General features: G+C 41.7%; 2 protein-coding genes, 1 long non-coding RNA gene and 1 pseudogene across 8 annotated transcripts; all 4 read left to right on the forward strand.

The window, feature by feature from the left end:
* The first annotated feature begins 16,367 nt into the window (after positions 1-16,367).
* LOC102951465 (X antigen family member 3) lies at positions 16,368-30,495 on the forward strand. The gene is made up of 5 exons (XM_042973942.1): positions 16,368-16,477; positions 18,517-18,608; positions 19,283-19,385; positions 27,563-27,688; positions 30,423-30,495. Exons 2-5 carry the CDS (start codon positions 18,525-18,527, stop codon positions 30,443-30,445), a joined length of 336 nt encoding a protein of 111 aa, XP_042829876.1. The 5' UTR covers positions 16,368-16,477; positions 18,517-18,524; the 3' UTR covers positions 30,446-30,495.
* A 32,642-nt stretch (positions 30,496-63,137) lies between these two features.
* On the forward strand, positions 63,138-63,545 carry LOC122235356 (annotated as a pseudogene).
* An 18,346-nt stretch (positions 63,546-81,891) lies between these two features.
* LOC102948887 lies at positions 81,892-215,575 on the forward strand. 6 transcript variants are annotated; one of them, XR_001511710.2, is made up of 5 exons: positions 81,892-81,932; positions 211,790-211,875; positions 212,357-212,459; positions 213,949-214,075; positions 215,450-215,575. It is a non-coding gene; the product is annotated as an uncharacterized LOC102948887 (long non-coding RNA). The 6 variants fall into 6 exon arrangements; XR_001511709.2 differs by lacking the exon at positions 81,892-81,932 and adding an exon at positions 102,059-102,176; XR_001511708.2 differs by lacking the exon at positions 81,892-81,932 and adding an exon at positions 172,727-172,804.
* A 44,284-nt stretch (positions 215,576-259,859) lies between these two features.
* USP27X (ubiquitin specific peptidase 27 X-linked) lies at positions 259,860-263,134 on the forward strand. The gene is made up of 2 exons (XM_042973943.1): positions 259,860-259,963; positions 260,486-263,134. The coding sequence occupies exons 1-2, from the start codon at positions 259,860-259,862 to the stop codon at positions 262,842-262,844; spliced, it is 2,463 nt and encodes an 820-aa protein (XP_042829877.1). The 3' UTR covers positions 262,845-263,134.
* The last annotated feature ends 5,668 nt before the right edge of the window (positions 263,135-268,802 follow it).

Genomic DNA, 268,802 nt, shown 5'->3' on the forward strand with positions numbered 1-268,802 from the left:
GTTGGTGCATTTGCAGTGATGGGGGTCCCAGGACAGATGCTCAGCCCACTGTGGGGACTCTGGAAACCTTTTTGGAGGGTATGGTGTCTTAACTGAGTTAAAATATGAGAAGGAATACATCAGGTAGTGAAGGGGAAGAGAGGGAAGTCCAGTCAGAAAGAATAGCATTTCAGAGGTCTGGAAGTGGAAAATAGCTACTGAAAACAAATTCAACACCCACTTATTTCACCTGCCTTTCAATGAGGATATTCTGACTTGGTCAAATACCAAATTCCAGACATGTGTCCATCATCTTCCATTGATGTGATAATTTGCTCAATGTCAAAAAAGGCAACTTTATGCCAACTGGATTGAAAAATTAGATTAAATGGACAAATCACTCAAATTACTACAGACCTGTGACTTGCCAAAATTGTCTCGAAAAAGGAAAAGTTGAGCAGTCCTATGACCGTTAAAGGTAATAGAACCTATAGCCCAAAATCTTCTCACATGGAAACTCTGGGTCCAGATGGCTTCCCTGGTGAAATACTCAAGGAACAAATAATTCTGATTTTGCAAAAGCAATTTCAGAGGGCAGAAAGAAGGAGCATTTCTGATACTTTTTATGGGACTGATACAACCTTGATACCAAAACTTGATGAGTGAAAGAATATTACAGATCTCAAGAAAATATACAAATACCTTAAATAACTGCCTGTCTTAGTCTGTTTAGGCCACTGTAACAACATAGTGTAGACTAGGTGGCTAGAAAACAACATTTATTACAGTTTGGGAGGCTGGGAAGTTGAAGATCAAAGCGCCTGCAGATTTGGTGTCTGATGAGGACCAACTTCCTGGTTCGTAGATGGCTGTCTTCTAGTGGTGTCCTCACATAGTGAAGGGGCAAGGTTGCCCTCTGCAGTCTCTTTTATAAGGGCACTCATCCCATTCCTGAGGGCTTCACCTTTCATGATCTAATCACCTCCCCACCCCCCCCCCCCACCTCCTAATAACATCACATTGGGAATTAAGTTTCAACATATGACTTGTGAGGGGACACAGTCATTTAGTCTATAGCACTGCTTATGTCCAATATATTTAAAAAGTATAGTATAGTCAAGTTGGATTTATTCTAAAACTGCAATGTGGTTTAGCATTTGAACTCAATCAGCATAAGTTCTTTCATTAACATATTAAAGGAGAAAAAACACAATAATCTCAATAGATGTAGAGAAAGGGTTAGATAAACTTTGACATCTATTCGTGATTGTAAAAACCTTAGCAAATTAGAATGGATAAGAAAACAAGATTCATCTATATGCTGTTTACAAGAGACCCACTTTAGACCTAAAGACACCTTCAGATTGAAAATAAGGGGATGGAGAACCATCTATCATGCTAATGGTCAACAAAAGAAAGCTGGAGTAGCCATACTTATATCAGATAATTTAGACTTTAAAATAAAGACTGTATCAAGAGATGCAGAAGGGCATTATATCATAATCAAGGGGTCTATAGACCAAGAAGACCTAACAATTGTAAACATTTATGCGCCAAATATGGAAACACCCAAATATATAAATCATCACAAACATAAAGAAACTCATTGATAGTAATACCATAATAGTAGGAGACTTCAACAAACCACTCACAGCAATGGACAGATCATGTAATCAAAAAATCAACAAGGAAACAATGGCTTTGAATGACACACTGGACCAGATGGACTTAACAGATATATTCAGAACATTTCATCTGAAAGCAGCAGAATATACATTCTTCTCCAGTGCACATGGAACGTTCTCCAGAATAGGCCATATACTGGGACACAAATCAGCCCTAAGTAAGTACAAAAAGATCGAGATCATACCGTGTATATTTTCAGACCACAACACTATGAAACTCAAAATCAACCACAAGAAAAAACTTGGAAAGGTAACAAATACTTGGAGACTGAAGAACATCCTACTAAAGAATGAATAGGCTAACCAAGCAGTTAAAGAGGAAATTAAAAAGTATATGGAAGTCAATGAAAATGATAACACCACAACCCAAAACCTCTGGGATACAGCAAAGGCGGTCATAAGAGGAAAATATATAGCAATCCAGGCCTTCCTAAAGAAGGAAGAAAGATTTCAGATACACAACCTAACCTTACGCCTTAAGGAGCTGGAAAAAGAACAGCAAATAAAACCCAAAACCAGGGGCGCCTGGGTGGCGCAGTCGGTTAAGCGTCCGACTTCAGCCAGGTCACGATCTCGCGGTCCGTGAGTTCGAGCCCCGCGTCAGGCTCTGGGCTGATGGCTCGGAGCCTGGAGCCTGTTTCCGATTCTGTGTCTCCCTCTCTCTCTGCCCCTCCCCCGTTCATGCTCTGTCTCTCTCTGTCCCAAAAATAAATTAAAAAAAAAAAAAAAAAAAAAAAAAAACGTTGAAAAAAAAAAAAAAAACCCAAAACCAGCAGAATACAGGAAATAAAAAAGATCAGAGCACAAATTAATGCTATTTAAACCAAAAATACAGTAGAACAGATAAATGAAACCAGAAGCTGGTTCTTTGAAAGAATTAACAAAATTGATAAACCACTAGCCACTTTGATCAAAAAGAAACAGGAAAGGACCCAAATAAGCAAAATCAAGAATGAAAGAGGAGATCACAACCAAAAGAACAGAAATAAAAACAATAATAAGAGAATATTATGAGCAATTATATGCCAATAAAATGGATACAATCTGGAAGAAATGTACAAATTCCTGGAAACATACACACTACCAAAACTGAAACAGGAAGAAATAGAAAATTTGAACAGATCCATAACCAGTAAGGAAATCGAATTAGTAATCAAAATCTGCCAAAAAACAAGAGTCCAGGGCCAGATGGCTTTCCAGAGGAATTCTACCAAACATTTAAGGAAGAGTTAACACCTATTCTCTTGAAGCTGTTCCAAAAAATAGAAACGGAAGGAAAAATTCTAAACTCTTTCTATGAAGCCAGCATTACCTTGATCCCAAAACCAGACAGAGACACCACTTAAAAGGAAAACTATAGACCAATTTCCCTGATGAACATGGATGCAAAAATCCTCGACAAGATATTAGCCAACCGGCTCCAACAATACATTAAAAAAATTATTCACCACGACCAAGTGGGGTTTATACCTGGGATGCAGGGCTGGTTCAATACCTGCAAAACAATTAACGTGATTCATCACATCAGTAAAAGAAAGGACAAGAACCATATGATCCTCTCAATAGATGCAGAGAAAGCATTTGACAAAATACAGCATCGTTTCTTGATAAAAACCCTCAAGAAAGTAGGGATAGAAGGAGCATACCTCGAGATCATAAAAGCCATATATGAACGACCCAATGCTAACATCACCCTCAATGGGGAAAAACTGAGAGTTTTCCCCCTAAGGTCAGGAATGAGACAGGGATGTCCACTCTCACCACTGTTATTCAAGATAGTATTGGATATCTTAGCCTCTACAATCAGACAACACAAAGGAATAAAAGGCATCCAAATCAGCCAGGAGGAGGTCAAACTTTCACTCTTTGCAAATGACATGATACTCTATATGGAAAACCCAAAAGATTCCACCAAAAAACTGCTAGAACTGATTCATGAATTCAGCAAAGTTGCAGGATATAAAATCAACGCACAGAAATCGGTTGCATTCCTATACACCAACAATGAAGCAACAGAAAGAGAAATCAAGGAATCAATCCTATTTACAGTTGCACCAAAAACCATAAAATCTAACCAAAGAGGTGAAAAATCTATACACTGAAAACTATAGAAAGCTTATGAAAAAAATTGAAGACGACACAAAAAAATGGAAAAAGATTCCATGCTCCTGGATAGGAAGAACAAATATTGTTAAAATGTCGATACTACCCAAAGCAATCTACATATTCAATGCAATCCCTATCAAAGTAACACCAGCATTCTTCACAGAGCTAGAACAAATAATCCTAAAATTTGTATGGAACCCCGAATAGCCAAAGTGATCTTGAAAAAGAAAACCAAAGCAGGAGGCATCACAATCCCACACTTTAAGCTATACTACAAAGCTGTAATCATCAAGACAGTATGGTACTGGCACAAGAACAGACACTCAGATCAATGGAACAGAATAGAGAACCCAGAAATGGACCCACACACGTATGGCCAACTAATCTTTGACAAAGCAGGACAGAATATCCAATGAAATAAAGACAGTCTCTTCAACAAGTGGTGCTGAGAAAACTGGACAGCGACATGCAGAAGAATGAACATGGACCACTTTCTTACACCATACACAAAAATAAACTCAAAATGGATGAAAGACCTCAATGTAAGACAGGAAGCCAACAAAATCCTCGAGGAGAAAACAGGCAAAAACCTCTTTGATCTTGCCCGCAGCAACTTCTTACTCAACTCGTCTCTGGAGGCAAGGGAAACAAAAGCAAAAATGAACTATTGGGACCTCATCAAAATAAAAAGCTTCTGCACAGCAAAGGAAACAATCAGCAAAACTAAAAGGCAACCGACAGAATGGGAGAAGATATTTGCAAATGACATATCAGATAAAGGGTTAGTATCCAAAATCTACAAAGAACTTATCAACCTCAACACCCAAAAAAACAAAGAATCCAGGGAAGAAATGGGCAAAAGACATGAATAGACACGTCTCCAAAGAAGACATCCAGATGGCCAACCGACACATGAAAAAAGCCTCAACATCACTCATCATCAGGGAAATACAAATCAAAACCACAATGAGATACCACCTTACACCTGTCAGAATGGCTAACATTAACAACTCAGGCAACAACAGATGTTGGCGAGGATGCGGAGAAAGGGGATCTCTTTTGCATTGTTGATGGCAATGCAAGCTGGTGCAGCCACTCTGGAAAACAGTATGGAGGTTCCTCAAAAAACTAAAAATAGAACTACCCTACGACCCAGCAATTGCACTATTAGGCATTTATCCACGGGATACAGGTGTGCTGTTTCGAAGGGACACATGCACCCCATGTTTATAGCAGCACTATCAACAATAGCCAAAGTATGGAAACAGCCCAAATGTCCCTTGATGGATGAATGGATAAAGAAGATGTGGTACACACACACACACACACACACACACACACACACAATGGAGTATTACTCGGCAATTAAAAAGAATGAAATCTTGCCATTTGTAACTACGTGGATGGAACTGGAGGGTATTAGGCTAAGTGAAATTAGTCAGAGAAAGACAAAAAATCATATGACTTCACTCATATGAAGACTTTAAGAGACAAAACAGATGAACATAAGAGAAGGGAAACAAAAATAATATGAAAACAGGGAGGGGGACAAAACAGAAGAGACTCATAAATATGGAGAACAAACTGAGGGTTACGGGAGGGGTTGTGGGAGGGGTATGGGCTAAATGGGTAACGGGCACTAAGGAATCTACTCCTGAAATCATTGTTGCACTATATGCTAATTTGGATGTAAATTTTTAAAAATAAAAAATAAAATTAAAAAAAACCTTAGCAAATTAGTTGAATAAATTTTCTTAAAAGGTATCTATCTGCAAGGAATTACAGTAAATGACATACTTCAAATGAAATTTTAAGAGCTCTGACATTTGGAACGTGGCAAGAATGTCTGCTATCGCCATTTCTACTCACCATTGTACTGGAGGGCCTAGCAAGCACAATAAGCCAAGGAAAAGAAATAAAAAATATTTAAAGACTGGAAATGAAGAACAGGATTGTCATTATTTGTAAATGATACTATTGTGTATATAGAAAATCCAAAAAAAATCCATGGACAAAGTATTAGAATTAATTATTAATAGTTTAAAAACTCTGATTTTCTGATACAAAATCCATATTCAAAAATCAATTGAGGGGCACCTGGGTGGCTCAGTCAGTTAAGCGTCCGACTTCTGCTCAGGTCATGATCTTGTGATCCGTGAGTTTGAGACCTGCTTCGGGCTCTGTGCGGACAGCTCAGAGCCTGGAGCCTGCTTCACATTCTGTGTCTCCCTCTCTCTCTGCCCCTCCCCCCCCACTCTCTCTCTCTCTCTCTCTCTCTCTCTCTCTCAAATATAAACACTTTAAAAAATCAATTGCTTCTGGGGCGCCTGGGTGGCTCAGTCGGTTAAGCGGCGGACTTCAGCTCAGGTCACGATCTCGCGGTCTGTGAGTTCGAGCCCCGCGTCGGGCTCTGGGCTGATGGCTCGGAGCCTGGAGCCTGCTTCCGATTCTGTGTCTCCCTCTCTCTCTGCTCCTCCCCCGTTCATGCTCTGTCTCTCTCTGTCTCAAAAATAAATAAAAAACGTTAAAAAAAAATTAAAAAAAAATCAATTGCTTCTATATGCTAACAACAAACAGACAATTTTAATAAAGATACCATTTATGAACTACTTAGAAATTATCAAAAGAGGGCAAGATCTTTCTTTTAAAGATTTTATTTTTAAGAAATACATTTTAAAAGATTAGATAAATAGATACACATGTTCATCGAATTAAAGCATCCATGTCATAAATCTGTCGGTTCCCTCCAAGCTGTTTCATAGGTTCAATGTAAATCTGATCATGATTTCAATAGATGTGTGTGTGCATATCATAGAAAGTTAATTCTTAAATTTATGTGGAAGTGCCAACTAGCCAGAACACTCATACTTATTGTAAGACATAGCAATTAAGATGGTGTGATATTGCTGCGAAGGTAGACAAATAGACAATGAAAGACCAGTGGTCTCAGAAACAGACCCACTCATATATAGACACAGAGTAGGTGGCTAGAGAGGTATTATGAGACAGTGGGAAACAGTTGGGACTTCAAAAAATGGAACAATCCATTATCCAAATTGAAAAAAAATGAAATTGGATACTTACCTCACAACACAAAAATAACTCTAGGGCAGATTCAAAACCTAAACGTGAAAAGCAAAACCAAAGACCTTTAAGATTTTAATATAGAAAAATACTTTCATATACTCATGGTAGAAAAGGTTTTCTTTTTAAAATAATTTTTAAACGTTTATTCATTTTTGAGAGACAGAGACAGAGTGTGAGTGGGAGAGGGGCAGAGAGCGAGGGAGACACAGAATCTGAAGCAGGCTCCAGGCTCTGAGCTGTCAGCACAGAACCTCATGCAGGGCTCAAACCCACAAACCATGAGATCATGACTTGAGTCGAAGTCGGATGCTTAACTGACTGAGCCACCCAGGAGCCCCTAAAAGTTTTTCTTAAACAAGACACAAAACACTAAGCATAAATGACAGTTATAAAACATTCAATTACGTTAAAATTAAGAATGTTTGTTGATTAAAAAAACACCATTGGGGTGCCTGGGTGGCTCAGTCAGTTGAGCATTCGACTCTTGATTTCAGCTTAGGTCATGAGCCCAGGGTCATGGGGTCAAGCCCTGCATTGGACTCTGCACTGAGCGTGGAGTCTGCTTGGGATTCTCTCTCTCCCTCTGCTCCTCTCCCCCATTTGTGCTGTTTCTCTCTCTAAAATAAACAAATAAATAAAAACAAGAACACAAACCAAAAAAACACCCTAAAGAGAGTGAAAATCACAACTTGGGAACAAATTGTGAGAAGATAATTCAAACACATATAACTGATGAAAAGCTCAAACCTCGAACATATAAAAAACTACAAATAGAAAAACCAACAAGGTGGGTGCCAACAAGTGTATAAATAAATTATATATCATAGAATGGAATATTGTATGATAAGAATGAAAAATCTACAACAACATGGAATAGCCTGGATGAATCACACAGACATGATGTCGAGCAAAAGAAGTCAAACAGAAAAATGGGCAAAATGAATCCGTTTACTGGTGGCAAAATTATAAAGAAAATCAAGAGAATGATTATCACCAAGTCATGATAATGTTTACTTCTATGGGAAGGAGGGAGGGATGTAATTGGAAAGGGGCCCAGGAGACTTCTGGAATGTCAATACTGGTCTACAACTTTACCTGGGTGGTTGTTCATGGGTGTACAAGTCATTAATATTCATTGAAATGTACATTTCTCAGGAAAAAGAAGAAATTACAACTAAAACAAAATGTAGTGAGTAGTGGCAGTGATGTGACTCTCTGGGACTCTTCCACACAAGCTCTGAGCGACCCCAGTTTTTCTTGTCTAGAGCACGAAGTGTAGGTGGACTACTTCCTTCAGAACCTCCCCTGGGGTCAAAGTCTTGCATTTAGTCCTGTAGGTTACTGAGGCTCCCCCAACCCTGTCTGTGGAAGTCATGTTTTGGGGTTGTTTATTCTGTGTCTCCTGACACCAGCCATGGAATGGGGACACGCACCTCTTGGGGGATGGAGAGGATCTGTCCATTTTGTCATCAGACGTCGGAGTCCATCTTCCCTTGGACCTCATTCATACATGGTTTTAGAGCCTGAAAGAGTTCATTTATTTATTTATTTAAAAAAAATTTTTTTAACGTTTATTTATTTTTGAGACAGAGAGAGACAGAGCATGAACAGGGGAGGGTCAGACAGAGGGAGACACAGAATCTGAAACAGGCTCCAGGCTCTGAGCTGTCAGCACAGAGCCCGACGCAGGGCTCGAACTCACAGACTGAGAGATCATGACCTGAGCCGAAGTCAGACACTCAACCGACTGAGCCACCCGGGCGCCCCTGGAAGAGTTCATTTAAAAGCCAGAACCCCAAGTCCTGGTATGTGTGACCTTGGGTAGGTCATCTGTCCCCTCCCAGCCTCAGTTTCTCATTCTTTTTGTTAAGTTTTATTTATTTATTTTTAAGAGAGAATGAGAGCAGGCAAGCAGGGGAGAGGCAGAGAGAGAGGGAGAATCTGAAGCAGGCTCTGCATCGCCAGCACGGAATCCGACATGGTGCTTGAACCCATGAACTGTGAGATCATTACCTGAGCCAAAATCAAAAGTTAGACACTCAACTGACTGAGCCACCCAGGCGCCCCGTCAGTTTCTCATTCTTAAAAGGGGGCTTAATGCCCTCTGGGCTTTGGGGAAAACATGTGAAATGATGCCACTCATTAGCACTTTGGATTAATCTAGTAATTCAGGCAGTGTAGCAGGGCAGGAAAGAGGAGGGACTCAAGAGTGGTACAGTTCAGGACTAAATTGCCACCATATCACACGATCAGCAAATTACTCAAGCTCTCTGTGCCTTCCTTTGCTTGTCTGTCCTCGGGTAATAACTTTCCCTCCTCACAGGGTTATGGTGAAGGTTACATAAGATAATATGTCAGTTATCTAGGGCAGTGCCTGGCTCAGAATAAATAAAACGTCAGCTGTTATCAGCCCCCTCTCGAACTTTTACAATGACTGTCACCCAAGACACCTTGTTCCACCCTCAAGTGTGTTTATTATTATAGTGGTGGATAATGTCAAAGGTGGAGACCTCCTTGTACCCCAGGCCTCTTCCCTGCCTGCCACCTTGAGAGGTATTGGATCCCCAGACATCCTCCCCAGGGGACCCACACTTTCCTCAGTCTCCCCCTGTATTTGAGGTTAACCAAGGCAACAGGGCCACCACCTCATCCAGGAGCACCATCTTGTAGGGGCCACAGCACGGGGCATTTCTGACAGAAATGGGGACCTGAGAGGGAGAAAGGAAGGGTATGAGGTGTTTTCTCACCTAGTAGTTTCCTATTAATGATGTAACAAATTTACAACAAACTTAGTGGCTGAACAACACAAATGTATTATCTTAACAGTTCTGGAGATCAGGAGCCTCACAAGGTGTCTGTGGGGCTGTGTTCCTTCTGGAGGCTCTAGGGGAGAATCTATCCCCTTGCCTTTTCCAGCTTCTAGAGGCTGCCTGTGGTCTTTGGTTCATGGCTCCTTCCTCCATCTTCAAAGCCAGCAATAGCCAGTTGAGTCTCACATCACTCTGACTCCTGGGGCACTGGGTGACTTAGTCAGTTGAGCGTCTGACTTCAGCTCAGTTCATGATCTCATGGTTGTGGGTTCGAGCCCCATATTGGGCTCACTGCTGTCAGCGCGGAGCCTGCTTCAGATCCTTTGTCCCCCTCTCTCTCTGCCCGGGACCCACTCGTGCTCTCTCTCTCTCTCTCTCTCAAAAATAAACATTTAAAAATGTAAAAAAAATCACTCTGATTCTCTCTGTCCTGCCTCCTTCCTTCACTTATAAGAACATTTATGATTACATTGCACCCAGTCAGGTAATTCGGGATACCCACCCCCCCCTTCTCAAAATGGTTAACTTAATCACATATGCGAAGTCCCTTTTGTCATGTAAAGTGATATATTCCAGGTCCTACGGTTTATGATGTTGATATCATTTGGGGGCCATATTCTGCCTAGCACAGACCCCCCCCTCTCACCAGGTCCCTGTGGTCACTGCCACACTGAGGCCACAGAGGTGGGCAGATGGAGTTTACCCTTGAAGGGAGCTAGGTGCCCATCCTGAAGGGACAAGAGCATGTCACCAGATAATTAAGACTGAGTGATTCTTGTAATAATAGCAATAACAACACTATCAGCATTTACTTCCCAGTTACTCTGTGCCAGACACTGGGATGATCATTTTACATGAATCATGCTTTTCTCACACCAATGCCACGATGTAAATTCTACTTTTATCACGAGTGTACAGACGAAGACACTGAGGCCCTGAGTGTCTTGTGTGTTCTCATCAGTCCTGAGCACAGTCCTTTGATGTGGCTTCCCTGATCTTCCTCTGTCTCCTCCTCCTTGTTACTAGGTCCAGGATCTTGATCTCAGAGTGGCCCCCGCTCTCTGACCTTGGGTCTCAGCCGTCAGCTCAGCTGTCATCTGACCACATTGTACAACCCCTCCACTTGCTGTTCTGGATGTCTGGGGTCCAGGGGAGTCCAAGTTTTAACCTGAGCTTCCTGCTAAGGCAGTGGCCTTTTCTTTTAATTCTGGGAAGTGTGACTGAAGTCGTGTTCATACGGTGGAGGTGTTAGTGTCACCAGGTACAGCTCAGCCACTGACTGTACATGATAAAACCTTTACCAGCAGGGGGCGACTCCTCTTCAAGACCAGGGACGCCTCAGGGAAGAAGACAGGAAAGACAGAGGCTTAAACATTCTTATGTCAGAGGGTCACAGGCTTCTGGGTGTGTGAGCCCCAAGTTTGGGTGTCCCTCAGAGCCTCCCTCTCTGCATGTGGACAACTGAGGGCAGCCTAGGGTCGGCTCTGCGTCTTCCTCCTGGAGAACCCTGGTCTTAGTCACTGCAAATGGCCTTCCTCTTTCTCCTGCTCTTCCTCCTACCAGAAGCTCGGTTCTGTGGTTAAAGGGAGGGTCTCATATTTGTAATATTTTTCTCATTGTAAGGTTGCATTTTAGTTTTTCCTTCCACAAGGTGGACTGGCTCTGTGGCCTTGACCACAGGGCAGTTTGGGCCATAGCTCGTCCTGAAGGCACTGGCACATCCCCAGCAGAGCCTGGGTTTAGGAAAAGGCCCCTAGGTCCCATTCAGATCCTGACCAGCTGCCAGCTCTGCCTCCATCCAGGCACCTCCCAGAGCCTGAATGCTGGGTCTACAACCCCTAGCTGGGGCGAGTAGAGGCACCAGGGCTGGTGGCCTGGGGGAGTTACAGGCCTGGTGGATGAGGCAGCAGAAACACTCTGTATAGCTTGAGGGGATGTATGGCTATGGGGTGAAGAATGACCCACCCATATCTGCCCACAGACCTGCTACAGGCCTGCAGACCCAGCTCCTGCCCTCCATGGGTCTCTGTCTCCTCACCTGCACAATGGGCAGGAGTCTCCCCACACATAGGGGATGCTCATGAATGGAACGGGGTCTGGAGTGATGAGAAAGGAGATTTGGCCCAAGAGAAGGAGGAGCAGGTCAGAGTTGCTGCGGGGAGACCTAACTTGGGTCTCCTCAGGCACAGCCAGGGGCTGCCCACCTCGAATTGTTCAGGGCAGTCAGACAGGTGGGAAGCTCTGAAATCAGAACTGTGGGCCAAGGTCCAGTTGAGGTCCTCTCTGGCCGCTTGTGTGCTTCCTGTTTGTCCTTACCTGTGCCTGCAGGGATCCCAAGATGAGCTCAGGGAGCTCACTACCTCACTGGTAACTGTGACCCATCAGCAGTCATTAGAGTCGTGTGTCATCTTCACAACCGACCCCCATTAACACTAGTGTAACTTGTTCAAACAGTGGCTCACATGTTCTGAAATGGTTTTGATGATGTGTCATTATTTATTACAGCCAGAATTTACTCAGTCACTCTTCTACTGAATGGATAGGTAGTGTATGATTTAGGTTTTTGCCATCTCATACTACTTGTGGTGAGCATTCCAGGACATACAATAGTGGTCATATAATAACTCTATTTGTAGTAGCTAAACACTGGAAACAACCCAATTATAACACTAACAGGAAAACAAGTAAATACATTGTGGCAGTTTCTTTGTTTTTTACTTTTTTTAAGTTTATTTATTTTGAGATGGGGGGAGGGAAAGAGCGAATCTCCAGCAGGCTCCGCACCATCAGTGCAGAGCCCCACGCAAGGCTTGAACCCACAAAACGTGAGATCATGACCTGATTCGAAGTCGGTCACTTAACTGAATGAGCCACCCAGGTGCCCCCATTGTGGCAGTTTCACAGCATGCAATATGGCACAGCTCTGAGAACGAATGGACGAAACCCACAGAGACATAACACTAAACAGGACACGCTATACGATAATTTTTAAAAAATAAATATCAAGATAGCAAAAATGTAAAAATGACTTTGCGGTTCTGTGATTTTTTTAAAGTATATTTATTTTGAGAGAGAGGAGAGAAAGAGAGAGAGAGAGAAGAGAGAGAGAGAGAGAAAGAGAACTAGCAGGGGAGGGGCAGAGAGAGAGGGGGGTACAGAGGATCCAAAGCAGGCTCTGGGCTGAAAGAAGAGAGCCCCAATGTAGGGCTCGAACTCACAAACTGTGAGATCATGACCTGAGCTGAAGTTGGATGCTTAACCAACTGAGCCACCCATGTGCCCAGTTTCTGTGATTTTTAGCACATGTATAGATTCATGTAACCACCACCACATTCAGGATGTTCCATCACCTTATAGAGCTCCTTTGTGCTGTCCCTTCATACTCATACCTTCACACACAAATATGTCCAATTGACAGTTTATGAAGGTGTGTCTATCCTTGTGCCAGTACCACACCATCTTGGGATTATTGTAGCTTTATGGTAAGTCAAAATCCATGTTAGTGAGGCACCTGGGTGGCTTGGTTGGTTAAGCGTTCGACTCTTGATCTCGGCTCAGGTCATGATCTCACAGTTTGTGGGTTTGAGACCCAGGTAGGACTCTACACTGACAGTGTAGAGCCTGCTTGGGATTCTCTCTCTCTTCCTCTCCCTCTTCCCCTCCCTTGCTCACGTGCTTGCTCTCTCAAGAATAAATAAATTAATTAAAAAAAAGTTTTAAAAAGTCCATGTTAGCCCTCCAATTTTGTTTTTCCTTTCCAAAATTACTTTGACAATTCTAGTTTCTTTGTTTTTCCACATACATTTTATTTATTTATTTAGAGGGCACAAGGGAGTGAGGTACAGAGAGAGAGAGAGAGAGAGAGAGAGAGAGAGAAGCGGGGCTCACCTGAAGCGGGGCATGAGCTCACCCCGTGTGGGACTGAAACTCACGAAATGTGAGCTCTTGACCTGAGCCAAAGTCAGATGCTTAATGACTGAGCCGCTTAGGCGCCCCTCCATGTAAATTTTAGAATTGAGTAATCTGTATCCACCAAAAAATCCTACTGTGATTTTGATTGGAATTGCATTAAATGTATAGATCAATTCGGGGACAATTAACATCTTAACTATATTGAATCTGTCAACCTGCATACATAGTCTGTTCATTATTTAGGTTTTTTATTTCTTTCATCAGCTTCTTGTAGTTTACAACATCCACAGATCCTGTACATGTTTGGTTAGATTTTTTTTTGAGGAGCTATTGTAAAATAGTATTGTGTGTGTATGTGTTTTTTAAAATTTCAGGTTTCGTTGATGGGGCGCCTGGGTGGCTCAGTCGGTTAAGCATCTGACTTTGACTCGGGTCATGTTCTCACAGTCCATGGGTTCAATCCCCTCATTGGGTTCTGTGCTGATAGCTCAGAGCCTGGAGCCTGCTTAGGATTCTCTCTCTGCCCCTCCCCCATTCACACTCTGTCTCTCAAAAATACACATTAAAATAATAAATAGGGGCACCTGGGTGGCTCAGTCGGTTAAGTGTCCAACTTCAGCTCAGGTCATGATCTCTGGGTTCATGAGTTCAAGCCCCGCGTCGGGCTCTGTGCTGACAGCTCGGAGCCTGGAGCCTGTTTCAGATTCTGTGTCTCCCTCTCTCTCTGCCCCTCCCCCACTCATGCTCTGTCTCTCTCTGTGTCAAAAATAAATAAAACATTAAATAAATAAATAAATAAATAAATAAATAAATAAAATTTCAGTTTTCATTGTTCATTGCTAGTATACAGAAATATGCTTGATTTGTGTGTGTTGAATTGGTAGTCTGCAATGTTGCTAGCCTCACATATTAGCTCCAGTACCTTACTACGCAGATTATCATGTCATCTGAGAATTGGGGTCGTTTTTATTTCTTCCTTCCCAATCTGTAAACCATTGATGACTTTTTCTTGCCCTTCCGCGCTGGCTAGGATTTCCAATACAATGTTAAATAACCAGGGTGAGAGTGGACATTCTTTTTCATTTCCAATCTTAGGGAAAAATCATTGAGTATCATGAGCTGCCCTGGTAGACAACACTGCATACGTGTTATTGCAGTTCGTTGCTGGGAGGATGAATTGTGTGACTCCACTGTGAAACAACTCTTTGAGTCTTGTGCTGTTTTCCTTTGCCCCATCAACAAAACCTGAAATTTTAAAAAACACATACACACACAATACTATTTTACAATAGCTCCTCAAAAAAAAATCTAACCAAACATGTACAGGATCTGTGGATGTTGTAAACTACAAGAAGAATAAAAAACCTAAATAATGAACAGACTATGTATGCAGGTTGACAGATTCAATATAGTTAAGATGTTAATTGTCCCCGAATTGATCCTCAAGGTCATCAACCTCTTCACAGGTGCAGCAGCTGCCATTGCCTTTGATACCATTTCAGGCCAGGACAAGGGAGAACAGTGGTCTTCAGATGGGAGGGCGTCAGAGAAAGACGGGAAAAATCTTGGGGTCATGATTTGAGGTATCTTGGTCCTAGAGGGCGCAAGAACTGCGGATAGAGGGCTCATTCAAGAATCTTCAGTGGGGTGAGGGAATGGGAAGCCCCTGCATACATGGCAGACACAGGACTCAGTACACCTGCCCACCATGTGCTTTCCCATCAGCCACTGGCCTGGGGTGTGTGCAACGCAGGCCGCATTTTACCGTCTGGATTTTTTCTTGCTGTTTGAGACTCAATTGGTTGGTCGCTGGATCAGTCCTCTCAGGAATTTAAGTGTGAAGAGGGAGCCAGCAGGCCTTGGGTGAGTAAGGGTGCTGTGGTTCCTGGCCTCCAAATAAGAAGGGTCTTGAGGTCATTGTCCTTCACTTCACAGATGTGGTGGCCGCCATGGCCCTTGATGTCATGCTGGGACTAGGAAAAGTGAGGGTGATGGTTTACAGATGGGGGAGGGGGGTTAAGATGAAGCTGGGGTGAGTCCTGGTGCATGACTTGAGATATCTGGGTTCTGGTGGGCCCAGGAACTGCTGACAGAGGGCAGATTCAAGAATCCTCAGTCAGGTGAGGGGATGGGAAGCCCCCACCCACCTGGCACACGCAGGATGCAGTACGCCTGCCCAGCACCACACAATTTTCCATCAGCCGCTGGCGCTGGGTGTGTGCAACGGGTTCAGGGTGCAGAGCAGTGCAGTTCATGTTTTAAGGTCTGGATTCTTTCTTGCTGTTTGTAACTTAATTGGTAGGTCCCCAGATCAGTCCTCCCAGGAATTTGAGCTTGAAGAGGAAGCCAGCAGGCTGTGGGTGGGTAAGGGTGGTGTGGTTTCTGGCCTCCAAGGAAGAAGGTCCTCCAGGTCTTCCTTTACCTTAAGGTGTTTCAGCCATGGCCATTGTCTGTCTTGGTGAGTGTGGAACAAGAGAGGACAGTGGGGAAGGAGGGTGAGATGAAGATGGGGTGTTTGGGGGGCACGTTTTGAGGTTTCCGGGTCCTGGAAGCACCAAGAATTACTGGCAGAGGGGGCAGATTGAGGAAACTTTAGTGGGGCCCGGATGAAGGAGTGGGGTAAGTCCCCGCCCACCCGGCGCTCGTGGGATGTAGTGCGCCTGCCCAGCGTCATGAGCTTTCTCATTGGCCATCGGCGTGGGGCGTGTGCCACGCGTTCTGGGTGCGGAGCAGCGTAGTTTGCGTCTAACGGTCTGGATTCTTTCTCGCTGTCTGAGACTCAATTGGTATGCTCCCAGATCAGTCCTCCCAGGAATTTGAGCGTGAAGAGGAAGCCAGCAGGCTTTGAGTGGATAGGGCTGGTGTGGTTCCTGGCCTCAGAAGAGGAAGGGCCTTAAGGTCACCATCTTTCTCCTCACAGGTGTCCTTGCTTCATGGCCCTTGTTACTGGGGTGGAACCCGGATAGGGGAGGGTGATGGGCTGGGGGGGAGGCGTTCAGATGAAGATGGGGTGAATCTTGGGCGCGTTATTTGAGGTATGTGGGCTCTGGAGGCCCCAGGACCTGCCGACAGAGGGCAGATTTGGAAATCCTGGGTGGGGCTTCTGGAAGCCCCGCCCACATGGCACAGTAGGACTCCATGCACATGCCCACTGCCATGCTCTTTCCCACTGGCCATTTGCATGGAGCATGTGCAATGTGTTCCGGGTATGGAGCTGTGTGGGTTGCATCCTGCTATCTGCATTCTTTCTTGCTGACTGAGACTCAATTGCTAGGTTTTCAGATTAGTCTTCCCAGGAATTTAAGTGAGTGTGAGGAGGGATGCAGCAGGCTTTGGGCAAGTAGGGATGACACCGTTCCTGGCCTGTGAGGAAGAAGGTCCTTGAGCGATTATCCTCTTCCTCTTCACAGGTATTGGGGCTGTCATGGCCCTTGATATATAGTGGGATGTGTACAGGGAATAATGGTGGGCTGCAGAGTGGAGGGGTTCAGATTAAGATGGGCTAGTCCTGGGGGCATGATTTGAGGTATTTGGGTCCCGGAGGCACCAGGAACTGTCGACAGAGGGCAAATTTGGGAATCTTAAGTGGGTCCCAGGCAAGGGGGTGGGGAAGCCCTTACCTGTGCTGCACATGTGGGACACAGTGTGCATTCCCAGGACTGCTGCACCTTCACCCGCAGGTGTGGGGTATGTGCAATGAATTCTGAGTGCTGAGCAGTGTGGGTCTTGTCTTACAATATGTATTCTTTTTTTTGCTGTCTGAGACTCAACTGGTAGGCCTGCAGATAAGTTTTTCCAGCAGTTTAAGTGTGAGTGAGTGTGAGGAGGGAGCCAGTAGTTTTGAGGCAGGGGTCGGGGCAGTGTGGTTTCTGGCCCCTGAGGAGGAAAGTCATCTTTCTTCTCACAGGCTTCACAGCCACCCTGTGAAGGGCCCCATCAATGACCCTTGATGTGGTGGCAGGACAGGGGAGGAGGGTAAGCTAGGGAGAGATGGGGGTCAAATGAAGATGGCATGAGTCTTGGGGGCATTTTTTGAGATATTGGAGTCTTGGAGGCACAAGGAACTGCCAATAGGACCCACACAATGGAGTCCTCAGTGGGGCCCTGGGTAAGGGGCAAGTCTGGTAGTAAAGAAAGGCCCTAGAAATGGGGAATGTTGTGGAGTTGTAACTGCATCCCTAAGATTTGTAGTGTGCCAGGCGGAGTACCAGGAGAGGAGAGTGCCACATGTAGTCTTTATTGCAGGCACTCAACCCTGCAATTCTAGTGCAAAACTAGCTGTAGGCAATATATTAACAGTGAATGTAGTTAGGTGCTCCAATAAAACTTTATTGGAGGCATGGAAAGAAAGGGCTTAGTAAATCAGAGTGTGCCAGCAGTAGTAGTTACTCAAAGTCTTAATTCTCCTGTGGTAGTTTCTTTCTTTTTTTTTCTTTTTTAAGTTTATTTATTTTGGGAGAGAGAGCGAGCACAAATGGGAGGGGCAGAGAGAGAGGTAGAGAAAGGATCTCAAGCAGGCTCCGTGCAACGTGGGGCTCAAACCCACAAACTTTGAGATCATGACTTGAGCTTGAGCAAAATCAAGAGTCAGAGCCTTAACCGATTGAGCCGCCCAGGTTCCCCTCCAGTGGTATTTTCTTAAATATCTCCAAGATGGTGAAACAAGTTGTAAAACCATACCCCTTCAGAAATATGTTCTTGTCTTTAACACATGCCTTATTTAATTTCTGTGTCTGCTTGGCCATGACATAAACAATTGCCTTTGCAAGCTGCCAGATTTGGTGTGATTGAAAAGTATGCACAACTAAATTACCTTTCGACTTACTTTGAACATATTTTCAATCTTGAAAAAAAAGCACATGTCACCATTTGGCCACAGAAGTGGTCATAACTATCCTCTCAAGTGCATTTTCTAAATCCCAGTATTCTGTTTTCAGTGTGAAATATGAGTTGGCAAATAAGGTCAACATTCAAGCCTAGAGCAAGACGAAATGATCAAAACTCTTTCCAGCTAGTTGGGCCTGTGGTTGTAAGTACTTGAACATTTGATGTTTTTTATTAGTACAAATTTATTTTTGTGAAAGTGTTGAACTAATATAGATACACTGATAAGGGTTTTTCATGCTGATAAGGAGCATTTATCCAGGAGCATCACATTCTGGTATTTCTTGGATGAATGCTGTTATGTTCCCAGGAAATATATCTGATGACTTTCTTACACATTTTAACAACAGATTGCACACATCCATCCCAACATAGATTAAAATAGCTTCCAAAGCCCTTATGGGTAACTCTTTTCTTGGAGTAGCCTCTCTGTGGGAAGAGTAATTTTATTAAGAATAAGTATACTGAATAGTATTGGAGAAATGTCTTTAGATTTTTGTTGTTGTTGTCATTGAACTATTTTATAAATTCCTTTTTAGTGTGGCCTCCTCTCTACATTTAGCTGTGGACAGTCTGTTCTGTCAGTCTTTGGTGGATCTTTTTCTGGGTTATTTATACTTACTGGGTGTTATCTAGGTGTCTATGTGGGACAAAGTGAGCTTAGAATCTTCCTACTCGCCATCTTCCCTGGAAGTGAAGTGTTTTTAGATTTACTTATGATCAAATATATCTATGTATTCTGTATATTTATATTATTGACATGTATTAATAACACAACTTTTTATCTGTGTGCATCCATACACACACCCCTCGGCCCAGCAGCCCAGTATTGAACAACGTCAGCAAGAGGAGCCACCAACTGAGCTTCAGGATAGTATGCCTGATCAAGAGAAAAAAGATAAAGTAGCACCTGTGGTTCAAGGTGAAGGCAAAGGGAAGAAAAATACCTCGTGTATGTGTGTGTGTGATGTGCTTCATGTAGCTTGATATACTTGTAAAAGAAGGGAGCGCCAAAATAGAAAGGAATCTCAAACACTGCTTGGAAATTAGCTGGAAAAGTGAAGAGAGTATATACTTTGCAGCTTAGGGCAATTCCTTACTATAGTAAATTTCCCCTATTTTATAAATGAGAAAATTGAGGCTCAAGGGTTGTGTTTATCAGAGAGCATTTGGCTAGAGGGAGGGAAGATGGCGGCGTAGGAGGACACTGGGCTCACTGCGCGTCCTGCTGATCACTGAGATTCTACCTACACCTGCCTAAAGAACCCAGAAAACCGCCAGAGGATTAGCAGAATGGAGTCTCCAGAGCCAAGTGCAGACGAGAGGCCCACGGAAGAGGGTAGGAAGGGCGGTGAGGCGGTGCGCGCTCCACGGACTGGCGGGAGGGAGCCAGGGCGGAGGGGCGGCTCATAGGCCAAGCAGAGCCCCCGAGTCTGGCTGGCAAAAGCGGAGGGGCCTGACGGACTGTGTTCCGACAGCAAGCGCGACTTAGCGTCTGGGAGGTCATAAGTTAACAGCTCTGCTCAGAAAGCGGGAAGGCTGGAGGACAAAGGGAGGGAGAGCTGCTGAGCCCCCGGACGGCAGAGCTCAGCTTGGCGGGGAACAAAGGCGCTCACCAGCGCCATCTCCCCCGCCCATCCCCCAGCCAAAATCCCAAAGGGAACCAGTTCCTGCCAGGGAACTTGCTCGCTCCGCGCAAACACCCAACTCTGTGCTTCTGTGGAGCCAAACCTCCGGCAGCGGATCTGACTCCCTCCCGCTGCCACAGGGCCCCTCCTGAAGTGGATCACCTAAGGAGAAGCGAGCTAAGCCTGCCCCTCCTGCCCCCGTGCACCTTGCCTACCCACCCCAGCTAATACGCCAGATCCCCAGAACCACAAGCCTGGCAGTGTGCAAGTAGCCCAGACGGGCCACGCCACCCCACAGTGAATCCCGCCCCTAGGAGAGGGGAAGAGAAGGCACACACCAGTCTGACTGTGGCCCCAGCGGTGAGCTGGGGGCAGACATCAGGGCGGACTGCGGCCCTGCCCACCAACTCCAGTTATACACCACAGCACAGGGGAAGTGCCCTGCAGGTCCTCACCACTCCAGGGACTATCCAAAATGACCAAACGGAAGAATTCCCCTCAGAAGAATCTCCAGGAAATAACAACAGCTAATGAACTGATCAAAAAGGATTTAAATAATATAACAGAAAGTGAATTTAGTATAATAGTCATAAAATTAATCACTGGGCTTGAAAACAGTATACAGGACAGCAGAGAATCTCTTGCCACAGAGATCAAGGGACTAAGGAACAGTCACGAGGAGCTGAAAAGCACTTTAAACGAAATGCAAAACAAAATGGAAACTGCGACAGCTCGGATTGAAGAGGCAGAGGAGAGAATAGGTGAACTAGAAGATAAAGTTATGGAAAAAGAGGAAGCTGAGAGAAAGAGAGATAAAAAAATCCAGGAGTATGAGAGGAAAATTAGAGAACTAAGTGATACACTAAAAAGAAATAATATACGCATAATTGGTATCCCAGAGGAGGAAGAGAGAGGGAAAGGTGCTGAAGGGGTACTTGAAGAAATTATAGCTGAGAACTTCCCTGACCTGGGGAAGGAAAAAGGCATTGAAATCCAAGAGGCACAGAGAACTCCCTTCAGACGTAACTTGAATCGATCTTCTGCACGACATATCATAGTGAAACTGGCAAAATACAAGGATAAAGAGAAAATTCTGAAAGCAGCAAGGGATAAACGTGCCCTCACATATAAAGGGAGACCTATAAGACTCGTGACTGATCTCTCTTTTGAAACTTGGCAGGCCAGAAAGGCTTGGAACGAGATCTTCAATGTGCTAAACAGAAAAAATATGCAGCCGAGAATCCTTTATCCAGCAAGTCTGTCATTTAGAATAGAAGGAGAGATAAAGGTCTTCCCAAACAAACAAAAACTGAAGGAATTTGTCACCACGAAACCAGCCCTACAAGAGATCCTAAGGGGGATCCTGTGAGACAAAGTACTAGAGACATCGCTACAAGCATAAAACATACAGACATCACAATGACTCTAAACCCGTATCTTTCTATAATAACACTGAATGTAAATGGATTAAATGCGCCAACCAAAAGACATAGGGTATCAGAATGGATAAAAAAACAAGACCCATCTATTTGCTGTCTACAAGAGACGCATTTTAGATCTGAGGACACCTTTAGATTGAGAGTGAGGGGATGGAGAACTATTTATCATGCTACTGGAAGCCAAAAGAAAGCTGGAGTAGCCATACTTCTATCAGACAAACTAGACTTTAAATTAAAGGCTGTAACAAGAGATGAAGAAGGGCATTATATAATAATTACAGGGTCTCTCCATCAGGAAGAGCTAACAATTATAAATGTCTATGTGCCGAATACCGGAGCCCCCAATTATATAAAACAATTACTCATAAACATAAGCAACCTTATTGATAAGAATGTGGTCATTGCAGGGGACTTTAACACCCCACTTACAGAAATGGATAGATCATCTAGACACACGGTCAATAAAGAAACAAGGGCCCTGAATGATACATTGGATCAGATGGACTTGACAGATATATTTAGAACTCTGCATCCCAAAGCAACACAATATACTTTCTTCTCGAGTGCACATGGAACATTCTCCAAGATAGATCATATACTGGGTCACAAAACAGCCCTTCATAAGTTTACAAGAATTGAAGTTATACCATGCATACTTTCAGACCACAATGCTATGAAGCTTGAAATCAACCACAGGAAAAAGTCTGGAAAACCTCCAAAAGCATGGAGGTTAAAGAACACCCTACTAACGAATGAGTGGGTCAACCAGGCAATTAGAGAAGAAATTAAAAAATATATGGAAACAAACAAAAATGAAAATACAATAATCCAAACGCTTTGGGACGCAGCGAAGGCAGTCCTGAGAGGAAAATACATTGCAATCCAGGCCTATCTCAAGAAACAAGAAAAATCCCAACTACAAAATCTAACAGCACACCGAAAGGAAATAGAAGCAGAACAGCAAAGGCAGCCTAAACCCAGCAGAAGAAGAGAAATAATAAAGATCAGAGCAGAAATAAACAATATAGAATCTAAAAAAACGGTAGAGCAGATCAACGAAACCAAGAGTTGGTTTTTTGAAAAAATAAACAAAATGACAAACCTCTAGCCAGGCTTCTCAAAAAGAAAAGGGAGATGACCCAAATCGATAAAATCATGAATGAAAATGGAATGATTACAACCAATCCCTCAGAGATACAAACAGTTATCAGGGAATACTATGAAAAATTATATGCCAACAAATTGGACAACCTGGAAGAAATGGACAAATTCCTAAACACCCACACGCTTCCAAAACTCAATCAGGAGGAAATAGAAAGCTTGAACAGACCCATAACCAGCGAAGAAATTGAATTGGTTATCAAAAATCTCCCAACAAATAAGAGTCCAGGACCAGATGGCTTCCCAGGGGAGTTCTACCAGACGTTTAAAGCAGAGATAATACCTATCCTTCTCAAGCTATTCCAAGAAATAGAAAGGGAAGGAAAACTTCCAGACTCATTCTATGAAGCCAGTATTACTTTGATTCCTAAACCAGACAGAGACCCAGTAAAAAAAGAGAACTACAGGCCAATATCCCTGATGAATATGGATGCAAAAATTCTCAATAAGATACTAGCAAATCGAATTCAATGGCATATAAAAAGAATTATTCACCATGATCAAGTGGGATTCATTCCTGGGATGCAGGGCTGGTTCAACATTCGCAAATCAATCAACGTGATACATCACATTAACAAAAAAAAAAAAGAGAAGAACCATATGATCCTGTCAATCGATGCAGAAAAGGCCTTTGACAAAATCCAGCAACACTTCTTAATAAAAACCCTTGAGAAAGTCGGGATAGAAGGAACATACTTAAAGATCATAAAAGCCATTTATGAAAAGCCCACAGCTAACATCATCCTCAGCGGGGAAAAACTGAGAGCTTTTTCCCTGAGATCAGGAACACGACAGGGATGCCCACTCTCACCGCTGTTGTTTAACATAGTGCTGGAAGTTCTAGCATCAGCAATCAGACAACAAAAGGAAACCAAAGGCATCAAAATTGGCAAAGATGAAGTCAAGCTTTCGCTTTTTGCAGATGACATGATACTATACATGGAAAATCCAATAGACTCCACCAAAAGTCTGCTAGAACTGATACATGAATTCAGCAAAGTCGCAGGATACAAAATCAATGTACAGAAATCAGTTGCATTCTTATACACTAACAATGAAGCAACAGAAAGACAAATAAAGACACTGATCCCATTCACAATTGCACCAAGAAGCATAAAATACCTAGGAATAAATCTAACCAAAGATGTAAAAGATCTGTATGCTGAAAACTATAGAAAGCTTATGAAGGTAATTGAAGAAGATTTAAAGAAATGGAAAGACATTCCCTGCTCATGGATTGGAAGAATAAATATTGTCAAAATGTCAATACTACCCAAAGCTATCTACACATTCAATGCAATCCCAATCAAAATTGCACCAGCATTCTTCTTGAAACTAGAACAAGCAATCCTAAAATTCATATGGAACCACAAAAGGCCCCAAATAGCCAAAGTAATTTTGAAGAAGACCAAAGCAGGAGGCATCACAATCCCAGACTTTAGCCTCTACTACAAAGCTGTCATCATCAAGACAGCATGGTATTGGCACAAAAACAGACACATAGACCAATGGAATAGAATAGAAACCCCAGAACTAGACCCACAAACGTATGGCCAACTCATCTTTGACAAAGCAGGAAAGAACATCCAATGGAAAAAAGACAGTCTCTTTAACAAATGGTGCTGGGACAACTGGACAGCAACATGCAGAAGGTTGAAACTAGACCACTTTCTCACACCATTCACAAAAATAAACTCAAAATGGATAAAGGACCTGAATGTGAGACAGGAAACCATCAAAACCTTAGAGGAGAAAGCAGGAAAAGACCTCTCTGACCTCAGCCGTAGCAATCTCTTACTCGACACATCCCCAAAGGCAAGGGAATTAAAAGCAAAAGTGAATTACTGGGACCTTATGAAGATAAAAAGCTTCTGCACAGCAAAGGAAACAACCAACAAAACAAAAAGGCAACCAACAGAATGGGAAAAGATATTTGCAAATGACATATCAGACAAAGGGCTAGTATCCAAAATCTATAAAGAGCTCACCAAACTCCACACCCGAAAAACAAATAACCCAGTGGAGAAATGGGCAGAAAACATGAATAGACACTTCTCTAAAGAAGACATCCGGATGGCCAACAGGCACATGAAAAGATGTTCAACGTCGCTCCTTATCAGGGAAATACAAATCAAAACCACACTCAGATATCACCTCATGCCAGTCAGAGTGGCCAAAATGAAGAAATCAGGAGACTATAGATGCTGGAGAGGATGTGGAGAAACGGGAACCCTCTTGCACTATTGGTGGGAATGCAAATTGGTGCAGCCGCTCTGGAAAGCAGTGTGGAGGTTCCTCAGAAAATTAAAAATAGACCTACCCTATGACCCAGCAATAGCACTGCTAGGAATTTACCCAAGGGATACAGGAGTACTGATGCATAGGGGCACTTGTGCCCCAATGTTTATAGCAGCACTCTCAACAATAGCCAAATTATGGAAAGAGCCTAAATGTCCATCAACTGATGAATGGATAAAGAAATTGTGGTTTATATACACAATGGAATACTACATGGCAATGAGAAAGAATGAAATATGGCCTTTGTAGCAACGTGGATGGAACTGGAGAGTGTGATGCTAAGTGCAATAAGCCCTACAGAGAAAGACAGATACCATATGTTTTCACTCTTATGTGGATCCTGAGAAACTTAACAGAAACCCATGGGGGAGGGGAAGGAAAAAAAAAAAGAGGTTAGAGTGGGAGAGAGCCAAAGCATAAGAGACTGTTAAAAACTGAGAACAAACTGAGGGTTGATGGGGGGTGGGAGGGAGGGGAGGGTGGGTGATGGGTATTGAGGAGGGCACCTTTTGGGATGAGCACTGGGTGTTGTATGGAAACCAATTTGACAGTAAATTTCATATATTAAAAAAATAAATAAATTAAAAAAACAAAACAAAGAGCATTTGGCTATTGAAAACAAAATTTGTATTTAAAAATTTTTTAATGTTTATTTTTGACAGAGAGAGAGAGAGAGAGAGAGAGAGAGAGAGAATGAGTGGGGGAGGGGCAGAGAGAGAGGGAGACACAGAATCTGAAGCAGGTTCCAGGCTCTGAGCTGTCAGCACAGAGCCCGATGCGGGGCTTGAATTCACAGGCCCCAAGATCATGACCTGAGCCAAAGTCGGACGCTCAACCGACTGAGCAACCCAGGCGCCCCAGGAAATTTGTATTTTTTAAAGTGGCTTTTAAAAGGAGGTTTTTAATCCTTCTGTGGTTAGAAAAACCAAGAGATTAATTATACTGAGATTAACATGAGACATATGGATTGCTCCCAGATATATAGTATTCTTAGTATATAGTATTTTGAAGTAAAGCATTTATATAATTCAGGCCATTTTTAAGGGTTCTAGAACATGACTGATAACAACATCCATTCATTTCTTTCCACCCTACTTCCTTTATTCTTACTGTAAGACAGTATACTTATTGTCATTCACAGATAATTTTGCTCTTATTTTTTGTCCTTTGTTGTGCATGGGATTAATTTATGGAACATTATACATAGGGCCTTTGGACCTAAATATAACTTGTTTATTTTAACCAAGTAAGTTTTTGGTTACCCCAAGAGAGGATGGGTGTCACTTCTATAAAATTTGTCATAGCTCTGCAAATACACTCAGATAATTCTTGAGAAAGTTACATTTTAATTGTAATTTAACTTCTACCCATGGTGTAAACTTCAGATTTCATAGAGCTGTAAGATGGGGTATTTTATGTTATGCATTTTAAAACCAGAATTAAAAATAAAGTAGCTAGTGGGGTGCCAGGGTGGCTGAGTTAGTTAAGCATCCGACTCTTGATCTCAGCTCAGGTCTTGATCTCAGGGTTGTGTGTTGAAGCCCCACATTGAGCTCTGTGCTAGGACTGAAGTCTACTTAAAAAAAAAAAAACAACCCAGTGTCTTCCTGGAGTACAATAGGACGATGTCATATATTCTTTATAGTTCCAAACCACAAAATTTACAGAAAAGTTACAAGAACAGTACAATTACACACACACACACACACACACACACACACACACAATTTCCCCAGTTGTCCTGATAATCTCTTTTATATATATATTTTTTTATCCAGAGTCCAGTCCAGGATCATGCATTTACATTTAGTTTCTTTTAATCTGGAATAGTTCCACACATTTCTGAAAAGGACAGACCAGTTGGTTTGCAGAATGTTTATCAGTTTTGGGCTTTGTTTTAAGACTTTTTTTTCACTCAACTTGTGCCATGTAACATGCTGAGTATTGAGAGGCATTATTTCAGCCTTGAACTCACACTGTAGTCATAGAGACTCAAGTCACTGGCAAGTACAATCACAAGTGCAGTACAGATCAGTACAAAGGGGACACCTGAGTAGTCTCAGGGCACTCTTGAAAAAGGAAGAGGGTAATAAAACCCTGCTTTCCTAGTTTCTGGTAATAGACACCTGAAATAATGCTCTTGTAATTCTTTTTTTAATTTTAATTTTATTTTTATTAAAAAAAGTTATGTTTATTTTTTTTTGAGAGAGAGACACACACAGGCATGAGCAGGGGAGGGGCAGAGAGAGAGGGAGACATAGAATCTGAAGCAGGCTCCAGGCTCTGAACTGTTAGCACAGGGCCTGACGCAGGGCTTGAACCCACAAGCCATGAGATCATGACCTTAGCTGAAGTCAGATGCTTAACCAACTGAGCCACCCAGGCACCCTGCTCTAATTCTTAACCACATTTGTTACCACACTAGCCTAAGGCTTTTGTTTCATAACGCTGAGGGAATGAATATTATTTCCTTATTCATATCTCATGTTTTACTTCTTAAATTGATTACCTTTTTATTTCCAGAGGCCCCATACTCTTCAGATTGTATAAATCTTACACCTTTTATTTTCAAGGGCCTTCCCTGGAACCTGATCAACAGGAACTGGTTCTTCCAAAGACTGGTCGTGAGTGTGGAGACGGTCCTGATGTCAGAGGGAAGAGACTTGCAAATCTAGGGTCCCTTAAAATGCCCGAAGCAGGTATGTGATACATTAAGCATGCAAATTATAGGGTGTCTGTTTTCTGCAATGTTATATTTTTAATAACACAGACGTAACATTATTGCTACTTCCAGTAACAGAGTTCACATACAAAAATGATTTGAAATGTAGTTCAAACCTTGAATGGCAGACTTACAGACTATCAGGCATAGAAACAAATTGGGTCAAAGCCATATTAAATTACAAGACAGGAAAACAGGGGTGCCTGGGTGGCTTAGTCGGTTGGGTGTCCAATTCTTGATTTTGGTTCAGGTCGTGATCCCAGCACCATGTCGGGCTCTGTGCTGAGCATGGAGCCTGTTTGAGATTCTCTCTCCCCCTCTCCCCCTCTACCCCACTCCCTCTTTCTCAAATAAAAAAAAGAAAAAGTTTCTTACTTTTGAGTTTAAGTCCTTTAGCAAACAGCTAATGATTTTCATATAATTTTAGAGATATCCACTTTTAACAGATATGTAACACATTTGTAACACACATCAATTTGTATGAAATATGCGGAGGCCCTGAAATAGGTTCTAATACCAGCTATAACATAATTTGTGTGACTCTGGATAAATCCCTTAACCTCTGACCCCATCTTTGCTCTTAGGAAAATAGTGGATTCAAATCATATATGTAAAAATCATTTTCAGTTCTGATTTTGTGTGCCCTGGTTTTGTAGGTTAGAATACAAAGATAATTTGTTTTGTGTGATTTATCATAAATCACCAAACCCTCACCTGAGTCAGATTACAATATCTGAACTGAGGGTTCAACGCTACTAAGGAAATGAACAAACACTGTTTGATGTTTGTTTTTGTACAGAGTCCTGAATGCCTATCCTCAGATTCTGTCAAATTTGCAATTCTCTGGCTCTTAAAGGACAATTGTATTTTAAATCTTCCCCCAGATGAAGCCTCAAATGGCTGAATAAAATGTCAAGAGACCATATAGTTTCTAGTTTCTGTGGCTGATCAGGTAGAGAGAATGTATGTAGTCAGTGATGCCCAAGGCGCATGTAAGATACCTGTGCCTAGCACAATCCTCATCCTCACTGTCAGTCTTCATGAACTACTGTTTCCACTAAAATGTGGACACCATGATCTAATCACCTCTATGGTGGCATGAAAAATTCCCCCCCTGAGATATCAGTTGGTAAGATTTGAAGTTCAAAGATTATAACTGAAGTCCTTCCTGAATAATAACTTCAAAATGTTGACCTGAGCCGACATTGGACGCTCAACCGACTGAGCCAACTAGGCACCTTTAATTATAGGAACTTCTGAATTTAAAGCTTGATATTTAGGGAAGAAATGAACTTGCATTAGTCTTCTAAATATTTTCACTCTACATTCCTGGTCCATTCCACTAGATGATGTACACTAAACAAGTTTTTGACTGCTCTTGGGAGCTTACTGAACATGGCTAATGTGTACCTGTGGGATGTACAATAGCTCTAAATACATGTTATTAAAAAGGGTAAAGATAATAATATAAGCATGTAATATAAAACAAAATAATTAAAAAGACAACAAAATAAAGCTAAGGGTAAAGGAGAGATTCTTAATAAAAGGCCGGTATGAATCATCAGGCAAAAGAAAAATAATCCAACTAACAGATAGATTGCTCTTTTAGAAAATACTTATGAATAGGGACACCTGGGTGGCTCTGTTGGTTGAGCGTCTGACTTCAGTTCAGGTCATGATCTCACAGTTTGTGGGTTTGAGCACCGTGTCAGGCTCTGTGCTGACAGCTCAGTGCCTGGAGCCTGCTTCAGGTTCTGTGTCTCCCTCTCTTTCTCTGCTCCTCCCCTGCTCTCTCTCTCTCTCTCTCTCTCTCAAAAGTAAACATTAAAAAATTTTTAAAAACAAATACGAATAGAAGATCCACTAGTTTATATAATTTTGAAGAAAATAGACAAAAGGCAAGTATAAAGAATATGAACAAGACACTAACAGATACTGAATGTATTCTATAATTATATAATGTATATGTATATTTGTATGTATATATATGTATAATGTATATGTATGTACATACATATTGTATGTATGTATAATGCATATTTGGCTTTCCGAGTTTCTTTTTCTTCGCCACCCTTCTCCTTTCCCCTCCCTTTTTGGCCAAACTGAGAAATGGTACTGTTTCTCCTTCACAATTTGATGTTACCTTTGATGGTAATGACTTAAAACTGGTGTGAGCATATAATTTATTGCTCAAACTGGCACACTTTTAGCATCTAAAGAGGCACTATTCGTAATTACAGCAGGAGCATAGGTGAAAACAGGGACAGATGGTCACCCTACTTAAAACAACCACATATGGGCTAAAGTAGGTTGAAGTAGTTTTGCACTTTTCCACTAAAGAGTCAAAACAAATACAATGCTAGCCTTTCTATTTATTTCACTTATGCAATTCCAAGCGTGACATTACTATTTCAGATATCCTATATTCTGAGTATTTTCTCAAGTCAAAACATTTAAATGATACCTTTTTAAAAGTGTCTTTTGTTTCTTAGGTTTTTCATTGATTGGTTGGATTCTTACTAACAGTATAAGAAATTTTTGCTTGCTATTTAAAACTACCTCTGAGTAAATGCATTGGGTTTAATCCATTCTGAACTTGAACTGTCCCTTTGTTTCTTTGTACCACTAGAAAGTGTCATTTGCATGCCTTTAGTGTTGTCTAAATAAAGTTCTGCTAAGTAATGTTCTCAACTGTTCTGTTTCTCTTAAAGGTGAAGGGCAATCACAGGTTTAAACAAAGACAAGTTGAAACCATGCAGACTGCTTTTGTGTTGGAAGTTTGCCTGTTAAACTTCTCTCAATAAAGTTTTGCCATCTTGTCCAAAGAAGTTTTGCACATCTATTGTTAAATTTATTCCTAGGAATGTGATGCTATTGAAAATTGTGCTTTTTTTGGAAATTTTATATTTTTAAAATTTATTTCTTAAATTTCAGCATAATTAACATATGGCATTATATTAGTTTCAGGTGTATGATATAGTAATTCAACACTGTGGAGAACAGTATGGAGGTTCCTCAAAAAATAAAAAATAGGGGCGCCTGGGTGGCTTGGTCGGTTGGGCGTCCAACTTCGGCTCAGGTCATGATCTCACGGTCCGTGAGTTCGAGCCCCGCGTCGGACTCTGTGCTGACAGCTCAGAGCCTGGAGCCTATTTCAGATTCTGTGTCTCCCTCTCTCTCTGCCCCTCCCCTGTTCATGCTCTGTCTCTCTCTGTCTCAAAAATAAATAAACGTTAAAAAAATTAAAAAGAAATAAAAAATAGAATTACCTTAAGATCCAGTGAATTCTACTGGGTATTTGCCCAAAGAAAATGAGACATTAATTTTTGTATATCGCTTTTTCTTTTCTTTTCTTTTTTATTTTAGAGAGAGAGGGGAGAGAGTGCGAGTGGGGGAAAGGAGAAGGGTCAGAGAGAGAGAGAGAGAGAGAATTTCAAGCAGGCTCCATGCTCAGTGTGGAGCCTGACATGGGGCTAGATCCCAGCACCCTGGGATCATGACCTGAGCCGAAATCAAGAGTCGAACGCTCAACTGACTGAGCCACCCAGGCGCCCCTTGTATATTGCCTTTTATATCCAGCAACCTTGCTATATATGTTTATTAATACCAAAAGTTTATCTTTAGATCCTTTTCAGTTTTCAAAATGCATAATCATACCATCTTTGAATAATAATTTTGTCCCTGCCATTTTATTTTATTATTTTATTTTTTTTTGTTCTGCCATTTTAAAAATTGCATTTTCTATTTCCTTTTCTCATTTTATGGCGTTGGGCAGACCCAAATAGTACAATGTGAAATAGGACTGGTGAATGGGACATTCTTATCTTTTTCATGATTAGAAATAGAAAATTTTCAACATTTTACCATAATGTTTACTGTACATTTTTTGTAGATACATTTTATCAGAGTAAAGTCATTCTGTTCTATTCTGAATTTGTTGATTGTATTCATCTTAAATATGTTGAATGTCAGCAAACACAGGGCATTTATTGAGATGATGGTAAGATTTTTTCCCCCCTATTAAATCTGTTAATATGGTGAATTGCATTTGCAAGTTTCTCTGTTTAAGCCAACTTTGTATTCCTAGGGTAAACAACTTGATCATGCGTAATCTACGTCCTAATGATTTGTTTAGGATTTTTATGTATGTCCTCATGAGTGACCCTAGCCTTTTTTTTTAAACTTTTTGTTGGACTTTGGTATCAAGGTTATGCTACCTTCATAAAATGAATTGGGATATAAATGTATTTTTCTGTTTATGAAACTTCAGTGCTGTGGGTAACGTAGGGCTAGTCTTTCCTATCCAGCTGGTTCTGGATTGCTTCTCCATTTTAAAGTCAGACCCTATATAAGGGGCAATGACTGAAGGGGCAGCTCTAGGTTCCCATCCCTTCATACTTTGTGAGCTGCTCAGCTTCCCTGCAGGATCACCTGTAATGATGCCATCACTCTGCTCCTGTTTCTATGCTGATACTAATCTTCTATATCCAGAAAGTTAATATTCTTGGCTCTTGTCTAGATAATTTTGGTCTGTGCTGTCTGGTCGTGAATGGATGACTAACCCAGAGCTGTGTCAAGTTACAACAGCTCCATTTAATTAAATTCTTTGGTAATAACAGGAATACTATCTCACATTTATAGGGTGCATATTATCTGTTAGCCACTTCCATGTACTAGATTTTCTGTACATTTATGATGTCATCAAATCCTTACAAAGAAGGTAAGTCAGTGTTGTCACAAAACTGACCATCTCTGACCTCAGTAAGAAGCAGATTTGGGGATTGAGGTTTTAAGTTCAAAACCCTTGATCTTTTATCAGAGTAAAAGCTTCTGAAAGTGAGTAAGGAAGAACTGATGGCCTATGTGATGACTTTAGTTGTAATCTGATGTTTATGTGAATATATATAAATTTAAATATATATACATATACAATATCTATATAATATATACATACATATAATTTGACTTAAAAGGCTTTGTTCTTATCTTGAAGGGTTTCCTATTATGTTCCAAACAGACCTCACATGGTGTCCAAGATGAAATCATTGTTTAAAAAAACACTTAATAATATGATTATCTTGTGCTACAGAAAAATATAACCAGAATACTAAAGCCACTTGGAACAGTTGTTTGTGGGGAGACAGAGAAAACAACTTTGCCACAAGCCTCATGATGGTAAAATGCTACATCTCCTGCAAAGTTATTCAGAGATGGAAGGGAGTAGCCACAAATCTCTTTTTTCAACAAAGTCTTCCATTTGCCTAACATCTCACTCAGAATCCTTGTTAACTGCCAGATGTAAACCTTATATTCCTATTCCTATACACAATGACAGCAAGTTACATCTCTGAGACCCCATTTATATCTTCATACCCCATAAAACAGTTCTGGAAAGAAACCTAAAACAGTTTTGAAAACCAAGAATACTCTACTTAGAATCCACCCTGATTCAGGAATGGCGGGGTATTCCAGAAAGTAATTATTTCTCCCTCTCACAGAGGTTTAAAAATGTTTCCTGGCCCAGAGGCACTTGGGTATCTCAGTCGGTAGAGCATCTGACTTTGGCTGAGGTCATTGACCTTGTGGTTCAAGACCTGCATCAGGCTCACTGCTATCAGTGCAGATCCTCTGTCTCCCTCTCTCTGCCCCTCCCCGCCTTGTGCTCTCTCAAAAATAAATAAAACATTAAAAAAAACTTAAAAATGTTTCCTGGCCCAAAAGGACTGAAAATTCAAGATTCGAATAAAAAAGATACTCTAAATGTAGAGTATCCCAATTTGCCACAGAATATGTGAGAGGTCACCAGTTTGTGAAGCTGGCTGAAAAAATTAGGGCCTCGGTGGAAGAAAAGGAAAAGGACCCAGGGGGACTAGCTGAGGCAAAACGACTTGGATCCTACCGACTGTGTCTCCTTATAGACTGAGCCATGAAATAGCCATGGGTTTCAGTCCTGGCTCTGACACACTGTGTGATGGTGCAAAAGGCATTTATATCCTCTGGACATCCTTTTAGGTCTGTTTCCTCATTTCTACAGTAGGAGTTACAATGATGGCTGTGATGAATAAGAGGTAACCTACAGATCCATACGGTGCTTGTTTTGGAGGCCATCACACTCGTGGGACAGACAGATACATAAACAGAAAAGCAGTTGAAGTGGAAAGGAGAAACACCGGGAAGGGACCCAAGAAAAAAACCAGTGGGGCGACCAGGAGGAAAACCAGGAGAGGGGACTCATTGTCCAAGTGAAAGAGGCCTGGATTCCCACATCTGCTGCTCACTGGGTTTGCATACGTGACCCTGCTGATAGGAGTCTGGGTGCCATCTACCTCAACACTTAAAACTAAAATAAGCAGAGTGATCTCACACTTAAAAACTAAGATAATCTGGGGTGCCTGGGTGGCTCAGTCAGTTGAGCATCTGACTTCAGTTCAGGTCATGACCTCACAGCTCTTGAGTTTGAGCCCTGCATCGGGCTTTGTGGTGACAGCTTGGAGCCTGGAGCCTGCTTCGGATTCTGTGTCTCCTCTCTCTGCCCCTCTCCCTTGCTCACGTTCTGTCTCTCTCAAAAATAAACATTAAAAAAAAGACTAAGATAATCAGATTGGCACTGGTTGTGTGTATCCAAAAATTAGTTACTGAGACCCTGGTCTGTTCACCAGCTGTTTTGTATATGGGAAGACTTCAGAGAATTAGCTGATACAGCTCCTAAATGTGGGCTGATCTGATAAAATAGCAGTGACAAAAGAGACTGACAAGAAAAAACATACAGATTGACTTATTGTAATAAGTTCTATGTGACCCAAAGCGATGGTTAAACCTGAGCATTTTTATGCTATATTTGATGAAGAGTGCAAAGTCATGGGAAAAAAAGGTAAAAGGACAAGAAAAGAAAAGGTCATGAACCAAGTGTAGTAAACTAGGGGAAACAGCAAGGCCTGTTCATTCAGATTCCTCTCAGTGTTTTTGTGTCTCTGAAGAGAAGGATGCTCCTTTCTTCTGGGTTTAGAGAGGCCATCTTTCACATAAGGCGCTTATGACCTGTTTCAGGGAAAGGTCCGAAAATCTTGCCTGTACCTTCAGTTTCTCAAATTCCTACAGCTAAAATATTCAATAGGCCAAGGTGCAATATTTTGGGTAGTAGGCCCTGACACCATCATTGGTATACTCGATTAACAGAGTAGCATGTACTAGGGCGCCTGGGTGGCTCAGTTGGTTAAGCGTCCAACTTTGGCTCAGGTCATGATCTCGAGGTTTGAGAGTTCGAGCCCTGTGTTGGGCTCTGTGCTGACAGCTCGGAGCCTGGAGCCTGCTTTGGATTCTGTGTCTCCCTCTCTCTCTGCCCCTTCCCCCACTCACATTCTGTCTGTCAAAAATGAATAAACATTAAAAAGATTTTTTTTTAAAAAGAGTGTAGCATGTGTCATCATCACTCAAACCAAAACCAAAACCAAACCAAAACCAAAACCAAACAAATGTTTGAGCACTTGCTGGGAACCAGGCTCCTGCTCTGAGCTAGGCAGGTTCTGAGGACATAGGAATGATTCATATAGGATGAGTTCTCAAGCAGCTCATAGTTAATGACTAGAGAACCATCCAGAAGATGACAGAACAAATTTGAGGACAGCCATAGCAGGGGAGAGCCAGAGAGGGCTCAGAACACAGAGGAGAGAGCCCTGTAATTCATACAGTCAGGAATGGCTTCTCCCAGGGGATGATGTGTGTGCCCTAGGTGCCACTTCACTATAGATATATTTCTATCTCTGTTATCATCCTTCTTTCATTAAAAAAAAAAACACAACAATTTAGGGGTGCCTGGGTGGCTTGGTTGACTTCAGCTCAGGTCATGATCTTGTGGTTTGTGAGTTCGAGCCCTGAATCGGGCTTTGCTGACAGCTTGCAGCCTGGAGCCTGCTTTGGATTCTGTGTCTCCCTCTTTCTCTTTCTGCCCCTCCCCCACTTGTGCTCTGTATCTCCCTCCCTCTCTCTCTCAAAGATAAATAAACATAAAAAACCTCACTGCTCAATTCTCCTCATAGATGAGGTAATTGAGGATAAGAGAAGCTAAGTATCTTATTCAAGGTCAAATCACTAGTTCCTGGTGCGGCCAGTTTTCAGCCCTGGACTCTTTGAACCCCTGTGTACTTCTCATTATAATCATTTCTTTGCTTTTAATATTGTCTTCTGTCTTAATTTATATTCACCATAAATACTTTTCCTCGCTCTTCTTGTTTTTTCTTAAAGTTTAGTTTAAGAGCATCAGCGAGGGAGGGGCGGAGAGAGAGTATGAGAGAGAGACTCCCAGGCAGGCTCTGTGCTGTCAGTGAGTAGCTGGATGTGGGGGTCGAACCCACGAACCCCAAGATCATGACCTGAGCTGGTGTCGGACGATTAACCTACTGAGCCACCCAGGCGCCCCTCTTTGCTCTTCCTGTCCCATAAGTTCTTTTTCTTTAATTCATCTGTAGTTTGTTTATTTAGATTTTTTTTACAGCATTAGTGCGAACTGCCAAAATATTTTTCAAAGTGACTGTACAATATTGCATTCCCACCAGCAGTGTGTGAAGGTTCCAGTTGCTCCACATCCTTATGAACACTTGGGGTGGTCAGTCTTTTTAATTGTAGCCATTCTAAAAGGCATGTAGTAGTATCACCTTGGAGTTTTAATTTGCCTTTTAAAAGGGAAGGTAGTGGTATCTCCTTGGAGTTTCAACATGTCGAGCATATTTTCATGTGTTAATTTTCATCCATGTATATTCTTGTCTGTTCAAATTTTCTGTACTCGTTTTATTGGGTGGTTTGTGATCTTTTTTTTTTTTAAAGGAATTTATTTATTTATTTATTTATTTATATTCTGACATTTTACAGTGATATATCTATAGTGATATGCCTAAAGTCTATGTCTTTATTCATTTGTGTTAGATGCTCATGCCTTTCATTTTTTAAGGAGCATTCTTGCATTTTTTTTTTTTTGGATAATTTTCTCTGCCCTTTCCTATGTTCTCAGTATCTGGAAATTTTCTTTTTTTAATGTTTGTTAATTTATTTTTGAGAGAGAGAAAGTGAGGGAAGGGCAGAGAGAGAGAGAGAGAGAGAGAGGGAGACAGAGAATCCCAAGCAGGCTCTGCACTGTCAACACAGAGCCTGATGCAGGGCTTGATCTCACAAACCGTGAGATCATGACCTGAGCTGAAATAGAGTTGGATGCTTAACCAAATTTTCTTAATCCAATCATAGATTACCTTTACTAAGACTTTATTTATTCATTTTTGAAGATTTTATTTATTTTTTTAAAGTGATCTCCCAACGTGGGGCTTGAATTTACAACTCTGGAATCAGGAGTTGTACACTGTACCAAGTGAGCCAGCCAGGTGCCCCTATGACTTTATTTTTTATTGTTTCACTCCTTTTGTCTGTTTATTCAACTTTATGGAAGGTTCACTAATGTTTTTTTTGGTCTTCCATTGAATGCTTCTTATGAGCTATGGATTTCCAAGAGATAGTTAAAAATCTACTTTTCTGGGGCTCCTGCGTGGCTCAGTCAGTTAAACGTCCAACTCCTGATTTCAGCTCAGATCATGATCTCACTGTTGTGGGATTGAGCCTGGTCCCCACACTGGACATGGAGCCTGCTTGAGATTCTCTCTCTCTCTCTCTCTCTCTCTCTCTCTCTCTCTTTATCTTTCTTCCTCTGCCCCTTCCCGACTTGTACTCTCTCTCTAAAAAAGTCTACTTTTCTTCACTTGGATAACAATTTTATAAAAATAAAAAGCAAAAAGAATCTACTTTTCTACTTTTTCTCAATTAATGAATGCTTAAAATATAAACATACAGCTTACCTGATTCAGCTCTCCCTGTTGGGTTCTGATACCAATATTATGGGAACTTCCTACAAAATATTGGAAACTCATCTTTCTCTTCTCAGTGGAAGGGTTTACAGAGCACTGGAGTTGTATATTGCCTTGGCATTCCTAAGCTTTGATAATAACCTAAATGTTATTGAAAAGACAAAAGATGGCTGGGAGCAGGAATTCTTAGGTTGTATTGACTTTTATTTTTTATTTTTTTAAAACATTTATTTACTTTTGAGAGACAGAGAGAGATAGAGCACGAGTGTGGGTGGGGCAGAGAGAGAGGGAGACACAGAATCTGAAGTAGGCTTCAAGCTGTCAGCACAGAGCCCAACGATGTAGGGCTCGAACCCATGAACTGTGAGATCATGACCTGAGCGGAACTTGGATGCTTAACTGACTGAGCCACCCAGGCACCCCTAGATTGTATTGACTTTAGTTGGAGTGTTTTCTTTGACCTAAGCTGAAAGCCGAGAAAACCTGTCTTATGTCTGCTGTTTCCCAAGTCACCTGATGATAGTCTTTGATTCAGCAATTTGTGTGACAAGGCACTTAAAGGGAAAACAGAAAGTGCAGGCAATGAGAAAAGGTGGGGAGATTTTTTTTTCTTACAGAAAAAGATAAATCCCTGATATCTGGTCTGTTTAGACACCAGTCTATCCTTTAAAAGTGTTGGGAAATCTCTTTTTATTGCTCAGGCTTTGGATCACAGACCTTTGTCAGGAGCTGTGTGCCTGGGTCAGAAGTTATACTGAAGATTGGTCAGCCCCCTAAGCCTGGGCACCCTGGAGAAGAGATACTTTTCTAGGCTGCTGGGATCATTGTCCTAGGCAAGGTAAATAATTGCACAAATTGCTCTGTGTCACAGGGACAAAGACCTCAGGAGGACCAGAGACTGCTAGGTGTGTCTGCTGTGCATCAAGAGTCTGAGAATCCCATGATAAATTCCAAAAAGAGGCACCAGCTCCTCCAGGTTGTCCGGCTCAGGACTGGCAGGATGAATATTCACAGTAGTTGTGGGTAAAGGGCCTCCTCCTTCACTGAAATGGTCTTTGGACACTGTGTAGTTATTAAAATTATTTATTTTAAAATTGTGGTGAAATATACATAGCATAAGGTTTACCATTTTCACAATGTTTAGGTGTACAGTTCTGTGGCATTAAGTCCATTTACATTGTTGTGAACCATCATCACCATCTCCAGAACTCTTTTTACTTTGCAAAGCTGAAACACTGTACCCAGTAAACACTAACACCCTATTTCTCCCTCTGTCTCTCTTTCATTTGTGATACTGGTAGTTTTGTCTTCTCTTTGTCTTTTGCTTGTGTTTTTGGCCAGTCTGGCTAGTTTTGTCAATTTTATCTTTCCAAGGAACTAGCTTTTGGTTTCATTGATTTTTTTTCTATTGTTATTCTGTTTTCAATTTGTCTTGATTTATTTTCTTATCTTTATTATTTTCTTCCTTCAGCTTGCTTTAGGTTTGTCTTTCTCTGATTTCATAATGTAGAAGCTTAGATCATTGATAAGAAGCCTTGATGGGGATCAGGACATGCTACTCCAAAATGTGGCACCTTGGCATACTGAATATTTTTTTTAACGTATTTATTTTTTTGAGACAGAGAGAGACAGAGCATGAACAGGGGAGGAGCAGAGAGAGAGGGAGACACAGAATCCGAAACAGGCTCCAGGCTCTGAGCTGTCAGCACAGAGTCCAACGCGGGGCTCGAACTCACGGACCGTGAGATCATGACCTGAGCCGAAGTCGGACGTTTAACCGACCAAGCCACCCAGGCGCCATGGCATACTGAATATTTTAAGTGGAAGGAGTTTGAGAAAACAGAAGCATAAAGTTCACTCTGACCTTCCCCCTGCCCTTTTCCCTTGAAGCAGGTCATAAGACTGTCATGTGAGAGGTGCCCTCCCTATACCCAGAGGATAGGAGAATCCTTATCTCTGAAGACAAAGGGATCTTGAGAAGAATCAGGCTGTGCTGTTTCCCCCAGTTTACTATACTTAACCTGGTACTCCTTGAATTACCATATTCAAGGTAATTGAATCCATGGCTGTCCACTCTTCATCAAACCTAGGATAAAAGTACTCAGGTCCAACTGTTGGCTCTTCATTTCCTTATGAAAGCTTCGATGTCATGTAAAACTTATATTAAATAGATTTGTATGCTTTTTTTCCTGTTCATCTGCTTTTTGTCAGTTTAATTTTCAGACCCAGCTAGGGTCTCTAAGAGGGTCAAAGAAAACTTTTCCCTCTATTACAATTTTCATTTTGAACATAAGCATTTAATATCATAAGTTTTCTTCTATGCACTGCTTTATCTGCATACCACAGATTTTGTTATCAGTTTAATTTATTGAAAAAAAATTTTTTTAAGTAGGCTTCACATTCAGTGTGGATCCCAACGCTGGGTTTGAACCCACGACCCTGAGATCAAGACCTGAGCTGAGATCAAGAGTCAGATGCTCAACTGATTGAGTCACCAGGCACCCCTGATAAATATTTTCTTTTTTTCAAAAATTTTTAAAATGTTTATTTATTTATTTTTTAATTTTTTTAATGTTTATTATTTATTTTTGAGAGAGAGAGAGACCCCGAGCATGAGGGAGGGAGGGGCAGAGAGAGAGGAAGACAGAATCCGAAGCAAGCTCAAGGCTCTGAGCTGTCAGCACAGAGTTCAACTTGGGGCTCAAACCCACGAACCATGAGATCATGATCTGAGCCGAAGTCAGATGCTTAACTGACTGAGCCACCCAGGCGTCCCAAATGTTTATTTATTTTTTGAGAGAGAGAGAGAGAGACAGTGCGAGTGGGGGAAGGGCAGAAAGAGAGGGAGACACAAAATTGGAAGCAGGCTCCAGGTTCTGAGCTGTTATGACAGCACAAGGCTCAACACGGGGCTCGAACTCATGGACTTCGAGATCATGACCTGAGCGGGTCAGACGCTTAACTGATTGAGCCACCCAGGTGCCCCTGAAAAATAATTTCTAACTTGCTTGGTGACTTACTCTTTGATATGCCCATAGGCTATGTATATGTGTCTTTAGTTTTCAAACATCTGGGGAATATTCCATGTATTTTTCTGTCATTGATTTCTAGTTTAGCTCCATTACAGCCAGAGAATATACTGTGCATTATTTCAGTTCTTTTAAATTTGTTAAAATTTTGTTATGACCCAGAACATGGTCATATTAACACTGACTCTCTTGTCTTTTTCTTTCAGTTATAAAGATTCTCATGATTACACAGGAGATACCTGAGTAATCCAGGCTTATCTCACTATTTTGATGCTTAATTTAATCACACTTGCAGAATTCCTTTTGTCATGTAAGGTGATGTCTTCACAGGTTCTGGGGATTAGGGTGAGAGCATCTTTGCTCGGGGGTGGGGTGGGGTCATTATTCTGTGTACCACACCTCCTTTCCCCTCTCCTAAGCCCTTGGGATGACTGTTACTGTCCCCACATTGGTCCACAGAGGTAAGCAGATTTGGCTTACCTCTGAGAGAAGCAAGGTCTCCATCTGACAAAGGAAAAAGTACAGCAGTAGTCAATGGCCACTGGGAATAATAATAATGACTGTGCTGATCATAACAGTTACCATTTACTGTAGGCTTTCCATGTGCCAGTACTTTGCATGGATTATAGGTGCCACCACCCCCATTTTCCAAGTGAGAGTCTGAGGCTCAGCAAGGTCGTATGATTTGCCCAATGTCATGCAGATGGGGAGTAGTGAAGGAGCTAGGGTTAGAAGACAGGCTTTCTCTATAGTCTGTGCCTTTAGCGACTGCCTCAAGTTACGACCGTGATCCTTAGAGGGGTCAGGGGAGGCCCCCTTAAAGTGGATCCTTTATGGATCTAGAACTGTAGGATGGATTTTAGGGTCTGCTAGTGGCCAAATCACTATCATTACTGGACCTACAAAGAGGGTATTTGCCTTCCACTTTTCTCTGTGTGTCTCAGACTCTCTTTCTCTTTCTTTCCTCCCTCTTCCTCTCCCTCCCATACATGTGGGTGCACACACAGACCATAGTGTCTTATATTTGTGGCTTAACCTACACAACTAAGGACCTATGTGTCTACATAATTCAGGAGATTATGACCCTCTCTTACACAGAGCTCCACAGCTAGTGTAGAAACGCCCATAGCCCTGTTCCCCCATTAAAGTAGCTTCAGTTTTTGAGGGTGAGCAGGAGGCAGCCAGGGAGAGCGACAGTCTTCTGTGGGCATCTGGGGTGGGGGGTGAGCAGCAGAGTGTGAACGGTGTAGGTGTCTAGACCAGGACTTCTGGATCCCTCAACATATCTGTTCCTTAATCAATACTTGCCAGCCACCAGGTGTCCCCTTCCCCTCCCAGGTGTGGTAGAACCCTTCCCTAAGGAATGTGGTGGAAGTCTTCTCAAAACAAAGGAAGATGACATGCAGCATGGCCCAATCAACTCCCTGACACGACTCTATAATTTGCACTGTGTCCAATCAGACTATATGTGTCACCATATATGGGAGACCAAAAAGTATAAATTGCATAAAAGGCTATATCCCACTGCGTTTGGGGCTCAGCCTTTTTGGGATCTTAGTACACTGAGCCTGGGCTGGCACGAATAAAGATGCTTCCTGGAAAGAAGAAATTGGATGTCGCGTCCCTCTGTGCGAGAATCCTGCTACACAGGAGCCATTTTTTTTTTAAATTTATGTTTATTTGAAAGAAAGAGAGAGAATGCAAGTGAGGGAGGGGCAGAGAAGGAGGGAGACACTGACACAGAATCCAAAACAGGCTCCAGGCTCCGGGCTATCAGCACAGAGCCCAACGCAGGGCTTGAACTCACGAAATGTGGGATCATGATCTGAGCCGAAGTCATACACTTAACTGACTAAGCCACCCAGGCGCCCTTCCTAGGAGCCTCTTTAGCCCCCTCCCTCAGCCCTAGTCACAGGGCCTTAGTTATATCCCATTTTTGTCCTGTCAACCAGCACACCAGCTCTACCTCAGAGGACCCACCCAGGGACTTTCCTGCTTCCTGCAAGTGCACAACATTGTGTAGGACAAAGATCTTCCTGCCACCATGCAGGGGTCTGTCATAAAGTCCTTGTTAGGGAGGAACCAAAAATCCTCCAGGATCCAAGTGTAACTCCAGCCCTGGACTGGGGGGTCCAGGGTAATTCCCCAGGGCTGGGGTAAAGGGAAGGTTTTCTGAGACGAGGAACTGGGATTATTGTCCCATCAGGAGGTGGGATGATGCTGTGCAAGGTTGGGTCTGTGAATAAGGAGAATGTACCCTGGGGGGTACTGAGGGAGCATGACTGCAGGAGTGCTCCAGTGGCTGTCCTCATGGGCTCTGGCCTCTGGCCGGCTGTGCCCCAAGGCATCTGGGCAACTTGAGTCTGTCATCTGTCTTGTCTGGACCCGAGTATCCTCATCCGTGACAGGGTTTTCTTCTAAGGGAGCCTAGTGAGGATTAAGTGAGATGGCGCCTAAGAAGTGCTTGGGATCAGCCATAAAAAAGAGGGAAATCTTGCCATTTGCAATAACATGGATGGCTCCAGAGGACATTATGCTAAGTGAAATAAGTCAGACAGAGGAAGACCCATACTGTATGATCTCACTTCTATGTGGAATCTAAAAAAAGCAAACTCATAGAAACACAGAACAAATTGGTGGTTACCAGTGGTGGGGAATTGGGGGCTGGAGAATGGGTGAAGGGGGTTAAAAGTACAAACGTCCAGTTATAAGATACGTAAGTTCTGGAGGTCTACTGTATAGCATAGTGACTATAGTTAACACTACTGTATTGTGTATTTGAAAGTTGTTAAGAGGAACACCTGGGTGTTTCAGTCAGTAAAGGGTCTAACTTCAGCCCAGGTCATGATCTCTCAGTTCTCTGCTGTCAGCACAGAGCCTGCTTCGGATCTTCTGTCCTGCTTCACAGATTCTCTGTCTCTGTCTCTCTCTGCCCCTCCCAGGTTGCATACTGTCTCTCTCTCTCCCTCTCTCTCTCTTTCTCAAATAAATAAACATTAAAAAAAGAAAGTTGTTAAGAGATTAGATCTTAGGGGCACCTGGGTGGCTCAGTTAGGCATCTGACATTGGCTCAAGTCATGATCTCCTGGTTGGTGAGTTCCAGCCCTGCATCAGGCTCTGTGCCGACAGCTTGAAGCCTGGAGCCTGCTTCAGATTCTGTGTCTTCCTCTCTCTCTGCTCCTCCCCTGCTCATGCTCTGTCTCTCTCTCTCTCAAAAATAAATAAACATTAAAAAAATAAAAAGAGATTAGATCTTAAAAATTCTCATGACAAGAAAAAATTGTAACTATGTGAGGTGATGTATGTTAACAAAACTGTGGTGATCATTTAGCAATATATACATATATCAAATCTTTATGTTGTACACCTTAAACTTATATGATGTTATATTCTAACTATATCTCAGTAAAGCTGGGAAAAAAAGAAGTGCTTAGGACCCTGCAAATAGATCAAATAGATCTATGATTATCTAAAAGAAAGTTACTTTTTTAATTTAAAATTGAAAATTTTCATGATGTTTTTTACCGTATCTCATCAAATCTCAGATACTATAGATTGTGTCTCACACTTCCATTTTAGGTAATACTGAAGAAAGAAAGAATGCTGCTAATTAACTATGACCCAATGCCTTCTCATCTCAGTGACTGTAAGATGAAGTCCTGATTTTTGGTATGTTGATATGTGAAAAGAGGGCATTTTAAATTTGATAAAATATGGTATTTTCCGTGGTTTATTTTTATAGTTATCTTTGTGGAAATATATTGTTTTTAATGTTGTGTAGTGATAGAATCTTTTCAAGATATTTCATTGAAGAACAAAAGTGATTTGAACTTATTTGAGATGACTGTATTAGTCTGAATGGGGTCCTGGCCCTTCAGCCTCTCTCAGTTGCCCAGAAGGATCTTTCTGGGGTCAGGTGCACAGAGGCTCACTCCCCATTGGTGCCCACACTGAAGGTACTCTGGATTCTTGCTTCAAGATGGAAGGGGGAGGGGTTAACCACCAACTGAACATCTGCTCAAGGATGCCCACACAATGTCAGGTACATCCTGATTGCTGGGAACCTGGCTGTCCCACAGGCATCATACAAACCTTCAGGTGTCACACAGTCTGGTGCAGGAGGCTGACACATACATACAAGCATAACAAAAAGAAATGGAAAGGCACTGCAGTATGTGGCTATGAGAATGGAACTCTGGATCCAGATGGCTTTCATTTGAATCCTGGCTTCATGATTTCCCAGCTGTGTTACCTCTGGCAGGTTACTAAACCTCTCTGTTTCTCAGGTGCCTCATTTGTAAAATGGAGAAAACAACCTTATCTATCTCATTAGATTGTTGTAAGGAGTATTACATGAGTTAATATTTGTAAAGAATTTATTAAAAATTTTTAATGTTTATTTATTCTTGAGACAGAGAGAGAGAGAGAGAGAGAGAGAGAAGCAGAGCATAAACAGGGGAGGGGCAGAGATGGAGACACAGAATCGGAAGGAGGCTCCAGGCTGTCAGCACAGAGCCCAATGCGGGGCTCAAACCCACAAGCCGTGAGATCATGAACTGAGCTGAAGTCGGATGCTTAACCGACTGAGCCACCCAAGCGCCCCTTTATTTGTAAAGAATATAGAACAGGTTCTGACATGTAATAAATATTCAATAAATGCTTAATATCTTAAGCATTGAATTACAAGTACAGCCCATGGAAGTTCAAGGGACACAGGGGAAGAAGACATAATGGTAAAGCAAAGATGGTAATAGCACTACCCTCCAAAGTTTATTGTATATATTTCCTTTCATCTTTCTTTTTTTTTATAATTTTGTTTTAACGTTTATTCATTTTTTGAGAGACAGAGACAGAGCATGAGCGGGAAAGGGGCAGAGAGAGGGAGACACAGACTCCAAAGCAGGCTCTAGGCTCCCAGCTGTCAGCACAGAGCCTGACGCGGGGCTCGAACTCACCAACTGCGAGATCGTGACCTGAGCCGAAGTCGGACGCTCAACCGACTGAGCCACACAGGCGCCCCTCCTTTCATCTTTCTTAAAGTGTGGTCCTAGGGTTAAGACCCCATCCTTTTGCAGGAAACCTTTCCCCTCCTCTGTTCTAGATGGCACTCCTGTTAATCTGGCCCCAGGCTCCAAGATTTCCTTGTGGCTCCCAAGGGGCTCTTCCCAAACGATCATGGAACCCCCTTTCCCTGCCATGCAAAGGCCAGCTGAATGTCAGGGCCTCACTCTGGGCCCCATGAAGGTGGACCCATGAGCCCTGACTCCCCACAGACTATTGGATCTGGGGATTCTTACCTTCTCAACGTCATTCTGGATGAGCCGATCACTGTATCTTCATTCAAATAATGAAAGTAAGTGTCAGCCCATTGCATATGTGAATGAATGACTAAAGCTAAAAGTGATGGCTCATTCTCTCCCAGGCCAGAGCCAGTCCTTCCTAAGGCCACTCATCTGGGACAGCCCTGAGAGTGATATGGAGTCAGAACCGAGGTAAGCAAAGCCCAGCCCCCATTCCTTCAACAGGGATCAGGCACTAGCCTCTTGGAGTTGCGTCCTTTTTCGGCCCAAGTGCACATTCTACCTGCTTTTCCCTGTAGAAGGCGCTCCCACTCGCCCTTGCAGGTACATACATTCTGTATCATGTCCAGATATGTGATATAACATGAACCCTAGTCATTAATGTTACTCTGCAAATCATTGGCTATAAGCGGTCATTTAGAGTATCCCCCCCCCCCCCAGTTTGTTCGTACCATCCTTGTGCACACGTGTGTTTCTTTGGCACATAATCTTACAAGTGGAATTGCTGAGTCAAAAGAGTCACTCACTGAACAAACACCTAAAGAGTGCCTAATAAATGATGGACGCTGCTCTAGGCACTGGGGAGACATCAAGGAACTAAAAGTCCCATGTTCCTGCTTTGGTGGAACTGACATTGCAGTGGAGGAGGTTTGCAGTTTGTATCTTCACAGACGTTGCCTCAATGCTGTCCAATTACCGACATCTTCAGCCCTCTCCTGGATTGGGAACTTTGAGGCAAGGGGATCGGTCCCTTGGCCTTTGCTCTCTGCAAAATCTTCCGGGTTAGGGCCTGGGACGGTCCATTTGGGAGACGTCCGGGTGGAGTATGTGTTGGAGGCGGAGGAGACGGGGGATGGAAGGGTCCACTGGGGAGTGGGAGGAGGAAGAGAAATGGTTTACAGGGTATTTCCATAGATGCCTCCTTGGTCATACCACTAGGGGGCTTACAGGAAATAAGGATAAATAATACAGGATGGGACCGTCCTCCCAAGATATACCCTTATCAGGAGGTAGAGATGGAACAGTTGGCTCTGGGAGGTACCACTGGGTGTGGGGCGTCTATTTTGGAACAAATCATTGTGTGGGCTGCGGAGGCCATAAGGGCTGCTACCACCCCCGTGCAAGGGGTTTCTGCCCAAGCCCCCGATGGAGGCAGGAGTGGCACTACCTTCACCGTCCGCAGCCCCTGCCCATCCTCCCGGTTCCCATCCAAGTCCCAGGTAAGCACCCGCTATAGGACTGAGAACTCCACCTTTCCCGGGTTTCAGTCACAGCTTCTTCTTCGGCCCCACCCATTTTGGTTCTTTGACTTTAAATCAGTGGCTTGCGGGGGCAGGGCCAAGCGATTGGATCGGGGAGAAGGGAATGGGCCTCAAGGCTTGTTTTGGGATCTGATTGGTAAACGCAAGCTCTCACCAATCCCAGGCTTTTCCTGTGCGCAGAAGGGGCGTGAGCCCCGCCCCCGATCGCGCGCCGAGCTCCTATTGGTCGCTGGTTTGGCGCAGGCGCAGTGGTTGCTTGGCTAGAGTTCCGGGATGTGGTGGTGAGGCTTTCGTGATGTGAACAGGTTTGGATTCGGTCTCCGTGCCTCAGTGTTAACTTGTCAGAGGGGCTGAAGATGGTACTCCTGTAGTAAAATTCACAGGTCGCTGCTCGTAGGCATGTTCTGCCTCTTAGTGCACGGGCGTTGGGGGCTGACACCTCGTGTGTGCCCCTTTCATCCTAAACTCAAGTCACAAGCCCAGCAGATGCCCCTGTCTCCTCGCCTTTATTCTTGCAGTGCAACCATTCATTCATTCTCCCCACTGCTAAAATTTGAATCTTCGGGTTTGGGATTTAGGGACATTTCACAGAAGTCACTTTATTAAGCAGAAATCCTGCATGGTGGATGGCCCCTGACCCCAGGACCACAGAACAGGGCTCCTTACAAGCCCAGTCTCTGCTTTTGCGATCAAATACTTTCCCATGTGCGTTTTTTTCTGGCTGTTAATTCCAGAAATACGTTAAGGACCCAGAGCCGGGATTATCTGGAAACCATACTGCAATCTAATTTTAAAATGCAGCATAAATCTTCATCTAAATGCAACAGGAAACGCTTGTGTTCACAACATTATATTTCCAACATTTCCTCTTGTGATGCATAGTAAAATGGGGGAAGCTACATAGTCAAAAAATAAAAGTAAACGTGAAAGTATGGGAGGAAAAAGCAAACCCTAAAACTGAGCGCAAGCACACACAAATGAACCTAACTCTTGATCAAACTGATAACCCATGGAGAAAGTATTCTTCCTGATAACTTTCTCTGGCTGTGTTAATATGGGTCATGACACAGAGGAAGAGCTCCATCTGCCTGGGGTTCAATATTCAACTTTCTGTCAAGACTTCTGAATGCTTCCTGTTTGTTTTAATCAGGATGCTGTCGTTTACCTGAAGCCGGTTTTTCTAGGACAAGGGCAGACTGGAAATACAGTCTATTTAAGTCAGTTACTTATCAGAAAGTGCCTTGGAATGCAAGAGTCAGAACTCGAAGAACTTGGTAAGAAGGCTGGAGCAGACTTACTCTCCACTCAGGTCCCCTCACCATTCCAGCCCCTGGAGTAGCCCAGGTCACTCTAGCCGCTGAGGGCCATAACCTCAGCGTGGTGCTTGTCATGAACCCTTGTGAATATAAGTGTTTGCTGTTTCTTAGAATCCCACTCTGATCTCTCTGTATCATAGTGACTGCTGAAAAGCCATTATTTGTGTAATTGCCTTTGTTTATGATTGTCTGCCCTACTGGCTCTAGAGTCCCCACATTATATTCTTCTGTAGAATGCATAAGAATGGGACTGTTTATATTGCTATGAGTAGCTGTTAATAGCCTGGTTTATTGGATTAATGAGTCACTTACTTTGCACGTGTCTAATGGGACGTGACCCACAGGGGTAATGAAGAATGGGTCACTTTTGGTAGGCAGGGGAGTTTTATGGGGGACAAGATCCTGGAGGTTTGCTGGGGGCCCAGGTCACAGTGAAAGGTCACATGGTTAATGGAGGAGGAGGTGGAGGGTGCACGGGGGTGGGTGCCAAAAGGGAGAAGAGAAGACCTAGAAGGAGCACAAGGTATTTTACAATGTTACTGAGCTGTTCTCTTTCCTTTACGTTCTTCTGAGTAGTTTTCCCTCTACACATGCCTCCCCATGTTCCCAAGGAAAGGAACCAAGAAAATAAGTTTTGCTTGAGATAACAGTAAAGATATCAATTGACCTCACACAGCTCTTATTACAGAGCTGATTATTTGTCCTATCCAGGGGCTCTTGCTTGTAACGTTCCTATACTGCCTGTGAAATCTCTGTTAAAGTAGTTTTCAAAAAGTATAGAATGAAGGCAGGTGTCCCATGGTGCATTCTCTGGAGACAGTTGGTAGTAAGATCTTTATTAAGGACCAACACCTGTGAAAGGAAGGGGACAGAAATGGAGCTGGGCAGAGGCAGAGGTAGAACCACAATGGAGAGCCCAACGAAGTCTTGGCCCACCAGGCCAGGTGGAAACTTTGGAGTAAGTGTCTTGGTCAGCTCCGGATGCTATAACAAGTGATCATAGACTGGGTAGCTTAAGCAACAATATTTATTTCTCAGAGTTCCAGAAGCTGGAAGTCCCAGAGTAGAGTGCCAGCATGGTCAGATTCTGGTGAGAACTCTCTTCTGGGTCGTAGACTGCCGACTTCTCCTTGTACCCTCACATGGCAGAAAGAGTGCGAGCTAGGTGTCTGGCCTCTTTTATAAGAGCACTGATCCCACTCATGAGGGCTCCACTCTCGTTATCTATTTACCTCCCACAGGCCTACTACCTCCAAATACCATCACATTGGGATTAGGGTTTCAATATATGAATTCTGAGGGACTAAGAGGTACATACTTACAGTTATAAAATGAATAAGCCAGGGGATAAAAAGTACAACATAGGGAATGTAGTCAACAATATTGTAATAACTTTGCGTGGTGACACATGGTAGATACACTTATCATGGTGAGCCTTGTGTAATGTATAGAATTATTGATTCACTATGTGGTACATCTGAAACTAATATAACATTGTATGTTACCTATACTTCAATTAAAAAATCAGGTGATGGGGGTGTGGTTGGCTCCGTCAGTTAAAGCATCCAACTCTTAAAATTTTTTTTTAATGTTTATTTTTAAGAGAGAGAGAGCGAGAGCGAGAGAGCGCACCAGCAGAGATGGGGCAGAGAGAGAGGGAGATATAGAATCTGAAGCAGGCTCCAGGCTCTGAGCTGTCAGCACAGAGCCATGTGGGGCTCCAACTTACGAGCCTTGAGATCATGACCTGAGCTGAAGTCGGATGCCCAACCGACTGAGCCACCCAGATGCCCCCTACTTCTTATATTTATTTATTTTTGGGAGAGCACAAGCGGAGGAGGGGCAGGGAGAGGGAGACAGAGGATTGGGAGACAGCCTGTGCTGACAGGCTGACTGCAGCAGGCCCGATGTAGGGCTCAAACTCATGAACCACAAGATGACTTGAGCCAAAGTTGGATGCTCAACTGACTGAGCCATCCAGGTGTCCCTAAAGCATCCAACTCTATTTTGATTCATGCCATGATCTCACGGTCATAAGATCAAGCCCTGCATGGGGCTCTGCACTGACAGTCAGGAGCCTGCTTTGGATTCTCTCTCTCCCTCTGTTTCTGCCCCCCACCTCTCTCTCTCTCTCTCTCTCTCTCAAAATAAATAAATAAATAAACTTAAAAAAATCAGGTGGTGTTAGCCCTCCAACTTAGTTCTTTTTCAAAGCTCTTTTGGCTATTTTCAGTCCTTAGCACTTCCAGATGAATTTTAGATTTTGCTTGTCAGTTTCTATAAAAAAACAAGATGAGACAAAACCAGCAAACCCACAAGCCAAAAGTTAACACATCCTTCTGGGATTTTGACTGGATTGTGTTGAATGTATAGACCATTCTGGGTAGAATTGATATCTTGTCAATATTGAGTCTTCTGATCTATAAACAAAGTATACATGTCTATTTATGTCTTTAATTTTTCTCAGCAATGTTTTGTAGTTTTCTGTGTACAAGTGTTACATACCTTTTGTCAGAGTTATCTCAATATTTCATATTTTTGATGCTATTGTAAGTGGAATTGTTTTCTTAATTTCATTTTCAGAGTTGCAGGCTAGAACCTCCAGTGCAGTATTTTTTTAATATTTGTTTTGGAGAGACAGAGAGACAGACAGAGTGTGCATGGGGGAGCGGCAGAGAGAGAGAGGGAGACACAGAATCCGAAGCAGGCTCCAGGCTCTGAGCTGTCAACACAAAACCAGATGCAGGGCTTGCACTCACAAACTGAGATCATGTCCTGAGCCGAAGTTGGATGCTTAACTGACTGAGCCACGCAGGAGCCTCTCCAGTGCAGTATTTAATAGAAGTGGTAAGAGTAGAAATCCCTGTCTTGTTTCTGATGTCATGGAGAAAGCATTCAGTCTTTCACCATTAAGTATGGTGTTAGCTGTGATTTTCCATAGATGCCTATTATCAGGTTGAGGAATTTTTATTCTGTTCCTTGTTTGCTGAGAGTTTTTGTTAGAAATCAGTGTTGACGTTTTTAACATGCTTTTTTCTGACTCTATTGAAATGATCATATCATTTTTTTCCTTTTCATTTGTTAACATGGTGAAGTAACATTGGTTTTCAAATGTTAAACCAGCCCTACATTCCTGGAATAGACCCTAGCTCTCATGATGTATTATCCTTTTAAGATATTGTATTTTTTTAAAGTTTATTTTTGGAGAGAGAGTGAGTACATGAAGGGGCAGAGAGAGAGAGAGAGAGAGAGAGAATGCCAAGCAGGTTCCACACCATGTGGGACTTGAGATCATGACCTGAGCTGAAGTCAGATGCTTAACTGACTGATCCACCCAGGCACCCCAATATATTGTTTTATTTGGTGTGCTAAAATTTTAAAATTTTGTGTCTATGATTACAAAACATTGGTCTGTAATTTTCTTTTCAAATGTCTTTTTTAAAAAAAGTTTATTTATTTTGAAGTGGGGTGGGGGGCAAGGGCAGAGAGAGAGAGAGAGAGAGAGAGAGAGAGAGAATCCTAAGCAGGCTCTGCACTGTCAACCCAGAGCGTGACGTGGGGCTAAAACTCAGAAACCGTGAGATCATGGCCTGAGCTGAAATCAAGAGTTGGATGCTTAACTGACTGGACTGCCCAGGTGCCCACTCTTTTTGAATGTGTTTGTCTGATTTAAAAAAAATTTATTTAAAATTAAGTGAGTTAGCATACTTTGTCAGATTTTTGTATCAGGGTATAAAGCTGGCCTCATAGAATGAGTTGGGAAGGATTTTTTCCTTTTTAGTGTTATGGAAGAATTTGTGTAGAATTGGTATTTTTCCCCTTAAGTATTTGGTAGAATTCACCAGTGAGGCCATCTAATTATCTATTTCTTCTTGACTAAGCTTGGGTAATTTTTCTTTTGATGAATTTGTCCATTTCATCTCAGTTGTCAGATTTACTGGTGTAAAGTTGTTAACAATGTTTCCTTAATTATCCTCCTAATATGTGTCAAATCAGTGGTGACATCACCTCCATTCCCAATATTGGTCATTTGTGCTGCTCTCTCTGGTAATTCATTGCTGACTCTTGCCTCATGCCTGACTCGCCCCAAACGAGGGGCTCCGCAGCCAGCCCTGTAAACTGGCCTGTGGATTATCTCCCTCTAGTCCCCTGTCTCGCTCTGAGCCTCGCACTTGGGAGTGTGAATGGAACAACCTGCTCTTCTTATGCTTCCTAAAATTAAACTCCTTCATATTTTCATCCCAGCTAGAGTATGGGCTCTCTTAAAGCAGGAAGAAGGGTTGACATCCCCCTTTTTTTGTTACATCTCTCTTGGTGCAGTGTAATGCTGACCTGGGTACACAATAAGTACACGATGCATAAGTGAGGATTGATCGCTCCCTCCTATAATAAACATATGGTTTCTTTTTAACGTTTATTCATTTTTTTGAGAGACTGACAGAGACAGTACGAGCAGGGGAGGGGCAGAGAGAGAGGGAGACACAGAATCCAAAGCAGGCTCCAGGCTTTGAGCTGTCAGCACAGAGCCCAATGATGTAGGGCTCAAACCCATGAACTGTGAGATCATGACCTGAGCTGAAGTTGGACACTCAACCGACTGAGCCACCCAGGCACCCCTGGTTTTTTTTTTTTTTTACATGACCCCGTTAATGTCCAAGTTGAAGCTTTCTCCTTCAATATAAAGCGTCCTGTTTCACAGCAGTTGCAATGGGATTCATGAAGAATATTATGAAGTGTGAGTTGATTTAACTTAAGACATCATGGTTGCTGAGTGACAGTCATAAAGTTAAAGGGAATTTCAGAGATGACATATTTCACTTTGAAGGAGGATGCATGGGACAGTACAGGGAACCAGACTTTGCAGCTTTATGTAAGTTCAGTTGAGGAAGTTAAAAATTCAGCCTCACTCCTGAATATTTGAACTGGGCATTAGATTGTGTCCTAACCTTCATAGATATCCAGTTTCTGAGAAAACGAGTCTTTTTAAGGCAATGAGAAGACACCTGTGTGAAATCTGTTCCTGGATGCATTCAGGGACTCTGTTGAATCCTCAGGCTGGGGCTGGGCTGCTGTTATGGAGCCTACAGTAAAACAGGAACTTCTGGTTCCAATTGCTTCTTACCAAAGCCTCAAAACACTTAAAGGAGGTGAGGTGCTAGCACCCAGAAGAAAAGAGCATTTGTGCAGGTTAGAGCATGGGACTGGACAAATAGCAGAATAGGCAGCCACAGAGGAAGGCATTGCTGATCTCTCGGTGACATCCTGAAAGGCTAGATCCACCTGCAACATGCCAGACACCTACTTGGTACAGTACAGTGGTGGGGAGGAAAAGATGTATCTGTCATGCTTTAGTCCCTCCAGGAGGGATAAACCATCCCAGGCAAGCATTCTGTGAGTAACCATTTGATCATTTTGACAACCAGGGCTTTGGGAGGACAGAACTGGTTGGTGCTTTTGAGCCAGTCCCTGAAATGAGTTCCCATGCAACATCTCAAAATAAATAACCAGTCAAGTGGGACAGTAGTAACTTCCCCAAGGAGAGATATTGGGTGTACCAGATAACATGAGCCTAGCTAATTCACCATTAACAATTTCCCTGTTATTCAGGTATTCAGTGCAGGATTGTGCTAACTGCTTCTCAGGAATGCTCTTAATCCTCACAACATCCTTTGAAGAGGTAGGGGACATTATTACCCCTGTTTTACACATTAGGAACCTGAGGCACACAGAGGACATGTGACTTGCTTCCAGGTCACACTGTTAGCAGATGATGGGGCCAAGGCTCAAACCTTCTCCATGTCCTGAAGCCACTGTCCTTCCTTAATAGTAAGGATCAGCTCTTAATAAGCACCTGGGCTCCGTTACATTACCTAATTCATTTTATCATCACCACAACACTATCAGGCATGTGTCATTATTTTCTCATTTTACAGAAAGAAAAACTGAGGCAAGAAAGGTGAGGTAACTTGCTCAAAGTTTCACAGCTAATAAATGGATTGGAATCTTGGCAGTCTAGTGATGGAGTCCAAGTTCTAAGCCCCATTCATGTAATGCCTCTCAAGGGTCACATTACATGAAATGTTTGCCTAGCATCAACTGCCCGCTCTGCAGCATAACCTGAGTGTTAAAATATGCCTTTGCCGAAGTGACCATGGGATTCCAACTCTGATGAGTTCTGCTGCAAATCACATTACTGGTTCATTTGCAGAGACAGGTCTAGAACCTTGCCTTTCTGATGGGGTATGGTGGGGATAGCATGTAGAGAATAACACAAAGGCCCTAGAAAGGCCCAGCTGTTCAAAAACCTCTCTCTCGTCTATCTCCAATGATACTCTTGGATTACTCAAAGATTACTCTTTGGATTAAAACCTGTCTCCCTAAAGATAATAACTGAAGAAGAAATATGGTGCCATATTTATTCTCTAGTTGACTGTGGTCACCTTGCTGAATTGGCCCTGAGGGTATGGGACACAGAACAGGGCATTCTGTATGGGACGAGGGTAATGGGGAGGTTCTAGAAGGAAAGACAGGAGGGAGTGAGTAGGGCACTGGAAACTGAGCAGGAATAGTGAAAAGGGAGAGGAAATCTGATAAGAGAGGAAAGATGGTCCCCTCAAGGAGGACAGATAAGAGGCCTCCAAATACTCATTGTTTCCTCCATCATCTCCCCATGGCCTGACCCTGATCTTAGGAAGCCCTCATGCCCAGGACTCAGCTAAACAGCTGGGGAGTGGAGAAACATCAGTGCCACATGGCATCAAGAGCCGGTTGTGGAATGAAACAATAAAACCACCTTCTTCCTATGGGAAGGAATTTCAGGCATCATCAGCTGGTGGCTTGTTTTTTTTTTTAATTTAATTTTTTATTTTTAAAAATTTACATCCAAATTAGTTAGCATATAGTGCAGCAATGATTTCAGGAATAGATTCCTTAGTGCCCCTTACCCATTTAGCCCATACCCCCTCCCACAACCCCTCCAATAACCCTCAGTTTGTTCTCCATATTTATGAGTCTCTTCTGTTTTGTCCTCCTCCCTGTTTTCATATTATTTTTGTTTCCCTTCCCTTATGTTCATCTGTTTTGTCTCTTAAAGCCCTCATATGAGTGAAGTCATATGATTTTGTCTTTCTCTAATTTCACTTAGCATATTACCCTCCAGTTCCATCCACGTAGTTGCAAATGGCAAGATTTCATTCTTTTTGATTGCTGAGTAATACTCTGTTGTATATATATATACCACATCTTCTTTATCCATTCATCCATCGATGGACATTTGGGCTGTTTCCATACTTTGGCTATTGTTGATAGTGCTGCTATAAACATTGGGGTGCATGTGTCCCTTCAAAACAGCACACCTGTATCCCGTGGATAAATGCCTAGTAGTGCAATTGCTGGGTCTAGGGTAGTTCTATTTTCAGTTTTTTGAGGAACCTCCATATTGTTTTCCAGAGTAGCTGCGCCAGCTTGCATTGCCATCAACAATGCAAAAGAGATCCCCTTTCTCCGCATCCTCGCCAACATCTGTTGTTGCCTGAGTTGTTAATGTTAGCCATTCTGACAGGTGTAAGGTGGTATCTCATTGTGGTTTTGATTTGTATTTCCCTGATGATGAGTGATGTTGAGGCTTTTTTCATGTGTCGGTTGGCCATCTGGATGTCTTCTTTGGAGACGTGTCTATTCATGTCTTTTGCCCATTTCTTCCCTGGATTCTTTGTTTTTTTGGGTGTTGAGGTTGATAAGTTCTTTGTAGATTTTGGATACTAACCCTTTATCTGATATGTCATTTGCAAATATCTTCTCCCATTCTGTCGGTTGCCTTTTAGTTTTGCTGATTGTTTCCTTTGCTGTGCAGAAGCTTTTTATTTTGATGAGGTCCCAATAGTTCATTTTTGCTTTTGTTTCCCTTGCCTCCAGAGACGAGTTGAGTAAGAAGTTGCTGCGGGCAAGATCAAAGAGGTTTTTGCCTGTTTTCTCCTCGAGGATTTTGTTGGCTTCCTGTCTTACATTGAGGTCTTTCATCCATTTTGAGTTTATTTTTGTGTATGGTGTAAGAAAGTGGTCCAAGTTCATTCTTCTGCATGTCGCTGTCCAGTTTTCTCAGCACCACTTGTTGAAGAGACTGTCTTTATTTCATTGGATATTCTGTCCTGCTTTGTCAAAGATTAGTTGGCCATACGTGTGTGGGTCCATTTCTGGGTTCTCTATTCTGTTCCATTGATCTGAGTGTCTGTTCTTGTGCCAGAACCATACTGTCTTGATTATTACAGCTTTGTAGTATAGCTTAAAGTGTGGGATTGTGATGCCTCCTGCTTTGGTTTTCTTTTTCAAGATCACTTTGGCTATTCGGGGTTCCATACAAATTTTAGGATTATTTGTTCTAGCTCTGTGAAAAATGCTGGTGTTATTTTCATAGGGATTGCATTGAATATGTAGATTGCTTTGGGTAGTATCGACATTTTAACAATATTTGTTCTTCCTATCCAGGAGCGTGGAATCTTTTTCCATTTTTTTGTGTCTTCATCAATTTCTTTCATAAGCATTCTGTAGTTTTCAGTGTATAGATTTTTCACCTCTTTGGTTAGATTTTTAAAAAAAAATTTTTAACGTTTATTTATTACTGAGAGACAGAGAGACACAGAGCATGAGCAGGGGAGGGGTAGAGAGAGGGGAGACACAGAATCTGAAGTAGGCTCCAGGATCTGAGCTGTCAGCACACAGCCCGACGCAGGGCTCAAACTCATGAACTGTGAGAACATGACCTGAGCCAAAGTCGGTCGCCCAGCCAACTGAGCCACCCAGGCGCCCCTGGTTAGATTTATTCCTAGGTATTTTATTTTTTTTTGTGCAACTGGAAATGGGATCGATTCCTTGATTTCTCTTTCTGTCGTTTCATTGTTGGTGTATAGGAATGCAACCGATTTCTGTGCGTTGATTTTATATCCTGCAACTTTGCTGAATTCATGAATCAATTTTAGCAGTGTTTTGGTGGAATCTTTTGGGTTTTCCATATAGAGTATCATGTCATCTGCAAAGAGTGAAAGTTTGACCTCCTCCTGGCTGATTTGGATGCCTTTTATTTCTTTGTGTTGTCTGATTGCAGAGGCTAAGACTTCCAATACTATGTTGAATAACAGTGGCGAGAGTGGACATCCCTGTCTCATTCCTGACCTTAGGGGGAAAGCTCTCAGTTTTTCCCCATTGAGAATGATGTTAGCATTGGGTCGTTCATATATGGCTTTTATGATCTCGAGGTATGCTCCTTCTATCCCTACTTTCTTGAGGGTTTTTATCAAGAAACGATGCTGTATTTTGTCAAATGCTTTCTCTGCATCTATTGAGAGGATCATATGGTTCTTGTCCTTTCTTTTACTGATGTGATGAATCACGTTAATTGTTTTGCAGATATTGAACCAGCCCTGCATCCCAGGTGTAAATCCCACTTGGTCGTGGTGAATAATTTTTTTAATGTATTGTTGGAGCCGGTTGGCAAATATCTTGTTGCGGATTTTTGCATCCATGTTCATCAGGGAAATTGGTCTATAGTTTTCCTTTTTAGTGGTGTCTCTGTCTGGTTTTGGGATCAAGGTAATGCTGGCCTCATAGAAAGAGTTTGGAATTTTTCCTTCCGTTTCTATTTTTTGGAACAGCTTCAAGAGAATAGGTGTTAACTCTTCCTTAAATGTTTGGTAGAATTCCTCTGGAAAGCCATCTGGCCCTGGATTCTTGTTTTTTCGGCAGATTTTTGACTACTAGTTTGATTTCCTTAACGGTTATGGGTCTGTTCAAATTTTCTATTTCTTCCTGTTTCAGTTTTGGTAGTGTATATGTTTGTAGGAATTTGTCCATTTATTCCAGATTGCCCATTTTATTGGCATATAATTGCTTGTAATATTCTCTTATTATTGTTTTTATTTATGCTGTGTTGGTTGTGATCTGTCCTCTTTCATTCTTGATTTTGCTTATTTGGGTCCTTTCCTGTTTCTTTTTGATCAAAGTGGCTAGTGGTTTATCAATTTTGTTAATTCTTTCAAAGAACCAGCTTCTGGTTTCATTGAGCTTGGGGTTTTTGCAAGGGGAGTAGCAAGTTGGTGCTGGCTTCTGGAGGTCTCACAAACTCCACAGGCAAAAAGCTCACTCTTCTGGATGCCCAGAAGTCTGGCTTTTCTCAACACCAGAAGTGGCAACAACACGGAATGGATTTCTGACTTTAGTTGCTGCTGTTTGCAGCCCATACCCACATCCCATACTGTTGTGAATATGGATCAGGTGATGTGCATTTCAGTGGCATTTGTTAGCAACAGCGGCACTAGGACATCAGCCTTTGCAGTGTTATAGGTCTTGTTCCACTTCATGAGTTGCTTGGGGAGGAGGGTTTCTGTCTTTAGACGGAGGGACCCCAGACCAACATGCCATTTACAGATATTCATGTCCAGATGCAGAGGGAAAGGCACCATCCCACCTGACCTCATCTCGGTGGAGCTGCCCTTGAGACCCTGTGCCTGGGCCCCAGTGCTCCAACTCTGATGTCTGGCTGAGCCCCATGCAAATATACAGACCCCAGCTGGGAGTGGGGCCCCTCAAATTCTCCATCTTCCCATGGAACTCTTTGAAGCAGAGTTGAGAACTATATATTTGCCAGAACCTCAGTGGCTTCAGTAGTGTCACCATCTGAGGCCACTGTTCATTTTTCTGCTATTTCTCAACCTCCTAGATAAAATTTATGGAATATATCTGAACCTCAATTTTATTTATTTATTTATTTATTTATTTATTTATTTTTTATTCAAAATGTTTATTTCTTGAGAGAGAGAGAGAGAGAGCGAGCCTGAGCAGGGGAGGGGCAGAGAGAGAGAGAGGGAAACACAGAATCCGAAGCAGGCTCCAGGCTCTGAGCTGTCAGCACAGACCCTGATGAGGGGCTGGAACCACCACAATTGCAAGATCATGACCTGAGCCGAAGTCGGATGCTCAACCGACTGAGCCACCCAGGCACCCCTGAAGCTCAGTTTTAAGTAAGACACCTGGGCTGTTATCCAGGTGATGCAAGTGAGAGATGGCCTTCTAGGTATGCCTTGGATACTGTGGTTACTGTTCAGTTACCCACTTCAGCTCTTCATGAGCCTCTTCTAATGCCTTGATTACTGGGGATCTGGGGGCAGGGTACTGAGTAGACTGGAGGTACAGGGGCTTGGGAACAGATTTGGGGTTCATAAGAGAGTAATGTGAACCCACTGAACCAGCAAAAGGGGAAATTATCCCAAGCTTCAACTCAAGGTTTACTTCAGTTTTATTAAGCCACAGCAATGTCTACTAGAGTTCACTCTTGCCATGTAAATACAGATTAAATGTTGTTTTTTCAGTTATATAAAAGTTTAGAACAATGTACTTTTAGGACGTAATCTTGCTTTACCATTCCTGTAAGTTGCAAGTTTGATTTCCCTTTGGAAATTGCACAGTGCTCTTAAAAAATATATTGTAACCTTAAATTTTGTAACCACCTGTGTTATAATTGACATTCAATAAATTGCACATATTTAAAGTGTAGGTGATTTTATGAGTTTTGGCATATGCATACACCTGCAAAACCATCCCCATGATCCAGACAGTGAACATATGCATCACCCCCAACAGTTTTCTGCTGTCCCTTGGGAATCCCTGCCTCCCACCCACCCTTTCCACCAACCATCCCATTTCCAGGCAACCACTGTCTGCTTTCTGTGTGTATTTCCTAGAATTTTATATAAATGGAATCATACTGTATATATTTTTTCTCGTCTGGCTTCACTCACTCAGCATAATTACTTTTAGATTTATCCATGTTGTTGCTTTGATGTGTTAATTGCATAGCCCCATCTAGCAAGTCTTAAGTTTCCAATTTTACACTTTCATTCCTTCCTTCCGCTGAAGGCTCTGACAACTTTTACAATACACACACCCTTGGGAAAGGTAAAATTTAGGCATTATCAACCATCCAGGTGAAGATCTTGTCAGAACCTTTTTCAGAGAATTGGTTTTGTTAGAGGTGTGATAGAGGTAAGGTGAAAAGAATAAGTCTCCTAGAAAAAGAGAAATGTCCCTGAGGGAAACCAACAAAGCAGGCAAGGGAGGCTCTGACTCCTGAAAACAAATGTTTCCAGCCCTGCAAAATTGTATGTGTCTGCGAAGCACAATAAAAGGAAGTGCAATAAAACAAGGTACGCCCATAGAGAGAGCTGGCTCCATACAGGGCTTTACTCAGTTAACTTCAGCTTGCCTGTCACAAAATTTTTCCATAGGCACTTGCCCTCATGTAGTTACTGTGAATACTTGCCTAGCCTCACCAGATCCCCTAACTTTATAATGCATCTTTTGTATAAATATATTTTGACAAATAAACTTGCTGAGTCGTGTATGCATTTCATGTAAGGTCTCTTTTTAAAGCATGGATTTAAATTTTCTAGACTATAAAATATGGATGTTTCTTTACCTTCTAAATTAGGTACTTTATTTACAATGTTAAGATAGCCCCTGTCCATTTTGTAGAACCATAACTATCATTAAAAATTGTTGCATAAATATTTTCAAGAGCTCTGACTATAATCCTGAAGTGGTTTCTAACCGTTGTGAGAGGGAGGAGCTGATCACTGCTATAAACACGAATTCATGCATCCTAGCGGCCACTTTAGCCCTGAGAGACCAGGTCCAAAAGATGTGAAGCAACTCCTGAGTCCCATGGGTATATGGGGGTGAGGGTGGGTAGCAAATACCATAAAAAACCAACAACAACAAACCTCGATGAAAGTATTAGAACAGTCATTTTTATTTTATATTTTATTTTATTTTATTTTATTTTTTATTTTATTTCATTTATTTATTGAGAGAGAGAAAGAGAGGGGGAGAGAGAGAGAGAGAGAGAGAGAGAGAGAGAGAGAGTGAGTCCCAGACAGACTCCATGCTTAGCACAGAGCCCAACACAGGGATCAATCTCATGACCCTGGGATCATGACCTGAGCCAAAATCAAGAGTCCGATGCTCAACCAACTGAGCCACCCAGGTGCCCCTCATTTTTATTTTAAAGCACTTACCCTTGATCAGGGTATCTTAGCCAAGGCTCTGTTGACATCTTGGGCAAGATTTTTCTTTGTTGTGGGGCCTGTACTGTGCCTTGTAGGGTGTTTAGTAGCTTCCCTGACCTCTACCCACTAGATGCCAGTAACACCTCCCTCGTTGTGACAGTCAAAAATGTCTCTAGATATTGAATATTCCCTGGGGGACAGGATTGGCCCCTTGCTGTCTGTTGAGAACCATTGCCTTAGAGTGAAAGATTCTAAAATTTTAAATTTGAAAATAAAAAAGACAGCTTTATTGAGATGTAATGCATAGACCACACAGCCTTTTAAAAGTGGTTTTTAGGGGTGCCTGGGTGGCTCAGTTGGTTAAGTGTTTGACTTCGGCTCAGGTCATGATCTCATGATCCATTAGTTTGAGCCCCATGTCAGGCTCTGTGCTGACAATTCAGAGCCTGGAGCCTGCTTCAGATTCTGTGTCTCCCTCTCTCTCTGCCCCTCCCCTGCTCATGCTCTCTCTCCCTCAAAAATAAATAAAACATTAAAAAAATGTAAAAGTGGTTTTTAAATGTCTTTACAAGGTCAAGCAGCCACTACCACAGTCTAATGTTAGAACAGTTTTGACCCCCCTAAAAGAAACCTCATGCCCATTAAAAGTCAGCCCTTATTCCTCACCACCCCAGGCAGCCACTAATCTATTTTCTGTCTCTATGGATTTGCCTATTCTGGACATTTCATTTAAGTGAAATTATACAATATGTGATTTTTGTGACTGGTTTCTCTCATGTAGCATAATGCTTTCAAGATTCACTGGCTTTTTAGCATGTATCAGGACTTCATTCCTTTTTAAGGATGAATAATATTCCATTGCACTGGTAAACCACATTTTGTTTATCCATTCATTCATCGGTTGATGGACATTTGGCTTACGTCTACCTTTTGGCTATTATTAATAGGCTGCTATGCACATTTGTGCACAGACTTTTGTGTGGACATCTATTTTCATTTCTCTTGAATGAAAGGGATGGAATTACTGGGTCATATAAAACACCTTTAAAACAGCAAATTCTTTTTTTCAAGATATATCTTAAGGCAAACCCAAAATACAAGATAAATTGAAATTCAGTGTTTGAAGGGAGGTTAGCTGGAGCTCCAGAACCCTGCCTAGGATGCCCCTTGACAACCCTGGTGGCCCTGAGATGTCTCCACAGAGCATGGGTGGGGGCAGAGGGAAGGTACAGGGCAGGGTTCCCGGGGACACAGCCTGCATTTCTGTGCTTCAGAGACTTACAGAACCTTCCAACAAATTAAAAAAAAAAAAAAGAATGATTAGTAACTAAGCTCACAACTTTCATCAAGAAGGAGAAAAGCAGGGGTGCCTAGTTGGCTCAGTTGGTTAAACGTCTGACTCTTGGTTTCGGCTCAGGTTACGATCTCACAGTTCGTGAGTTTGAGCCCTGAGCTGGGCTCTGTGCTGGCAGTGTGGAGCCTGCTTGGGATTATCTCTCTCCCTCTCTCTCTGCTCCTACCACCCCTCTCAAAATAAATAAATGCATTAAAAAAAAGAGAAAATCAGTCTCTTCCTCCATGCTGCCTGTGGAGGTGGCAGCTATCTCCTACTCAGCATCATGGCCACCCTTAGAACGCTTGTGAAGCCCAAGAGCATTAAAAAGAGGACCAAGAATTTCATTTAGCACCAGTCAGACCAATATGTGAAAATTATGTGCAACTGGCAGAAACCAGAGGCATTGACAATAGGGTGCACAGAAGATTCAAGAGCCAGATCTTGATGCCCAATATTGGTTATGAGACCAACAAGAAAACAAAGACTATGTTGTCCAGTGGCTTCTGGAAGTTTCTAGTCCACAATGTCAAGGAGCTTGAAGTGCTGCTGATATGCAACAAATCTTACTGTGCTGAGACTGCTCACAATGTCTCCTTCAAGAAGAGGCAAAGCCATTGTGGAAAGAGCAGCCCAGTTGGCCATCAGAGTCACCGAGCCCAATGCTAGGCTGTACAGCAAAGAAAATGAATAGACAGCTTATGTGCATATTATATTTGTGTTAATAAAACCATAAAACTGAAAAAAAAACAAGAAGGAGAAAATCACAAAACAATTTGGCAATCGCTGTGTGCTTGTTTGTGTCTAGGATACCTCCATGTTTAGTCTCCCATATTAAAGCTTTATTCTTCATCTCCTCCAGGCCCCATGTCTTGGCCTGCAATGTGTTTCCAGTTTGCTGTTTCCTGTCCAGGTCCAGTTCTACCATCTGGATCTCTACTTTTATTTCCTCACTCCATAATAATCACAGGTCCCTTAATTGGTCCTTCGGCAGTCTCCTTCTAGTTTTTCCTTCTCTGGCCTATCTAGTCTGCCCCAGCGAGGCGAGGCTTTGGAACAGCATTGCTGTGATTTGGTCTCCACCTTTTGGTCAATGACATGAATTCAAGTTAGTTCTATTCTATTCTATTCTATTCTATTCTATTCTATTCTGTTCTATTCATTTATTTGTTTATTTATCATGCGCAGAATTTACTGTGCTGGGAATTCTGGAAGGGTTCCAGATATACATCAGAGTCCCTGTGTTTCATTCGGACAGATAAGGCAGTTACAGTAGTATGTGGTAAGAGCCATTGGAATGGCACAAACACAAAAATAGTTAGCGATCTTTTCTGGCGGGTGAGATTGTAGATGACTTTGCGAATGGGACAGCACTGAAGAACTGGTAGGAATTCTTTATATGGAGATGGCAGTAGTAGGGCATCTGGTGGAGAGGATGGCATGAATGAGGGGATGGAAATAGGAAAGCACAGGTGATATAAGAGTCAAATAATTGAAGTAGATGAGTAATGGAAGATCAAGTAGAGCAGTTATGTAGACCAAAGAGAGTGGAAGGCTTTGAAAGCCAGGCCCAAGGGTTTGAAGTTTATGTAGTAGACATTGTAAAACAAGTGATGTGGGGTTTCTCTGCTATTTGTAGTTTTCTTGACCTATTGTTAAGAGATGCTATGATGCAGTTGAAAGGGTTTTGATGCAAGGCTTTGGGGAATCCATGAACTTCTGTCTTGAACTCTTTATGATTTCTTCCAGTTGCTTTATCTCTTTGGGCTGGGATTTCCTTGTCAATAAATCAAGGTGTATGGAACAAAATGATCTTCCAGCATCTCTCCTCCTGATTTTAAGCAGGGACCAAGAAGCCCTGATGCTATTTGAAGAATTAGGATGTTGGGCTAAGGGCTGTGGAAAGATGGCAAGGATCATTTGTGGGATTTCCATGGAAAAATGAGTCCTATTTGGAAACACTGGAATGGCACAAAAACAGACACATAGACCAATGGAATAGAATAGAAACCCCAGAACTAGACCCACAAACGTATGGCCAACTAATCTTTGACAAAGCAGGAAAGAACATCCAATGAAAAAAAGACAGTCTCTTTAACAAATGGTGCTGGGAGAACTGGACAGCAACATGCAGAAGGTTGAAACTAGACCACTTTCTCACACCATTCACAAAAATAAACTCAAAATGGATAAAGGACCTGAATGTGAGACAGGAAACCATCAAAACCCTAGAGGAGAAAGCAGGAAAAGACCTCTCTGACCTCAGCTGTAGCAATCTCTTACTCGACACATCCCTATTTGGAAACACTGGAAAATAAGAAAATATTTGTTTATAATCAATCCAACTTTCCTCTTGCACCTATTTTTCCCTTTAGTGGCTTCCTTCCCACATTTAGTATAGAAGATTATAAAATTATTCAGAGATGAAGCACATGTGCTTTGCCTCATCTTTATGTCCCTAGTGCAGAGCACAGTGGCTGGCTCTTAGCCTCTCAGTAAGACTGCTATAATTTCTTCCAATTTCTATCAAAACCTGCTCTCCAGAAGGAAAAATGTAAGCAAATTCATACTAAGGTATAAATGGCTGATAAACATTTAAATTATGACATATATACTAATGGAAAATTTTCTTTTTTTAAATGTTTATTTTTGAAAGAGAGAGAGAGAGAGAGAGAGAGAGAGAGAGAGAGAGAGAGAGAGAGAACGAGCAGGAGAAGGGCAGAGACAGAGGGAAACACACAATCCAAAGCAGGCTCCAGGCTCCGAGCTGTCAGCACAGAGCCCAACGTGGGGCTCGAACCCATGAACTGTGAGATCATGACCCGAGCCGAAGTTGGATGCTCAACTGACTGAGCCACCCAGGCGCCCCTAGAAAATTTTCTTATAAGGAATGGGATAACCCTTTGCTAAAAACAAAATCCAGCTCTAATAGTGGCATACATAGAACTGAGGGAAGTTTCACAATGGTAGCGGTGACATTTCCAGCTGGGTTCCCAGTTACTATTATCCTTTTTTTTTTTTTTTTCCTAAATGGGCCCCTCAATTTCCACCTAGAGGCTAAATCTTGCCTTATTCTCTACAAATGATGTCTGTTCTCAGTGAAAATTTCAGGAGCTCCGTTTTAACATTCTGGGAGCTCAACATTGGGCTCTGCTTACTTCTAAATTGATTTCTGGGTCTTTATAGCCCATTTCACAGAACTGGGCTTCTGTCTTATTTCTTCAGCTTGGGTATCTGCCACAATGATGTATACCCTACCCTGGATGATCCCGGATTAGAGCTCTGTGCTTAGCTCTTTCCTGTATGTCCTAATACCTTTCCCCACTGACTACCCATGGAATCAAGTTTTGGCTTCCATAGCCAGTCCAGTGCCCACAGTTTTGCCCCCTGTTGTAAGATGCACCTGAGCTGACTGACAACTTGCTTAGGCTTCCAAGAATCACCATTTATATGTAGCCTGCTCTTTGATACTCTGCCACCATATGCTGAGAGCTAGCCAGAATTTTTGGCACTTAAACTGGATCTTCCTCTGCCACCTCACTCAACTCACCTAACTACTGACTTGTACTGCCCTCTGTCATTTGTTCCCATAGCTCCTGGGTGTTACATCCATCCTGTCTGCACATCTGAAGATGAGCCAGCTCCCTTATGAGAAGGGTTCAGTGAGTGTACTTCTCGGTTATGGCTTGTCTCAATTGAACTTATGTTGCCATGTCCTGGAAGATGGCAAACAAGGGCCCATTTATCTGGAGCTCCTGATGCCAGACCCTGGAGATAATAGCCTATCCTGCCAGGTTATAAAGAAAGCCACATGGCTAACATCTTCCTGTGGGAGTCACCTAAGCAACTGAGGCTGCCTTGTTGCCACGAGATAACAGTTTTCCATATGGATACTTTTCTCTAGTTGGACACTTTTTACTTGATTCAGATCTGGTTTATATTTCTCTAAAATTCTCTTCCTTGATACATAGGAAAGTAGACTTAACTTCTGACTATGATCTTCCATATCTGCCTCCTCATGTTATATGCTTATTGCATTCAGCTTAAACAGAAATGAATTTGATTGGCAAAGGGACCATTTATCTGAACAGAGAAGGTAGATTATTTTATGGTATAATTTCAGGCATTCACAGAAAATTTGTATACCCAAACATTACATCGATGTTAACTGCACCATTATTATTTCCATCTAAGCCCTTCAATGGATGTAGCTCAGTTTTTATCCTATGTTTTCAAAGACTCAGAGTGACTTAGATAGAAGGAAATAGAAACAAGGTAAAAACTATAGTTAGTAATTATTATGACTACTGTCCTTTTGGATTCTCCCTATCATACATCAATGTTTTTAGAGGAATTATTGGCTTGCACAATTGGGAAATGCAGGCTCTATGCTTTGAGGCACAGCTGGATCTAGGGATTCAAATAACATTATCAGGGTTCCCCCATGTTATCTTCCTTGGTAGACAAAAAAAGTTCTCCAAGAGGACTCTGGTTGGCTGATTTGTGTAATGTGACTTCTTTTTATCCAAATACTATGCCTAAGAAGGAGGTTGATGTGGATTGGCCAGCTTAGGTCACAGGAGGCCCAGCCTAATAGTCAGAAGGGGCAGACTTCTTTTGGGGGATATATTTCTTAATTTTTTTTGTTTTGAAATAATTATAGACTTGCAGGATATTGCAAAAATAGTACAACTTCATCCTTACCCATCTTCTCCCAGTGGTGACATCTTACATAGCTGTAGTATAATATCAACACTAGGAAACTGACACTGATGCATTACTGTTAATTAGACTATATACCTCATTCAGTGTTTACCATTAAAAAAACTGCATTTGTGTTTGTGTGTGTGTGTGTGTGTGTGTGTGTGTGTGTGTGTGTGTGTAGTTTTATGCCACTGCCACAATCAAGCTCCAGAACTGGTCCATTACCACCGAAGAACATCCTCATGTTACATCTTTGTATTCACTTTACCATGAACCCTTCTTCAGACTGGCTAAACCATCCTACATTCACACCAGCAATGTATGGAGATTCCACTTCTCTGTGTCCTCACCAGCATTTGGTATTTATCACTATTTATTTATTTCAACTAATAGGTGCTTAGTGATATCACATCGTGGTCTTAATTTACATTTCTGTAATGGCCAGTCATGTTGACCATCTTTTCAGATACTTATTTGCCATCCATGTCTCCTTCTTGGTGAAATGTATGTTCCTGTCTTTTGCCCAGTCTCTAGTTGGATTATTTGCTTTTTTATTGTTGTGCTCTTAGAGTTTTTTTGTATATCCTAGATATAAGGCCTTTGTCAGATACGGGACTGGCAAATATTTTCCCCCAGTTTGTAACTTGTCTTTGCATCTTTTTGATAGGGTCAATGGAACCAATGTCTTTAATTTTGCTAAAGTCCAGTTCATCCACTTTTCCTTTTAAGGATTGTGCTCTTGGTGTCAAGCCTAAGAACTCTTTACTGAGTCCTAGATCCTAAAGATTTTTTTCCCTATGTTTTGTTTCTAAAGCCAGTTTCACATTTTACATTAACTCCATTACCCATTTTCAGTTAATTGTACAAAGTTTGAGGTTTAAGTCAAGGTTCCTTTTTTTTTTTTTTTGCTTATGGCTATCCAACTGCTCCAGCACCATTTGTTGAAAAGGCTATCCTTCCTCCATTGGATCCATTCGATTCTTTTCACATCTTTGTGAAAAACCAGTTGGGTGTGGGAGCACCTGGGTGGCTCAGTTGGTTGAGCGTCCGACTTCAGCTCAGGTCATGATCTCCCGGTTTGTGGATTCGAGCCCCATGCAGGGCTCACTGCTGTCGGCATGGAGCCTGCTTTGGATCCTCTGTCTCCCTCTCTCTCTACCCCTACCCTGCTTGTACTATCTTTCTCAAAAATAAACAAACATTAAAAACAACAGTTGGGGATGCCTGGGTGGCTCAGTCATTTGAGCATCTGACATCAGTTCAGGTCATGATGTCACGGCTCATGAGTTCAAGCCCCATGTTGGGCTCTGTGCTGACAGCTCAGAGCCTGGAGCCTGCTTCAGATTCTGTCTCTATCTCTGTCTGCCCCTCCCCTACTCATGCTCTGTCTGTCAAAAATAAATAAACATTTAAAAAATTAAAAAATAAGGAAATAAATAAGAAATATCAGTATAATAACACCACCAATAAATAGAGGTAAATAATTTAAGGAAATAGTTAAAAGGGTTGAATGTGGTTGCCTCTGGGGAATGAGAATGAAGGATGGATAAGGGCAGAACAAAGAACTGTGTTTTTAAAAGTCTTAGAAAGTATCACTAGACTTTTAGAACTTTATATTGCTTGATAGAAATATAATTAATAAATCTAAAATTTACAAATAATTATTTTTTATTTCAGTTTTCATCAACTCTGACCACTGGAATTTTCTAGAGAACTTTTTAAAATATCAATTTTCAAGCCCACCTTATACCAATCCAGCTGGGTCTGGGCTTCAGGCATCAACATTCAAAACTTATTTCACAGGTTATTTGAATGTGTTTCTGGGGTTGGGGATGGCTGGTTAGAACATATATTATCAGTAGACTTTTGTGGCAGTGAGAAAGGTAAAACATGAAGCTCTTACCATCTTAAAGTCAACCAGCTAATTGGAGATTGGTGGATCAGACACTTTTGGAAGGCCCTGCTTGAGAGAAATCAAACACAGGCTAAATATTTATAGATGGTGAAACAGAGAGAGCTAAAGGAAGAGAGTTTAGGAACTTCTAGGTCTACCTCATGTGATTAAAACTAACAAGAGGCTATGACAATTTATATTTTCTAAGTGCATAGAGAGAATAAAAGCAGAAGGGAAAGAAGAAAACATAACTCCTAAATTTAGAATCATAGCATTTTAAAAACTGTACAATTCAGTGTTTTTTAGTATATTCACAGAGTTGTACAACCATCACTACTAACTGATTCTAGAACATTTTCATCATTTCCCAAAGAAACTGTGTACCCATTAGCAGTCATTCCCTATTCCCACCTCCTCCCAGGCCCTGGTAACCACTAACATATTTTCTGTCTCTATGGATTTGCTTCTTTTGACCATTTCATATAAACAGGATTGTACACTATGTAGCCTTTTGTGTCTGGCTTCCTTCACTTTGCATAACGTTTTCAAGGTTCAACCATGTTGTACCATATATTAGTACTTCATTATGGCTGAATAATATTTTATTGCATTGATATACCACATGTTGTTTATCCATTCGTTGGCTGATGGACGTTTAGTCTATTTCCATTTTTGGTGACTGTGAATAATGCTGCTGTGAACATTCATGTACAAGTCTTTTGTGCAGACATATGTTTTCATTTGTCCTGGGTATATACCAGAGAGTGGGATTCTGGGTCAAATGGCAGTTCTGTTTTCAAATTTTTGAGGAACTGCTCTGCTAAACTGTTTTCTACTGCAGCTGCATCATTTTACATTCCCACCAGCAATTTATGAGGGTTCCCATTTCTCTACCTCTTTTGTTGACACTTGTTATTATGTGTGTTTTAAATTACTGCCGTCCTAGTGGATATGAAGTGGTATCTCGTGGTTTTTATTTGCATTTCCCCTGATTACTAAGGATGTTGGGCACCTCTTCATGTGCTTGTTGGTCATTTGTGTATCTTCTTTAGAGAAATGTCTATGCAGGTCCTTTGCCAAATGACCATCTCTGTTGCAACCTGCTAGGCAGGTCAAACTACAACCTCTGCTGCAATTGGTCCCAAACCATCAGGATTTCATCAACGACTGCCAGCTTCCCTGTTTTTGACTCCAGCTTTCAACTCAGCACTCACCAGAGAAAGCCAAATCTGCTTCACAAGCCAATCACATAAAATGACCTGCTTCTTGGGGTGCCTGGGTGGCTCAGTAGGTTGAGTGTCCGACTCTTGATTTCGGCTCAGGTCGTGATCTCATGGTTTGTTGAGTTCAAGCCCCGTGTCTGGCTCCATGCCGACAGTGCAGAGCCTGCTTGGGATTCTCTCTTTCTCTCTCTCTGCTCTTCCTTGCTCACGCACTCTCTCTCTCTCAAAATAAATAAATAAACTTTAACAAGATACCCTGCTTCTTATTAGCCCACCTCCAGCTTTTCCTGCCAACAGCCTCCAATCAGACCTGAGAGACTTAATATGCAAATGGGCAATGACCAGACACATATACAAATAGAACTTTGCCCCACAATCTGTAGCAACCTGCGAAGGAAACCAGCCCCTTATCAACAATAAATAACCCAGGAAGCCAGTCTGCTATAGATCAGATTTGCAGGAAGTCAGGTTGCTATCTCTAGTGACAATCCAGGAAACTAAACAATAACTTCTGTAACAACCAGCCCCAAATGGCCAGGACTTGATTAATAACTGGCAAGCCTCCTTCATTTTTTTTTTTTTCAACGTTTTTATTTATTTTTGGGACAGAGAGAGACAGAGCATGAACGGGGGAGGGGCAGAGAGAGAGGGAGACACAGAATCGGAAACAGGCTCCAGGCTCCGAGCCATCAGCCCAGAGCCTGACGCGGGGCTCGAACTCACGGACCGCGAGATCGTGACCTGGCTGAAGTCGGACGCTCAACCGACTGCGCCACCCAGGCGCCCCAAGCCTCCTTCATTTTTTAAAATATTTATTTATTTTTGAGAGAGACAGAGCATGAGCGGGGGCGGGGGGGAGGGAAAGAGAGAGAGAGGGAGACACAGAATCTGAAACAGGCTCCAGGCTCTGAGCTGTCAGCACAGAGCCCAACGTGGGGCTTGAACCCATGAACCATGAGATTATGACCTGAGCTGAAGTCAGACATTTAACCGACTGAGCCACCCAGGCACCCCAAGCCACCTTCATTTTTGTCCCTGCTTCCAAATTAGCACCAATGGGAGAAGGCTAAATATGCTCCCCTAACCAATCATCCAGGATGCCCTGCTTCTAGTTAGCCTGCCTCCCCATGCCAGTGGCCTCCAATCAGGGCACACCTGAAGCCTTTCCTTTCTTTACTATAAAGCTTTCCCTCTCTGTCTGCCTTTGAGTCCCTGCCAAAAAGCAAGTGACAGTGTCTGACACCTTTGCTATCACAAGCTCAGAATAAATGGCCTTTGCTTTTCTCATTTGGTCTGTCTTCATTTATTTCCACAGGGCATACCTGAAGTCTTTCTTTTTTTTTTTTTAACTATAAAACTTTCCCACTCCCCTGCCTGCCTTTGAATCTCTACCAAACATAACTGATGACAGCTGACTGTCTTGCTACAGCAAGCTCTGAATAAATCGCCTGTTTTTGTTCTCATTTGGGTGGTTTTCGTTTATTTTCACAGTAGTGTTGCCAGATAAAATATAGGATACCCTGTGAAATTTGAATTTCAGATAAACAACAAACAATTTTTAGCATAACTGTGTCCCAAATATTGCATAACTGTGATTTGCTAAATCTAGAACCCTAAGCATATGTAAAAACGTAACTCCACACAGAATTCTCAGAGAGGAGCATCTTAACACAAGGCAGCTGAATAATTTTTGCTCAGCGGAGCCCTCTGGTTTGTTAAATGCCAATTAAATGACATTTCTATTTTCTGTTTTGTTGTGTTTCTGTACCAGAAAAGAGCTTATCCTCCAATCAGTACATGCTTTGATTTGCCTTTATCAAGCTGGGAGACTTTCAAGTTACTGTCTGGTTTTCAGCCTCAGGCAATACAAGGCATTTTCTTCTAAAAGTCCTTTGCTCCATGTGTGTTAATTAGAGTTGTTTCCACGGTCTCTGCTGCCAGTCTCCTCTGCTCTTCAGTGCGACTAATGTCGAGTTGGTTGCCCAAGTCCCTGGAGGTTCACGCAGCCTTCATCGCTGATTTATTTTTGTCCCAACCAGATGGCTCTAGGTTCCTGTGACTGCACATACAGGAGTCTTTTGGATTATCCTGTTTTTCTTTCCCAGTGCTCAAAGTAAGGGTCGATCTTCAAGAAGCTCATTTGTCAGTAAGATAAGCTATTCACCATCGCTGCTGCCCAGACACTGTAACCAAAGTTATTAGATTTAATATGTTTTCATAAACTCCATAGAAAAAGTGGAAGGGCAGCAGCTGACATGGCTCGGCAGAGAGGAAGGGGACTCTATAGGCGGCACCAGAGGCTCGACTGAGCCCTTCTTCACCTTTAAGGAGGTGGACATGAAAAAGATAAGCAGACTATCTTTAATGAAACTAATACATGTGCAAAGTTTAAAGAAACAATAAATCAAAAGTGACACATGCAATATTTCACTGTGAGATTAAGGAATTCATCCGAAGGGAACACTAGGCTTTTATTAAAAAATAATCTCCATACATTCCCACACAATGAAAGCTCTCTTACATCAGCCCAGGATCAAGCTGAATATGCTCTGGTTAGTTCAGGTTTTGAAAACTTGAAAAACATGCAGGAAGCCACCCAATATAAGATTTGTGGCTTTTATTTTATTTTATTTTATTTTTTATTTTATTTTATTTTGAGAGAGAGAGCGGGAACAAGTGAGAGAGAGAGAGAGGAAGGGAGAAAAAAAGAGAGGGAGGGAGGGAAGCTGGCTTACCTGGGGCTTGTGTTTTTTTTACCTGAAGCTGGGCTGGAGCTCACCAGAAGCGGGCTCGTGCTCACCCGATGCGGGACTTGAACTCACCAACTGTGACACCATGACCTGAGCTGAAGTCAGATGCTTAACGACTGAGTCACCCAAGTGCCCCAGATTTGTGGCATTTAAACTTACACACATGCATGTGTGCACGTGCACACCAGAACACATATAATCCAGGAATTATGAATTACTATTGTCAGGTGTTTCAGTAACCAAAAATGTTTACTGTTCAAAATGCTGAAGGACTCACAATTAATACAGATTGTCAGATGACTGGTTCTCATTCCTAGATGGGTTCCTCTTATGGCCTACCCACAGTGCAGAAGCCAAGTGGACTCTGGAACAGCAGGGGGAGCTACTTGGCCTTTATCCTCGAGAAACCGAATCAAGAATTCCTGATTTTGGGGGTCTAGCTAGACTACTCTGTGCCTTGTTTTGGCTGGCCTTAGGAAACTCAAAGGCTAATAGTGTGCTTGCCTCATAAGCCAATTAGAGACTTTTGCCTACAAAAGCAATTATGACACACTGCTGTCTGTGAAGAGTGCTGTATAAAGGCAAAAAAATGTGCATTGAATGACTCTGGAAATACTTTCCTAATTTAATCTAGACCGTGAAACTGAGAAAGGCAGTGGCAGATGAGTTCTGCGTGTGTTTGGGGGTGGGGGTGGGGAGGGAGATAGGGTACATTCAGAGTAAATAAAAGTACAAGCCAGAAAGAGCAAGAAATGTTTATGAAATTGGGAGTAAAGTGGGTGTTTTCCAGCATGGTTGTAAGAGGGGATATGAGAGAATGAAGAATAGAAAGGCAATGTCAACTACAGTGAAGAAAAATCACAATAACAACTACTATAAATAAATTTCCTGCTTTGGATTTGTGAAGTGCTTCTCACCAATTACCACATATAAAGTACATAACTTTCTGAAGTGGGTATTGTAATTCTTATTTTATAGGTGAGGAAACTGAGGCACAAAGTGCTTATATCACTCAACATTTCAACCTAGGGTACTGACCTGTAACATCATCTTGAGTAACTCTGTTGGGCACCAGAAGGATTATCTGGTCAGTCTGACTCTGCTCTTCCACACCTTCATGCCTTCTTGCATTAAGTATTGTCGCCCTCCTTTGCCCTTCCGCAGTTTATTCATATTGTTAAGTTCCACCATGGCCATATTCTTGAAGTATTGGTTCATGTGTATTATATCTCCACAACTCATATTGTTTCTTTAAAGAAAGGGATCTTGTCTGTCCTTTCGTATCTTCCCCAGCACGGGAGCTTAACACACACAATGGTTAATTGATTGATTAGGATTCCACTAAGCATTTCACATAAGTTCCTTTCTACTTGTGACACTTCTTGAGTGCCTAATTGAACACCTTCATCATCAACTTCACCTGGGAAGGCAGCTTTTCTGCACCTGTGCAGAATGCAGTGCTGGGCACTGGAACTTTGGTGATCTCACTCAGTTTTCTCTAGGTGTGTGTTGTATGTTCCCATTTTTCAAGATAAGGAAACTGAGGCTGATAGAGGTTAGGTAATGTGTCAAAGTGCTAGAGTAAGCAGTTGGTTAGGTTTTAACAGGATGCTTGGAGGCTGACAAAGGGGGAGTCATGGCAAGCTGTAGGGAAAGTTAGAGGCTTGTCCTGGCAGCTGCAAAAACAAAGCTACAAGAAACTGGATCAAACCACACAGGCCCAACACACAGAAAGCCAGAGATCCTGACCAAATATTGGAGAAGAGGCATGAAACTGTGAGCCTAAGATATCCCATCCCCAAGTAATAAATACTCTTTTATCTCTGCAGAAAGGGATTCTCTATGCCTTTAAGCCCAGCTTGTATCCTTATGATTGTTTTATTTTTTTATTTAAAATTTTTTAATGTTTATTTATTTTTGAGAGAGAGAGGCAGTGAGAACCAGGGATGGGGAGGGAGACACAGAATGTGAAACAGGCTCCAGGCTCTGAGCTGTTAGCACAGAGCTCGATGGGGACCCCGAACCCATAAAGAGTGAGATCATGACCTGAGCCGAAGTCAGACGGTTAACCAACTGAACCACCCAGGTGCCCCAAATGATTGTTGTTTTAAGTTGTAGTTCAGACGGGGCTCCTGGGTGGCTCAGTTGGTTAATCATCTGACGTTGGCTCAAGCCATGACCTGATGGTTCATGGGATCCAGCCCCTCGTCGGGCTCTGTGCTGAAATCTCAGAGCCTGGAGCCTGCTTCAGATTCTGTGTCTCCCTCTCTCTCTCTCAAATATAAATAAAAACATTAAAAAAATTGAAATCGTGGTTCAGGCACATCACTTATATCTGTTTTGATTATATCTCTGGCCGTGATGTCTTCTTGTTCTACTGGGGTGAATTCTTCCATCTTGTCATTTTGTCTAGGTCACTGTTTTGTGTGTATGTATGTCTGTGTGTGTGTGTGCGTGCGCGCGCGCATGTGTGCGTTAGGAAAGCCTGTTCCATTTCCTGCTCCTGAGAGTAATGGCTGCTCCTGAGAGTAAGAAGAGGTCCTACACTGTCCAGGGCCTGTTGCTTCAGGAAGTGCTTCAGAGTGTGCACTTTTGTTTTGGTTGGTCAGTGCTCTGCAGAGTTTCTCCTTGCCTGCAGTGGGAAGTGTTTGGACCTTGTCCTGTGTGTGGCATTTTAACTAGGTGTGCTTTGGTATGGTTGTTAAATGAAGCCTGATCTTATTTCTGCTAGAGCTGAAGCTCTGCAGCGCTCTATGGTCAGCGGACTTGGTGCATGTACAGGGTTGGTGCTGGTCTTGTGGGCAAGGATCCTGCTGCACTGCTTCTCCTGTGGACTTGCCCTAGTAAAGATGCACATGAAAGGCACAGGGGGTTGGAACTTGGTGTAAGTGGCTCCAGCCTCCACTGGGGGTGATGTGTTGCTCACTGATGTCTGTCAGTGCTGATGGGGGGGGGGCAGAGGGGGCGGGCATGGGAATGGCCTCACCACACTCTCTTGTCCCCAGAGTGTGGAGTTCGTGCCTGCTGCTATTCAGGAAGCCCTCAGAGAAGAGCAAACAATCTCCCCTGTTGTGTCTACAGCTTCCATCAGATCCCTGCCTTCACCCTTTCTGTGTCTGGTGCCTGCCGGGTGGCACACTACTCCTGTGTTTTATCTCAGGTTCATGGTTGGGTTTCAAAACTACAAATTTTAGGGACCCGGTGCAGCACAGACCCACGCTGGTCCTCTGGGTGAGGGTCTCATCATGCTGCTGGTTTGCCCCAGAAAAGCAGTTGCACGATTGTGCAGGGTCCTTGAGTTTATGGTAAGGACCATCGAAAAGCTGGCACCAAGGTTTGCTGCTCCCAGTGGGTGTCTCTGTTCCTACGCTAACAAATGAGGCATCACATTGGTGCCTGCCTGCTCTTCCCCGCTACACCCCCACACCAAGAGGCTTTGTCACCTCTCCCAAATGCACTCCAAGAAGGAGAACTGTCTCTCCCAGTGTGACCCAGGGGATCCTCAAATCATGCTTTCTGCTCCTGGGACTCCATCCTCCTTTCCTACTGGAGCACCACTGTGCCCCCCAGGCTCCACCCAGCAGTGGTGCAGACTTCTAAATCTTCACACTTTGAGCTCTGTTGCTTGTAAAAATGATAATCAGCCGCTTTAATTTTCCCAGTCAGTGGTTTTGGGGAAATGTTCTCTTGTGCAATCCCCTGTGCACTGTTTTCTCTCTGTTTCTCTCTCTCTCTCTCCTTTCACTGAGATCAAAGCTCCCTTCCCTCTGCAGCACCCACAGTTCTTTTCTCCCCGGAGTCATGCCTCAGCACCTCTTACCTTCCACAATGTGGCTTCTTTTCTCCCTCTAGTTTTGCAGTTTGTTCTCTCAGCATTCCTATTGATTTCTTGGGTGTTGAGAATGATTTGATATTTATCTAGCTGTGTTCAAGGGATGAGGGGCAAGCATAGGAAGTCCCCCTACTGCTCTGCCACCTTAGCTCCTCTTTCCTTAATTCATTTTAATAGACTTTCCCACTTGCACCACTCAACCATTGTGTCTGGTCTTGCATTCTTTCTTATAAGACCAAGAGCCTTTGATGATATCCCAGGGATGAGCTGGATGAAGGCCTCAGGGCCCAGGGATCTCCCCCATCCATCTGGCAACAAAATAATAACCCAGAGACATATTGTTAATTATTATCACACTGATTTGCTTGGATGCAAAACACTAATAATAGATTGATTTTATCTAACTTTGGGTTTATCTACAAGAAAGATGAGAGAGGAAAGAAGGAAAACCACAGCCATATTTGGAAATGGTGAACATTGCTTTCCTCTTGTTGGGTGAGCTGGCAACCAGCAAATGGTCAATTGGCCTTGGACAGCAGCCTGGCTCCTTAAGGAAAACGAGTTTAGATGTTTATGGATTCCCAGATGACCTTGGGAATTTAACTCTGGGCAATGTGTGATAGGCTGTGTTTGTGCTACATCTGTCACTGTCTTCTTCAACTACCCCTCTCAGTCACTCAGCACCCAGCCAGGTTCCTTCTGATGCTGATTATGAGTTAACCATTGCTTTGGGATCATGACTATGCAGCAGCATTTAAGAACCTGGCTGTTAGATGGTGAAGGAGAGCAAAAAGCCTAAGGACAATAGTAAGTAAAGTTGGAATCCACTGCATGTCCAATTTCTTAGTTTGCCTAAACCCAACCAGGAGAGCAATTACAAGGATTAATTAGGTCAACATTAGCTACACAAGTGGGTTTTTAGTTAATTGATTGTTCCGCTTCTCCTAAGGTATTTATTTGGTACAATAAGATGTGTTACCTATTGCCCAGACTCCACTTAGGCTGGCGAGCAAATAAAACTTCTGTCTGGTAAATTTATGCTCATCTATTATATTTCTAATGCTTGAGCTATTTCTTTTACTGTTTGAGCCAGAGTCTGGTATAAATTATGGATAACATGATCTAGTTCAGGAACTCCTAGCCAGAGTATAAATCCTTGCACCAATCAGTGAAAGTGTCTTGCATACTTCCTGGTAAGGGAATATCAAAATATTAATAAAATGAGAGCACAGGGAAGTTCAGTTTTGAATGCTTGGAAAGACTGAATGACTATACCCAAAGTGTGGGGCATATTTTAATGTGGCAAACATAGGAAATCCATCTGATTATACCAAGAACATCTCAGGGCTGCACACTGAAGAGGCACAAATGTATTGTTTATGGTATCGCTGATACTGCCTTTCATGTACTTATGAGTGCATACCCGGGAGTTTAAATGCAGTACTTACAGTTCAAAGGACCTGAAAGGGTCCTTTCCAATGTAGTTCTAAGGTGGAGTTTCACTGGTGTCTGTCTCTTCTCAGTAATCCCAGTCTCCCCAAAACAAATCATGTAAAGGTGTATCTGGGGTATTCTCTTTAAGAGTGAAGCTTGCACCCGGTGAGCATATGATGTCATTTTTGACAATATTTGATAAGCTTATGGGTCCTCCTGGAATCATTTCATATGAGGACCTCTGAGGATTTTGAGGTGAGGATTGCATTATCGTTACAGCTAATGGTTAGATTTCAAGTCAGGGCACATTAATCTTTTGTAGAAATTTTGATGATTTTGATTTTTAAAAGATCATTACTTCATTCAATTCTGACATAGTTTTACAGGTCAGTATGGACAAGGAAGTTTTTACTTTAATGAAGTACCTTACACAGTTTCTTAAGTATTTCACCTATAAAGTGAGATTCTTTTTTTTTTTTTTTTTAATGTTTATTTATTTTTGAGAGAGACAGAGACAGAATGCAAGTGGGTTAGGGGCAGAGAGAGGGAGACACAGAGTCTGGAACAGGCTCCAGGCTCCAAGCTGTCAGCACAGAGGCCGACACGGGGCTTGAACTCGTGAGCCACGAGATCATGACCTGAGCCGAAGTCGGCCGCTCAACCAACTGAGCTACCCAGGTGCCCCTAAGGTGAGATTCTTTAGCACTAGCGAGTAATGAATATATTATCCAGGCGGGAAAACCAAAATCTATCTATTATTAGTATTTGTCTGTTTGTTTGTTTTGGCAACATAGTATTAGCTTTTTATCAGGGGAAGACTTCCATCCAAGCATAAAACTAACAAACCGTTACTAAAGTGTTGTAGGGATGGAAAACTTTTCCTCTACCCTTATATATTCATTGAATGGGGCTTGTGAATTAAGCTAACAAAAGACAGATTAGCAAGAGAAAAACCAGTGGTTTTTTTTTTTTACATGTGCAGTGTATATACATGCAGAAGTGCTTATTGATAAGTAACTCAGAAGGGTGATTAGAATTGGGAGGCTTACATACCTAACTTAGTAGGGAAAGGGAGAGGGAAAAAGGCTCTTATAAGAAGAACAAATAGGTTTCTTTAGGAATGACAAATGGGTGTTAGGAGAATAAATGGGATATAACAAAGTTTGTGATGTTTGTTTATGCAGATGCAAGTGGTCTTTCCCTCTTCTTCATGGCCATGAAACTTCTTAGGAAAGGGAATTTATGCTAGGTTTATTCTTGGTCTCTCTCCTGGGAGGAAATCTGAAGAGGGAATTTATGGCAGCCTCATTTCCCAGAAGTTGCTGCTTTGAGTCAGATAGTGGAAACTCTGTGAGAAATTCTTTCTACATCTGTTAATTCTCAATTGCCTTCAGCTCAAAATAATTTTTATGCCAAAGTGGCAGATTTTGGGGTGGCATATTCTAATCCCCTTCAGTGTTTTTCAAAATTTTGTTTTTGGGCTGAAGGGTAGCAGAATATGCCACCCTAAAATATGTCTCTTTGGCATGAAGATTATTTTGAGTTGATTTTTTTAAGAAAAAGAAGACACAGAGGAATCTCTGAAAGCAGAGTTGAAGTTACTTTTTTGTAAGGGAAATTTAGATTTGTAATGGAAATCTCCATTTGTAAGGGTGTCTCCCTTACAGGAAGAAAATGATGACTACAATTTAAGAAACTCACCATTAGAGACTATGCCTGACTTAAATCTGCATAATAATCCTTACTGTATTTTTCCTGGTAACCTTCCATAACTGCTCCCTCCCAACACCTTTCTTTTGTCATTAGCTGAAGATGGAATTTAAGCTGGTGGGTTGGACCATTTTGGGAAATTTTACTGTTTTTCTGGGTATCTCCCATGTATATGTGAGGCATACATATTATTAAACTTCTGTTTGTTTTTCTCTTATTAGTCTTTCTTTTATTACAGGGAGGTCTCAGTCAAGAATCTAGAAGAGCAGAGGGAAAATTATTTTTCCTCTCCTACAGAACAAGTGAGTAAAACCCATTTGCAAATGTTCAAATGGTTTTTGAGGCAAGTGTTCTGAGTTTTGCTTTTCTTCATAGCTTTTCCTTGGTTATGATAATGACAGGGCAAGATTTGGCCATCTTTCTTTTATTTAAAATTTTTAATGTTTTATTTATTTTTGAGAGAGAGAGAGAGAGAGAGCGTGAGCAGGGGAGGGAGAAAGAGGGAGACACAGAATCCAAAGACAGGCTCCAGGCTCTGAGCTCTCAGCATAGAGCCTGACACAGGGTTCGAGCCCACCAACTGTGAGATCATGACCTGAGCCGAAGTCAGAGGCTTAACCGACTGAGCCACCCAGGCACCCAATTTGGCCATCTTTCTGGAGTGAAATTTCCTTACCAATATTTTTGTAAAATTTGAACCACTTTATCTTTACTATTGTGAATAATTTCACAGAGAAAACAAAAAATGTCTGGAGATGATCTCTGGAAACATTAACCAGCCATCTTGGCAACATCAATGCCTATCATTGTGATGAGGGATAGAAGCAGAAAAATGTTCACTTTTAGCCTGGAAGGCTGACCTATAGTCTGCATAGTTCCGATAAGGATCAAATACATGCTGGTTGCTGCATTCCTAAAGGATCTCATGAATGCCTGTAAATCTCACCGATAGTTAACATCAAACTGAATGATAAGCACCAGAGAAATCTTGTGAAAGTAGTTTTATGAGTAGAAGTTCAAAGAAAACCTTTATGATCTAATACTCCCTGCATGTTCTCTCCCCCTTGAGCATGAAGCATATAACCACAGGCTTCATACAACAAAAGTGTAGCTCTTTCTGCCTATTGGTTCTGTTCCCATCCTACTTAAATAAACTTACTAAGTTGCATGGCAAAACATCTCAAGAATTCTTTCTTAACCGTTATGCTCAACTATCCTGCAACAATTGTACACATGATAGTTTTGAGATGGCCACTATTTCTTTTCTTCTGAGGAGGAAGATTATCATATTTGAATGAGACTTTCAGGATTCATGAAATCACAATGAGCAAGCCCTTTCCCCTGTTGGACAGTTACCTTTGCTTCGTTATAATATTTAAAGTCTTTGCCCTAGGAGTAGCATAAGCCTCATTAACATAACATAGGATGCAGGTGTAGGCATGTTTTCTACTTATGCCTGTGCAACTTTATGCCCACATTTACATGCTCTGAGAGCCAGTATAAACTGGATGGTGTCTTGGGCTCCTTATTTCAGGTAAGGAATGCAGGGTCTTGCTTACTTTTGAAACAGCACTAGGAGTTTTTATCACTGATTTAGTTTCTGATATGGTTAGGCTAGAGACTTGTAAGTTTTTACATTCTCTTTGTTCCCTTAAAATTCTTAACTACTGAGGTTTTGCATTTCTTTGTAATTCTGATACTTCCTAGGAAGTTCTGCAAGAAGTGTACTTGGACAAGTAGGGTATAGATCATGCAAAATGATTTCTCTTGTGTCACAAAAGCTGTATATTATCTTTTTCTGGAAACCTCTAACTCCTTCTGCTTACAACAGGCTTATGATAAACCCCTGATTTTTGAGCAAGTTTGCTTTTATGGGAGGAGCTTAGACCAGTTAGGGATGTCCAAAGTTGAGCTTGCTACAAGGCCTGCTCAGAGGAGGAAAAGGTCTACTGTCATATTATAGCAGGATTCTCACACAGAGAGATGGGACACCCAGGCTTTCTTTGTCCAGGAAGCGTCTTCATTTGTGCTGGCATGGGCTCAGTGGGTTAAGGCTTAGCCCAAAAAGGCTAAGCCCTGAGTGCAGCAAGGTATAGCCTTTTATGCAATTTCTACTTCTTTGTCTCCTATATATGGTGACACATATAGTCTGATTGGACACAGTCAAAGTTACAGAGTCAAGTCAGAGCTATGCATATGTGTATGGGAGTTGATTGGGCCACGTTGAACATTGCCTTCCTTTGTTATGGAAAGGCCTCTACCACATTCCTTAGGGAGGGGCTCTACCACAATATGAACCCCATATTCATATTGGGGTTAGACAAATCACAAGTGGTTGAAGTCTAGCAATAGGACCTGCATGCAAGATAGGTCTTCAGCACCTGTTTTTTTCTGAAGACCAGTGTTTCTTCCATCATTAGAATGGAATGCAGGTAAATTGGCAGATAATGATATCATGATAATATTTAATTATTTTAATGTTTATTTTTGAGAGTGTGAGAGAGGGACAGAGCACAAGCAGGGGAGGGGCAGAAAGAGAGCGAGACACAGAATCCAAAGCAGGTTCCAGGTTCTAAGCTGTCAGCATGGAGCCCAACGTGGGGCCTGAACCCACGAACTGCGAGATCATGACCTGAGCCGAAGTCGGACACTTAACCAACTGAGCCACCCAAGTGCCCTGATATCATGAAAATATTAACCAAACAATAATTTGGTTGTATTCTTTGTTTTTCAGTAATACCAAATCTATCTAGCATCCTTAAAAATGGAGGAGAGGCAATATATACAATACTTCACATACATAAACTACATGTACCAACAATATATTATACCTTGCCCTACATTTAGCAGAGAATGTTATACACAGTTCCAAACTTTTTTCTGTAGACATCTCTCTTTAAAAAAAAAAACTGGCCAGCAATATCGTGGTTCATTTGATTTGATTCACCGCTTTTCAAATCTCTTCCCTCAGTGACACTGCAGTTGTTCCTGACCCTTCTGTCATCATGCGTGTTTCTAAGATCCCATTTGCAGGTCATGGCTTCAAATGTGCTATAGGAAGGAACTAGACATACAAGCTTGTTAGAAGGTGGTGTGTGGGGGGAGGAACTCCAAATCTGAATGAAGGCCCAGGGCAATGAAATTGTTCAGCTTTGGAGGATGGGCTGTGTTAATGGATATTTCTGAGATCCATTGTTTTGCTTGCATGATTCTTGCCTTCCACTTTGGTCGAGGTGGCTGTCAGACTGACACCTCAGGAGGACATCACTGCAAACCTTACGTCCACTAGTCTTGTGCAAGGTCCTTGTCTGGGAATTTCAAAGGAACACATGACTCTGAATTCTTGGGAACTCAGTCTAATTTGGGATAATGAATCCTCCTAAGAACAAGGCAACACATCACACATTCATCACATATGAAGTGGTTTGACACTGAAAGAACACATTTATAAAGATTTTCTGGAAGAGATATAGGTGCAATCAACTTTCTTTTGAAAGAGTGACAGATAAGTGTAGGGGAGGAAAAATTTCTCCTTATTCCTTTCTAGGTTTCTTGCCTGGACTAATAATTAAGTTGACACAAGACAGATTAACAGGAAAAAAACCCAGATTTCTTAAGTATAGGAACCCCATAAAAATATGAGACCCAAAGGGCAGCCAGGTCATTAGGCTTATGTAACATTTTGAGTTAAGGAAAGAGGTAGGTGTCTGGGGATGCAAAGGAGAAAAAGGCCATTCACAGGAAGGTGAGAGAAGATGGTTGGAGAACATTGTCTTGTTATGTAGATAAGTTTCTTTGGTAAAGGGTATCTCTTGTAATAGCTCTCTTCCTAGTACAGGCCCACTATCCAATGTAAATTTAGGCAGTTGAGGAAGAGGTAAAGAGCTTTTCCTGAATCTGCTGGGTTTTGATTGCCTTTAAGTTAAAATAATCCTTATTCCAGAGAGGCATATTTTGGGGTGGCAAAATCTCTCTTTCATATGCTTTGGTGAGAGCAGGAGAAGGCTGTTGAAATATAATTTTCAGAGAAAGGTAAAATCATTACTCTCATACAGATGTAAAAGTCAACACATGTTAAGGAAATAATTTAACTCCTATTAAAGAGAACCAGAACCTTACAGTAGTTAAAGCAGTAAAAACAGACTTTATTCAGGAACTATTACATTAGGGAAAAAGAGACCTCAATGTAGAAGTGAGCTCAATTCTAAATACAACAAAGGAAGCTGGAGATTTATAGCCTAGGAGCAGAATGAGGGGATCAGTGGATGGAGAATTACTGAGAGGAGACATCAAAGGTAGGGAGATCTTACTAAATTGAGCTAATGGGATTCTTACTGAAAGAAGCCAGGAGGATGGGATATCAAGACTGGGGGATTCTCGCTAAAATGATTTAGAATTTTTGCTACAACTGGGCTATGCAGGTCCCCCAAGGATGTCAAGGCCTAGCTGAGAAGAGGGCTCAGGGAAGCTTGACCAAAGTTTGGCCAAGGAGAGTCTTTGTCACTTCTGTGATATGAGAGAACCAGGCAGATTTTATAATTGGTTCAAAGGAAAGGTCAAAACTGCACAGATTTATATGAAGTAAAGGAACATTGAGACAAGTTGCAAAGGTCCACAAAAATCATTTTGCCACAGAGGGGATGAAGCTAATTTCAATTACTGCCAAACAGGACAGAATTTCCATATATATCAGTTACCTACAGCTTACAAAGAATTGCGAAATAGCTCAAAGACAATGACTAGGGCTAGAATCTGATAACCCTGATACAGAGTTTTCCATTGAAACACAAATATTTCTCTATAAGGAGCTTTGGCAAGGTGATTGGAGGGGTTAAGAGCAGAGAAATTAAAAGAGGAGGAATTTAGGAAGAGTACGAAAGCCATTAAAGGTTAATCTATTTGGTTGGACTTGCAATATGATCAGTAGGAGATGCAGTGGTTTTTTTTCAGAGTGAAAAAGGTTTCATTTCAGATTCTCTAAATCCTTAATGTGTGAAGATCCCGTGTCTGCATATTTGATCCTAATGGCTTTAGGATTCCTATCAGCTGATTCTAGCTACTTCCAGTTCCTGTGGTTACAGACCTTTTCACTGAACCATGTCTTCTCTGAAGTTGTTCTTTATGAGGGTTTTGAAAACCTTTGGACAGCTTTGAGCTGTATGTCCAAAGGTTTTGAAAACCTTTGGACAGCTTTGAGCTGTATGGGTGGGGTGGGGAGAGAAAGATGATGAGAGATTTGGTTTATTTCTATGTTGGCTTTTATTTTTAATGTTTATTTTTTGAGAGAGAGAGAGAAAGAGGGAGGGAGAGTGTGAGTGGGGGAGGGGTAGAGAGTGAGGGAAGCACAGAATCTGAAGCAGGCTCCAGAAATCATTATCCGGTGCTTTTGTTTATCATTTTATAATTTTGGAGGGGGATTTAAAATTTGCTTTTTTTCAGATTCTGTGACTAATGTCTTGCCTCTTTTTTTTAAAAAAAAAATTAGATTTATTTATATTTGATACAGAGAGACAGAGCACAAGTGGGGGAGGGGCAGAGAGAGAAGGAGACACAGAATCTGAAGCAGGCTCCAGGCTCTGAGCTGTCAGCACAGAGCCTGATGCGGGGCTCAAACCAATGAACCGTGAGATCATGACCTGAGCTGAAGTCAGATGCTTAACCAACTGAGCCACCCAGGTGCCCCTGCTTTTATTTTTAAAATAACTCTGTACTCCTTGTAAAGTTTTCCCTCCGAACAGTTTTTCCTCTGCACACCTTTTTCCTCATCATTTTAATGTCTGCAGTTTTGTCTGGTGAGTCGAAAGGAATGGTCAGAACTTCATGAACCACCTGCCAGAATAGAGGGACCAAATTATGTAGGCGGGGCCCCTAGAGGGGATAGTAAGGTGAGAGGAGGAATGGGAATATGGGTAAGCATGGTGAGGGGGCAGGGAATGTGGGAGAAACATAAAAGACAAGAGAGCTAGGAATGGCTTATCATGACAAATGGTTTAGTCAGGAAATGGGAGCCAAAATTCCATTCCTGCTAGAACATTTTGCTCAAAAAGTTTTTGGATGGAGCTACAAGGGACGAAAAAGTTTTCCTTGACCCTCTTAGGGTCCCTAGCTAGGTCTGAAAATTAAATGGACAAAGACAGATTAACAGGAGAAAAGCATACACATCTGTTTGATGTATGTTTTATGTGGCATGGGAGCCTTAATGAGGCCTGACCTAACATACTTGAGTGTTTTTATGCTAGGTTTGATAAGAAGTAGACTGTTGTAGAGGAATATGATAGGCAAGGAGTATAAAGTTAAGTGTAGTAAACTGAGGGAAACTTAGCAAGGCCTGTTCTTTCAGATTCTTCTCAGCATCCTTTGTCTTTAGATATAAGGATGCTCCTTTCCTCTGGGTACAGGAGGGCACCTCTCACATGAGAGTCTTATGACCTGCTTTAGGAGAGAAGGATGAGGGAAGGTGCTTTTGCTGCTTTTTTTTCAAACTCCTTCAGCTTGAAGTATTCAATATGCCAAGGTACCATATTTTGGGGTATTGTGTCCTGATCCCTATCATAGCCAAGAATCTTTATTCTCTTTTTTTATGAAAAATTTTTTTATTATAAAATTATCTTTATATTTCCTTCTATAATAGAATTCCCACAAATATTATGATTTATGGGATTTGAAGGAATATTTATGTATACTCATTGAGTCATTTTTTAAATGAGATATAATTGGCATATAATTATATGTTTAAAATGTGCAATGTGTTGATTTGGTACATTTATATATTGCAATGTGTTTACTACTGTAACATTAGCTAATGCCTCTATGATGTCACATAATTATCATTTTTTTTTGTGGTGGCAACATTTAAGATCCAGTCTCTTGGTAATTTGAAGTATATAATGCAGTATTGTTGACTATAATCACTATGTAGTGCATTAGATCTCCAGAACTTATTTATCCGACATAATTGCAGCTTTGTACCCTTTGACCATTTCTCCCCACTTCCCCCCAACCCCAGCCCTGGTAACCACCATTATACTCTCTGTTCCTATGAGTTTGGCTTTTTTAGATTCCACGTATAACTGAGATCATAGAGTACTTGTCTTTTCTCTGACTTACCTCACTTAGCATAATGTCCTCAAGGTCCATCCATGTTGTTGCAAATGGCAGGATTTTCTTCTTTCTCATGGCTGAATGATATTCCATTGTGTGTGTGTGTGTGTGTGTGTGTGTGTGTGTGTGTGTGTGTATATATATATATATATATATATATATATATATATATATATAACATATCTTTTTTATCCATTCATCTGTTGATGGCCACTTGGGTTGTTTCCATATATTGGTTATTATGAATAATGTTGCAATGAACATGGAGGTGCAGATATCTTTTCAACGTCCTGTTTTCATTTCCTTCAGATATACACCTAGGAGTGGGATTGCTGGATCATATAGTTGTTCTATTTTTTTTAATGTTTATTCATTTTGAGAAAGAGAGAGAGACAGGGTGTGAGTGGGGGAGGGGCAGAGAGAGAGGGAGACACAGAATTTGAAGCAGGCTCCAGGCTCTGAGTTGTCAGCACAGAGCCCATTGCAGAGCCAAAGTTGGACACTTAACCGACTGAGCCACCCAGGCACCCCACAGTAGTTCTATTTTTAATTTTCTGAGGAGCCTCCATTCTATTTTTCACAGTGGCTGTACCAATTTACATTCCCACTAACAGTGCATGAGGGTTCCCTTTTTGCCACATCCTTGCAAACACTTGTTATCTCATCTTGATGATAGCCATTCTAACAGGTATGAAGTGATAGGTCATTGGTTTTGATTTGCATTTCCCTGATGACTCATATTGAGCATCTTTGCATGTACCTCTTGGCTGTTTGGATATCTTCCTTGAAAAAAACATCTGTTCTGTTCTTCTGCCCATTTTTACATTGGGTTGTTTGGTTTTTGTTATTAAGTTGTAGGAGTTCTTTATATATTTTGGATATTAACCTCTTATCAGATATAGGACTTGTAAATATTTTCTCCCATATCTTAGGTTACCTGGGTCATTTTTGGTTAGATGACATTTCTCCTTTCTTTTTTTGTGAGTAGAGCAGGAAAAGCAACATGAAACTCAAATATAAAGCCAGAAGGCTCAAAAGCCACATTTGTGTCTTTGGCTCTATTTAGGCAATGGTCACAGAGTACCGTTGGTGTTCAGATGACACCCAATAAATACTATGGTCAGCTTCAGTTTGAGCTCACAAGTGACAAAGACTCTGTCTGTCCTTGACCAAACTTTAGTCAGGCTCCTCTGAGACCTCTTTTCAACTAGGCCTTGTCTTTGGGCCCTGTCTTCAGTTTGCTTAGTCCAGGTGCAACAAGAATCCTGCTAAGTTAGTTTAGAGAGAATCCTCTTTTTTTTAAGATTTTATTTTTAAGTAATCTCTATACCCATCATGGGGTTCGAACTTACAACCCTGAGATCAAGAGTTGCATGCTCTACCAACTGAGTCAGCTGAGTGCCCTGAGAATCCCCACTCTTGATATCCAATCATTCTGGCTTTCTTTCAGTAAGAATCCTGTTGAGTTAGTTTAGCAAGAATCCCCCTACCCATGATGTTTCCTTTGAGTAATTTTCCATCTACTGACCCCTCATTTGGCTCAATGGTTATAAATCTTCACTTGTCCTTGTTATATTTGGAGTTGAGCCCAATATCTCTCCTCTATGGTGATAGTCTTGACACACTTGAAGGGGTCCAGAATAAGCTACTGTGGCATAAAAATTGTTTTGAGAGGAAGGCATCTGAGTTCCTGAAATCTCTTATCTGCCTAAAAGCAGAGCCTCCCAAAAGAACTCAACTGTCATAAATCCCCTTCTTGGGAGCAACCAGGGATGATTGGCTCTTATCAATGGAGATGAGAAGTCTCCACAGGATGCCTGAACAGGTGTCATAAAACTACCATATCTCCTATCTGTTCTCCTAAGGGCCTATTATCTTTCCAAAAAGTCACTTGTTTTTCTGTAAGTACCCTTATCCTGCACCCTTCCCCTATCAAGATGGTGTATAAGCCCCAAATTTTAAATGCCTCCTTAAGTCATATTTTTCTGTGATGTACACACAAGAATAAAAATCTGTTTTACTCTTGATAATCTGTTGTAGGAGAGGAAAACAAAATCTGTTTCTTCTACTCATCCTGGGTTCATTGGCTGGGGCTCTGCAAATTAGACTGACAAAAGACATACTAACAAGAGAAAAACAAATAGAAGTTTATTAATGTGTACATTTGAAATACACATGGGAGAATACTCATTGATGATTAACTCAAAGGGGTGGTTTGAACTTGGGCTTATATGGCATCTTGACAAGAGAACAACACATTTTTTAGAGGCGTGACAAGGTAAAGGAAAAGGACTTTGAGTCTGTAAGGGTGGCAGATTATGAGAAGGTAAATATATGGAAGAACTAATGGAAGATAAGGGCTAGTTAGAAATGTTTGCTATGTCGATTTTTCTGGTGCTCTCTCTGGGCTGTTAAGTCTAGAGTTGTCTCTGGTGATTAACTCCTGTCCTTCCTCATAGAGAGGAGAGGGGGAACATCTTTACAAATTTATGTTCTACTTGTAGACAGAGGGAGGGCAGAGAGCTTTTTTTGTATCTGCTTCTTCTCACTTGTCTTCAGCTTAAAAGAATTCTTATGCCAACATAGCATATTTTGGGATGGCATATTCTGCTACTGTTCACTGTCAGTTTACTTTGCAGTCTCCCAAGCACTGAAGCTAAGAGAGTAGAGGGTAAGTTTTTCCTCCCTGATTGATATACCTATTGCAATAGTTCTGACTAAAGTCTTCTGTAGCATGTTAACAAGTGTCAAAATCTTTTTAACAGATGGGATTTTAAGAGTCTATAAGTTACTTCCTGCCTGAGGTTCTTCCTTTTCCTTAAACATATCCTTATGTTATAAAAGCTTATTGTCATCTCTCTGGCATTATGCTACCTAGGGTATTAGGTCAGCTACATTGGCAAGCTCATTTTATTGAATTAAATTTTGGTATTTTTAAAGCTGTTATTTTTGATGCCTTTTTCTTACTAACCATTCCCAAACTGGAGATACTAAAGTGAAAAAGAACACTTTTCACCCATTTTCCTTGCTCTTTTGAGTTAACAACAATGGTTCAGAATACATTTCAAGTTTCAGACAAGTAGTATTTATTGAGAAGTTAAGTGCATGGTTATTTCCATGCTGGCTTTTTGGGAGATTCCATTTTTTAAATTATTTATTCATTTATTTATTTATTTATTTATTTATTATTTTTTAAAATTTACATCCAAATTAGTTAGCATAGTACAACAATGATTTCAGGAGTAGATTCCTTAGTGCCCCTTACCCATTTAGCCCATACCCCCTCCCACAACCCCTCCAGTAACCCTCAGTTTGTGTTCCATATTTATGAGTCTCTTCTGTTTTGTCCCCATCCCTGTTTTTATATTATTTTTGTTTCCCTTCCCTTATGTTCATCTGTTTTGTCTCTTAAAGTCCTCATATGAGTGAAGTCATATGATTTTTGTCTTTCTCTAATTTCACTTAGCATAATACCCTCCAGTTCCATCCACGTAGTTGCAAATGGCAAGATTTCATTCTTTTTGATTGCTGAGTAATACTCCATTGTATATAGACACCACATCTTCTTTATCCATTCATCCATCGATGGACATTTGGGCTCTTTCCATACTTTGGCTATTGTTGATAGTGCTGCTATAAACATTGGGGTGCATGTGTCCCTTCAAAACAGCACACCTGTATCCCTTGGATAAATGCCTAGTAGTGCAATTGCTGGGTTGTAGGGTAGTTCTATTTTTAGTTTTTTGAGGAACCTCCATACTATTTTCCAGAGTGGCTGCACCAGCTTGCATTCCCAAGAAAACCATTGTTTTATACTTTGCTGAATACAATCCCAGATATGTGACTCTGAGTCTACATATATGTAGACAGAGTTGTTTGCAATTTTGTATAAATGGGGTAACAGAATCAATGTATGATATTTTGTAAACTTGATATCAGTATCTTTGGGACCTACATGTTTTCAGGAGAAAAGACCCAATCTTTAATGAAAGAAAAACAGCTTGTGTTTGATTTCTACAGTTTTATAATATTCACCATTTTATATGAAGAATAAAAACAATTCTAGTCTTAAAGTACATATCCCAAACCAACAGGTCACAGATTTTTTATTGCTCTTTATGTCATTACCTTTTTTTCCTTTGTTAATTGCAAAGCTAATAAAGAAATAGATTAAAATAAACAAAAAATATTTAAGTGGAGGAGAATTAGGCTCCACCCCTTGATGAGGGGATTGTAAATGAATTTGAAGATGTTTTACAAGCACCATATCCTCTAACTTCTGCTTGATTTTGGACAATGCATGTGTGTAGGTGTGGGTGGGAAGAAGTGGGCACCAGCAGATCAGAGTGTAGTTAGAGAGAGAGTTTGTAGGTATTTATCTGTCCATTCTGCCCCTCTAACTCTCTCCCTCCCTGGCTGTGCATCTGTCAATGACTCTGGTTTTCTACCTGTATCCATAGCTCCTGTCCACTGGCACCTCTTCTGCTTGAATTCTCACGGATTCCAGTAATACTTCTTCTTCCCCATGCCCCATTCACCTCAAGGGATGGTAATGGCTTCTCCCTGTTGCTACTCCCCAGGTGTCTCAGCACCCTTAACTTCCTTTAACTCTGTTAAAACCTTCAACCGAGTTTAAGGGTTTAAAGTTTAAAGGTTTGCATGGTCCATTAATTCAAGTCTTTCAATTTAAACACTTTGAACCATCTTTTTTATCACCATTAAGCTGACTAATTCAAGGGACTAAAATGGAGATAAAAAGACTATTGGGGGGATGTTATAGTGGTACAATGAAAGATGATAAAGGCCTGAGGGTAGTAGATGGACTCCAGATGGATTATTAAGTAAATTTTGCAAAACCTTGTGACAGATCATAGATTATAGGACTCATGACTGTAAATCAAATGTGTAAGGCGTCTGTGTCAAGAAGAGCAGATGGAAGATTAGGACAAATCAGGCAGTTACCAGAGGTCAATGTTTTGGAGGTCACAAGGCAGAGCTGATGACCCCAGGAGCCAGATATGTCCACATGAGCACTGATCCTAAGCCAGAAGTTGTTTGGCTCAGTCTTTTCTTCTTGTTAGAGTTGCAAGAATTAAATGAACTAAAGTCACACAAAAATGCTTTGAATATTGTAAAATGCTATATATGTGTGAATTCCAATGGTAATTGATATTATAATTACAACAATTATTGTAATTATTTCTGGGTATTTATATATGTAACTTAATATATTTTGATCATATACAGAAGGGAAGTTGAGTTCAATTGAAGAAATGATAGAAATGGTATTTCCCCGTGGCTCTTTTTGTTAAACTGGAGAGATTCTATCATTTAAGATCCTCTCTTTTCCACAAATGCTTATCCTTGTGTCTCTGTCTACGCATTGTCACTACTTACTGTTCTTTACCTTTAAGGAAGGGGACAGTAACACAGACGATCTTCCACAATCGCATTAGTGTCCTTGCAATTTCTAACTCTCATTCCACGGGCAATGAGAACAAAGGTAGCTAAGCAATTTGACAGGTGTACTCAGGAGAAGCTACAGGTTGGTCCAATGTAAACAATTGAGCAGATACTATGCAGATAGATAATCCAGTTAATATCCCCACTCCCTATATTTTAAATTGTGGTAAAATACACATAACATAGGATTTATCATCTTAACTATTTGAAAAAAAATAATGTTTATTTATTTTCGAAAGAGTGAGAGGCAGGGCGTGAGCAGGGGAGAGGCAGAGATAGAGGGAGACACAGAATCTGAAGAAGACTCCAGGCTCTGAGCTATCAGCTTGAACTCATGAGCCATGAGATCATGACCTGAGCCGAAGTCGGATGTTTAACTGACTGAGCCACCCAGGTGCCCCTCAACCGTTTGTAAGTGTACAGTTCACTAAGGATATTCACACTGTTGAGCAACAGGTGTCCAGAACTTTTCCATCTTCCCAAACTGAAACTTTATACCCACTGAACACTAATTCCCGATTTACCCCTTCCCCAGCCGCTGGTTTTTGGTTCTTGTGAGTAATGCTGCTAGTCAGCACTTTCATAGGGTCTATATTGCAAGGTTTGTGTATTATGTATTTTTGGTCTGTGTTCAGGTGTGGAGTCTCTGAAATCTTTGAGGGTTTGTGTCCCAAGGTATAACTCTGAGGTATTCAGAATCTTTTTCAGGATGTGAGATTTTATTTTATTTTATTTTATTTTATTTTATTTTATTTTATTTATTTATTTATTTTTAGGATGTGAGATTTTAAAGTGCTTTCATTGTCTGTGTTCCAAGGTTTGAATCTGAGATAATTAGGCTTGGATTCAGTGTATGCGGTCACTGAAATTCTTTAGTCAGTGTTCCATGATTTATGGCTGATTTATTTGGGAGGTCTAGGTTCAGGGTCTGAAGTCTTAGAACTTTTATTTTTTATTAAAATTTTTTTCAGCACAGAGCCCAATGCCAAGCTTGAACCCAAAATCATGAGATCATGACCTGAGCCAAAGTCAGTCAGACGCTTAACTGACTGAGCCACCTAAGCACCCTTGAAGTCTTAGAACTTTTAGAGTCTGTCCAAATTTGGTTGTGAGGTATTTGGTGTCTGAAGTCAGAGTGTGAGGTCCTTGAACTCACCCAGTATCTGTGCTCCAAAGTTTGAATCTGAGGTATGTGGGGTTTGTGTTCAGGTTGTGTGCTGTCTGAAATCTTTGAAGGTCTGTGTTTCAAGATATGAGTCTGAGGCAATTGAGAATCTGTGTTCAGGGCCTCCTGTCTCCAAATTCTTGAGGCTCTGTTCCATTGTGGGAGTTCAGGTACTTGAGCATGTGTGTTCATTGTGTGAAATCTTTGAATATTTGAGGGTTTGTGTCACAAGGTTTGGATCTGAGGTATCTGTGGGTCTGTGTTCAAGGTGTGAGGTCTCTGAAATTTTATTTTATGTTATGTTGTTATTTTATTTTATTTTATTTTATTTTATTTTATTTTATTTTATTTTTTATTTTTTTGAGAGAGAGACTACAAACAGGGGAGGGGCAGAGAGAGAGAGAGAGATGGGGGGAGGCACAGAATCCAAAGCAGGCTTCAGGCTCTGAGCTGTCAGCACAGAACCCGACTTGGGGCTCGAACTCATGAACCATGAGATCATGATCTGAGCCAAAGTCGGACGCTCAACCAACTGAGCCACTCAGGTGCCTTGAGGTCTGTGTTCCAAGTGTGAGTTTGAGGTATTTGGGGTCTGCTTTCAGGGAGTGAGGTCTCTAAACACTTGGAGGCTCTCTTCCAAGGTTTGAGTCTGATATATTTGAGGTTTCTGTTCTAGATGTGAAGTCCCTGAGCTGCACAAGGTTCTGTGTTCCAAGGTTTGAGTCTGAGGCATCTGGGGGTCTTTGTTCAGGGTTGAAGTCTCTGAACTCTTTGAGGCTTTCTCCCAAGGTTTGAATCTGAGGTATTTATTTATTTTTTTCAGGTTGCAAGGTTTCTAAATGCTTTGATGGTCTGTGTTCCAAGGTTTAACTATAAGGTATTTAGATGTCTGTGTTCAGGGTTTGAGTTCCCTAAATTCTTTGAGGGTGTGTTTCCCAAGGCTTGAAACTTAGTTAACAGGAGGATCTTAATTCATGGTACATGGTAAATAAACTCCTTAAGGATCTGTTCCAAGGTTTGCATCTGAGGTATTTGGCGATCCAGGTTGAGGATGTGGGTTATCTAAAGTATTTGAGTGTATTTTCTTTTTTTTTTTTTTTAGGTGTAATTTATTGTCAAATTGGCTAACAAACAGTGTATACAGTGTGCTCTTGGTTTCAGGGGTAGATTCCTGTGATTCATTGCTTATATACAACACCCAGTGCTCATCTTAAAGAGTGCCCTCCTCAATGCCCATCACCCATTTTACCCTTTCCCCACCTCCCCCCATCAACCCTCAGTTTGTTCTCTGTATTTAAGAGTCTTTTAAGAGTCTATTTTCTAAGTTTTGAATCTGAGGTATTCTGAGTCTGCATCCAGGGTTGGGATTTTCTGAACTCTTCTAGGGTCTGTGTTGCACGAATTAATTCAGAGATATTTGGGAACTGTGTTCAAATGTGAGGCCTTCCAGGGTCCACCCTATGGTTTGATTCAGGGATATTTCAGGTTCAATATTTAGAGTTAGAACTCTCTGAACTCTTTGGAGGTCTATGTATCAGGTTTTGAGGTTTATGTATTTGGTGAAATCTGGTCAGGGTATGAGTTCTGTTTTAATACATGTTTTGTTATTATTCAGGTATGGTAAGGCCAACAAATCAGGAAATGACTGTTATTGAGAAGATAATTTTTTATACTTACATATCCCAAGAGAAGATGGAATGCTGAACTATTCAGTGCCACATGGGGAAGCACCAGGGTTAGTCAGGAGGCAGAGAGATGAGGAAATTGTGAGCAAGAGTTTTTATTGTGGTTTTCACTGAAAGGAGTAGGCTAGGCAGGGTAATTAGTTTTGGATTTGGCTAATTTGAATAGTTTTAGTGGACTCTGTTTATAGGGGCTGTCTCTGGTTGTCTGGTACCTGGCCCTGGGTGATTAGGGCAGAGGAATAGTGGTCTGCAGTGTGAGAGCCTGGGGTATGGGCTGTGGATTGGTTCATTTATATTTGAAAAGTGCTCTCTCAGGCAAGTTGTTTACTGTTTCTAGGACTTGACTAACCTTGGGAGAGGCAGTCCCTCCAAGGTCAGCAAATCATAAGAATACAAATGTCAAATCATAAGAATACAGAAAACAAAAGACATGGGTTAATGTAGGATCTCTGAAATCAGTAAGTGTGTTTCTCAGTGTTTGAGTCTGAAGTATGTGGAGTCCTATTTGTTACTGGTGTAAGGTCTCTGAATGCATTGTTGGTCTGTGTCCTATGGTTTTAGTCTGAGGTGTTTGCAGTCTACGTTCTGGGTTTGAGATATCCAATCTTGAGGATCTGTGACAAAGTTTCGATGTAGGGTGTTTGGGTATTTTTTTGTTGTTGAGGATGTGAGGTCTCTGAAGTCTTTGAGGGTCCGTGTCTCAAATATTGAGTCTGAGGTGTTTGGAAGTTCATGTTCTTGGTGTGAGGTCTAAAACTTTCTGTTGTTTTGAGTCTGAAATATTTCAGGTTCTTCATTTAGTATGTAAAATCTCTGAACTCTGAGCATGTTTGTCCTCAAGATTGAGTGTGATATATTTGGAAGTCTGAGTTCAGGGTTTGTGTTCCCTAAATGCTTTGGTGATCTTTTTTTCAGTGTTTGAGTATTAGGTGTGAGACCTCTGAACTTCTAGAGGTTCTGTGTCTCAAGTTGGGTTTGAACTATTTGGGGCCTGAGTTCAGAATGTGTGGTCTTTGAACCCTTTCATTGCCTTTTTGTTTTCTTTCTTTTTTAAATTTTTTAAATTTTTATTTTTTTTTAATTTTTAAAAAAATGTTTATTTATTTTTGAGAGAGAGAGAGTGAGAGAGACAGAGCTTGAGAGGGGAAGGGCCAGAGAGAGAGGGAGACACAGAATCTGAAACAGGCTCCAGGCTCTGAGCTGTCAGCACAGAGCCCGATGCGGGGCCTGAATTCACGAACTGCAAGATCATGACCTGAGCCGAAGTCGGACACTTAACCGACTGAGCCACCCAGGCGCCCTGCCTTTTTGTTTTCAATATTAATCTGAGATTTTTGGGATCGTCTTCAAGGTCTGAGGTCTTTGAACTCCTTGAAAGTGTGTATCCTAAACTTTGAGTCTGAGATATTTGGGGTCTTGTTCAAGGTATGGGATTTCTAAATCTTTTGATAGCCTGTTCCAAGGTTTGAGTCTGAGTTATTTGGGGGTCAGTTTTCAAGGTATGATATCTCTGCCCTCTGTAGTGTTCTGTTTCCCAATATTTTACTCTGAGATATGTAGGTGCTTGTGTTCAGGGTATGAGGTCTGTGAATTCATTGAGGGTTTATGTCCTCAGGTTTGAGTCTTAGGTAGTTGGGGGTCTGTCTTGTTGGCATGAGATCTTTGAATTCTTTAAGTGTTTATCCCAAGGTTTGAATCTGATATGTTTGGAGTTATGTTTTCAAGGAGTGATGTCTCTGAACTCTTAAGGTCTGTCCTAGTGTTTAAGCTGAGGGATTTGGGTGTCTTTGATAAATGTGTGAAGTCTCTGAACTCTTTGAGGGCCTACATCTAGTAAAGTAAGAATGAATCTAGATAGGACCCAGTATTTACCTAAGGGCTTTCCTATGTGTCTCACATATTTTTCTTTGCTGAATTATGAAAAACACTGACCCAAAATGGGAGAATTCCCCCTTTGGAGGGGCACAGAACCCCTCTGAGGCCCTGAATGCTACCCCACAGTATAGTCTTTGGGTTCAATCCATGTGAAAGGCTGCTCTGAGAACTTCACCTACCATTTAATACTGGAAGCTCTGCCATCTTAGGAGGTTAACTCAAGAGTGGGTCCCAGACAACCAAGAAGCAATCTGAGTTCTGCTCCTTGGAAGATTGTGTGCTAATGATTCCTAAGGGTATAACCCAAACTGAACCAAGAGAAAAATCAACACGCATAATACCTAGCTAAAGCCAAAGCCTAATGTTACATGAAAATGTCCAAATAAATGCAAAGTCTAGTCCTGATAGCCCAAATGTTTGGCATCCAGGAGGTATTCAATATATACAGGATAAATGAATGAATCCAAGTGGCGGCAGGGTATGGGGAAAGAGCTCTTTTTTGCCAGTAAAGTGCTCTGAACTTACGGTCTAGCTTTGCCTATTATGTCTTATGTGACTTTATGTAGGTTAATTCATGCTTCTGAACTTCAGTGTCATTTTTACTTGTAAAACATCATTATATCAGCTAGATTTATTGAGAAGGTATGGAGATGGCTTATTTACACCAATGGAGGACCTAAGTATAGTGCCTGGGCCAGAGCAAAGCAGTGCCAAAAGCCATTGTTATGAATAAATTATCACAACCCATGCCTCTAGGTGCTGCTATGCCTTTGGAGGCCATGAATGTGTGGTGCTCACTTAGTCAGTGGTTTGTACTCCTGTGCTCCTGCACTTCCTAAGGTTGGCATTTTCTCTGTTGGCATTCATCTCCTGGATCATCACACAAAACTTGACCACATATTAACCACTCTTTTCCAAGATCATCTAGCATCATTTCTGCAGTAACTCTCATAGTCAGGACACAGAACATATATTGTTTCTAATTCTTACAACAATAATAAAGTGGGGATGTGAAGTCCATTTAGAGATTTGGAAAGTGAGCTCATAGAGGCTAATAAGTAACTTGCTCCAAGTTACATAAAGGGCCAAGTTACCATAAAGGGCAGCAATTGGTGGAAGGGTGGCAGCAATTGGTGGAAGGGCTGCAGCAAAACTCTAGCATGTCCATAGCAGATGCTATCTCAGAAGGGACTACAAAACACGATCCAGGAGTAAATTCATATATTTCAGCTAGTGTGGAGCCCCAGCTTCAGAGCTACCCAAGATTTGATGAATTGAGATCAGTGAGAAATAATGCAGTTTCAAGAGAATGGAGTGCATTTATTTTTCTTTTGCTGCTTTCAAGATTTTCTCTTTGTCTTTGGCTGTCAACATTTTTTTTAATGTTTATTTATTTTTTTTAATATATGAAATTTACTGTCAAATTGGTTTCCATACAACACCCAGTGCTCATCCCAAAAGGTGCCCTCCTCAATACCCATCACCCACCTTACCCTCCCTCCCACCCCCCATCAACCCTCAGTTTGTTCTCAGTTTTTAACAGTCTCCTATGCTTTGGCTCTCTCCCACTCTAACCTCTTTTTTTTTTTCCTTCCCCTCCCCCATGGGTTTCTGTTACGTTTCTCAGGATCCACATAAGAGTGAAACCATATGGTATCTGTCTTTCTCTGTATGGCTTATTTCACTTAGCATCACACTCTCCAGTTCCATCCACGTTGCTACAAAAGGCCATATTTCATTTTTTCTCATTGCCACATAGTATTCCATTGTGTATATAAACCACAATTTCTTTATCCATTCATCAGTTGATGGACATTTAGGCTCTTTCCATAATTTGGCTATTGTTGAGAGTGCTGCTATAAACATTGGGGTACAAGTGCCCCTATGCATCAGTACTCCTGTATCCCTTGGGTAAATTCCTAGCAGTGCTATTGCTGGGTCATAGGGTAGGTCTATTTTTAATTTTCTGAGGAACCTCCACACTGCTTTCCAGAGCGGCTGCACCAATTTGCATTCCCACCAACAGTGTAAGAGGGTTCCCGTTTCTCTACATCCTCTCCAGCATCTATAGTCTCCTGATTTCTTCATTTTGGCCACTCTGACTGGCGTGAGGTGATATATGAGTGTGGTTTTGATTTGTATTTCCCTGATAAGGAGCGTGGCTGTCAACATTTTTATTATGCTATGTCTGGGTAGGTATTTCTTTGCATTTTTTACATGTAGTCTGTTGAGGTTTTTGGATTTGTAGATTAATGGTTTGTTACCTATTTAGGAAATTTTCAGTGGTTATTTCTTTTTTCTTTAATCTTTTTTTAATTTTAGAGAGAGGGAGAGAGTGCACAAGCTGAGAAGAGGGGCAGAGGGAGAGAGAGAAAGAGAGAACCTCAAGCAGGCTCCATGCTGAGCATGGAGCCTGATGCAGGGCTCGATCCCGTCACCCAGGGACCATGACCCTAGCTGAAACCAAGAGTCAGATATTCGACTTACTGAGCCACCCGGGTGCCCCCAGTGGTTATTTCTCCAAATAATTTTTCTGTTCATTTCTCCCTTTCCTCTCCTTCTGATACCTCCATTATATATATATTGGTGTACTTCATTGTATCCCATAGGTCTGTGAGCTATGCTCATTTTTCCTCATCCTTTTATCATTCCTGTTCTTCAGATTGAATAATCTAAAATGATGTATCCTCAAGTTCACTAATTCTTTTTTTTTTCTGCCTGCTCAAATCTACTTTGAGCCCCTCTGGTGATTTTTTAAAATTTCAGTTTTTTACTTTTCAACTCCAGAATTTCAATTTTTAAAAGTAATTTCTCTCTTAATTGATGTTCTTTATTTGATGAAGACTCAGGGCTCGAACTCATGGATCATGAGATCATGACCTGAGCTGAAATTGGATGCTCAACCAACTGAGCCACCTAGGTGCCCCTGTGAACATATTTATAATAGCTACTTTGCAGTCTTTGTCTGTTGACTCCCACATCTGGGTCCCCTTAAGTTGGTTTCTGCTGCCTGTTTTAAAAAAACTGTATAAGAATCACACTCTCCTGTTTCTTTGCATGTCTCATAACTTTCTGTTGAGCAGTAGGCATTTCAGATAACATATCATCACAACTATGGATTCTAATGAGCTTCACATTCCCTCTGAGGCTTTTTCGTGGTGTTGTTTTCTTTTAGCTTATTTGTTTAATGTCTTGCCTGGACTAATTCTATAAAGTATATTTTCCTTACAGTGTGCAGTCTCTCATGTCAATGCTCAGTTTTTTTCCCCTTGTTTTTATTTTTAAGCCTAGCTTCCTAGAAGTTACCCCAGGTCAATGTGGCTTAATATTCAGTCAATGATTATTTAGAGGTTGTGCTTATGTTCCTTGAACCAGTGATGGGGATCAGGACATGCTACTCCAAAGTGGTACCTTAGCATGTTGAATTGTTATGGAACCAGGCTGGAATGCTGGCGGAAAAACCAAGTGGAACTCGGAGATCTTGGTGGATCGGAGATGTATTTAACACTGGTGGGCTCAGAGGAGACCGTTTCTCCAAAGATCTGAGCTCCGAATGAAGGGGGGAAGGGTATTTTATAGTTGTCAGCTTCCATATCTGTGGCGGGTTTTCGCACACTTGGCAAACAGGGCAAGAAGAACCCGAAGAGGGGTCTCTAAGCTAGAGACCAGAGCTTGTTTTAGTCCCATCGGCCATCTTACGGTGTAAAACTTTATTTATTTTCCCAACAGAATATTTGAAATTGAAGGAATTTGAGAAAATGGAAGAAGCAGGAAGGTCACTCTGACCTTCCCCGTATATTTTTCCCCTGAAGCAGGTCATAAGACTCTCATGTGAGAGGTGCCTGCCCTATACTCAGAGGAAAGTATCATCCTTATCTCTGAAGACAAAGGGATGTTGAGAAGAATCTGAACAAGCCTTGCTAATATGATAGGGAAAAGATAGCATAAAATAGGCAGAGAGGGAAAGGTTAGGACCAGAGGTAACTGGGTGGGGAAAAACACATATTTTGGAACAATGCTGGGAGCCTCTGACCATGGCAAACCCCCTCAAGTGTAAGGTCCCTCTTAAGAATGTCACAGACACCACCTACTCCGCCTCAGGTTCTCTTCAGGAACAAAAGACCTGACTAGAAATAAGTAGACCATCAAACATATGCTCTGCAAGGAATAGTATGACCATAGACAACCCCTCATACAATGGAAAGGAGCCAATCAGGAATGGACAACCCAGCACCTAGAGGTATGAAGCCAATAGGGATGGGACCTGAGAAGGAACAAGGGGGAAGGGTAGGTGGAGGGCTGACCAGAACCTTATAAAACAAGGACCCTTACCTATAGCCAAGGGCATTCACTTTCCAATGCCCCCTCTCTGTAAAGAGAGCTTTCCTACTATTCTTCCTTTGTAATCTTATGCTCTAATAAACTTTGACTGCTGTTCATTCTGTGTCCACCTCTTCATTCTTCGCAGCGGTGAGACAATGAATCCAAGGTATGAAGGTAAAAAGTCCTGCAGCACTAATTTTCCCCCAGTTTACTACACTTACCCCATACTCCTTGACCTACCATGTTCTTCCATGGCTGTTCTCTTTTCATCTCTTTTCATCAAGTACTGTGCATAAAAGTACTCAGGTTTAATAATTTCTTTGGATTTTCATTTCCTTATGAAGGCCCTGTGTCATGTAAAACTTATATTAAATACATTTGTGTTTCTTCTGTTAATTTGTCTTTGTCAGTCTAATTTTCAGATCCCACCAGGGACTCTAAGAAGATTGAGGAAAACTTTTTCCTCCTCTTTGCTGATGGATCTGTGAGTGATGTGGGGGATGCTTTTTGCCATGTGTTCTAGTAGAGACTAGTAGTTCTCAAGTGCATGCTGCAGTTGCTTTTTAGTGGGTGCAGTCTGCCAAATGTACACAGCCTCCTGACATCCAGGGAGAAGTATGGTCTTAACAGGGTACTTTTGAGCTGTCCATTTCCCTGGTTCTTACTGTTAAACTTCTGGGTGATTTGCTGTTTTGTCTTTTGGTACTGGTTTCATGAAACTATTAGCCTTCTCTCAATTGTCTGACAGTAAGATTGTTACTGTTTTTGACTACACCTGAAGATAGGAGTTACTCCTACTGGGGAGGAAAATATTTTCATTCCACCCTTTAAAATCTTCGTTAAGTCCCCCATCATAAAATACATTTAGGGGCGCCTGGGTGGTTCAGTCTGTTGAGTGTCCAACTTCGGCTCAGGTCATGATCTCACGGTTTGTGAATTTGAGCCCCGTGTTGGGCTCTGTGCTGACAGCTCAGAGCCTGGAGTTCTTGCTTTGTATTTTGTGTCTCCTTCTCTCTCTGTTTCTCCCCCACTCGCACTGTGTGTGTCTCTCTCAAAAATAAATGAACATTGGGGCACCTGGGTGGCTCAGTCGGTTGGGCGTCCAACTTCGGCTCAGGTCATGATCTCACAGTTCGTGAGTTCGAGCCCTCGGGCTCTGTGCTGACAGCTTGGAGCCTGGAGCCTGCTTCACATTGTGTGTCTCCCCGTCTCTTGGCCCCTCCCCTGCTCATGCTCTCTCTCTGTCAATAATAAATAAACATTAAAAAAATTTAAAAAAATAAATGAACATTAAGAAAGAGACAGATAAACAAGAGAAAAACAGAAGTTTATTAACATGTATACCTCAGGTATACCTGGGAGATACCCAGGGAAAATTGAGTAACTCCCAGAGATGGCTTAGAATTTAGGCCTAAATACCATCGTCAATTAAAGATGAAAGAAATGTGTAGGGAGGCCAGGAAAATCATGGTAAACAAGGATATGGTTTGTTATGCAGATTTAAGTCAGTGCCTTCTCCACTGATGAGTCTCTTGTGATTTAGAGTCATCCTTCTCTTCCTAATACAGAGAGACACCCTTACAAATAGAGATTTTCTTTATAAATGTAAATGTCCCTCACCAAAGGGTAACTTCTACTCTGTTTCCAGACCTTCCATGTGTCTGCTGTTTCTCAAAATAGGCAGCTCAAAATATACAAGCCTAATATACTAAAAGGCATATTTTAGGGTAGATTTTCTAGCTTCCTATACACCACGCTCTGTTCTAATTAAAATCAGCCCCTCAGCAGGGCTATGGAGCTATCAGTCCTCTAGACTTGCCTCTCCCCTTGGGTAGAAATTCTGTGCTCTTACACTGAAGATAGGGCTGGGGACAGGGATGGTGGCCTGTTTCTCCTGGGGTGACACCTGTGTCCTGAAAGTAGAAGCTGAATGGGACTGTAGCTCCTAACTTTTCTGCTTGCCTCTCCCCACATAGAACCACCACCATATTGATGAAGGAGCACAAGCAAGCTGAGGGCAAAGTACAGGCTAAGGGCACCTCCTGGAATATGTGGTATTCCTCGCACACTCCTGGCTACCCAAGAACAAAGGAAAGGGGTTTAAGTGCTTGCCATGGTGATGTGGGCAGCTAAGGCAAATAAAAAAATTAAATTCCCTTACTGCCTATAGCTCATTAACAAGTCCTTGAAACTGGCAAAGTGACCTCCCTCTAGGAGCTTGGCTGCCTTGATGATGACACTTTTCTAGGGGCAAAAGGGAATCTTAGTTTAACATTATCCCGACCTCCCAGGGTCCTGTAAGTCTACTGTAACATATAAAAATTCCTTTGGAAATTTCCTTTATCTCAACTCCCCCAAGACATATGCTGGCAATCATACTCCAAGCTTATGGCCCCCTGATATATATCTGAAGGGTCTCATGACTGAGGTTTTACTAAATGGTAATAAATGACTTGTTTTCCTAACAACAGCTAGCCCCTCAAGGTCCTGGAAATCTGGCTTCCAAGATTCCTTAGAGACTTAATCTATCCCTAAACCCCTCCCAACCTGAGGATATATAACTAGCCACTCCTCACAACCTAGTGCAGGTCTTTCTGCCCATGGGTCCTGTCCCTGTGCTTTGATAAAATCACCTTTTTGCACCAAAGACATCTTGAAGAATGCTTTCTTGGCCGTCAGCTCTGAACTCCTTGAGCCCCACCATCACCCCAAAACCCCACCACTATGAGTAGGATCTGAGGGTGGGGGTTGCTATTGGACCTCCAGTATTGCCTCGTTTGGGGTACAGCCTCCTCCACACCATTGGTGGGGTTTGGGAGTGTTGGGGGGGGGGAGGCTGTAGCTGATGGCCAAGAAAGAATTCTTGAAGATGTCTTTGGTGCAAAAAGGTGATTTTATTAAAGCACGGGGACAGGACCCATGGGCAGAAAGAGCTGCACTGGAGTTAGGAAGAGTGACTGGTTATATTCTATGGAGTTGGATGAGGTAAAGGCAAAAAGGAGACCTCCAGAAGGACTTCCATATGCTAAGGAGGACTCATAAAATACTGGAGGCCTTGCTATGGTCAAGCTAAGGTTGTTTTCCCTCTAGTAAGGCATTTACAGTAAGACAGTAGGGGGTGGAGTGCCTGGGTAGCTCAGTGGGTTAAGCATCCGACTTCAGCTCAGGTCATGATCTCAAGGTTTGTGAGTTCTAGCTGTGCACTGGGCCCTGCACTGGGCTCTGTGCTGACAGCTCAGAGCCTGAAGCCTGCTTCAGATTCTGTCTCCATCTCTCTCTGCCCCTTCCCTGCTGGTTCTTTCTCAAATATAAATAAACATTAAAAAAAAAGACAGTAGGGTGTTCCTGGAGAAATGTTATACTCTGTATTTGCCTCAGGTATTTGTCAATGGGCTGCAGGTTATAAGGAAATTTAATTTTTTAATTATTTTTTTAATGTTTATTTATTTTTAGTTTTTAAAATCTTTATTTCTTAGAGAGAGAGAGAGAAAAAGAGAGAGAGAGAGAGAGAGAGAGAGAGAGAGAGAGAGAGAGAGAGAGATTGAGACTGAGTGAGTGGGGGAGGAACAGAGAGAGAGGGAGACACAGACTCCAAAGCAGGCTCCAGGCTCTGAACTGTCAGCACAGAGCCCGATGTGGGGCTCAAACCCATGAACTGCGAATTCATGACCTGAGGTGAAGTGGGAGGCCCAACTGACTAAGCCACCCAGGCGCCCCTAATGTTTATTTATTTTTGAGAGAGAGTGAGAAAGAGAAAGAGCAAGAGCAGGGCAGCGGCAAAGAGAGAGGGAGGCACAGAATCCGAAGCAGGCTCTAGGCTCTGAGCTGTCAGCACAGAGCCTGACATGGGGCTTGAACTCACGAACCACAAGATCATGACCTGAGCCAAAGTCGGATGCTTAACTGAGCCTTCTAGGCGCCCCAGAAATTTATTTTTTTTAAGTTTATTTATTTATTTTGAGAGAGAGGGAGAGCATGAGCATGAGCATGAGTGAGGGAGGGGCAGAGAGGGAGAGACAGAATACCAAGCAGGTTCCTCCCTGTCAGCACAGAGCCCACTGCGGGGCTCAATCCCACAAACCATGGGATCATGACCTGAACCGAGATCAAGAGTTGGTCACCCAACAGACTGAGCCACCCAGGAGCTCCAAGGAAATTTAATTTTACCTACCATTTCCTTCTCACCTTTGTCCTCTACATCACTATGGAGGGGAGGGTGATGTTGGGGCTCCAGGAAACTGAGTCTATAGGTTTTTGGAGATTAGGCTATTGATAAGATTGCTGTTTTCTTGTAATTTATGAAGACATTTGTAAACTGATGGAGACTCATGTCCTGTATGACTATGATCACTATCAGTTAACCATTGGTTTTTCCCTTTCCTTTGTTCTTGGGCAGCTGGGAATGCCTGAGGAGTGTCATCTATATCCTGCCTAGGGTGGTTAGGGGGTTTGGGGAGTGTCAGCTTGCCTTCTCATTTCTCATCACTGAGTGGAAGTGGGAGGGGGAAGGAAGCCCTGATCTCGGCCATGAAATAGAGCTTCTATAATACGGAGCTGGTGGGTGGATGGTGGAGGCAGATGAGAGATGCCTGTGACCCACCCTTTTTGGGGTGAAACTATAGCCCTAAAACTGGGAGTGGTGGGTAAAGGGAGCCCCCATCTTCTTGGATGCACTTTCTAGGAGTTAGAGCTTCTGTAACATGGAGCTGGCAGGGAGAGTTTAAATTTTTTTAATGTTTATTTTATTTTTTGAGAGAGACAGAGCATGAGCAGGGGAGGAGCAGAGAGAAAGTGAGACAGAATCTGAAGCAGGCTTCAGGCTCTGAGCCATCAGCACAGAGCCCAATGTGGGGCTTGAACCCACGAACTGTGAGATCATGACCTAAGCTGAAGTCGGATGCTTAACCGACTGAGCCACCCAGGCGCTCCAATGGCAGGGAGAGTTTAAAGGGGAGGTAGGAAAGTGGGTTCCAGTGCAAATGCCACAGACTCCTGATGTTCTAAATTTATTAGATTTTATTTATTAGATTTTTCTTGAATAAATGCTTCTCAATTTGCTGTGTTATCTTAGATCATTTGCTTTCTAGAACTTTAAAATATTTTTTTAATGTTTATTTATTTTGAGAGAGAGAGGGAGAGGAAAAAAAGTGTGAGCAGGGGAGGGGCAGAGAGAGAGGGAGACAGAGAATCACAGCCAGGTTCCAAGCTGCCAGTGCAGAGCCCAACATGGGGCTCAAACTCATGAACTGTGAGATCATGACCTGAGCCGAAATCAAGAGTCATGTGCTTAACTGACTGAGCCACCCAGGAGCCCTGCTTTCCAGAAATGTAAATGGTTGTGTTTTATATTTTTATCGATTTTCTTTGTAACTGGGGTGTGAGTCCACTGAGCTCTTCACACTGTCCCGAAGTCCCACCTATCTTACTACTCTTGTTGAACCTACTACAATCCAGGTAAATTAATAGACAAAACACAGCAAATATAACAAAGACTTGCATTCAGAAAGACTTTTTCCTATAGTTGTGTCCATGCCTCAGCTGTACCTGCTGATGCAGATCTCTGTCCCACTGGTGACTAAGATCTCTTTTGTCCTTGGAGGCTTGAGAGCCTTTTTTAAAAAAATGTTAATTTATTTTTGAGAGACTGAGAGAGACAGAGCATGAGTGGGGGAGGGGCAGAGAGAGAGGGAGACACAGAATCCGAAGCAGGCTCCAGGCTCCGACGTGGGGCTCGAACTCATGAGCCGTGAAATCATGACCTGAGCCAAACTTGGATGCTTAACTGATTGAGCCACCAGGCACCTAGAAAGCCTTTTTAAAAAAATTTTCTTTCTTTCTTTATTTTTTTTTAGTAATCTCTACACCCATTGTGGGGCTTGAACTCACGACCCTGAGATCAAGAGTCATATGTTCTTCTGACTGAGCCAGCCAGTTCCACGAGCCTTTGTTTAAGGCTAGAACAGCCTAAGAAGAGTTGTCCTGACACTGTCCATGAGTGCATTCCTGCCTCTATAGCAATAGCCACTCACTTGCCTAAAGATAAAGCCATCATAAGCTGTAGTAACTTATCAAGGACTAAACACTCCTGGCACCTGTCAGAAAGACCACCCAGTATGCTGTTTCACCCCTTCCCCTTACTCATGCCACACTTTTATCTGCTTAGTCACCCAGCAAACATCTGTGGTACATCCATGAAATGTGGCCTTGGAGAACTTTAGTTCTCCTATTGTGGGCTGACATGCTGTCTCTTACTGGGAGTGGCTTTTTTCTCTACTTCTTGCCTTGCCATTTACCCCTGATCTGACTGACCATTTCCCTTTCCTCTGAAATTCTGCATTTCCTAAGTTGGGGACTGAGCATTCAGCCTTAATCACTGGATGCTCCTGTTGTGTGTGAGCTTGTTTGGGCTTGCTCATTGTTCTCTGCAACTTGATGCCTGTCCTGCAGTGAAGGGATCCTGTCCTGGTTCTTTACCATCTCTAGAGCACCTGTTAGATTTTTGTTTTGGAATTTTGTTTGACTGATAATCACATGTGTTATTCTGCCCTAAAACAACTACTATAGGGCCTTAAGAAAATACTTTGCATTTGTGTAGCACTTTAGTCATTTGTGTTAACATGTGTTATCCTGATGTTTTCACTATAACTCTATTATTTGCTGAGGCAAGTAGGTATGGGTATTTTCCCCCCATTTTACATACTGGAGGGTTGATCCCACCAGAGGTAATTTTAGGGACTTATTTAGAGTCCCAGAGTAAGAATGGATCTGAGGTCTTCTACCTCCTAGCTTGGTGTTTAGTTCTTTCCACAGGACTTCAGAATTAGGAAATACCCTCCCATCAAGAGCAATCAGTACCTTAGGTTAGAACAGAATTTGGTGTGCTGAGAATTCTTCCAGTTACTCAGGATGGGGTGAGAGACATTCAGCTGTCGACTGAACTCTGCAGATAACTTGCAGACTTCCATTTCCTTCCTGTAGCCTCCTATACAAAATTAGTAGCTAACATGCACAAATAGGGATTCTCTAGCCATTTGACCCAAAGGGTAAAAGATGAGGACAAATGGAAGTGTTCACTGTAGCCCCAGCTCTGACAAGATTTATTTTCCAGCTACAAAGGCATGGAGTGACTTTTTGCTCTGCAGCCTCATGGAAGACCTGTGTCTCATCTGTGAATTTGGTGCATAGTATTTACAGCTTTATGCTGATCTCAATCTTGTTTCTCCTTCCTTATTGGATTGTGTTAATATGTTTGTATAGTCCACTATTTTATTTATTTATTTATTTATTTATTCATTCATTCATTCATTCATTCATTTATGAGGGGGGGAGGGAGGGAGAGAGAGAGAGAGAGAGAGAGAGAGAGAGAGAGAGAGAGAGAGAGAGAGAGAGAGAATCCCAAGCAGGCTCCACACTGCGAGCACAAAGCCCGATATGGGGCTTGAACTCATGAACCGTGAGATCATGGCCTGAGCTGAAATCAAGAGTTGGACGCTTAACCGACTGAGCCACCCAGGCGCCCCTAGTCCACTGTTTTTAAAGTAGTGCCTTCTACGTTATCTCACATAATTCTTAAAATAATTCTTGTGACTTAGGCAGGCCAGGTATTGTAATTTCCATTTCTTTCCCCTCAGCTTCTTTACCCCATCAGCACTAGTCCCCTCAGGGAGCCTCACTGCATTACCTCCTCCAGGAAGCTTGACTGATTGGAGCCTGGGACAGCATAGCACCCTGTGGAGAGGAGGAGTCTGAGAAACTTGAATGAATGAATGAATGAATGAACTTATGACTTCTCAGTCACATCACTCTCACTTGGCAAAGAAAAACAGCGGTTCTGACCATTTTGTTTTTCTGTTTTATCTAAGTACAAAATGCTAAGGTTTTAAAACATGAGCATATCTGACATTTGGGGAATGGGCACCATAAAAATTCTTACCATGTGATTAACTTATTACATCAGCACCATTGTTTTCTTTATGCAAAAGGGAAGAAATGCACAACTGCAAACCTTTTTATTTCTATTTAAAACCTAGATACTTTTAGCAGCACTCACTACTTCCATTATGTGCTGAGAGGATGGAAAGATTGGAGACCTGGAGACCATCTTTCAGATTTACTCTGGAGGAACTGTGTGATATTGTCTTAGATTCTCTGTTTTTAATCCCCTCCCGCACCAGGAGGTTAAAATAATGTCTTTTTGTATACTGTCTATATACACAAAATGAAAGATGTGTTTTAGGCAACTCCAACTTGGGGGCAAAGGCAGTTATTCAGATGATTCAGGCCAAAATCCATCCTGCCATGAAGGAGGAAAACAAAGTGTGCAGTTGGACCTGAGCTATCCAGTTTGCATGTTGGCATCTCTCAAATCCATGGAAGAAATTGTTCCTTTGTTTGTGTTACTAGAGAATTTGAGTGGTGGGGGATCTATTAGTTTATTAAGACTGAAAAGTGAATCATTAATGGCTTCAGGCTACTGACCTTACAGCCAAAGGATAACAGAGACCCAAGGAACCTCTAAATACCTGGAATTACTGGGATTCTAAAGGACTTCTACCCTCGAAGGGCACCCCCCAAGTTAGCATTCAGAGTGAAGGTGGGAGAAAAGGAGTACTCACTTGATTGAGTACCCAATGTGTGCTGGACATTGCACTGGGTGATTTATATAGCTTCTTCCTCCCTTTAATTCTCATGACAACACTCTGAGATGAGAATTTATAGATGAGAAAACCAAGGCTCAAAGAAATTAAAGTGCCCCAAACAGCTGGCTAACCTTGGATGAGAACCTCTAAAACTCTACTAGTTCCCAAAATTCTTGAATCATCTATCACAGTTACACCTGCTTCTGGAGCATTCTAGGGGTAATTCAAGTTAGTTCATTGTTATTTAGATTCATTATTTGAGCGTCTACAGTGTGTGGGCATAATGCCAGGAGCCGAAGACACTAAAATGAATAAATCAAGGCCCAACCTGTCGAGAAATCTGATACCAGGTGAGCCTGATATACATCTTTGTGACAGTAGTACAATGTGAGCAAATTGCTGTGGGGCTGCAAAGGAGATGCTGATTGGCTGTTTCCTAGGAAAGTCCTTAAGGGCCACCTTAAGGTAGGAGGTAGGAGGGAGAGGTCTAAAACCCTAGGGTCACCTGGACCCAGAATCTATTTTCCTCCTTCACTAGGCCATATGGTTAGATGGAGAATCCCATGTAAGTTAGTTCACGGTGAGAGACAATAGTGCAGATCAGAAATAGTCTGGTATTGGAGCACATGGAATCTGTGTTTGAATCCCAGCTCTGTCATTTACAATACGTGTCACGTGGTGCAAGTTATTTAACCTGAGTCTTGGGGCTTGCCCTTCTAAAAATATTAGGATAGGGGCACCTTGGTGGCTCAGTCAGTTAAGCGTCTGACTTCAGCTCAGGTAATGATTTCATAGTCTGTGAGTTCGAGCCCCGCGTTGGGCTCTGTGCTGACAGCTCAGAGCCTGGAGCCTGTTTCAGATTCTGTGTCTCCTTCTCTCTCTGCCCCTCCCCTGCTCATGTGCTGTCTCTCTCTGTCTCAAAAATAAAAACATTAAAAAAATTAAAAATATTAAAATATTAAGCTAAACATGCCAGCCTCATGGGATGGTTGTGAAGCAGGATCTCAAGATCCTTTACATTTTGGTTCTTTTCTCTCTTCACAAGTGTGTAAACATATGCCAATTCCCATCTTAGGTCCTCCAGACTGAGGGCTCTTTGAGGACACAAGCAGTGGGAAACCAGGCCAACATGCTTTGCAATCTCAGGTGAAAGGAGACCAAACTCAGGAGGCATGTCAGCACCATGAAATAAACCAGAAGATCAGCCCCAGGGTCTGGCCAGGACACTCAGATGTAACATCTCAATGACCTGTTGGTAAACAAAACACATCAGAATTAATATTTACCAGTGATAATATTTGGGTGCTTACGAAGAGGGGAAGACCATAAATATTAAGAAGCCAGCGCTGGGAAGAGAGACAGAAAAGGTTTAATAGCCAATCTACTGAGGAAGAAGGCCAACTCTGGAATGAGGCATGCTCCCTAAAGGTCCCAGACTGCGCTCTAGGAGTTAATGAAACAGATGGTCACCAGAATGTACTGTAGCTGGGAAGGGGGCTAATGAGACTGCAGATCATCTGTCCATAGGTCATCAGTAGCCAAGGAGGCCAGTGCCCCTCTTAGAACCATTCTTCTGAAACTGTAGGTGTGAAGGGGTGTTTGCTTGTTAGCTTCTTTTTTTTTAATATATGAAATTTACTGTCAAATTGGTTTCCATACAACACCCAGTGCTTATCCCAAAAGGTGCCCTCCTCAATACCCATCACCCACCCTCCCCTCCCTCCCACCCCCCATCAACCCTCAGTTTGTTCTCAGTTTTTAACAGTCTCTTATGCTTTGGCTCTCTCCCACTCTAACCTCTTTTTTTTTTTCCTTCCCCTCCCCCATGGGTTTCTGTTACGTTTCTCAGGATCCACATAAGAGTGAAACCATATGGTATCTGTCTTTCTCTGTATGGCTTATTGCACTTAGCATCACACTCTCCAGTTCCATCCACGTTGCTACAAAAGGCCTTATTTCATTCTTTCTCATTGCCACGTAGTGTTCCATTGTGTATATAAACCACAATTTCTTTATCCATTCATCAGTTGATGGACATTTAGGCTTTTTCCATAATTTGGCTATTGTTGAGAGTGCTGCTATAAACATTGGGGTACAAGTGCCCCTATGCATCAGTACTCCTGTATCCCTTGGACAAATTCCTAGCAGTGCTATTGCTGGGTCATAGGGTAGGTCTATTTTTAATTTTCTGAGGAACCTCCACACTGCTTTCCAGAGCGGCTGCACCAGTTTGCATTCCCACCAATAGTGCAAGAGGGTTCCCGTTTCTCCACATCCTCTCCAGCATCTATAGTCTCCTGATTTCTTCATTTTGGCCACTCTGACTGGTGTGAGGTGATATCTGAGTGTGGTTTTGATTTGTATTTCCCTGATAAGGAGCGACGTTGAACATCTTTTCATGTGCCTGTTGGCCATCTGGATGTCTTCTTTAGAGAAGTGTCTATTCATGTTTTCTGCCCATTTCTTCACTGGGTTATTTGTTTTTCAGGTGTGGAGTTTGGTGACCTCTTTATAGATTTTGGATACTAGCCCTTTGTCCGATATGTCATTTACAAATATCTTTTCCCATTCTGTTGGTTGCCTTTTCGTTTTGTTTGTTGTTTCCTTTGCTGTGCAGAAGCTTTTTATCTTCATAAGGTCCCAGTAATTCACTTTTGCTTTTAATTCCCTTGCCTTTGGGGATGTGTCGAGTAAGAGATTGCTGCGGCTGAGGTCAGAGAGGTCTTTTCCTGCTTTCTCCTCTAAGGTTTTAATGGTTTTCTGTCTCACATTCAGGTCCTTTATCCATTTTGAGTTTATTTTTGTGAATGGTGTGAGAAAGTGGTCTAGTTTCAACCTTCTGCATGTTGCTGTCCAGTTGTCCCAGCACCATTTGTTAAAGAGACTGTCTTTTTTCCATTGGATGTTCTTTCCTGCTTTGTCAAAGATGAGTTGGCCATACGTTTGTGGGTCTAGTTCTGGGGTTTCTATTCTATTCCATTGGTCTATGTGTCTGTTTTTGTGCCAATGCCATGCTGTCTTGATGATGACAGCTTTGTAGTAGAGGCTAAAGTCTGGGATTGTGATGCCTCCTGCTTTGGTCTTCTTCTTCAAAATCACTTTGGCTATTCGGGGCCTTTTGTGGTTCCATATGAATTTTAGGATTGCTTGTTCTAGTTTCGAGAAGAATGCTGGTGCAATTTTGATTGGGATTGCATTGAATGTGTAGATAGCTTTGGGTAGTATTGACATTTTGACAATATTTATTCTTCCAATCCATGAGCAGGGAATGTCTTTCCATTTCTTTATATCTTCTTCAATTACCTTCATAAGCTTTCTATAGTTTTCAGCATACAGATCTTTTACATCTTTGGTTAGATTTATTCCTAGGTATTTTATGCTTCTTGGTGCAATTGTGAATGGGATCAGTGTCTTTATTTGTCTTTCTGTTGCTTCATTGTTAGTGTTTAAGAATGCAACTGATCTCTGTACATTGATTTTGTATCCTGCAACTTTGCTGAATTCATGTATCAGTTCTAGCAGACTTTTGGTGGAGTCTATCGGATTTTCCATGTATAGTATCACGTCATCTGCAAAAAGCGAAAGCTTGACTTCATCTTTGCCAATTTTGATGCCTTTGGTTTCCTTTTGTTGTCTGATTGCTGATGCTAGAACTTCCAGCACTATGTTAAACAACAGCGGTGAGAGTGGGCATCCCTGTCGTGTTCCTGATCTCAGGGAAAAAGCTCTCAGTTTTTCCCCGTTGAGGATGATGTTAGCTGTGGGCTTTTCATAAATGGCTTTTATGATCTTTAAGTATGTTCCTTCTATCCCGACTTTCTCAAGGGTTTTTATTAAGAAACGGTGCTGGATTTTGTCAAAGGCCTTTTCTGCATCGATTGACAGGATCATATGGTTCTTCTCTTTTTTTTTTTGTTAATGTGATGTATCACGTTGATTGATTTGCGAATGTTGAACCAGCCCTGCATCCCAGGAATGAATCCCACTTGATCATGGTGAATAATTCTTTTTATATGCCGTTGAATTCGATTTGCTAGTATCTTATTGAGAATTTTTGCATCCATATTCATCAGGGATATTGGCCTGTAGTTCTCTTTTTTTACTGGGTCTCTGTCTGGTTTAGGAATCAAAGTAATACTGGCTTCATAGAATGAGTCTGGAAGTTTTCCTTCCCTTTCTATTTCTTGGAATAGCTTGAGAAGGATAGGTATTATCTCTGCTTTAAACGTCTGGTAGAACTCCCCTGGGAAGCCATCTGGTCCTGGACTCTTATTTGTTGGGAGATTTTTGATAACTGATTCAATTTCTTCGCTGGTTATGGGTCTGTTCAAGCTTTCTATTTCCTCCTGATTGAGTTTTGGAAGAGTGTGGGTGTTTAGGAATTTGTCCATTTCTTCCAGGTTGTCCAATTTGTTGGCATATAATTTTTCATAGTATTCCCTGATAATTGTTTGTATCTCTGAGGGATTGGTTGTAATCATTCCATTTTCATTCATGATTTTATCGATTTGGGTCATCTCCCTTTTCTTTTTGAGAAGCCTGGCTAGAGGTTTGTCATTTTGTTTATTTTTTCAAAAAACCAACTCTTGGTTTCGTTGATCTGCTCTACAGTTTTTTTAGATTCTATATTGTTTATTTCTGCTCTGATCTTTATTATTTCTCTTCTTCTGCTGGGTTTAGGCTGCCTTTGCTGTTCTGCTTCTGTTTCTTTTAGGTGTGCTGTTAGATTTTGTATTTGGGATTTTTCTTGTTTCTTGAGATAGGCCTGGATTGCAATGTATTTTCCTCTCAGGACTGCCTTTGCTGCGTCCCAAAGCGTTTGGATTGTTGTATTTTCATTTTAGTTTGTTTCCATATATTTTTTAATTTCTTCTCTAATTGCCTGGTTGACCCACTCATTCGTTAGTAGGGTGTTCTTTAACCTCCATGCTTTTGGAGGTTTTCCAGACTTTTTCCTGTGGTTGATTTCAAGCTTCATAGCATTGGGGTCTGAAAGTATGCATGGTATAACTTCAATTCTTGTAAACTTATGAAGGGCTGTTTTGTGACCCAGTATATGATGTATCTTGGAGAATGTTCCATGTGCACTCGAGAAGAAAGTATATTGTGTTGCTTTGGGATGCAGAGTTCTAAATATATCTGTCAAGTCCATCTGATCCAATGTATCATTCAGGGCCCTTGTTTCTTTATTGACCGTGTGTCTAGATGATCTATCCATTTCTGTAAGTGGGGTGTTAAAGTCCCCTGCAATGACCACATTCTTATCAATAAGGTTGCTTATGTTTGTGAGTAATTGTTTTATATAATTGGGGGCTCCGGTATTTGGCGCATAGACATTTATAATTGTTAGCTCTTCCTGATGGAGAGACCCTGTAATTATTATATAATGCCCTTCTTCATCTCTTGTTACAGCCTTTAATTTAAAGTCTAGTTTGTCTGATAGAAGTATGGCTACTCCAGCTTTCTTTTGGCTTCCAGTAGCATGATAAATAGTTCTCCATCCCCTCACTCTCAATCTAAAGGTGTCCTCAGGTCTAAAATGAGTCTCTTGTAGACAGCAAATAGATGGGTCTTGTTTTTTTATCCATTCTGATACCCTATGTCTTTTGGTTGGCGCATTTAATCCATTTACATTCAGTGTTATTATAGAAAGATACGGGTTTAGAGTCATTGTGATGTCTGTGTGTTTTATGCTTGTAGTGATGTCTCTGGTACTTTGTCTCACAGGATCCCCCTTGGGATCTCTTGTAGGGCTGGTTTAGTGGTGACAAATTCCTTCAGTTTTTGTTTGTTTGGGAAGACCTTTATCTCTCCTTCTATTCTAAATGACAGACTTGCTGGATAAAGGATTCTCGGCTGCATATTTTTTCTGTTTAGCACACTGATGATCTTGTTCCAAGCCTTTCTGGCCTGCCAAGTTTCAAAAGAGAGATCAGTCACGAGTCTTATAGGTCTCCCTTTATATGTGATGGCACGTTTATCCCTTGCTGCTTTCAGAATTTTCTCTTTATCCTGTATTTTGCCAGTTTCACTATGATATGTCGTGCAGAAGATCGATTCAAGTTACGTCTGAAGGGAGTTCTCTGTGCCTCTTGGATTTCAATGCCTTTTTCCTTCCCCAGGTCAGGGAAGTTCTCAGCTATAATTTCTTCAAGTACCCCTTCAGCACCTTTCCCTCTCTCTTCCTCCTCTGGGATACCAATTATGCGTATATTATTTCTTTTTAGTGTATCACTCAGTTCTCTAATTTTCCCCTCATACTCCTGGATTTTTTTATCTCTCTTTCTCTCAGCTTCCTCTTTTTCCATAACTTTATCTTCTAGTTCACCTATTCTCTCCTCTGCCTCTTCAATCCGAGCAGTCGTCGTTTCCGTTTTGTTTTGCATTTCGTCTAAAGCGCTTTTCAGCTCCTCGTGACTGTTCCTTAGTCCCTTGATCTCTGTAGCAAGAGATTCTCTGCTGTCCTCTATACTGTTTTCAAGCCCAGCGATTAATTTTATGAGTATTATTCTAAATTCACTTTCTGTTATGTTATTTAAATCCTTTTTGATCAGTTCATTAGCTGTTGTTATTTCCTGGAGATTCTTCTGAGGGGAATTCTTCCATTTGGTCATTTTGGATAGTCCCTGGAGTGGTGAGGACCTGCAGGGCACTTCCCCTGTGCTGTGGTGTATAACTGGAGTTGGTGGGCGGGGCCACAGTCCGCCCTGATGTCTGCCCCCAGCCCACCGCTGGGTCCACAGTCAGACTGGTGTGTGCTTTCTCTTCCCCTCTCCTAGGGGCGGGGTTCACTGTGGGATGGCGTGGCCCGTCTGGGCTACTTGCACACTGCCAGGCTTGTGGTGCTGGGGATCTGGCGTATTAGCTGGGGTGGGTAGGCAAGGTGCATGGGGGCAGGAGGGGCAGGCTTAGCTCGCTTCTCCTTAGGTGATCCACTTCAGGAGGGGCCCTGTGGCAGCGGGAGGGAGTCAGATCTGCTGCCGGAGGTTTGGCTCCGCAGAAGCACAGAGTTGGGTGTTTGCGTGGAGCGAGCAAGTTCCCTGGCAGGAACTGGTTCCCTTTGGGATTTTGGCTGGGGGATGGGCGGGGGAGATGGCGCTGGCGAGCACCTTTGTTCCCCACCAAACTGAGCTCTGTCGTCCGGGGGCTCAGCAACTCTCCCTCCCTTTGTCCTCCAGCCTTCCCGCTTTCTGAGCAGAGCTGTTAACTTATGACCTCCCAGAGGCTAAGTCGCACTTGCTGTCGGAACACAGTCCGTCAGGCCCCTCCGCTTTTGCCAGCCAGACTCGGGGGGGGGGGCTTTGCTTGGCCGGTGAGCCACCCCTCCGCCCCAGCTCCCTCCTGCCAGTCCGTGGAGCGTGCACCACCTCGCCGCCCTTCCTACCCTCTTCCATGGGCCTCTCATCTGCGCTTGGCTCCGGAGACTCTGTTCTGCTAATCCTGTGGCCGTTTTCTGGGTTCTTTAGGCAGGTGTAGGTGGAATCTAAGTGATCAGCAGGACGCGTGGTGAGCCCAGCGTCCTCCTACCCCCCCATCTTCCCTCTCGCTTGTTAGCTTCTTAATAGTGATATTGTCTCCTCGTCTTGGCCAGGCTGCCACAGGAAACAGGTCCATGATTAACTGGCGAGACCGAGATGCCTCTTGGGAAGGCTGCAGGGGGGTTGTGGAAGGGAAAGGGAGACATGGGCACATGGGGCACAGTGAGAAGACAGATAGTCTGAGCTCTGCAGTGTGAACGCTGGATAAAGGGTATGTCCTAGGTTACTGGATTTGTATGGATGGTGGGGGCAGGAGTGAGTGTGTGAATATCTGAAGTTTTGACAAGAAAATGACAGTCTGGATTTATAAGTAGCCTTGGTCATAATGACAGTTGTATTTGGGAATCGATAAGACCACTCTTAGGTTCAGTGATTCATTAGAAGGCATCACGGAACTCAGCAAAGTTATTATACTCGTGGTTGTGGATTATTATAGTGAAAAGATACAGATTAAAATCAGCAATGGAAAAAGACTCATAGGATGTGGGGAATAAGCTTAGAAATTCCCTGGGCTTACACCAATGGATTAACAAGGCATAAAGAAGTACAAAGCCATAGAATGCTCACACCCAAGTTTGGGTAAACAAGATTAGGACCCCACAATAGAGCAGGAGGTGCAAAGGCACCCAGAATACGGGGGGGGGGCGCAAAGGCCCACAATGTAAAGGTATATGAGGTAAGCAAGATTATGCATTCAGGGTAAAAACACCCCCCAATTTAGTACTATAGCAGAAAGCTGATTTCACAGGAAGGAAGGACCAAATTAGGTAAGCAGGTGAATAGGGCTGTAGACTGCTATGCTGCACTCTGGGTGATGCTGCCCAGAGTGGAGCTGATTAGCAAAAGAAAAGGTGCCTTGTTAACCCTGAGGTTATTCTCCCTATCTGCCTTATCCCCTAGGCTAGCTGAGATAAACAGACATGGCGCCTCCTGTCTGCTATTAACAACCATCTGCTCATCTGCCTGGCACAAGGATTTTGTTTTATATTGACCCAAACCCCAAACACCGTATATCTTCAAAACCCCCTTTTCTCTCATGCCCGTGAGTTAATATTCACCGACTCATTGTCTCTTTGTGCATGCCTATCCTGTTTGTAAGCCTTCTGATCTTAATAAATACAGGGCAAGGACCCTTATTCGGGGGTCTTGTCTTTTCCCAGACATTAGCCATCTCTCGCTTTTCATCCTGTGTCCTGCTCTCTTGCTGGCCAAGAGAGAACTTTAGACTTAGAGTCTACAACAATAGGACAGACTTCAGAAAAGACCAGGTGTGAGCTGCTAGTTTTTTTCTCCCAGTGGAGTCATATGAACAGTGATTAGTTCTCTCAGCAATGACATGTGACAACATGCGTGGAGTATTAGTATTGTCAACTAGGAAAGCTCACCGGAGCCTTGGTGTGGGCCAGTCATGTAGTCATGGGATGCCCATGTGATTGACCTTAGCTGCTCAGTCCCCAGCACCCCCCCCCAGAGGTCAAACTGATACCATATGGCCCAAGGCCTCCACCATAAACCACACTGTTGTCATAAACTATTTGGTGTGGCCAAGTCCTCAGATCAAAGATACTCTTAACAAGCAGGATATTCCAAAGGCTTAGAGGTTCTCTCCAAGGAGCTGAACAAGGGTCAAACATTTCCTTGGGGTTTTCAGGGGGTGCACAACTCAGACCTGCTGAGTTATCCTTTACTGTACAATGGCAGAAATATAGGAGTGTTAGTTCTTTTCTTTCCAGGAGAGTAGCATTGGTTTGGCATGTGGCTTGATATTCTAAAACATGTGTATGCCTCTTTTCTGCCCAGCTAAAATCTTATTTGGATGCTGTGTTTGGCCGGGTTTGGTGGTAGTATTATGAAGAGGGAAATGCACTAGATCAGCAGGAGGAAATGTGGTCAGCATGGGAGCTCTGTGCCAACTGACTTTGAAGCCACAGGGAAGTCCCTTGCCTGCTTGGTTCTAGCATCATCCCCTGTCATTCAGGACTAGTAATGCTTAAGCTACCTCCTGTGAGCAACACTAACCCTTGCTGGGAAGATCAAATTACACAGTAAATGCAAAATCAACTTAAAAATTTAACACAATGCACAAATGAGATATCTGTGATTAAAAGTGGTTTGTTGTTTGGGGCGCTTGGGTGGCTCAGTCGGTTGAGCGTCTGACTTCAGCTCAGGTCATGATCTCACGGGGTTTGTAGGTTCGAGCCCCGCGTAGGGCTCTGTGCTGACAACTCGGAACCTGGAGCCTGCTTCAGATTCTGTGTCTCCCCCTCTTTCTGCCCTTCCCCTGCTTGTATTCTCTCTCTCTCTTTCTCTTTTTCTCAAAAATAAATTAAAAAAAATTTTAAAAATTTAAAAAAAGTGGTTCGCCATTCAATAAGTTTTGAAGGGGAAAAACACCACACAGTGCCTGATACAGAACATTGGTTGAGGCCAGTGGTAATTTAAATTAAAAAAAAACATTTTAGACCTTATTTTTAAAAAGTTTTTATTTATTTCAGTAATCTCTACACCCCACGTGGGGCTCAAACTCACAACCCCAAGATCGTGAGTCATGTGCTCTTCTGACTGAGCCAGCCAGGAGCCCCTAGACCTTATTTTCTAGACTAGCGCAGAGAGTTCCCCATATACCCCCTGCTCCTACACATGCACAGCCTCTCCTTGCACTATCCAAATCCACCACTAGAGTTTGTTCTATTGAGAAACCTGCATTTATTACATTGAGAAACCTACATTAACACATTATCACCTGAAGTCCACTGTTCACATTAAGGTTCACTGTTGGTGTTGAACAACCTATGGGTTTGGACAAATGTAATGATGTGCATGATAGTACCATCATGGGTAGTTTTGGCAGTGGTAAATTTTAACTTGTCTTCTTAGGTGCAGTGTAGGTCCATTTCTGAAAGATTGATTTGAAAACCTCAAAGATGATGAAAAATGCTGTTAAAAATCCCTAAAGGTTGCAGAGGGCTTGTAAATGCTGCCCATCATCTTCATTGGCTATCTGACAAGCCCTCTTATCTAGAAGGCATCTACTCTGGTTCAAATTGTTCTCTTTTGAAATCACCATAGCAGGTTGGTCAGCATCATTCTTTCACCAGAGAGGTCTGGAAGGGGCTGTCAGATGTGGCCCTTACAGGTTGTGAACTGTACAACCCTAGGGGGTGCTATTCACATGGACTGCAGCATAATCATACTCCTTGGAGTTGTGCAGTGTGGAAACCCTGATCCTGAGAAGGATCTAAAAGAGTCTATTCAGAAGTTTTTAGACTTATGTTTAACCAGGCTGTGCTAAAATCTGATTCTTGTCATTAAGGTCATTTTTAGATTCCCCTGTGTCTGAAGAGTGTGAAAAGCAGTTTGCTACAAATTATTTGCTTTAGATAGGAGTTACTGATCATTTTCCCGTGGAACTGCTTTATCAGTGGTCTTTTTGACACAGAGGGATGGAAAGACTCAGACTCCTAATGTTTAGAAACACAAACACCGTGGCTCCAGCCAGGTGAGAGATGAGCTTGAGTGGGAGACTGTTGGGCCCAAATCATTATTATGAGTGGCTGCCCATTCCTCCTTCCAGGATTCTCCAGTCACAGAGTTGACTTAGGGTAAAAAGGACAAGTCTTTCAAGTTTCAGTTATGAATATGACTTAGGGTGTATGGGAATGTTTCATTTTCATGATTCTTGTATCCCATTGCCAACAGTGGCTGAGAGTTGATGATGCTGAATGTATTATGCTACCAAATTTGGAGGCCAGTGACACTCATTGTGTCATTAATTAAATTGCACTAATGTAACTGATTAGACAGAGTGCAGATGTGGAAAAATGCTTTTCAATATTTTTTTCCTTCTTATTTATACCTACCAGTAGAGATCCTTAATTAAGCCTTCAGTGGAAAGTATTCCATAAGCTCGGCTTCTCCTTCATCTTGAATACTCACTATGTTAAATGTCCTTCACACTAAAAAGTTGGGGGAAAGATAGCTGCTCACGGATCATTTCAGTCTTGTCTTGCCTACAGAATCTCCATTTCTTAAATCATTGCCATTGCATTTTCTGTGCTCTCTACATAGCTTTACCATATTGTTCCTCTAGCTGGATTAGGGCTACAGAAACCAATGATAGTGGTGGCTTTTATTTTTCTCCCTCGAGAAAGCATCATAAAAGGATAACAGTTTCTCACATAATTTGTTTTTTTTTTAAGTTTTTAAAATTTATTTTGAGACACAGAGAGAGAGAGAACAGGGGAGGGGCAGAGAGAGAGAGAGAGGGAGAGAGAATCCCAAGCAAGCTCCATGCTGACAGCACAGAGCCTGACTCAAGGCTCATACCCATGAACTGTGAGATCATGACCTGAGCTGAAATCAAGAGTTGGATGCTTAACCAACTGAGCCACCCAGGTGCCCCTCACATAATTTGTAAAAGGAAAAAAGAAAGGCAACTGGCTTGATTTCTTTTGCTTGAAGAACTAATAAGACTTTCAGAATGTAAAGAAGTTTGGTCCCCTAGCATTTTGTTTGTGTATTTCAACAACTTTTTGTCATTACTGATTCCTACAAATACTATCTTTTCCTCATGCTTTTGCTGCTATATTTGAAGTCACCCCTTTCCCTATTATTGGATCTCCTCTTTCCATTCTAATGACCTCACTAATTCTTTTTTTAAAGTTTATTTATTTATTTTGAGAGAAGTAGAGATAGTTTGAGCAGGGGAAGGGCAGAGACAGAAGGAGAAACCCAAGCAGGCTCTGCGCTGTCAGCACAGAGCCTGATGTGGGGCTTGAAATCACGAAACTGTGAGATCATGACCTGAGCTGAAATCAAGAGCTGGATGCTCAACCGACTGAGCCACCCAGGAGCCCCTGACCTTGCTAATTTCTAAGAGCCCAGAGTTTTCAATGCAGGACCAGGGAGGGCATAGGAGAACACTGAGGGTAAGACCAATTAGCATACCAAATTGGCAGTCGGTCAGACAAGTTAGTCTACCAATTAGCATGTCCCTCAGAGGGGGCATTTGGACAGCTATGCTGGATTCTTGGTCGTCTTCTGGTTTTGTATTTCCCTTTGAGAGGGTTGGAGCTTTCAGCCCCATCCCTCCACCTCTCCTCTTGGGGAGAGAGGCTGGAGATCCATCACCCATGGCCAACTGAGGGATCTGTGTAATGAATCCTCCACTAAGGCGGAAACTGAAAGGGTTGAAGAGGTTCCAGATCTTTTTGGAGTATCTTCTGTGGACTGGACTCTCTTCCGGGTGTTAGAAACTCAGCAGTAGAGGGTTCTGGAAGATGGCGGCGTAGGAGGACGCTGGGCTCACCGCGCGTCCTGCTGATCACTTAGATTCCACCTACACCTGCCTAAAGAACCCAGAAAACCGCCAGAGGATTAGCAGAACGGAGTCTCCAGAGCCAAGCGCAGACGAGAGGCCCACAGAAGAGGGTAGGAAGGGCTGCGAGGCGGTGCGCGCTCCACGGACTGGCGGGAGGGAGCCGGGGCGGAGGGGCGGCTCGCCGGCCAAGCAAGCCCCTGAGTCTGGCTGGCAAAAGCGGAGGGGCCAGACGGACTGTGTTCCGACAGCAAGTGCGACTTAGCCTCTGGGAGGTCAGAAGTTAACAGCTCTGCTCGGAAAGCGGGAAGGCTGGAGGACAAAGGGAGGGAGAGCTGCTGAGCCCCCTGACGGCAGAGCTCAGCTTGGCGGGGAACAAAGGCGCTCGCCAGCGCCATCTCCCCCGCCCATCCCCCAGCCAAAATCCCAAAGAGAACCAGTTCCTGCCAGGGAACTTGCTCGCTCCGCGCAAACACCCAACTCTGTGCTTCTGCGGAGCCAAACCTCCGGCAGCGGATCTGACTCCCTCCCGCTGCCACAGGGCCCCTCCTGAAGTGGATCACCTAAGGAGAAGCGAGCTAAGCCTGCCCCTCCTGCCCCCGTGCACCTTGCCTACCCACCCCAGCTAATACGCCAGATCCCCAGCACCACAAGCCTGGCAGTGTGCAAGTAGCCCAGACGGGCCACGCCACCCCACAGTGAATCCCGCCCCTAGGAGAGGGGAAGAGAAGGCACACACCAGTCTGACTGTGGACCCAGCGGTGGGCTGGGGGCAGACATCAGGGCGGACTGCGGCCCTGCCCACCAACTCCAGTTATACACCACAGCACAGGGGAAGTGCCCTGCAGGTCCTCACCACTCCAGGGACTATCCAAAATGACCAAACGGAAGAATTCCCCTCAGAAGAATCTCCAGGAAATAACAACAGCTAATGAACTGATCAAAAAGGATTTAAATAATATAACAGAAAGTGAATTTAGAATAATAGTCATAAAATTAATCGCTGGGCTTGAAAACAGTATAGAGGACAGCAGAGAATCTCTTGCCACAGAGATCAAGGGACTAAGGAACAGTCACGAGGAGCTGAAAAACGCTTTAAACGAAATGCAAAACAAAATGGAAACCACGACGGCTCGGATTGAAGAGGCAGAGGAGAGAATAGGTGAACTAGAAGATAAAGTTATGGAGAAAGAGGAAGCTGAAAGAAAGAGAGATAAAAAAATCCAGGAGTATGAGGGGAAAATTAGAGAACTAAGTGATACACTAAAAAGAAATAATATACGCATAATTGTATCCCAGAGGAGGAAGAGAGAGGGAAAGGTGCTGAAGGGGTACTTGAAGAAATTATAGCTGAGAACTTCCCTGACCTGGGGAAGGAAAAAGGCATTGAAATCCAAGAGGCACAGAGAACTCCCTTCAGATGTAACTTGTATTTCCCTTTGAAAGCACTACTTCAACATCTTACTATAATCTCTAAAATATGCATGAAGTTCCTAAAACTGTTATTCATGTAGCCTTCAAAGATTTATTCTTGTGTAGAAAAAAGAAGTAGAATGTAAACCCTTAGTAAACCTTTTTCCCTTACAACATGCAATAAAGCTAAAAGAAGAAAAAAAAAATATAAAAGCACTGCTTGTCCTCTGCCTAGCTCCACCATTGCCAACAATGTCAACTATGTGTCTTTACATATAAATGTTCACCTCCCCATGGATCAAGAGGGGCCAGAGAAAAGCAAAACAGAAGGAGAAGATGCCTGGAAAGGCATTGACGTCCTAAGGGAGAATTTTTTTTTCCTTTGTGAGAACTGACCAGAGAAACCAAATTAAGTGATCATCCTCATCTTTGTGCTGTGACATCATTAAAGTGCATGTTGTATCCTGAAACCCCTTGCTTTGTATTCATAACCTTAAACCCAAATTATTGTCACATGGGGTTAGCATGTTTGTTAATGGCAACTAACCAAAAGCCTGAATTGTTCAAGGAAAGCAGCTTTGGACACAAACAACAAGAATTATCTAGTGACCATGGGACATTCTTCTCCTGCATGTAAAGGAATAACACTCCCCGTCCTCTATTTCTGAGAACTTCTGTTCTGTCTGAAGTGAGGTTTAAATGCCTAGAGAGAATAAAATCCTCGATTAATATGGAGCATATCCTACACAGTCTCACCAATGTATTAATTTAGGTAGTGAGCATTTATTAAGCACTGATTTTGAGTCCAGGCCCTTACCATACATTTTTCTATTCATAGAGTTATTGGGAACATATGACTTGTGAGTATCTGCTGAGGAGTCATTTATGAAAATTTTGTGGTCATTGCCTTTGAACAACTTTTAGTCATGCCACAGAAAAAACAAATCAACAGCCATGTGTGTGACACAGTGTGACCACACAGGGTACTATTAGAGTATAGAGAAGGAATCCCAAATGTAGCCTTGGGCAATCAAGGAGGGTGAGAAGGTGGCATCTAAGATGGACTCAGGAGGACTAGACACAAGAGGTAGGGGTGAGCCTGGTGAAGAAGGTGGGCAATGCTATTCCAGGTGGAGGTACAGCAGTGCACAGGCCTGGAACTGCATTATGAGTATAGAGGCAATGCAAAGCCATTGAAGAGTTATAGGAAAGAGTGAATCTGATCAGAGTTGCCTTTTAGAAAGCGGTCTCTAGCTGCAATGTGGAAAGATGACTGTGGAAAGGCAAGCCTAAGAGGCAGAGAAATGAAGTTAGTGGTCTTTATTTCCCCTTTGAAGGATGGTGGTGGCTGGCTAGAAGGTAGTGAAGTTAAAGATGGAGAGAAATTAGCATCTTCAATATATACAGTTAACCCAGGGTACCTTGATGGCTCAGTCGATTAAGCGTCCAACTCTTGATTTCGGCTCAGGTCATGATCTCATGGTTCGTGGGTTCAAGCCCTGCATCGGGCTCCATGCTGACAGTGCAGATCCTGCTTGGGATTCTCTCTTTCCCTCTCTCTGCTCCTCCACTGCTTGTTCGCTCTCTCTCAAATTAAATAAATAAACTTAAAAAATATATATACAGTTGACCCTTAAACAACAAAGGGGTTAGGGGTGCCAGCCCCCCCCCATGCAGTTGAAAATTTACTTATAACTTTTGACTCCCCCCCAAACTTAACTACTAATAGCCTACTGTTGACTGGAAGCCTTATTAACAACATAAACACATATTTTGTATGTTATATATATTATATACCACATTCATATAATGAAGCAAGCTACAGAAAAGCAGATGTTAAGAAACTCATAAAGAGGAGAAAATACATTTATAGTACTGTATTTATTTTAAAAAGTCCACGTATAAGTGGACGTGTGCAGCTCAAACCCATGTTGTTTGAGGGTCAGCTGTATTTAGGAGGCAGAAGAGTCAACCAGATTGGCTGGATGGTTAGATGTGAAGGAGGGGCAGAGGTTGGAAAGACAGAAGTCACATGCAGAGCTTCTGCCCTCCAGGAGCTTCCAGAATGCTTGAGGGACATAACCTGTAAATGTAAACCTTGACATGTCAGGCAGTTTAGTGTAGTCGAAGGAGCCTGGTCTTAAAATCAGCCAAACTTGCCTGGAGCCCCTGTCATACCGTTGATTAGCCACATGACAGAGATAGACAGCTTGAACACACTGCATCTCAGTCTCATGACCTTACAGGTGGTTATGAGCTTTCATATGTGGAAAGCATGTGGTACCTAAGAAATGGGCTATAAATATTAGTGAACATTTCTATAGAATAATAATTATAATTATTCTTCTAACACTGGGAAGATAATACCAGTTATTGTGTAAAACAGTTAAAAACAAATATGGGTTAATAGAGACATTTTGGGGAGCTCAAATATATATTAAAGGATATTTTTGCTCTTAAAAGATTCTGAGGAAGAAACAACCTGTTCTAGTATGCAATTAGGCAAACAAGTAGAAATATGTATCATGTTTCTGAATATCTCAGGGCAATGCATTCCATGCCTCCCTGGAGCAACATTTTATCCCTATGATGGTCAGGAAGTTCTTCCACATATCCAACTGCAATCCCTCTTGCTTTATCTTAGCCTGTCTGCTTTTGCCTGGTTCTGTTAGGTTTCTTCCTGTTCTTCCAAGTATAGTTATTGTCTTGTCAGGGAGTGGTTTATCAATATTGTCTCACATGTTTTTGTGCTGGGGCTTTAACTGTATTGCTCTGATTTTTTCACTCTGCCTTAAGAATATGTTGATTTATTTCTTGGAATTGATGTTGTCTTCTCTTCTGTACACCTTGCTCATCACTTTTCTTTTCTTTCTTTTTTAAAATTTAAAAATTTTTCATTTTTTAAATTTACTTTCAAGTTGGCTAACATACAGTGTATACAGTGTGCTCTTGGTTTTGGGGGTACATTCCTGTGAGTCATCGCTTACATACAAACCCAGTGCTCATCCGAACAAGTGCCCTCCTCAATGCATCACTTTTCTATGTAGACAAGATATTTACAAATTCTTTTTTCAAAAATATTCCCTTCTCTGACGGAAATGTTTTGGAATTATATAGTATCAATGGTTGCACAACATAATACATATACTAAAACCCACTGAATCATGCACTTTATTTATTTTTCTTAATCTTTATTTATTTTTGAGAGAGAGAGAGAGACAGAGCATGAGCAGGGGAGGGGCAGAGAGAGAGGGAGACACAGAATCTGAGAAGCAGGCTCCAGGCTTCCAGCTGTCAGCACAGAGCCAGACTCAGGGCTTGAACCCACGAGCAGTAAGATCATGACCTGAGCCGAAGTCGGACGCTTAACCAACTGAGCCACCCAGGAGCCCCTGAATCGTGCACTTTAAAATAGCAGATTTTATGTGACATATTTCAGTAAAGGAAAATAAAAAAGAAAATGGTTTGTTGTAAAAAAAAAAAAATGTTCTCCTCTTCTGTCTTTTTGGTGGCTTAACTTGAATGGCTTGTATTTGCATGTAAAACATTGCCCAACCCAGGGGTGCCTGGGTGGCTCAGTTGGTTAACCCTCTGAGGTCATGATTTCGCGGTTTGTGAGTTCGAGCCCCGCATTGGGCTCTGTGCTGACAGCTTAGAGCCTGCTTCGGATTCTATGTCTCCCTCTCTCTTTGCCCCTCCCCTCCTCAAAAATAAATAAACATTAAAAAAAAATTAAAAAAAAACAAAGAAAACCAAAACATTTCCCAAGCCAGCATCAAACAGTTTCAGAGAAGCCATTTTAGATCCCTGATGCGCAGAAATGTTCAGCACCACTTTATAGAGAGGAACCTGAAGCAAAGAGAGGACCCGATTGACCCAGAGTCACCTAGCTGCCAGATGCCTGCCCCTAATTCATCAGACAGCACAATCTGGTGGCTTTAGGCAAACTGAACTTGGCAATTACTGATTTTCAAGTTTTCCCTGACCTCCTTCTTCAGGGGTTCCCACAGCCAGCCCTTGCTCTCTTCTATTTTTCCTTCTTCTGATCAAATTTGCTTCTGGAAAGGATCTAGTCTACTTTCAGTGTATTTCAAAGCAGGTGCTACCATTCCCTAGGAGATTTTCCTTTAAATCCTAATCTGTATTTAGTAATCAGAAGGCATTGTTCCCTATAGCAAAAAGCAGGCACTGACAAATTGGTAGGGCAGCTCAGGGAGGAAATGTTCTGGGTCTTACCCAGAGTTCTTCCAGTGTTGCCATATCGCTCCATCTATTCTGTATCTACCTAAAGCCAACTGTATATCTGAGTAATGACGCTGTTCTTCTCGCCAGCTCTCAATGTGTTGACTCTGAGACTGCACTGTACGTGAGGCTGTATGGGGCAGAGAGACACAGTCTCTGACTTGAGACTGTCCACAGATTGCTGGCAGAACTTGGGTGGGCTATTTTGAGCCTTAGTATCCTTGTCTACAGTCTGGCCACAGCAATCCTTATTGTTTTTATTTCAAAAAAGATTTTTTAAATGTTTATTTTTTAGAGAGAGAGAGGGGGAGAGAGAGCGAGCAAGCAAGTGGGGGGAGGGGCAGAGAGAGAGGGAGACACAGAATCTGAAGCAGGCTCCACGCTCTGAGCTGTCAGTGGAGAGCCCGATCTGGTACTGGAACCCACAAACTGCAAGATCATGACCGGAGCCCAAGTCAGACACTTAATTGACTGAGCCACCCATACGCCCCAGCAATCCCTATTTTATAGGATTGAATGGAAGCAAATGTAGAGTTTCCAGTCCAGCATAGTGCTCAGATAGCTGAGTCTTATAAATTCTCTTTTTTGACCTGTTTCTAAGTCAAAACCCCTGAGCATGGCCCATGTTTTCATTGCAGTTCCTGTCTTTGGTCCTAGTCCCTGAGGCACAAAAAAAATTTAAAAAATAAAAAAAGTGCCCTTGTGATGGCTGCAATGTGTTGTTCTTAAAAAAATTTTTTAAATGTTTATTCTTGAGAGAGAGAGAGACAGAGCATGAGCAGGGGAAGGGCAGGAAGAGAGGGAGACCCAGAATCCGAAGCAGGCTCTAGGCTCTGAGGTGTCAGCACAGAGCCTAACATGGGGTCCAAACTCACAAGCTGTGAGATCATGACCTGAGCCAAAGTTGGACACTTAACCAACTGAGCCACCCAGGTGCCCCCATGGGATGGCTGCAATTTGTAATGAGTCAACGTGCCACAAGAAATCTTGTATGTGCTGCCTCTAGTGGGTTGAATTGTGTACCTGCAAAAGATATGTCCAAGTTCCAACCCCCCATTTCTGTGCAGGTGAACTTATGTGGACATAGGGTTGTGAAAGTTAATAAAAAGAAATCTTGTTTAGAATGGAGTCTGGGAGGCCAGCAATGGGAATTCTTGTGCCCTACCATTTATCAACTGCAGACTCAACAGGAAGAGATGAAACTTGCATGTGGATATTACTTTACCACTGCAGCAGGAAGAAGAAAAGCTTTCCTCCTCCCTTGGCAACAGTCCATCCAATGAGAAACTGCCACAACTCACCAATGAAAGGCCACTACATTTTGAACTACCAGTTTGTTACAATGGCCTTTTTGGTAATAACAGCCTTTCCAACTCCCCCATTGTCTATATAAAAAAGTGTTCCTCTGGGCGCCAGGGTGGCTCAGTGAGTTGGGCATCCAACTTCAGCTCAGGTCACAATCTTACAGTTTGTGAGTTTGAGCCCTGCATTGGGTTCTGTGCTGACAGCTCAGAGCCTGGAGCCTGTTTCAGATTCTGTGTCTCCATCTCTCCCTGCCCTTGGCCTGCTCGTACTCTCTCTCTTTCTCTCTCAAAAATAAATAAACATTAAAGAAATTGTTCCTCTACTTTGTTCTTCAGACTTGCCTATGGTTCTGCTGTTGCTTGCTTGAGGCAGATTGTAATTCTCTGCTATTCCTGAATAAACCCATTTTTGCTGGTAAGACAGCTGGTGGTTTTATTTTTAAGGTTAACAGGGACTTTGTGGAGGTTATTAAGTTGAGATCATCTTGCACTTAGGGTGGGCCCTAAACCCAATGATTGATGTCCCTTATGAGATAAAGGAGAAGGGGGTTTGAGACACAGAGACACAGAGGAGAAAGCCTCATGAACATGGAGGTAGAGATTGGAGTTATGTTGCTACAAGCCAAGGAATGTCTTGGACCACTTGAAACTGGAAGAGGCAAGGAAGGATTCTCCCCTACAGTCTTCAGAGGGAGCATGACCCTGTTGACACCTTGATTTCAGACCTCTGACCTCCAGGACTGTGAGAGAATACATTTCTATTCTTTTACGACACCAAACAACAATTTGTTCATTTGTTACAGCAGCCACAGGAAACAAATACACTGTCTGAAGGAAGGACAATTATTCATTAATGGATATGTCCAGAGAAACTAGCATGCATGTTTGCTAGTGCATTTCCATCTGGGTATAGAGGCAGGAAGCTTCTCAGTAGCCATCTGGTCTCTCTCTCCAGCTCTGGGATGAGCGGGCACCTGCACATGGATGGTTCCACCCCATGCCCAGATTGCACATGATGGAGTTACCAACTGTAATGCATTACATGGGAGGCATCTGTAGACCTCTTCACGTGGGGGCAGAATAAACACATAGATATTTAAATGTTCTCTTGGAAAGGTCTGGCCTGAAGCACAATAGCAGTAGTGGTAATTACATCTCCCCAGGAACACAAATTTCCAATTACCACACAGTGCTAAGCAGTAGCTGATAATTTGCTTCTTCTTTTTTTTTAAATTAAAAAAGTTTATTCATTTTTGAGAGAGAGAGAGAGAGAGACATAGAGAGAGACAGAGAGAGAGAGGCAGAGAATCCGAAGCAGATTCCAGGCTCTGAGCTGTCAGCACAGAGTCTGACGCGGGGCTCGAACCCATGAAACATGAAATCATGACCTGAGCTGAAGTCAGATGCTCAACCAACTGAGCCACCCAGGCGCACCTAATTTTCTTCTTTGACCAAAAGTGTCTTATATTTCTTTTGATGAAATAGAATTAACATTATTTTCCTTTCTATTCATTGTATCTATCAATTGAAATGGAAGAAAAAAAATCTATTACCAGCTTTCATAGATAGATAGATAGGTAGATAGATAGAAAGAAAGATAGATGTATTTATGATTCTCTCCCCATCCTAGGACTTAGAAGCAAATGGAAAGGAAAAGTGGTAATACTAAGTTTATATACTTTAAAGGGACAAATAAGAACAAAGCCCTGCTGGCTCACATGGACAGCTTTGTATCTTTGCCTGCAGGGCTGTGTGTGTGTGTGTGTGTGTGTGTGTGTGTGTGCACGTGCCAGAGAGAACCTCTTCACAGATTCTGTCCTATAAACAGTCACTTACCCTACCCCTCATCACTGGAAGAAAATCATCTGAAATACATAGCATCTGAAAGTGCTAAAATACACAGTGGACCCAAGTAGCAGTGATTTATGCCTATGAGGACTCACAGCCAAAACCAAGAAAAAAAGAGCTGGGCTGCTGTCAGTGTCACAGAGGCTCATTGTCAATGCCACAGATGCTGGGGATATTTGTGCCCTCCCTTTTGCTGGAAGCCATTTTGGTACCTCCTATCTCACCTCTGAAGTTTCCTTTGAAGGAAGAGGGAGTGGAATGTGTGCAAGTTTTGACAGTGAGTTCAACCTCTTCTCCCTCACAGAGCTAAAGGGCCTACTTCCCAGAATGATCCCATCTGACATTTGGATAATACTGGATTCAGTCCATCAATCTCAGAGGAACTTACCAGTCAGGCCTCTGTCCAAGAGAGGTCAACAGAATGCCTAGCTTGTTTTCTCACACAGGACTCTGAGCACTACTCAGCCTGGACATGCTCCCATTCAGTACCTTTTAATGGAGCAAATTTATGCTTCGTAATAAGCAGTAAATACAGCTATTATACACTTTGCCATCTTTAATCCCTGGATGAGTTTCCAAAATATAATTAAGATGTTTGGATAAACTCATCATTAGGGAAATACAAATCCAAACCACGGCGAGATACTACCTCACACGTATCAGAATGGCTAAAATTAACGACTCAGGAAACAACAGATGCTGCCGTGGATGTGGAGAAAGGGAAATCCTTTGGTACTATTGGTGGGAATGCAACTGGTGCAGCCACTCTGGAGAAGAGTATGGAAGTTCTTCAAAAAATTAAAAATAAAACTACCATATGACCCAGCAATTGCATTAGTAGGTATTTATCCAAAGGATACAAAAAATGCTGATTCGAAGGGGCACATGCACCCCAATGTTTATGGCAGCGCTAGCAACAATAGCCAAATTAGAGCCCAAATGTTCATAGACTGATGAATGGATAAAGAAGATGTGGGGCCACCTGGGTGGCTCAATTGGTTGATTGTTTGACTCTTGGTTTAAGCTCAGGTCACGATCTCACGGTTCATGAGTTGAAGCCCCACATCAAGCTCCTAGCTGACAGCGCAGAGTTTGCTTGGGACTATCTCACCCTCCCTCCCCCTCTCTCTCAAAGCAAATAAATAAACTTAGAAAAAGAACATGTGGGGGCGCCTGAGTGGCTCAGTTGGTTAAGCATCTGACTTCGGCTCAGGTGATGATCTCACGGTTCGTGAGTTCAAGCCCCGTGTCTGGCTCTGGGCTGACCACTCAGAGCCTGGAGCCCACTTCAGATTCTGTGTCTCCCTCTGTCTGCCCCTCCGCTGCTTGCACTCTGTCTCTCACATTGTCTCAAAAATGAATAAACATTAAAAAAAAAAGAAAAAGAACATGTGAAGGGCGCCTGGGTGGCTCAGTGGTTGAGCGACCCACTTTGGCTTAGGTCATGATCTCACAGTTCATGAGTTTAAGCCCCGTGTCGGGCTCTGTGCTGACAGCTCAGAGGCTGGAGCCTGTTTGGGATTCTGTGTCTCCCTGTCTCTCTGCCCCTCCTTTGCTCATGCTGTGTGTTTTTCCTCTCAAAAATAAATAAACATTAAAACAATAAAAAAAAAGATGTGTGTGTGTGTGCACACACACACACGTACACACACACACAACACATACATACATACATACATACACAGTAGAATATTACTCGGCAATCAAAATGAATGAAATATTGGCATTTGCAACAGTGTGGATGGAACTATAGTGTATTATGCTAAGTGAAATAAGTCAGTCATAGACAAACGTGATATGATTTCACTCATATGTGGGATTTGAGAAATACAAAACAGGTGAACATAGGGGAAGGGAAGGAAAAAATAAGATAAAAAATAAGATAAAAGCAGAGGGACAGGCAAACCATAAGATACTCTGAACTATAGAGAACAAACTGAGTGTTGCTGGAGTGGATGTGGGTGGGGGGATGGGCAGAAAGAGAGGGACAGTGTGATCTCTTGTGTCTCTTCTTTGTTTTTTTAAGTATTTATTTATTTATTGTCTATTTTTATTATTTATTTATTTTACTTTAATGTTTATTTATTTTTGAGAGAGAGAGAGAGCGAGCGAGTGGGGAAAGTGCAGAGAGAGAGGGAGACACAGAATCTGAAACAGGCTCCAGGCTCCGAGCTGTCAGCACAGAGCCCAACCCAGGGCTCAAACCCATGGACCGCAAGATCATGACCTGAGCCGAAGTCAGCCACTTAACCCACTGAACTACCCAGGCGCCCCTCTTTGTTTTTTTGTTTCTAATTTTAGTTTTTAAGATTTTCATTCCAGTATAGTTAACATACAGTGTTATATTAGTTTCAGATGTACAATATAGTGATTCAACAATTCCATACTTTACTCAGTGCTCATCACTGTAAGTGCACTCCTTAATCCCCATCACCTATTTCACCCATTCCCCCACCTACCACCCCTCTGGTAAGCCTCAGTTTGTTCTCAGTTAAGAGTCTGTTTTTTGGTTTGTGTCTTTTTTCCCTTTGCCTGTTTGTATTGTTTCTTAGATTCCACATGTATGTGAAATCATATGATATTTGTCTTTCTCTGACTGACTTACTTCGCTTAGCATTATACTCTCTAGATCCATCCACGTCATTCCAAATCGCAAGATTTCATTCTTTTTTATGGCTGAGAAATATTATATATATGTATATATAACATCTTCTTTATTCATTTGTCCATTCATCTATTGACGGACACTGGGGCTGCTTCAATAATGTGGCTATTGTAAAAAATGCTTCAGTAAACATAGGGGTGCATATATCTTTTTTAACTAGTGTTTTAATATTCTTTGGGTAAATACCCAGTAGTGAAATTACTGGATCATATGGTGGTTCTATTTTTAATTTTTTGAGGAACCTCCATACTTTTTTTCCACAGTGGCTGCACCAGTTTGCATTCCCACCAACAGTGCATGAGGGATCTTTTTCCTCCATATCCTTGCCAACACTTGTTTCTTGTGTTTTTTTCTAAAGTTTATTTATATTGACAGAGAGAGAGAGAAAGAGAGAGAGACAGGCGGAAAGAGAGGGAGAGAGAGTCCCAAGCAGGCACCACACAGTCAGCACAGAGCCTAATGTGGGGCTTGATCCCACAAACTGTGAGATCATGACCTGAGCCGAGATGAAGAGTTGGATGCTCAACCTACTGAGCTACCCAGGCACCCCTCTTGTGTTTTGGTGTCTCTTCTTTGAAAGGTGCTGATATATTGGACCTTATTTAACCTTAATTACCTCCTTGAAGGCCATATCTCCAAATATAGTCACACTGGGGGTTAGGGCTTCAATGTGTGTTTGGGTTGAGTGGGGGGACAGAATTCAGTCCATAGCAGAAGAGAAACTATAGGCAGTGGAACAACTTCCCAGAGAAACTGTGGGTATGGTGACTCCATTCCCAAGGGAAATAAAAGCTCATTGGGCTGGTCCATTTGCACAGCATGCTGTAGGGAGAACCAATTTCTGGCCATTTCAAGATGTGAGAAAGGGGAAGGGCAGACTAAAAGCTCAGGTTGCTTGGGAAACATGATTTGATAAATGTTTTAATTTGGTAAGCTCTCTGTCTCCCTCATAATGAAATGCATGTATATTCTTTTTTTCATGTATATTCTTACTGAACAGATAGTACTAAGGAAGGAAGGGAGGAAGGAAGGAAGGAAGCAAGGAAGGAAGGAAGGAAGAAATTAGAGCCAGTAGAACTGTGGGGTTACAACTATTATTCACTGCGGGGAAAATGGGGAATAAGAGGCAGTGCTTTCTTTTGATCATTCAAGCAGTTACTGGCAATTTGTTCTGGCCAGCAGAACATCTGATATCATGACTCCAGGTGACTGTATAATAACCAATCTAGGAATAGAAATGGAATCGTTATTTTTTCTGCCAGAAGAAATTTTTTCTGCCATCTGATTTAAAGGCCAAAGGCTATTCACCATGTCACTGAGAATTATAAAAGTTTTATTAAATATTTATCAAAGTTTTGAATGTGTGATAGATAGGAAAGCTAGACTAATTTAAATCCCTACCACACCAGTCTTCATGAGGTAAAATGAGATATAAAAATTATAGTAGCAAAGACTTCTGTGGAAGCCACCACACCCAATGTTGTGAGCTCATAGTCAGCCACTGATTTTCATCTCCCTGGTGGCTGAATGGGAATCACGCAGTGGCCAAAGGGAATGCAAAGAAATGCTTCTCTCTTACTATAATTGTGTAGGTTTCATGGGCTCTTCAAAATGGTATGTGTGTCGGTGTTTACTGGAGCCTGGACTAGCACACCTTCCTTCTGGCATTTTAAAAGAAATAATTTCTAGGCTTGATAGAAGCCCTTGATCTTGCTTCGAAAATTCATAGGTCAATGAATACTCACATTCCCACCTCCCTTTCACTCTGATTTGCTAATCTGATCCTTGCCAAATCAGGCCAAAAAGAAAGCAGTTGGAACCTTGAACTTCCAATTTTAGATAAGTACCAATCTCTACATTAAAAGTCATACAGGGAGGGGCACCTGGGTGGCTCACTTGGTTAGGCATTGGACTCTTGGTTTTGGCTCAGGTCATGATCTCCCCTGTTTGCATGCTCTCTCTCTCAAAAATAAAATAATAAACTTAAAAAAATAAAGGCTATACAAATATTTTTGAATTTATCATTGGGACACAGAATTGGTATATTATCTCCAGGTGATTGTCTTCTCTCAACATGTGTATTTATGTATTTATATATAAAGATTTAATTATTTATAAAGGTATCTATCTATATTGATCAGTTGCTGTAACAGACAGAAGGAGGGAAAGAAAGACAAACTTATCAGTCTATGTCATGTCATGGTAGAACATAAGGTTGGAACATAGGTTCAACCCTACTGAAGCCCAGCTGGTCTGACCTTGAAAGGGCTTCCTCTCCTTGAGTCTCAGGGCCTCCATCTGCAAATCCAGAAAATGAATTCATCTTTACTAAAGACTCATCCAATCTTTTGATTCTATAATCATAAGTGTGGTGGTCAGATGCTCTTCCCTTCTTAGGCTACCACCCAGAGAGTGCACTCTGCTTTTATTTTTCATTTTGGTGATGGGGAATTTCAATCTAGACAAGGTTATGAGAGGCCCAGAGCAGTTGGTGATGGAAACTCATCTCCAATTCAAGGCTTTGGCTCCTGGTTCTCTGCTGTATTAACTGCCTTTTAGGTGTGTATTGACATCATATTGGTCTATTCAAAATGCCATTCTGAATGACACCACTGACTGGGTGCAAATGTTACATTATTAAAATATTTTGCAGAATATTCTCAATGAGATTTATACCCCTAGAAAGCAGACATCATAGCAAGCATATAAAGGGCATGTAGTATTATTTTTAGTTCCTGCCTATTACCAAAAATGTTTGAAGCAGTTTACACTAAAAAAATTGGAATAACAATCTTAGAAACCCAGGAGGAAAATTTGGGCAGAGAGGTCTCTGAGAAATATCCCCAAACTAATGGCTAGGGAGAATAAATGTCTCCCTCTCTTTTTTTTCTGTCTCCTTTCTTTTTCCTTCTCCTTCCCCTCTTGATTTGTATTGTTTTCTCCATCATTATTTTCTCTTTTATGTCATTTTTTTTCGTTCCCATCTATCTGGTTTAAGGTAAATTGAGTCAGGTTTCTGAAACTTAAAGCCAAAAGCATCCTAGTGGACACATCACTTAAGCTTATTAGGTATGAACTATTATTACCCCTATTTTATAGATGAAGAAAGTTGGGCACAGAAGGGTTAAAAATTGCTTAAAATCACACAACTGATAAATGTGTGGAGCTGGGATTTTATTATTTATTTTTATTTTTATTTTTTTATTATTAAAAATTTTTTAATATTTATTTTTGAGAGAGAAAGAGAGAGACAGAGTACAAGTGGGGGAGGGGGAAAGAGAGAGGGAGACACAGAATCAGAAGCAGCCTCCAGGCTCTGAGCTGTCAGCACAGAACCCAATGCAGGGCTCAAACCCATGAACTGTGAGATCATGACCTGAGCTGAGGTTGGACGCTTAACTGACTGAGCCACTCAGGTGCCCCTGGAGCTGGGATTTTAATCAAGAAAGTCTGTATGGCTACACCACTAACCTTTAATTTATATGTTCATAAGTGTGAAGTCAGACTTTAAACTGGGTCTATTTGACTCAAACCCCACTGATTTTGACTCCCAGACTCTGACACCTGTGATAAAAATGATGATGAGCATGGCAATGACAATAACAGTAATGATTATTGTAGCTGACGTTTATTGAGCTTTTATAGTGTGTCAGCATTAGTCTAAATATTACAAATAAATTAACTCATTTAATCTTCACAAAAACCCTGTGAGGTAGGTACTAGTATTATCCCCATTTTAGAAATACTCATTTCTATTTATATTCATAAACTGAGGAACAGAAAATTTATTTCTAAAAATTCTTAAGATATAATTCACATACCATAAAATTTACCCTTTTAAATGTTTAAAACTTAGTGATTTTTATTATACTCATTATGTTGCACAACCATCACCACTATATAATTCTAGAACATTTTTATTACCCCCCAAAGAAAGCCTATATGGGTTAGCAGTCACTCTCTATGCCCCCCTCCCCACTCCCCAGCTCCTGGCAACCACTAATCTACTTTCTGTCTCTATGGATTTGCCCATTCCAGACATTTCGTATAAATGGAATATGTGGCCTTTTGTGTCTGGCTTCTTTCATTTGGAATAGAGAAAAACAGCTAGCATTGATTGGTTGCCATGACTACCGTGTCCTAAGCACTGTTATCGGGATCTTTCTGCACATTATCTCTAATCCTCCCAATAACCTTGTGGCAGAGTGAAACTATTATCTTCATTTTAATGAGGAGACTGAGTCACAGTGCTGTTCACTAACCTGCAGAGTGCAACAGCTCATAAATGACAGAGTTAAAATGCAATCCTGGGTCTCTCTGTATCCAAATCCCACACCCTTTGCACTCCATCCCTCGCCTCAAGGTCACATGAAGATGTGGGGTAGTAATATGGTGGTCTTGAAGCCAGGCAAAGGTGTCATTTAGCCTGATGGTTGTGAAAAGTATAGCCCCAAGCTCTCTTGGTCTGGTGCCTGTCAATGAGGTGGGGGTAGGGGGCACCCCCTCCCGCGCCTGTGCTGTAGACCTCAGTGAATTTGTCTGCTGAGGTCCCGCTTGACCTCTTCTCTCTGCAGCTCCCTTGAGGCCCCAGAGACACTCTTTGGTTTTACTCAGTTTGGATATGTAGGTTGAAGAGCTTTTATGGTAGAATTTCTGTATTTCTTTATCTGGCTTTGGGCTACACATGGAATCATGATGAAGCAAGTCAAAACTCCTATGGAGGGGAGAAAAAGAATCAATGTAATTCCTTCAAGCATTCCTCAAAGTCTCCAGCTCAGGTACATTTCTTTCTGGGGCTCACTGAATGGACACCAGCTACCCTTCCCTGGATGGGGACCCAAGGCTGACAGCTTATATATGCTTCCTCAGGAAGAGGTCTTGGAGTTGCCCATTGGTTTGGTGCACAGAGAGCCATTCATATTGTTGATCTACACTGACAGTTTTCTCCCAACGTAAAATTCTTCAAGCTGTGACCTCATGCAATCTGGGGTAATGCACTTTGAATAGAAAGGATCACGTCTGGTTGATAAAGCTAAGATTTGCTCCATGCGGTGGTGATAAATTATTCTTTGTTGGCTTTGGAGGGTTTCACATAAAATTAAAAATCATATCTCAAAGAGCTGACTCCTAGGACGCTAGAGGTGGAAGTGGCCCTCAAGACTGAGTATTCAGCCCTTCTTTTTCTTTTTTTTTTAATGTTTATTTTTGAGACAGAGAGAGACAGAGCATGAATGGGGGAGGAGCAGAGAGAGAGGGAGACACAGAATCAGAAGCAGGCTCCAGGCTCTGAGCCATCAGCCCAGAGCCCGACGCGGGGCTCGAACTCACGGACCGCGAGATCGTGACCTGAGCTGAAGTCGGAGGCTTAACCGACTGAGCCACCCAGGCGCCCCTCAGCCCTTCTTTTTAGACACAAATAAATCTACGAAGTCCCAGAAAGAAATGTGGCACGGGGCCTGATTGTAGGTGGTATATGTGGGTGCCAATGTGATAGCCTACAGGGATCATGGTGTTCTGGTTCCTTTACCCAGTGAGGACTTGGCCCCAGTGATCCCCGAATTTCAGTGACGCACAAACATATCAGGTGGTACTTGTATCATAGACTCTTCTGGCTCTCAGTGCTGCCATATCACTGTCTCTCTTTTGTGAAAACATGCCCTCTGTAGGGTGGGCCCTGGTCGCTACCCAGACCACTGATTATGATGATCATGATGATGACAATGAAAACATCAACTCAGGAAACCCAGAGAGTGGTGGAAGCAACTTGTATTCTAGTGGTTTGCAAGGATGTCTTGGGGTACAAGACACCCCCCCGCAAGCTGCCACCTCTCCTCAAAGTCACTCATCTGATGTGACCATTTCTCCCTCTGAAAGACCACTGGGGCAGCCTGACAGGGGTGAGGAGACAGCTCAGGTCAGCCAAGCAGAACCAAAATACCCAACACTACAATTAGCTCTCCCCATGTACTAGCCCCAAGAGCTCTTTTATTTACATACTGCACACAAGCCCATGTACCAGCCCCAAGAGCTCTTTTATGTATATACTGCACACAAGCAGATGTTTATACTTATATTTATGGGCAATTAAGAATTAAGTGGTGTTTTCCATGATCTCTGTATAACAAGACACAGATATGGATGCTACTGTTCTAGAAATATTGCCTTCCAAAGGAGTTTGTTTCAATGATTTGGAAAATGCAGGTCTAAACGGCTCATTTCTTCAGATTGCCAAACCGGTTTGCCGTTACTGAAACTAGAGGCGTTTAAGAGTCACTGATGAGTTCTCAGATGAAGTGAGAAGCCGGCAGGAAGGAGGGTGTCTGGAGGGAAGCCTTTGTCTTTTTGACACTGGGGACAGTGTGTCTCAGGCTCCCCTTTTTAACTTTTTATCTTGAGATAATTTTAGACTTACAAAGGGATTTTGAAAATGGCACAGTAGTTCTCATATGCCCTTCACCCAGCTTCCCCTTATGGTAACATCTTATATAACCATAGGATATTTATCAAAAGGCATTAACTTTGATACAATACTATTAACTAAACTACAAAATTTATTCATATTTCATCAGTATTTCCACTGAAGTACTTTTTCTATTCCAGGATTCCACACTGCATTTGTTGCCTTAGTCATGTCATGTGTCTTCAGTTTCCTCCTAGTCTGTGACAGTCTTTCCTTGTCATTCGTGACCTTGACAATTTTGAACATTAGTGGTCAGGTATTTTGTAGAACATCCCTCGATTTTGGTTTGTTTGATGTTTTTCTTGTGATTAGCATAGAAATTTCTCATGATTAGATAGAAATAGACTGAGGTTGTGGGGCCTTTTTGGGTTAAATTTAACGAAGAGAATTATGTTCTTCTGGCTTCCTTCACCTTCCCTCAATGTCTTCTGTCTCCGTCTCCAGTCCTCCTCTCTCAACCCTCAGTAGTGAAGACTTTGAAAGTACTTGCTCTGTGTCCAACCCAATGATAGAGGCATGGGCCACTGAGGAAGAAAGGTGCTTTTTATTCTTTTCTCTCTTTCCTTTTTTAAACAAGTGTCCTCAAACTCCAGGAAGGAATTCCAATCTCTTACATCAAGACTACAAGGAGGCAGCATAGTGCTCCATTTGAAATAGTTTGAGACAGAATGGGAGAAGATATTTACAGATGACATATTGGATAAAGGGTTAGTATCCAAAATCTATAAAGAACTTACCAAACTCAACACCCAAAAAACAAATAATCCAATGAAGAAATGGGCAGAATACATGAATAGACACTTTTTGAAAGAAGACATCCAGATGGCCAACAGACACATGAAAAGATGCTCAATATCACTCATTATCAGGGAAATACAAATCAAAACCACATTGAGATACCATCTCACACCAGTCAGAGTGGCTAAAATTAACAACTCAGGAAACAACAGATGTTGGTGAGGATGTGGAGAAACAGGAACCCTCTTACACTGTTGGTGGGAATGCAAACTGGTGCAGCCACTTTGGAAAACAGTGTGGAGGTTCCTCAAAAAATTAAAAATAGAATTACCCTACCACCCAGCAATAGCACTACTAGGAATTTACCCAAAGGATACAGAAGTTCTGATTCATAGGGGTCACATGTACTCCAATGTTTGTAGCCATGCTTTCAACAATAACCAAATCATGAAAAGAGCCCAAATGTCCATCAACTGATGAATGGTAAAGAAGATGTGGTTTATGTATACAATGGAATACTACTTGGCAATGAGAAAGAATGAAATCCTGCCATTTGTAACAATGTGGATGGAACTGGAGGGTATTATGCTAAGTGAAATAAGTCAGTCAGAGAAAGACAGATATCATAGTTTTCACTCATATGTGGGACTTGAGAAACTTAGCAGAAGACTATGAGGGAAGGGAAGGGGAAAAATAGTTTCAAACAGAAAGGGAGGCAAACCCATAAGAAATTATTAAATACAGAGAAAAAACTGAGGGTTGATGGGGTCCAAGGGAGAGGGGAAAATGGGTGATGGGCATTGAGGAGGGCACTTGGGATGAGCACTGGTGTTGTATGTAAACGATGAATCACGGGAATCTACCCCCCCAAATCAAGAGCACACAGTATACACTGTATGTTAACTAACTTGACAATAAATTATATTAAAAAAATGGTTTGAGAAGAGGAGCAGTCCCTCCTGCAGATGGAATTCATCATTACATTGCTTATTGTGTGAAAAAAAATGATGTCCCATTAGCAAAATATTAAACCTGAAATTTTTTGTACTGAATTCTTGGGGAGCTTCCTGAGGTTGCCTCCCCACCTGGGTGATGTGATGTCTCATCTCAGAGGTTATGATATTTCTTAGTTTTGGTGGAGAGAGAAACACTAAGTCTTAGTTTTCTGGAGTTTCTAAAAAGATAAGAAGTATTATGAAATCATCAACATTGTAGCTCAGAACATGATCTTCCAATTTATGCCAATGGCTAAGATTACCTTTTTCTGATAAAAGCTTAGGGCTCTTAAACATTTTTTAATTTTTATTTTTTTATTCAAGAATAATTAACATATAGTGTTATATTAGTTTCAAGTGTACAATATAGTGATTCAATAATTCTATACATTATTCAGTGCTCATTATGGTAAGTGTAGTCTTAATCTCCTTTGCCTCTTTCACCCATCCCCCTTCCCCTGTCAACCACCAGTTTGTTCTCTATAGTTAAGAGTCTGTTTTTTGATGACATGATATTATACATGGAAAATCCGATAGACTCCACCAAAAGTCTGCTAGAACTGATACATGAATTCAGCAAAGTTGCAGGATACAAAATCAATGTGCAGAAATCAGTTGCATTCTTATACACTAACAATGAAGCAACAGAAAGACAAATGAAGAAACTGATCCCATTCACAATTGCACCAAGAAGCATAAAATACCTAGGAATAAATCTAACCAAAGATGTAAAAGATCTGTATGCTGAAAACTATAGAAAGCTTATGAAGGTAATTGAAGAAGATATAAAGAAATGGAAAGACATTCCCTGCTCATGGATTGGAAGAATAAATATTGTCAAAATGTCAATACTACCCAAAGCTATCTACACATTCAATGCAATCCCAATCAAAATTGCACCAGCATTCTTCTCGAAACTAGAACAAGCAATCCTGAAATTCATATGGAACCACAAAAGGCCCCGAATAGCCAAAGTAATTTTGAAGAAGAAGACCAAAGCAGGAGGCATCACAATCCCAGACTTTAGCCTCTACTACAAAGCTGTAATCATCAAGACAGCATGGTATTGGCATAAAAACAGACACATAGACCAATGGAATAGAATAGAAACCCCAGAACTAGACCCACAAACGTATGGCCAACTCATCTTTGACAAAGCAGGAAAGAACATCCAATGGAAAAAAGACAGTCTCTTTAACAAATGGTGCTGGGAGAACTGGACGGCAACATGCAGAAGGTTGAAACTAGACCACTTTCTCACACCATTCACAAAAATAAACTCAAAATGGATAAAGGACCTGAATGTGAGACAGGAAACCATCAAAACCTTAGAGGAGAAAGCAGGAAAAGACCTCTCTGACCTCAGCCATAGCAATCTCTTACTCGGCACATCCCCAAAGGCAAGGGAATTAAAAGCAAAAGTGAATTACTGGGACCTTATGAAGATAAAAAGCTTCTGCACAGCAAAGGAAACAACCAACAAAACGAAAAGGCAACCAACGGAATGGGAAAAGATATTTGCAAATGACACATCGGACAAAGGGCTAGTATCCAAAATCTATAAAGAGCTCATCAAACTCCACACCCGAAAAACAAATAACCCAGTGAAGAAATGGGCAGAAAACATGAATAGACACTTCTCTAAAGAAGACATCCGGATGGCCAACAGGCACATGAAAAGATGTTCAACGTCGCTCCTTATCAGGGAAATACAAATCAAAACCACACTCAGATATCACCTCACGCCAGTCAGAGTGGCCAAAATGAAGAAATCAGGAGACTATAGATGCTGGAGAGGATGTGGAGAAACAGGAACCCTCTTGCACTGTTGGTGGGAATGCAAATTGGTGCAGCCGCTCTGGAAAGCAGTGTGGAGGTTCCTCAGAAAATTAAAAATAGACCTACCCTATGACCCAGCAATAGCACTGCTAGGAATTTATCCAAGGGATACAGGAGTACTGATGCATAGGGGCACTTGTACCCCAATGTTTATAGCAGCACTCTCAACAATAGCCAAATTATGGAAAGAGCCTAAATGTCCATCAACTGATGAATGGATAAAGAAATTGTGGTTTATATACACAATGGAATACTACGTGGCAATGAGAAAAAATGAAATATGGCCTTTTGTAGCAACGTGGATGGAACTGGAGAGTGTGATGCTAAGTGAAATAAGCCATACAGAGAAAGACAGATACCATATGGTTTCACTCTTATGTGGATCCTGAGAAACGTAACAGAAACCCATGGGGGAGGGGAAGGAAAAAAAAAAAAGAGGTTAGAGTGGGAGAGAGCCAAAGCATAAGAGACTGTTAAAAACTGAGAACAAACTGAGGGTTGATGGGGGGTGGGAGGGAGGGCAGGGTGGGTGATGGGTATTGAGGAGGGCACCTTTTGGGATGAGCACTGGGTGTTGTATGGAAACCAATTTGACAGTAAATTTCATATATTAAAAAATAAAAAAAAAATTAAACTAGACCATTCCCATGAAAAAAAAAAAAAGAAATGGTTAAATAACTGTCTAACAATGGGATAGAAAATGGGCATTCTCACTCTTAACCGCAGAGAACAAATAGTTGATGGAGAGATGTGTTCAGGGGGCTAGATAGGTGATGGGTATGAAGGAGGGCACTTGTGATGGACACTTGGTGTTGTATATAGGTGATGAATCACTGACTTCTACTCCTGAAACCAATATGGCACTGTATGTTAACTAAAAAATTAAATTAAAAAAAATAAAAACAAGAAGGAAAATGGGCAGTCTCACACCTTGCTGACAGGAATGAAAATTGCATTTCTGAGGAAAAATGTGGCAATACATTATCAGTATATTTGAACTTACATATCCTTTGACTCAACAATTCCTCTTCTAGAAATCAATCTTAAGCGGAACAAATCCTTTGGTATATAAAGAATCTTATTATAGTTTACTTCTTGTTATAATAAAACAATGAAAATAAATGTAGTGTCTAGTCATAAAAAAAAAAGAGTCTGTTTTTTGTTTGTCTCTTTTTTTCTTTGTTTGTTTGTTTTGTTTCTTAAATTCCATGTATGATGAAATCATATGGTATGTGTCTTTCTCTGAGTTATTTCACTTAGTATTATACCCTCTAGATCCATCTATGTTATTGCAAATGGCAATAGTTCATTTTTTTAATGAGTCAGTAATATTCCTCTCTCATATATATATGAGAGATATGTCCTCTTTATCCATTCATTCATCAATTGATGGACAAATGGGTTGCTTCTGTATCTTGGCTATGGTAAATAATGCTGCAGTAAACATAAGGGTGCATATATCTTTTTGAATTGGTATTTTCATTTTCTTTGGGTAAATAGCCAATAGTGGAATTACTGGATCATATGGTAATTATACTTTTAAGTTTTTGAGGAACCTCCATACTGTTTTCCATGGTGGCTGCACCAGTTTGCATTCCCGCCAATAGCAACAGTGCACAGGGTTCCTTTTTCTCCACATCCTCCCCAACACTTATTTCTTGTATTTTTAAATTTTTTTTAACATTTATTTATTAGTGAGAGACAGAGAGAGACAGACCGTGAGCAGGGGAGGGGCAGAGAGAGAGGGAGACACAGAATCCGAAGCAGGCTCCAGGCTCTGAGCTGTCAGCACAGAGCCCAACGTGGGGCTCGAACTCACGAACTGCGAGATCATGACCTGAGTGAGCTGAAGTCAGACGCTTAACCGACTGAGCTACCCAGGCGCCCCGTCTTGTATTTTTGATTTTAGCCATTCTGACAGGTGTGAGGTGATATCTCGTTATGGTTTTGATTTATTTGCATTTCCCTTACGATTAGTGATGTTGGCCATCTGTATATCTTTGGGAAAATGTTCATTTCATCTGCCCATTTTTAAATTGGATTATTTGTTTTTTGGGTGTTGAGTTGTGTAAGTTCTTTATTTTGGACATTAACCCCTTCTCAGATATGTCATTTGCAAATGTCTTCTCCCATTCAGTGGGTTGTCTTTTTGTTTTGTTGATGGTCTCTTTCACTGTGCAAAACCTTTTTATTTTGGTGTAATCCTAGTAGTTTAATTTTGCTTTTGTTTCCCTTGCCAAAAGAGACATATCTAGAAAAATGTTTCTATAGCTGATGTCAAAGAGATTACTTCTAGGAGTTTTATGATTTCAGGTCTCACATTCAGGTAAAAGTTTAGGGCTTTTTAAAAAATGCTGTTATTGAACACAAAGTTAGAAGAAGAATTTGTTCACATTACTGGTATTTTACAGATTACATCATTGAGGCAAGAGAGGGAAAAACAACCAATTACTCAACAAATGAAAGCACAATTACCCATTTTCTAGGTGCTCAGTTCTTTACTGGTTAGAATAAGGGCATATAGATTTGTAGGACATGGTTCCTATCCTTAAAAAGCTTAAAAATCTAGAATGGGAGTGATTACTACGGCATTTAAAGTGACAATGACAAGGCACTATGTTATGGTGTTGACTTCGAGTGTCATGAGAATTCATAGACAAGTCCAATAAAAGCTCAATAAAGCTTTAAAGAGTAAGTAAAAACTGAACTGAATCTTTAACAATTCATAGAATGTGGAGAGAGAAAAAGCCAGATCCTAGAAGACCCCAGAAGCCCCACAGAAAAGTTTGGAGGATTGGGAGCACATGAGTGACAGGAGGAAAGTAGTTTTACAGAGGTTTAATCTGCCTGAGCTGTGCAGTGGGATGAATTATTGTAGACTGGAGAGTCATTCATCGCCAGGCAAGAATATTTATTTTGGGCTCCCAGAGGCAGCACCAAAGCAATGTGGTTCATTGGTGAGACTAGGAATCAGGTAGGAAAGGAAAATTCTTATATGGATCAAGTGGGAGAGACTTTCTGGAGTAAATGTATCCCTGAATGTTTCTTCAATTAATTTAAAAAGTATATTGGTTACCATTTTAAAAGTGCTTGTTATGTGCTAGCCATTGCTTTATGTGCATTAGTTCATGTAATCTCTGTTCTACAGAGGAGAAAACTGAGGCTTGGAAAATAAGTAACTTCTTCAAAATCATAGGGTCAGAAAACAGCAAAGTAAACTTTCCCAAATAGGCCTGGTTTCAGAGTCCCCGTCTGTCCTGATGCCCAATACGTGGCTGCAGTATTTCTTCTGTTAGGGCTGGAGGAACCTTTGAATTCTAGTCCAGGCTCTGGTCTTAATGAAGACCTGGCCAAAGCCCTAAAGAGGGAGAGTGGTATACCTAATCCCTGATAAATTAGCAATTCTGCAAAATCTTGGTGCCTCTGATACCAGGTGCCCTGGTGCTGGGGATGGGGTGTATGATCCTGAATTCTCTGTGACTTGGGGGAACAAACCTTCTCTAACAGAACTCAGGCTTTAGATTTTGCTGATTAAAATCAGGGTCTGTATGTCCTTCAGTGACTCCTCCCCCTTCAGTTGTGACTAAAGGAAGAGGCTAAAAGGAGGGCTTTGCTGGCCAGAGCTCATGTACCCAGGGCTGGGAAGACAGTGGTAGGGATGGTGGACATAAATGTCATCACACCTCTGTATTTTGATTCCCATGACTCTGAAGGCTTTTCTATTTAGACAATGGCCACTGTGTGTCCTTGGGCAAAATCCTTACCCTTTTTGAACATCAGCATTTTCATTTGTAAAGTGAATATAGTCAACATTCTTGACTTTTTAGTGTTATGGGTGTGAGAATAAAATATGTAGGGAGGCCCTCAATGAATGCTAACTTCCTGAAATACCTTGGTGGGATAAGCAGCAGGTGGTAGAGTGGTAAAATCACTTAATCTGGAGTCCGACAACACTGATGATGCATTTAGGATCTAGCTTGGGTGTGGTCTTGAGTGAAGAAGGGAGGCTCTGGCTATAGCCTCTCACCTGAAAACGGAGGAGTTCATTGTAAGTGGTAATCACTAAGAAGGTACGTGGGATGCAAAGCGGTGGGGAAGTAGAAGCAGATAAAAAGGGATGGGAGAAGGGAACTGTCCAGAAATCTGCTTTACTTTTTTGCATCTCAAATGTTGTCCCAAAACCTTTGTTTCCATGGAGAACACAAGCCCAATAAAAATATAACTGTAAACTACAGGTGGTTTTAGAGAAACTTAACCATAATAGTAATGATAATATGCACCATATATGTTGAATGATGCTATGACCAAGAAGTGAGCTGGATGGTTTACACAGGGTATGTTAATTTTCTATAAAAATCCTGCAAGATAAGAATTACTGAACACAGTTTCCAGGTGAGGAAACTGAGTTTATGATATATTGAGCTAATATTCCAGGTTCTGCAGACAGGTAGCAGTGGGGATGGGATTCTAACTAGGGTTTCTTGGGCTTCAAATGGCTTGCTCTTTGCTCTATGCCTAGATTATTTCTCATTTTCGCTATGTGCTCGCCTTTCAAGTTGGCCTAATTAAGAGGCTACATTTATTTTCAGAAGCTGTAGCCAGACCATAAAGTATTCCTAGTGTTCCTTTTTTAGAGCTGATTTTCAGAAATACACCAAGAAATCAGCCCTGCTCCTTTTCAGCCACAGCCTGTTTAGGGTCCAGTGGTATTTCACCTTTGGATTCCCTATCTTGTTGACCAGAGGTGATCCTAAACATTACCTGAATAGCTCCCCAGATGAAAGTTTATACTCAAACGATACATTTTCCCATCATGTTGTACATACTCAGAATACTTATGCTTTGGGATTTGAAGGTGGTTTCAAAAAGAGGTGTTCCAGAAATGGCTTTAGTACTGGAACACTAGCGAGATCCTAAGATGACTACTTTACAAATGAGCAAACCCATCTGAAAGTTCAAGTACTGAAGTGACTAAAAACAATAAGATATAATCCTTCCCCATCTCCTACCCCAACCAAGGTATTCTATATCTGTAAAATGAATGGGGTGTAAATTGGTGTGTGTGTTTGGGGGGGGGTCCTTCAATGTAATGGACAACAGGATACTGGGAGAGAAATGTGGAGTTACACCCCCCCACCATCATCTACTCCTCAAGTTCCTTTCCCTGAACCTAGATCAAAGGTTTTTAACCTTTACTTTTTGTTCAATGAAATCCAATAATTATCAGCTGCTACTGCGGTTTATGTGGAAATGGAAGTGGGAGGAGGTAGAGCCCCCACTCACACTGGCTTTAGCTGTGAGCAATTGGTTCAGGGGCACCTGAAGGGGCCCCAGAAGCCTCATGTAAGACACAGTTTATTTACTTTATTTATTATGTTTATTTATTTTTGCGAGAGAGAAAGCATGTGCAGGGGAGGGGCAGAGAGAAAGAATCCAAAGCAGGTTCCTCACTGACAGTGCAAAGTCCGATGTGGGGCTCAAACTTTTGAACCATAAGATCATGACCTGAGCTGAAATCAAGAGCCAGTTGCTTAACCGACTGAGTCACCCAGGTGCCCCAACCAACTGAGCCACCCAGGTGCCCCTCAGCAGTAGTTTTTAACTGTGTCCTACAATGGGGCACCTGGGTGGCTCAGTCGGTTAAGCAACTGGCTCTTGATTTTGACTCAGGTCATGATCTCATGGTTCGGGAGGTTGGGCTCCATGCTGTCAGCTTGGGATTCTCTCTCTCCTTCTCTCTCTGCCCCTCCCCTGCACACTCTTGCTCTCATTCTCTCTCTCTCTCTGTCTCAAAAATAAATGAATTAAAAACAGTAAACTACTGCTGAGATAATTTATCAGGTTTCTTAGTGGGTTTGTGTGTGTGTGTGTGTGTGTGTGTGTGTGAAGGATTCCTTGTATACCAGTTCCTACCCTGTCGGGCTTTCAGTATCCTCACCTAAAAGTGAAGAATTTCTAAGGTCCCTTTGAATTCTAATCATTTGTATTTCTAGTGTCCTCTGATGACCAGGACCAGGCAGTGAGGGTGTGAAACCATTGCTGACTGACCCTCCCATCTAGGGCTTCAACTCATTCATTCCTGGTGAGGGCTGAGGGGACATGATCTGTGGAATTGACCTGCACGAACTCTCCTTCTGGCTCCCTCCCTCCCTGCTGCTTCATATGGTAATGAGCAGCTGATGCCACTGTGCCCAGGTTTCTTCAGCAAATCTTCTATCTTGTTTTATTGCTTTGGAATTGCTCAACTGATGTGCATGTGCTTCTTGCCTTGGCTCATTTCACTTATTCACAACAAAGATGGCAATCCTGCCAGGTCAACAACACAGTTAAATACATTGCAAATTATGTAACACATTCAACAAGTGTTTGCCTGCCACATATTACATATTCAGAAGGCAGCGGCTGCAAAAGGAGTTGAAAAAACAAAGTGCTGCCTGAACCACTGAGACAGAGCAGGGACTGGACTCAGGTCCCCTCAGCCCTAACCACCAAATCAAGCACTCCAGGATAGCTAAAACTCTATGTCCTTGAGTGGTATATCTTGTAGGAATGCAGAGATAGGATGTGTACTGAAAAGAGGGACTTGACTCCAAAGACTGGTGAAGACAGGACCAAACCAGTTTGCACCAAGATGGACCCAAGTACTGAACTTTCACCAACTTTGCCCCCCATTATAACACTAAAAATCATGCCAAGGAGTAGAGATTTAACATGTTAATTAGACACGTGATGCCTGAAGAAACATGACCTTTAAGTACACAGGTGCGAATAAATAAGTGCTTCTACATGCTCAGAGTACCCTTTTCCTACCTATGTTTCTTTAAAAAATTCTCCCTGACCTCTTCCTGGGGAGTCATCCTGAGGATTGTTTCCTTTGTGCTGTTTCCCTTGTGCTCAAGCATAAGCCCCAGTAAAGCCTTGCCTGAAACTCCTGTTTGGCCTTTTGTCCATTTCTATTATTTAGTGAGCCCAAGGTTGATATCCTGGTTTGATAACATGATGACCTCTACTGTGCTGTTTGATCTGGAGCATGTTACACTGTCTGGCACCTGTTTCTTCTTTAAAGTGTCCAGGGACACCTGGGTGGCTCAGTCAGTTAAGTGTCCGACTTAGGCTCAGGTCGTGATCTCATGGTTCGTGGGTTCAAGCCCTGCATCAGGCTCTGTGCTGACCGCTCAGAGCCTGGAGCCTGCTTCGGATTCAGTGTGTCCCTCTCTCTCTGCCCCTGCCCTGCTTGTGCTCTCTCTCTCTCTCTCTCTAGCAAAAATAAATAAACATTAAACTAAACTAAACCAAATTCTTCTTTAAAATGTCCAAGTTAGATGAGCCTTAAAGCCCTGGCTCTAAAATTCTGTTGATCTCTCTACTGCATTAAACACAGAAGTATATACAAAGATGTGTCTTAGTAAAGGCTACACGCATAGCCCTGTTCCTGGAGAGGGTGGAGAATTGGATTGAAAGGCAGGTTGTGGCTACACTGTGAATGGCCTCAAAGGACACCTGAGGATGTTTGGACATTACCTTACTGCCATGGGGAATTACTGAAGGTTTAGACCTGGGCAGTAGTGTGGAGGAAAGTTTTAGATAATATAAAAATAAATCCCCAGGAAGAAAGAGTAATAGGATAAGGAAAGTATGGAATGAATCAGGAAGTTATTCTTGGCAGACTCTAAAAGATTTGAACTGTACCTCTTCTGTTTTCACAGATGCATTTGTTTTGTTTTAAAATTTTTTAATGTTTAGTTATTATTTTTGAGAGAGAGAGAGAGAGTGTGTGTGTGTGTGTGAGAGCATAAGCAGGGGAGGGGCAGAGAGAGGGAGGGAGATAGAATCCAAAGCAGGCTCCATGCTGTCAGTGCAGAGCCCGACATGGGGCTCGAACTCACAAACTGTGAGATTATGACCTGAGCCAAAGTGGGATGCTTAACTTACTGAGCCAACCAGGTGCCCCTGTTTTTTTTTTTTTTTTAATATTGTAGCATTGAATATCATGATTTATAAGTTTTTAGTTGGAAAAAAGTACTGGTCAGGATGAAGAATTCTGTTCCTCCTTATTACACATTTTTGGTATAAATGATGGATTTTAAATGTCTTGTTAGAGAAGAGGAGCCATTCAGTATAAAATGTCAGCATCGGGGTGCCTGCATGGCTCAGTCGGTTAAGTGTCCGACTCTTGATTTCAGCTCAGGTCATGATCTCATGGTTCGTGAATTCCAGCCCCACACTATCAGTGCAGAGCCTGCTTGGGATTCTCTCTCTCTCTGTCTGTCTCTGCCCCTCCCTCACTCTCGCATGTGTGCACATGCACTTGCTCTCTCTCTCTCTCTCTCTAAAAATAAAGAAATAAAAACTTTAAAAAATGTCAGCATTACTGTCCCCAAGGAGTAGGGACTCTAGAGTCTGATAACCATTTAAATTATGACATATATACTAATAGAAGATTTTCTTTTTAAAAAATGTTTATTTTTGAGAGAGAGAGAGAGAGAGAGAGAGAGAGAGAGAGTGTGTGTGTGTGTGTATGTGAGCAGGGGAGGGGCAGAGAGAGAGGGAGACACAGAATCTGAAGCAGGCTCCAGGCTCTGAGCTGTCAGCACAGAGCCCGACATGGGGCTTGAGCTCATGAACTGTGAGATCATGACCTGAGCCGAAGTCGGACACTTAACCAACTGAGCCACCAAGGTGCCCCATATACTTTATATAACATATATAAAGCATCTTCACCAATAGAGAAGAAAAAGAATAGGAAAATGGGCTAAGGACTCAGTTCACCAGGTACAGTTATTTGAAGTACATAGCACTCTAACTTGGAAGTGTCATTTCTAAGGAAATGGAGATGCATGAGGATGTACCCATAGAATTTCATCCTAAAGTAATAACAGTATATATTGTGGAATTATGGATGAGTTTGTTTATTGATATGTATCTTTTTTTAAACAATAAATATGTATTACTTGTGTAATGTTTTTAAATAAAAGTGGTCCCAGACAAAATGGTGAAAATTAAAGGTTTTGCTTCACTTTTTGAAATCCATTTCCTTTTCTACAGCATCCCTTCTGTCCTTCCAGTCCAATTCCCCACATGGTTTCAAAGATTCAGTCCTAACTCTTAGGCACACCTGATTCCTAGCCCAAGTCACACACAGTTTCACTATCTCTCAGCCACTGTGGTGCCTCTGACCTTTACCAACTGCTCCCACTACTCTTTGCTGTTGGCTTAGAGGAGTGTATGTAGTTATACACAGTAATATCCATCAGTCTACATATACGTTAGAACACAGTTTCTGCTGATTAGGGAAAGGGAATCAGTTTTTCATCTTTGCATGGGAAAGTTGTCACTGTGCATTATGATTAAGTGATTCCCATGTCCTGGGTAAAATGGCATGCTTCCAGAGGGATGCAAAATGGGAAGTCCTTGGCATTCTTGCCAGCAGCCTCCCTGGCTGTTCCCTTGGAGGACATGATGAGTCTATTATGGCAGTCTTTCCAGCTGACCCCTGGCACAGCCTCAGAATCATGACCCAGTATTCCTGAGCATAGTGCTTTATCCTAGATCCTCAAAGTATTGTCTTAGCATCACCCAGGAATTTATTAAAGATGCAAATATTCAGGCCCCATTCCAAATGTACTGAATCAGAATCTGGGACTCATTTTCAGGAATTCTTGTAGAGTATACAGCTGTGCCAGAAAATTACCTAAATATAACCCAATCATCCCATTTCATTGAGCATGGTTTGAAGTCGCCTAGGATATTTTAGAAAAGTATTTTATATACATTATCTTATTCTTCAAAACAACCCTACCAGGGTGATTCCATTGTTCTCTTCATTTGACAGATAAAGCCAAGACATAGGCAGGGGCCAAATGTTCTGAAAGTTGCTAAGCCTAGACTCAAATATTCCAGGCACTATGTGAACTTGGTGAAGGAAAATGATGTATGAGACAAGGTCTTGGAATAAAACTTTTTATAATCTTTAAGCATTCCCACAAATAACTAAAATGAAGAAGTATCTAGAAGTTCCAAGGGGTACAAGAGAATGTCATAAACTTTTGAAGGAAGAGGTCACCTTCAAGTTCAATCATCAGAGCAGATTTCATGAAGAAGGTGCTTTTTTTTCAACATTTATTTATTTTTCAGAGACAGAGAGAGACAGAGTACAAGCAGGAGAGGGGCAGACAGAGAGCGAGACACAGAATCTGAGGCAGGCTCCAGGCTCTGAGGAAGGTGCTTTTTAAAAAAAAAATTTAATGTTTATTTATTTTTGAGAGAGAGACAGAGTGTGAGGGGGGGATGGGGAGAGAGACAGGGAGACATAGAATCTGAAGCAGGCTCCAGGCTCTGAGCTGTGAGCAGAACCTGACATGGGGCTTGAACCCATGGACCGCGAGGTCATGACCGGAGCCAAAGTCAGATGATTAGCCGACTGAGCCACCCAGATGCCCCGAGAAGGTGCTTTTTAAATGTAGCCTTGAAAGATGTAAGTAAGGGTCCTTAGGAAAAGACTGGATGAATTACTACTATGTGGAAAGTATAACACTCTTAAACAAGATATGACATAGAGGAAATGCTCAGCAATATCAGATATTAGTGTACAGTTAGTGATTCAACACTTCCATAAAACACCCAGTGCTCACCATGGTAAGTGCAGTCCTTAATCCCCATCACCTGTTTAACCCATTCCCCACCGGCCTCCCCTCTGGTAACCATCCGTTTGTTCTCTATAATTCTGTTTCTTTGTTTCTCTCTCTCTCTCTTTTTCCCTTTGCTCATTTGTTGTTTCTCAAATTTTATGTTAACTAACCGGAATTAAAACAAGAACGTAAATAAAATAAAATTAAAATAAAGTTAAAAGTATACATTTTCATGACATAATTAATTTGTGTAAAACTGAGCCAGAAAAAAGTGTTCTACTTCGATATAAATTTGTTAAAATGATATGTATTGCATTATGTAAGGAAACAAAAGATTTGTTTTGTAATGTGTAAATTTATGCTGTTACTCATCTGTTTTTGGTTTTTTAATTAATTTTTACATTAAGAATTTTTTTAGTTTAGAGAGAGCACGAGCAGGGGAGAGGTGCACAGGGAGACAGAGAGAGATAGAGACAGAGAGACAGAGAGAGAGAGAGAGAGAGAGAGAGAGAGAGAGAGAATCTCAAGCAGACTCCACACTCAGCACCGAGCCCGATGTGGGGCTTGATCTCAAAACCTTGGGACCAAGACCTGAGCCAAAATTGAGCCGGATGCTCAACTGACTGAGTTACCCAGGTGCCCCTAAATTTTCTAATTTAAATTCAAGTTAGTTAACATACAGTGTAATATTGGTTTCAGGAGCAGAACCCAGTGATTCATCATTCACATATAACACCCAGTGCTCATTCCAACAAATGCCTTCCTTAATACCCATCACCCATTTAGCCCATTCTCCCACCCACATCCCCTCTAGTAACTCTCAGTTTGTTCTGTTTAAGAGTCTCTTATGGTTTGCCTCCCTCTCTGTTTTTATCTTATTTTTCCTTCCCTTCCCCTATGTTCATCTGTTTTGTTCCTTAAATTCCACATATGAGTGAAACCATATGGTATTTATCTTTCTCTTATTTTGCTTAGCATAATACACTCTAGCTCCATCCATGTTGTTGCAAATGGCAAGATTTCATTATTTTTGATAGCTGGGTAATATTCCATTGTAAGTATACCATATCTTTATCCATTCAACAGTCGATGGACATTTTGGCTCTTTCCATAGTTTGGCTATTGTTGGTAATGCTGCTATAAATATTGGGGGCATGTACCCTTTTGAATCTGTATTTTTGTATTCTTTAGGTAAATACCTAGTATCCCAATTTTTGGGTTGTAGGGTAGTTCTATTTTTAACTTAAAAACCTTTTAAGTTCATATATTTTGAGAGAGAGGAAAGTGTGAGAGTGACATAGGGGCAGAAAAAGAGGGAGAGAAAATTCCAAGCAGGCTCTGTGCTGTGTCAGCGCAGCTCAAACTCACGAACTGTGAGATCATGACCTGAGCCAAAATCAAGAGTCCAGAGCTTAACGGACTGAGCACCCAGGCGCCCTTATTTTTAGCTTTTTGAGGAACCTCCATACTGTCCTCCAGAGTGGCTGCACCAATTTGCATTCCCACCAACAGTGTAAGAGGGTTCGCCTTTCTCTGAATCCTCAGCAACATCTGTTGTTTCCTGTGCTGTTAATTTTAGCCATTCTGACATGTGTCAGGTCTTTCTGCTTCTTATGTCCTTTCTGGTGAGGTCTTTTCAGACACCTCCTTTGGAAAATAGCTGTACAACACCATCAGTCTCTACCTCCTTACCCTATTTAATTTCTCTTCATAGCATTCATCACTACCTGACATATATTTATTATGTGTCGGGAAATAAGTTCAAAAATCCTTTACACTTACATAAATGGGTTAAAAAAGCTTAGGGCAGAACGCTGCCACCACAGGGTGAAAGAGCCCAAGGTTAGTTAGCGAGATATTATAGTGGAATCACGAGTAACTGGTTATATCACCTGCAGGAAACTACTTTCCCTCTGGCTCCAATATACCTTGATCACAACTTCAAACTCCCCCCAGACCCTTTGCTTCTTACACACACAAGTTAATGATTACTATCTGATTGTTTTCTTCATGTTCACCACATGCATAAGATCTTGTTTCCTTCACGTTCACCACGTGTGTAAGATCTTGAGCGCTCAATAAATACAGAGATGAAACCCCTGTTTGGGGCTCTTGTCTCCTCCCAGACATTAGTCTCTCTTATATTCAATTCTTTGCTCTCTTGCTGGACAAGAGATAACTCCAGACTCATAGCCTGCAACAATTATGTATTGGCTTAATGCCTGTCTCTAGAAGAGAGGTTGGCAAACTATTTCCCATGGGCCCAAACTGACCCACTATCTGTTTTTGAAGATAAAATTTAGAATACAGTCACACTCATCCCTTTACATATTGTTTATGGCTGCTTTTGTACTACAACAGAAGAATGGAATAGTTATGGAAGAGACCATATGATGCTCTTAGCTTAAACTATTTGCTATCTGGCCCTTTACGGGAAAAAGTTTGCTGACCTTTGTTCCAGCATATGAACCCTGTAGAGGCAGGAACTTTGTTTTGTTTATAGCTGTATTCCCAGGTCCCAGAACAGTGTTGGCTATGCTTGGCATATAGCAGGCCTTCAAGAAATATTAGTTTACTGAATGAATGAATGAATGAATGAGTGAGTGAATGTAGGAGAAGAGTGATTGGAATAACCAGAAAAGTAGTCCAGGCTCAAGTTGGATCTTGAATGCTATGCTAAAGGGTTTGGCTGTTGTTCTCTAATGATGGTGAGGGTGTCCTATGAGGAAGAGAGTGAGGGAAACTCTCTAGGTTCTCTCAGTGAAGAGATTAAACAGCAGTTTGTACTATAAAGATCACTATTATTCATAATAACGTGATGTTAGAGACATCCTATGTAAAGTATGGTCATGCAGGCACCATGGACATCTGGTAATATTACTCTAGGAAAAATAGAGTTTGTTTAAGGGAGGACATGTAAGGTCACAAAATGCAGGGTGTGAACCCTGCTTCTCCCATAGACTAGCTGTGGAGCCTAGAGAATTGAATACATGTCCCTATACCTCAGTGTTCCTCATCTTCAAAATGGAATATTAACAGGCCCACCATCATTGGTTTGTTTGTAAATTTAAGTGAGTTAATTACATAAAATGTTTGGATTAGTGTCTGTCACTCAGGAAATTCTTAATGAATATTAGCTGATATTAGTGACCCTCCATTATTATTGACAACTTTCCATGATGACCCTCCATGTATGTATTATTATAACAGTGTATAATGTTGTGTAGTAAAGAATTTAACTTTACTCAGAGATCTGGCCTTTGTCCTCATCTGAAAGGTAAGCTTTAGGCCTTGGAATGTCGTGCTTGGTAGGAGTGTCTTTGTTTGCTTAGGAGTCTTATTTCAGTCAGATAGTAACTTGTGATTTAGATTGGGGGCTTTGAGCCACACCAACAATATGATTTAGTGTGAGGGACTTGGTATAGCCAGATAGTAGCTATGTGATGTTCAGTGGGAACACAGAGCCACACCAACAACGTGATGAAGGGTGGGGGCTTGGGTCATGCATCTTGACCTCTTGAAGGCTAGATACTGAGACCAGTCATGTGGTCAGGCAACTATGCCTGGTAACTATGCTCTTGTTAGAAATTAATACCAGGAGAGTTAACAGTCTTCTGACTCTATGGGGATAGGACAACTGGAAGCTCTGCATTTGGTATCCTTCTGGACCCTGTCCTGTTCATCTCTTCCCATAGCTGATTTTAATTTTAATCTGTATTCTATCTCTATAATAAACTATAACCATGAATATAACAGCTTTCGGTGAGTCCTGTGAATCCTTTCAGCAAATTATTGAAACTGAGGGTGGTTTTGGGAACCCCCTGAACTTGCAGTTGCTGTTGGTAGTGATAGTGGTCTTATGTGGACCATTCCCTTTAACTTTTCAGTTGGCTATCTTTTAGGGTGGGGGCCTCCATGGGCCTTAGGCCTTTTCACAGCCTGCCCCCTTGAGAGGTGCTGGGTCCTTACACATCTTCACCAGGGGACCTGCACCCTCCTCAGCCTCTCCACTGTCTCTGAGGTTGGCAGAGGGGACAAGGCCACTGTCTTACCCCAGGAGCACCATTTTGTAGGGGCCACAGGAGTGGGTTTTTCTAATAGCAATGGGGTTCTGGGAAGGAGGAGGGTGCATGTTTTCCTTCTTGCTTTTCCAGACCTTTGTGGTGAATGCCCCTGTTCTCATACTGGGGTCTCATACTGGGGCCACAGAGGTGGACAAGGAGTGAAGTCCTTATCCTATGGGGAGAAAAATGTATTAATGCATAATAGTCACAATAATCAGAATATTAGAAATTAATAAAAGCTTGACCTTCCCATTGTGCACACAGCTCTGGGCACATATATGAGTGTTTTATTTATTTATTTATTTATTTATTTATTTATTTATTTTAATATATGAATTTTATTGTCAAATTGGTTTCCATACAACACCCAGTGCTCATCCCAAAAGGTGCCCTCCTCAATACCCATCAGCCACCCTCCCCTCCCTCCCACCCCCCATCAACCCTCAGTTTGTTCTCAGTTTTTAACAGTCTCTTATGCTTTGGCTCTCTCCCACTCTAACCTCTTTTTTTTTTCCTTCCCCTCCCCCATGGGTTTCTGTTACGTTTCTCAGGATCCACATAAGAGTGAAACCATATGGTATCTGTCTTTCTCTGTATGGCTTATTTCACTTAGCATCACACTCTCCAGTTCCATCCACGTTGCTACAAAAGGCCATATTTCATTCTTTCTCATTGTCACGTAGTATTCCATTGTGTATATAAACCACAATTTCTTTATCCACTCATCAGTTGATGGACATTTAGGCTCTTTCCATCATTTGGCCATTGTTGAGAGTGCTGCTATAAACATTGGGGTACAAGTGCCCCTATGCATGAGTACTCCTGTATCCCTTGGGTAAATTCCTAGCAGTGCTATTGCTGGGTCATAGGGTAGGTCTATTTTTAATTTTCTGAGGAACCTCCACACTGCTTGCCAGAGCGGCTGCACCAATTTGCATTCCCACCAACAGTGCAAGAGGGTTCCCGTTTCTCCACATCCTCTCCAGCATCTATAGTCTCCTGATTTCTTCATTTTGGCCACTCTGACTGGCGTGAGGTGATATCTGAGTGTGGTTTTGATTTGTATTTCCCTGATAAGGAGCGACGTTGAACATCTTTTCATGTGCCTGTTGGCCATCCGGATGTCTTCTTTAGAGAAGTGTCTATTCATGTTTTCTGCCCATTTCTTCACTGGGTTCTTTGTTTTTCGGGTGTGGAGTTTGGTGAGCTCTTTATAGATTTTGGATACTAGCCCTTTGTCCGATATGTGATTTACAAATATCTTTTCCCATTCCGTTGGTTGCCTTTTCGTTTTGTTGGTTGTTTCCTTTGCTGTGCAGAAGCTTTTTATCTTCATAAGGTCCCAGTAATTCACTTTTGCTTTTAATTCCCTTGCCTTTGGGGATGTGTCGAGTAAGAGATTGCTACGGCTGAGGTCAGAGAGGTCTTTTCCTGCTTTCTCCTCTAAGGTTTTAATGGTTTTCTGTCTCACATTCAGGTCCTTTATCCATTTTGAGTTTATTTTTGTGAATGGTGTGAGAAAGTGGTCTAGTTTCAACCTTCTGCATGTTGCCGTCCAGTTGTCCCAGCACCATTTGTTAAAGAGACTGTCTTTTTTCCATTGGATGTTCTTTCCTGCTTTGTCAAAGATGAGTTGGCCATATGTTTGTGGGTCTAGTTCTGGGGTTTCTATTCTATTCCATTGGTCTATGTGTCTGTTTTTGTGCCAATGCCATGCTGTCTTGATGATGACAGCTTTGTAGTAGAGGCTAAAGTCTGGGATTGTGATGCCTCCTGCTTTGGTCTTCTTCTTCAAAATCACTTTGGCTATTCGGGGCCTTTTGTGGTTCCATATGAATTTTAGGATTGCTTGTTATAGTTTCGAGAAGAATGCTGGTGCAATTTTGATTGGGATTGCATTGAATGTGTAGATAGCTTTGGGTAGTATTGACATTTTGACAATATTTATTCTTCCAATCCATGAGCAGAGAATGTCTTTCCATTTCTTTATATCTTCTTCAATTACCTTCATAAGCTTTCTATAGTTTTCAGCATACAGATCTTTTACATCTTTGGTTAGATTTATTCCTAGGTATTTTATGCTTCTTGGTGCAATTGTGATTGGGATCAGTTTCTTCATTTGTCTTTCTGTTGCTTCATTGTTAGTGTATAAGAATGCAACTGATTTCTGTACATTGCTTTTGTATCCTGCAACTTTGCTGAATTCATGTATCAGTTCTAGCAGACTTCTGGTGGAGTCTATCGGATTTTCCATGTATAGTATCACGTCATCTGCAAAAAGCGAAAGCTTGACTTCATCTTTGCCAATTTTGATGCCTTTGGTTTCCTTTTGTTGTCTGATTGCTGATGCTAGAACTTCCAGCACTATGTTAAACAACAGCGGTGAGAGTGGGCATCCCTGTCGTGTTCCTGATCTCAGGGAAAAAGCTCTCAGTTTTTCCCCGTTGAGGATGATGTTAGCTGTGGGCTTTTCATAAATGGCTTTTATGATCTTTAAGTATGTTCCTTCTATCCCGACTTTCTCAAGGGTTTTTATTAAGAAACGGTGCTGGATTTTGTCAAAGGCCTTTTCTGCATCGATTGACAGGATCATATGGTTCTTCTCTTTTTTTTTTTGTTAATGTGATGTATCACGTTGATTGATTTGCGAATGTTGAACCAGCCCTGCATCCCAGGAATGAATCCCACTTGATCATGGTGAATAATTCTTTTTATATGCCGTTGAATTCGATTTGCTAGTATCTTATTGAGAATTTTTGCATCCATATTCATCAGGGATATTGGCCTGTAGTTCTCTTTTTTTACTGGGTCTCTGTCTGGTTTAGGAATCAAAGTAATACTGGCTTCATAGAATGAGTCTGGAAGTTTTCCTTCCCTTTCTATTTCTTGGAATAGCTTGAGAAGGATAGGTATTATCTCTGCTTTAAACGTCTGGTAGAACTCCCCTGGGAAGCCATCTGGTCCTGGACTCTTATTTGTTGGGAGATTTTTGATAACCGATTCAATTTCTTCACTGGTTATGGGTCTGTTCAAGCTTTCTATTTCCTCCTGATTGAGTTTTGGAAGCGTGTGGGTGTTTAGGAATTTGTCCATTTCTTCCAGGTTGTCCAATTTGTTGGCATATAATTTTTCATAGTATTCCCTGATAACTGTTTGTATCTCTGAGGGATTGGTTGTAATCATTCCATTTTCATTCATGATTTTATCGATTTGGGTCATCTCCCTTTTCTTTTTGAGAAGCCTGGCTAGAGGTTTGTCAATTTTGTTTATTTTTTCAAAAAACCAACTCTTGGTTTCGTTGATCTGCTCTACAGTTTTTTTAGATTCTATATTGTTTATTTCTGCTCTGATCTTTATTATTTCTCTTCTTCTGCTGGGTTTAGGCTGCCTTTGCTGTTCTGCTTCTATTTCCTTTAGGTGTGCTGTTAGATTTTGTAGTTGGGATTTTTCTTGTTTCTTGAGATAGGCCTGGATTGCAATGTATTTTCCTCTCAGGACTGCCTTTGCTGCGTCCCAAAGCGTTTGGATTGTTGTATTTTCATTTTAGTTTGTTTCCATATATTTTTTAATTTCTTCTCTAATTGCCTGGTTGACCCACTCATTCGTTAGTAGGGTGTTCTTTAACCTCCATGCTTTTGGAGGTTTTCCAGACTTTTTCCTGTGGTTGATTTCAAGCTTCATAGCATTGGGGTCTGAAAGTATGCATGGTATAATTCAATTCTTTTAAACTTATGAAGGGCTGTTTTGTGACCCAGTATATGATCTATCTTGGAGAATGTTCCATGTGCACTCGAGAAGAAAGTATATTGTGTTGCTTTGGGATGCAGAGTTCTAAATATATCTGTCAAGTCCATCTGATCCAATGTATCATTCAGGGCCCTTGTTTCTTTATTGACTGTGTGTCTAGATGATCTATCCATTTCTGTAAGTGGGGTGTTAAAGTCCCCTGCAATGACCACATTCTTATCAATAAGGTTGCTTATGTTTATGAGTAATTGTTTTATATAATTGGGGGCTCCGGAATTCGGCGCATAGACATTTATAATTGTTAGCTCTTCCTGATGGATAGACCCTGTAATTATTATATAATGCCCTTCTTCATCTCTTGTTACAGCCTTTAGTTTAAAGTCTAGTTTGTCTGATATAAGTATGGCTACTCCAGCTTTCTTTTGGCTTCCAGTAGCATGATAAATAGTTCTCCATCCCCTCACTCTCAATCTAAAGGTGTCCTCAGATCTAAAATGAGTCTCTTGTAGACAGCAAATAGATGGGTCTTGTTTTTTTATCCATTCTGATACCCTATGTCTTTTGGTTGGCGCATTTAATCCATTTACATTCAGTGTTATTATAGAAAGATACGGGTTTAGAGTCATTGTGATGTCTGTATGTTTTATGCTTGTAGCGATGTCTCTAGTACTTTGTCTCACAGGATCCCCCTTAGGATCTCTTGTAGGGCTGGTTTAGTGGTGACAAATTCCTTCAGTTTTTGTTTGTTTGGGAAGACCTTTATCTCTCCTTCTATTCTAAATGACAGACTTGCTGGATAAAGGATTCTCGGCTGCATATTTTTTCTGTTTAGCACACTGAAGATCTCGTGCCAATCCTTTCTGGCCTGCCAAGTTTCAAAAGAGAGATCAGTCACGAGTCTAATAGGTCTCTCTTTATATGTGAGGGCACGTTTATCCCTTGCTGCTTTCAGAATTTTCTCTTTATCCTTGTATTTTGCCAGTTTCGCTATGATATGTCGTGCAGAAGATCGATTCAAGTTACATCTGAAGGGAGTTCTCTGTGCCTCTTGGATTTCAATGCCTTTTTCCTTCCCCAGGTCAGGGAAGTTCTCAGCTATAATTTCTTCAAGTACCCCTTCAGCACCTTTCCCTCTCTCTTCCTCCTCTGGGATACCAATTATGCGTATATTATTTCTTTTTCGTGTATCACTCAGTTCTCTCATTTTCCCCTCATACTCCTGGATTTTTTTATCTCTCTTTCTCTCAGCTTCCTCTTTTTCCATAACTTTATCTTCTAGTTCACCTATTCTCTCCTCTGCCTCTTCAATCCGAGCAGTCGTCGTTTCCGTTTTGTTTTGCATTTCGTTTAAAGCGCTTTTCAGCTCCTCGTGACTGTGCCTTAGTCCCTTGATCTCTGTGGCAAGAGATTCTCTGCTGTCCTCTATACTGTTTTCAAGCCCAGCGATTAATTTTATGACTATTATTCTAAATTCACTTTCTGTTATGTTATTTAAATCCTTTTTGATCAGTTCATTAGCTGTTGTTATTTCCTTGAGATTCTTCTGAGGGGAATTCTTCCGTTTGGTCATTTTGGATAGTCCCTGGAGTGGTGAGGATCTGCAGGGCACTTCCCCTGTGCTGTGGTGTATAACTGGAGTTGGTGGGCGGGGCCGCAGTCCGACCTGATGTCTGCCCCCAGCCCACCGCTGGGTCCACAGTCAGACTGGTGTGTGCCTTCTCTTCCCCTCTACTAGGGGCGGGGTTCACTGTGGGGTGGCGTGGCCTGTCTGGGCTACTTGCACACTGCCAGGCTTGTGGTGCTGGGGATCTGGCGTATTAGCTGGGGTGGGTAAGCAAGGTGCACGGGGGCAGGAGGGGCAGGCTTAGCTCGCTTCTCCTTAGGTGATCCACTTCAGGAGGGGCCCTGTGGCAGCGGGAGGGAGTCAGATCTGCTGCTGGAGGTTTGGCTCCGCAGAAGCACAGCGTTGGGTGTTTGCGCGGAGTGAGCAAGTTCCCTGGCAGGAACTGGTTCCCTTTGGGATTTTGGCTGTGGGATGGGCGGGGGAGATGGCGCTGGCGAGCACCTTTGTTCCCCACCAAACTGAGCTCTGTCGTCCGGGGACTCAGCAACTCTCCCTCCCTTTGTCCTCCAGCCTTCCCGCTTTCTGAGCAGAGCTGTTAACTTATGACCTCCCAGACGCTAAGTCGCGCTTGATGTCGGAACACAGTCCCTCCGGCCCCTCCGCTTTTGCCAGCCAGACTCGAGGGCTCTGCTTGACCTATGAGCCGCTCCTCCGCCCCGGCTCCCTCCTGCCAGTCCGTGGAGAGCGCAGCGCCTCACCGTCCTTCCTACCCTTTTCCATGGGCCTCTTGTCTGCACTTGGCTCCGGAGACTCCATTCTGCTAATCCTCTGGCGGTTTTCTGGGTTATTTAGGCAGGTGTAGGTGGAATCTAAGTGATCAGCAGGACGCGCGGTGAGCCCAGCGTCCTCCTATGCTGCCATCTTCCCTCTCCTGCCTATGAGTGTTTCTTTAGAACACATTATTAGAAGGGGAATTGCTACAGCAAAGGAGTCATTTCATTCAACAGACATCTAATGAGCACATACTGTGTACTGAGTGTGGTTCTAGGCAGTGGGCAAATGTTCTCTTGGGTGTGAGGTCCCTGATCTCTTTGCATTTTTTTTCTCTAGAGTACAGTAAGAACCCTGGGCTTCTTGAGGGTCTCTGTTCAGAGTTTGCAGTGTCTAAGCTGTTATGGGGTCTGTGTCCTGGATATGTCATCTTGGAACGCTGTGAGGGTCTGTGTCCCAGGGGTGAGGCCTCTGAGCTGTTTGGGGGATCTTTTTTCCAGCAGATGAGGTTTATGAGAGTTGGGGGGATCTTCTGAAGGGTGTGAGGTTTCTTTCTTTTCTCCCAACTTTATTGAGATATAATTGCATATAACATTGTGTAAGTTTAAGGGGTGCAATGTATCAATTTGATCACATTTATATATTTCAAAATGATTACCACCATAGCATTAGCTAACACCTCCATCCTGTCACATAGTTGCCATGTCCTTTTTTTTTTTGTGATGAGAACATTTAAGATCTACTCTCTTAGCAAGTTTGAAGTATATGATACCTTACTATTAGCTATAATCACTATGGTGTACATTAGATCTCCAGAACTTATTCATCTTATAACTGGAAGCTTGCACCCTTTGACCAATATCTCCCCATTTCTTTCACCTCCCTGTCCCTGGTAACTACTACTATATTGTTTCTCTGAGTTCAGCTTTTTTAGTTTTAGGTTCCACATATAAGTGATACTGTGCAGTATTTGTCTTTTTCTGTCTGACTTATTTCACTTAGCATAATGCCCTCAAGGTCCATCCAGGTTGTTGGCAAATGGCAGGGTTTCCTTCTTTCTCATGGCTGTATTATATATATATAACACATCATCTTTATCCATTAATATGTTGACAGACACTTAGATTGTTTCTATATATTGACTATTGTTAATGATGCTGCCATCGAACATGGGGGTACACATGTCTCTTCAAGCTCCAGTTTTCTTTTCCTTTGTATATATACCCAGAAGTGGGATTGCTGGATCATATGGTAGTTCTATTTTGATTTTTTTTGAGGAAACTCCATACTATTTCTTATAGTGGGGTGGTGACTCTACCAATTTACATGCTCACTAGCAGGGCCCAAGAGTTCCCTTTTCTCCACATCTCACCAACACTTGTCTCTTGTCTTTTTAATGATAGTCATTCTAAGAGGTGTGAGGTGATATCTCATTGTAGTTTTGATTTGAATTTCTCAGTGTATGAGGTTTCTAGACAGTTTTGGGGTTTGGTTTCTCAGTGTGTGAGGTCTCTGAGTTCCTTGAGTGTGTCTGTGTCCCTGGATTTAATGTTTCTGAGCTGTTTGGGTGTCTGTATCCCAGGGTGTGAGATCTCTGCATTCCTGGGGAGTCTGCATCATGGTGTGTCTGGGCTGTTGTCAGGTCTGTATTCACATTATGAGTTATCTGGCTATTTGGGGGCCTGTATCACTGGTTTGAGGTGTCCCAGCTATTTGGTGTGGTCTGTGTGCAGGATTGGAGGTCTCTGGACTCTGGGGATTTTTGATTCAGGATTTGTGGTCTCCGAATTCAGAGTGTGAATTCTCTGTGTCAATATGTGAGATCTATGGGCTGGTTGGGATCTTTGTTCTTGAGAGGGCTGAACTGGTTGGCTCTTTCCCAGGGTGTGAGATCTCTGGCTGTTTGGGAAATTGTATTCTTGGTGTATGGTCTGTGAGATAATTTTGGGTATCTGTCAAAAATATATCTGTCTATATGTCTCTAAGATATTTCTGTATCTATTTTTGGGTTGTGAGGTCTCAGGGGTATTTAAGGAGTCTGTATTCAGAGTGTGAAGTTCCTGAACACTTGGGTATCTGTGTTTGATGAAGTGAATCCCCTGAGCCATTTGGAAGTCTCTGTTTATGAGCTTTGTGAGCATCTTTGTTTAGAGTTATAGATCTCTGAGAGGTTTGGGAGTCTGTGTCCAAGGTGTGAGCAGTTTGAAGGTCCTCATCGCAGAGTATGAGGTCTCTAAGTTGGTTGTCTCTGAATTCACTGAGGATCTATTTTACAAGATTTGAGTATAAGGAAGTTGCCTTCTGGTTGTGAGGCCTTTCAAATTTATGAGGGTCTGTCTTTTAATGTTTGAGTCTGAGGCATTTGAGGATCTGTATTCAAGGTGTATAGCCTCTGAACTATTGAGGTTCCATGTCCCAAAGGGTGAATTTGTAGTATCTGGGGGCTTATGTTTAGAGTGTTTGTTCTCAGAACTCTTGGGTTTAATGTTTGAATCTGAGGTATTTAGGAATTTGTGTTCAGGGTGTGGGGTCTCTGTATTCACTGAGGCCTGTTCCCCAAGGTTTGAAACTAAGGTGCATTGGAGTCAGCATTCAGAGTATCAGTCTCTGGATTTTTTTTAAGTTTATGTATTTATTTTGAGAGAGAGAGAGAGAGAGAGAGGCAGAGAGAGAGAGAGAGGGAGAGAGACAGAGACTCCTAAGCAGGCTCCACACCATCAGCTCAGAGCCCAATGTGGGGCTCAAATTCACAAACCATGAGGTCATGACCTGAGCTGAAGTCAAGAGTCAGATGCTCCACTGATTGAGCCACCCAGGCACCCCTCTCTGGATTTTTACTGTGTCTATGTCCTAATGTTTGAGTCTGAGGTATTTGTGGGTTCATATTCAGAGCACAAGATCTCTGATATTTTTAAGAGTATGAGTTACAAGGGTTGAGTCTGAGGTATTTGGGGGACAGTCAGTGTTCAGGTTGTTTGGCTTTTCAAATCTTTGATGGTCTGTATTTTAACGTTTGAATCTCATGTATTTGGATATCTGTATTCAGGATACAAGGTCTCTGAACTATTGAGTTTCCATGTCCCATAGGATGAGTCTGTAGTGTTTGGGAGTTTTTTTTCAAAGTATTATTAGGTCTCTGAACTCTGAGGCATCTGGGTTTTGATGCTTGAGTCTGAGGTTTGGGGATCTATGTTAAGGCATTATGGTCCTTGGACTCTTTGAATATCTATGTCCTAAACTTTTTAAATCTCAGGTAGTTAGGGATCACTGTTAAACATGTGAGGTGTCTGAACTTTTAGTTTCCTTTCCTCAAGGTTTTAGTGTGAGATGTTTGAGGTTGGTATTCAGGGTTTGTGATCTCTGAATTTTTAGAGGGTCTGTGGCTCAAAGTTTAAGTCTATAATATCTGGGGGCCAGGATTCAGGGTATGAGGTCTCTGAAATTGTTGAGACTATTTCCAGGTTTTGAATATGAGGTATTTTAGGGTCTCCAAAGGGTAATGACTGATGTTTTAGGGTTTATGTCAGAAGTTTGAGTTGGAAGTATTTGGGGTCTGAATTCAGGATGTGAGTTCTGTATACTCTTTGTGGCTCTGTGTTCCAAGATTTGAATCTGAGTTATTTGGGGATTTGTTTTCAAGGTGTGAGGCCTCTGAACTCTTTGATGATTTCTGTCCCAAAGTTTAAGTCTAAAGTACTTGTGTTCTGTGTACAGGGTGTGAGGTTGCTGAACTCACTGAGAATCTTTGAGCCTTAAGTATTATGTGGTATATGTTCCGGGTGTGATGCCTCTGAATATTAAGTCTGTGTCACAACTCTGTTTAAGTTAGAGATACTTAGGGGCACCTGGGTGGTGCAGTAAGTTAAGCCTCTGACTCTTGATCTCAGCTCAGGTCATGATGTCACAGCTTGTGGGTTCGAGCCCCACATCAGGCTCTGTGCTGATGGTGTGGAGCCTGCTTGGGATTCTGTCTCTCCTTCTCATTGCCCCTCTCCCACTCATGTGCACGTGCTCTCTCTCAAAATAAATAAATAAACTTAAAAATTTTAAAAAAGTTAGAAACATTTAGGGGTCTATTTTCAAGGTTTGATGTTTCTGCATCTGTGAGTGTCTGTGTTCCAAGGTATGAGAGTGAGGTAACTAAGGGTCTGTGTCCAGAGCTTGAGATCTCTCAACTTGTTAAGCATGTCCCAAAATTTGAGTCTGAGTGAATCTGTGTTCACAGTGTGAGGTCTCTGAAGTCTGTGAAGTTTGCATTGTAAGGCTTGAATCTGAGGTACTTGTGGGTAATACTCAGGGTATGAGATCCCTCAGGTTTTGGGGGGTGGTCTGTATTTTAATGTTTGAATTTGAGATATTTTTAGGTTTGTGTTCAAGGTGTGAAGTTTCTGAGCTTTTTTGAGGGTCTGTACCAAAGTTTGAGTCTGAGGTATTTGGGGGATCTGTGTTTAGAGTTTGAGGTGCCTGAACTTTTAGATGGTCTTTATCTCAATATTTGAGTCTGAAGTATGTGGGTCTGTATTCAGGGTAAGAGGTCTCTGGATTCATTGGCGGTATGTGCCCTAAGGTATAAGTTGAGGTTTTTAGAGGTTTGTATTCAGGGTTTGAGGTCTCTGATCTATTTGAGGGTCTGTGTCCCAAAGTTTGTATCTGAGGTCTCTATTCAATTTTTGAGTCTGAAATATTTGGGGTTCCATATTCAGGATGTGTTTTGCTTGAATTCATTGAGGTCTGTGTTCCAGTGTTTGAGTCTCAGGTATGTGGGGGGTCAGTTTCAGGGTGTGAGGTCTCTGAGGTTTTATTATAAAACCTTTGTTCCTGTTTTAGCATGAATTATTTGATGTCTGAATTCAGGGTATAAAATCCATGATATTTAGAAGGTCTTTTCCAATTTTTAGCCAGAAGTAGTTGTGGTTTATGTTCAGGATATGAGGTCTCTGCACTCATTGAGGGTCTATGTCCCAAGGCTTGAAACTGAGGTATTTTGGGGTCTATGCTCAGCTTATGAGAGTCCTAAAATATTTGAGGGTCTATATTTTAATTTTTGAGTTCAATATATTTGGGAATTTTATTCAGGGTATGAGGTTGCCGAGTTATTTGAGGTTCTCTGTCCCATGGTATGCATCTATAGTGTTTGGAGGTCTTTTTCAGAGTGTTAGGTCTCTGAATTCTAGGGGATCTGTGTTTAATGTTTGAGTCTGAAGTATTTGGAGATCTGTGTTCAGCTGATGAAGGTTCTGAATTCTTTGAGGATATATCCCAAGGTATTAGTTTGACGTATTTGGAGTCTGTGGTCAGAGTTCCAGATCTGTGAAATTTTAGAGGGTCTGTATCCCAGTATCTGAGTTGAGATACTTGTGGGTCTATGTTCAGGGTGTAGTTCTCTGTACTCTTTGAAGGTATGAGTCAAAAGGTTTGAATCTGAGGTACTTATGTGTCTGTATTAATGGGGTGGGCCCTCTGTACTATTTGAGGGTCTGTGTTCCAAGGTCTAAATTTGAAGTATTTTCTTGTTCACATTCAAAGTGTGAAATCTCTGAGTTGTCTGGGGGGTCTGTGTTCCAAGTTTTGAATATGAATTTCCTGAGGGTCTGTTTTCTGTGTGTGAAGTCTCTGATTTCTTTGGCATGTGTGTTCCAAGGTTTGCACTTTAGGTATTTTGAGACTTGTATTCAGCGTGTAAGCTCTCTAAACTTACTGAGTTGTGGTTTCCAGAGTCTGATGTGTTTGGGGACAGCATTCTGGGTGTGAGTTCTCTGAACCCTTTCAGAGTCTGTGTTCAGGTTGTAGAGTCTCTTAACTCATTGAGGGTTTGTGTTCCAAAACTAGAAGTCTCTGAACTCTTTGAGGTCAGTGTCTTAAGATTTGAGTCAGAATATTGGGAATCTGTATGCAAGGTGTGATGTCTCTGATATCTAAATGGGGGTCATTGTCCCATGGTGTAAGGATGATGAGCTAGTTAGGGCTTTGTGTTCAGGGTGGAGTTCTCTCTCTGGTTTGATATCTCTGGACTGCCTGGGAATTTTTATATAGCATGAGAGGTCATGATATATAAGGTTTGTATAATTTTTGGAGGTCCATTTAAAGGGTGTGAGGTCTCTGAGTTCTTTGGTGTTCTGTGTCCAGGATATGAGCTCTCTGGGCTGTTCATGTGTTTGTGTCCAGAGTGAGTTTTTGGAGTTGCTTGGAGGTACTGGTGGTTGGATAGTTCTCTGAGGTCTTTGGGGGTCTGTGCCCAGGATTTTAGGCCTCTCCCCTATTTAAAGGTCTTTGTATAGTCTCAGAGGTACATGGAGTATATGTTTATATTGAACTCTTTGGGGATCTATTTTTTAGGTTGTAAGGTCTGGATATTTAGGGGTCTATATATCCTCAGTATCAAATGGCTCAACTCCAAGGGGATGTTGTCCCAGATGTCAGGCGTCTGAGTATGTGTGACCCAGAGCATGATATTAGTTGGCTGTTTGAGAGTCTGTGCCATGGTGTAAAGACTCTTTACTGTTTGAGACTTTCTGTTCTGGGTATGAAGTCTGTGAGCTGCTTAGGGTCCTGTGTTCAGTCCCAGATGTGTGGTCTATGTGTTATCTGTGGATCTGTATCTACATTATGACATCTCTGGGGGTTTCCTTCCATAGCGTAAAATCTCTGAGCTGCTTCAGGGTCTTTATCTCAAGGTATGAGTTCTAGAAACTGTTTGGGGGTCTGAATCAACTCTGGGGCCTGGGGACCTCAAGATGATGGGAGCACATCAGAAAGGTGAGGGAGGCTCTCTGCACTTGGCTGAATACCGGACTGGTCAGGGCAAGGAAAGAAAGCTTTCTGAGGTCTCTGAGGGTGAAGAGGCTCATGTTGGATTCCTCAGAAGGTGGGATAAAGGGGAAGACCATAGTAAAGCAGACCTCCCCCATTCTTGCAGATGTTGTTCCTGGCCTTCAGATGTGGAGAACCCTGGGCCTGGGACCTGTCCCACCTTGACTGACAAGATGTTATTATTATTTTCAGAGGAGCAGATGAGGACTCAGGTAAACTGGGATGCCCTAGCTACACAGCCCTGAGGAGGTGGCTCTGTGGGGAGGGTCAACTCTGTGGGGAAAGCTATGCCACAGGTAACATGCTGACTGGAGAGGGTTTATGTAGGTGTCCACATCTGTTCACACCCCTGGGCCTGTCTCCTTCCCTATCTGTCTGCCATGGCTTGAACCAACCTCTGGGTCTTAAGTTCCAGAGTGATAATACTCTGAGGCTTTTCTCACAGTCCCCATCCCCAAAGGCTTGAAAAGACCCAGTCCCTGCTGTTGGATTATTGGGCTGTGTGCCTGCTAGGGGAGGGAGAGGGGCCCCAGATCGCAATGTTGATAACAAAGCTGAGTATCCACAGTGCTCCATGTTCTGATACTCCACCTGGGAGGGTCTGACTTTGCCCACAATGTCCTCCACAGGTGCCCCATAGGCCCCCTTCAGCTCTTCATAGTGCCCTCTACTCTGCAACAGTCCCAAAATGGGGAATGGAGCTGGGATTAGGTCTCACTCCCCACCCACAACCTTTTATGGATCTTGGGGCCTACGTCCTCTGGGCCTCATTACTCCCATATCTCTAATGGGCACAGGCCACTTCTGTGTCTCACCCATGTCTGCCTTCCTTCCCCATTCAGGCCTAGGCCCTGGACTTCTGGGTTAATCCCTAAACCCAAGTAATTTCCAATATGATTCATGTTCTTTTTTAAAAAAAAATGTTTATTTATTTATTTTGAGAGAGAGTAAGGGGGAGGGTCAGAGAGAGAGAGAGGGAGAGAGAGAATCCCAAGCAGGCTCCATGCTGTCAGTGCAGAGCCTGATGCGGGGCTCGATCTCATGAACTGTGAGATCATGACCTGAGATGAAATTGAGAGTCGGATATTTAACTGACTGAGCCACCCAGGTGCCCCAGTATGATTCATGTTCTTGTTGGTAAAAGGGTCAGACAAGTCTTCTTTTAGTGGGCCATTCTGCAGGAATCCAACCTTCCTCATCCAGCCCCAAAACACCTGTTCCTTACTCTAGGGCTGAGGGTAGAAGAGAGAAAGGTTAACAAAACATGCTTAAGGGGACAAGGGATGATGTGGGGTGTTGTACATTTTATTTGGGGTGATAGTGAAGAGAGTTTCAAATGAAGTGATGTTTGAACAGAGCCTTGAAAAATGCGCCAAGTGCAGGGTTGTGTAAAAGGTGGACTAGACATGGCTAGCCAGTGCAAAGGCTCTGAAGCTTGATTCTCTTGTGGCAGAAACACTAGGTTCCTCTTTTGGACTTCTGGCTTAAGTCCCGTGGAAGGGGCTCTGAACCACATGCCAGGATGAAGTTCTGAAGCCAGCAGCTGGAAGCTTGGCCTTTGTTTCCTACAAAATATTCAGGGTTTATGGTAATCCATTTCTGGTTTCTGGGATGGGGAAACAGTCTAGAGTGCATAAAGGTCTATGTGGATAGAGTACTCCTTAGAGTGATTGGGAAAGGAGTTGCGGATGGAGCATTTCACTAGTATAATATAGCGGGTTACAAGGAGGGAATGGTCTGCTGTGGGGAGGGTCTGTATTAGACCCATAAACTATAGTTAGGATGGAGAGGGAATCAACACCAATCCTGGTGGAGGCAAGAATCTGACTCCATCCTCCTGGCTTCTACCTGGGCTTTAAGCAGACACCCACTTTCCAGCTTTGACATTGACCTGTTCTGTGGCCTCCATCATTGTTCTTATCTCCCTCTTCACCTTTTTGTCCACTTTGAATTGGCCTTAAGACTGAGTGTCCAGGGAAGACACTGGCTCTGTGATGAGGGGAACAAAAATCAAGGACGTTCCTGAGCACTGAGTGGTCCTAGAGAACTTTCATGCCCCAGCTCTGCCCAGTTACAGAGCTTTCTGGAAGTTCACATAAGTCTCCCTCCCTCCCTCAGATTCTGGGCTGTCATTGGCTACTGTTCTGCATGGGCATTTTGGTAGCTGGGCTGGTCTTCATGACTTTGGAGGCAGGGTTTTGGTGCTGGAGTGTGAATACATTTTGGAGTTATCTCTGACTTCTCCTTGTCCCCTTACCCCTGGAGGCATCAGCCAACTCAGTCAACTGTAGACATGCCCTGGTGATTTGGGCTGACCTTGTGTGAGGTTCTGCAGTCATATGTTCCCCCGTTCACCCCTAAACTCAGTAACAAGCCCAGCAGGCACTTCTTCCTCCAGTCAGTCATCCCTGAAGTGCATTCATGCATTCAACCATTCTCTTCTTTACCCGAAAAAAATTGGATTTGGATTTTAGGGGCACTTCATAGAAGTAACTTCATTAAAGAGGAATTTTTCCCTAGTGGGAGAAGCACAGCATGTGGTGCAGGATTCCTGATCTCAGGGCACAGAGCCAACAGGGCTCAGCTTGCAACAGTTGGGTGGGATGTAAATGAGGGATGTAAGAATATGGGGGAGAGGGCAAGAAGGATGAGGCAGAAGAGAGAGGGAAGAAGAAACAATAAAAGCAGGAAGGAGAAGGGGTGCCTGGGTGGCTCAGTCAGTTAAGTGTCTTGCTCTTGGTTTCAGCTCAGATCATGATCTTGTGGTTCGTGGGTTTGAGCCCTTGTGTTGGGCTCCTCACTGACAATTTGAAGCCTGCTTGGGATTCTCTCTCTCTGCGCCTCCCCTGCTCTCTCTCTCTTTCAAAATAAATAAAACTTTTAAAAAGCAGAAAGGAGAAATCAAGAGACATCAGAATAAAAGTTCACACTTACTGATGCTTAATATGGGCCAGACATTGTTTTTAGCAATGCACGGCAAAAGCCTAGAAGGAAATGAAGGGGATCAGGGTAAGCCATCTCCAAATATCCCACTTTGGCATAAGAATTATTTTGAGCTGTTGTGGTGTCTTGGTGGATCAGTTAAGAGTCCAACTCTTGATTTCGGCTCAGGTCATGATCTCAGCTCAGGTCATGATCTCACGGTTTGTGAGATGGAGCCCTGTGTCGGGCTCTGCACTGACAGCATGAAGCCTTCTTGGGATTCTCTCCCTCCCTCACTCTTCCCCTCCCCTGCCTATGCTCTCTCTCTCTCAAAATAAATAAATAAATAAACTTTATAAAAAATAAAATAAAATTTCTTAAAAAAAGAATTATTTTGAGCTGACAGACTTTGAGTTCCTGCAATCTCTTATGTGCTTAACAGCAAACCCTTTCTAAAGGACTGAAAAGAACTCAATTATCATAAATACTCTCCCTTGGAGCATCTCTTCTCTTAAGATAAGTTGGCACTACATCCAAACGGACATTGTCAAAAGACTATTATGTGAAAATGAGTGAAGGAAACATAACTCAAAATGGAGTTTGGAAACAATTAAGGGAGGGTTCCCATTCAGGCACCACTTGTTGCAGCTTACTTTACATACCCCAGCAGGAAGAAGGAAGATTATCTCCTTGCTCAGCCACAGTCCAGCTAATGAGAAACCACCACGGCTCAGCCAATGAGAGGCTGCCACAACCTCAAACTCCCACTCTTCTCCAATGAACTTTCATTCACAACAACCCTCCCCAACTCCCTCCTTTATTCTTTAAAAAGCAAGCCCTGGGGTGCTTCAGTGACTCAGTCAGTTAACCATCTGACTTCAGCTCAGGTCATGATCTTGCAGTTTGTGGGTTAGAATCCTGCAATGGGCTCTGTGCTGACAGCTCAGAGCCTGGACCCTGGAGCCTGCTTTGGATTCTGTGTCTCCCTCTCTCTCTGTGCCTCCCCAGCTTGTGCTTTCTCTCTCTCAAAAATAAATAAACTTTAAAAATAAAAAAAAGCAAGCCCCTCTCCTTTGTTCCTGGACCTGCCTATGGTTCACCATAGTTTGCATGTCCTGAATTGCAATTTCTCTGCTATTCCTGAATAAAATAATTTTTGCTGGTTAAATAGATGGCTATTTTATTTTTAAGGCTGACAATTAAATCTCTAATCTATTCTAAGAGCCCATGTAAAGTCATTTGCTTTTCCCTAAGTACCCTTTCTCCTCCTTCCTTTCTCTTGCTAACTTAAGTATATAGACTCCAAATTCGAGCCACCCCTTTGAGTTACTCACCACTGAAAGCACCCAAGTATATAGGATACATGTGTTAGTAATTTCTGTTTTTCTCTTGTTAATCTGCCTTTTATGAGTCTAATTTGTAGGAACCAAGGTGAAGAACCTAAGAGGTAGAGAAAAAATTTTTCTTCCTCTTATAGAAACTGTACCATACATTAAATGGTATTCTTGAGTGTGGAACTCCGGGTAATTTTCCAATAAATAATTTTTCTTTGTTTTATTATTTACTTGCATTTTCCTAGTTTACATTAATCAGTCTTCATGCTGTTTATACTTTTATTTATTTATATTTTTTGTACACAGTATAGTTTTAATAAGTTTATCATAAGTCTATATCCACAGGCTTCTACACAAAAGTTTACAAACACATATATCTGAATGAAGACGTTACTTGAAAGACACATTATACACAGGGTAACATCAAGACCTTCAACACAGGATATTCACATATGCTTCCACACTAATGTTTATGAACACTTTTATCTAAAAGAAGGAAGATGTTACTTGAAAGACTTTTTATACACAGTGTAATTTCAATGAGTTAAGCATATGGCTAATCCCATATGCTTCTGCCATTTTGTTTACAATGAAAAAAAATATTGTTCTAAAGGCTCATTTTCTTAGTCTAACTATTTCAGTGTAGTGTTTTGATATCTTTGTCAAGTTTGAAATCAGTGAGTGAGTGTGGAGGTTCCTCAGAAAATTAAAAATAGACCTACCCTATGACCCAGCAATAGCACTGCTAGGAATTTACCCAAGGGATACAGGAGTACTGATGCATAGGGGCACTTGTACCCCAATGTTTATAGCAGCACTTTCAACAATAGCCAAATTATGGAAAGAGTCCATCAACTGATAAATGGATAAAGAAATTGTGGTTTATATACACAATGGAGTACCTCGTGGCAATGAGAAAGAATGAAATACGGCCCTTTGTAGCAACGTGGATGGAACTGGAGAGTGTGATGCTAAATGAAATAAGCCATACAGAGAAAGACAGATACTGTATGTGTTCACTCTTATGTGGACCTGAGAAACTTAACAGAAACCCATGGGGGAGGGGAAGAAAAAAAAAAAAGAGGTTAGAGTGGGAGAAAGCCAAAGCATAAGAGACTCTTAAAAACTGAGAACAAACTGAGGGTTGATGGGGGGTGGGAGGGAGGGGAGGGTGGGTGATGGGTATTGAGGAGGGCACCTTTTGGGATGAGCACTGGGTGTTATATGGAAACCAATTTGATAATAAATTTCATATATTGAAAAAAAAGAAATCAGTGAGTGAGCAGGGGCAGTATTTACAGCAAAAGGAAGATTTGAGATGCAGTATTCACTGCTGGTATGGGGAAGGATTGCAGAGGGGATAGAAAGTCAGCAAAATTCTGCAAGTGTTCTGGAAAAATACCAAGGCAATACAGGCAAAACACAGGTCCCTAAGAAGAGATTGTGCATTGTCATAAGTTACTTTATTAAGGCTTCATAGACTTTTCCCCAGTTTTGGTTCTAGTGGCTCATTTGATTAGTTCATAGTATGCATAGGCAGTATGATTTGTGACCAATGCCAAGATCATAGGTTCAAGCCTCATCTACAGCACTTTTTACTTTCTGAGCAGTTCTGAGGATGTGATCACCTGGATCACTTTTCTTGCTTTCTGCAAGGCTATAGATTGACAAAGGAAAAAATAGGAAATCAGTACATAGTGAAATGGTTAGACCCAACTTTTCCCCCAACAACATCTGTAAAGCCATAAGTAGAAAGTGAACAATACCAGTTGTTATAGCACTGAGTTATGAATTATGGGATTCAATTTGATCACTCCTAAAATAAAAATGGAAGTGAATGAAAATTATTAGGGGAAAAAAACTATGAGAGAGAAGACTGTTGGACTATTTTGGCAAAGGGAGAGATCGTGATAGATGCTTTGAACTAAGTGGATGTATTGAACATGGAAAGAATTGGGCATATTATACAGGTATTTGGGAAGCAAAATGGACTGTAGTCAGCAAGGATTTGGTCTTGGGGTGAAGGAGAGGTAGGTGTAAAATGTTGAGAGCAGGTTTCTGTGCTGGGAAATAAGATGGGTGATGGTGCCATTCATTGATATGAATAATACTAGAAGAGGACTATTTTGTAAAGAATTACAAGATAGAAATTTTTCTCAAAGGGCTCATGGTCTAAATAGAAATTGGGATGAGGGATTTCTCTTATGACCTATAGTTACATATCCCTATGAGTTTGAGACCCTAATCCTCTATACTCCTCATATACTCAATGTCACAGGCTCTATAGTTCCAGTATTGTTTTCAGTATATGCCTTTCCTTTAGAAATATGTACATAGAAAATACATGAATATAGCCTAATGCAGAAGTTTCAAATGATATCTAAATGTATGGACTACATTAGGCTATTATCACCTACCCCATTCTTCCCCACCTCACAAGTGACGGCGGGGGGGGGGCAGTTAAAGGTGTTTTATTCCAGACATTTTTCTCTGCTCTCACACATCACACATGCATGCAAACACACAAAGAAGGTCCCACTATGACCATTACCCACTTGTACCCTGTTAATGATATGTCATGGAGAAATCCTGGCCAGTACAGATTGGTCTGTTTTTCAGTTCACTTGTGCTCCATGATATAACATAAATGCACATCACTCTTTTACCTTCCCATGTGCACTTTTGGCTACTAATAGCCACTTAATGTGTTTTTTTTTATACCAGTTTTCTCCTTTCTTGTGCACATAGCTCTCTCTCTGTGTGCGAGGGGGTTTATTACACATTCTTACAAGTAGGATTGCTTGGTCAAAGAATTCAGTCATTCAGCAAACCCTTATTAAGCAGCTACTATGTGGCTAGGGTTTATTCTAGGAGTTAGTGAAAATTAGTGAACAAAACAGACAATATCTATAATGGAGTGACCATTTTTTTGATCAATGCTGAGACACTATTGTCTCTCACTGGTGTAGGGAAGTTAATACCTGTTTACTGCTATCCTAAATACCACTCCTGGTTGGGGTTTTGCAGCTGACCAAAAGTATTCAAATGATCCAAAAGGAGGCAGGAGAGAGGGAATAAAATAGATAAACAAGCATTAAAAAATCCAAAATAAAACAAAAACCAGAGGGAGCAAACAGAACAAATTCACTTTCCAATAACCTTATAGCCCTGAACACAATCCTGTCAATTATTACATTAAATGTTACTGGTATAAGCAACTCAATAAAAACATAGAGATGCATAGACAAAAGCAACGCCCTACTAAATGCAACACACAAGAAACGTACTTTAAATATAAAAATACAGAGAATTTGAAAGTAAATAAATGGAAAAGGTTATATTATAGACACAAAAACATAAGGATGAGGCAAATGCCCAACACTGTGCTTCTGTGGATCCATCCCTCTGACGGGACTGCCTCCCTCCTAGTGCTGCAGGGCTCCTCCTGCAGGGAACCACCAATGGCAAAGCGAGCTAAGCCTGCCCCTCCCGCCCCTGTGCACCTTGAGTATCCACCCTGGCTAATACACCATTGACCAGATCCCATCGAAGCAGCACCACAAGCCTGGAAGTGTGCAAGTAGCCCAGATAGGGGCCACAACACTCTACAGTGAGTCCTACCCCTGGGAGAGGGGAAGATAAGGTACACACCAGTCTGACTGTGGCCCCTGTGGTGGGGGCTGACTACAGCCCTGCCCACCAACACAAGTTACTCCTGACAGCACAGGGGAAGTGCCCTACAGTTTGGAGCTACTGCAGGCACTACCCAAAATGACAAAACGGAAGAATTCTCCTCAAAAGAAACTCCAGGAAGTAGCGACAGCCAACAAGTTGATCAACAACGATTTAAGCAATATAATGGAACAAGAATTTAGAATAATAATCATAAAATTAATCGCTGGGCTTGAAAAAAGCATAGAGGACAGCAGAGAATCTATTGCTACAGAGATCAAGGGACTAAGAAATAGTCATGAGGAGCTAAAAAATGCTATACATGAGGTGCAAAATAAAATGGAGGTGGCCACAGCACGGATTGAAGAGGCAGAGGGGACAATAAGTGTATTAGAAGATATAATTACGGAAAAAGAGGAAGCTGAGAAAAAGAGAGATAAAAAAATCTAGGAGTATGAGGGGAGAACTAGAGAACTAAGTGATGCAATCAAACGGAACAATATCCGTATCATAGGAATTCCAGAAGAAGAAGAGAGAGAGAAAGGGGCTGAAGGTGTACTTGAACAAATCATAGCTGAGAACTTCCCTCATCTGGGAAGGAAAAAGGCATTGAAATCCAAGAGGCACAGAGAACTCCCTTCAGACGTAACTTCAATCGATCTGCACGACATACCATAGTGAAATTGGCAAAATACAAGGATAAAGAGAAAATTTGAAAGTAGCTAGGGATAAACAGGCCCTAATATACAAAGGTAGACACAAAAGAGTAGTAGCAGACCTATCTACTGAAACTTGGCAGGCCAGAAAGGAGTGGCAGGAAATCTTCAATGTGATGAACAGAAAAAAATATGCAGCCGAGAATTCTTTATCCAGCAAGTCTGTCATTCAGAATAGAAGGAGAGATAAAGGTTTTCCCAAACAAAAACTGAAGGAATTCATCACCACTAAACCAGCCCTACAAGAGATCCTAAGGGGGACTCTGTGAGTGAAATGTTGCAAGGACCACAAAGTACCAGAGACATCACTACTAGCATGAAACCTACAGACATCACAATGACTCTAAACCCATACCTCTCATTAACAACACTGAATGTAAATGGACTTAATGCTTCAACCAAAAGACAACCAAATGCTTCAACCAAGACCCATCTATTTGCTGTCTACAAGAGACTCATTTTAGACCTGAGGACACCTTCAGATTGAAAGTGAGGGGATGGAGAACTATCTTTCATGCTACTGGAAGTCAAAAGAAGGCTGGAGTAGCCATACTTATATCAGACAAACTAGACTTTAAATTAAAGGCTGTAACAAGAGATGAAGAAGGGCATTATATAATAATTACAGGGTCTATCCATCAGGAAGAGCTAACAATTATAAATGTCTATGCACCGAATACGGAAGCCCCCAAATATATAAAACAATCACAAACAAGCAACCTTATTGATAAGAATGTGGTAATTGCAGGGGACTTTAATACCCCACTTACAACAATGGATAGATCGTCTAGACACATGGTCAATAAAGAAACAAGGGCCCTGAATGATACATTAGATCAGATGGACTTCACAGATATATTTAGAACTCTGCATCCCAAAGCAACAGAATATACTTTCTTCTCGAGTACACATGGAACATTGTCTAAGACAGATCACATTCTGGGTCACAAAACAGCCCTTAATAAGTATAAAAGAATTGAGATCATACCATGCACACTTTCAGACCACAATGCTATGAAACTTGAAATCAACCACAGAAAAAAGGCTAGAAAACCTCCGAAAGCATGGAGGTTAAAGAACATCCTATTAAAGAATGAGTGGGTCAACCAGGCAATTAGAGAAGAAATTAAAGAATATGTGGAAACAAATGAAAATGAAAATACAACAATCCAAATGCTTTGGGATGCAGCGAAGGCAGACCTGAGAGGAAAATACATTGCAATCCAGGCCTTTCTCAAGAAACAAGATAAATCCCAACTACAAAATCTAACAGCACACCTAAAGGAAATAGAAGCAGAAAAAGAAAGATATCCCAAACCCAGCAGAAGAATAGAAATAAAGATCAGAGAAGAAATAAACAATACAGAATCTAAAAACAACTGTAGAGCAGATCAATGAAACCAAGAATTGGTTTTTTAAAAAAATAAACAAAATTGATAAACCTCTAGTCAGGCTTCTCAAAAAGAAAAGGGATATGACCCAAATAGATAAAATCATGAATGAAAATGGAATTATTACAACCAATCCCTCAGAAATACAAAGCAATTATCAGGAATACTGTGAAAAAGTATATGCCAACAAACTGGACAACCTGGAAGAAATGGATAAATTCCTAAGCACCCACACACTTCCAAACTCAAACAGGAAGAAATAGAAAACTTGAACAGACCCATAACCAGTGAAGAGATTGAATCAGTTATCAAAAATCTCCCAACAAAAAAGAGTCCAGGACCAGATGGCTTCCCTGGGGAATTCTACCAGACATCTAAGGCAGAGATAATACCTATCCTTCTCAAGCTGTTCCAAAAAATAGAAAGGGAAGGAAAACTTCCAGACTCACTTTACTTTGATTCCTAAACCAGACAGAGACCCAGTAAAAAAAGAGAACTACAGGCCAATATCCCTGATGAACATAGGTGCAAAAATTCTCAACAAGATACTAACAAATCGAATTCAACAGCATATAAAAAGAATTATTCACCATATTAAGTGGAATTCATTCTTGGGCTACAGGGCTGGTTCAACATTCACAAATCAATCAATGTGATACATCACATTAATAAAAGAAACGATAAGAACCATATGATCCTGTCAATCGATGCAGAAAAAGCATTTGACAGAATGAAGCATCCTTTCTTAATAAAAGCCCTCGAGAAAGTCGGGATAGAAGTAACATACTTAAACATTAAAAAAGCCATTTATGAAAAGCCCACAGCTAATATCATCCTCAATGGGGAAAAACTGAGAGCTTTCTCCCTGAGATCAGGAACACGACAGGGATGTCCACTCTCACCGCTGTTGTTTATCATAGTGTTGGAAATTCTAACATCAGCAATCAGACAACAAAAGGAAATCAAAGGCATCAAAATTGGCAAAGATGAAGTCAAGCTTTCGCTTTTTGCAGATGACATGATACTATACATGGAAAATCCGATAGACTCCACCAGAAGTCTGCTAGAACTGATACATGAATTCAGCAAAGTTGCAGGATACAAAATCAATGTACAGAAATCAGTTGCATTCTTATACACTAACAATGAAGCAACAGAAAGACAAATAAAGAAACTGATCCCATTCATAATTGCACCAAGAAGCATAAAATACCTAGGAATAAATCTAACCAAAGATGTAAAAGATCTGTATGCTGAAAACTATAGAAAGCTTATGAAGGTAATTGAAGAAGATATAAAGAAATGGAAAGACATTCCCTGCACATGGATTGGAAGAATAAATATTGTCAAAATGTCAATACTACCCAAAGCTATCTACACATTCAATGCAATCCCAATAGAAATTGCACCAGCATTCTTCTCGAAACTAGAACAAGCAATCCTAAAATTTGTATGGAACCACAAAAGACCCTGAATAGCCAAAGTAATGTTGAAGAAGAAGACCAAAGCTGGAGGCATCACAATTCCAGACTTTACCCTCTACTACAAAGCTGTCATCATCAAGACAGCATGGTATTGGCACAAAACAGACACATAGACCAATAGAATAGAATAGGGACTCCAGAATTGGACCCACAAAAGTATGGGCAACTAATCTTTGAAAAAGCAGGAAATACAGTCTCTTTAACAAATGGTGCTGGGAGAACTGGACAGCAACACGCAGAAGAATGAAACTAGACCACTTTCTTACACCATTCACAAAAATAAACTCAAAATGGATAAAGGACCTGAATGTGAGACAGGAAACCATCAAAACCCTAGAGGAGAAAGCAGGAAAAAGACTCTCTGACCTCAGCCACAGCAATTTTTTACTTGACACATCTCCAAAGGCAAGGGAATTAAAAGCAAAAATGAAGTATTGGGACCTCATTAAGATAAAAAGCTTCTGTAATGCAAAGGAAACAATCAACAAAACTAAAAGGCAACCAACGGAATGGGAAAAGATATTTGCAAATGACATATCAGAGAAAGGGCTAGTATCCAAAATCTATAAAGAACTCACCAAACTCCACACCAGAAAACCAAATAATCCAGTGAAGAAATGGGCAGAAGACATGAATAGACACTTCTCTAAAGAAGACATCCGGATGGCCAACAGGCACATGAAAAGATGCTCAACGTAACCCCTCATTAGGGAAATACAGATGAAAACCACACTGAGATACTGCCTCATGCCAGTCAGAGTGGCTAAAATGAATAAATCAGGAGACTATATATGCTGGTGAGGATGTGGAGAAACGGGAACCCTCTTGCACTGTTGGTGGGAATGCAAACTGGTGCAGCCTCTCTGGAAAGCAGTGTGGAGGTTCCTCAAGAAATTAAAAAGAGATCTACCTTATGACCCAGGAATAGCACTGCTAGGAATTTACCCAAGGGATACAGGAGTGCTGATGTAGAGGGGCACTTGTACCCCAATGTTTATAGCAGCACTTTCAACAATAGCCAAATTGTGGAAAGAGCCTAAATGTCCATCAACTGATGAATGGATAAAGAAATTGTGGTTTATATACACAATGGAATACTACTTGGCAACGAGAAAGAATGAAATATGGCCTTTTGTAGCAACATGGATGGAACTGGAGAGTGTGATGCTAAGTGAAATAAGCCATACAGAGAAAGAGAGATACCATATGGCTTCCCTCTTATGTGCATCCTGAGAAACTTGACAGAAGTCCATGGGGGAAGGGAAGGGAAAAAAAATTAGAGAGGCAGGGAGCCAAACCATAAGAGACTCTTAAAAACAGAATAAACTGAGGGTTGATGGGGGGTGGAAGGGAGGAGAAAGTGGGTGATGGGCACTGAAGAGGGCACCTGTTGGGATGAGCACTGGGTGTTGTATGGAAACCAATTTGGTAATAAATTTCATATTTAGAAAAACATAAGGATGCAGTGGATATTATAAACCAGATACAGTATATTTGAAGACAATAAAAGTAAAATGTCATAATGATAAAGGGATAGTTCCTTAGAAAGATATAACAATTATACATATGTGTGTACCTAATAGAGCCTCAATATACATGAAGCAGAAATTGATGGAAACATAGCAGGAAATTTGAACACTCTCTTTATAGTTGATGGAATGACTAGACCAAAAACAAATTCACTAAAGACACAAATGGTTTGAGCACTGCTATCAACCATCTTGACTTAACTGCCATCTATAGAATTCTCCATTCAACAATTGCAAAATATACAGTCTTTTCAAGTGTATATCATCATTTCACCACAAGAGACCATAGGTTAGACCTTAAAGCATATCTTGATAAATTTTAAAGGACCAAGATTATACAGAGCATATTCTATGATCACAGTTGAATTAGATTACAAATCAATTATATGATATATTGGAAACTCCCCAAATCTGGAAGTTAAACAACCTACTTTAAAATGATTCAGGGGAGAGAGGGAAGATGGCAGCGTAGGAGGACGCTGGGCTCACAGCACCTCCTGCTGATCACTTAGATTCCACCTACACCTGCCTAAATAACCCAGAGAACTGCCAGAGGATTAGCAGAACAGAGTCTCTGGGGCCAAGCGCAGACTAGAGGCCCACGGAAGAGGGTAGGAAGGGCGGCGAGGCGGTGTGCGCTCCACGCGGACTGGCAGGAGGGAGCTGGGGCGGAGGGGCGGCTCATAGGCCAAGCAGAGCCCCCGAGTCTGGCTGGCAAAAGCGGAGGGGCCTGACGGACTGTGTTCCGACAGCAAGCGTGACTTAGCGTCTGGGAGGTCATAAGGTAACAGCTCTGCTCAGAAAGCGGGAAGGCTGGAGGACAAAGGGAGGGAGAGCTGCTGAGCCCTCGGACGACAGAGCTCAGTTTGGTGGGGAACAAAGGTGCTCGCCAGCGCCATCTCCCCCGCCCATCCCCCAGCCAAAATCCCAAAGGGAACCAGTTCCTGCCAGGGAACTTGCTCGCTCCGCGCAAACACCCAACTCTGTGCTTCTGCGGAGCCAAACCTCCGGCAGCGGATCTGACTCCCTCCCGCTGCCACAGGGCCCCTCCTGAAGTGGATCACCTAAGGAGAAGCGAGCTAAGCCTGCCCCTCCTGCCCCCGTGCACCTTGCCTACCCACCCCAGCTAATACGCCAGATCCCCAGCACCACAAGCCTGGCAGTGTGCAAGTAGCCCAGACGGGCCACGCCACCCCACAGTGAATCCCGCCCCTAGGAGAGGGGAAGAGAAGGCACACACCAGTCTGACTGTGGACCCAGCGGTGGGCTGGGGGCAGACATCAGGGCGGACTGCGGCCCCGCCCACCAACTCCAGTTATACACCACAGCACAGGGGAAGTGCCCTGCAGGTCCTCACCACTCCAGGGACTATCCAAAATGACCAAACGGAAGAATTCCCCTCAGAAGAATCTCCAGGAAATAACAACAGCTAGTGAACTGATCAAAAAGGATTTAAATAACATAACAGAAAGTGAATTTAGAATAACACTCATAAAATTAATCGCTGGGCTTGAAAACAATATAGAGGACAGCAGAGAATCTCTTGCTACAGAGATCAAGGGACTAAGGAACAGTCACGAGGAGCTGAAAAGCGCTTTAAACGAAATGCAAAACAAAATGGAAACTACGACAGCTCGGATTGAAGAGGCAGAGGAGAGAATAGGTGAACTAGAAGATAAAGTTATGGAAAAAGAGGAAGCTGAGAGAAAGAGAGATAAAAAAAATCCAGGAGTATGAGGGGAAAATTAGAGAACTAAGTGATACACTAAAAAGAAATAATATACGCATAATTGGTATCCCAGAGGAGGAAGAGAGAGGGAAAGGTGCTGAAGGGGTACTTGAAGAAATTATAGCTGAGAACTTCCCTGACCTGGGGAAGGAAAAAGGCATTGAAATCCAAGAGGCACAGAGAACTCCCTTCAGACGTAACTTGAATCGATCTGCACGACATATCATAGTGAAACTGGCAAAATACAAGGATAAAGAGAAAATTCTGAAAGCAGCAAGGGATAAACGTGCCCTCACATATAAAGGGAGACCTATAAGACTCGTGACTGATCTCTCTTTTGAAACTTGGCAGGCCACAAAGGATTGGCACGAGATCTTCAGTGTGCTAAACAGAAAAAATATGCAGCCGAGAATCCTTTATCCAGCAAGTCTGTCATTTAGAATAGAAGGAGAGATAAAGGTCTTCCCTAACAAACAAAAACTGAAGGAATTTGTCACCACTAAACCAGCCCTACAAGAGATCCTAAGGGGGATCCTGTGAGACAAAGTACCAGAGACATCGCTACAAGCATAAAACATACAGACATCACAATGACTCTAAACCCATATCTTTCTATAATAACACTGAATGTAAATGGATTAAATGCGCCAACCAAAAGACATAGGGTATCAGAATGGATAAAAAAACAAGACCCATCTATTTGCTGTCTACAAGAGACTCATTTTAGATCTGAGGACACCTTTAGATTGAGAGTGAGGGGATGGAGAACTATTTATCATGCTACTGGAAGCCAAAAGAAAGCTGGAGTAGCCATACTTATATCAGACAAACTAGACTTTAAACTAAAGGCTGTAACAAGAGATGAAGAAGGGCATTATATAATAATTACAGGGTCTCTCCATCAGGAAGAGCTAACAATTATAAATGTCTATGCGCCGAATACCGGAGCCCCCAAATATATAAAACAATTACTCACAAACATAAGCAACCTTATTGATAAGAATGTGGTAATTGCAGGGGACTTTAACGCCCCACTTACAGAAATGGATAGATCATCTAGACACACGGTCAATAAAGAAACAAGGGCCCTGAATGATACATTGGATCAGATGGACTTGACAGATATATTTAGAACTCTGCATCCCAAAGCAACACAATATACTTTCTTCTTGAGTGCACATGGAACATTCTCCAAGATAGATCATATACTGGGTCACAAAACAGCCCTTCATAAGTTTACAAGAATTGAAGTTATGCCATGCATACTTTCAGACCACAATGCTATGAAGCTTGAAATCAACCACAGGAAAAAGTCTGGAAAACCTCCAAAAGCATGGAGGTTAAAGAACACCCTACTAACGAATGAGTGGGTCAACCAGGCAATTAGAGAAGAAATTAAAAAATATATGGAAACAAACGAAAATGAAAATACAACAATCCAAACGCTTTGGGACGCAGCAAAGGCAGTCCTGAGAGGAAAATACATTGCAATCCAGGCCTATCTCAAGAAACAAGAAAAATCCCAAATACAAAATCTAACAGCACACCTAAAAGAAAGAGAAGCAGAACAGCAAAGGCAGCCTAAACCCAGCAGAAGAAGAGAAATAATAAAGATCAGAGCAGAAATAAACAATATAGAATCTAAAAAAACTGTAGAGCAGATCAACGAAACCAAGAGTTGGTTTTTTGAAAAAATAAACAAAATGACAAACCTCTAGCCAGGCTTCTCAAAAAGAAAAGGGAGATGACCCAAATCGATAAAATCATGAATGAAAATGGAATGATTACAACCAATCCCTCAGAGATACAAACAATTATCAGGGAATACTATGAAAAATTATATGCCAACAAATTGGACAACCTGGAAGAAATGGACAAATTCCTAAACACCCACACGCTTCCAAAACTCAATCAGGAGGAAATAGAAAGCTTGAACAGACCCATAACCAGCGAAGAAATTGAATCGGTTATCAAAAATCTCCCAACAAATAAGAGTCCAGGACCAGATGGCTTCCCAGGGGAGTTCTACCAGACGTTTAAAGCAGAGATAATACCTATCCTTCTCAAGCTATTCCAAGAAATAGAAAGGGAAGGAAAACTTCCAGACTCATTCTATGAAGCCAGTATTACTTTGATTCCTAGACCAGACAGAGACCCAGTAAAAAAAGAGAACTACAGGCCAATATCCCTGATGAATATGGATGCAAAAATTCTCAATAAGATACTAGCAAATCGAATTCAACGGCATATAAAAAGAATTATTCACCATGATCAAGTGGGATTCATTCCTGGGATGCAGGGCTGGTTCAACATTCGCAAATCAATCAACGTGATACATCACATTAACAAAAAAAAAGAGAAGAACCATATGATCCTGTCAATCGATGCAGAAAAGGCCTTTGACAAAATCCAGCACCGTTTCTTAATAAAAACCCTTGAGAAAGTCGGGATAGAAGGAACATACTTAAAGGTCATAAAAGCCATTTATGGAAAGCCCACAGCTAACATCATCCTCAACGGGGAAAAACTGAGAGCTTTTTCCCTGAGATCAGGAACACGACAGGGATGCCCACTCTCACCGCTGTTGTTTAACATAGTGCTGGAAGTTCTAGCATCAGCAATCAGACAACAAAAGGAAACCAAAGGCATCAAAATTGGCAAAGATGAAGTCAAGCTTTCGCTTTTTGCAGATGACGTGATACTATACATGGAAAATCCGATAGACTCCACCAGAAGTCTGCTAGAACTGATACATGAATTCAGCAAAGTTGCAGGATACAAAATCAATGTACAGAAATCAGTTGCATTCTTATACACTAACAATGAAGCAACAGAAAGACAAAGAAACTGATCCCATTCACAATTGCACCAAGAAGCATAAAATACCTAGGAATAAATCTAACCAAAGATGTAAAAGATCTGTATGCTGAAAACTATAGAAAGCTTATGAAGGTAATTGAAGAAGATTTAAAGAAATGGAAAGACATTCCCTGCTCATGGATTGGAAGAATAAATATTGTCAAAATGTCAATACTACCCAAAGCTATCTACACATTCAATGCAATCCCAATCGAAATTGCGCCAGCATTCTTCTCGAAACTATAACAAGCAATCCTAAAATTCATACGGAACCACAAAAGGCCCCGAATAGCCAAAGTGATTTTGAAGAAGAAGACCAAAGCAGGAGGCATCACAATCCCAGACTTTAGCCTCTACTACAAAGCTGTCATCATCAAGACAGCATGGTATTGGCACAAAAACAGACACATAGACCAATGGAATAGAATAGAAACCCCAGAACTAGACCCACAAACGTATGGCCAACTCATCTTTGACAAAGCAGGAAAGAACATCCAATGGAAAAAGACAGTCTCTTTAACAAATGGTGCTGGGACAACTGGACGGCAACATGCAGAAGGTTGAAACTAGACCACTTTCTCACACCATTCACAAAAATAAACTCAAAATGGATAAAGGACCTGAATGTGAGACAGAAAACCATCAAAACCTTAGAGGAGAAAGCAGGAAAAGACCTCTCTGACCTCAGCCGTAGCAATCTCTTACTCGACACATCCCCAAAGGCAAGGGAATTAAAAGCAAAAGTGAATTACTGGGACCTTATGAAGATAAAAAGCTTCTGCACAGCAAAGGAAACAACCAACAAAACGAAAAGGCAACCAACGGAATGGGAAAAGATATTTGTAAATCACATATCGGACAAAGGGCTAGTATCCAAAATCTATAAAGAGCTCATCAAACTCCACACCCAAAAAACAAAGAACCCAGTGAAGAAATGGGCAGAAAACATGAATAGACACTTCTCTAAAGAAGACATCCGGATGGCCAACAGGCACATGAAAAGATGTTCAACGTCGCTCCTTATCAGGGAAATACAAATCAAAACCACACTCAGGTATCACCTCACGCCAGTCAGAGTGGCCAAAATGAAGAAATCAGGAGACTATAGATGCTGGAGAGGATGTGGAGAAACGGGAACCCTCTTGCACTGTTGGTGGGAATGCAAATTGGTGCAGCCGCTCTGGAAAGCAGTGTGGAGGTTCCTCAGAAAATTAAAAATAGACCTACCCTATGACCCAGCAATAGCACTGCTAGGAGTTTACCCAAGGGATACAGGAGTACTGATGCATAGGGGCACTTGTACCCCAATGTTTATAGCAGCACTCTCAACAATGGCCAAATGATGGAAAGAGCCTAAATGTCCATCAACTGATGAGTGGATAAAGAAATTGTGGTTTATATACACAATGGAATACTACGTGACAATGAGAAAGAATGAAATATGGCCTTTTGTAGCAACGTGGATGGAACTGGAGAGTGTGATGCTAAGTGAAATAAGCCATACAGAGAAAGACAGATACCATATGGTTTCACTCTTATGTGGATCCTGAGAAACTTAACAGAAACCCATGGGGGAGGGGAAGGAAAAAAAAAAAAGAGGTTAGAGTGGGAGAGAGCCAAAGCATAAGAGACTGTTAAAAACTGAGAACAAACTGAGGGTTGCTGGGGGTGGGAGAGAGGGGAGGGTGGGTGATGGGTATTGAGGAGGGCACCTTTTGGGATGAGCACTGGGTGTTGTATGGAAACCAATTTGACAATAAATTTCATATATTAATATTCAGTCCAAAAAAAATGATTCATGGGTCGAAGATGAAATCATGAGAGAAATTAGAAAATATTTTGAGCTGAACAACAGTGAAAGTGGAACAGATCAAAATTCATGGGATTGAACTAAAGGGATGCTTAGAGGAAAATTTATAGTTTTAAATGATAATATTAGAGAAGAATTATGTAAGGGCACCTGGGTGGCTCAGTCAGTTGAGTGTCTGATTCTTGATTTTAGCTCAGGTCATGATCCCAGGGTCATGTGATCAAGCCCCGCATCGGGCTCTGTGCTGAGTATGGAGCTTGCTTAATATTCTCTCTCTTCCTCTGCCCCTCTCCCCAACTTGCACTCTCTCTTTAAAAAAAAAAGTCACCTAAGGTCTCTTCTTAAGAAGATAGAAGAAGAGCAAAGTTAATCCCTGGTAACTAGAAGGAAGGAAATAATAAAGAGCAGAAATAAACTTTATTGGAAACAGTAGAGACAATTAACAGAGCCAAAAGTCAGGTCTTGGAAAAGATCAACAAAAGTGACATACCTCTAGCTAGACTGAATAACACTAGGAAGAGGAAATACATGACTGATATCAGGAACATACATTAGGTTATCAATGAGACCCTACAGATATTGAAAGGGTAATAAGAAAACAGAATAAATAACTCCCAGCCAACAAATTTGACAATGTAGCCAGGATGCATGGAAGGAGAATTTGAACTGTGATGCAAGCCTAATTACTGCCATGGCTGACTCCTTGGGAATCTTTTGAATGTCCATCAGGTTAAGGCTCGATGATATGCCTTTATATCCCCATTTTGATCAGTCATTAAATGTAGGCCACCCAGGGAAGGTGTGTGACCTTGAGTGAGGCAGCTCTCTGCAGTTGAGACAATCCCATAAGGGGCTGACAACTGTCTGACAATAGAACCCCCAGCACCTGAAGGACTAAGCCCGTCATTGAAGGGGAAGAAGGGTAGTACATCCCAGTGTCCACCACAGGTCCCTTTACGAATGCTTCTTTTCAAAATCAGATCAACACTATTAGTAACATGACAGAATGGGTTCAGGTAAACAGAATTAAAGGTATGATGACTTATGAGAGTAATGGATGAATAAATAACAGCATTAATACCTACCACCCACTGTGCGTCAGGCACTGTGGGAGGAACCAAAAATACTTAGAGAAGATATAGTCCCTGGCTCTGCTCCCAGTGGGAGGAGGCACAGCAGACAGGGTGAAATGAAATCTCACATAAAGTATGTATTATTATAATGCCACAGGAGTGAAGAACGGTGAACAATTTACTCTGCCTTTGGCTACAGGTGGGAGGTGTGTGTGTGTGTGAGTGGGCTGGATTTCCAGAAAGGTTTTAGGTAACATTTTAGCATCTATAAGACCAAGAAAATTTTGTACAGGATGTGGTATTTGAGGTGTACTCTAAACATAGTCCTGATATTTTAATGCAGAGTTAGAATACAGTTTGGTTTAGAAAAATATAATATACACAAAGAGTTCTTCTTCTGAAACAACTGCTAATGGAAGACTGGGTTACTATAAACAATATGTTTTTCCTGGAAATGCTGTTCCTGCCAATTATGTGCTGCATTTTAAAAACAACCATTACAATATCTTCAGGATATTTTTCGCATCAGAAAACATAATGGAAATCTATTATGAGCAAGGCTTATTTAGGACATTTTAGTTTACAGACACTATTTTGGACATGTGCTTATGATGTTAAAAAAAAGAAGTTTCCACCACCCTTTGGCTATGTATATGTAGGATCTCTCAATAAGAAATAGTACTTCATTCAGTTACCTCAGATTCAAATCTTGGAATACAGGTTCCAAAGAATTCAGAGACCTCATACCCTGAACACAGACTCCCAAAACTTCACAGGCTGAACAGCAATAACCAAATATGACACACACAACTCTCGGAGCTCTGACCCTCTAAAGTTGAGAGACCTCACATTCTTGAGTTTAGATGCCAAAAAAACAAAACAGAAAACAAAAATTGTAAGCAAACTTGGGAAACAAACCCTCAAAGAGGGCAGACTCTTACAACCTTGAAAAGAGACACTGAATACCTCAGACTCCAACCTTGGAATGCATATAATGGGAGTATTCTGTGTCATTACAACATGGACACACCTCTGAATACTGGTGATTGAATATTTGGAACCTAGCCCCTCAATGAATGCATAGACCCTTATACCCGGCATACAATCTTACAAATGCCCGAGACTCCAACCTTGGGTCACAGACCTTCAACGAGTTCAGAAAACTTACTCCTTAAAAAAAATACATATATGTCATATAAACATTAGAATACAGGCCCTACAAGATTTATGAGTATTACACCCAAAAAACAGACAAGAAAGACCTCAGATCTTGGAACATAGACCCTTAAAGATTTCATAGAACTACAACTCTAAACACAGACATGCCAATACATCAATTTCATTATCGTAGACCCTCAAAGTCTTCAAACTCTTACTCTCAAAATATAGATGCACGAATACCTCAGAATCAATCCTATGAAGAAAAGGATCTTCAAAGAGTCAGATACCTCACTCACTGAACATGTACCACCAAACACTTAAGACCCTGACCTGGCAATGTAGACCTTCACAGATCAGGACTTTCACACCCTGAATATAGACTCCAGAAGCTCAGATTCAAAATTCGTATCAAATACACCCAGAAATTTCAGAGTCCTCATACTCCAACCACAAATCCCTAATGCACAAACCCAGATCCCCTGTAACATCAGACTGAAACCTATGAACGCAGATCATCACAATGGTTCACAACCTTCAACTCTGAACTCACAGCCCCATAGAACAAAATCAGACTTTCACACTAACATCTTTACAGCACAGAGAGACCACACACCCAGATCACAGACCCCCAAATACTTCAGATCAAACCTTGGAGCACAGACAGTTAATAAATACAGACACCTCTTATTCCCTGGCCACAGACTCCCAGAACCCCTGTTTCAAACCTTGACACAGACCCTCAAAGACTTCAGGCACACCCATGAACACAGACCTCCAAATACCTCAGATTTAAACCCTTTTTTAAAAGTTTATTTATTTTGTGAGAAAGAACGTGAGAAGGGGAGGGGCAGAGAGAGAGAGGAATAGAGAATTCCAAGCAGGTTCTACATCGTCAGTGCAGAGCACGATGTGGGGCTTGAACTCACAAACTGAGATCATGACCTGAGCTGAAACCAAGAGTCAGACACCCAACCGACTGAACCACCCAGGTGCCCCCAGGTTTAAACTTTTGAACATAGATTCTCAGAGTTCAGAGACCTCACATCCTGAACAGAGGCATCTAATCAACTCAGACAAAAAACTTGGAGCTCAGAACTTAAAAGACTTCAAGGACCTTACTCTTTGAACACAGAGCAAAAATACCTCTGAAACTTGGGATCCAAGCTTAAAATTTCAAAGACTTTACAACTTTATCACAGACCCTCAATTACCTCAGATTCAAACCTTATGCTGTAGACCCTGAAAAATTTCAGAGACCTCATATCCTGAACACAAACCAGCAGTTACTTCAAACTCAAACCTTTGGACTGACCCTGAAAATTTTCAGAGAACATGAGCACACACCTCTAAATACCTGACTCAAAACATGGAATATATGCTCTTAGAGAGATCAGAGACCTCATACCCTAAACACAGACTTCACAAACACCTCAGGCAAAAAACTTGGAAGAAAGACTTGCAAAGAATTCATGGACCTCACTTCTTGAATACAGACCCCCTAATACCTCAGACAGAAATGTGGGACTCAGACATTCTAAAAGTTCAACAATCACACACCCTGAAAACAAGTCTCCTAATTGCTAAGACTAAACCCTCAGAACACAAGCTGAAAATCTCAGAGGCTTCAAACTCTGAATACAGACCTATAAATAACTCAGGCTTAATCTTTGGGACATAGATCCTTGGAAAGTATAGAGACCTCATGCCATGAATGCAGACCTCCAAATACATGAAACTTAAGCTTTTGGAAACAGACCCCTATAGGTTTTAGAGACCTCTCACTCTGAACAGAGACCCCCAAATACCTCAGACTCAAACATTAAAATGAAGACACCAAAAGATATGAGAAGCCTCACACTCTGAACACAGATCCACAGTGACTTTAGGTTTAAACCTTACAACAAATTTTTAAAGACTTCAGAGACCTCACCCTGTGAACACAGAGCACCAAATACTTTAGAGTCAAAACCTGGAGTCACAGACTTTAAAGCGTTTAGAGAAGTCACACCCAGAACAGACTTCCAACCCCCTCAGAATCAATCCTTAGGACAGAGACTCTCAAAATTTCAGAGACATCATACCTTGGCTACGGACCCCCAAATAACTCCAACTAAGTCCTTGGGACACAGCCTCTAAAATATCACAGACTTCACACTCTGAAAACAGACCTCAAATACCTCATATTCAAAACTTGGAATCCAGATCCTCTAAAAGTTCAAAGACTTCACATGCCAAACACAGACCCCTGAACACCGCAGACTTAAATCTTTGGAAACAGAATTCTATTGAAAACAATTCTATTGTTTTGAGACATCTGTCACCGACAGAGACCTCCAAAAACCTCAGAGTTAAACCTTGAGGCACAGACTTAAAAACAGTTGAGGGACCTCACACCTAGCACACAAATTCCTAGTTACCTCATATTTAATTGTTGGAACAGGGGTGCCTGGCTCAGTTAAGCATTTGGATCTTGGTTTTGGCTCAGGTCATGATCTCATGGTTCATGAGTTTGAGCCCCACATCGGGCTCAGTGTTGTTGCTTGGGATTCTATCTCTCTCTTTTCCCCTCCCTCCCTCTCTCCAAATACATACATACATACATACATACATACACTTTAAATGTTGGAGCAGACCCTGAAGGAATTCAGCAAACTTGAGCACAGAATCCTACCTCAGGTTCAAACTTTCAAACATATACCTTATAACCTAAATGTGGACGTTTAAACAACTCAGACAAAAATTTTGAATACATACCCTCAGAAAGTTTAAAAACTTTATTTCTTGAACTAAGACCTCGAATACCTTAGACCCAAACTTGGGACACAGACCTTCTAAAGTTTCAGAGACTTCATGCCTTGAAATACAGACCCTCAAACTACTCACAGACCTTAAACCCTGAACACTCACTCTACTTTAATCAGATTAAACCTTGGGGCACCTGGGTGGCTCAGTTGGTTAAGTGCCTGACTTCTGCTCAGTTCATGATCTCATGGCTTGTGGGTTCGAGCCCTGCATCTGGCTCTCTGCTGTCAGCTCAGAGCCCACGTTGGATCCTCTGTCTCCCTCTCTCTCTGTCCCTCCCTCACTCGTTCTCACCCCCCCCCCATAAGACAAAACATAAAAAGAAACACTTGGGACATATCTCAAAGTCTTCAGAGATCTCAAACTGTGAACACAGACACCCAAATCTCTCTGACTCAGACCCTGAGCCACAGACTCTCAGAAAGTTCAGAAACCTGAGACTTTGATCGCAGTCCCACAATTATGTCAGGCTGAAACCTTGGGGTAGATCTTCAAAGAATTCAGAGAACTCAACCCTGAGCACAGACTCCCTAAGTGTCTCAGATGTAGATGTGGAACCTAGCCCCTCAAAGATTTCAAAGACATTACTCTTGACCATAGACTTTCAAACACCTCAGGTAAAAATCTGGGAAACAGACTCTCAAAAATTTCAAAGCCTCACTTCTTTTTAAAAATTTTATTATTTATTTATTTTTTAAATTTACATACAAGTTAGTTAGCATATAGTGCAACAATGATTTCAGGAGTAGATTCCTTAATGCCCCTTACCCATTTAGCCCATCCCCCTTCCCACAACCTCTCCAGTAACCCTCTGTTTGTTCTCCATATTTAAGAGTCTCTTATGTTTTGTCCCTCTCCCTGTTTTTATATTAGTTTTGCTTCCCTTCCCTGTGTTCATCTGTTCTGTGTCTTAAAGTCCTCATATGAATGAAGTCATATTATATTTGTCTTTCTCTGACGGACTAATTTTGCTTAGCATAATACCCTCTAGTTCCATCCATGTAGTTGCAAATGGCAAGTTTCATTCTGTTTGATTGCCGAGTAATACTCCACTGTGTGTGTGTGTGTGTGTGTATGTGTGTGTTTATATATATATACACACACACATATCTCACGTCTTCTTTATCCATTCATCCGTCGATGGACCTTTGGGCTGTTTCCATACTTTGGCTATTGTTGATAGTGCTGCTATAAACATTGAGGTGCATGTGCCCCTTCAAAACAGCATACCTGTATCCCTCAGATAAATACCTAGTAGTGCAATTGCTGGGTTGTAGGGTAGTTATATTTTTAATTTTTTGAGGAACCTCTATACTGTTTTCCAGAGTGACTGCACTAGTTTGCATTCCCACCAGGAATGCAAAAGGGTTCCTCTTTCTCCACATCCTCACCTACATGTGTTGTTGCCTGAGTTTTAATTTTAGCCATTCTGATGGGTGTAAGGTGGTATCTCATTGTGGTTTTGATTTGTATTTCCCTGATGATGAGTGATGTTGAGCATTTTTTTCATGTGTCAGCCATCTGGATGTCTTCTTTGGAGAAGTGTCTATTCATGTCTTTTGCCCATTTCTTCACTGGATTATTTGTTTTTTGGGTGTTGAGTTTGGTAAGTTCTTTATAGATTTTGGATACTAACCCTTTATCTGATATGTCATTTGCAAATATCTTCCCCCATTCTGTCAGTTGCCTTTTAGTTTTGCTGATTGTTTCCTTCACTGTGTAGAAGCTTTTTATCTTGAAGAGGTCCCAATAGTTGCTTTTGTTTCCCCTGCCTCTGGAGACATCTCAAGTATGAAGTTGCTGTTGCCGTGGTGAAAGAGGTTGTTGCCTATTTTCTCCTCTAGGATTTTGATGGCTTCCTTTCTTACATTTAGGTCACTCATCCATTTTGAGTTTATTTTTCTATATGGTGTAAGAAAGTGGTACAGGTTCATTCTGCATGTCACTGTCCAGTTTTCCCAACACCATTTGCTGAAGAGACTGTCTTTTTTCCATTGGATGTTCTTTCTTGTTTTGTCAAAGATTAGTTGGCCATAAATTTCTGAGTCCAATTCTGGGTTCTCAATTCTGTTCCATTGATCTATGTGTCTGTTTTTGTGCTAGTACCATACTGTCTCGATGATAACAGCTTTATGATACAGCTTGAAGTCGAGAAAGCTTTGGTTTTCTTTTTCAGGATTGCTTTGGCTATTCGGGGTCTTTTCTGGTTCCATACAAATTTTAGGATTGTTTGTTTTAGTTCTGTGAGGAATGCTGGTGTTATTTTGATATGGATGGCATTGAATACGTAGACCGCTTTGGGTAGTATCGACATTTAAAAATATTTGTTCTTCCAATACATGAGCATGGAATATTTTCCATTTTTTTGTGCCTTTTCAATTTCTTTCATAAGCTTTCTATAGTTTTTACTATACAGATTTTCCACCTCTTTGGTTTGGTTTATTCCTAGGTATTTTATGGGTTTTGGTGCAAATTGTAAATGGGATTGATTCCTTGATTTTTCTTTCTGCTGCTTCATTATTGGTGTATAGAAATGCAACTGATTTCTGTGCATTGATTTTATATCCTGCAACTTGCTGAATTCATGTATCAGTTCTAGCAGTTTTTTGGTGGAGTCTTTTGGGTTTTCCACATAGAGTAGCATGTCGTCTGCAAAGAGTGAAAGTTTGATTGCCTCCCTGCTGATTTGGATACCTTTTATTTCTTTGTGTTTTCTGATTGCTGAGGCTAGGACTTCGAACACTATGTTGAATGACAGTGGTGAGAGTGGACATCCCTGTCTTGTTCTTGACCTTAGGGGGAAAATTCTCAGTTTTTCCCCATTGAGGATGATATTAGCTGTGCATCTTTCGTATATGGCCTTTATGATCTTGAGGTATGATCCTTCTATCCCAACTTTCTTGAGGGGTTTTGTCAAGAAAGGATGCTGTATTTTGTCAAATGCTTTTTCTGTGTCTATTGAGAGGATCATGTGGTTCTTATCCTTTGTTCTATTAATGTGATGTAACACATTGATTGATTTGTGGAAATTGAACCAGCCCTGTATCCCAGGAATAAATCCCCTTTAATTGTGGTGATTAATTCTTTTAATGTTTTGTTGGATCCAATTTGCAAATATCTTTTTGAGAATTTTTGCATCCTTGTTCATCAGGGAAATTGGTCTGTAGTTCTACTTTTTAGAGGGATCTTTGGTTTTGGAATCAAGGTAATTCTAGCCTCATAGAATGAGTTTGGAAGTTTTCCTTCCATTTCTATTTTTTGGAACAGCTTCAAAAGAATAGGTGTTAACTCTTTTTGAAATATTTGGTAGAATTCCCCTGAAAGCCATCCAACCCTGGACTCTTGTTTTTTGGGAGATTTTTGATTACTGATTCAATTTATTTATTGGTTATGGGTCTGTTCAAATTTTCTATTTCTTCCTGTTTCAGTTTTTGTAGTTTATATGTTTCTATGAATTTGTCCATTTCTTTCAGATTGCCTAATTTGTTGGCATATAATTGCTCATCACATTCTCTTATTATTGTTTGTATTTCTGTGGTGTTGGTTGTGATCTCTCCTCTTTCATTTTTTTATATTATTTATTTGGGTCCTTTCCTTTTTCTTTTAATCAATATGGGTAGAGGTTTATCAATTTTGTTAATTCCTTCAAGTAACCATCTCCTGGTTTCATTGATCTGTTCTACTGCGTTTTTTTAAATTTCAATATCATTTATTTCTGCCCTAATTTTTATTATTTCCCTTCTTCTGCTGGTATTGGGCTTTATTTGCTGTTCTTTTTCCAGCTCTTTTCGGTGTTAGGTTACATTGTGTATTTGAGACCTTTCTTCCTTATTTAGGAATGTCTGGATAGCTATGTACTTCCCTCTTATGATTGCCTTTGTTGCATCCCAGAGGTTTTTGGCTGTCGTGTTTTCATTTTCCTTGGCTTCCATGTACGTTTTAATTTCCTCTTTGATTTCTTGGTTAGCCCATTCATTCTTTAGTGGAATATTCTTTAATCTCCAAGTATTTATGGTCTTTCCAAATTTTTTCTTATGGTTGATGTCGAGTTTCATAGTGTTGTGGTCTGAAAATATACAAGGTATGATCTTGCTATTTTTGTACTTGTTGAGGGCTCATTTATGACCCAGTATGTGATCTATTCTGGAGAATGTTCCATGTGCACTTGAGAAGAATGTATATTCTGCTGCTTTAGGATGAAATGTTCTGAATATATATGTTAAGTCCATCTGGTCCAGTGTGTCACACACGGGCATTTTTTCCTTGTCGATTTTCTGCATAGATGATCTGTCCATTGTTGTAAGTGGGGTGTTGAAGTCCCCTACTAGTATGGTATTATTATCAATGAGTTTATGTTTGTGATTAATTGATTTATGTATTTGGTGTTCCACATTGGGGGCATAAATATTTATAATTTTTAGATTTTTCTTCATGGATAGTCCCCTTAATTATGCTATAATGCCCTTCTTCATCTCTTGTTACACCCTTGATTTTAAAATTTAGTTTACCTGATAGAATTATGGCTACTCCAGCTTTCTTTTGATGACCATTAGCATGATAAATGGTTCCCCATACCCTTACTTTCAATCTGCAGGTGTCTTTAGGTCTAGAATGAGTCTCTTATAAGCAGCATATAGATGGGTCTTGTTTTCTTATCTATTATGATACCCTATGTCTTTTGATTAGAGAATTTAGTCAATTGACATTTAGACTGAGTACTAAAAGATATGAATTTAGTGCCATTGTGTTGCCTGTAGAGTTGGAGTTTCTGGTGATATTCTCTGGTCCTTTATAGTCTTTGTTGCTTTTGGTTTTTTTTGTTTTGTTTCATCTTTTCTTCACTCAAAGAGTCTCCCTTGAGATTTCTTGCGAGGCTAGTTTAGTGGTCATGAACTCTTTTACTTTTTGTTTGTCTGCGAAACTCGTTATCTCTCCTTCTATTTTGAATGACAGCCTTTCTGGATAAGGAATTCTTGGCTGCATATTTTTCTGATTCAGAATGTTGAATACATCCTGCCATTCCTTTCTAGCCTGCCAGGTTTCTGTGGGTATGTCTGCTGCGAACCTGATCTGTCTTCCCTTATAGGTTAAGGACTTTTTTTCCCTTTCTGCTTTCATAATTCTTTCCTTGTCTGTGTATTTTGTGAATTTGACCATGGTATGCCTTGATGATGGTCAGTTTTTGTTGAATCTAATTGGAATTCTCTGTGCTTTTTGGATTTTGATGTCTGTGTCTTTCCCAAGATTAGGGAAGTTTTCCACTATAATTTGCTCACATAAACCTCTGTCCCTTTTTCTCTTTCTTCATCTTCTGGGACTCCTATGATTCAGATGTTATTCCTTTTTAATAAATCACTAATTTTTCTAAGTCTTGTATCATGATCTTTTGCCTTTGTTTTCCTCCTTTTTTTCTGCTTCATTATTCTCCATAATTTTATCTTCTATATCACTAATTCACTGCTCTGCTTTGTCCATCCTTGCCATTGTGACATCTATTCAAGATTACATCTCGGTTATAGCATTTTTAATTTCATCTGACTAGATTTTATTTATTTCATCTCCTCAGAAAGGGATTCTATGCTTTTTTCAACCCCAGATAGTATTCTTATTATCATGATTCTAAATTCTAGTTCATACATCTTACTTATATCTGTGTTGATTAAGCCACTGGCTGTCATTTCTTCCTGTTCTTTATTTGGGGTGAATTCCTTCATTTTGTCATTTTGGAGGAAGAAAAAAATAATAAAATAAAAAGTAAAAATTAAAAAATTAAAACAAAAAATCCAATAAATGAAGCTAGATTCTAGGTGTGTTTTGATCTGCTTGTTGAGAGAAGCTTGAGAGAATAGAGAAATAACAGAAAGAAAAGGGAAAAAAGTAAGAAAAAATTAAAAATTAAAAAGATTATATAATAAAATAGAATAAAAGAAAATAAAGAAAATTAAGTAGAATAAAAAAATAAAAAGTAAAGTAAGAAAAATAAAATTTTCTGTATCCAAGAGAGGGTAGAAAAAGAAAACAATTTAAGCAGAAATAGAAGCAAAGAAAGTGAATAAATAAATTAATCAGCAAAAATTTAAACCTGAAAGAAGTTACATTCATTTTCCCCTAGAACTGAAACTATGAGGCCCTCTATAGTCTGTGCACTAAGCAGGTGGAGTGGCTTGTGCTGGTCTTCTAGGCGATGTGCTTGGAGGGTGCAGTTGGGCGGGGCTTGGTGTAACTACATGGTGCCGCTTAGCTTACTGAGGTGTATCAGTGTGTTGTGCATGTGCATGCATGGGAGCTCCAGCTCCCTAGTCTCTGGCACAGGAACTTCACGCTCTCACTGACCTACAATCAAGCACCCCTCCTTTGTCTCAGGCCTCTGTTCACTCCCTGCTTCTACTCTGTCTGTGTCCAAGCTGTTCACCTGCCAGGCAGCACCTCCCTCCAGAGTTTTATCTCAGATGGGGCTGTGTTTCAAAACCCCACACTTCAGAGATCCCTGTGACTTGGACCTGTGCTGACTCTCTTGGATAGGATCTCACTGAGCAATTGCTGGGTGCTGCCTTTCTGCAGAAAATGTTTGTGCAAGCTCGTGCAGTGGCAGAGGTTCAGAGATTATGGCAAATCACATCACACAGCGGGTGCCAGGTTTCACCACACTCTGGTGTCTTTGTCTCAATACCAGCAAACGTGGCTGCTCTCCAAGGTCCTCTGGGACCTTTGCCTGTGGGGAGGCCATATGGCCTCTACCAAGTGCACTCCAAGCAGGGGAACTGCTTTTCCCCATTAGCACATGGACCCCTCAGACCCCACTGCTTGCTCCTGGGGATTCGCCCTACTTCCTCACCAGAGCACTGCCAGGCACTAAGCTCTGAAACTTCAGACTCTGCACTCCACTGTTTATAGAATCCTGGTGTTATTGAAACCCTCTCCTTTCTTCCTGTCAGTGGTTTTGGGGAACATATTTCTTGTTCAGTCCCCTTCGAGTGTTTTCACTCTTTCTAGCTACTTTCAGGGGGAGTGCTTTTCTTCCACAATCCTGATGCGCTGCACTCTCTCCCTTTCTCTTTTTCCATTCTCTCTCCACAAAAACAGCTCCCTACCCTCCGTGGTTTTTCTCTCCCTCAGTTCACCTCTCTGCACCATGTACCTGCCAAGTTCTGTGGCTCAAGTTATGCAGATTGTTGTGCTAATCCTCAGATCAATTTCCTAGGTGTTCAAAATGTTTTGGTGCTGATGCATAAGGGCACTTGTACCTCAAGGTTTATAGCAGCACTTACAACAATAGCCTAATTATGGAAAGAGCCTAAATGTCCATCAACTGATGAATGGATAAAGAAATTGTGGTTTATATACACAATGGAATACTACTTGGCAATGAGAAAGAATGAAATATGGCCTTTTGTAGCAATGTGGATAGAACTGGAGAGTGTTTTGCTAAGTGAAATAAGTCATACAGAGAAAGACAGATACCATATGTTTTCACTCTTATGTGGATACTGAGAAAATTAACAGAAGACCATGGGGGAAGGGGAGGAAAAAAAAAGTTAGAGAGGGAGGGAGCCAAACCATAAGAGACTCTTAAAAACTGACAATAAACTGAGGGTTGATGGGGGTGGGAGGGAGGGGAAAGTGGGTAATGGGCATTGAGGAGGGCACCTGTTGGGATGAGCACTGGGTGTTGTATGGAAACCAATTTGACAATAAATTTCATATTAAAAAAATGTTTTGGTGCTGATCTAGCTGTATTTCAGGGATAAGTCAAGCTCATGGTCTCCATGTTGTTCTGCCATCTTAACTTCTCTCCAAGAATAGGTATTCACTCTTTAAATATTTGGTAGAATTCACCTGTGAAGCCATCTGGCCCTGGACTTTTGTTAGGAATTTTTTATTTCTGATTCAATTTCTTTGCTGGTTATTGGTCTTTTAAAGCTTTCTCTTTCTTCCTGTTTCAGTTTTGGTAGTTTATATGTTCCTAAGAATTTATCCATATCTTCCCTTTTACCCAATTTGTTGACATACAGTTTTTCATAATATTCTCATATAATTATTTGTATTTCTGTGGTGTTGGTTGTTATTTCTCCTGTCTCATTTGTGATTTTATTTATTTGGGTCCGTTCTCTTTTCTTGTTGATAATGCTGGATAGAGGTTTATCAATTTTTTAATTTTTTTTTAAAGAACCAGCTCCTGGTTTCATTAATCTGTACTATCGTTTTTTTTTAAGTTTACATATCACTTATTTCCATTCTAATCCTTATTACTTCCTTCCTTCTGCTGGCTTTAGGCTTTGTTTGTTGTTCTTTTTCTAGCTCCTTAGGTGTAAGGTTAGGTAAGGTTACACAAACTGACTGGAGTGTAAAATGTTTTCTCATATCTTAGAATCATCTAGCAATACAAATTAAAAACCTTTAAAGCCCAACTTTCCTTTCATCCAGCAATTTAGTTTTCAGGAATACATTGTAAGAAAATATAAGAAAAATGTGCTACAGTGCAAAAATAAGATATTCATTCCAATTTTTCTCATAATAGTACAAAGATGAGGAATAATCAACATAAAATATACCCATGTGTCTGTTTAAAATAAATAGAATCAAGGGCACCTGGTGGCTCAGTCAGTTAAGCATCCAACTTCGGATCAGGTCATGATCTCACAGTCCATGTGTTTGAGCCTCGAGTTGGGCTCTGTGCTGACAGCTCAGAGCCTGGAGCTTGCTTCAGATTCATTCTGTGTCTCCCTCTCTCTATGCCCCTCCTCCACTTGTGCTCTGTCTCTCTCAAAAATAAATAAACATTAATTTTTTTTAATAAACAAAATCATACTGTAGTGTTCTATGCTTTTTTGGGTATTATTTAACCTTAATTAATGGACACCAATATATATCAATATATGTTAATTTATCTAATTCTTCAATGACTGCATAACTTTCATTGTCTAGTTTTACTGCAGTTCACATGAGCAAGTACATTACTGGACACATAAGTACTTTTGAATTCTTACAACTGTTGTGTATATACAGCAGTCTACTTGGATGAATATACCTTTAGGATGAATTCCAGAAGGGAGATTTCTGGGAAAGAATGCTTAGTGCATTACTAATTGTAATATGTTGAGAGTATCAGGAGTTTCTCATGAATCTTTAAACCTGCTTCCTTTCCCTCATCTAAGAAGGTGGGGATGGGTTACATAAGCTGTTGGGGCTCAACACAAACATCCCTCATACATCCTAGCTACGCCTTCTATTGCTGTCTTTCTCTCTCTCTCCAAGGCTAGCTGTTTGGGTTTCTCCCAACTGCACATTAGGGTGGTGGTTGTGGGCAGTAACTCCCAGGTCTGGCCCATATTCAGACCACCAGGGGCAGTACCCTGGCCAGAAGAAGGCCATACAGGGAAGAACAGACCACTCCCCACCACCATTATCTCCCTCTGAAGTACACACTTGTGGTCAGTGTGTGACCCTGAATCGTTCCCTCCTCCAGGTATTGGAAACAGGCTGGGTCATCATCCCACTCACTGTACCGCCATAGGTGGCACCTCATCACAGCTTCATCATGGTTTTGTGTCTGTACATCCTGCTCACAGCTGACCCAGGTAGCATATACCACATTTCTCCTATTGGGTTTCTGGACCGTCTGAACAGGGCTCACATTTGGCCCATGCACCCCCTCAGCCTTGGCCTGGGGTTGGACCTTGACACCTGCTCCACTCCAGACTGGGCACAGTTGCTAGTCCCCACTCTTGATTATCATCTCCAACAATGGTAAATGGGTGGACAAAAAGTCTCTTTTCCCTCTGCTATGGTGAGGGAGGGGAGGAGAGGGACAGGAAGGGCAGAAAGGGATGCCTTGTGGCTCCTCTCAGTGGTCCTAGTGACAATGCTATTACTTCCAGATGTTAATTCTACCCAGAATTAAGATGACCTCATGCTGGTATTTAAGTAATAATGACATGACAGTGGGACTGAGCAAGTCTTAGTGGCTGAATTATTTTTAAGGAGCATATATTACTTGTGCTATAAAACAAATAATATGAAATGATATCTACAGTCTTCACAATGACACAAAGGTTTGGGAGTACCTGATTGTCTGTGGTCATAGTGGTTGCTCTGTGCTAATGCTGCCTGAGGATGAGGTTACCCAGAAGGCTTGTGGCACTGAGAAAATTGGATTTTTTTTTCAGTTTAGACTCTAACCTCTCACACGGACAGGACTCCATCTTCCCAGTGTCCTGAAGAAACTTGATCCTACCCAGAGAACACAGCTGCTGCCAACAGACAAAGCACCAAGGTCAGGGAGACAGCTGGGCAGCAGATAACCTTTCCAAGAGATAACAGGAAATGACTAAGAGCCAATAAAAGAGCTCACCTGAGGAGAAACATGAGCCTGAGGTCAGATCCCACAGTTTATGCTGACTGAAGAGTATGAGACCTTAGTCCTTATCAATAAATCTTTATTTCATACACATAAAGATCTGAGTTGTAGGACAGTTCTTGATTAGATATTAAAAGTGGTTATCCCTAATTCCCTTCCTGATCAAAGAAGAATTACATGTTCTTTACACTTGGCTCTAAATTGCCTCTATATCTTGTCTGTATGAGACAGGGAGGGTGAGAGAAAGGGAGTGAGGGAAAAAGGGAGGGATGTGGTAATTCTACTTCTGCCACAGGGGATCTTTCTAACTCTCAAAGAACCTGTGCTTCTCTAAAGGTAACCTGCAGGGTCTGGGAATGCAAGACAGCAAGGGTTTCTGGTTGGGGGTGGAGGTAGGGCGCAAGGTCAAATTCCTTTCTGTCTTGTAGGTACTTACCTTTGTTTGCTAAAATCAGGGACAATAGTCCGCTGTCCACCCCCTTCTCTCCTCTACTCTCGCTCTTTCCCTGACAGTGGAGGACCAGTCCATCTAGGTGATGGTGAAGCCTTTGAAGGCTCACCAGATGCAGGAGACCTACAACCCTGAGGACTGTATTTTATATGCTGTGTTACCCTTGGAGTAACCCTGTGTCTTTGTAGTCCTGGAATGTGCTGGCTTGTTTTCCAGAGAAACAAAGCATATTTACTGTCTGACAGGAGGAAGAGGTGAACTTTTCTAAAGTCTCCCTCTTCTTTTGGGATCATGCTGCACATACACAGTGCTACATAACCAGCTGTTTCAAGTTTATAACTCAGTGTGAGCAGCACAACTATGACAGCAAACATTATTCAGCATTGGTTTGTGATGGACGGCCACATTTCATTTTCAAATGTGTTGCAGTTTACTTATATAGTAAGTCCGTGACCATTCTTTTATAAATTAAGCTGCTTTGGAAATCCCATGTATCTAAATCTTTGTTCACATCCAAGACAGTTTCCCTTTTTTTTTGAGGGGAGGGGGGGAAGTGAGCAAGGGGTAGGGAGAGAGAGAGAGAGAGAAAGAGAGAAGTGGGGCTCACTTCGAGCAGGGCTTGAGCTCACTCGATGGGAGGGGGGGGGGGCTCTAATTCACAAAGCATGAGATCATGACCTGAGATGAAGTCAAATGTTTAACACAGGCTCCTCCAAGACCGTTTCCTTAACATAAAGTTTTAGAAGTAGAAGTTTTAGGTTACAGGATGTATGCAAGTTTCAAAGCTTATATATTTGAATTTATCAGTCCTTTTCTTTATATTTTTCTGGATTCCTTTCATTCTTGAAATGGCTTTGTAGACTTTCAGAGCCTAAAAGCTCTCACACATCTCTAAGGAGACTAAAGACTCTTGAGGGCAACTGGGGCAGCTGCACTGAGAAGAAAACTTGAAGGGCCAATTGGCAGGTGAAATGCAGGGCTGGGAACAGTCCTAGACAGAAGGACTGAAAGATTTTGGGGGTGGAGAAGGGAAGAACAGGTCTTCCAGGACTAGGAAACAATGTCCTGCTTCAGGCATGGCAGAATCTCTGCTTGGGTGGGGAAGGCTGGATCTACAGCCTATTCGATATATACATCACTGTGCATACACACAGGTGTTACTACACATATGTCCAAATCTTGGGATTGGCTGGTGAAGTTGACCCCACAGAGGTTGTGTTTGGGTGGCAACAGAAGATGGTATCTAACCATTTTCATTCCCTTTCTGATTCTCCAGCAGGCTCCTTGCTGTCTCTCAGCAACTGTAAGTGTGAATAGGTGTGAATGCTTGAATGTGAGAGGGAGCCAGCAGGACTCAGATGGGTTTAGGCGGTGAGATCTGTGTCCTCTGGGGAGGAAGTTCCTTAAGGCCATCACATCTTTCTCCTCACAGGGCTTGTGGCTGCCACAGCCCTTGTTGTGGTGGGGGCAGGACAAGGGAGGATGGTGGACCACAAAGGGCTCAGATGAAAATGGGGTTAGTCTTGGGGATGTTATTTGAAGTATCTGGATGCTAGAGACACCAGGTACTTTTGACAAAGTGCAGATTCAGGAATCCTCAGTGGGGTCAAGGATGAAGGAATGAGAAAGCCCCGCCCACACAGCATGCGCATGCCCAGTGCCCAGCATTTTCCCATCAGCCACTGACTTGGGTCGTGTGCAAAGCGTTCCGTGCGCAGCACTGTGCGGATCGCGTCCTATCATCTGGATTCTTTCTCGCTAAGATTCACTTGGTACGTCTTTTACCAATTGGTAGGCAGATGAGTCTGCTTAGAAGTTTAAGTGTGAGTGTGAGGAGAGAGCCAGTGGGCTTTGGGTGGGTCAGGCCATATAGTTCCTGGCCTCTGAGGAGGAAGGTCCTTGAGGTCTTTGCCCTCATAGGCGTTGCGGCTACCATAGCTCATGTCACAGTGGCGGGGCCAGAACTAGTGAGGACGGTGAGCTGTGGAGGGGAGGGGGTCGCATGAAGAGGGGGCAAGGCTTAGGGCAAATTCTGAGGTATCTGGGTCTTAGAGGCACCAGGAACTGACAAAGGGTGGATTTGGGAATTGTCGGTGTGGGCGTGAATGAAGGGTGCGGAAGTCATAACCACGTGGTACGTGCGAAGGTAGTGCGCATGTCCAATGCTGTGCGCCTTTCCAGCCGTTATTGGTATGGAACGTGTGCAGTGTGTTCTGAGTGCTGAGCTGTTGGGGTCGCGTCCTATCGCCTGGAGTCTTTCTCTCTGAGACTTGATCGTTCTCCCAGGAGCTTAAATGTGAGTGAGTGAGGAAAGAGCCAGCGGGCTTCAGGCAGGTCAGGGTGGCCGTTTCTTGTTGCTGAGGAGGAAGGTCACCTTTCTCTTTACAGGTGTTGTGGCTGCCATGGCTTTTGTCTTTGTTAGAGGGGGGCTGAGACAAGGGAGGGCAATGGGCGGGTGAGAAAGGGGGTCAGATGAAGATGGGGCGAGTCTTGACGATGTTATTTGAGGTATCGGTCTTGGAGGCGCCAGGAACTGCCGACGGAGGGCAGATTTGGGGAATTTTTGGTGAAGCCCCAGTGAGGGGCAGGGAAGCCCTTCCCATGTGGCTTGCAGGATGCAGTGCACATGCCCACTGCCCAGAACTTTCTCCGTGGTGGTTGGCGTGAAAGCATGTGCAGCGTGTTCTGGGTGCTGAGCTGAGCATGTCGAGGCTTACCATGTAGATTTTTTCTCGCTGAGAATCAGCAGGTCTGCAGATTAGTCCGCCCAGGAATTTAAGTTTGAGTGAATGTGAAGAGGTTGCTATTTGCCTTTAGGTGGGTAAGGGCAGTGTGGTTCCTGGCCTCCGGGGAGTAAGTCCATGAAGTCGTCATCCTCAGAGGTATGGCCCACCATAGCCCATGTCCTGGTCGTGGGGCTGGGAAAGGGAGAGTGCCAGATGAAAATGGAGTTGTCTAAGGGGTGCTATTGGAGGCATCTGAGTCCTGGGGGCACCTGAAACTGCCGACAGAGCATGGAATTGAGAATGGTCCGTGGAGAGCTAGACAAGACTGTATATTACAAAATCTCTTCATAGTGGAGAGTCCAGTTGTGAAATGAAATCTTTTTAGGAAAGTTGTATGTTTTTTCAAGTACTTGAAGGTCCGTTGTCTGCCAAATTGCTGTGAAACAAAGGTTTTGCAAATAGCCTCATTTGATGTGATTGGAAAATAGGCAGTTGTTATGAGTTCAAGATTTATTTTGGAAATCTCAACAAATGTAAAAAAGAATTTATAATTAGCAGTTGGCCATAAAAATATTTCAGTATAATTATTATTTTATTACATTCTTCAATGATTTTTTCTTTTTTATTTATTATTATGTTTTAATTTAAATTCAAGTTCATTAGCATACAGCATAGTCTTAGTTTCAAGAGTAGAACCCAGTGACTCATCTCTTACGTATGACACCTAGTGCTCATCCCTAAAAGTACCCTCCTTGATGCCCCTCACCCATTTAACCCATCCTTCCCCACCTCCCCTCCAGCACCCCTTAGTTTGTTCTCTATTTAAGAGTCTCTTATGGTTTGCTTCCCTCTCCCTCTCTGTTTTTATCTTATTTTTCCTTCTCTTACCCTGTGTTCATCTGTTGTTTCTTAAATTCCACATATGAGTGAAATCCTATGACATTTGTCTTTCTCGAACTGTTTTCGCTTAGCATAATACACTCTAGTTCAATCCACGTTATTGCAAAAAATAGTTTCATTCTTTTTGATCGCTGAGTAGTATTCCATTGTATATACATGCACCCCAATGTTTATAGCAGTGCTATCAACAATAGCCAAATTATGGAAAGAGCCCAAATGTGCATCAGCTGATGAATGGATAAAGAAGATGTGGTGTATATTTAACGATTTTCTATTTTCAGTGTGAAATATGAGTGCACGAGTAAGATCAAGATCTAGAGGAAAGGGAGATGGAAAAAAGTCTTCTAAGCAGGAAGAACCTGTGGTTGTGAGTGCTTTAATGTTTTACTTCTATTGGCAGAAATAATTTTTTAGGAAAAACTATCAAAAAAAGTTGTTGAACCAGTATAGTATGTTGTTTAAAGGACTTTCTTGCTTAAAATGGATGAAAAATGAATCCAGGAAAGAAACATTGAGGAAAAAGACTTACATTCTGGTGTTGCCTGGATATGTAAATTGATAGGAGTCCAGGAATCCTCTCTATGACTTCCCTATTGTGCTTATGAATAAACAAACAACACACATCTCAGAAAAGATTAAAAAGGTTTCCAGAATTATTAGTCCTTGCAGATAACTCCTTGGAGTATTTTCTATATATAAAGAGTAATTTTATTGAATACTTACAGAGAAGAGTATAGGAAAAACTTCAGATTTGTGATTGACTACCTCCATGTAGTATGTGTATTTGTGCCTTCTGTCATTATAGTATTAATATCAATACTCTTTATTTGCACCTATCCTCCCCTAAGGCTAAACAACCAGGTGAAAAAACATCACAACAAAAGGAACTACCAACTGAGAATCCAGATATTGAGACTGGGCAAGAGAAAGAAGGAGCACCTGTGGCTCAAGGTGAAGAGGGGATGAAGAAACATGTTGTATTTCATTTATGATGTTATATTAGTAATAGGAATAGATAAAGGGTTCCTTGAAAATTGGCTGGAAACTTGTTTGGTAAGGGAAAGGTATAGTTTGCAGCTGACTGCAGTCCTTCTCTGTGATAAGTTTTCTTTCTTTCAGCATTTTACCATCCCATATTTTAAATTGTTTGGCATGCTTGGAAAGTACAATTCTTGCCAATGCTCTATATTAGCAAAGCAAGGAAACAACATTAAATTTAGACAGAATTATACACTATGTCATTAGTTAAAGTTGGCCTTTTTTGAATGCTGTTTTCTGGGCTTCTTAAGTTGTGGCATCAAATGTTTAAGCAGACCTAGATACACTTTGGCTAACTCTTAGATTGTAATTTTTAAAAATCATAATACAGAGAAACAAAAATGTGAAAGCCTTTCCTAGTTGCTGTTAAAGTCTTCAATATTTTTGTCTTCCTGAACCATAATCTAGTTGTCATATATTCCTTTTTTAAAAACTTTTGTACTTAGAAAAGATTTAAAGCTTACAGAAAAGTTACAAGAAAAGTACAGTGTACTTTTGATAGGAGCCTCAGACACCTTGATTCACGCATTGCTATGCTAACCTTGTGCCACATATCACCCTTCCTTAGATAATAATACACATATTATTATTGTTAAACCACTTGAGATTAAATTTCAACTCTGTACTCTCAAAGTAATTCAGTATCTGTTTCCTAGAAACAAGGATATTGTTTTACATAACCCCAGTACAATGATCAGATTGAGGAACTTTAACGTTAAGAAAAAATTATTATCTAATATGTGGTCTGTTGCCTAGTAATGTCCAGTTTTGTCAGCTGGCTTAGTAATATCCTTTATACCATTATTTTTTCCTGATCCAGGACCCAACCCCAAACCACCCATTGTATTTAGTTGTCACCTCTCTTTGGACTCCTTTATCCTAGAAGTGTACTTCAGTCTTTCTTTGTCTTTCCTGATTGACAATTTCTGGAGTCCAGGCCATTTGTTTTGTAAAATGTTCTTCAGGTTGGGTTTCTCTCATCTTTTTATTTGTGATGACTTTTTTTCACTCATTTATTGGGGCCTGCTTGGTGGCAGATCATGTACTCGATGCTGAAGATAAAAATATAAACGAGAGAATGATTTCTGTCTTGTACTCACAATCTTGTCAGAAATTCAGGTAAACAAATGGCTGATCTAGTGGAATAAGTGCAATAATATAAGTATATATAGGTTACAAAGGTGATAACTAAGTTATCTTAAACAGTTTTGGAAAAAGAAACACTTCATAGAGGAGGTAATATATAAGAAACATAACTCCCATTTTCTAGCAGAAAAACTTTTTAATGCTTACTGCATTCTTATACATCACACTTTTTACACTACTGACTTACAGAGCTTTATTTAATAATATTAATTTATGGTTTGCTGCTTACATTAATAATTCTGTTTATTTATATAAGAACCTGAACTGGAAAGTGAAACCCAGGGAATGGGTCTGGAAGAGACTGGAGCTGAGCATGTAGATTGCCCTGAGGTGAAAAAGGAAGACTCCACCTAATCCAGCACCTGCTAAAATTCCAGAAGCATGTAAGTTCTCCATTAAGAATGCCAGTCATGGGGTTGTTCTTTTCTACAATATTATTATACCTTTGTAACAAATCACGAACACAAAGATTATTTGAAAAGTAGTTTAGACACCAAATGCTTGATTCAGAGACAGTATCAGAAGGAAAAAATGAGTTAACTCAAAGGCGTGTTGTTGAATTATAAAACATGGAAGTATTATTACTTTGGAATAGAAGTCCTTTGAAACCTAATGCAAGTGGTCATATACTTACATAAATTATTTAACATACCCCAGTACCAAATGGATATCTAAACAACATAGTAGTACTGATTTTCGTTTAATTTGCCTGAACTGTTTCTCAACAATCACTTTATCTTTTAGACACCAAAAAATGATATGGATCTGTTTGTTTTGGCTTTTATAGGTTGGCTTATTTGTTTTTTAAATAGTGAGTGAGGCTAAGAAATGGTAATATTTGCCTGCATCTTGTAATGTCATCTATGATGGTAGTGGCTTATAACTAGTGTGACTGTGTAATTTTTATCATCCAAACCAGGACACTCTTGAGAGTTTAAGGGAGTGCTGTTGACTGCTTACACCAGGACAATAGGTGCCAATGGAAGAAATGGTCACTTTACTATAAATAGACCATAGAAAAGATGAACTGAATCAATGAAATATTTTTGCACAAAAGAGACAAACCAAATGGGATAATGTTCTTTGCCTTCTCTTTAGTTAAAATGGTTCCAAGCATGACATCATCATTTTAATTTTTAATTATTTTTAAAGGTTTTTATTTCTTTTTGAGTGGGGGGAGGGGCAGAGAGAGAAGGGGACAGAGGATCCAAAGCAGGCTGCATGTTGACAGCAGAGAGCCCAATGCTGGGCTCGAACTCATGAACCACGAGATCATGACCTGAGCTGAAGGTGGATGCTTAACCCACTGAGCCACCCACATGTCCTAGTGACATTATTTTAGCTAATATAGATAATTAGAAGACTATTTCAAATGAATGAATTTCAGTGATACTGGGTTTACTTGCTTGTTTGCTTTGCTTCTTGGAGTTTCTGCTTGGTTGATTTTATTTTAACTGAAATCAGACAGCTTTTTCTCACTACCTAAAATTATCTTTAAATAGACTAGTGGGATTTGATCTGTTCTGGGTTTGAGAAATCTGTGTTTCTTCATACCATCAAAAAGAGTGATGTATTTAAAAAGTTGGTGCTTATATGCCTGAAAATGTACATTAGCATAGAGGTCTGTGCCGTGATTAAGGTTCTGGTTTTAGTTTCATCTTATAAAACCAAAGCTGTAGTGTCCTTTATGTACCTTTATTCTTGTCTAAGTAAAGTTCTCCTAAGTGATGTACCCAATTCTTACGTTTATGTTTTAGGTGATGAACAGTCATATGTTCAAAAGAAGACAAGCTGAAGACATACATATGCTTTGTTATGTTGGTAATTTGGCTTAAGTTCTCTCAATAAAGCCTTAATAAAGTTTGCTCAGAAGAAGTCATGCATATCTTTTGTTAAATCTGTTTCTAAGAATGTGATACTATTATAAGTGGTATCTTAAAAAAACTCTTTATCCTATTTAGAGCTGGTCTATAGAAGTGCTGTTTATTCTTGTGTAATGATTTTGTCTGGCAACTTTGCTAAACTTATTCTAATAGTGTATCTCTACATCCTTTTGGATTTTCTACATACACAGTCATACCACATGCAAATAATGATGGTATTGTTTCTTTTGAATCTTTCTACCTTGTAGTTCTTGTCCTTACCTTATGACATTAGCCACATCCTTTTAAGTTGGATAGAAGTGATGATAATAGACATCCTTGTGTATCCCTGATCTCTCAACATTTCACTGTGATGTATGCTATAGATTTTTAATTTTTTAATTTTTTTATTTTTTTAAAGTTTATTTATTTATTTTGAGAGAGACAGAGCATGAGCAGGAGACGGGCAGAGAAGGAGAGAGAGAATCCCAAGCAGGCTCTGCACAACTGTGCAGAGCCCAACATGGGGCTAGATCTCACAAACTGTGAGATTGTGACCTGAGCCAAAATCAGGAGTTGGACACTTAACTGACTGAGCCATCCAGGTGCCCTATTTTTTTTTTTAAGTACTATAGATTTTTAAAAATTAGATCTCTTCTATTAGATTAAGGAAGTTTCTTTTTATTCCTAGTTTGCTAAGAGTACTTACCATGAATGTTTGTTGAATGTTATTATCACACACTTACTCTACATCTACTGAGGTGATCTTATGAGGTTTTTCCATTAATCTGTTAATGTGGTATTCCTAGACTAAACACAGTTTGAGTCATGATATATTCTCCTTTTTATGTATTGTTGTATTCCTCTTTCTGATGTTTTGTTTAGGATGTTTGTATCTTTGTTCACAAGTGAGATTGGCCCATACATTTTTTTATGTACTCTCTATCTTGGGCTTTGATATTTTCTTATTCTGGCTTCAAAAATGAGTTGAGGTATATATCCTCTTTTTCTGTTTTCTGATAGAGTTCATCTAACTTTGGAATTATTTCTTAAATGTTTGATAGAATTTGTTAGTGAAGCCATCTGGGCTTGGAGTTCATTTTTTAGGAAAGTTTGAAATTAATGATTTAATATTTTCTATTCTCTAGTCAGTTTGGGTAAGTTTTATTTTTATAGGGCTTTGGCCATGTTACCTAAATTTTCATTACAGAGTTGTCCATAATATTCTCTCATTATTCTCTTAATGTCTGCAGGATCTGTGATACTGACATTTTAATTCTTAGTACTGATAATTTGTGCCTTCCCTCTTGCATTATTAACCAGTCTCACTGGAAGTTTACCACCATTATTAGTTTTTTAAAAATAAACCAACTTTTGACTATGCTGATCCTATTCTATTTTTGTTTTATATTTTGTTAATTTTATCTCTCACTTTTATTATTTTTCTTCTTTTTCTGTTTAATTTGCTCTTCTTTTTCTACCTCCTTGAAATAAATGTTTAGCTCACTAATTTTTAGCCTTTAAAAACATTTTTTTAACGTTTATTTATTGTTGAGAGACAGAGTGCTGGCAGGGGAGGGAGACACAGAATCTGAAGCAGGCTCCAAGCTTCCAGCTGTCAGCACAGCCCCAACGCAGGGCTTGAACACATGAACCACAAGATCATGACCTGAGCTGAAGTTGGACACTTAACCAACTGAGCCACCCAGGCTCCCCTAGCCTTTTTAATATACACTTTTAAATTATAACATTTTCTAAATAGGGCTTTTGTTTCATCTCAAGTTTTGATATATAGTATTTTTGTTATTCAACTTAGCATATTTTCTTATTCTCATTCTGATTTCTTTGAACTATGGACTACTTTTAAGTGTATTCCTTAACCTTTAAACATTTGAACATTTTCTTTTTGTTATGCAGCACAAGTAACTGATACAGCTATTTATAAGAGACACAGCTAAAACATAAGAATTCAGAAAATTTGAAAGTAAAAGTATGGGCAAAAGATATTCTGCACAAAATAGCTAAAATAAGCTTTCAGATAAATAAGCATTACTACAAAATAAGGGATATTTCATGTAGAAAAATTCATCAGGAATATTTAACAAATTTTTTTATTTTTTTAGGAATATTTAACAATTTTAAATATGAACCTAATAGCATCTCTTCAGAGCATAATGGAAAAATTGGTAGAACTCCAAGGAGAAATCAGTAGAAGAGAAAACAGACAAAAATCAGTAAGGAGTGATATGAAAGATTTGCACATCGTGATTAACAAATTTTACCTAATGGAAATATATAGAACTCTGTACTCAACAACGGAATACATATTCTTTTCAGTGTAATTATTCAGTCAGAGGCTTTACACTGTATATTTCAATTTTTAGAAATTTGTCGTGTTTTACAGCCCAGAATATGGTCAATTTTTGTAAAAATTACATATGTGCTTGAAAAGAATGTGTATTCACTTGTTGAATGTAGGTGATGTGCACTGCCTAACTTTGTGTTCCTGTCCTCCATTTATTTTAGTGCTGTGGTCCCCTTGTCCTGACAAGGCAAGGACCCTTGGGCAGTGGCTCAAGTTCTGTTGCCTTCCTCAGCATCCACGTGGCCTATAGGAAACTATATTCATTCTTTCCATGCCATATAGTGGTAGTAATGTCCCTATGCTGTGATTTGTTTTCTCCCAGCTCTCCTAGGCTGCTCTGTAAGACTTTCTCTTTGAAATTTCTCCAGGCAAAAACCAAGCATCAGTCTCCAGGGGATATACTTCAGGCTCTAAAACTTGGGTCGTCAGACTCCATTCTGGTTGCAGCACTAGGATGGGTCTGTGATTTCCTATAGCTCAGAGCATACAGCTGGTGAGATGCCAGTCTTCCTTTCTTAAACATATTCTAAATGTCTTTTAGTGTTTCTCTTAAATCTCAATTCATTTGATTTTAAATGAGGTGGGTAACATAACCTCCCCTCCAACTCAGAGTAGGGAAGATTTATTTCATACCAGCCCCCAGTAGGTTGACATCTTGCAACTTAGGTATTTTATTTCCAATAGACTCTTTAAGGGACTTTCAAATTTCTACTAATCCTGTCATTATGTAGACTGCTTAGACTAGCAGAATGAGGAAATACATTATTCCCATCTCTTTAAAATGTGAGGTAACTTATTGCCTATTGTCCTGTTGTCAGTAGGCATTTGGACATAATGAATTTAAGAGAGAGGTATAAATTTGAAATTCATTAAGGATATAGATAGCATTTGAAGCCATGGGCCCACAGGAACTCACCTAGAGAGAGATTATATACAGAGAAGAGAGCCACAGGCAGAGTCCTGGGGCTTTCCACATAAGGAAGAGCCTATAAAAGGATTAAGAAAAAGGACCACCAGAGAGGTAGGAAGAAAGTAGGTGAGTTGTGGTATCAAGAACATCTAAAGGAAATGAAGTATTGAAAGAAATAATAAGCAGTCAACAGTTTAAAATGATGGTGAGGGGTCATGCAAAGAGGCTATAAGAAATTCTTAATCTGGCAAGATATGTGTCACCAGAGACCTTGATAAGATCCACTTGCTCAGGAGGAGAAAAGCCTGATTGAAGAGGATCAAGGTGAAATGGGAGGTGAGCAAGTAGAGGTGGTGATTATAGGAAATGTTTTTTGAGGAGTTTCAATGCACGAAAGAGGGAAATGGAAATTTAGCTAAGAGGCTGGCATGAGGTCAAGGAAGGGGGGATTATTTTTTGATTGATATTAAAGCATGTTTGTGTGCTGGTGAGAATGGCATAGGAGGGGATGGAACACCTTAGTAAGGCCATAGGGATGGGATCTGAACACAAATGGAAGGGTTGGCTTTGGATATGTACAGGGACACATTTCCACAATAACGTGGAAAGGCTAATATTGGAGGGCTCAAGGAGAAATTTCTATCTGAGTAGAAGAAGAGGTAAGATTAGAAAGCAGAGAGGGGGAACCCTCTTGCACTGTTGGTGGGAATGCAAATTGGTGCAGCCACTCTGGAAAACAGTGTGGAGTTTCCTCAAAAAATTAAAAATAGACCTACCCTATGACCCAGCAATAGCACTGCTAGGAATTTACCCAAGGGATACAGGAGTACTGATGCATAGGGGCATTTGTACCCCAATGTTTATAGCAGCACTGTCAACAATAGCCAAATTATGGAAAGAGCCTAAATGTCCATCAACTGATGAATGGATCAAGAAATTGTGGTTTATATACACAATGGAGTACTACGTGGCAATGAGAAAGAATGAAATATGGCCCTTTGTAGCCACGTGGATGGAACTGGAGAGTGTGATGCTAAGTGAAATAAGCCATACAGAGAAAGACAGATACCATATGGTTTCACTCTTATGTGGATCCTGAGAAACGTAACAGAAACCCATGGGGGAGGGGAAGGAAAAAAAAAAAAAGAGGTTAGAGTGGGAGAGAGCCAAAGCATAAGAGACTGTTAAAAACTGAGAACAAACTGAGGGTTGATGGGGGGTGGGAGGGAGGGGAGGGTGGGTGATGGGTATTGAGGAGGGCACCTTTTGGGATGAGCACTGGGTGTGGTATGGAAACCAATTTGACAATAAACTTCATATATTGAAAAAAATGATAAAAAGAAAGCAGAGAGGGAATTTCCACTTTTCCCTTTATACCTTTCTATGATTTTTCAATTTTGACCATGACTATATCTTTTTCTAAAATGATAAAGATCTGTTACTAGATTGGAAAAGCTTATTTATTTATTTATTTATTTGAGAGAGAGAGAGAGAGAGATTTTGCACATGTGATCAGAGGAGAGGGAGAGTGAGAGAGAGACTCTGAAGCAGGCTCCATGCCCAGTGCAGAGCTCCACGTGGGGCTCCCTTGAGATCATGACCTGAACGGAAATCAAGAGTTGGATGATTAACCAACTGAGCCACCCAGGCGCCCCTGAAAAACTGTTTTTAAAGAGAAGCTTGTGGTTACTTACTTTGTAACCATCTTGTGTTCAGGGGTACACACAGTAGGAGCCCCTAGTAGGAGAAACAGTAGCTCTTATTTGCTTCCCTTCCTTGGCCAAGGTGCAACTGGGCCTGAGGAACAGATAATGGAGACATTCTGCCAGGGCCACATTAAGATCCTTAGAAGGTCTGTCTGAGCCCTGAAAAGACTATGGAGTGTCCTCCTTCCCATTTGCCATATGTATTTTGTGATAAAAATTGATGGTAAAATGTTTATATTTTCCCATGATACAATGTTTCTTTGAATATCAAATACAAATATCAAAATGTTTCTAATGATCTCTTTCTCATTGTGGGGGTGGTGGGGCTTCCCTGGTGGTGACCTAAGTAAGCACTGGCTTAGTTGGCTTTTAGGATAACCTAGCACTGATTCCAGTCCTTCCTTGAGGTGTTTATCCCTCCCAGTCCATCACCTGGTACTGGATTGCTGTAGATGTGAGGAAATCTAGTACAACTTGGACACTATATTCAGTTTCCATGCCTGTCATCTGGGGGCAAGAGAGAGGTGCCAGCTGGATGGGAAGGGCCCCCTAAACTAAGTACCTCATGACAGCAGGGAACCAGTTTGAGTGTTTCATTGCAGGACACAAGGGCAGGGATTTATTGGAAGGATGCTGGGGTGCTTCAAGGAATTGAAGCAAGAGTTGGCTTAGGAAGATTAGGCACCAGGGCAGCTCTGAGGGCCTCAGCTGTAGTGGTTTTTTCCCCTCTTGCCATCGTGTCTGGTGTGTGGAAAAAAACCCAGAGCATGGACAATATGGCACCTCCTTGTCTGTCTACTTCACATGAGGGGGGTTAACTCTCCCTGTACCCTGGGAGAGCCAGCACAGAGGCAACCTGATGGGAACCAGGCATCCTGTCCTTCTTAAAGACTCCTTAACCAACTCCTGCTGCTAACCCCAGGAGGCCTAGGCACTACCTCCTCCCCGAAGGAAGGGGCTGGGCTGAAGGGAGATGTCCAGTGCTAACCAAGGCGAGCACTGCTAGGGTATATTCAGGCAGCACAGCCCCATAGCCAGGCAGTGTATACTGGGCCAAAGCCAGCCATCACGGGACTCAGGAAACGGATTCTTCCTAGAACATGCTCTCTCTTGATCTTCAAACACTGGCTATCTACTTCTGAGCATCCTCCTGACTCCCTGGGACCAGCACCTGTGGCCACTTTCCACTGCCAGCAGCTCTTAGTGCAGGAGCTCTCTGAGGCCCTCAAGCCCTCCCCACCCCCTCATCTCCTGTTGGCAGCTCTCCTACTGAAGCTGCTTCCCTCCCCTGACTCCCACCTCTGCCAACCTGGGACTCTGCCAGACCTGAGGATCTTGGGGTAGTGTCCTATAGCTAAGGCCCCTTTCTTAACTGTAGGGGAGGTGCCAGCAGTAGTCCTAGCCTTGTTGTGCCTGCTGCCCCCTGGGGGGCTCAGGCTCGGTGTCTTCTGGGTCAGAAGGACAGCTGCCAAACCCTCATTTTACCCACAGCTTTGGGAGCCTGAGAAGGAGGTGAGGAGCAGGCATAGATTCTGCAAAGTACCAATAAGATATCAAAGGGATGTGTCTTTTCAGGCCCAGCAGCCTTGGGAGCTCTGCCTCTCCGGATGTGGGGTCCAGGCCCACCCTCAGAATGGACCTGGGGCTTCATCCTTATCTGTGAGGGCAGGATCTGGGGTGGGAGGGAGCCTGGGACAGGGCTGGGGGCAGACTCAGCTGTGGAGATGATGGCCTATCATGATTTCTGATTGCTCCTCAGGACCTGGCCTCTGAGGGGAAATTTCACAGCCCCAGAAGCCTTTCTGGACTTGACTATTCCTCCGTCCCAGGCCCTGCAGCACTAGGGGAAGCTGCATGGATGAAGGGATGGACAGGGGAGAAAGATCAGGGCTGTACAAGGGGATGCAAAGACCGTACTCCAGGAATATTGTATGGGGTATAAGATACTCTCTCCCCAGCAGCCTTTGCTGAAGTGCAGTGGACAGTGCTCTGGAAGAGAATAAAAGAACTGACTTGACTCTTGGTTCTCCTTAAAAGTCCTGTGTCTACCTTTAACATGTAGTTGATCCTTCTTGAGTTTCAGCCTTGTTCCTTGTAAAATGGAGATCATTCCTACCTTACAAGGGGTTCCACACAGATTAAGATAAAAAAAATGCAGTGTGTAAAGGAAAGACCTAAGCCTGTTTTAAAGGCACACTGTGAATGTTGGTTGTATGCAAATCTGAATTTTCTCTAGGACCAGGGCTAGAGGCCAGAATACACCAGAGGTGAGGTCCAGCCCTACCTGAGAACCACACACAAACTTCCCTTGCACCGTGTCACATCTCCCCATTCCCTGAAGTTTATCAATAGCCTTCTTGTCCAATGCTTACTGTCACAGGGGGCTCCAGTGCAGCTGACTTGCTCTCTAGTGCACATGTGAGTGCAGCCACTGTCACACCCAAGGCCCATAAATGAGGCCCTCAGGCAAGAGTAATCCCAGTCTGCATCTGATGGCCAAGAGGAAATGCCAAGCAGAGGTGTGTGCTGTAGAACAGTGTGTGGGATATGGTCCTGTGTGTATATGTGTGTAGAATATATGTATAAAATACACTTGCATATTCATTTTCTATGAATATCAAAGAGTAGCCAATTTTCATCCCTATGAACATTTATGGACAAGTACAGAAGAAACTAACAGTAGTTATCACTAGGCAGTAGAACTGGGATCGTGGGCAGGGAGAAGAGAGGACTTTAAAAACTTTTACCAATCATGGGACACCTGAGTGACTCGGTTAAGCATCTGACTTTGGCTCACGTCATGATCTCATGTTTCTCCTGAGTTCGAGCCCCGCGTCCAGCTCTGTGCTAACAGCTCAAAGCCTGGAGCCTGCTTCAGATCCTGTGTCTCCCTCTCTGTCTTCTCCTCCCCCACTCAAATTCTTTCTCTCTCAAAAATAAATAATAAATATTTTTTTAAAACCAACCATTACCATTTGAGTATTTTTACCATGAGTATGTGTTACTTTTATAATAAAGAAAACTTTAAATAAAAAGATATAGATGATAAATTGGTATATAGGTGTACAGATGATAGAAAATGGTATATTGGATGGATATATTGGATGGTATAATGGATAAATGATACATAAATATGAGCTAGAGACAGGTAGGCCGATATCTCCATGCCTCAGTTTCCTCACATATGAAATAGCAACTATTTCATAGGATTATAAGTGACAACACATTAGAGCCCTCGGAAAGTTCCTGACACACATTAAGTGCTCAGTAAATGTTATCTCTAGTGTAACAATGGTGTGAAGATGGGCTGGCTTGATGTGATAATCTCTTTCGCCATCTTGTGGTCAGTATATGTATGCCATGAAGGAATGTCAATGCCAGTACCCTCTTTGTAGGTGAGTGTATGACTTCAGGCCTTAGTGGGGTGGTGAACCTATGACTTTCAAAACAGAAAAATAATTTAAATAAATGAGAAACTTTATAAATAGGCAGATGAGACTTTATAAGTAGCTAGATGAGACTTACAGTCCTCTACTCTTTACTTATTTTTGTTCTCAGATCCAGACCCCCAGCCCTGACAGTGTCAAAGAGAAACAATACATTGGCTCTTGTTTGTTTTTGGACCTCCCTTTATCCATCAGACTTCCTAGTTACAAGCAACAGAACCAATTCTAGCTTCTTTAAGCAGAAAAGGTATTTTTGTTAATGGCTACTAGGTAGAGCTCAGGAAATCTCCAACAGGTGAGACAGAACTTGATGACATTCTACCTACTCTAAGGACAGGCACTGCTGAGGTGAACCTCATGACTGTGCCATTAGGACATCTACCTCAACTGCTTGTGAGGACTCGATATCTCTAGCCATGCTGTACAATTTTCACTGGGAATAGATTCCACTGGAAAATTGGCTCCTCACTTGTTTCTCTCTTCTTACCCAAAGTCTTTTTTTTTAACGTTTATTCATTTTTGAGAGAGCGACAGAGTGTGATGAGGGGAAGGGAGAGAGAGAGAGAGGCACAGAATCCTTTTAAACAGGCTCCAGGCTCTGAGTTGTCAGCACAGAGCCTGACGCGGAGCTCGAACTCACTGACCACGAGATCATGACCTGAGCTGAAGTCGGACACTTAACCGATTGAGCCTCCCAGGTGCCCCACTTCTGACCAAAGTCTTGATGGGGAGCATTTGGTGGAGCCTAGGGCTCACACCTCTCCCCTAGACTGAGTTCTGCTTTCCACCTTAGGCAGGACTTTTAATGCAGGGATTCCAGAAATTTAGAAAGGCTACTCAGAAGAGGCTGAATAGGGCAGGGGTGGGGGTGGGGTGATGCTCTGTCCCTAGGGAGAGGATAGTGAGCATGTATGCTTCCCCATGTCTCTTCCTGTCTAGCAATAGGTTGTAGATATGGTCCAGGCACCACTGGAAATCTAGGTCTGTCTAAGTTCCATATTTATTATCCAGTAATACCAGATGGGAAGATTCCTTTAGGCTGGACACTACCTAGGGGCAGGCAGGGACCACGTCTGTCTGGTCTACCACTGTATGCTTCAGCCACTAGCTTGGTGCCTCAATATATGAATGAAGAGACAAGTTAAGCTGGCTGCTTTCCTTAGGTAGCTGTAAATTTTCACTGATACTTAGAGCCCCTAATCTCAGGAGAAGCCTAAGATGTACAGTTTTGGGGTTGTCTTGTTAAGAGAGATCAAAAGAGAGGTAGCTTCCCTCATTCCAAACTACAGCTTCATGTACGCTTTCTGACTACCCTCCAGGAGGATTCTGCCTGAATAGACACATTCCATGTCTCTATTCAGAGGGACCGGACAATCAAGCAGGTAACCACCAGATTTTACTGTTCAGCTAAACGCTTTCTTGAAAAAAATCTGCACTCAGGACATACTTCCAGGAGGAATGTATGCAATATTCTGACAGTGAAATCACTCCACATTTCTGGGTCTGAAGGTCCATTGGAATTGAACTTTTACATCTAGCAGTAGGCTCAGCCAGCAGCTTCCGATGAAATCTGCTCTACCCATCGCTGAATGGCAAGTCCCCATCTCTGGATACAACTATTGAAAGGCACAGACCACCAGAGGGAGCAGGTGGGCCTCTTCTGTGGAGGATCATGGCACCTCCTATCTGGATCCTGCTCCTCCTCTGCTCTGGAAAACACTGTTGCCCAGCAACAGGGATGCCAGTGGTGCCTCCAGTCACCAACCCAAAGTGAGACATGGCATGTAAAGGCCTGCCTTCAGATCACACCTACTGTAGCGCTTTGGAACTCACTGGCCACTCAAAATGTGGCCTGCCATCCCTCATAATTTCGAGGGGCCCCAAAACATTCACTGAATTCAGTAGAAGGACTCAAGGGACTTAGTGTATGATTGTACTCACAGCTAAGGTTTATTACAGCAACAGGATATACAATAAGGTCAAGGAAAAAAAAAAGACACAGGTGGGATCTTAAAGAATCCATGCACAAGCTTCCTTATGCTCTCTCCCTTCTGTGAGGGGGTATACCAAGCACACTTTCCCCCAGGAGTGGAAGTGCACGACACGTAGGGAATGTTTTTGTCCAAGGAAGCTCACTCAGTGCCCAAGAGTTTTTTTGTTTTTGTTTTTTTTTTTTAACTGGGGGAATGGTCACTAGACACCCTCTGCCTGGCATGTACCAAAATTCAAGACTCTCAGAAGGAAAGCAGGTGTTCAGCATATATGACATTTACACCAACAGGTTAGGCACAGCATGCCACCTTTATCAATTGGGGAACAGGTCAAGTGCTGTATTAATTTTCTATTGCTGTTGTGACAAATCATCACAAACTTAGAGGCTTACACTATATAAACTATTATCTTGGAGCTCTGGAGGTCAGAAGTCCAGCACAGCCTCACCAGGCTGAAACCCAGGTGTGGGCATGGCTGCATTCCTTCTGGAGGCTCCAGGGGAGGGTCTGATTCCTGCTCACTCAGGTTGCTGGCAAAATTCAGTTCAGAGGCTCCTGTTTTGTTGTGGGCCATAAACTGAAGGCCGTTCCCAACTCTAGAGGCCACCACATTCCTTGTCTTGTGAGCCCTGTCTCCATCTTCAAAGCTAGAACAATGAGTAGAATTCTTCTCAAGTCACGTCTTTCTGGCCCCTCTATCATCTCATCTGGCCACAACTGGGAAAAGTTCTCCACTTTTAAGGAGTTGTGTGATTAGATTAAGCTCACCTAGATAGTCCAAGATCATCTCCCCATCTCAAAGCCCTTAACCTTAATCACATCTGCAAAATCCTTTTTGCCATATAAAGTAACATATTTATAGGTTCCAGGGATTAGGATGTGGACATCTTTAGGCAGCCAGCATTCTGTTTCTAAGTGCCAAGTTCTCAGATGCCAGCCAAGAGCCAGCCTTGAAAGCAAGGCTTTCTAAAGACAATAGTCTTAGTCTGCTAATATAGTCTGCTATATTAATTACTTTCTGCACACCCGGTGCATATCCAAAGGGACATCATTAGTGATGGCTGATACTGCCTTCTAATAGTATGTGGCCCCTCTCATTCTTGTAATGTTTTGGATGTCATAGACAAGTGGAACCAGGCCCAGCTCACAAAGAGGCCTGCATGCTCCAGACACACTGTAACCTCGGGGCTGTGCAGGGCTGTCACTTTCCCACCCTTCAACCCTGTTAGAAACCAAGGTCAAAGAAACTGTTAGGCCGTGGTGATTATTAGCATGGAGCTTGGCAGAAAAAAAAAATTCTAGTTTAAATTCTTAGCTATGTGTGAAGAGCAAGTTACTCATTCTCTCTGATTCTCATTTCCTCATCTGCTTAGAGGTATAATACCACTAATAGATTTAAATGAGCAAATGGACATGACGCACATGTAAGACAATACCTCCCAGATCATAATGGCTAGTGTATAGCAGATGGAATGTCCAGTGGGAGCAAAAACAAGATTGAAATCTCCTATTTCCACACAGAGCTTCTTCTTGGGGGAGAAATCAAAAGAGGCAGAGGTTCACTTTTAGGATTTACCTTGGTTTTGAACACCTCTCTTTATTAGCAAATTTATTTCTCTTTCTTTTTGTTAAAGTGTGACACTGTGAATGATTAACCTTTGTTTTTCACCCCTAGCTCTAGCTTGCCCTTGTACTCCTGGCCCTGCCTCATTCACAGCGGGTCCAAGGCTTCTACCCCAGGGTAGAGTTATTTTAGCAGAAATGCAAATAGAATCAAAGAGCCCAAGATCAGCTTTTGAGTTTCAGAAGAGACTTCTGGAAATTTACACAGAGAAAATAGGACTGAAAGAAAGGCTTTTTGAGTTGTAGGATCTTAGGTCTTTTGAATACCAAGAGATAAGGACCTGGCTTATCTACAGGCATAGAAGAATATGTAGTCTGTCCCAAGGACTACCAGCCATCCCAGACTAGATAAAGATCCCAAAGACTGAAGGGAGGGCTTAGATGGAGGCAGAAAGATACTGATGACATTCAAGACCCAGGGGACTCCAAGCCCCATTTCAGACTCCATTGAAGACTTAAGGAGAAATACTCCACTTTCTCTCTCTCTCTCTCTCTTCCTCTTCTTCCTTCTCCCCCCTCCCTCCTCTTCCTTTTCTCTCCCTCCCTCCCTCCCTCTTTCTGTTTCTCTCCCTCTCTCCCCACTGGATTTAGGTTTTCTCTCATCTCCAAACATCATGGTGGTATGGCCTGGAGGACCAGAGGGTCACTCAATTAGCTTTTAGTCTGGGCCTTAGGATTGAGAGAGGAAATGAGTCTGTAGTGTTACAAAAGGTCCATCACCAGCTACTAGGGTGGGAGGGGTATAGACAAAGGCCTATATTGTGAAAGACTTAAAGTTTACCTGGTATGGGCCCTCAGCAAACCACTTTAGGTTCTCTGAGAAAAAAGACACTGCCCTACCGGCTTGGTAGTCACCATCAAGTGAAGACTCCATTCCTTCCATTACTAGAATAACCATGAGGTTTCTTGACAGCAAGGTGACAATGTCCAGGTCACAACAGGTGAACAAAACACACCCAGACAAAGACAGAGTCACTTGTTCTGGGATCAGTCGTTCACTGAGAGATGTCAGCTTTCCTCATTTCTGGTGGATGTGTGCCTGACCAAGGCAGTGAGTGAGGCATGATATCAGGGTAGAATTTTGAGTGCCACAATTTGGATTGAAATTATTAATCACTCAGTGATGTCTAATTCCTTCTGCCTGCAACTACTAACATTCCATGGTTTCTACCTTAACAACCGTCTGTATTTTGGGGAAGCTTCATGTAATCTCTGGAGAAAAAAGAGATGCCCTGAGAGCCCTGTGTATCATGGTCAAAAACAAATGAATATTGTTCCTCCAGCTGGGCTCCATGGATGTACATCAGGAGGAACCGTGAGTCCCACTGAATTACAGGCAAATTGTTGTGCACAAGTTGATTTTTGTGCATTTTTCAAGGGGGAGGGGCTGCAGATGTGATCAGATTCTCAGAGGGTTCCAAGATTTATGATATTTTTGCAGGAAGGTGTCCTGGATATGTGCTTTATTAACTGTGCACCCCATGAACACTCATTTGCAGTCCCCACGTCATGTTTTTCCCTGCCTGTGGAGTGGGAAAAACAATACCAAGCACCCAGTTATTGTGAGGCATTAACTAGGAGGTGCTTTGTAAATAAATTGATTTTTGAATGAGGGGTATTCATGTGTTTGTCCTCCTTACCACCCTGAAATGAATTACTCTAGTAAATAAAGGGTGATCGGTTGAGATTTTGGATATCAGAGATAAACATTTTACAAAAATGTACATGTATGTAGTTTGTATGTGACATAATGATGCATTTAACTCTCTATTTTTTTCAAGGACTCATTTTCATAGATTATTTGGTATTGTGTGCTTTGAAAATAATGATGATGGGGATAATGATAATTCCTTGTACTTGTGTAGTCTGTACCTTCTCATTTATCTCATCCGTTGTTGACAAAGCCCTCCTCTTACTCTTGTAAATAAAATGAGGCTATTGCTGGGTCCGCAGTGTTTGGTTGCCATGGTTTGAGTTCGTTTCATAAGCTGTTGCTTGGCAATCCCACGTGTCAGCTGGCTCTTTTTCCTCCACACTCACACCACACGCTGTCTGAAGTATAATGAGACAGGCTGGGCAAAGGAGGATGGAGGTCCCCAAGCACTTTCTATCTTCCCCCACAGTGCCAATGCCTAATAAATGTGTCAAGAATGGAGCAATGAAGTGGTTATGAACATGGGAGTTAGAGTTAAACGGACTTGCATTCAAATTCTGCTTTGGGATCTGGCTCAATGTGACCTTTAGGTATTTATTTGGAAGCCTGTCTCAGTGTCTTCATGTGTAAAGTGGGGGGATAATACCCAGCTCCTAGAGTAGCTGCAAGGATTATGGGAGAAAATCCATAACTTTCCTTGTTCTGCAGTAAAATGCTCTGATGTAGCAGTCGGTTTGGATTTAATTTGTACAGTTATGTCCCATTTTCCTTCATACATAGATTTAGTGGGCCCAATGCAACTCCATGAAGCAAAACAGGAATTTATAAATAATCAGGGCCAAGGGAAAGAACAGGGGTTGTTATTACCAAAGGGAAGACAAGTAGGGATGAGCAGATAGAAAATATCAAAATAAGATGTCCACTCCAGGTAGTGGGTGGGTAGGCGCTATGCATTCAAAGGGGCTTGCATGGGGGAATGCCTGTCTCCTTCGTAGATAAACATGTACCCACGTGTGGTGGTGTGCTGGTAAAAAAGCTCTCAGGGGAGAAAAACCCTGATTTGTAGCATTTGGCTATTTCCATGGTGTAAATACTCCTACTATGGCTGATTTCAAGCTACCAACATGATGTCTTTGAAAGGAATGTGGAGTTAGAAACAGATGCCTACAATATGCTCTCAGGAGCCCAAAGGAGCCTGCTTTAGCACAGAACTAATTCCTTTCCCAGGGGCAACTTTATTATTGTTTTTTTTTTCTTATTGGAGGACATTCCCAACAAGCTCCTGTCTGTTTTTAGAACAATTTAAGGAGGTCAGTTCTCAAGACTGCTCTTCTGGCCTTCAGTTTTCCTAGACTGGAAGGAAATGACTGCAGAAATCTCTGTTGTTCAGTCCCAACCCACACCTTTATAGGGTTGGTTTCTGTGTCCTTTCTGTCCCAGGTCTGGGACTCCATGAACTTTGCAGGATCCGGAGGAGACTCAGGAGCTAGAAATCACCTAGGTGAAGTCCTATTTGAGGCAGTGTCTTATTTCAAGGCTATTTTCTTTTATCTTTTTTTTTTTTTACACAGCCCAACTCAAACATGCTGCCTTCATCATAGTCCTTCATATTCTTAGCTCTATAATGTACATGACCATAGTCTTTTTATGTTAGTTACCAACCAGTTTTAAAATTAACCACTTTTAAATGAATTTGTGCTACTATACAACTTCTTCATCTAATAGAACTTCAGTGTAGTTGTCTGATTCTGATAGCTGGAATAGATTAATAACTGGGGGAGTTATTGGGGACAATATTTGGGCCAATATTCAGGGGAGTGGTTTGAATTTCCTTATGGACTGATTGGTTTCAAGTGTCAGTCAGTGATTTTCATTCACAAGAGTAAGACACATTGACCAGCTTTTGGCAAAAGTATGTTGTATGTGTTTTACATTTTACATGTGTTTAATTTGTATTTCCTACTCACTCAATACCTGACAGTGTCCAGTTGAATGGTTCCTGCAGTTACAGTGCCCCAAAACATAGCGTTTCCCCTACAAATCAGCTGAAAAGTACCAGTATGTTTATGTTTTACAGATAGCAACAGAGAAAAGTATCCTACCCCACAACTTTCTAAGGAGTGTAGGCCCCATTAACAGAAGAATTTTTTGGGGGGGAGTACCTAGGTACAAAGTCATTAACCTCCATATAATGACTTGTCACAAATCTAAGAGGAGTTTTCAGTAGGGGGTAGAGTGTGCAAGTTTGGAGGGAGAAGCTAGAATAGACTTAAACTTCCTTGAAAGAGTAAGAGGAGTGATCAAGAGGACCTGGGCAAGATCCATGAGGGAGAGAAGGAAGCCAGGGAAAATGGCAAGCTGTTTGGGAGATGATGCAAGGTGACCAGGAAGAGGTGGGTCTGATTCTTGGAGACTGAAAAGAAAGATTTGGGAGAAGAAATAATGTCTAATGGGGATTTTCAAGTTAAATTCTGTGGGGACAAACTTCCTAACACATCTTCCCCTAGGAAATCTTCATTTAATTGCGCAATGCTCACTGTTTGATGGGAATGAACAAACTCTGTTTTCAAGATGCAGAGATAGAAAAGAACAGAGCCCATGGATCAGGGAAACACACATGGGCTTATATACAGTCTTGGTAAATGAAAGAACATCGTTGCTTGAAAAGAGCTAGTGTTTTTACCACTTACTGGTTGGGTTGGGATGGAAGGTATTTACTGTGCCTGGCTGGAAGACCATAGGCTAGAGTGACATGGGGAAGACCAGGATGGAGTCCCCTTGAATGTGAGCTTGCAAACTTCTGGAACTGTTCTTGGAACTGACCACCTGGGCTGGACTTCATGTTCCCCAGAGATGCTGCCCAGGAGGAGTAGACCTCTGCTGGGGATAGTCTTGCCAGATCTGGAAGAGCAGCTTCTCAGAAGGAATGAGTATGCATTCCATGAAAAAAAAAGGAGTCAACAATTACTTCATACCAATGTTTTAAAATATTTGAAACATTTGTATACCAAAAAGGAACTTGGTGGGGAGGACTTTTAATCATTTTTACCCTTCAGCTTTTGTGTCCAATTATTTAAATGTTGGTGAACAGTGAGGGTGCTATTTTTATGCACCATGAAAAAATCTTAAAACTTTTCAAGTCCACTTTTATATTTTTTGGGCCAATTTCCAGATATTAAGATTTAGTTCTCATTTATTTTCAGGAAATTTTGTTTGCCTCACTGCCTTTTTATAAAATTAAAGATTTTATCTCCAGATGTGATTTATTTAGAAGCTAACTCAGGAATACAGAGGCTGTGGCCAAGACGGCTTGGTGGCCATCTAAGATTCATATTCTCTTTCCATGCCATGGAATCATGGCCAGTTCAGGATTGCAGTTCTCAGCGCCCCCATCCTACCCCCAACTCCATCCAGGTAACTCGTACTTGCTAGTGCAATATGAGGGTTACTACATGGTCAAATAAGGGGCTGTGCCTTCTCCATGACCTCTTTCCCCATTTTCCAGCTAAATGGAAAGGAACACTGGGGCCGTAGAGAAGAGTGAGGTCACAAGATAGGTCACCACCAGGCAACAACATCATCACTGTGGCATTTATGGAGCAAGAATTAAACTTGTCTTAGTTTAGATGAATGGATAAAGAAGATGTGGTACACACACACACACACACACACACACACAGGAATATTATGCAGCCATAAAAAGGATGAGATCTTGTCATTTGCAACAACATGGATGGACCTAGAGAGTGTATGCTAAGTGAAATAAACCAGAAAAAGACAAATACCATATGATTTAACTTATATGTGGAATCTAAAAAAAAAAAAAAAAACAAACCAAGATGAATAAACAAACAAAAAGTAGAATCAGAGCTACAAATACAGAGAGCAAACTGATGGATGCCAGAGGGGAGGGGTGGAGGGATGAGCAAGATAGGTGAGGGGGAGTGGGAGATACAGGCTTCCAGTTATGAAATGAATAAGCCATGGGAATAAAAGGCACAGCCTAGGGAATATAGTCAGTGGTACTATAATTGTGTTGCATGGTGACAGATGGTAGCTACACTTGTGGTGAGCACAGCATCACATATAGAGTTGCTGAATCACTATGTTGTATGTCTGAAACTAATGTAGCATTGTGTGTCAACTATATTCAAATTAAAAAAAGAAACCTAAAACAACAAAGTTCTATTATGTTAAGCCAGGGTTTATCTCATACAATAGTGAGCATTATTACTTTAGCCAACAGAGAGAGGTATTGGGGACTTCTCTAGTCATCATTCTTGTGGAACATGACCTTGGAATACACTCTGCATTTCCAAACTCTCCAACTTTGAAATACATTTCAGAAAACTAGACCAAAAAAATGCCTGGGGTGATGGTAGCGGTATTCTTTAGTAAACCCTCAGTCTGAGCTGGGTCACATCCTATCAGGGTTGCCTTACAAGAAAGAGTGCAGGCAGAAGGACTGAGGACTGGGCCCCCAAGGGGGTATTTAAGAATTTATCAGTTGGAAAAGACAATGCTAACAGGAAGGTGGTTAATAAGAGCCTAGGACATGCAGCCAAAAGGTAGAAAACTCAGAGTGTAGGTTAAACAGGGATAGCAGCCCACACAAGTGAAGCTTCAAAAGAAGAATGATAAGTAATAAAACAGCTGGGAATGATATGAATGCAGAGGTGGGGAAGGGCTAGTTTGGTGGAACTACCATTTGTGTAGTTGTCTGCTGGCCTATCGCCTTCCATATATTTTCCCTTGGGCTGCCCAAGCACCCCAACCCCACCTGCAATCCACTGGGCCTTTAGATAGTGTTTGGAAACATTGCATATACAAGCATTCTACATATGAGTGTGCCTTATTCATTCTCTGATTAATGGGACACTGAGGGGGTTGGGGATGTAAGGAAAACAGGGCACAGGGCTGGTGAGAAGGCTGCCTCCGTCATCCCAAAGGCACTCAGCAGGTTGACTCTTTGGAGCCTGTTGCAACTCCAGGTGGTCCCAGTGAGATGGGCAGAGCCTGCTTCCCACATCTGGAAACCTTTGAAGCTTATAATTCTTGTTTTTTTTTTTTTATTTTGATGGCCTGCTAAAGATGACTCTCTAGCCTACTCTTTCCCTTCATTTTTTCCCGTTTGGACCTAAGCCTCTGGTGTCAGGGGCCTGGGCAAAAAAGAGTGAGACATTTCCTTATTAAGTCAATTTATTCTGAGAGGGAACATGTAGAACCTAAAAGCAAATTCCATTGAGGACAAGGGGTTCTAATTACCCAGAGAAATGAGCTCCTCCGCCAACACATGCTAGATGCCTTTCATCTGGTCACAAATCTATGATCTGTGGGTGAGGAGGTAGGCTGTGTACCTGATGTGCCTTAATGAGGACTCCTATAATAAGAACAAGTTGTTGGGAGTAATTGTCTGAAGGGACACTTGTCTTAATATCCCTAGTACAGAGCATTCTAATAGGAAGAACTTTATTTTGATCAGTGTGTGTATTAGTCAAGTTTCGGTTGTCCATAGCAGAAATCACTCTGGTTCCTTTAACAGGATATGGATAACACAGGGAGTAATGTGCCTACAAAATCTTCAGAAGGGTTGAAGGAGCAATCTCTAGGCTCAGCTGCCAGGAATGACTACTAGAACAAAATGAACTGTCCCACCAGGAAGACTGCCACCCCAGTCAGGAGCTTGGAGAATCAGGAAGTTTCTTTCCCAAAAGCTAGATTCAGGATCACAGCACCATAGCCACAATCCTGGGATCAGGAATTCGCCACCACAGCTGGTGGCTCTGCTACCTTTGCTGTGCTCCTGAGATTAGGAAGCTGCCATTATATCTGTTTTTCCAGATTCATAGCAGCATAACGGAGCAGCATAACGGAGGTGACCATATGACAGGCCACCTTCCTCCCCACTTGACTAAATTTTCAAAGTTAATTCTCATTTGAGTACACCAGATTAACAGAACCTAAATTACATTCATTTACTTGTTTCAAAGGAGTAGGAAAATAGAGCTTTTTGCTTTCCAGACTCTGTCATTAATAGGAAGGCACACTAGAGAGGGGTCAGGAGAGCTATCTGGCAAGCCAGTCTGCAGAGTTCATTAGTCATTCTCTGCCCAGAAAGAGCCCTCATCCCTGCCCCTGACACTCTGAGATGGGCCTTTCATGATATGAAACAGGCCCAATTAGATAAAAGCGTCAATTCTGAAAGCAAAGAAAATAGTAGCAATATAATGTCACTGGGCTGAGGAACATTATGCTGAGTGAGACCTGCATTGACGTAAGTGATATAGATAATCAAAAATATAACAAAGCTAGATATCTGAAGTGAATATTGCTGTCTGGAAAAGAAACTAAAGCTTGAAAAATGATTTTTGAGAAGAAATGCATTAAAAAGCTGTGACATCAAACACCACTATATATATATATATATATATATATATATACACACACACATTTGTATATTGGTACATTTGTATCTTTAAATATATATATATATGCTTATATATTTAAAGATACAAATGTATCCAAGATTATTTTCCTCCAGTTTTATTGTGAAATAATTAACATACATCACTGGATAGCATTAAAGTATACACCATAGTGGTTTGATCTATACATATTTTGAAATAATCACCACAATAGGTTTAGTCAAGATAAATTAAAAAAAAATTTTTTTTAACATTTATTTTATTTTTGAGACACAGAGAGACAGAGCATGAATGGGGGAGGGTCAGAGAGAGGGAGACACAGAATCTGAAACAGGCTCCAGGCTCTGGGCTGTCAGCACAGAGCCCGACGCGGGGCTTGAACTCACGGACCGCGAGATCATGACCTGAGCCGAAGTCGGCCGCTTAACCGACTGAGCCACCCAGGCGCCCCAAGATAAATTTTAAATACACTTAGAGTGCTAGTCTGTGGGGAAGAAAGGGGAATGAAAGTAGGGATTTGAGGTAAAGGAGAAAAAAATAAAATTAAAAAAGAGAATAATAACCTGTACTGACTGATGATAAAAGTGTGCCAAAATCCGTGAGGTATGAATAGTTCAACTTTTGACTTTGTAACATCGATAAATAATACATAAAAGTTACCAAAAATGTTAACTACTGGCAGGAGGCATGTATTTTAAAAGAACTTGCAGCTGAAATCTTTGCCAAACAGAGCAGGAATAATTGACTTAATAAATTAGATTTAAAATATAAAAAATGCAACATGTAGAATGGGAAAAAATATTTGTAAACCATATATCAGATAAGGAGTTAATATCCAAAATATGTAAAGATAACTGAAAGTTCAATAACAAGAGAAAAAGCAATCGATTAAAAAATGGGCAGAGGAACTAAATAGGAATTTTTCCAAAAAAGATATCCAAATGTCCAATGGGTACATGAAAAGATGCTTAACACCTAATCACCAAGGAAATGCAAACCAAACCCACAGTGACATATCACTTCACACAAGTCACAATGGCTAGTATCAAAAACACAAGAAACAGCAAGTGTTGGCAAGGATGTGGAGAAAAGGGAACCCTTGAGCCCAGTTGGTGGGAATGTAAATTGGTGTAGCTACTACAGAAAATGGTATGGGGATTCCTGAAAAATTAAAAACAGAGCTGCCATATAGTCCAGCAATTCTACTTCTGGGTATTTATCCAAAGGAAATGAAAAACAGGATACCAAAGAGATATTTTCAGTCCCATGTTTATTGCAGCATTATTCACAATAGCCAAGAGATGGAAACAACTTAAATATTCATCAGGGGAAGAGTGGATAAAGAAGATGTGGTGTGTGTGTGTGTGTGTGTGTGTGTGTGTGTGTGATGGAATATTATTCAGCCATGAGAAAGAAGGAAATCCTGCCATTTGTGACAACATGGATGGACCATGAGGACATTATGCTAAAGTGAAGTAAGTCAGGCATAGAAAGGTAAATACTGTATGATCTCACTTATATGTGGAATTTTAAAAAGCCTTGTAAAAACAGAGTAGACTGGTGGTTATCAGGGGGTGGAGGGTGGGGGAATAGGAGAGATGTTGTTTAAGGGTATAAACTAGCAAATAGTAGATGAACAGTCTTGGAATTATAATACACAGTATAGTGATTATAGAAAACAATAGTGTATTATAATTATCAAACTTACTAAGAGACTAGATCTTAAATATTCCCACCATGAAAAAGAAATAATTATGGGACATAGTAGAGGTGTTAGCTAATGTGCTGTGGTGGTAATCATATTGCAGTATGTAAATGTATCAAATCAAGATGTTGTACACCTTAAACTTACCCAGTCGTACATGTCAGTAATATCTCAATAAAAAATAAAATAAACATTAAATACCAAAATTAAAAGAAATACAAATAGCTCTCAAAACTCAGAAAGACATGCAAATATATAATTTTTAAAAAGTTTAGAAAATGCCACACCAGATTTAAAAACTAAATGTTCAAATGAAAAGCCTGGAATATTCACATCCTCAATCCTGATAGAATAGCGTACGGTAGCAAAATAATATCAGAGACTGATAAAAATTGTGCAAATGGAAAACTTATTGAATATGAAAAAAATACACAATGCAAAAATTATTGAAATATTTTAAATTAATTTTTAAGAATTCACAAAGCGAAAAAGTGCTTCGATGCCAGAGCAGTAACATAAAATAGTTGAAAAATGAACACAATCTGTAGTTACAAAAGCATAAACTGCTGTGGGGAGATGCTCGTTTTCAGCCAATTTGCAAACTTAAAAGGTTTATGAAAATGTTAAAAACCAAACAGAATAAAATTACTTACCTTAAAATGAAATTGGACTATAGACAAGAATATCAAAAGAGCCATAAGGAAACAAGTCAGCAAGAATCTAAAACAAATCTACTTGACTCATAAGATCATTAGAAACTAAGCCCACAGTCATTCAAATTTGCTGAAGGATCCTAATTATTGATTAGAAGCATTTCATCTAAAACCAATTTAAAATTTCACACTTATACTTTGAGTCCAAAGCAAGGGAGATACATCCAAGCAGCTAAAACTCTGTTATGTTTTATTAGTGTGATATGTTCCACAGGATTGATTTGCACAAGCCAAGCAAGAAAACCCACGTCAAAACTTGTTGCTCAGAAGCAATTTGGAAGAAAATCCCCTGGGCAGTAAGTCAGTCACTCTTTTAAGGAATTCTGTGTCATCGACAATCTTGATGGCACAGAGGGCTATACTGTGTGGAAGACCATGGACGCTTTCAGCTCTGAGCAGAAAAGTGATTCAGAATAGTCAGGTTATAAATGTGAAGAAATTTTAGAAAAGCTTGAAGCAATTTATGTTGCTTGTGTTTTTCATGTATCATAAGAATGACATATGAAAAGATACTATGTCTATATAAGCCTAAAATAATTATTTCAATAAGTAATACACACACACACACACACACACACACACACAGAAAACATTATGGTAAGGTTTAATTGGCAGACTTTTTACTTTTTATTGTAGCATTACATAAAATAATGGTACCTCTTACATTCAAGTCTCCCTGATTCCCGTGGACATCAATGAGCCCAACCTTGGGGCCATCTTGTACCCTCAGCCCTAGCCAGCAGGTGAGAGCCATTGCTGAACTTCTTAGTGATGCTGGTGCCATCTTACTAGTACATTTCTGATGGCTTTGGTGAGTAGTGAGTTTCTGCCCCACCCCATGGAACATGATCTTCTGGTGATATTTATACCTGTGATATATTCATTTCAACATGTCCAGTTCCTTCAGCCTCTGTATTCCTTCTACCATCCTCCAGGCAACTCAAGCATTTGCATCTCACTCAGCATGGGCCTTTGCCTATTCAGGTTTCTAAGAGCCACCCTAGCAGTAAGTTTGCCCCACTGCTAGGGTACTTGCCAGGGTGTTAAATCCACCTCTTGGGAAAGCACCCTCAAATGGATAAATTCTTGCTTATTTAATGTTATGCTCTAGCTGCCTTGGTCAAGTACCTCAAAATTCCAATCCCAGTGCTGTTCACCTGGCTCCTGCCACTATATGTTAGCTAATTCTTGCAGTTGCTTCAGTACATAATCTTTTTCCTTCCTTATTAGGCCCAGAATGTCTTCAGTTGGGTTATACCAGAACTTAATCCAAACTATTAGCCTGGCAGCGAGGAGAAAAGATTGGGGTAGCTCCTGAAAAGGAAACCACTTTCTTTGTGGGGCAAAGCCTCCTTGGCATCTTCCAGCATAACAGAAGTACAGACTCTTACTAGGGAAGGGTGGGATACCTCTCCAATTTTGGGGAATTTCAGAGTTCAGGGAAATTTACATAGCCACCATCTCAGGAGTATCCATCCAGATGTCTCCAACCTATTTTTCAGGACCCAGGTTTTTTTCAGCTAGGGCTCTGACTTTAGCATGATTGATTTGCCTGGGATGAGCATTTAATCATCTTGAGGCTCTTACTATCAAGGCTTGAGTCTGCTCTTCTGATGTATATGCTTTTCTAGTGAAGGAGAAAAGGGCATCTTTATAAGCTATCAACGAGATCCTCCGGCTCTTATACTTCACCATTAATTGCTTGCCAACAGCCCTCAATTCCATTATCCCTTTGTAGGGCATCAATACAAATTAGTAATAACTGGCAAACTTCACTGACCTATCTTTCAAATGCCAGAATCATTGTACGTGCAAGGGCATTCTCTTCCAACAGACATTTCTCCTGGTCACTGCTGGTGAAATCTTTAGCATTTGGGTTACCACTTTGTGGAGACACTTGGGAAGCTCTGCAATAAGGGGAAAAAAAGAACAATCCTTATATTCTAGTTGCAAATGATATAATAGAAAATTAGTCCTGACAATACAGTTTCCTCCTGTTTTTATTTTAAATTTCTTTTTCAAGAGATTATATTGTTTTATGTAACTTTTTTTTTTTTTTTGGTTTGGTTTGGTTTTGTGTAACCTTATACCCAGTTTCCCCCAATACTTAATATTTTATGTAAAAGAAAACAGGCATTGGAACACTGTGTGTGCATAGCTCCACATTATTTCATTACAGGTAGATTGGTGTACCACTGCCACAATCAAGATACAGGACTGTTCTATCTCCGTGAAGCTCTCCCTGCTACCCCCTATAAGTCATGCCTATTCCCTCCCTACCCACCATTCCTAACCCCTGGCAACCACTTATGTGTTCACTATCTCCTAATTTTGTCACTTCAAGTATGTTATAGGGGCGCCTGGGTGGCTCAGTCGGTTAAGCGTCCGACTTCGGCTCAGGTCACGATTTCACAGTTCGTTGAGTTCAAGCCCCACGTGGGGCGCTGTGCTGACAGCTAAGAGCCTGGAGCCTGCTTCAGAGTCTGTGTCTCCCTCTCTCTGCCCTTCCCCTGCTGGCACTCTGGCTCTCTCTCTCTCTCTCTCTCTCTCACAAATAAATAAACATTAAAAAAATTTAAAAAAAATTTAATTTACATTTATTTATGTTTGATAGAGAGAGACAGAGAACAAGTGGGGGAGGGGCAGAGATAGAAGGAGACACAGAATCCGAAGCAGGCTCCAGACTCGAGCTGTCAGCACAGAGCCGGACGCGGGGCTCAAACCCACAAACCGCAAGGTCATGACCTGAGCCGAAGTCAGTCGCCCAACCGACTGAGCCACCCAGGCGCCCCCATTAAAAACACTTTTTTAAGGAATGTTATATAAATGGAATCATTCAGTGTGTGACCTTTTGAGACTGGCTTTTTTTCCCCACTCAGCATAATGACCTTCAGATCCATCTAAATTCTTGTGTGTACAGTCTTTCTTTTAACTGTTAAATAGGATTCCACCATATAGATATACCGAAGTTTGTTTAAACATTTCACCTATTAAAGGACATTTTGGTTGTTCCCAAATTTAGCTCTTCCAAATAAAGCTGCTATGAACATTCAAGTGCATATTTTAAAAAATGTTTATTTATTCTGAGAGAGAGAGCGTGGGGGGGGGGGGTAGGGGGGTAGAAAGAGAGGGAGAGTGAAAATCCATGTTGCCAGCGTAGAGCCTGATGTGGGGCTCGATCCCACGAACTGTGAGATCTTGACCTGAGCTGAAATCAGGAGGCGGCTTCCTAACTGATTGAGCCACCCATATACCCCTCAAGTGCACATTTTTGTGTGGACATAGTTTTCACTTTCTTTCATTTCATTTGATAAATTTCCAGGATGAATGCCTAGGAGTGAGATTTACTGGGTCATATGGTAGTTTAGTTGTTTAAGAAGCTACTAAATTATTTTCCAGAGTGACTGTAAATTGCTACCAGTAATGTATGAGAGATCTAGTTTCTCTGTACCAGCACTGGTGTTGTATTTTTTATTTTAGCTGTTCTAAAAGGTGTGTGGTAGTATCTCATAATGATCTAAATTTACATCTCCCTGGGGTGCCTGGGTGACTCGGTTGAGCTTCTGACTGTTGGTTTCGGCTCAGGTCAGGTCAAGATCTGAGCTGAAACCAAGAGTCAGTCGTTCAACCAACTGAGCCACCCAGGTGCCGCAAAGAGTTTTATAATTTTCAATTTAAATTTGTGATCCATTTTGAGTTACTTTTTGTATAAAATTTGAGGCCTAGGTAGAGGTTCATTTTTTTCTGCCTATGGATTTTCAACTGCTCCAGCACCATTTGTTGAAAAGACTAGCCTTCTTCCATAGAATTGCTCTTGCATTTCGTCAAAGATCAGTTGGCTACACGTGAGTGGGTCTATTTCTAGGTTCTCAATTCTTTCACACTGCTCATCATTGATCATTGATCAATTCTCTGTCATTGATCTCTATTTTTTTCCATTAATATGTCTATCTCTCCACAAACACCACATGGTCTTAATTACTACAGTATAAAGGAAATCTTAAAATCAGGCAGTGTGATTCCTTAAACATTATTCTTCTGTTTCAATATTGTAGCTATTCTAGGTTTTTTATTTTTATTTTTTTGCCTTTTTATGTACATTTTATTTTTTTTAAGTTTATTTATTTATTTTTGAGAGAAAGAGAGTGCAAGCAGGGAAGGGGAAGAGAGAGAGAGGGAGACACAGAATCTGAAGCAGGCTCCAGGCTCCAAGCTGTCAGCTTAGAGCCTGATGCGGGGTTCAAACCCATGAACTGTGAAATCACGAAGTCAGATGCTTAACCGACTGAGCCACCCACGCACCCTTATGTTTTAGAATAACCTTGACTACATCTGTACAAAAAAAAAAAAAAAAAAAAACCAAAAAAAAAAAAACCTTGCTGCAGTTTTTATAGGAGCTTCTTTATTTAAAAATTTTTTTAATGTTTATTTAGTTTTGAGTCAGAGACAAAGCACGAGTCGGGGAGGGGAAGAGAGAGAGGGAGACAGAGAATCCAAAGCAGGCTCCAGGCTCTGATCTGTGTGCACAGAGCCTGATGCGGGGCTCGAACTCACAAATTGGTGAGATCATGACCTGAGCCGAAGTCAGACACTTAACTGACTGAACCACCCAGGTGCCCCTATAGGAACTGCTTTAAAGCTGTATATAGATTTGGGAAGAATGGACATCTTTATATGGTGAGTCTTCCAACACATGAACACAGTATATTTCTCTATTTATTTAGATCTTCTATGCTTTCTTTTGTCAGAACTTGGAAATTTTCCATATGCATCCTATGCATCCTATGTATGTTTTGTCAGATATATGACTTGAGATTTCACTTTTTGGAACAATTGCAAATATTATTGTGCTTTTAATTTTTATTTCCACATATTTGTTGGTAATATATAGAAATGTGATTGACATTTTTGCATTGATCTTGCATCCTTCAAACTTGCTGAGCTCACTTATACTTTGTAGGAGTTTTTGTTTTTGTAGATTCCTTGGGATTTTCTACGTAGATAATCATGTCATCTGAAAATAGAGGCAGTTTTATGTATTTTTTTCTGATCTCTTTTCTTTTAATTTTTGTTTCTTGCATTACTGCACTGGTTAGAACTTCCAGTACTATGTTGAATAGCAGTTGTGAGAATGAACATCCTTGTCTTGTACCAAACCTTAGGGGGAAAACATTCCGTCTGTCATCATTAAACATGTTACCTGTAGATATTTTGTAGGTGTCCTTTACAAAATTTAGGAAGTTCCTCTGTATTCCAAATTTTTACAGAATCTTTATTGTGAATGGGTGTTGAATTTTGTCAAATACTTTTCTGAATCAGTTGATATGACCATATGATTTTTCTTCTTTAGTCTGTTGATATGGTGGGTTACATTGATTGATTTTCAAATTTTCAGGCAGTCCTGCATTCCTGAAGTAAAGCCTACTTGGTCATGGTGTATAATTTTTGTATGTTTCGTGAATTTCATTTGCTAATATTTTCTTAAGGATTTCTGTGTCTGTATTCATGAGGGATATGGTCTGTAATTTTCTTTTTGGACTGTCAGTGGCTGATTTTATTATCATGTAACAGTGGCTTCATAGAATGGTCTGAAAAGTATTCTTCCTCTTCTATTTTCTGTAAGAGATTATATAAAATTGGTGTTAATTCTCCCTTAAATGCTTGGTAGAATTCTTCAGTGAAACCATCTGGGCCTGGATATTTCTGATTGGGGAGTTTTCATAGCTACGTATGCAGTTTCCTTAATAGTTATACTTGTGTCCAAATTATCTATTTTATATTGGGTGAGTTGTAGTAGTTTTTACTTCTTGAGGAATTGGTTCATTTTATTTAAATTGTCATATTTATATGTATAGAGTTGTTAGTTTTCCCTTATTACTATTATTTTTTAAATTTCTTCAGGGTCTACAGTTGATATTGTTTGCTTCATTGTTGATACTGGTAATTTGTGTCTTATTTTTCTTTGTCAGTCTTACTAGAGGTTTAAAAATAAAAATTTTTAAATGTTTTTATTTATTTTTGAGAGAGAGAGAGAGCAAGCCAGCAGGGGAGAGGCAGAGAGAGAGAGAGAGACACAGAATCTGAAGCAAGCTCCAGGTTCTGAGCTGTCAGCACAGAGCCCAACGCAGGGCTCAAACCCATGAACCGTGAGATCATGACCTGAGCTGAAGTTGGATGCTTAACAAACTGAACCACCCAGGCCCCAGAGGCTTGTCAATTCTATTGATCTTTTCAAATAATCAATCAGCTTTTTGTTTCATTAATTTTCTCTATTGTTACCCCATTTTCAATTTTATTGATTTCTGCTCTTTAGTATTTCCTTCCTTCACTTGATAGTTTTTGTTTTTGTTTTTAAGTTTATTTTTTTATTTTGAGAGAGACAGAGACAGCGTGAACGGGGAATGGGTAGAGAGAGGGAGAGAGAGAATCCCAAGCACGCTCTGCACTGTCAGTGCATGGAGCCTGATGCAGGGCTTGAACCCACGAACCATGAGACCATGACCTGAGCTGAAAGCCAGATTTGGACGCTTAACTGATTGAGCCAGCCAAGGTACCCCAGATAGTCTTTGGTTTTTTTGAAGCAGGAGCTTAGTTATGGATTTGAGACTTTTTCTCTTTTCTACTGTAAACATTTAGTAATATATAAATTCCTTTCTCAGTACTGCTTTAGCTGTGTCCTGCAAATTTTGATATGTTGTGCTTTTTATTTTCTTTCATTTTCTGCATTTGCAAAATTTTTTTGTTCTTCCTTGATCCATGGATTATTCAGAATGTGTTCTTAAGTTTCCAAGTGTTTGGAAATTTTCCTATCATCTTTCCATTACTGATTTCTAGTTTGATTTTATTGTGATCAGAGAACACAGTCTGTATGATATTAATTCTTTTAAATTTTTGAGTTTTTTTTTTTAATGGTTCAGGATATGGTCTATCATGGTAACTGTTCTGTGAATGCTTGCAAGGAATATGAATTCTATTGTTGGGTGGAGTACTGTATAAATGCCAGTTGGATCCTGTTGTTTGATAATGTCTTTGAATTCTTCCTATATCCTTGATGATTTTCTGTGTAGTTTTTCTATCAGTTGTTCAGAGTGATGTGTTGAAATCTTTTTTTTTTTTTAACATTTATTCAGTTTTGAGAGACAGAGACAGAGCTCAAGCAGGGGTGGGGCAGAGAGAGAGGGAGACACAGAATCCAAAGCAGGCTCCAGGCTCTGAGCTTTCAGTACACAGCCCTAAGTGGGGCTCAAACTCACGAACCATGAGATCATGACCTGAGCCTAAGTCGGATGCTTAACCCACTGAACCACCCAGGTGCCCCGATGTGTTAAAATCTTTAACTTTCATTATGAATTTATTTTTTATTAGTTTTCTCTTCATGAATTTTATGGCTCTACTGTTTGGTTTATATACATTTATGATTGCTATGTCTTCCTGGTATATTAACCTTTATATAATTATGTAATATATCTGAAATTTTTTTATTAATAGACTTAATTTTCTAGAACAGTTTAGATTGACAAAAAAATTTGATCAGATAGTACAGAGTCCCCATATATCTCTTGTACAGTTTCCCCTATTATTAACATGGTACATTTGTCACAATGTACCAATATTGATACATTACTATTATCTAAAGTCCATACTTTATTCAGATTCCCTTAGTTTTTACCTAATGTCCTTTTTATGCCCCAGCGTCAGTTACAGAAAAACAATTACATTTAGTCATTGTGTCTCCTTAATCTCCTTTGTGACAGCTTCTCAGGCATTCCTTGTTTTTGGTGACCTTGTAACAGTTTTGTGGAGGTCAGGTATATTGTAGAGGACTTCTCTATTGGAATTTGCCTGTTTTTCTTATGACTAATCTGAGATTATGGGTTTTAGCAAGGAAGATCCCAGAGGTAAAGTGCCATTCTCATGACATCATATCAAGATTACAACCATGTAGGTAATGTTGACTTTGATCACCTGGCCAAAGTAGTGTTGGTCAGGTTTCTCCACTGCTTTACTTGTTTACTCTTTCCAAACTATACCCTTTGGAAAGAAGTTACTATGTGCAACCCATAGTTGAGGAGGGAGAGTTTATACTCCATGAGAGCAGAGTATCTACATAAATTATTTGGAATTCTTCTGCAAGGGACTTTTATTTCTTTTCCCCATTTATTAATTTATTCAAACATTTATTTATATCAGTATGGCCTTATGGGTATTTAGTCTCTTGTAATTTTCTTTGCTCCAAAGTGTACTTCATCTGATATTAGTATAACCACTTATACTTTCTCCTATTTAGTATTTGCGTGGAATATATTTTTACAATCCTTTTACTTTCAAACTCCTATGTTGGTATATTTGAAGTGAGTTTCTTACAGACACTATACAGTTGGGACATATTTTTTTTAATCCTGTATTACTTTCAATTAATGGTATATTGACCATTTTGATCATTACATTACACTTTAACATAATTATTGATGTTAGGGCTTACGCCTGACATATAATTTATTTTTTGTTTTGTTTGATCTCTTTTTTTTGTTGTTTTGTATTCTTTTTTCTTCCCTCCTGTGGGCTACTTGAACTTTTTTTAAGAAGAGAATTTTTCCAGGTGCCTGGGTGGCTCAGTTGGTTTAGCATCCAACACTTGGATTCAGCTCAGGTCATGATCTCACAGTTCGTGAATTCAAGCCCCACATCTTGGGATCCTCTCTTTCCCTCTCTGCCCTTCCCATGCTCATTCACTCTTTCTCTCTCTAAATAAATAAACTTTAAGAAAAAAAGAAGTGAATTTTTATTTACCTGTAGTGTTTTTGAAGTGTATCCCTTTGTATTGCTTTTTAAAATCTTTGCTCTTTGTATCACTTTTAATTTTTTTAATTTAAAAATATTTTTAATGTTTATTTTTGAGACAGAGAGAGAGAGATAGAGAAAGAGAGAGACAGAGACAGAGAGACAGAGAGAGACACACATACACAGAATCCGACTTGGGGCTCGAACTCACGAACTGTGAGATCATGACCTGAGCCGAAGTTGGACGCTTAACCGACTGAGCCACTCAGGTGTCCCTGTATCACTTTTTAAATGTTTGTGTTACATTATATGTACATAGAACATTATATATATGTTGCTTCTGTTGTTTGTATATATGTATTTTATTGTATATATGTTATATGTGTGTGTGTGTGTGTGTGTGTGTGTATGGAGAGACACACACACATAGAGACAAAGAACTGCCAATGTTTTCTCTAGATATTACATTGTTTACACATACATACTTATCACAGTCTACTGGTGTCAACATTTTACCAGTTTGGGTGAAATGTAGAAACCTTACTTCCTTTTACTCCATTTATAATATAATTGTCTTACATATGTTCTCTGCATACATTGAGAATTACATCACATAGTGTTACAGGTTTTTGCTTCAACCATCAAACATAATTTAGAAAACTCAAGAGTACAAGGAAAATCTATTGTATTTACCCATAGTTTTACTCTTTCTGTTATGCTTTTTCTCCTGCCTGATGTTCCAAGAGTCCTTCTTTTAGAATTTCTTTTATGTTTGGAGAACTTTTTTTCCCCCATTCTTTCAGGGTTGGTTTGTTAGTGGCAAATTCCCTTAGTTTTCCTTTATCTGAGAATGACTTAATTTCCCCTTCATCCTGAAGGAAATTTTTGCTGAACATAGAATTCTGGATCAACAGTTCTTTTCTTCAGCACTTGAAAAATGTGCCAGTTCTTTCTGGCATCTGTGGTTTCTGATGAGAAATCCTCTTTGATTCAAATTGCTTTTTCCCTATAGGCAAGGTGTCATTTCTCTCTTGCTACCTTTTTATTTTGTCCTTTGTATTCAGAAGTTTGAGTATGATGGGTCTTGGTACAGATTTCTTTATGTTTATACAGTTTTGGGGTTGTTCAGCTTCTTGAGTCTGTAGGCTTATGTACTGGAGGAAAATTTAAGCCATTATTTCTTTAAATACTTTTTCAGGGGTGCCTAGGTAGCTCAGTCGGCTAAGTGTCTGACTCTTGATTTCGGCTCAGGTCATGATCTTGTGGTTTGTGAGTTCGAGCTCCACATTGGGCTCTGTGCTGACAGTGCAGAGCCTGCGTGGGATTCTCTTTCTGCCCCTCCCCTGTGCACGCATGCTCTTTCTCTGTCTCTTTCTCTCAAAAATAAATAAATAGATATTTAAAAAATACTTTTTCAGTCCCACCTTTTTTCTCCTGTCCTTTCCTAACTTTGATGACACAGATGTTCAATCTTTTGTTGTACTTCCACATGCTTCTTAGGATCTGTTCATTTTTTCCCCCTCAGTCTATTTTCTTTCTATTGATCACACTGGATAATTTCTTTTGTTCTGTTTTCAAGTTCACTGATTCTTTCCTCTGTCTCTTCCATTCTGCTGTTGAGGCCATCTACTAAATTTTTAAATTTCAGTTATTCTATTTTTTAGTTTAAAAAATTTCATTTAGTTTCTTTATGTCTTCTATTTCTTTGATGAGTTTCTATTTTCTTTTATTTGTTTCTGTTTGTAATTGCTTGGGGGGAAGCATCCTTATGAATATCTATGTCATCTTGTTGTTGGTATCTTTTGGTTGTCTTTTCTCATTCAAGTGGATGTTTTCCTGGATTTTGATATGAGTGATTTTTTTAGATTTAAACCTGGACATTTTAGGTATTATGTTATGAGACGCCGGATCTTGTTTAAATCTTCTGTTTTAATCATACTCCTTCTAACACTGCTCTGGTATGGGAAGGGGAATACTATTTCATTGCTGCCAGGTGGAATGAAAGTTGAGACTCCTCAGTCAGCTTTCACTGACACCTGTGGGAAGGGTCTTCTCATTACTGCTTGGAAAGGTGGGGGTTCAGGCTCTCTGTGATGCTTCTGTTTATACCAGTCTGGCTGAAAGGAGCAGGGATGCCTTGTTAGAGTTCTTCTTATAACTTCACTTCTGTGGAAGGATGCTTGTGACTGCTGGATGGTGGTGAAAACACTGCTTTTCCCCTGGGACTTCTCTGACACCACCCCAGTGGAGAAAAGAGGAGGGACTTCTTGTTATCGCCAGGTGGGCATGAAGTCCAGGCTTCGCATGTAGTATCCAGTGACACTGTGTCAGAGAGGGCTTGTTACCACCTGGTAGGAATGGAATTTCTGGCTCCCACCTTGCCTTTCTCTGGAAGGACAGAAGTCTAATTTCCCCACTTGGCCTTTGTTAGCATGGGTGGGACTTCACTTTTTTTCTTTGGTGTTTGGTTGAAGTTGAGTAATTATTTAAATTTTTTTTGTCTTGCAAGGTTGCCCTATTCTTGGTCCTGTGCTTAGAGACAGCAGGATTTTCAGGAGTTTTTTTTTTCTTTTTTTTAAACCTATGCCCATTGACATTTCCGGGTTTTCAGCTTCTGCAGAAGCTCAGTCTAGAATATAGGAGGCAGAACAAACAAAAACAAAACAAAGCCTCAGGGAGTTCACTGCTGTGTCCTTGGATTCTGGGGTCTATAGCCAGTCTGCCTTCTTCTGTCTACTTTTCAGAGTCTTCTTTTTTTTTTAATAATTTTTTAATGTTTATTTTTGAAAGAAAGAGGACGCACATGTGTGAGCAGCGGAGGGGCAAAGAGAGAGATGCAGACACAGAATCCAAAGCAGGCTCCAGGCCCTGAGCTGTCAGCACAGAGCCTGACACGGGGCTCGAGCCTATGAACTGTGCGATCATGACCTGAGCCAAAGTCGAATGCTTAACTGACTGAGCCACCCAGGTGCCCCTCAGAGTCTTATGTTTGTTTTATAGACAATGTTAAGGGCTTTTAACTGTACTTAGAAGGGATAGGAAGAAGTATACCAACTACATCTTTCCAGAAGCAGACATCATAGTTGCTTTGTTTTTAAATTTCATTTTATTATGAAAAAGGTAACATACACAATAGTAGACAGATTAGTCGAGTGAATCTCCTTTACTCAGCCTCAACAATTTTCAACGTTTTTCCAACCTTGTCTCATTTATTCTCCCCATCATGAGGTTTGTTGGAGTCTTTTAACTCAAGTCCTAGAAATAATATTGTCTCAGTGTAAGTGTGCATCCCTAACAGAAAAATACCTTTTAAAACATAATCACAATGACATGATCACATTTCACTATTTCACGATAAATCCTTAATGTAATTAAAGACTAATCCATATTCAAATTTCCCTGATCGGTTCAAGAAGTGTTTTTAAAATTGGTTTTCTCAAAATAGGATCCAAGCCAAATGTAACATTGTATTTGGTTGTTATCTCTCTTGTCTCTTTTAAAAATCTATAAATTTCCTAAGCCAGCCACAGAAAAACAAATACTGCATGACATCACTTATGTGTGGAATCTAAAAAAGTCCAACTCATAGATGCAGAGAGTAGAATGGTGTTTTTCAGGGGCTGGAGGGTGGGGGAAATGGGGACATGTTGGTCAAAGAGTACAAAGTTTCAGGATGCAGGATGAATATGTTCTGGGGATCTAAGGTACAGCGTGGTGACTATAGTCAATAATACTGTACTATACACTTGAAATTTGCTAAGTAGATCTTAACTGTTCTCACCATTAAAAAGGTAACTATGTGAGGTGATGAATATGTTAATTAACCTGATTATGGTAATTATTTCACAGTGTGCATGTATATCAAAACATCATGTTGTACACCTTAAATATATGATTTTTATTTGTCAGTGATACCTCAATAAAGCTAAAAAAGGATCTGTACATTTCTCATCTTTCTTTTTCTCATCCCATTTTAAATCCCACTTATTGAAGAAAACAGGTCATTTTTCCTATAAAATATTCCACGTTCTGGATTTGCCTGATTGTTTCTTAGTGGTGATGCTATACTTGTTTCTCTATCTCCTATATTTACCATAAACTGGCAGTTAGAGTTAGACACTTGATTAGATTTAGTTTCAATTTTTATTTTTGACATCAGTGGATTATAGGTGGTGCTATATGCTTACTACTGCATTACATCAGGAGGTATATAATATCTAACTATCCCACTCTTAGTGATGCTAAATTTGACCAGTGGGTTCAGGTGGTATTAATCTGATCCCCCCATTATAAAATTATCCATCACCATTTGCCTAATCTTGTTCATCCATTCATGATCATTGCCCTAGATTAGTGATTTTCAACCAGAGATAATTGTCCTCCATGGGACATTTGACAATGTCTGAAGACATTTAAAATTTTTTTTTGTAGTTTTTATTTATTTTTGAGAGAGAGAGAGAGAGAGCAAGGGAGGAGCAGAGGTAGAGGGAGACACAGATCCAAAGCAGGCTCCAGGCTCTGAGCTGTCAGCACAGAGCCCAGCGAGGGGCTCGACCTCATGAACTGTGAGATCATGACCTGAGCTGAAGTTGAACATCAGATGCTTAACCAAATGAGCCACTCAAGTGCCCCACTTTTAGTGGTTTTAAAAGGAACGAAATTTACTTGCAACTAGTAGTAAATAAGCCTTAGAGACCTAATGCACAGTATAGTGAATATAAACAATAGTGCATTAGAATCCTCAAACTTGCTAAGAGACTAAATCTTAAGTATTCCAACCACAAAAAGAAATTATAATTATATGATGTGATAGAAGTGCTATCGCTACAATGACAATCATAGTACAATATATAAATGTATCAAATTTCAATAAAAATAAACAAAATAAATACAAATATTTTAAAGGGAATAAAGTTTTGAAAAAGAGTTAAAAAGGGACACCAAGGTGGCTCCATCAGTTGAGCATCCAGCCGGCTCTTGATCTCGGCTCAGGTCGTGATCTCACAGTTTGTGGGATCAAGCCCTGCGTTGGGCTCTGTGCTGACAGCATGGAGCCTGCTTGGGATTCTCTTTCTCCCTTTGTCTCTGCCCCTCCCCTGTTCACAAGTGCTCTCACTCTCTTTCTCTCTCTCTCAAAAATAAATAAACTTCAAAAAAAAGGAGGGGCACCTGGGTAGCTCAGTTGGTTGGGCATCTGACTTTGGCTCGGGTCACCATCTTGCAGTCTGTGAGTTCGAGCTCCACGTCGGGCTCTGCAGTGACAGCTCAGAGCCTGGAGCCTGCTTCAGATTCTATTTCCATCTCTCTCTGCCCCTCCCCCGCTCTCACTGTGTCTTTCTGTCTCAAAAATAAAATAAAAACATAAAAAATAATTTTAAAAAAGGAATAAAAAGTGTGATTAGGATTTTTAGCTACCAGCTTTGATATACTATAACAAGATGTACCCTTCCCACTCTTCAAACTTTTAAGAGACAAGCACAAGAAGTCAGATTCCACACTTTAGTGAGTAAAATTGGAGAATGTGTTCTCTATTGTGCCTCTGTCTAAGCTCAGGCCCAGGGCCATGCTATATCCCACAAAGCTGACCTCCAGCACTGGAACAGATTTTGGGATTCCAGAGTTTTCCTAAAAGAGAGGGGTAAGATAGTTGGTTGGTCAGATGCTGTGTCAGAATGCAGGAGGATGTTCAGAGACCACGTGATGAGGCAGATAAGTAAGGAATCAAAAGTGTGAGTCAAACAGGGCAGAAGTCTGAAGGATCATAGTCAGAGTTGGTAAAGATTGAGGGAAGCTGAGACACAGAATTCCTCAGTCAGCATGTGGTGCAAACTGGGGAAATGGCTGGTTAGAATATGATGCAGTGTAACCTCATCTTTGCTGTCATCCCTCACAAACATGACTTTGCTCTCTTTGTGAGCCTTTCTTTTGGCCAGAGAAGGGCCCCAGTCACTGGAATCACATAGGTACAGGCTACCAGGGGCTAGATGTGTGCTTGAAGAAGGCCTTAAGCTCTTCCATTTTGTGCCCGCTGCATACCACCAGGCCTGCTGCTTCCCTCTGAAGGGCTGGCATCTCCTGGAAGCCCTTGGTGGATCCCGATGAGCCCATTCCTCAGTCTCCTGGTTGTTGATATGGCTATGGGAGTGCAGGGGGTGAGGCCTTGTCCTGCTGCAATGGCAGGTAGGGGCTGCTGAGCTGGATCCTTGATCATCATGAATGGGCTGGCAGGAGGGCTATGGCTGAGCTTAGGGAGATTTGATTTGGTCCAAATGGAATGGGAAGAGCCCACCTGACCAGCTTCTAGACCCAAGGATCCTGGTGCTGAGTGGACTTGCCAATTTCCCTTTCTTTAGCCCAGTGAAGACTTGCAGACCACTAATGAGATGTCAGGGCCTGGATAAAGTAGACATCAGACATCTCATTGTTGATAGTAGATATATTCTGAATGGGAACAGGCATAGAAGCAGAGAGCAAGCATAAGGAAATTCAGCGTCCTTAATGTTTTTGTGCTGCAGTTTCCTCATTTGTATGGTGAGAATAATATTAGTGCCGACCTCATCAGGGCGCTATGAAGTTTACATAAAATAGTAAAATACTTGTAAAATAGTGCCTGCATATAATAAACCATTGATGAATGTTAATTATTTCATTATAATTGTGTGTAAATTATAAATCATATCATGTCATTCCCTTGATAACTGCCCCCCAACCCCAAATGATTCTCACTGCAAGTGGGATAATATTCAAATCTCATACAATGGTCTGCAAGGCTTCAGGTGATTTGATTCCTGCCTGCACCTCTCTCCTCATCTTATATCACTCTCCTCCTTCTTGATCACCAAACTCCAGCCATTCTGGCCTTATTTTCATTTCTTAAAATTATGAAGCTTTTTTTACTCTCAGGACCTTTGCACTTGCTCTATACATTTATAACTGGACAAAAAAAAAACTTAAAAAAAGAGACACTAAAATCAAGAATCCATAAAGTCTGAGAATCTTAACTACCTAATAATTGTTTTTAATTTTTAAAACGTTTATTTATTTTTGAGAGAGAGAGAGAGAGACTGTGGGGGAGAGAGGGGCGGAGAGAGAGGGAGACACAGAATCTGAAGCCGGCTCCAGGCTCTGAGCTGTCAGCACAGAGCCTGATGCAGGGCTGGAACTCACCTAGCATGAGATCTTGCCCTGAGGCAAAGTCGGGTAGGATACTCAACCGACTGAGCCACCCAGGCATCCCAACTACATAATTATCTTAAACACCATAAGGTTAAAAAATGAAATAAAACACAACAGTCAAATGGGAAATGGGAAAAATATACTAGAGTATGACAGATGAAGGGCTAATAGCTTAGTGCTTAAGAATCCAAACTCTAGGTTCCGACTGCTGGGTTTGAATCCCAGGTCCATCATTTACTGTGTGATGTTGAGCATCAATCACTCAATCTCTCTGTGCCTCTATTTCCTCACCTGTAAAACAGTGATGATAACAACACCTACTTCCTAAAATTGTTGTAAGGGTTAAATCTCTTTAAGAAAGCAACTCTTGGCATACTTCAGGTGCCATACAACTGTTATTTATTATTGTTAGTAAGCAGCCAAAAATACCAGCAAAGGATGTGAACAGATACCTCACATGAACAGTGATACAAAATGGCCAATAAATATTTGAAAATATGGTCAACTTCACTCATAACTAAAAGCGTGCATTCGTTTATTTCACAAATATTTAAATATTTATCAAGTGCCAAAGATTCTTTGGGAATAGTGAACATCTTTCTCTTAGGGAGTTTACATTATAGTTATTTTTATATGTGTGTGTAATATTTAATATATCATGTGGTGATAGTATTTTGAAGACAAAGCAGAGATGAGGTGTTATTTTATATAGAGATCAAGGAAGGACTCTGAGATAAGGTGGCATTTAAGGAGTAATCTTAAGTAAGCGAGAAAGCCATAAGGATTTCTAGGGTAAGAGCTTTCTAAGCAGAGGAAACAACAAAGGCAGAGGCTTAGAAGCAGGAGCCAGCTTAGCTTATTCAAGGAAGAGCAGTAAATCCAGTTTGTTTGGGGCAAGGCTGAATTGATAGGAAGTGAGGTCTAAGAGACCGTGGTCAGATTCTCTAGGGCTTTAAAGGCTAGGATAAGGACTTGGGACATACTAGGAGTAAAATAGAAAGCTTGCCATCATTTAGAATTGTAATCACCTATACATGACTGGGATCCAAATAACAAAGGCTCAAATAGGATGATGTTTCAAGCGTGATATTGATTCTAAAACATAATCAACTGTAAGACATGCCATTGTTTTTTAAATTTAATTTTTTAGATCTTTATTTATTTTTGAGATAGAGAGAGAGACAGAGCATGAGTGGGGGAGGGACAGAGTGAGAGGGAGACACAGAATTTGAAGCAGGCTCCAGGCTCTGAGCTGTCAGCACAGAGCCTGACATGGGGCTTGAAATCATGAGTTGTGAGATCATGACCTGAACCGAAGTTGGACGCTTAACCGACTGAGCCACCCAGGCGCCCCAAGACATGCCATTATTATATGTACCATCAAGAAAGAAAAGAAAATGCTGCCAAGCAGAATCATAAACTGTCACTCAAAGATTTCAGAGATGTTGAAATATGAATGAAGAGATATACCTCTTAGAGTTGGTAAAAAATGGCATTTTTTTTTCTCATGTAAGAATAGGTCCAGAGGTAATCATTTCCTTGGTTGCAAGATGGCTACTCAGCTATAGTCATTATACCCTCATTTCCAGGAGGAAGAAGGGGAAACTAGGAGGGGGGGGGAAATGCCTTTTATTCTTCTATATTAATTTTGTGAAAGTCTTCCCCTAAAAACTCATTGGAATTTTTATTGGCATTGCTTTGGATATGTAGATCAACTTGGAGAAAACTGTCTGATGCCCAATGTACAGTGCTAATCTGTAGATCAATATGTATTTACAGTCCCATTTATATTTCATAAAAAGGATAAATGTATACAGCATGCTTGTATTTCCCTAGAAAATTTCTGAAATGAGAAACTGTTAACAAGTGGTCATTTCAGGGGAATAGATTGGGTGTGATTGGCAGGGAAGAGAGGGACTTTAAATTTTCATGTTATGCCTTCTTGTAAACCTTTTTTTAAAAAACCACAGATATTGTACACATTACTTTTATAATAATAAATAGAAACCAGGAACCTTAAAAGTAGAGTGTGCATTAACCTGGGGACACAGGTAGACATTCCCCGGGGCAAATAAGCACTTAGAGTTTTAAGGGGATAAACTTCTTTATCCTCAAATTTCCTATTTCATATTTCCTAAAATTGATCTGCCAGAGAACACACGTGGTGGCAGAATCAAGCTGATTCTTTCCATCTCCCCTTTCAAACTGGTTCTTTGTGCACTTTACAAAACAAAGCATTCCTTTTATCCATCCAGAATCTTACCTGGGTGCACTGCCCCGCAGTATAAAATCCTCAGGGCACCAGAGAGACACTTCCAAACATTGTTGTCAATGGTGAAGAAAAAAAAAATTGCTCTAACAAATGAATGGGGATCAAATGCTTTTGCAGTTCAGATGGCTTCCAGTGAAACCGAAGGATAACCCATTGGAGCTGTCAGCTGATAAATCAGGGAAAATAATTTTGAAGATAAATCATTGTATAATCCCCTCCCCCATAGATCTCTAAAGGAACTCAGAGACTTGAGTGACATTGCTAAAACAAACGTCCATTCCCATTTACTTATTTATATAACCGAGGTTTCTGTGTGCTAACATTTAGCCAAACAAAAAGTAGAAAGAGAATTGATACTGAATCCTGTTTCATTCTAGCAATAAGCAATATTTACCCATGGAGACACCCACTAACTTTTTTCAAAGAAGGGATTTTCTATCTCTAATACATTTTAATTTTTATGTCGAATAATTACCTATCAAAATTTGTAATATATTTATAATTTTTGATCTATCATATTCTAATATTAATTGTCCTAATTCAAGCAGGAGTAAAATTTTTAAAAGATCTTATTTTTAAGTAATCTCTACACCCAACATGGGGCTCAAAGTCACAATCCTGAGATCAAGAATCACATGCTCCACTGACTAGGCCAGGCAGGTGCCCCAAGCAGGAGTAAATTTTTAAACAACCTTTAGAGCTTTAGGTTCACAGGAACATTTAAAAAGCATTTAAATAGCAAAATATATACATGCAAATTAAATAGCAAAATATATTTCCCTGCATGGAAATATAATAGGATTGTCAATAAAATAATTTCCAGTGCAAAAAAATATATTATTGGGGTAAAATTCTGTTAGAAGACTAAAATGGAATTGAGAACTTAGGGAGAAAAGGAAAAATTTACAACTTCCTACCATCAAGAACTCATTTATGAATTTTTAAAACAGATGATGGTGGCTCTCAAATCATTAAGGTATTTGGGTTTCCCTAGTTTCAGGTAAAATGGTGGCATAACAGTTTTGTTTGTGAATGTTAACATTTGTCAGAAATCACATTATTTGCAGCTGACGTTTTTGATGCAAAATTTTAGATGGCAACTTAAAAATGTGTGAAGGAGCACAAGGTTAAAAAATATTTTTTAAATGTTTATTATTTGAGAGAGAGAGTGCAAGCGAGCACAAGCGGGAAGGGGGGGTAGGAGCAGAGAGAGAGGGAGAGAAAGAATTCCGCGCTGACAGCACTGAGCCACCCTTGGGGCTAGAACTCACGAATCCTGAGATCATGATCTGAGCCGAAATCAAGAGTTGGACACTTAACCAACTGAGCCACCCAGGCACCCCCAAAAATATTTTTAAGAAAAAAATAGGACATCGCTCCACACTTGAAGGCCCCAAGGTGTCCCTTCTGATCATAGTTCTCATCTGTCCTCAAGAAAGAATCGCTCTCCTGACTCTTCTCATAATCATTTCCCTGCTTTTCCTTACATTTTGACTATTTGTTTCTGCATTCTAAAGCAATGTGGTTTAGCAAACAAACAGAAAAACCAGAGACAGACTCATAAATACAGAGAACAAACCGGTGGTTGCCAGAGAGGAGGGGGGTGGGGGGATGGGTGAAATAGGTGAAGGGGATTAAGAGGCACAAATCTCCAGTTATAAAATAAGTAAGTCACAGGGGATGAAAAGTACATGATAGAGAACGTAGTCAATAACATTGTAATAACTTTGTATGGTGACAGATGGTAACTGTATTTATCACTGAGAACACTATGTAATGCATAGAATTGTATCATTATGCTGTACCCCTGAAACTGACATAACATTGTATGCCAGCTATACTGCAAAAAAAGAGATGAAAAAATATTTTAGAGTGTATTTTGATATAAACTGATAGTTTTATGTATGTTTATACAAAATAAATATCCCAGGAAGTGTCATATACTCTTTTGCCACCTTGTGGTCAGAACTGTGTTCAACCCCAGGCGCCCCGGCTGCATGAGGAGGGGTCTTACCTTAAGTCAGCCCCTTCTGCTAGCCTTCAGTCAGGTCGCTGTGAGACAGACACGGTGACACTTGCGCAGGACTGAACTGAGACACAGGCAAGCAAGTGTAAAGCATGAAAAGGATTAGGCTGTCACCCCCACCCCCACCCCCACCCCTGAACGTGATTCACGTCAAAAGCAACATGCAATCAGGAAAGAAATGTAAGGAAGTACAACAAAATTCTGACTTTTCTCATGGGGGCTACTTAAAAAAAAAATCAAATGTCAAACTGTTTCCGATATTTTTTTCTTGATTCTTTTGTTTTTGGTGCCTATTCTCTGCTGGTGACCTAGACACTTCCTTAGTCTGCCCTGACTGGGGAACCCAGCCCTGATTGTGGCCCTGGGGCAAGTTTGTTTGGTTCAGTGATGCCCATAGCCCCTAGTACAACACCTGGCTCTGGGTTGGAGCTTTTGAAAACACATTTGCTAAGTGAATGATGGCAAAGCCATCCCCCCCCTCCCCCGTTCCAGAACCTCCTGGACACGTGGGCTTCTGCTGGAGGTTGGATAATAAAGTAGTCAGGTTGCTTTGGTTAGTCTTCAGGGGTAGACAGTCTTAGGTACATAGAGATCTTTAGGTCTCTTTGATATCTGTCACTCTGGGGAGGTGGGATGGATTACCTCCCCCTCCTCCCTCCAGTTCATGACCTCAGGCATTTTTAGCAGCAGCATTAGGAGCAGGAGCAGGATTTCTTCAGTGGGTATGCTAGTTGCAGTTCCTCTGGTTGCAGGTCACAAAGGGCAGGCATTTATTGGAAAGATGCTGGGGTGCTTCAAGGAATTGAAGCAAGAGTTGGCTTTGGAAGGCAGGGCACCATGGCAGCTCTGGGGGACCTTAGCTGTATGGGAGCCAAGCATCTCATTCTCCTTAAGGGCGCATAATTCTTGACAACCAAGTCTCGCTGCTAACTCCAGGAAGCTTAGGCACCACCTCTTCCCAGCAGGAAGGGGCCGGCTGAGAGGTGATGTCCAGTGCCAACCAAGGAGAAGTCTGCTAGGGTAAACTCAGGCAGCACAGCCCCATAGCCAGACTGTGTATACGGGGTCAAGGCCAGCCATTACGGGACTCAGGAAACTGACTCTTCCTAGAACACTGGCTATCTACCTCTTCTGAGCCCCCTCCTGACTCCCTGGGACCAGCACCTGTGGCCACTTTCCACTGCCAGCAGCTCAGTGCAGGAGGTCTCAGACCCAGGCCCGCCCCCTCCCCCTGCTGGCTGCTACAACTACGAAGCTGCTCCCCACCCCCTACTCCCACCTGCTGCCTATCGGGGGCTCTCTGCCAGACTTGGGGGTCTTGGGGCGGTGTCTTCCCCTTTCTCAGCGGTAGGGGAGGTGCCAGCAGTAGGCATGGCCTGTCCCTTCTGGTGCCCCCGGGCGGCTCAGCGTCTGCTGGGGCAGAGGGCATACTGCCAAACCCTCATCCCACCCGCGGCCTTTGGAGCCCGGGGAGTTGAGGAGCAGGCATAGATTCTGCAGAGCACCAATAAGATGGGCAAAAGGGATGTGCCTCTCCGGGCCCAGCAACCTTGGGAGCTCTGCCTCTCCGGATGTGGGGTCCAGGCCCGCCCCCAGAATGGACCTGGTCCTTATCTGTGAGGACAGGACCTGGGGTGGGAGGGAGCCTGGGACAGGGCTGGGGGCAGGCTCAGCTGTAGGGATGATGGCCTATCATGGTTTCCGACTGCTCCTGAGGACCTGGCCTCTGAGGGGACATTTCACAGCCCCAGAGAGCTTTCTGGACTTTACTATTCCTCCGTCCCCGGCCCCGCAGCGCTGGGGGAAGCTGCATGGACGAAGGGAAGGACGGGGAAAGGGGAGGAGACGATGAAGGGGGTCAGAGCTGCGATTGGAGCTGAGAACTGGAAGCGCCTCAAAGAGACTGCGCGGTCCCCGCCCCCCTTCCCGCCAGCCTCAATGAATTAGAGCTGTGTTTCCCAAACTTGCCTGATCATAAGAATCCTCCCGGGCCCTAGTTAAAGATACAGGTTCCGGAGCACCTCCCTTCGCGATTCTGATTCAGTACGTCTGCGGGTGGAGCCGAGGAATCTGTAATTTTAACACGCTCCCCACGTGATTCTCGTGAACAAGCAAGTTTGGGAAATACTGAATTAAAGGAAACGGGGCCTGGCTGCTGAAGCGGCCTCCGCTAGGGGGCTACTTCGGGAGGATTCCCGGGGGGCGTCGCCTGCTTCCGCCGCCGCCTCCTTCAGTGAAAGTCCCTTTTGGGTCCAGCTGTCACAGCCACCGCGCTCCCTCAGGCCGGGCGGGGGACACCCCAGGTCTGCGTGGCCCCCGAGCCGCCACGCCCAGTGGCCGCCCGAGCCCTGCGAGCAGGGGGAGGAGCCGCCGCCAGTGGAGGCGGAGGAGGTAGAGGAGGCGGAGACGGCGGAGACGGCGGAGAAGGCGGAGAAGGCGGAGAGGAAGGTGGAGGCGGAGGCGAAGGTGGAGGGGAAGGTGGAGGCGGCGGGGAAGGTGGAGGCGGCGGGGAAGGTGGACACCGCCGGGAACGTGGAGACAGCGGAGGGTCTGGGCCGCCAGGCTGAGCTCAAGCTGGAGCCCGAACCCGAGCCCGTACCGGAGGCGGAGCAGGAGCCGAAGGGGGAGCCGAAGCAGGAGCTGGAGGATGAGAACCCAGCGCGGAGCGGCGGTGGCGGCAGCAGCGACGAGGTTCCTCCCCCCACCCTTCCCTCCGAACCCCCGCGGCCCCCCGATCCCTCTCCGCGGCGCAGTCGTGCCCCCCGCCGCCGACCCCGGCCGCGGCCACAGACCCGGCTCCGTACCCCGCCGCAGCCTAGGCCACGGCCCCCGCCCCGGCCCCGGCCCCGGCGCGGCCCTGGGGGCGGATGCCTGGATGTGGATTTCGCTGTGGGTCCACCAGGCTGTTCCCACGTGAACAGCTTTAAGGTGGGAGAGAACTGGAGGCAGGAACTGCGGGTGATCTACCAGTGCTTCGTGTGGTGTGGAACCCCAGAGACCAGGAAAAGCAAGGCAAAGTCGTGCATCTGCCATGTGTGTGGCACCCATTTGAACAGACTTCACTCTTGCCTTTCCTGTGTCTTCTTTGGCTGCTTCACAGAGAAACACATTCATGAGCACGCCGAGACAAAACAACACAACTTAGCCGTAGACCTTTATTATGGAGGTATATACTGCTTTATGTGTAAGGATTATGTATATGACAGAGACATTGAGCAAATTGCCAAAGAAGAGCAAGGAGAAGCTTTGAAATTACAGGCCTCCACCTCAACCGAGGTTTCTCACCAGCAGTGTTCAATGCCAGGACTCGGTGAGAAATATCCAACCTGGGAGACAACCAAACCCGAGTTAGAACTGCTGGGACACAACCCAAGGAGAAGAAGAATCACCTCCAGCTTTACCATCGGTTTAAGAGGACTAATCAATCTTGGCAACACGTGCTTTATGAACTGCATCGTCCAGGCCCTTACCCATACTCCGATCCTGAGAGATTTCTTCCTGTCCGACAGGCACAGATGTGAAATGCCAAGTCCTGAGTTGTGTCTGGTCTGTGAGATGTCTTCGCTTTTCCGGGAGTTGTATTCTGGAAACCCATCTCCTCACGTTCCTTATAAATTACTGCACCTGGTATGGATACATGCTCGCCACTTAGCAGGATACAGGCAACAGGATGCCCACGAGTTCCTCATTGCCGCGTTAGATGTCCTGCACAGGCACTGCAAAGGTGATGATGCCGGGAAGGCTGCCAACAATCCCAACCACTGTAACTGCATCATAGACCAAATCTTCACAGGTGGCCTGCAGTCTGATGTCACCTGTCAAGCCTGCCATGGCGTCTCCACCACCATAGACCCATGCTGGGACATCAGTTTGGACTTGCCTGGCTCTTGCACCTCCTTCTGGCCCATGAGCCCAGGGAGGGAGAGCAGTGTGAATGGGGAAAGCCACATACCAGGAATCACCACCCTCACGGACTGCTTGCGAAGGTTTACCAGGCCAGAGCACTTAGGTAGCAGTGCCAAAATCAAATGTGGTAGTTGCCAAAGCTACCAGGAATCTACCAAACAGCTCACGATGAATAAATTACCTGTTGTTGCCTGTTTTCATTTCAAACGGTTTGAACACTCGGCCAAACAGAGGCGCAAGATCACTACATACATATCCTTTCCTCTGGAGCTGGATATGACACCATTTATGGCCTCGAGTAAAGAGAGCAGGATGAATGGACAGTTGCAGCTGCCAACCAATAGTGGAAACGATGAGAATAAGTATTCCTTGTTTGCTGTGGTTAATCACCAAGGAACCTTGGAGAGTGGCCACTACACCAGCTTCATCCGGCACCACAAGGACCAGTGGTTCAAGTGTGATGATGCCGTCATCACCAAGGCCAGTATTAAGGACGTTCTGGACAGTGAAGGGTATTTACTGTTCTATCACAAACAGGTCCTGGAACATGAGTCAGAAAAAGTGAAAGAAATGAATACACAAGCCTACTGAAGCGACACAGACCTACCTGTAATGGAAGATGAGAACACCTATACTACAACTGGCTTCGAGATTTAAAGGACCTACTTGCATGGCCCATGGGCCTGACAGAGTAAGAATTGAACAGTACCCAGTGTCTAAAAGGTCCTGGTTGGAAGAGAAGTAGACGGGGCGGGAGAAGAGGCTCTAGTCTAAACAGTCACTTAAAGGAGAATTCAATGGCAGGAATGCTCTAGGTGGGGAAGGCAGGAGCAGGGAAATCCTGACACTGGTACATATCCTATATTCCTCCAAAAGATTGTGTGGGAAAGTGTGGGGTGGGAGGGGGGTGGTTTGGGGGGGGGGTGTGTGCCCTTGTAACTGTAAAACATCTTTCTCCATGGGTGTTTCAGCTTCAACTGACCAATCACATAACAGTTATATGTTTGGAGGGGGGGGGAGAAAAGTCTATACAAATGTAGCCCATTACGTATATGGGTCTGAAAGCAGAAAAGTGGAGGAGGCAAGGATATCTCATTGACAAACACCTTTGCCAGTTTCTTTGTATTCGTGATTTTTGTGCTATTAAATGCAGTATTAAAAAAAAAGAAAATCCCACGAGGCTAGTGAAAGGTGAAGAAGGAAGGGGGCTTGTATAAGGGGAGCAATTGCTCCAAATGTAGAGAAGACAAAAAAAAAATACTGTAAGATAAGCAACCAACACAGACAGGCATCAGCTAAGAGTATAGTGTGTGAGTGTTTAAAAAAAAAGCTGTATGATATACTTGAGCAAATCAATGAACCTCTTTGCGATTGTTTTCTCATCTGTACAATGCAGATAATTCCTACCTTAAAGGGTTATTGTTAAAGATTAAATGATATAAAATGTGTCTAAGTATAAAGTAAAAGGCTTGGAACTTTGTAGGGGCTCAGTAAACGTTTGTTGGATCTGAAACTTCTTCGGACCAGGACCAGAATGCATCAGAGGTGAGGGTTGGTCCAACCTGAGACCCATGGACAGAATGGACACACCTCGTGTCACATGCAGTCACTCACACACATACACACACATGCACACACACTTAACGATTCCCTCCCCAACACTGTCTACTTGGAGCCCCAAGGCAATGGATTCCACCTTTGTCCCTATGTAAGGGCATCACAACCAGTGCCACACCAGGGCGTCGGGGGAGAACTACAACTGTCTCCCAAAGGCCTTCTGTCCATTTGGAAGACCATCCTGTTGTTTCCATGACTAAGCACCCTGATGAGGGGACTCTCAGGACCAGTAGGCTGCCAGGCCTCTGAATGAGGGTGTTTGCTAGTCTTTGCCTTCCACAAGCATTATGTGTGGGCTGTCACATTCACCTGCAGGCCTGGATCAGTTGAAAGACTATTTTCCAAAGCTCACTGGTCCACCAGCCCAAGGAGATCGATGGAGTGGCACATTGGCCTCTTCCCTGATTCTCCCAGAGGGCAGAGCAGCCTGCAGAGGGCTAAGCTAGAACAGATGGGATGTGCCCAGGAGGGGGTAAGCATTGATGGTTCCTTCTTTTCTCCCCGGCATCAGGTACAAAAGTATCTATAACCTAGAAAATCTTTGTGGGGAGGGGGGAGACTATCACACCCATGGGGCTTGGATCCACTGGCTCTGGTAAAAGGCTGGCCCCCCCACCCCCACCTACAGGGCTTCCCAAATCTACTTCATGTTCTACTCATTTGGAAAATATATGTTTATGAATGTGGTTGGGGATGCATCCCCAGCTAGCTCATAGATGTGCTTTAGGACAGGGGTTGTGTCTCCTCTTGGACCCTAGGCTGCACACTCAGCCCCTAGCACAGTTCCTGGCGCATAGTAAGTAGACAGTCAAAACACGTACCAGATGAATCAATGAACCAATGCACCTTCCTTTCATAAGCAAAATTTTGCCACCACCCGGGCCCAAGATCCTCAAAATATATAAAAGTGTTACCTTTGGTATCTTGGAGGAAGGGGGAGATCCAGGGATGAGTGGCCTCAGGTGCCACTTGGCAAATCAGTGCGGGGTATCTGATTATTTTTTTGGGATGTGTCTGGTAGGGCTGCCTGGGAAGACAGCCATGTCCTCGTTCCTCCTCTCTGCCATAGGTAGCGTTCAGTAAGGCATGTGCCACCAGATTCTGACTGCTTGCAGAAACTGTCTTTGACATTTTTAAGCTTTTTTATTTGGAAATATTTTAAACGTAGAGGAAAGTTGCAAAAATAAAAATAGTATAAAGAACATCTGTATGCCAGATTCACCTATTGCTAACAGTTTTTACCCCATTTACTTTATTTACGTGAATGCACACCCTCATAAGTGTGTATGTGTGTCTGGACCATATGATGGTAGATTACATGCATCATAGCCCTTCATGACTAATGTACTTCATGCATTGCCTAAAGATAGGCATGTTCTCTATATCACGGTATAGTTAAGAGCTTCAGTAAATTTCACATTGATGCAATACTAGTATCTAATCTACCATTAGCACTTCAAATTTATCTGCTGGCACAATGATGTCCTTTACAGCATTTCCTTCTCCATCGTAGGATCTGGTCTAGGGTGAGGTATTGCTTTTAGTTGTCAGGTTTCACCTGGAACATTTCCACAAACTTACTTTGTCTTGTATGGCATTAGCATTTTTAATAGAATGCTCCTCATTTTGGGTTTGTCTGATACAGAAACTGTCTTTTAAATACCCTGCACTCAGGAATAGTTCTAAGAGATATGAATGGCGCGAGACTGCTGAAGCTGACCTCCCTGTCTCCGCTGGTGGAAGGCACAGACCACCAGAGGGAGCAGCTGTGCCTGGCACCTCCTGATTGAAGCACGCACCACCTCTGGGAAACACCATTGTCCCTCAGCAACAGGGGAGCCATTCAAGCCCAGCCCAATGCCCCTACCTGTCACCAACCCCCAAATTGAGCCATGGAGTGTAACAACAGCAGCCAGGGCCTGCTTTCAGATCACACCACCGTGGGACCCAGGGAATCATGTATTCAGCAGGTATGTGTTACCTTGAGCCCAGATGGAGATTCAGGCATGTCTGGCACATTGGGCAGGCACCTCCATGGTGGGGCCTTTAGGGGGATCAGAACGGAATGTCCTTGGCACCTTTACCAACATTTGCATGGGGGGCACAAGGAGGGGAGCAGGGAAGGGGTTAAGTACTTCTTAAACAGCTTCATGGGCAGAGTACGTGAAGATGGGGCCCCGAATAAGGAAAAACACAGGAGATGTCAAAAACAGAGTGGTTTGTGACTTACTGGGAACTTTCAGACACAATTGGGGTATTTTACATGATTCCTGGAATTCCCGTGTGAGCAGATGTGGGCAAGAGCTGATGAAATTTAAGCTAATTTTTAACTGAGACTCCCACAAGCTGTCATCAGCCAGCCAGGGAAACTCAGTTCCCATGTACATTTATGATCGGGGCCCAGAAGGGCATGGGCAAAAAATGAGTGCTCACGACTGGGGTCTTATCCACCCACAGAGCTCAGAATGAGGGAACATTCTGAGCTCTCTTTCACCCATCATACATGCCTTATATGTATGTAGGTTTTTTTGGCCTAACCCGGTTGAAAATTCAGAAGGCTACTACTTCCCATTTCCTGGAGTAGCCGAATGCTGAAACTTATTTTGGCCCACAGTTCACATACTTAACTGCCTCACTTCTTCCCCATCCACAGGGAATCCTGATCAGGGATGCCATCAACCAAGAGGTCTTTTCCAATCAAGAAACAGAGTGGCCCCCACACAACTCATGTTGTCATAATGCAGTAGACCTGATGCCAGGAACCCGTGTGTGCACCAAATGTACACTCACACCCAGAAGTGAAGGCCTAGGTCCTCTGAAAGTATGAAGTTCAGCGCCCACAGCGTACGTCATTATACACTGTCCTTTCCCTGTAGTTGACCCAATACCATTTTTTTTAAACTCATGTATCAAAGTATGTCAGATATATAGGAAAATGCACATATCATAAGGGTACAACTTGATGAATTTCTAGAAAATGAACAGAACCCTGCAAACAACATCCAGATCAAGAAACAGAACATTATCCATAAGTCAGGCCCCACTTCTGCTTCCTTCCAGTCAATAACCCCAAAAAGCAAACCCTATCCTGACTTCTTTCACTGTAGATCAGTGTTGCCTTTTTTATGCCTTCTATAAAAGGAATGGTTCAGTATGTTTACTTTTGTGTCTGGCTTCTTGGCTCAACATTTATGAGCTTCAGCTATGAAGTCTTTTTGTCACAAAAAATTATGAGGAATGTCATTATTTCTGTCTAATGAACCAAAAGTAAGAATCCATACTCTTTCTAGTGATTTCTGACATTGAGTCAATTCAAAGGGACATAGGCCATTGCAAAGTTAGACCTTGAGAGTGTCTAATCTCAGCTATAAGAAAATGGTGGATGGAAAATAACCTTCCAGAGAATCTTGGGATATTTAAGTACCCCAGAAATGTTAATCTTGGGTCCTGTTCTAATAATCTTGGACCCCAGCCCTGTTCCAGTAGCTCCTGAATGGGATACTCTTTTCTAGTAAATCCTCAAACTTTAACGTGTAGCAGAGTCACCTTGAGGGCTTATTAATCCATAGATGCCTGGGTCCTGCCCCTAGAATTTCTGATTTCGGTAGATTGGGGATGGGGGCTTGAGAATTTGCATTTCTAACAAATTCCCGAGTGATGCTTTAGGTTCTGGGATCACACTTTGAGAACCAGTGTTCTATTCAGTTTGTTTTCGCACTGTGGTACTCGGAGCCCAAGGAGGCTATGAAGGTGCTCCAGGGAGCATCTTGGGGAGCATCTTGGAGAGCATCTTGGGGAGCAAGGGGGTAGGTAAATTTTTCTTACCTTTTTTAATGTTTATTTATTTTTGAGAGAGAGACAGAGTGAGAGCGGAGGAGGGGCAGAGAGAGAGGGAGACACAGAATCTGAAGCAGGCTCCAGGCTCCAAGCTGTCAGCACAGAGCCCGATGGGGGGCTCAAACTCTCAAAATTACAAACTGCAAGATCATGACCTGAGCCCAAGTTGGACGCATAACTGACTGAGCCACCCAGGTGCCCCAAGGGGTGGCTAAATTGGTGAAGATCAGGAACTCTTTTTTTAAATGTTTATTTATTTTGACAGGGGGAGGAGCAGAGAGAGAGAGAGAGAGAGAGAGAGAGAATGAGAGAGAAAATCCCAAGCAGGCTCTGTGCTGTCAGCACACAGCCTGATGCAGGGTTTGAACTCATGAACCATGAGATCATGGCCTGAGCTGAAATCCAGAGTCAGATGCTTAACTGCCTGAGCCACCTGGGTATCCTAAATATGAAGAACTCTTAACCTCACTTTAACCAGAGCAGCTCTCTTCTTACTTATTTTATATTGTGGAATTCCAAATAATATTTTTTTAAATTCCAAGTAATACTTGAAGCAAAAGTTCTGCTACTAAAATTTTTAAAAGTTGGAAATCACTGTGCTAAGGAATTGTAGCCCCTGGGAGAATGATGTATTTGAACTACATGGGTGGCCTATCTGGAAAATAATCCAACATGCTACAGAGACCTGGCCTCCTATATGCCCTTAATCTAGATGGTCCTGCAGGGAACTTAATTTCCTTGGAACTTAAAGAAGTACATATTTATGAGGATGAAAGTGATAAGGGAAAATGCTTAATTATAAATAAGGTGCATATATATAAAGTATGTTATTTTTTTTCTGGCAATATAGCATGCTAAGATGACATGAATAGCACTCCCCAACTATACACACATATTAACACTAGATAATCTATAACACAAATTTTAATTTATAGGTGACCTTAAAAAATATAAAATCAGGGGCGCCTGGGTGGCTCAGTCAGTTAAGCGTCTGGATTTGGCTCAGGTCATGATCTCACGGTTCGTGGGTTTGAGCCCTGCGTCGGGCTCTGTGCAGACAGCTTAGAGCCTGGAGCCTGCTTTGGATTCTGTGTC

The sequence above is a fragment of the Panthera tigris genome, chromosome X, assembly GCF_018350195.1.
Source record: "Panthera tigris isolate Pti1 chromosome X, P.tigris_Pti1_mat1.1, whole genome shotgun sequence".
Lineage (NCBI taxonomy): Eukaryota > Metazoa > Chordata > Mammalia > Carnivora > Felidae > Panthera > Panthera tigris.

Coding starts and splice junctions, on each gene's coding strand:
- LOC102951465 (XM_042973942.1), top strand. CDS start 18,525: ATGAGTTGGCAAATAAGGTCAACATTCAAGCCTAGAGCAAGACGAAAT. Junction 19,386..27,562: donor AGTAGCACCTGTGGTTCAAG/GTGAAGGCAAAG, acceptor TTTATTTTCAAG/GGCCTTCCCTGGAACCTGAT. Junction 27,689..30,422: donor CCTTAAAATGCCCGAAGCAG/GTATGTGATACA, acceptor TTTCTCTTAAAG/GTGAAGGGCAATCACAGGTT.
- USP27X (XM_042973943.1), top strand. CDS start 259,860: ATGGGCAAAAGGGATGTGCCTCTCCGGGCCCAGCAACCTTGGGAGCTC. Junction 259,964..260,485: donor AATGGACCTGGTCCTTATCT/GTGAGGACAGGA, acceptor ACTGAATTAAAG/GAAACGGGGCCTGGCTGCTG.